Source organism: Silurus aristotelis (genome assembly GCF_946808225.1).
Source record: "Silurus aristotelis genome assembly, chromosome: 1".
In the NCBI taxonomy this organism is placed as follows: Eukaryota; Metazoa; Chordata; class Actinopteri; order Siluriformes; family Siluridae; genus Silurus; species Silurus aristotelis.
The window spans coordinates 33385155-33673512 of record NC_139574.1 but is presented as its reverse complement, the minus strand read 5'-3'; the positions used below and the strand labels follow the sequence as shown (position 1 = coordinate 33673512).

The 288358-nt window shown below is 37.9% G+C and overlaps 14 protein-coding genes and 6 long non-coding RNA genes across 36 annotated transcripts in view; 16 read left to right on the top strand and 4 right to left on the bottom strand.

The window, feature by feature from the left end:
• The window catches only part of cgna (cingulin a), a 25652-nt gene extending 9155 nt beyond the window's left edge, over positions 1-16497 (top strand). For both annotated transcript variants that reach the window (XM_083536257.1, XM_083536258.1), the window contains exons 2-21: positions 1251-1508; positions 2398-2995; positions 4352-4455; positions 4683-4752; positions 6473-6588; positions 6704-6836; positions 8197-8409; positions 8614-8762; positions 10009-10129; positions 10361-10573; positions 10664-10885; positions 11026-11274; positions 11468-11638; positions 12488-12649; positions 13155-13244; positions 13325-13408; positions 13574-13692; positions 14037-14145; positions 14309-14472; positions 15367-16497. In XM_083536257.1, the coding sequence (XP_083392383.1) occupies positions 1252-1508; positions 2398-2995; positions 4352-4455; positions 4683-4752; positions 6473-6588; positions 6704-6836; positions 8197-8409; positions 8614-8762; positions 10009-10129; positions 10361-10573; positions 10664-10885; positions 11026-11274; positions 11468-11638; positions 12488-12649; positions 13155-13244; positions 13325-13408; positions 13574-13692; positions 14037-14145; positions 14309-14472; positions 15367-15508 (3486 nt within the window). In that variant the 5' untranslated portion in view covers position 1251 and the 3' untranslated portion in view covers positions 15509-16497. The remainder of the gene's footprint in view (positions 1-1250; positions 1509-2397; positions 2996-4351; positions 4456-4682; positions 4753-6472; positions 6589-6703; positions 6837-8196; positions 8410-8613; positions 8763-10008; positions 10130-10360; positions 10574-10663; positions 10886-11025; positions 11275-11467; positions 11639-12487; positions 12650-13154; positions 13245-13324; positions 13409-13573; positions 13693-14036; positions 14146-14308; positions 14473-15366) is intronic.
• The window catches only part of LOC310733830 (uncharacterized protein), a gene marked incomplete at its 3' end in the record, with an annotated part of 115945 nt that extends 62511 nt beyond the window's left edge, over positions 1-53434 (bottom strand). The window contains exon 1 of the mRNA XM_083555260.1: positions 52721-53434. The remainder of the gene's footprint in view (positions 1-52720) is intronic.
• Positions 43000-45655, top strand: LOC310735320 (cingulin-like). Its single transcript, XM_083557968.1, has 3 exons — positions 43000-43263; positions 43473-43636; positions 45374-45655. The coding sequence occupies exons 1-3, from the start codon at positions 43210-43212 to the stop codon at positions 45513-45515; spliced, it is 360 nt and encodes a 119-aa protein (XP_083414094.1). The 5' UTR covers positions 43000-43209; the 3' UTR covers positions 45516-45655.
• A 5140-nt stretch (positions 53435-58574) lies between the features above and the next one.
• tuft1a (tuftelin 1a) lies at positions 58575-70388 on the top strand (the record flags this gene model as incomplete). Its single annotated transcript, XM_083549765.1, has 13 exons — positions 58575-58770; positions 62568-62716; positions 64615-64680; positions 65484-65582; positions 65765-65851; positions 65952-66020; positions 66192-66272; positions 67642-67752; positions 68318-68541; positions 68761-68866; positions 69012-69095; positions 69182-69276; positions 69366-70388. The coding sequence occupies 13 exons, from the start codon at positions 58575-58577 to the stop codon at positions 69436-69438; spliced, it is 1440 nt and encodes a 479-aa protein (XP_083405891.1). The 3' UTR covers positions 69439-70388.
• Positions 70389-77807: 7419 nt separating this feature from the next.
• On the bottom strand, positions 77808-83692 carry ltap1 (lipid transport auxiliary protein 1). The gene is made up of 7 exons (XM_083539111.1): positions 83447-83692; positions 83169-83270; positions 82967-83075; positions 82339-82392; positions 79538-79704; positions 79190-79248; positions 77808-78447 (listed from the first exon to the last, which is right to left on the bottom strand). The coding sequence occupies exons 1-7, from the start codon at positions 83507-83509 to the stop codon at positions 78240-78242; spliced, it is 762 nt and encodes a 253-aa protein (XP_083395237.1). The 5' UTR covers positions 83510-83692; the 3' UTR covers positions 77808-78239.
• A 1959-nt stretch (positions 83693-85651) lies between these two features.
• LOC310730630 (uncharacterized protein) lies at positions 85652-98241 on the top strand (the record flags this gene model as incomplete). The annotated part of the gene is made up of 7 exons (XM_083549663.1): positions 85652-85794; positions 90482-93401; positions 94316-94514; positions 95165-95263; positions 95428-95662; positions 97758-97874; positions 98093-98241. Exons 2-7 carry the CDS (start codon positions 90775-90777, stop codon positions 98239-98241), a joined length of 3426 nt encoding a protein of 1141 aa, XP_083405789.1. The 5' UTR covers positions 85652-85794; positions 90482-90774.
• A 4343-nt stretch (positions 98242-102584) lies between these two features.
• Positions 102585-106326, top strand: aqp10a (aquaporin 10a). The gene is made up of 6 exons (XM_083538762.1): positions 102585-102762; positions 104387-104513; positions 104714-104851; positions 104952-105070; positions 105606-105823; positions 105959-106326. Exons 1-6 carry the CDS (start codon positions 102652-102654, stop codon positions 106128-106130), a joined length of 885 nt encoding a protein of 294 aa, XP_083394888.1. The 5' UTR covers positions 102585-102651; the 3' UTR covers positions 106131-106326.
• Positions 106327-111015: 4689 nt separating this feature from the next.
• Positions 111016-164574, top strand: atp8b2 (ATPase phospholipid transporting 8B2). Of its 4 annotated transcripts, none has more exons than XM_083536046.1 (29): positions 111016-111264; positions 115607-115674; positions 123793-123851; positions 123997-124110; positions 127967-128065; positions 128561-128622; positions 128755-128827; positions 129438-129508; positions 129920-129999; positions 130511-130669; positions 130755-130843; positions 130957-131153; positions 132014-132222; positions 137245-137279; positions 138106-138271; positions 138555-138743; positions 139764-139879; positions 140215-140379; positions 148326-148437; positions 150928-151033; positions 151137-151344; positions 151451-151634; positions 156920-157143; positions 157266-157349; positions 157432-157677; positions 159864-160002; positions 160213-160343; positions 160708-161171; positions 162154-164574. In XM_083536046.1, exons 2-28 carry the CDS (start codon positions 115644-115646, stop codon positions 161164-161166), a joined length of 3807 nt encoding a protein of 1268 aa, XP_083392172.1. In that variant the 5' UTR covers positions 111016-111264; positions 115607-115643; the 3' UTR covers positions 161167-161171; positions 162154-164574. The 4 variants fall into 4 exon arrangements, with proteins under 4 accessions (XP_083392172.1, XP_083392171.1, XP_083392170.1 ...); XM_083536045.1 differs by having other exon boundaries at positions 138103-138271; XM_083536044.1 differs by lacking the exons at positions 111016-111264; positions 115607-115674 and adding an exon at positions 116929-118277.
• On the top strand, positions 118833-123427 carry LOC310725816. Its single transcript, XR_014533513.1, has 2 exons — positions 118833-122035; positions 122955-123427. It is a non-coding gene; the product is annotated as an uncharacterized lncRNA (long non-coding RNA).
• On the top strand, positions 136300-175316 carry LOC310725282 (uncharacterized protein). The gene is made up of 5 exons (XM_083540132.1): positions 136300-136303; positions 173713-173750; positions 173946-173997; positions 174732-174840; positions 175014-175316. The coding sequence occupies exons 2-5, from the start codon at positions 173748-173750 to the stop codon at positions 175174-175176; spliced, it is 327 nt and encodes a 108-aa protein (XP_083396258.1). The 5' UTR covers positions 136300-136303; positions 173713-173747; the 3' UTR covers positions 175177-175316.
• On the top strand, positions 164938-202552 carry LOC310723895 (interleukin-6 receptor subunit alpha-like). 8 transcript variants are annotated; one of them, XR_014532824.1, is made up of 11 exons: positions 164954-165297; positions 167461-168141; positions 168247-168370; positions 169519-169691; positions 192323-192477; positions 193732-193879; positions 196193-196233; positions 199554-199605; positions 199995-200103; positions 201070-201304; positions 201427-201985. XR_014532824.1 is itself a non-coding variant. In XM_083537378.1 (10 exons), exons 1-10 carry the CDS (start codon positions 165210-165212, stop codon positions 201678-201680), a joined length of 1632 nt encoding a protein of 543 aa, XP_083393504.1. In that variant the 5' UTR covers positions 164953-165209; the 3' UTR covers positions 201681-202552. The 8 variants fall into 8 exon arrangements, 5 of the variants coding, with proteins under 5 accessions (XP_083393508.1, XP_083393504.1, XP_083393506.1 ...); XR_014532823.1 differs by lacking the exons at positions 164954-165297; positions 167461-168141; positions 168247-168370; positions 169519-169691 and adding exons at positions 188948-189408; positions 190322-190969; positions 191069-191192; positions 192067-192239 and having other exon boundaries at positions 201070-201313; positions 201435-202552; XM_083537378.1 differs by lacking the exon at positions 201070-201304 and having other exon boundaries at positions 164953-165297; positions 201620-202552.
• Positions 202553-210775: 8223 nt separating this feature from the next.
• Positions 210776-215217, top strand: LOC310725480. Of its 2 annotated transcripts, XR_014533378.1 has the most exons (3): positions 210776-211236; positions 214871-214986; positions 215083-215217. It is a non-coding gene; the product is annotated as an uncharacterized lncRNA (long non-coding RNA). The 2 variants fall into 2 exon arrangements; XR_014533379.1 differs by lacking the exon at positions 210776-211236 and having other exon boundaries at positions 214726-214986.
• Positions 215218-216449: 1232 nt separating this feature from the next.
• Positions 216450-248763, bottom strand: LOC310725358. The gene is made up of 5 exons (XR_014533338.1): positions 248634-248763; positions 247848-247913; positions 239220-239336; positions 234927-234997; positions 216450-216720 (listed from the first exon to the last, which is right to left on the bottom strand). It is a non-coding gene; the product is annotated as an uncharacterized lncRNA (long non-coding RNA).
• On the top strand, positions 219975-225762 carry LOC310725340. Its single transcript, XR_014533336.1, has 7 exons — positions 219975-220451; positions 220925-221040; positions 221137-221235; positions 224377-224404; positions 224518-224562; positions 224893-224944; positions 225118-225762. It is a non-coding gene; the product is annotated as an uncharacterized lncRNA (long non-coding RNA).
• LOC310725460 lies at positions 235700-239071 on the top strand. Of its 3 annotated transcripts, none has more exons than XR_014533370.1 (5): positions 235700-236294; positions 237187-237290; positions 237394-237416; positions 237522-237575; positions 238636-239071. It is a non-coding gene; the product is annotated as an uncharacterized lncRNA (long non-coding RNA). The 3 variants fall into 3 exon arrangements; XR_014533371.1 differs by lacking the exon at positions 235700-236294 and adding an exon at positions 236613-237037; XR_014533372.1 differs by lacking the exon at positions 235700-236294 and adding an exon at positions 236613-237106.
• LOC310725179 (uncharacterized protein) lies at positions 243453-246594 on the top strand. Of its 2 annotated transcripts, XR_014533266.1 has the most exons (8): positions 243453-243549; positions 243885-243991; positions 244123-244221; positions 244319-244343; positions 244439-244489; positions 244733-244829; positions 244963-245042; positions 245092-246594. XR_014533266.1 is itself a non-coding variant. In XM_083539891.1 (7 exons), exons 1-7 carry the CDS (start codon positions 243492-243494, stop codon positions 244964-244966), a joined length of 441 nt encoding a protein of 146 aa, XP_083396017.1. In that variant the 5' UTR covers positions 243453-243491; the 3' UTR covers positions 244967-246594. The 2 variants fall into 2 exon arrangements, 1 of the variants encoding a protein (XP_083396017.1); XM_083539891.1 differs by having other exon boundaries at positions 244963-246594.
• Positions 248761-273504, bottom strand: LOC310725476. Its single transcript, XR_014533377.1, has 3 exons — positions 273343-273504; positions 249372-249523; positions 248761-248790 (listed from the first exon to the last, which is right to left on the bottom strand). It is a non-coding gene; the product is annotated as an uncharacterized lncRNA (long non-coding RNA).
• LOC310725196 (uncharacterized protein) lies at positions 252685-256182 on the top strand. Its single transcript, XM_083539943.1, has 6 exons — positions 252685-252874; positions 254096-254223; positions 254770-254889; positions 255192-255210; positions 255324-255353; positions 256088-256182. Exons 1-6 carry the CDS (start codon positions 252829-252831, stop codon positions 256165-256167), a joined length of 423 nt encoding a protein of 140 aa, XP_083396069.1. The 5' UTR covers positions 252685-252828; the 3' UTR covers positions 256168-256182.
• LOC310725078 (uncharacterized protein) lies at positions 265525-271777 on the top strand. Of its 2 annotated transcripts, XR_014533246.1 has the most exons (7): positions 265525-265916; positions 266821-266948; positions 270176-270295; positions 270397-270415; positions 270717-270737; positions 271234-271505; positions 271619-271777. XR_014533246.1 is itself a non-coding variant. In XM_083539690.1 (6 exons), exons 1-6 carry the CDS (start codon positions 265832-265834, stop codon positions 271507-271509), a joined length of 531 nt encoding a protein of 176 aa, XP_083395816.1. In that variant the 5' UTR covers positions 265525-265831; the 3' UTR covers positions 271510-271777. The 2 variants fall into 2 exon arrangements, 1 of the variants encoding a protein (XP_083395816.1); XM_083539690.1 differs by having other exon boundaries at positions 271352-271777.
• Positions 273505-278455: 4951 nt separating the features above from the next.
• LOC310725203 (uncharacterized protein) lies at positions 278456-282149 on the top strand. Its single transcript, XM_083539981.1, has 6 exons — positions 278456-278604; positions 279856-279968; positions 280071-280169; positions 280283-280307; positions 280417-280467; positions 282043-282149. The coding sequence occupies exons 1-6, from the start codon at positions 278553-278555 to the stop codon at positions 282114-282116; spliced, it is 414 nt and encodes a 137-aa protein (XP_083396107.1). The 5' UTR covers positions 278456-278552; the 3' UTR covers positions 282117-282149.
• Positions 282150-288358: the final 6209 nt, after the last annotated feature.

Sequence of the window (288358 nt, the reverse complement as noted above, 5' to 3'; positions counted from 1 at the left end):
TTTTATGGGAAGGTCAGGAGATTTAGCCTTTTCCAACACCAACTTTGCCACATAATGTCATCATGGAGCTAACTTTGTGCAAGGGCAAGAACAGAAGGGAACAGGTTTTTGGCCCCTTAGTTCCAGTGAATGAAAATTTGTAATGCTGCAGCACACAAAGGGATTCCTAACAATTGTGCGTTTCCAACTTTGTCGCATCAGTTGGGTAAAGAACCACATATGGGTGTGATGGTCGGTGGTCCACAAACTTTTTAATGGAGCAGATTTGCGTTCTGGAAGCCGGCGTTTAGTATTTTCTCCTATTAAATGCCATTGAAACCCTGGAAAAGTCGCTTCTAAACAAGTGTGTGGTTTCGAACAGAAATAATAAAAAGCACCAACCTAAAAAATGCGGCAGTGGAATACATTTCGGGGAGGAGCGTCTTTTCAGGGAACAATGGCCTTGTTCTCATAGTTTAATGTATAATTTGAGAAGTGTGTTTAAGCACCCGTGTCTAGTTTCCACACAAGTATTGTTCCGTCTGTTTGAGTGATGAACGCAGTCTGTACAGGTACTCATTTAGACCTGTTTTAATGAACGGTCCACGTTTAATATGCAGGTTATGGTTTATGGTTAAGACATGTTTATGTTGGACACTGGTTACACTCACTTGTGCTGCAGGACTATATCTCTTTTCAAATCATTGATTTGTTTCGTTTGTCCTGTAACCCGTATGCACACTTGATTGTTCTGTGGCTAACCTTCATGTGTGTACAGTACTCTAGTAACACAAAGAGTGAATGTGGAAAAACCATCATAGTCCACTTTAAAGCTTCAGTTACACAAACGCTAGGGTTATTTTTAACCCCCCTCTTCCCCCCGCCCCCCCAATTGTTAAACCTTTTTTATTTTTTATTTTTTTATTTTTTTTTATTAAAATCATAAAGTAAATGTTCAGTACAAAAGTCCAGTGTGATTTCTGCAGTTTGAACCCTAGATTAGACCTCACTGCGTTTGTACAGACTGTAATATTACTGGAATGAGGCGTCTGTCTATCGTACATGATTCGTAGGTGACTCACATGCAGTTCTTTTTATATATAAATAATTATAGTCTATGCTTTAAGTAGTAATTACTACAGCTCAGCACATTTACTCGTTCCAGTTTTCATTCCAGTTTTATTTCCTCTGAAAAATATGGTCATGGACGGGCAAATCCACTGCTGATAAATTAAACTTGATTCCCCCCTCCTCCCCCCTGTCTGTTCCAGCATGTCCGCATCAGCCTCGGGTCGAAAAACCCCAGTGGATTACGGGGTTCAGATCCGCTTCATAAATGACCTGCATGATACAGGAGGTGGTGGTGGTGGAGGACGCCGAGACGGCTCGGGGAAATCCTCTGCCCGCTATGGCGTGGCCGTCAGGGTGCAGGGCATCGCAGGCCAGCCGTATGTAATGCTTAAGGATGGGAGGAAAGGAGACTCCTACGGAGTGCAGCTTCGCACTCCAAATTATAGCAGCTTGCCCAGGTAATACACACTTACAGGGTACATTGTCTTCATATTCATACTTCACCGTGCCTGCCTGCTTATTTACAACCACCAAGTTATATGCATTTCAGATGTCTACATCAAATAGATGTCCATTGAGAAGTAGCGGTCAACTGATTTTACCGATAGCTAGGTTGGGTCGTACTTGCCGATAACCAATTAATCATCTGATCGATTTTAAAATGGATACTGGATAAAGAAAAAAACTTGCATAACACTTGTAAATGTTGTAAAATAACATTGGACTTTACTGCAAAAATAAAAATGCAGTCCTGAATGATGAAAATGTGCTAAATGAATATGAATGAGTTATTTTAATAAATAGAGAAAAATAAGACCTGCATTCAAACTGAAACAAAAAGGAACACTTCGAATAAATAAAAACATCCTAAATTAATTTGTTAAAAAAACTTCAAATAAACAGCACATGGCGTCAGAGGCTGCGCTTGTACTGTTTTACACAACCCGGAAAAACTATCAGGAGGATTTTTTTTTTATGCTGATAGAGCCAGCAATCACCTGTCGGTGCCAATTAACTGGCAAAACCGATGAATTGATCGACCTTTGTTCAGAACACAGTGCTAACTTTTATAAACTTAATATTTAATAAAAATTATGTTGTAATTTAGGACAAAAGGTGTTAATTTTCTGTGACTGTACTGACTGACTCAAGTGGAGTAGAAGCAAGTGTTGTACATAACTGAAGAAGAAACCAGTAATAAACAAAGGTTTATAGCTTTTACAAATCAGAGCTTACTTCTACAACAAATAACTATAAGCTGAATGAAGCGTTGTCCTATTATTAGGATTATAGTATATATTATACAGATGTGTTGTAAAGTGCTGTGATGTTTATCTGATCGATTAGGAGGCGGGAAGATGGAACAGAGGACAGTCAGATTCTTTCCACCACAGACGGCAGCGTGTTGCGCCGGGCTCAGTCTCACGGCTCTCTGCTGGACCGAGAGAGTGACTACAACGACTCCGTCGACGATTTTAGGCGCCCGAATGGAGACGGGCGCTCTGGCAGCTACGGCAACTTGGACAGCGGGATCGGCGGAGGGATGGAGAGGAACCGCTGGGGAGGCTCCCACCAAGCAGCGCTGAACGGGAAGGAAGATCTACGAGGACTAAACAGCTGCTACGGATCTTCTTCTGACGCTCCGTACGACAGACGCACCGACAGCGTAAAAAGCAATTCTGCCGGACAAACCGGCAGCGTCAAAGGCTCCTCCAGGGGTCGCACTACTGGCGGCAGTACAGGAAACAGTGCCAACGCTGTAACTAACGCTGCAACCGTCCTTACTTCTGCACAGTTGGTGTCTCCAAATGAATACATTTCTCCTCCATCGTCCTCACCTGCTTCAGTTTACAACAAACCGAGCCGAACCTCTGGATCAGTGGCCAAGACTGCAGCTGTGCCTTCGTCCGGTTTAAATAACAATCGGTCAGCAGTAGATGCGCATGTAAGTGGAGCATCTAACACGATTGATCATAAATCGATTTATTTTAGATTATTTAACACGTCCTAAACAGAGCATTAATATGAGCTGGGATTTTTGACTAAAATCTGCAGCACAGGTAGAGACCCGTATGCATATTCGCCAAATATGAGTATATTAACGTAATAAACATAGCAATGTGGCCAATGAAAAGTACACCAGGGGCTAGTGCTTGCATTGTGAATCATGCCCAGTATTCAGCATTTCTGCAAAACATAAACAAACATACACTTCCTATTCTTTACATAGACCTTGGAAGCAGGAGGCGCAAATACAAAAGGACCAGTGTCCAGCTCCCTTCTCTGGCCTCCATAGCTCAGAGGTTTCTCTTTCAGTGCCAGGTAGCAGTGTTGACGGCTAACAACTGTTTATCAGACTAATGGATTGGAAACCGAAATGCTTCTCTCACTCTTCTCTTCTCTCGTTCTCACACACAAAAACTACATTCCCGCAGCCAAAGTAGAGCAATTGGATTCAGAAGTCAGTGACTCGCTCACTCAATATCGTTACTCAGTTTTTAATTAGGCAACAAGCCATGTTTCTTTTAAACATGCATAGCCAAGTAGTAATGTTCAAGGCTTAAAATATAATTCTATCCCAGTTTATTTATTAAAGCTTCTGTGTATAAGCCTTCATTAATCTAGTCAAGCATTATGATAATGACTTGCAAGGTTTAAAAGTTAACACTAAAATGCATTTACAGATTTTGTCAGACGCCTTTTAATAAAGAGCGACTTACATTCATGTCCTTTTATCCTGAGGAGTTAAGGTTTGAGGGCCTTGCACATGGGCCCAATAGTGGACAGTAATAGACAGAAATTTTTACTTTTGACCGTCCCTTCCTATATCTGTAACTCTTAAATCTATATACTATATTCTACTTCCCTATAGGTCCTAATCTAAATGCAATGCCTGTCTTATTGCAATCTCTTGCTAGAGACTCTTCCGAACGTAACTGTAGCAGGTTAGCTGATCCAGCAGACGTGCCCTGTGCTCTCAAGTAAACGTGGCTTGGCTTCCTGCAGTGGTGTCTGCTGAAATGATAGACCCTTTATTCCAATTGCAAGGTGGATTTACACGGCTTGTTTTTTTTTTTGTTTTTTTTTTAAGGAGGCGACTGCACGTGTCCGCATTGAGCGTGTTTTTGAAAATGCGAATACGAATAAACAAGCACGCGTCTTGCCGTTAGATAAATTGTATAACTAAAGACTTGGCAATCATTTTAAGCGAAGTGGCTGCAGGAATGAAGGAATGAGATTACGCATTGTAGGCGTGTCGAATCTCGTGTAACAGTTGTAGTGTCCTCTTTTCCCTCTCTAGGTGACTCCTGATCTTTTGTTAGATCAAAGCCAGAGCTCGGGGTCAGAGTTCAGCAGCGAGGAGGATCAGATCCAGCAGATAATCTACAGCGTTCTGAGGCAGGGGTAAATGTGCATCGTTTCTGTGGTTGCAGAACGAGAAGTTGTACATGTTCAAAAACCTCATGTCTCTATCTAGAAAACAAATACATACCAAAATGACATTTTGCAGCATTAACTTTTCTTTTTCATCAACCTTGAATGTTTTTATGGTTTAGTTGTTGCATTGAAAAGCAGTTAAAAGTTTGTTTGTGAAACTTAAAACCGAACTCCATTCTGCCTGTCGCCTTTAGGAGCAGCGATAGCGACGCTACAATCAAGCGCAGAGTCCGAGTTATCTGTGATAAGATCCAGGTGCTGAAGGTATGGCCCAGGCTTCACTTTACACTCTGTAACTTTACCTTCAGTTAGAGGATGTTTGGCGTGTGCCATTAATCTCCTAGCACAAAAGCACAAAATGGCGTCTCGTGCCTTTTATTCGTTACTCATTGTGTAACTAGTCCTTGTTATGTTAATGTTATCAGCACACCTCCAGCATGATAAGACAAAGCATGATTTTGACAAACCAGAGAAAGCGGACTCATGTATAGTTATAGGTCACGTACAGATATTAAATTCCAAGTCACGAATATATCCATGATTGTTTAGTAAGCACGCTCGCACATTTTATATTGTGGTGTGATTTCACTCAAAAAATGTCATGTTTTTTTTTATAAAGAGAAAAAAAAAAAAGAGAAGGTAAATGACACCGTTTTTAATTTTTATTTATTTATTTTTATGTGAAATCTAGATTGTATGGCCAAAAATGTGTGGACACCAGCCTATTAGCTTCAAATGTGCTGAATTCCACATTTAGATCCACTAGATTTCTGGCGTGTTCTAGTGGAGATCTGTGCTCAATCTCTACCATGGCGTTAGTTAACGTAGGGTGAGCTTTCATCCCAAAGGTGTTCACTTGGTCTGAGGTGAGAGCTCTATAGCAGACATTCAAGCCAATTGCATAACTGCCTCTTTGAAATTTAAGCCATTTTGGGAGTTTACTTATTCTGACATGTGTCTTGAAGTGAACACTGGTTTAAGGCTGTCTGTAGTCTTTAGTAGCGAGTAAAAAATAGGTTTGTAATGAAGTATCAAAATGAAATATTTTGATAGAATTATTAAATGCAAATGTTTATTACTGTATTACTACCTAAGTCACCAATTAAGATTCGAATTTCAAGAAACATATTTCCTCAGTGAACTCAACTGATAAAAAACTGTCTACAGTCAAGTACGTGTTTATATCAATATGGAGAATGTGGAGAATATAAATAAATGGAGAATATAAATAAATTCTCCATTTATGTGTGGCAGCCGATGCAAAAAGGGAAGTGTTGAACCTCGAAGCAGCTCTGTAGCTCCTGAGAATTATTTGAACGTTAACGCCTAAAACGGTTGAATAGCCGTGCACATCCTGAGTTATGATTTATGACTTGCACCCTGCGCTCTCAAGTCTCTTTGTTGCCAAGTTGGCGCTGAGCACGCCTCAGAAACTAGCAGTGTTATAATGGGCATTACAGTAATGGCAATCTGAGAGTTGGCATCTCTCCCTAGAATAAATTGGCTGCGGATCAGACACCTGAGCCCTGTTTAGTGCGAGTGCTGCCTGGAACATATCCACTTCAAAACACATACCTCCCTTGATAACCTATATCCACTTAGGGATTATTTCTTTCGTTTTTTTCATCCTCTTTAACACGGTCCTCTTAACGCAGACCGTTAATCTTCACTGGAAACTGCACAGTATGTCACATGTTCTCACATTTGAGTAGTAAATCAGCTGTACAGTGAAGTAATTGGCTGTGTCACATTAAATCAATGGCCTTCTTAGTACATTGTAATTACACAGTGATTAATAGGCAGCACCACATCCCTGGTTTTTTTTTTTTTGTTGTTGTTTATAGCCAGCGCCGACAATTTACATGTATGACCTTTTTAAGGACCTTATTGTTGGTGCTAAACAAAATGTTTATGTAACGTTTCATAGACCAGATTATTTTGGCATACTGTCAAACTGTCTGTTCCGAAATCTGTGTTTTTGTAGATGAACAGCTCAGACCCTGCACTTAAGGAAGAGCTGGAAGAGTGTCTGGATGAAAATATTAATCTGCAGGAAGAGCTGAGCAGGAAGAAAGCCGAGTTGGATCAGACACATTCTGAGTAAGCCCGACCTCATGCTTGGACAGTCTGTCTTTTATAGCATTTTGGGTGCCATGCTCTGATTATAGTGTCTGAGTGACACGTTCGCTGGTTGTTGTGTCCGTCTGTGTCTCAGGATAATTCAGTTACGTATGGAACGAGAGAATGCGGAGTCTCATGTCAGACAGCTAGAGGACCATCTGACAGGGCTGCAGGACGAGCTGAGGAGAGACACGGACAACAGGGTCGAGACTGACGCCATGCAATCTGTACGCGTATGAGTTTATTGTCTGGTTTATTCGCACGGGGAAGAATACAAATCAAACGAGGACCACATCGTGTTTAAAATATCACTGCAGTCGTAGCTGGCTGCGACGAAGTTAAACCTATTCTGACTAGTAAACCTGACGCTGTTCTTTATTCAGCTGCGAAAATAATGAAATGTGCCAAAACTAGAACTATACAGTGGGAAGAACTGCTATTTATTTTAACCTCACATACATTAAAATGGGAATCATGAAATCATGAAGAAATGTTTGGGTGCATATAAAAAGGAAATGAGTGCTACTTGCCAGGGTTCTTTCTGGAAACAGAACAGGAAATTAATGTCTGGTTTTATTTGAGCTTTTTCTCTTTTTTTTTTCTTTTTTTTTTTTTTCCTCCTTCTTCTTATTGTGCTACAAAGGCCTGTTTGTGAAAGGGCCATGCATTAGAAGTCAGAAGGCACTTAAGTAAATTTATGATTTGCTGTTTGTCTGAACCAAAGAAATGAAAGCAAACTATCTGTACCATATTGAATTGCGTAGCATCCTATTTTTTCCATTGAATCAAATCGAAATCGGATAGGGCCATTTCATATGCATCTTTAAAGTATTGTCAGCTTTGCATCGAGATGCAAATCGCATCGGCCTCAGTTATGAAGATGCACACCCCTAATGAATATAGAAATGCTTATAGAATGGTCTTGTCTTTCCTTGCTTTTGTTCTAATATTCATAAAAACTGTAATGTATGGCACAATACACACAGGTACATATAGGAAGATATATATATATATATATATATATATACACTGTGTCCCATTATGATATTACCCAAGTTTATATATGTAAATCACCTACATCAGTGGTCCCCAACCCCCGGGCCACGGACCGGCACTGGTCCGTGGGTAAATTGGCATCGGGCCACACAGAAGAAATAAATAACTTGCATTATTTCCATTTTATTTATTATCTAATTCTGAACGATGTTTTATTTTGGAAAATTAACGAATTCTCTCCGATACATCTGTCTATGACTTACTCTTGATGCATGTCAAGATGCTTCGCTCGGTCACATGTCTTACCTCCATCCGCTACCTTCTTAAAAGGGCTGCTCCGGCCGCGAACACATAACACACAGTAGATTCAAGTTTGTTATTATATTTAGAAAAGACCAATTTTTTATGCCAGTCGTATAATTTTATTTTGTTGTATTTATCGCCACACCTTAAAGGCCGGTCCGTGAAAATATTGTCTGACATTAAACAAAAGGTTGGGGACCGCTGACCTACATGATCTAAGGAAGTGGCATTAAATGTTATTGCGTTTGTTTGTTTGTTTTTTCTTCAATATGTTGCACTGATGTGTAGGAGCTGCTGGCGTTGCGCAACGAGCTGGTTGAAATGGCAGCACGGCATCAGAGACAGGAGGACACGCTGCGGCAGAGAGAGCGGGAGCTGACCGCACTAAAAGGCGCTCTAAAGGAGGAGGTGTCCACTCATGACCGGGAGATGGAGACTCTTCGACAACAGTACAACCAAGACATGGAGAAACTAAGAACAAACATGGCACAGGTTTCACAGGTATACACACTTGGACGCAACCGAATGCGAGAAAGTCGAAGACCTGAAGTCTGAAACTTCTAGAACTTCAGCAATATATAGTATAGTGAGCAAATGATGGAGCCTTGCATTTACATTTCAGTCAGGTGGAGTTATAGACTAAATATTCTAAACTAACTGTTTCTTTTATTTTCTAAATAATAATTTTTTACATTTTCTTGCTAGTCTCAGGCAAGTATTGAAGCAGAGCGCCAGCGTGTGAACTCTACAGTCCGCAACCTACAGCAGCAGTTGGAGGAGAGCCAAGAGGAAGCCGGCCACTGGAGAGAGCAGTTCCAGAGCACCAGGGATGAGCTTCGCAACACCAAACAAGAGTAATTGCATTTAAAAATCTATTATATATGTAGATCAGAAGGTTACACGTTTTGGACATGACAAAATTGCCTCAATTAAACCTTTGGTTAATACATGGCTGACCCTTGACTTCTTTACATGTTTGGATATACAGTAAAACCTCGGTTTTACGAGCATAATTTGTTCCAGGAAAACCGTGCTCGCAAACTAATTTACTCGTATAACGATCCAAGTTTTCCTATAAGACATAATGTCAATTCAGATAATGCGTTTCAGACACGATTCATATAAAAATACAGTATAATACATTTATATATATATATATATATATATATATTTATAGTATTACATGTAATTGCATTACTGTGTACTGTAAAAAAATAATAATTTTAAATAAAAACAAATAAACATGTTTACTGCACCTTTGAGAAGAGTCAAGGCTGGTATGAAGATGAGGAGGAGGAGCTCCTTCCAAGCAAGGGTTATTGCTTGGAAGGAGAATCTCCTAACATTATAACTTTGAGAAGACCTGAATGACTGGCTTCAATTAGTTTACGCTTTTATGACTCGTTTTTATCTTTTGACTCACTTGAACACTCTCTTTCTTTTCTCTCACTTTCAATCACGAATCTCCTTCTTCTTAGCTTCTTTCATTTCAGGGTTCTTCTTCATGGGAGGCATTGCTTCATTAATACTGTAATCATTACACAATACGCACAATACACTGCTTCACGCACACACGTGATCGCAGTGGGGATACAGTACATATGGTAAAAAGATCTCTACTTCGGTTGCTTACGATACGGTACTGTAGCTCCACAAAGACTGAGGGCAGGGGTTTCAGGTTGCTTTCCGTCGGAAACACGTTCTCCCTTGACGCTCGTATATCGGATTTTCGCTCGCAATCGAACGCAAATTTCAACAAAAATCTTTGCTTGTATTACAAAATGCTCATAAACCACTTTACTCGCAAACCGAGCTTCTACTGTATTAGAGAAATCTAGTACAGGATGAGATTATAAATTGTAGCATAGTATAAGGAACCAAATTCCTTGTGCGTGTCCACACGTCACCAAAAAACCTGGTTTTGATTGGTTTTGCAGTGAAATATTTGTACATATTAAGGATTAATGACAATCGATCAGCTTGCCAACATCAAGAAGTGTATACTTGCATGATCTGTTTTAAAAACTTCTGAGATTAAACCTTGACCTCTCTGTGTACTTTCTGCTGCATGATAATATTTTGGTGTGTATGATGTGCCAGGCTTCTCCAGGCTCGTTTAGATAAAGAAGAGTTTGAAGAGGAGCTAAAGGAGCTGCAGGAGAGACTGAACACCATGAAACGGCAGATTCCCGATGTCAAACAAAATGAAACCTTCAACCAGGTGCCAACTTTTTATGATTTTATTTGCATTTCAAAGACATAAGCAATAGCAATTCGAAATTTAAATATTTAAAGAAGGCATGTGCAGATACCGTATTATTGAGAAATTGCATACTGAAGTGTAGCACTGTAACTGTCCCTCTACTGCCACTTACTGGACATTTTTTGTTTTGCACGTTGTTTTATCATCTCCATCAAACCGATTTAAATAAAACTGTTGAACTCATAACAGGAGCTAGAACGCTGCCGTGCATCCCTGAAGCAAGCAGTAGCCGAGGTCGAGAAACTAAAGCGGGACCTCGACAAGAAAACTATGGAAATCATTTCCCTGAAAAAGGGCAATCAGGAGCTTGATGCCGAGCAAAAGTACGAGATCAACAGGCTGAAGGAGCAAGCACGGAAAGATAAGGAGGAGCTGGCTAAAGTTCATGAGAAAACCAAGCAGGTATACGACTAAATCATAAATAAACCCATGAAATGTCATGTTCAATATGCCACTTCTGATGCCCTAACTGTCGCCTCGCCTCTCCGGTAGCTTGCCGATCCTGCATTAGTGGAGTCTCTGCGTGAGGAAATGCGTGCGGTTCGCGGCGAGTCGGAGCGTCTGCGCAGTCAACTGCTTTTGGCTGAGGAGGATCTGAAGAAGGAGAAGGAGCGATTCACCTCATCGCAAACAGAAATGAACACGGTGTCCGGTGAACGAGAGGCGCTGGAGGAGGCTCAAGCACGCCTCAAAGACAAACTTGCACGTCTGGAGGTGAGTGAAATAACGCTAATGACAATTTTCGGAAAGTGGTGCGAGATGAAGTAGTTCTGGAGTCTCTGTAAGGACACACACACAAACACACACACACATGCTCACACTGTATGCTCAACAGATTCTTTGTCTGTGTCCAGTCTATGCTGCAGGAACAAGCTTCACAGAACCTTGAGGCAGAGCAGGAGCTGCAGCTGGAGAACAGGAAGCTGAGGCAAAAGCTGGATGAGGGCAAACGCAGCAACACCAAACTGAGCCAGGAAAGAGACGAACTGTCCCAAGCACTGGAGGAGCGAGACAGGGAGAGGGATGCTCTCCGCAAAGACAGCGCACAGCTTGACGAACAAAAGAAACGGCACGAGAAGATAGTGGACAAGCTCAACAAAGAGGTATTTACCAATGAGACAAATGGAGAAAAAATCTAGATGGATCATATTGTACCCGTCTATATAAATCATCTATGATATGGTTTAATGTTAATGGTATATGATAATAAATATGATGTTTTTTCCACTATATTCTTATAAACCTGATATGTGATTTTATGGTTGTTGTTTTTTTTTCTTCTTCTTTCTCGGTCAGATCGAGCGCTTGGCTGCTGATTCGAATGTGTCTGTGCGGCTGGTACAGTCTCAATTCGATGAGCAGAAAGAAAAGTGGAAGAAGGAGCAGCAGGATCTGCAGAAGCTCAACAAGGAGAAAATCAGTGAGATGGAAAAAACCCAGATAATTGTTCGTTCTCTCCAGGAGGAGGTGAGGAAGGGCAAGCGAGACTTTTAGTCTTTATTAACTCTAGGTACCCACATGTTCAACGTATATATTGTGGTCTTGGTACATATTGCTCCCAGAGTCTCGTCCACTGTTATTAGCACAATCACAATCTGTGTTCAGTGTCAACATTAGGTTATGTATTTTAGGATACATCTAAATGTGGGGGGAGGGGGAAAAAAAGCATCTAGAATTATATTTATATCAGGTCATTTGTACCAAAGAGTAACAAAAGAAAAAAAATATATTAAGAAAAATCTTTCAACAACAACAAAAAAACGATTGTTGGTGTCTAGACATCTTGTTACGGCTGATATATATATATATAATGTATTAATCATATTACTATTATATATATATTATATCGTTTAATTATTGCATATATAATCAAAATGTAACTCGGCTCACCTTAATGACGAATCAATGCAGGCTTCATTTATCCATGCATAGAAAAAAAACTGTAAATGCTGGAAATTGCCAGCAGGGTGTTTTTATTTGTAAAAAATGACCACTCGCACCTAAGTAAATAAAACTTGGTGGAGGTTTGGGACATTCAAAGTGTTTATTCGTTCTGGTGTTGCAACTCCGTACTGGTTGGTACTCGACACTGCTCTAGAGTGGCAGATCGTGGCAACCATGTTTAAAGTCTGTGGTTTTAGCCTGGAAATGGTCTGAATTGCACTTTGACATAATGACAGCTGGTCAAATTCTATCATCTTAACCACATCTTATTTAAAAAAAACATCCATTTTCCCTTTTTATTTTGCCTTATTCGAGCATCCCGTCTTTCTGCTCATTTGGACCACGAAGGATTTATTTCTGCTCTATTTCCAGTTGTCTCGTCAGAAGAAAGAGGTGCAGTCGTACTGTGAGGAAAAAGATAATGCTGTTCTGGACAGAGAGATGCTCCTCAACCGCATCAGATACCTAGAGGGAGAGCTGGAGAGTCAACGCAACACATTCAACGATCGATCCCGTGACGTCCGGAGCATGGAGGCAAGTGTAAACTTCATGGAGAAATTTTTTTGTGTGTGTAATTTACACGTGTCCTCATGCATGCTTGAAGAGGAGAAGTGAAGTCGTTTAGAACGGTTTTTCAGGGTTTTAAATTCTTAATTCGTAAAATAAAATAAATTATTAAATTGGAAAGTAAGTCATAATTGTGTTCACTGGCTCATGCAGATCTCGCCAGTGTGTTCATCAGGATGTCTTTTTGAAAATTTATCAAGTTGCTCTTGGAAGAACAGAAACAATGGCTAATTATTCATTCTAACTATTATTGATTAAAGGGTTTTTTTTTTGTAACCAAATCATTGTCATTTTTGCACAGGATTTAATCTGCAGTGCAAAAATAGTAACAGAAATGTTAACACCACTATTTGCTGTGTAATATAAGAATTGATATCTAATATTTCTTATAGAAACTGTTTTAAAAAATCCTATGTAGTTGCTTTTTATATGTGCAAATTTAATTAGTTGTGTTTCTGCGTCGTGTCTGCAGGACAAAGTGAAGCGCCTGGAGCTGGAGCTGGACGAGGAAAAGAACAGCGTGGAGCTTCTGACCGACCGAGTCACCAGGAGCCGAGACCAGGTTACAGAGTGCACCATTGACGTCAGCTCACTCAGTGTGTGTTTTTGTGCCCTCTACAATGTTTTTGTTTTTGTGTGTAGATTGAGCAGATGCGTTCAGAGCTAATGCAGGAAAGATCATCCAAACAAGACCTAGAGCTGGACAAAAATGCCCTGGAGAGACAGGTATGCTAAATGAGGGATTGTTCCATTTCTGGTCTTGTATGAGTACTGAGCAGTCAAGTTTTTCCTGTTTCCTGTAATAAAAAAACAGGATTTTTTTTTTGGTACATAATGATCTAATGAATCTGATTCTAATGTGCCTTTCTTACTTCTTTGTTTTCCTCACAGCTAAAGGAGTATAAATCCCGTATAAAAGAAATGGAGGGTCAGTCTCGTAGTTCCACTAATGTTTCCCAGTTAGAGAGCAAACTGCAGGATATGGAGGAACGGCTCCGTAATGAAGAAAGGTAATTCAATGTAATTTTTAGATTCACAGCAAGATCTATAGGTGGACTTGGAAGTTCTTCATACCATGTCGTGTCATTCCAGGACCCATGGTAGCAGTGTTGAATATATAAATGTGGGGCAACAGAAAGACCTTTGTCCTGCGGGTAGTAGTTCTACATGTTTGGGAGCAAAATTGGCCATGCTGTTTGGCTGGGAGGGGTTTTCATTACTTTCTTTCTCTCATGTGAATCACCTTGAGATGTCTTTAAGGAAGAATCTGAGATAATTATACACAAGTTTTCCTATGCCTAGGAGACATTAAGTGCATAAACACACCTGTTATGAATAACTGTTTGTTTTGTAGAGATAAAACCGCAGCACTGTCCTCACAACGCCGCCTGGAGAGGAAGCTGAAAGAGATGACCATGACTCTGGATGAGGATAGGCAGCAGATCATTGAGCAAAGAGACCAGGTCTCTCTCTCTCTCTCTCTCTCTCTCTCTCTCTCTCTCTCTCTCTCTCTCTCTCTCTCTCTCTTTCAATAAGAGGACACTTATTCTAAGAATACATTTTCTATAGTAATTTCCCATAGCCACGCTCAAGAGTGTGTGTGTGTGTGTGTGTGTGTGTGTGTAGCTGTCTCTACGTGTGAAGGCATTGAAGAGGCAGGTGGATGAAGGAGAGGAAGAGCTGGAGAGATTGGAAGGATTGCGGAGAAAAGCTGTAAGAGACATGGAGGAACAAATGGAACAGAAAGAAGCACTCCAGACCCGAGTCACAACGCTGGAGAACGAACTCAAGTAAGTTTAATCACTGAGTAACTTAGAAATAATGAAATTAATTATTTTTTATTTAATTCTACAAACAATACCCCATAATGACAACATAAATAAAGTTTGTTTGAAATCTCTGCAAAATCGCATGTATATAAGTATTCACAGCCTTTTCCATGACGATCAAAATTGAGCTTGGGTGCATCCTGTTTCCACTGATTATCATTGAGATGTTTCTACAACTTGATTGGAGTCCATCTAAAGGAAATTCAGTCGTTGGGAGTGACAAGAATGGACAAGATTAGAATTGAGTTTATTAGAGGGACAGCGCATGTAGGATGTTTTGGTGAAAAGGTGAGGGAGGTGAGATTGAGATGGTTTGGACATGTGCAAAGGAGGGACATGAATTATATTGGTAGAAGAATGCTGAGGATGGAGCCACCAGGTAGGAGGAAAAGAGGAAGGCCAAGGAGGAGGTTCATGGATGTGGTGAGGGAAGACATGGAGGTAGTTGGTGTGAAAGAGGCAGATGTAGAGGACAGGGTGGTATGGAGACGGATGATCCGCTGTGGCGACCCCTAATGGGAGCAGCCGAAAGAAGAAGAAGAATAAAATAGCGTGATTCTTGATGAACTAAAACAGATTTTACTCTCTCAAAAATATTTGGGGTTGCAATTCATATCGACCCACCCTCCCATTTTATTATTATGGGTAGTAATATTAATAATAATATTTGCTCCAGCTATTTTTAGAAAAGGCCCCATGTTGGTGACCCCTGCTGTAGAGACTTGACTTCAGCAGTCGTGGATTATGCAGATTCTTTGTATTGATTTGAGTTTAGCTGAAGGCAGTAACATTCTTCTTTTTAATCATAAAAAAGCTGAAATATGGAATCTGAGCCGTTGTATTTACTTAAATCAGGAGGAAGATCCAGCAAGCCCGACGTTTATCAGTTGGCTCTCCGGGTCTCAGCTCGGATGATGACGACGACGACGGCCTGTTTGACTCGTCCACCATCACTTCTATCCTCACAGAAAGCAATTTACAGACCAGCTCCTGCTAGATGGAGATACTGTGTGAGGGAAAAGTGCACTCTGAGATGATCTGGGTGACTTCAGTGTTTAAAGATGAAAGACACTTTGTGCAGGTCAGCTTAAGGCAAGATTGATTTTACTGTAGATATACAAAGGCTCTTTTGTAAATACCGGAAGTCGAAAATGTATACAAATTAAGAAGTCTTGGACCTGCACTGTACAAATATTCATACTGAACAAATGTACATACTGTACTGTGCTACGACTGAGCTGAAGATCACATTTATTTAGTTCAAAGTGTAGTGTAGTTTGCACTTACCTGTATCCAACATATACTACAGTACTGTGATGCGACTCGCGGTGCATTAATGCGTGTTAGCCCTATTTGAAAATCACTGTCTTTTTAAATGTGAAGGAAATTTGCAAGGAAATCACAGCTTACGATATTTTATTTTTTTTAAGGTTTAACACCAAGTTTTGTGTAAATCCTCAAATATTCTTTGAATTATTATATTATATCATTATAATTATTAAAACTACAATTAAGGTTTCTTTAGGGTCATTTAGCAGTTTAATGTTTCCCATGTTTTCCACCAAGATGTCCATTTGCATCGCATTAACTAGAAGTTAACTTAAAGCTAAGTGATGCATCTTGTAATATTATTCATGTTGGTAGCTATAAGATGCAGTCACATCACCATTTTATTCTTCCACAGTATTCAGTAGTGATGACTGGGTCTATTAGTGCAAGTTTGCAATGGAACTCCACTTCTCAGTCAAAACATTTCACCATTTCAGATGTATGTTTGCAAACTTTAAAGGGAGATTTTTTTTTCCCCAAGATTTGTATATTTTCTCATTTATTATTGAATATGAATGGCGGGATAAAAGTGTGATCCGATGGTTACATTGCTATCATCACCCGAGCATATCACAACTGAGGCAAAAAATATATATACTTGACTCTTAAGTCAGCATTTATGAATATAAAATAAAGTAAATTCTTTGCAAAAAAAAACTGTGGGTCTCCACTAAGGCCCAAAAGCAAAATGCATAATTTGGAACCGCTTTTAGGTAACGCAGAGTGAAATTTCACAGATATCCTACTAACCCTAACCCCAAATTCCAAATCTAAACCATTTAAATCAGTTGCTGTGATTCATCTAAACTTTGGTACATCCCCAAACATTTACTTCTAGAAGTTACATTTTAGAATAATACAAACTGAGGAATGCTGCACTTTCATTTTTTTTTTGTAGCTGAAGCACTGATTATTTTATAGGTTTTTAGTACATTCGAAGACTAAACCACAGTCTTCCCAGAGCACAAAGACTAGAAGGATGCTAATGTACACAGTACTGGATTACTACTGCTATGTTATTGAAGAAAAATTGTTCCACACGACCAACCGGTGGAAATCATGTACAAGCGTTTTATGATGTACCGCTTCACCTTTTATGTACAGTCTCTCTGTCTAAACTCATAATGGTACAGCCTAATGCTTTTAAATGTCTGTTAAATCAGTGTATTTTTACATATTTTTATGAAAAATAAATGAACCTTAAACACAGGTGAATGTTTGGCTTTTTTTATTTATTGATTGTATTTATTAGTAAAATAACAAACCCTACAAATTCAAATATCTTGCGCAAAATGTTTTATTTTGGTTTATTTTGTTGATTAAAATAAAAACATTTTAAGCTATAATTAAAAAAAAAAGTGTAAATTGCTTAGATAGTAAATGTGCATTGGGAGTGGACACGGATCATTCTGGGCAATAAAGCAAGGAAGCGACGAGCAACACTGTGTTTACATCATGACATCATGTCTTGGTCATAGTGGGTGATGTGAAATTTAGCCCTGATTGTTTGCATACAAGTTGTAAAAGGTTTATCTTATCATTGATGTGTTTGTCATCAGCCAGCCATTCCATGCCAATTTACTAACTGGTATTCTTTTTAGACTCCTTATATGACCTAATCTACAGTATGTGGGCACCTGAACATCACACCATGAGCAAATGTACGAACAAATCGTCTGGTTTCATAAAAGGTTTTTTTTTTTGTGTGCCAAAAAAAAGGAAAAAATTAGGATCGAATCTATTCTGCTTTTTTTTTTTTTTGTTCGTTTTGTTTTTTACTGCAATGTAATTTCGCCAGATGTGTGTGCGCACCACGGCTCGTTATTCACGTGCTTTTACACAAGGATGACTTCATGCCTTCGACATTTTAGTAACAGGTTTGAATTGTGATTTCATCCGAGTGTTAAATGAGCTCGCACTCGCGCCGCTTTCAAGTTGTTCTCATGCTATATGACTAATATTCACAAAACCTGAAATCACAGAGAGGTATTGAAGGACTGAGAATCTGCCAGATGTGCTTTTGTACGTATGTATGTGCGAGTTTATACCTGCCTGGCTTGCTATCTTTTGTGTGCATCTACAGAGTGAGTTGTGTATTGCAGGTATTATTGGGAACAAGTCTGGGGGGATTTAAAAAAAATATATATAACATGACAAGATCAGCGGAAATGTTTTTGTCTGTTGGTTTCCATGGAAAAACTAAGGGAAAACAGTGTGTGTATATTCCAGTGTGGTCTCTCTCTCTCACACACACACACACACACACACACACACACACACACACACACACACACACACATATACATATATATATATATATGTATATATATACATCCTGGCCATGGAAGAAAGCTCACAATTTTATCAAGGGCCCTTAGCATCTTATTCAGGACAGCTTAGAAAAAACCCCATGTGACTGCAAAACAGCTAAGGATGACATGATTAAGGCTGGAGTTCTGGGAGACAGTTGAAACCAAACTGGAACTTTTTGGACATATGGACCAGCGGTATGTCTGGTGTGCAAAAGGTCAGGCTTATGACCAGAAGAATACCATCCCCACGGTCAAGCACGGAGGTGGGTCAATAATGATGTGGGGCTGTTTTTCTGTGGCAGGAACTGGCTATCTTGATTGTGTACCTGGCATCATGGATTCCCAGAAATACCAGGTCATTTTGAAGAAGAACGTGATGCCTTCTGTTGACAAATTAATCCTTGGTAATCATTGGCTCTTCCAGCAAGACAATGATCCCAAGCACACCTCCAAATCAACCAAAGCTTGGTTGGGGAAAAGATGCTGGAGTGTCCTGGAGTTGCCTTCTCAGTCACCAGATTTAAATCCGATTGAAAATCTTTGGTGGGATTTAAAGAAGGCAGTTGCAGCACGAAAGCCGTCAAACATCACTGAGTTAGAGGCTTTTGCCATGAAGAATGGACAAAGATTCCAATCGAGAGGTGTAAGAAGCTTGTCAGCACTCATCGAAAACACTTATTAGAAGTTATAAAAATTAAAGGGCGCTCCACAAGGTACTGAAGCTGGGGGTTAAATAATACTTAACATGCTAATGTGTTACAAGACTTACAATTTTCATTTGAACTCCAAAGTTAAGTCAACTTCTGTTGTCAAAATAACTTAAATGTGAATCAATAAATGTTGTTTATTTCAAGTTTTTTTTTTCTCATTTATTTTTATTATCCATCATCAACATCACTGTATTGTCTATTGAGGTGAGGGGGTTGAATATTTATGATTGCAAGTGTATATAGATCAAAATGTCAAAAGGTGCTGGCTATCTGTCGGTTCCTCAAATAATGAAAACTACAGCAGGGGGCAGATCTTTCTCTTATAAAGCCCCACAGTTATGGAACAGCCTTCTAACAAGTGTTCGGGACTCAGACACAGTCTCAGTGTTCAAGTCGAGGTTAAAAACACATTTATTTAGTCAAGCCTTTGATCAGTGGATTTTTTTCTTAGGTAAAGGTGCAGATCTGGAGGGAACATGGATATAGAGTGTTTGGTGAACTGGGATATTTGTATGCTGTTGTCCCCTCACATTCACAAGTTTACTAAGATTTGTTGACGGTGGTGTGATGGGTCGTCTCTTATCCCAGAGATTTAGTTATGCTGCCATAGCGAGTCTTGCCAGAGTCCAAACTGCACAGTGATATTAACTTTCATACAACAATAAGGACACTTAATATATATATATATATATATATATATATATATATATATATATATATATATATATATATATATATATAAATATAAAGCTCAAATACCACTGACTGACTCACTCACTCATCACGAAATCTCAAAAACTACTGAACGGATTGCAATGAAATTTGGAACATACCTTCCTCTTGGGTCTTAGGTGCTCACTAAGAAAGGGTTTTGAAAAATTCGCCCTGGATCACGGCTAACTCGCGAAAAACGCGATTTCTCACGCATTGTAAATTCTTCGAAATAACAGTACGGATCCTAATGAAACTTAGTACATTGTTTCTTATTAGATGTTAGATGCACGATAAAAATTATTTTCAAAGTCGTTTGCCCTGTATCGGTACTACAAAGGGGTAGTACATTATTTGTTGACGTTTCGTTATGATCTCTGATCATCCAGTCCTGCTCAGTCCTCACTCCTTATTGCCATATTGCTTAGCGTTCTGCCTTCCGTAGCGAAGCACGGGTACTTTCAGCTAGTAATCCATATCCTTCTCTTCCAGTCACCATCTCTCTCTCTCGTTCGAGTTAAACATTTTCCTGAGGCCCCAGTGACCCATGTTCCTGCCCCTCTCCCCTTCGTGGATCTTACCACTTCGTCCAGGCCTGCCTCTGGATGGTGTTTTCTTCATTTGGAGGCCACTCTGTGCAGCTTAAGATGGTTTCTCATCAATGCCTTGGGTGGTTCCATGAAATTCCGGAGTAAGAACGGGCGCTTTAAGGATGGATTGGACTGCAGTTATTGTACACAGTCTCCTACACTGACTCAGGACTACTTTTCGCTTCTGGTCATCATCACTGTACCCCGCAACATCTTATATCTGCTACAAATGGACATTCGGTGCAACCCAGATGAGGATGGGTTCCCTCTTGAGTCTAGTTCCTCTCAAGGTTTCTTCCTTATGCCAGCTCGGGGAGTTTTTCCCTGCCACAGTCGCCACCGGCTCACTCATCAGGGACAAACTTACTTATAAAGAACATATTCACTTTTAATCATCACATTATCTATGTAAAGCTGCTTTGAGACACGTTTTTTTTCTGCCACTGGCCGCCACAGAAGCTGTATTGCTTTTTTTTCCTCATTTGTTATTCGTATTTTAAATATTCTTCAAGCATTATTACTCAACATTTAATAAGAAGCTTAAATTCTTGTTTTTAATGCTTTTTATTCTATAAGCTACTCGGAATTATAAAGCATCATCAGTGGTATCTTTAAGTAAAAATATAAAATGGAAAATTCGCACTCTGCCCGCCAGTGGCACGACAGTGGACTCACCACCAAGGTCATCCTCAGTCGTGATTGTACAAGAAACTAACAAATGTGAAAACATAAAAAAATAAAAGCAAATGAAAGTTGATGCAGTCCAGTGCAAAGTGGCTTAACCCTCTGGAGTCTAAGGGTGTTTTGGGCCCCTTGACAGATTTTGACATGCTCTTACATTTGGTTCTTTTTAGTTGCTTTTAAATATATTATTGACAAAAGACTTGCACTGTATTCAGCACAAACTGGGCTATCATAATATGTAAACAACTTTTGTGTTTGTATTTTTGACAAAATAAGGACTATGCATGGTTTTTGAAAAAACAAAAAAACCTCACTGAAATAAGGCCACAAAACCTATAGTAAACATGTTTTCACAAGACTTTTTAAAAACAGATCTTCTAATGTAGTTTTTTTTTTTTATCATGTGAAAATCATCCTGCCTGCTCATTTACATTAAACAATACATTGATTTAAAATTTTAAAGACACTTTCTACTTTGAAAAGACCATATGCGAAGAGGCGTCAACATGCTGTGACTGACAGCTTTGTAGACAATGGGTCACATAATGATCTGTGGATTACAGAATGAGCTGTGGATCACTGAGCCAGGATCTGAGTGAGAAGTACAGTACTACAAGAAATAATTTGTTTCCTTTGTGGTTTATTTATAATACACATTAGCAAGGACAGCAATAACAACAAAAACAATAACACCATACACTAGAGTAGGGTTCCTCAAATCCTAGCCTGTAGGGCTACAATACTATGCATTGAATAAATATATATATATATATATATATATATATATATATATATATATATATATATATATATATATATATATATATATATATACATACGGCGAACCCGGCCGTGACGTCATATGCCGCCTTCACGAGCCACTTCACTGAGGTATTTAGCACCGCCCCCGGGGACACCTCAACCGCCGATCAGCTGCTCAACCTCTGCCAGGGAACAGACAGCTTTGTTTTGTTTGTTTGTTTAACCTTTATTTTTACAGGCAAGTCATTAAGAACAGGTTCTTATTTACAACGGCGGCCTGACAAGTGGAATAACCACTTAGGGAAAGGGAAGTAGGGCTAAAATAAATACAAAACACTAAAAAAAATACATACAAAATTAACAATTACATAAATACATTTTAAAACAAAATTATGTAGAAAAACAACTGCATATATCCATGAACAAATATGATATCATATTTTTAAAGGTTGAAATTGGAATGAATTTATCCAGTTTGAGGGTATTTTGCAAAGCATTCCAGTCGCGAGCGGCAGCAGATTGAAAAGATGCAAGACCAAATGCAGAGTTGGTTTTAGGAATGCTTAATTGAAAACGAAGTGAGGACCGGGTGTTATATGTGACAGGCTTTAGCTGCAGCAAGTGACCTAAGTAAGGAGGTGAGTGGCCGAGAAGGGTCTTATAATGAACGTGAACCAGTGAATTTTACGGCGATTGTGAAGGGAGGGCCAGTTAACAGATGAATATAAAGCACAGTGGTGTGTATTAAAAGGAGAATTTGTGGCAAACCTGATAGCAGAATGGTAAAGAGCATCAAGTTTTGATAGGGTGGACTTACAAGCAACCCTATATATAGTGAATATAGTATATATAGTGAACGAGAAAGCGCTGCTGGCAGTATATCGCAAGGGATTAAAGCAGGAGCTTCGGATGGCAATGGCCACGTATGATGATTCTCTGGGGTTGGAAGCTCTTATCCAGAGATCCAACACCTGGCAGCCTGCAAAGCTCCTGAGGCTGAAACAGCTCCAGCAGCGTGTCATCAGCTCCTGAACCCGAACCCATGCAGCTTGGAACACAGCAGCTGTCTCAGCAGGAAAGGGAGCGCCGGTGGGCGACCAGAGCTTGCCTCTACTGTGGAGAGAGGGGACATTGCGTGGCCCAATGTCCAGTTCGGCCTCCTCGTCGGACGGTGAGTGCTGTTATGCTGTCCTCTGAAATTACTCACCTGTCTACGCTCACCGTCACCTTGGTAACCCCCGCTCTCTCTCTGTCTGCCACAGCCCTAGTCGACTCTGGCTCCGCGGGAAACTTCATCTCCCAGGCGTGTCTAGAATGCCTCCAGCTATGCCGGCAGAGGGGATCTCAGGAATTGGCTGTCCAGATCATCCAGGGACGACCTTTAGGAAAAGGCAAGATTAAATACTGTACTCCACTCATCGGCTTTATCACCCAGTCTTCCTCCCCGACAGCGTCTAGCTTCTTTTTTGTAAAAAAGATGGATGGGGGATTGCGGCCATGCATCGACTACAGGGGCCTGAATGCACAGATCTCTCCGCTTCTGTATTCACTCCCACTGGTCCCAGCAGCCCTAGAGGATCTGCGTGAGGCTCGCGTCTTCACCAAGTTGGATCTCAGAAGTGCGTATAACTTGGTGCGCATCCGTAAGGGGGACGAGTGGAAGACGGCGTTCATTACCCCCTCTGGTCATTATGAGTACCGGGTCATGCCGTACAGTCTTTCCATTGTTCCAGCGGTCTTTCAGAACTTCATGAACGAGGTTTTCCGTCCCTTCCTCCACCGGTTCGTGATAGTATACATTGACGACATCCTGATCTATTCCAGGACGCTGCGAGAACATCACGACCATGTCACCCAAGTCCTAAAACTGCTGCGGGAACACCGGCTATATCTCAACCTCCATTGTTCGGAGGTGCAGTTCCTGGGTTACGTCATCGACGCAGCAGGTATCAGAATGGACGAGAGGAAGGTGACGGCAGTACGGGAATGGCCGGTTCCCACTTCGATCAAGAAGCTCCAGAGGTTTCTAGGATTCACCAACTTCTACCGCCGGGTTATAGGGGGCTTCAGCCTGGTTACTGCTCCACTCACGTCCCTCCTGCGGGGAAAAGCCAAGACTCTCTCCTGGACCCCAGAGGCACAGAGGGCCTTCGAGGAGTTACGCAAAAGGTTCTGTGCCGCTCCGCTCCTCCACCATCCTGACCCCCAGCTTCCATTTGTCGTCGAGGTGGATGCGTCGTCCACAGGCGTAGGGGCCACCCTCTCCCAGCAGTCGGGGAATCCCCATCGGCTCCACCCCTGCGACTATTTCTCAAAGAAGTTGTCCTCGGCTGAACAGAACTATGATATTGGGAACCGAGAGCTCCTAGCCATCAAGCTGGCCCTGGAAGAGTGGAGACACTGGCTGGAGGGGAACATTCATCCATTCACTGTCATCACGGATCACAAGAACCTCCAGTACCTCTGTGAGGCCACGCGTTTAAACCTCCGTCAGGCACGATGGGCTCTCTTCTTTACCCGGTTTAAGTTCAGTATTACCTACCGGCAAGGGTCAAAAAATGGTAAGGCCGATGCACTTTCCAGGGTTTATGGGCCTGAAGAACCCGCCGAGCCAGGGCCCATCTTGCCTTCTACCCTCATCCTGAGCCCAATTATGTGGGAGTTGGACGAGACCATCCGCACGGCCACACAAAGAGAACCTGCACACCCTGGTTGCCCTGGGAACCGTACCTTTGTTCCTCAAGAGTGTCGACAGGCCTTACTGAGAGCAATACATGAAGTCCCCGGCTCAGGGCACCCAGGTAGAAGGCAGACCCTACATCTGGTTCGGGGGCGATACTGGTGGCCAGGGATGAGCAACACAGTGGCGGAGTTCGTCAGGGGCTGCAACATCTGTGCCATTTCAAAGACTCCCCGGCACTTACCTGTGGGAAAACTCTTCCCCCTGCCTACTCCTCAACGGCCGTGGTCGCACATCGGCATCGACTTTGTAACGGACTTGCCACGGTCAGAAGGTTTCACCTGCATTCTGGTGGTCGTCGATCAGTTCTCCAAAGCCTGCCGCTTTGTCCCTCTCCGAGGCCTCCCCACGGCCCTGAAAACTGCAGAAGCCCTCTTTCATCATGTCTTCCGCAACTTCGGCCTCCCGGAGGAGAGAGTGTCAGACCGGGGCTCTCAGTTCACCTCACATGTCTGGAGGGCGTTTTTCCAGCTACTGGGAGTCACCATCAATCTGTCGTCCGGTAACCACCCCCAGTTGAATGGCCAGACCGAGCGGAAGATTCAAGAACTGGGGAGGTACTTGAGAACGTATTGCCATCAGGACCAGATGGAGTGGAGCCGGTTTCTGCCCTGGGCCGAATACGCGCAGAATTCGTTGCGCCAGGACACCACAGGACTCACGCCCTTTCAATGTGTGTTGGGGTTCCAACCCCCGCTTTTTCCCTGATCCGATGAGCCTTCCAATGTGCCCGCAGTGGACCATTAATTGCGCAGGGCAGTGAGGGAGACCCGGCGACAGGCGGATGCACGGAGACTGGAAGCCCCAGCTTACAGGCCCGGAGACTGGGTCTGGTTGTCCACCAAGGATCTCCGACTGCGGCTCCCCTGCAGGAAGCTGAGCCCATCGGAGTACATCGGGCCATTCAGGATCGAGTGGCAGATCAACGAGGCAGCTTATCGGCTGGAACTCCCACCACAGTACCGGATTCACCCCACCTTCCACGTGTCACTTCTCAAGCCATACACTATTCTGTGCGAGAAGTGCTGGACTCTCGTCGTCGGGGCAGAGGCCTGGAGTATCTCATGGACTGGGAAGGTTACGGTCCCGAGGAACAGTCATGGGTGGCGAGACACGACATATTGGACCCAGCACTCCTGGAGGAGTTCCACGCCGCTCATCCACGAAAAAAAAAGACGGCAATCAAAAAACAGTATTGTTTCCCTAATGGTAAATGATGTTGAAAATACTGATCCTAAAATAATAAGCAAAGAAATACATAATTTCTACAGTGACTTGTATTTGTCTAATTTTTCTCCAAAGGAGTGTGATGATTTTTTTGAAAAAATTCTAAATTTTATTCCTAAGATTGACAATGAATTGAGAGATCTCTGTGATGCACAATTATGTATGGAAGAACTCGATTTAGCTGTACAGAAACTCAAATCAAACAAATCGCCTGGTCCTGACGGCCTTACAGGAAATTTTTATAAATTTTTTTGGAATGATTTGAAAATGTTACTGTTTAATGCCCTTATTGAATCTATTGAAGATGGTTTATTGGGCCCCACAATGAGTCAAGGCTTGATTACATTAATCCCCAAACCAGATAAAGATCATAGATTTTTAGATAATCTCTGCCCAATCACTTTACTTAACAGTGACTATAAAATTTTCACACGTCTTTGTCAATCGATTGAAAAAAGGACTTAATGGAGTAGTTAATGAGGTTCAATCGGGATTTCTTAAAGAAGATCCATTCACAATAATGTAAGGCTAGTAATGGATATGGTAGAATACAATCACTTGATAGAGGATGATGGATATATTCTTTTCTTAGACTTTAAGAAAGCCTTTGACACGTTAGAACATAGGTTTTTATTTAAAGCTTTAGAAAGCTTTGGTTTTGGTGAGCACTTTGTCAATATTATAAAAATGATCTATAAAGGTATGAACAGTTCTATTTCTTTTCCCTATGGTACATCACAAAGATTTCCTGATAGTCGTGGAATAAGGCAGGGATGCCCTCTGTCCCCTCTGTTATTCATTTTGGCTGTGGATATGTTGTCTACTTTAGTTATTCATGATCAAACGGTACAAAAATTAAAAGTATTTGATAAAAGTATAGCAATTAGTCAATTGGCAGACGATACTATACTGTTCTTAAAAAACAAAGACCAAATTCCTCTGGCTATCTCATTAGTTAATGTTTTTTTCTAAGGCATCAGGACTCCAGTTGAATCTAAGCAAATGTGGACTTCTTGCCCTACATCAGAGTGATGGTGCTTGTTTGCATAATATTCCGGAAAAAGATAAAGTGAAATATCTAGGCATTATAGTTACCAAAGACCAGAAAATAAGTACGAAAGAAAATTTTGATAATAACTTGCAAAAAGCAAACCGAATATTAAATTGCTGGTTACAAAGAGACATTTCCATTTTTGGCCGAATCTTGCTAACGAAAGTTGAATATTTATCAAGACTGATTTATCCCGCTCTTTCTTTGGCTCCTCCCTCAAATTTCATTAAAATATGTTCCCAAAAAATGTATAATTTTATTTGGGAGCACAAAGCCCATTATATAAATAAAGCAGATGCTACAAAATCCTATGAACAAGGTGGTTTGAATGTAATTGAATTTGAAAACATGTATATTTTGTTAAAACTTAAATGGTTAAAAATTTTTCTATGAAAAGATGATTTTTTTTTTACAGTTCCATCAGCTTTGTTTCAAGAACTTGGTGGAATTAAATTTTTTCTCAAATGTGATTTTGATTTATCTAAACTCCCAGTGAAACTATCAACATTCCATCAACAAGTACTCTTATTTTGGAAATTGGCACATACACACAATTTTACACCTCATAATGCTTCAATTTGGAACAACAAATATATACTGTACAGGAACAGATCTTTATGCTATAAGAATTGGTTGAACAGAAGTATATGGTCAATAAGAGATCTAATGGATGAACAGGGTAACATTTTAGACTATAATGCTTTTACTTTGAAACATGGCTTTGCCTGTCACCCGAAAGAGTTTTTCACTGTTGTAAATGTAATACCTTCTGGCATAAAAATGCTGATGAGATGCTCTCTTTCTTATACTGAAGTTAAACCAGTTCTTCCAGCCTTATATATTGGAGATATGCAATTTAAAAATGATAGTTGTACTAACAAATATATAAGACAGGTCATTTTAAAAACCTGTTATCCCTGTCAAGTTAAAAGAAACAAATTAGATCATATGTTTGAGAAGAATACTGTGATTTATTTTAGAACAGCTTATTTGAAATTTCCTGTTCCTCCTAAAGCTAAAGAAATACACTTAAAATTTTTTAATGAGATTTATCCTTCTTACAAATTCCTAAAACAGAAATTTAATATAGAAATTGTCCCCTGTTCCTTTTGTGAAAGCCATTCTGAAGACACGGATAAGTTCTTTCTCTTATGCAATTTCTCCAAACTCTTCTGGATATCAATTCAGGACTGGTTGATAGAAAAAGAGGTGGTTGTTCTATCAACCACCTCTTTTTTACATAATAAAAAAAGATTATTTTTTTTTTTTATGTAAAAAAAAAAATAACAGAATTATGTAAAAAAGAATTAACTGTTGTGTTAATTCTTTTTTACATAATAACATTGTAATATTAGCAAAATATTTCATTCATAAATGTAGATTCTTTAACACCCCCCCCCCCCAACTACTTATTATATTCAAAAATGACTTAAAATGTTTTTCCAAAGACCTTAATAAGATGAAAGGTCAGAGTGCTATGAAGCTGCATTATATATTGACATAATTTAATTTACTTTTACTCACTATTTAAGTTCATGTAAATTATAATTTTAGATTTCTATCTATTTATTTCTTTATTTTTTCTAAGTATACTGTGTTGAGCCTGTAATACTTATCTACACTGTAAAAGTATATTTGCCTTTTGTTGTTTATGTACTTTTGTATTCAATTAAAAAAAAAAAAAACAAAGGCGACAGAGGGCACACCCTGGTTATTTTATTCATTTAAAAAAAAAAAAAATGTTTTGTTTATATAGTAAACATACACAAATAAAAGTAGACCATTTACAGATTTAAATCATGTATTACTATGACATGTTTGATCAAAAAAGCATGTTTGGGCGCCGGCGGAAAATCAGACTCCGTCTGATCCAGTGCGGCAGGGGAGTAGATATAGAACTGTGAGACCGCAGTGCAGACCACACCATACTCTGATACCTGAAATGACGACCATGTCTAAATGATAATATCATTGAGTCTGTTCTGATTTTTTTAAATGTGCGAGAAAGGATAGGACGACAATTCCAATCACGATGTTTTGCTGGTTCAGTTGTCCATAGAACACAGCCACAGAAGGTGATGGTGTAGTACGTTATAAAGGTGCTTTGCATGACGAATTCCGTTAAGAGAAAACTGTGAGTTCTTGGAGCATTCAGCGAGCGGGCCGGAGCTCCAAACGATTGGGCAAGGGTAATAACCCTACGCACATGAAAGATACGGGTGATCAGCTGAAGTCCTAAAGGAAGATCATAGACAGAGTTCTGGATGGAATCTAGCCACATTCCATCTGGGGAGAACATGTCAGCGTGGTGCAGAATGTCAATTACCGGTCTGAGCGTGTCCTCATCAGTTTCCCAAACAAATTCGTCATTTTCAGGAGAAAAGCTGAACCATTTACGGGATTCACGATGGCACAGTTGACTTAAAGGACCAATAGGCTGCTCCAGGCACCACAGGCAAGTATTGGGATAAAGAAAGGCAAAACAAGCATTGCAGGGACCTCCTAAGGTGTCAAAGTTAAAGCGATACCCCTCAGCACATGCTTCGATGTACGCACACATGCGTTGATGCAGACGCCTCCTATTTTCACCAGCTGCCATGTTCCTGCACAAAGCATAAAATACACACAACAACATGATTTATACTATATAATCAAAGGATCAGAATTGAAGCGTACAAAGGGTTTAGTGCTTTTAGTTATAAGGAAACGTTTGTTACAGTCATTTTTTCTCATTGACTAGGGCCAGAATCCCTCCATCCGAATTCAGATAGATGTTTTGATCCATATCTGTGGAGATGTTTTCTGTAGAAGACCCTTCACCTGTAATTTTATACACTGGGAGCTGTACGTATTGTCTAAACAATGGCAAGGAGTTCCACAACAGATAAAACATGCCACGGCTGCAAGGATTATTAAAATTTTAGTCCCAGTCTGACCCTATTCTACTCTATTTATTAGTATATTATGTTAATTATACTTGGAGTAAATAGGTTATATGAGTTTGATTAAAATATGGGCTAAATAGGTTAAATGAGGCTACTTCATTGTATCTAATAGATTCTATACTAATTATTAGGTCAATTTGTTGGATTAATATAAAAAGCTAAACTATAAAAGCTAAGCTTAGCTAGCCGGCTAGTTACCCATGCTAATGTCGCTAAATAATTACTTTTTTACTTTTCGAGTCTTCTACAAATTATCTACAATATTCTAACATAATTATTTAGACGACTTACCAGGTACCTGTATGAAGAAATGTTTAAGGAGAGAAGTTTTTATTTAATTTTTCTTAGTTGCTGCTAATCGCTGTTGCTTCTTGCTGCTGTTTGTTTGTTTAGTGGTTGTCAAGGAGATACTAGAATTTTTATATAGATCATAGGAGCGATTCTGTACACATCACTCTGGTCACAAATGAGTCCCAAAGCACTTAAAGCACAAACACACTGCAAAATATTATTTTAATACAAAATCACCTTCAAATATCAATCTATAAAAATGGCCCTGAATCCTGTATGTACACAAAACAGACAAATTAATCTCATTTAAAATGCTTTCAGTGATTCTACATTCTGTTTATATGAAGTGTTTCCACAGTTTGCATGTTAATTGGCTGGATGGAGCTTTTATTTATTAGTTATTTATCCAGTTATCATCTGATTAAAAGCTTCTTGACTTGACCTGATGTAAAAAGCTCACCAAGAAGCGTATGTAAAGCATGTAACTGCTTGTCCCAAGCAGAAGTATGAAATGATCAGCAACAAACAAAGGCAAGCTGCCAGTCCATTTACATTTACAGCATTTAGCAGACCACCTTATCCAAAGCAACTTACACCTGAGCAGTTGAGGGTAAAATCCAGTTATCTGTTAACCTGTTATTTCAACAAAACCAGATTTTTTATTCATTTTTATTTGTATTGCGCTTTTAACAATGAACATTTTCTCGAAGCAGCTTTACACAGATAATGTGGTGATAAAAATGAATATGTTTTTTATGTGCAAGTTTGTCTCTGATGAACAAGCCGGTGGTGACTGCAGCGAGGTAAAACTCCCGAGATGGCATAAGGAAAAAACCTTGAGAGAAACCGGACTCAAGAGGGAATCCATCCTCATCTGGGTTTCACTAAATGTCCATTTATTACAGCTAAATGATGTTGAGGTGAAGTGATGATCAGATACAAACTGTAGTCCTGAGTCAGTGTAGCAGACTGTTAACATAAACTACAGTACAAATCCCAACCCTCAAAGTTCCTGTTCTTACTCTGTTTTGTTTCTGCGTGGACTATTTTAGCCTGGTGGTCATACGTTTTTGGACACTTTGTTTTTTGTGTTTTTTCCTACGAGGACATTGTATTTTGCCTGAAAGTAGTAGGGCCACATGTTTGATCTAAAATAATGAAAGTGATGAGAATGAATTCTTTGTACAAATAATCTTGTAAAAAAAAAAAAAAAAGTCAGCAACACACACACACACACACACACACACTACGCGGAGGACATGTCCCCCGCACTTTTTATAAAAAGTAAATTCGTCCCCCTCACTTTTTTAGTGGAGAGTTGTATTCACAACATGTTGAGGTTTTAATGGAGCAATGTATATAAATGCAGAGTGATTTAAAATTCAAAGAGACAAGATAGTCTATACATGACGTTCACGTATCCATAGCAATCAGTCACTCATTTGTCACGTCATCATCACGCGCCCTATAGTACTGTAGCTCGAGTCGCATCTGCGGTCCCGCGCGCGATCCAACATTCGGTTCACTAATTTTTTACAAAAAAGTCAAGTTGCATATGGTATCCGAATTGTGTTGCACAATGTTTAGTAACTCTGCCTGTTGCTCTTGTTGAATAATTAGAAAGTTTTAAAAGATTTAAAGAATTATAAGGAAAAATAGCTGCTTGGACAAACTTTCACTTTTTTCTGTGTATTTTCCTTAAACTCTTTTATAACGTCTTTTGTTTTAACAAGTGTGTTATCTAAAACCCTTCAAATAAGAATAAAGATAATGTTGAACTGAGATTGTACAGCATGTTTAACTCTGTCAATACTACAGAATATCAAGTATGTGTCACATTATGTACAGGTAGAGACAAGGACACGAATAGTAACGTTAAAGATGTAATTTTAATAATAAGGAGCAGGTAAATCACACATACATACAACATAGTAAAGACTATAACCGACAATGAGTAAAGACGGGGGTGATGAGTATAAATAGAGTCCGGGTGAACAGACAAGTGAAGACGGGAAACAAACATGGTGGATGACAGGGTGCAAAGGATGATGGGTAATGTAGTCCGGTGAATGAGGTTAGATGACAGGGAAAACGGTACAGTATGCTGATAGGAACGATCTTTATTTGATAGGGTGCTCTTTCATTATTGCACTGATTTTAAGTTTTTATGTGTTGTTAAGAATGAGCAAGAAACAGACAGCCTAGGTTTGTCAGGGCAGATTCAGGATGTTACACAAGAAACTTTACAGGTGAAACCAGATGTGGTGTTTAACACCTGGCTGCTATTGCAGTTATTTTTTTACATTTTATAATGTATAATCTATTAATACACAAGTGTTTGTAGGATTGACATGTTTGTCTTGACATGTTTGTCAGTCAATACATATTTTCTTTCAATAGTTTTTTTTTTAATGACTTGTTTTATTCCTGAAACATGGACTGTAGAATAGAACAAAATTAAGTATTATTTGAATGTGCAAGTATCCATTATCCTGTGTGCCATGTACTGTGCATACACAAAATACATTTTGAAATATGTAAACAATATACTCTTAGTACCATTATAAGGACATCTTTGTACTTTATACTCAAAAAGGTACGCATTACTACCTTAGAGTACCAATGTGTACCTTAATGTACAACTATACATTTTTGGGGTAAATGAGGTACAAAGATGTCCTTTTAAGGGTACTGTCCCAGTGGCAAGCTGTTGTATTTCTTTCGTTCTTTCTGTTTTGTAATCATATATAATCATAAAGCATATAAAGCAAAAAAATTTGGATTAAAAATAAAACCTGTCAATTACACAAGGGTTAACTGAAAAAAAAAAAAACAGGTAACACTAGACATTTCGTCCCCCCCACTTTTGAAATGATGGCTACCCCCCTGCCTGTATGTACTGTAGATGTTTTGTTTAAAGTATTGTGATCATGAAGATGAAATCCAGAAGGTTATTTGGGTTTGTACTGAGTGATAGTTGTTTCATAAACACCTTCTTATAAAATCCAACTAAAATTTAAATAAAAATTCACTCTAAATATGTAATCAGCGGCGTCTCACCATCACATCGTCCACCATGGGAGTGCAGGAGGAGGAGATGATAGTGTAATGATCAGTGTAATTACTGTAAACATATTAATGCTGCGTTGACTCCTGTGTGTAATGCTGCATGATGGCACTGCTGGAGGATTATGCCAATTTAAGATTAAGGAGAGAAAGAGTCTCCAGGGACCATGATGATTTCTTGGCCTATGATGATGACTGGCTAATAAGCTAATTTAGATTCCTACAGCTGTGCTCCTGGATCTATGTGCGGAATTGGGACCAGTACTACAGAGAGCAACACACCGGAACCATGACATCCCCGTCCAAATACAGGTCCTCACCACTCTGGGGTTAATGACAACAGGTTGTTTCTAGTGGGAAATGGCAGACAGGGAAAGACTTTATATAAATATTAAAATCATAATCAACTTTTTCACAAAGACCTTCTTTGGATATAATATAATTCTTTTAAATCTCATGCTATAGGTCTGGTATCTGCCCCTGAGTGCCATAATGTCTGTCATTTTAGATGTTATTATTAGGGTGGGTAGTCGATACATCAGGTTTCCTTTCACTGTGCAAGAACAGGCTGAAATTAAAATGCACTTTGCAGCAATGTTCAGTTTTCCAAATATAATCAAAACAATTGACTGCACTCATATTTCTGTAAAGACTCCGTATAAAAAATGAATTTGTTTATTTCAATAAAAATCATGTGCTTTCTGTTAAAGTGCAAGTCATATGTGACTCTAACACGATCCTCACAAACATTGTGGACCGTTGACCTTCTTCAGCACATGATTCCTTTATCCTGACACATAGCAGTGTAGGGAACAGACTACAGGCAGCTGCAGGACGTGATGACTGGCTTCTTGTTGGGTTTAACATGTAGAAGTTGTAAACATTGTCCTGATGTAATCTATAATATGACAGGTGACAGAGGCTCTCTAAAGACCCCTTAGACGCTCCTCACCTCCTGAAATGCAGCTGTGGAGCTCTGGATGTCTCAGGTGGCAGACTTCTATACCACCCCTGAGTGTCATTTTTGATGTTATTATTAAGGTGCAACCCAGTGTCACAGCATTTCGTGATATAGTCATGAAATGTAATCTATTGACTCGTGTTCATAGACACAAATTTCCCTCTTTGTTTTTTTGTGTCATTCAGCACGACTTTCCATCTAATGTATTTCAATACGATGTATTTTTCGTGCCTCTGCCACATTTTTTTTCTGCCACTGGCCGCCACAGAAGCTGTATTGCTTTTTTTTCCTTATTTGTTATTCGTATTTTAAATATTCTTTAAGCATTATTACTCAACATTTAATTAGGAGATTTGATTCTTGTTTTTAATGATTTTTATTCTGTAAGCTACTCAGAATGATAAAACATCATCAGTGGTTGCTTCGAGTCAAAATATAATAAATATATTCTCCCAGTAAATTAACAAGTCTGCAGATTTGTGCTGCGGCCATCGCTTCTTATTTTTGCCGTTTCTATTTAAAGAAATACCATTTTTCCATCGGTTTGGTGTGTAAAATCTAGCAGTAAATCCTACAGTACCTACTATGAGCCTTATCGACCGTTGCCATGGTGAAGACACCAGCTGAAACTCATTGTGGACCCGCCGCCGATTCTCTTTTAATGATATCGTCATCTCTTCTCAACACAAACACTAAATTGTGCTTTATATTTCAACAATACGAAGTTATGACCATCAATTTTAATTGTTTCTGTTTTGAGTGTAAGAAAAAGGTTTTTTTGTGGGATCAGTTGTGGATTAATTAATGCAAATGTATGAAGATGAAACAACTTTTAACAATAAAATAAAATTCTTTATTTTTGGTAATTATAATAACCAATATCACTTTTTTTTGGAATGTGATTATGCGAAGGATTTTTGGAAAGAAATGTTTTGGATTGTTGTCTCTGTTTACAACAAATTTTTTATTTTTGAAATAATTCATGTACTTTTTTTGATTTGGGAATCAGGGTCAAAGGGATGGATGGTATTTGGTATTTCTTAAATGTAAAGTAAAAAAATTGTAAGTTTTTTTTTTATTAATTTAAAACTATTTTATGATTCTCTTTGCTCATCACTTTATAAGACAGCTGATATATCTATATAACACTCAGATATATGTGTGTATATATAATCTACAAGAAAGAAATTGTAAAATTAGACTTGCTAAACAGGGATTGCTAACTTCATTATAAGCCATGTCTAGTTTAAGTTTTATCAGATGAAGGGTAACTTAGTGTGGAGCACTGCATTATTGTGTGGGTTTGATCTGGTGTAGAATACCTGGGGGATTTGGGCGATATTTACATTTAACAATGCAGGGGCGTAGACATCATTTCAAAAGTGGGGGGGATGAAATGTCTAGTGTTACCTGTTTTTGTTTTTTTTAGTTACCCTTGTGTAATTGACAGGTTTCATTTTTAGTCATAATTTTTTTGCTTTATATGCTTTATGATTATATATGATCATAAAACAGAAAGAAAGAAAGAAATACAACAGCTTGCCACTGGGACAGTACCATTAAAAGGACATCTTTGTACCTTATTTACCCCAAAAATTTATAGTTGTACACTGTAAAAAATGTCTGTGAAATTAACTGTGAATTTGTGTAAAACCACAACATCGAATTTTTGTAAAGTGTAGATGATGATAACTTCAAACTCTTTGCAATTTTTCCTCTGAGAAACTCCTTTCTGATATTGCTCCACTATTTTTTACTGCAGCATTGGGGGAATTGGTGATCCTCTGCCCATCTTGACTTCTGAGAGACAAAGCCACCCTGAGAGGCTCTTTTTATACCCAATCATGTTGCCAATTGAAGTAATAAGTTGCAAATTGGTCCTCCAGCTGTTTCTTATATGTACATTTTACTTTTCCGGCCTCTTATTGCTACCTGTCCCAACTTTTTTAGAACGTGTAGCTCTCATGAAATCCAAAATTAGAAAATATTTGGCACGACATTTCAAAATGTCCCACTTTCAACATTTGATATGTAATCTCTAATCTATTGTGAATAAAATATACATTTATGAGATTTGTAAATTATTGCATTCCTTTTTTATTTACAATTTGTACAGTGTCCCAACTTTTTTGGAATCGAGTTTGTACATTTTACAAATGCATGTAATATTTACAGATAAAATAAGTACAACAAAATTCTATTAATATAAATGTTTAAAAAAAACCTGTTACATGTCTGAAATGACTAGGCATTAACAATATATGAGTTCAGGCTTGTTTTTAAGTGTAAAAATTATATATGAGGTAGTGGTGTATTGCATACATTTTATATTTGTCTTTCAAATAGTTATGCGTCATTTGTTTCATAGCCTAGGTGTTCATCAGTCTGCCATTTGTTATATTAAATTGCAAATTTAAAAAAAGTTTCTGTTGTTTTTCCATTTACTAATATTCATAATTCACAATTGTATATGTAACGGTAATGATTTCTCATATAAAAATTTACATTCCCGCGTAAATTCACGTCTTGTGTAGGAATTTAAAATGATAAACTTTGGCTCGTCCAATCAGCATTAGACCTGATTCCTGATTGTCGTGGGAACAGCGATCTTGAAGTAGTTAACAAGCCGTTATTGAGAGCACGCTAATCAGGCAGCACATGGAGTTCTGCACTAGTAAGAGAAAAGTGATTTTTTTTTAGACCTTGAAAGACTTCACCATACAGACACCTGTTTGTGACAGAGGGCATATTTTGTCAATCATTTTAAAAACGATTACCTGTCGATTTTGCAACAAAATACTAGACACATTGAAGGGTTATGTGCTGCATTGTAGAGTTCATAGGAATGAACCCCATTGGGTTTTTTTTAAGTGTGTTTGTGATGACTGTAAGTGGACATTTTGCACTTACGCGGCTTTTAAAGCTCATTTCTATCGGCACCACATGAGTCTGAACCCTCTGTTACTCCCAGAACCTTTGTTTCAGATTTGAAATGCGCCATATCACTGTGTGACCGCCAGTTTCACACCGTTAAAGAACTTATACACCACTTAAAAGAGCATATAGTGGAGGGGCGACCTGTGGTGTGTCCTGTAACAGGTTGTAAAAAAATGTTCACTGTTAAATCATCATTTACTGCTCATATGTCCAGGAAACATAGAGCATGTTCGATTGATAGTATAAGTGACATTTACAGGGAAACTATTTTTCAGTCTTCCTCCGCTATTTCATGTGAAGATGCTTCCCAGAGCACGAATGATGCAACACCTGAAGCCAGTGAATTGCCACAGAATTTCAGTGAATCATTTCTTAGGACTGTATGTTTATTCTACCTAAAATTGCAAGGGCAGCTCCTGCTTCCAGCTTCAACAATACAGACAATTGTTGAAGAGATGCAGAATGTACACGAGTTGGGACAGGATTAAACTTTAAGTAAACTCCATTTACTTTTGAATGATGAAATATGTTTAACAGATGATATTGTTAGGAAAGTCTGTGAATGTGTAAAAAATTCAGATCTGTTCTCTTTCTGTCATCAGGGACCACTGAGAACAACATATTCAAGGGCTCAAATATAAAAAAAAAAAAGTTCCAATACATAGAGCCTAAGAAAGTGTCATTAGGCAATGATGAAAATATGACACAAAGGTTTGCATACTAAATACCTGTGATACAAACTTTAAGCAATATATTGAAATCAGAATTATGGAAGTATTCAGTGTCAGAAACATCTTGTAAAACAGACTCAGATGATTTTGGTGACATAAGTGATGGCAAAAACTTTAAGTGCAACTATTTCTTCCTTGAAAATTCAAAATGCCTAAAAGTAATTCTTTACCAGGATGCTTTTGAACTTGTCAATCCACTTGGTTCTGCTGATAAAAAGCACAAAGTAGTTGCAGTGTATCCAATTCTGATCACATGTCACTTGTCTTGTTATGTGCAGAGAAAGATCTTAAACAGTTTGGGAGTTTGAAGGTTTTCTCAGCGCTACTAGTGGATTTAAAAGATTTGGAGGAAAACGGAATAACTGTAAGCAGTGAAACAGTCAAAGGTGCCCTGTATTGTATCACTGGTGATAATTTGGGTTCACACAGCATTGGTGGGTTTACTGAAAATTTCAGCCATTCTCAATACTTTTGTCGATACTGTGAAATCACACAAAGTGATGACCCAAGTGTTTGTGGTCCACAGCGCACCCCTGAAAGTTACGATTCTGCAGTTTGTGATCAACAAACTAAAAACAGTCAAGGCAGCAAAGGAATAAAGGTAAACTCTGTTTTTAATACTCTGAAATCTATTCATGTTTGCCAGCCTGGTCTTCCACTTTGTTTAGGCCATGACATTTTTGAGGGCATCTTAGCCTATGATATTGCATTGTACTTGAAGTATTTTATAAAAAATAGGCAATGGCTTATATATTCAATTTTGCAGAGACGCATCAAGCAGTTTAAATACAAAGGAACTGATGCGCTCACAAAGCCATGTGCTGTCAACTCAGAGGTGCACAAGCTTTCCGGACAAGCTGTTCAGAATTGGAATTTCTCTAGGTTGCTTCCTGTTTTAATTGGTGACAAAGTGCAAAATCCAGATGATGATGTGTGGCAGCTTACTCTCCAGCTTAAAGATAATGTTGATTTGATTTGTGCACAAAAGATTTCATCAGCACAGGTAGCCTATCTTGCCATTCTAATCCAAGAATACTTGGAATCAAGAAAGTCTTTATTTCCGGAGTGTCCACTAAAACCAAAACATCACTTTTTGAGGCACTACCCAGCACTTAAATTTGGCCCTTTAATTAGATTGTGGACAATGCGATTCGAAAGCAAACACAGCTACTTCAAGAGATGTGCCAGGCATTTGAAAAATTTCAAAAACATCTGCCTAACATTATCTGAAAGACATCAGATGTTTCAAGCATATCTTTCAGCTGGACCAGGATGCAGTCAGCTTCTGCATGTCAAAGACGGTTGCACTTTTTACCCCAACCTTTACAGTGAATCAATTAAACATGCAGTGCGAGAGTTTAGCTTTTCAGTAGTTAATACTTGTTTATCCACAGACATAATGTACAGAGGTACGTCATATAAAAAGGGTCTTTTCCTTGTGTTGAAAAATGGTGAGTCCACTGAGTTTGGAGAACTACTTATTATTTTAATTCAAAATGATGCAGCTGTGTATTTTGTAAAGGAAATGCATAAAGCTGACTATCATTCTGAATACCATCTGTACTCTGTCACAAAACAAAGTACCAGGGTGCAATGTCTTAGCAGTAATGACTTGGTGGATTTTTATCCATTATCATCATACATTGTTAATGGGCACCAAGTCATTCCACCAAAACACAGTGTGCTGTCGGAATAAAAAATGTTTTGGGCACAGTGGTGAAAAAACAATACTTAAATGCTACATAAATATAGCAAATAAAATGTGAACATATGCAGGACTGTGCAAAGGTCTTAGAAACCTTGCTATTTTATCCTTCCAAAAATGGTTTTGAGCCAGCTATTTATATATTTTGCTGTAGTGTATCAGTAGAAAATATCAATTTACATTTCCAAACATTTCTTTAAACAAATTTTAATAATCCAGTGAAATTTTTGTATGAACATAGAGTCTGGCATCAGTTGCTGCACAAAAAGATGTGAACTCACCATCATCGAGTTCATCTGCAATTATATAAAGAAACAGATAAAAACTGCTAACTGAAATATGCTTTAAGAAACCTACCTGCAAAACCTGAAAATCGATGTGCAAGTGTACTTGGGAGGACAGCCGTTTTAAATGCAATAGGTGGACACAGATATAGATTTTATTTATTTAATAGAAGTTCATTGATAAATAAATCTATTTATTATATTAATTTTAAAGGCATCCTCACTTTACAGCATTTTCCACAAGTGCCTAAAAGTTTTCACAGTACTGTAACTTTGCAGGTGCGTTTCTTCAAGCATCTTCCCGGTTTTTGCCACAGTTCTTCTGTATTTAGTGCGTCTCTTTTTCTGTTAATTTGTGCAATTGCAGATGGACTCAATTATGTACGATCAGATCTCTTTGTAGAGCATAAGATTTTGTGACTTTTTGTGCATACACAAACTTACTGGATTATTAATGTCAAAAGAAATATTAAGTGATTTTTAAACTGAATTTAAACTGATTTCCTACTGACACACTACAGCAAAATATATAAATAACTGGCTTAAAAAATATTTTGGGTAAAAATACTAAGGTGCCTTAAACTTTTGCACTATTGCATATTGAAAATATGAACACGTGTTTTTTTTGTACTTTTAGATGTGCAGGCAGATAAATCCGCAAACATATTTTATTCTCAAAATTGAAGACTTGTCTTAAATGTAGTATTACTTCTCTCTTATATTCACTTCTAACTTGATTCCAGAAATGACTGACTCTGAGAGAACATTTCTACCCTCTGCCATCAATGAGGTCTTGCCTGACCTTCCAGAGGTGACTAAAGATATTTTAGAAGAGACTTTGCATTCTCTAGGCGTGGAGACCTATGATGATTTCAAGTTTATAGATTAAAATGATTTGCTGTCAGTGTTGAGGCCAGTTCAAGCCCGAAAAGTCAAGAACAGAATACTACTAGTGCCCAAACTTGCTTGCCTAAAACATTTAAAAGGTAATCAATATAAAAACATTTACATTGTGTTATTGACAATTCCTTTTTGTGTGTGTTTTTTGCAGGCCAGACTCTTGAAACCAGCAGCTCATCTGTTGGTTCATCACCAGGACATGCCACAACCTTGCAGTCTTTTTCACCCAGTAGTTTACAATCATTCTCTTCCAGCAGCTCCCATAGCCTTGATCTTGACTGGGTGGATACCTTTCTGATACAGTGGGAGAAGTTCCCAGAGGAACTGATGAAGGTATTGGAGAGAGAAAAATGACCAAGTCCAAGAATGAGAAGAGAAATGGTCCGGATTGTGGTGACTGAAATGATGCGAAAAGGTTCTGCCCAAAGTAGAAGGCATTCTACTGAAGTTGCCAAAAAGATGTTGTCAAAATATCCAAAATCCCTGCAAGATGTAATAGAGGGAGATGTGGTTGGGCCAGGGTACCATTCTTTAGTTAAGCAGTTGCAATATAGGATTGAAAATGTGAAGCGATCTACAACCCCTAAAATAAGAAAACGAAAGCATCGTGTTGATGAGTCTTACACCGACAAAATACCAGAGAGCAACAATCCAGGATAATTACGGGTGCATTAACTGGAATGTAAAATTCATGCTGCTTGAAGAGACCCCTGAGAGCCAGCAGGAAAAGAAAGAAAACCTTAAGATGATGTCTCAGCATCCTACTGTAAATCTACAAAAAGTTAAACATCTAATGAAATTGACTCTCTACACACAGCGTAAATAAGTCAACCAGGGGCAAAATAAAAAATCCTTTTGGAAGAGTGGCCGTTTTGGTTCAATGAACTTACTGGAATTGGTCTTCAAGAAACGTTCACACGAAATCTGGATTTCAAGGGCAAACGACTCTTAAACTACTTAAATACTGTTGGTGTGAAGAAAAACAAAAAGTTCTTACAGGCAGTGACAAAGTTGAGGGGAGAGCTAATTGGTTGCTCTGAAAATGTAAAACAAATGTTGCTGCTTTTGCTGTCTTACTTTAACGAGAAATATGATGCAATGTCCTGCTACGTGGAGGACACATGCCTGGCAGGGGAAGTAGAGATGTTTATTTGACTCCCACCATTGTTGTGTGTGGTAAGTTCATATTTTTCCCCCATTTTTTTCAGTTAATCTGGTATTTCTTTTTTATCTGTAATTTCTTTTTATAAGTTTATAAAAAAAAATGTTCTTCTTAGGTCAGTCCTGCTTTTCTTCGAAGAGGTTTATGTTTTGTGTGGATCGAAACATTGTACTTGAAAACATCACCTCTTTCATCACTGCCTTCTGCTTGATGTTTGGGAGCTATTATTGTTTTAACATTCATTAACCATTAGAACTGGCGTCAACTCTGGTGTTTTTGCAGAGGTAGGTCTTTTTGGATAAACATTATATGATTTTCACTTTATTGATTTGAAACAAATCTAAGGTAGCTCATGCAGTGGCTTGGGGGCTAGGGCCCTTGTCACTTTGACTTTTAACAAATATAAAACTTTACTTTTTTTCACTAATTTCACTTTACAATACGATTTAGTTGGTAACATTAGTTAACAGTAGCATTCCTGTATCAAAATTTTATCCACTTGTTTGCATACCCTGTTCCATCTCCAATGAGAGAATCATTAATCTGTCGCGATCTCTTTATTGCATTGTGTATAGACAGTAGTACACATTACAAATTTATGTTAAGAAATTAGAGATGTATGTTTGCTGCTTTGTGGTTAATAAATCCTTCAAGGCACTTTAGTGTTTTTTTTTTTTTTTTTTTTTTGCTTTCATTACTTTTCATTACATTACATTACTTATCTTTTGAGGGATATCTACTTTGGTGTTTCAGTTTTTACATCCCTAATCTGTGTACACTGGGTTGCAGTTCTTCACATTTAGAGTCAACGTCAATGGTCTATAAGGAGGTGCAGTTTAAAAGTGCTTGCAAAATTTTATATTAAAATGTACAGTTTTAAATTGTAATGTATTTTTTACAAAATTATTTTGGCAACCACAGCTGCCAATTTTTTTCTGTAAAAAAAAAAAGGGATTTTTTTGTGTAAATGCACAATTCTTCCTATTTCTTACATAATTCACAAGTAAATTTTACGGGATATTTTTGTATTTTGTACATAAATATTCTGGAGAGTGTAAAGTTTTAAACTGTAAATACGTGTAAATTTTTACGGGACATCTTTGTATTTTATACCTAAATATTCTGGAGAGTGTACAGTTTTAAACTGTTTTAAAGTTTACATTTTTAGTGTATTTTTAACTGAAGCTTCTACTGTGTTAGAAAAAAAAGTACAGGATTATAAATTATAGCATAGTAAAAGGAACCAAATTCCTTGTGCGTGTCCACACATGTCGCCAATAAACCTGGTTTTGATTCTGATGAGATTTTCTGGAATGAAATATTTTATTAATAATCATTTTATCCAAATATATCTTGAATACAGTCATATTTCTCTATATTTGTAGCTGTTTGGCTGGGAGGGGTTTTCATTACTTTCTTTCTCTCATGTGAATCACCTTGACATGTCTTTGAGGAAGAATCTGAAATTATTATACACAAGTTTTCCTATTCCTAGGAGACATTAAGTGCATAAACACACCTGTTATGAATAACTGTGTTTTGTAGAGATAAAACCGCAGCACTGTCCTCACAACGCCGCCTGGAGAGGAAGCTGAAAGAGATGACCATGACTCTGGATGAGGATAGGCAGCAGATCATTGAGCAAAGAGACCAGGTCTCTCTCTCTCTCTCTCTCTCTCTCTCTCTCTCTCTCTCTCTCTCTCTCTCTCTCTCTCTTAATAAGAGGACACTTATTCTAAGTATACATTTTCTATAGTCATTTCCCATAGCCATGCTTATGTGTGTGTGTGTTTGTGTGTGTGTGTGTGTGTGTGTGTGTGTGTGTGTGTGTGTGTGTGTGTGTGTGTGTGTGTGTGTGTGTAGCTGTCTCTACTTGTGAAGGCATCGAAGAGGCAGGTGGATGAAGGAGAGGAAGAGGTGGAGAGATTGGAAGGATTGCGGAGAAAGGCTGTAAGAGACATGGAGAAACAAATGGAACAGAAAGAAGCACTCCAGACCCGAGTCACAACGCTGGAGAACGAACTCAAGTAAGTTTAATCACTGAGTAACTTAGAAATTATGGGATTTTTTTTTTATTTATTTTAATTTTTAAATAATAAATACAGTCCCAATTCGTGTTCATTACAAAGAGTCTGTCAGAATCCAAATGTTTTTGGCATTAGTTCAATTTATTAGTTGCTTTAAAGGAATTTAATTTATCACTTATTTTTTCCCCCATTAAAACCACTGACAAACATGAAGGATATTGCAATGCTCCCATGATGCAAACTGTAACTGCTGACCTGCATTCATGTGCATTTTAAAATAAAGTGCATCCAGCCTGTCACTTTTTCCACGTTTTGTTACAGCATCATTCCAAAATAGATTAAATTTAAAACTTTTCTTAAAATTCTACAAAAAATACCCCATACAGACAATGTAAAAGAACTTTGTTTGAAATCTCTGCAGAATCGCACGTATATAAGTATTCACAGCCTTTACCATGACTATTAAAATTGAGCTCGGGTGCATCCAGCATTCCACTGATTATCATTGAGATGTTTCTACAACTTGATTGGAGTCCATCTGTAGTAAATGTAGGTCGGAGCACAAACCAAGCCATGAAGTCCAAGGAATTGTCTGTAGACCTCAGAAAGGATTGCATCGAGGCACAGATCTGGGGAAGGGTACAGAAAAATTTCTGTATTATTGAAGGTCCCAATGAGCACAGTGGCCTCCATCATTCTTAAATGGAAGAAGTTTAAGCAATTGGGGAGAAGGGCCTTAGTCAGGGAGGTGACCAAGAACCTGATAGTTACTCTGTGAAAGAACTCCAGCGAGATAGGAGAACTTTCCAGGAGAACAACCATCTCTGCAGCACTCCACCATTCATGCCTGTATGGTAGAGCGGCCAGATGAAAGCCAATCCTAAGGCCCATGACAGCCTAGTGTTTGCCAAAAGGCACCTGAAGGACTCTTCGACCCTAAAAAAACAAAGCTTGAACTTTTTGCCTAAACGCCAAGCATCATGTCTGAAGGAAACCAGGCACCACTTATCATCTGGCCAGTACCATACCTACAGTGAAGCATGGTGGTGGCAATATCATGCTATAGGGATGGTTTTCTGCGGCAGGAACTGGGATGGCTAGAGCGCTCTGCTCCTCAGACTGGGGAAACAGTTAATCTTCCAACAGGACAACGACCTTAAGCTTACCGCCAAGATAACAAGGGAGTGTCTACTGGATTATCTTTGAATGTCCTTTGAATGCCCAGACTTGAGCACTGACACTCCCCATCCAACCTGATGGCGCTCGAGAGTTTCTACAAAGAAGAATCGGAGAAACTGCCCAAAAATAGGTGCCAAGCTTGTAGCATCAAACTCAAAAAGACTTTAATTGGTCCAAAGGTGCTTCAACAAAGTATTGAATACTTATCTACATGTGATTGATTTTAAAAAAAAATTTTATTTATACATTTGCGAAGATTTCAACGGATAAGTGGGAGAAAATGAATGAATAATAATAATATTATTAATAATAATAATAATTATTATTATTATTATTGCTCCAATATTTAGTACATATTCAGCACTGGAGAGGGCAGTGTTTGCCATAAGGCTGGTGGTTTTCCATGGTGTAGAGACTTGTATTCCTTCACTTCAGCAGTTGTGGATTTTGCAGATTCTTTGTATTGATTTGAGTTTAGCTGAAGGCAGTAACATTCTTCTTTTTAATTATAAAAAAGCTGAAATATGGAATCTGAGCCGTTGTATTTACTTAAATCAGGAGGATGATCCAGCAAGCCCGACGTTTATCAGTTGGCTCTCCGGGTCTCAGCTCGGATGATGACGACGACGACGGCCTGTTTGACTCGTCCACCATCACTTCTATCCTCACAGAAAGCAATTTACAGACCAGCTCCTGCTAGATGGAGATACTGTGTGAGGAAAAGTGCACTCTGAGATGATCTGGGTGAATTAAATGTGTTTGAGGATGAAAGACACTTTGTGCAGGTCAGCTTAAGGCAAGATTGATTTTACTGTAGATATACAGTACAAAGTAGGATATACCTGTATCCAACATATACTACAGTACTGTCAATGTGATGTGATGCAACTTGCTGTGCATTAATGCGTGTTAGCCCTATTTGAAAATGAAACGCTGACTTTAAATGTGAAGGAAATTTGCAAGGAAATCGCAGCTTTCGGCTTTTTTCTTAAGGCCTCGTTTAACACCAAATTTGTGTGAATCCTCGAATATTCTTTGAATTCTTTTATTTTTATTTTAACATATGAATAATATAATTCATTCAAACTATTAGCTTTGGGCTCAATCAGCAGATCAGTGTTCCCCATGTTTTCCACCAATATGTCCATTTGCATCGCATTAACTAGAAGTTGACTCAAAGCTAAGTGATGTATCTTGTAATATTATTCATCCTAGTAGCTATAAGAATACAGTCGCATCATTACTATTTTATCCTTTCACAGTATTCAGTAGTGATGTCTGGGTATATTAGTGCAAATTGCAATGGACCTGACGGCTAATAATAAAAGGCCGCAGTCAAAACATTTCACCATTTCAGATGTATCTGTTTGCAAACTTTAAAGGGAGATATTGGTCTCCACTAAGTCCCAAAAGCAAAATGCATAATTGGTGAATTAGTGAAATGTCACACCATATAAATCGGTTGCTGTGATTCATCTGAACTTTGGTACATCCCAAAACAATTACTTCTAGAAGTTACATTTTAGCATAATACACACAGGGCCTGAGGAATGCTGCACTTTTTATTTCTTTTTTTTGTAGCTGAAGCACTGATTATTTTATAGAATTTTAGTACATTCGAAAACTAAACCACAGTCTTCCCAGAGCACAAAGACTTTCCGCAGCGTGGTATGAGCTAGAAGGATGCTAAAGTACACAGTACTGGAACACTAATGCATACGGATTTCATGCTAAATACCTGGGCAACTATTTTCGATGCACTTGACCCATGTCTCCTCACATGCTCTTTAGGAGGCGTGTACTTAAATTTGTGTGTGTTTGTGAACGTCCGTGAGCGTATTCGACGAGCCGTTATCCAAAACTTACACATTCCAGGGGGCGCTGCGTTCCAAAACGAACTCGCTTGCATACGATTTCATTATAGTGTTTTATTAGATTAGATCATCGCATTAAAGAACAAAAAGAATTGTGTGGAATTGTGTTTTTTTTTGTACAAATACATTATATTGTTCCACGCGACCAATGGTGGAAATCAAGTACAAGCATTTTATGATGTACCGCTTCACCTTTTATGTACAGTCTCTCCGTCTAAACTCATAATGGTACAGCCTAATGCTTTTAAATGTCTGTTAAATCAATGTGTATTTTTACATATTTACATATTTTTCTTCTTCTTCTTCTTCTTCTTTTGGCTGCTCCCATTAGGGGTCGCCACAGCGGATTATCCGTCTCCATACCACCCTGTCCTCTACATCTGCCTTTTTCACATCAACTACCTGCATGTCTTCCCTCACCACATCCATAAACCTCCTCCTTGGCCTTCCTCTTTTCCTCCTACCTGGTGGCTCCATCTTCAGCATTTTTCTACCAATATAATTCATGTCCCTTCTCTGCACATGTCCAAACCATCTCAATCTCGCCTTCCTCACCTTGTCACCAAAACATCCTACATGTGCTGTCCCTCTAATAAACTCATTTCCAATCTTGTCCATCCTAGTCACTCCCAACGAAAACCTTAACATCTTCAGCTCTGCTACCTCCAGCTCCATCTCCTGTCTTTTACTCAATGCCACTGTCTCTAATCCATACAACATTGCAGGTCTCACCACAGTCCTATAAACTTTCCCTTTCATTCTTGCAGATACCCTACTATCACAAATCACTCCTGTCAATCTTCTCCACCCACTCCACCCTGCCTGCACTCTTTTCTTTACTTCTCTAACACACTCTCCATTACTTTGCACTGTTGACCCCAGGTACCTGAACTCCTCCACCTTCTCCACCTCTTCTCCCTGCAACCGCATCACTCCACTGTTCTCCCTCTCATTCACACACATGTACTCTGTCTTACTCCTACTGACTTTCATTCCCCTTCTCTCAAGCGCATATCTCCACCTCTCCAGGCTCTTCTCAACCTGCTCTCTACTCTCACCACAAATCACAATATCATCTGCAAACATCATAGTCCAGGGAGACTCCTGTCTGACCTCGTCCGTCAACCTGTCCATCACCACTGCAAACAGGAAAGGGCTCAGGGCCGATCCTTGATGCAGTCCAACCTTCACCCTGAACCAGTCTGTCGTACCTACTGCACACTTCACTGCTGTCACACTGTCCTCATACATGTCCTGCACCACCCTCACATACTTCTCTGACACACCTGACTTCCTCATACAATACCACAACTCCTCTCTCGGCACCCTGTCGTACGCTTTCAATAAATCCACAAATACACAATGCAGCTCCTTCTGTCCTTCTCTATACTTCTCCATCAACATCCTCAAAGCAAATAAGGCATCTGTGGTGCTCTTCCTCGGCATGAAACCATACTGTTGCTCACAGATGGTCACCTCTTCTCTCAGCCTGGCTTCCACTACTCTTTCCCATAACTTCATGGTGTGACTGATCAACTTAATTCCCCTGTAGTTACTGCAGGTCTGCACATCTCCTATATGTTTAAAGATCGGTACCAGCACACTCCTTCTCCATTCCTCAGGCATCCTCTCCCCTTCCAGAATCCTGTTAAACAATCTGGTTAAAAACTCCACTGCCATCTCTCCTAAACATCTCCATGCTTCTACCGGTATGTCATCTGGTCCAACCGACTTTCCATTCTTCATCCTCTTAATCGCTGCTCTCACTTCCTCCTTACTAATCCTATCTACATCCTGCTTCACCAACTCCACATCCTCCAACCTTCTCTCTCTCTGATTTTCCTCATTCATCAGCTGCTCAAAATACTCCCTCCATCTTCTCAACACACTCTCCTCATTAGTCAACACATTTCCCTCTCCATCCTTTATTGCTCTAACTTGCAGTACATCCTTCCCAGCTCGGTCCCTCTGCCTGGCCAATCGGTACAAATCCTTTTCTCCTTCCTTAGTGTCCAACCTGTTATACAGCTCCTCATATGCCTTTTCCTTGGCTTTCGCCACATCCCTTTTTACCTGCTGCCGCATCTCCTTGTACTCCTGCCTACTTTTCTCATCACTCTGTCGATCCCACTTCTGTTTTGCCAACCTCTTTCCCCCTAATGCTCTCCTGCACTTCCTCATTCCACCACCACGTCTCCTTGTCTTGCTTTCTATTTCCAGATGTCACACCAAGTACTTTTCTAGCTGCCTCCCTCATCACTCCTGCAGTAGTTGCCCAATCATCCGGCACCTCTTCACCACCACCAAGCCCCTGTCTGACCTCTTCCCTGAACCTCACACTACACTCTTCCTCCTTCAGTTTCCAACATCTTATTCTTCTTTCAATCCTTACTTTCCTCCTCTTCTTCTTCGCCTCCAAAACCATCCTACAGACCACCATCCGATGCTGTCTAGCTACACTGTCCCCCGCCAACACCTTACAGTCTCCAATCTCCTTCAGGTTGCATCTCCTACACAGAACATAATCCACCTGTGTGCACCTTCCTCCACTCTTATACGTCACCCTATGATCCTCCTTCTTCTTAAAATACGTGTTCACCACTGCCATTTCCATCCTTTTATCAAATTCTACCACCATCTGCCCTTCCACATTCCTCTCCTTGAAACCATACCTACCCATCACCTCCTCATCACCTCTGTTCCCTTCACCTACATGCCCATTAAAGTCTGCCCCAATCACCAATCGTTCTTTCCTAGGTACACCATCTACCACTTCATCTTATTCACTTCAGAATCTTTCCTTCTCCTCCATCTCACAGCCAACTTGTGGAGCATAGGCACTGATGACATTTATCATCATCCCTTCAACCTCCACCTTCACGATCATCACCCTACCAGAAACTCTCTTCACCTCCACTACACTCTTACTGTACTCTTCCTTCAGAATCACCCCTACACCATTTCTCTTTCCATCCACACCATGATAAAACAGTTTAAACCCACCTCCAATGTTCCTGGCCTTACTCCCTTTCCACTTGGTCTCCTGAACACACAGCATATCTACCTTTCTCCTCTCCATCATATCAGCTACCTCTCTCCCTTTACCCGTCATAGTACCAACATTTAAAGGACCAACCCGAACCTCTACTCTCCTACACTGCTCCTTTTCCTGCCGTCTCTGTAGACGTCTTCCTCCTCTCCTTTTCCTCCTTCGGCCAACAGTAGCCCAATTTCCACCAGTACCCTGTCGGCTAACGATACCTGTGGCGGTTGTTGTTAACCCGGGCCTCGACCGATCCGGTATGAAATTCTCATTTGTGATCCGCATATTTGATTTGGCACATGTTTTACGCTGGATGCCCTTCCTAACGCAACCCTCCCCATTTACCCGGGCTTGGGACCGGCACTAAGAGTGCACAGGCTTGTGCCCCCCTAATGGCTGGGTTACATATTTACATATTTTTATGAAAAATAAATGAACCTTAAACAAAGGTGAATGTTTGATTGTTTTTTTTATTTTATTTATTATTTAAAAAACCTACAAATTCAAGTATCTTAAAAAAATTATATATTTTGGTTTCTTCTGTTGAATAAAATAAAAACATTTTCAAACTATAATTTATAAAAAATGTTAATTGCTTAGATAGTAAATGTGCATTGGGAGTGGACACGGATCATTCTGGGCAATAAAGCAAGGAAGCGAAGAGCAACACTGTGTTTACGTCATGCTTATGAGCTTATAAATGAGCTTGGTCATAGTGGTTGATGTGAAATTTAGCCCTGATTGTTTGCATACAAGTTGTGAAAGTTTTATCTTATCAGTGATGTGTTTGTCATCAGACAGCCATTCTATGCCAATCTACTAACTGGTATTCTCCCTATATGACCTTATCTACAGTATGTGGGCACCTGAACATTACACTATAAGCAAAAGGAGTGGGACACCTGACTTTTCCAGCCATTTGTGGTTCTTCTACAAAATTACCACAATCCTGGAGGTGTACAATTTTATAGGAGATCTTTAATGCTATAGTGTTGCATTTTCCTTTCACTTGAATTAGGAGACAAACCTGTTTACATGGGTTGAGTAGAAGATTTTGAGTATCCTGCTTCTTTTTCTTTTTTCGGCTGCTCCCATTAGGGGTCGCCACAGCGGATCATCCGTCTCCACACCCCACTGTCCTCTACATCTGCCTCTTTCAAACCAACTACCTGCATGTCCTACTTCACCACATCCATAAACCTCCTCCTTGACCTTTCTCTTTTCCTCCTTCCTGGTGGGTCCATCCTCAGCATTCTCCTACTGATATACCTCATGTCCAAACCATCTTAACCACACCTCCCTTACTTTGTCTCTAAAACGTCCTGCATGCTCTGTCCCTCTAATAAACTCCAATAAACTAATTTTGTCCATTGTCGTCACTCCCAACGAAAATCTCAACATCTTCAGCTCTGCTACCTCCAGCTCCACCTCCTGTCTTTTACTCAATGCCCCTGTCTCTAAACCATACAACATCGCAGGTCTCACCACAGTCCTATAAACTTTCAGTTTCACTCTTGCAGATACTCTTTTATCACAAATCACTCCTGCTATCACTCTTCTCCACCCACTCCACCCTGCCTGCTCTCTTTTCTTTACTTCTCTAACACACTCTCCATTACTTTGCACTGTTGACCCCAGGTATCTAAACTCCTCCACCATCACCACCTCTTCTCCCTGCATCCGCACCCCTCCACTGCCCTCCCTCTCATTCACACATACGTACTCTGTCTTACTCCTACTGACTTCCATTTCCCTTCTTTCCAGCGTGTACTTCCACCTCTCCAGGCTCTTCTTAACCTGCTCCCTACTCTCACCACAAATAACAATATCATCCGCAAACATCATAGTCAATGGAGACTCCTGTCTGACCTCGTCCGTCAACCTGTCCATCACCACTGCAAACAGGAAATGGCTCAGAGCCGATCCTTGATGCAGTCCCACCTCCACCTTGAACCAGTCTGTCATTTCTCCTGCACACTTCACTGCTTTCACACTGTCCTCATACATGTCCTGCACCACCCTCACATACTTCTGACACACCTGACTTCCTCATACAATACCACAACTCCTGTCTTGGTGACCTGTCGTACGATTTCTCTAAATCGACAAACACACACTGCAACTCCTTCTGACCTTCTCTATACTTCTCCATTAACATTCTCGAAGCAAATAATGTGTCTGTGGTGCTCTTTCAGGCATCAACTTCCTGATCAACTTTATTCCCCTGTAGTTACTGCAGGTCTGCACATCTCCCTTATGCTTAAAGATCGGTACCAGCACACTCCTTCTCCATTCCTCAGGCATCCTCTCACCTTCCAAAATCCTGTTAAACAATCTTGTTAAAAACTCCACTGCCATCTCTCCTAAACATCTCCATGCTTCATATGGTCATTCTGACTTTCCACTTTTCATCGTCTTCATCTCCTTCAGGTTGCATCTCCTGCATAGAACATAGTTCACCTGTGTGCATCTTCCTCCACTCTTATACGTCACCCTATGATCCTCCTTCTTCTTAAAAAAAAAGTTATTTACCACTGCCATTTTCATCCTTTTGGCAAAATTTACCACCATTTCCCCTTTTTCTGCCACATTCCCCTCCTTAAAGCAATACCCACCCATTACCTCCTCATCACCTCTGTTCCCTTCACCTACATTACTATTAAAGTCTGCCTCAGTCACCAATCTTTCATTCCTAGGTACACCTTCTACCACTCCATCTAACTCACGTCAGAATTTTTTTTCTCCGCCATCTCACAAACCACTTGTGGAGCATAAGCACTGATGACATTTATCATCACGACTTCCAGCTTCATGTTCATCACTCTATCAGTAACTCTCTTCACCTCCACTACACACGTATTGTACTTTTCCTTCAGAATCACCCCTACACCATTTCTCTTTCCATCCACACAATGATAGAACAGTTTAAACCCACCTCCAATGTTCCTGGCCTTTCTCCCTTTCCACTTGGTCTCTTGAACACACAACATATCTACCTTTCTCTTCTCCATCATATCAGCTACCTCTCTCCCTTTACCCGTCATAGTACCAACATTTAAAGTACCAACCCGAACCTCCACTCTCCTCCACTTCAACTTTCCCTGCTGTCTCTGTAGATGTCTTCTTTTGAGTATCCTGCTATAGAGCTATAAACCCTATTGAATACCTTTAGGATGATTTGAAAACACTGACTGCACCCCAGGCCTCCTCATACAACATTAATAGTTCCCCATACTAATGCCCTCGTGGCTGAATGAGCACAAATCTCTGTAGCTGCTCTAACTGTGGAATGGGAAGTTCAGAAAGCACATAGAAATCTTATTATCAGGTTTCCACAACCTATTGTCTATACAGTATGGTGTAGTGTAGTATTTTGTCCACATTGTATGTGGTTCTTTTATAAACTGTTGGAAGCACAGTATTGGATGTCTTTTGTAACCTGTAGCTTTACAGTTTCCCTTTAGTGAAACTAGAACCTGTACAAACCTGTTTTCACTTGACAATGCCTCTTTGCACAGTGGCATACTTTTTGCTAAGTACGGAGTAAAAGAACTTGAATGATCTGCCCAGAGCAGATCTGTGACCTCAACCACAATCATTTCTGAATTGAGAACGAATTTAAAAAGTCGACTGCACACCTTCTCAATGTTTTTATATCTGAATAAACAGAAATCACAAAAACCACACACCAAAATGTAGTGGAAAGCCTTTCCAGATGAGTGGAGGTTTTTGTATCTGATGATCGGGTATCCACATACTTTTGACCCTGCAGTGTGTAAATGTCTACGAACAAATCGCCTAGGTCATAAAAGTTTTTTTTTTTTTTTTAATTTGCCCAAAAAGGAAAATATTAGGATCGAATCTATTCTGCTTTGTTTGTTTGTTTGTTTGTTTTTTACTGCAATGTGATTTCGCCAGATGTGTGTGCGCACCACGCCGCATTATTCCCATGCTTTTACACCAGGATGACTTCATGCCTGTGACATTTTAGTAACAGATTTGAATTGTGATTTCATCCAAGCTCACACTCGCTCCGTTTTCAAGCTGTTCTCATACGATATGACTAATATCCACAAAACCTGAAATCACAGAGAGGTATTAAAGGACTGAGAATCCTCCAGATGTGCTTTTGTACGTATGTATGTGCGAGTTTATACCTGCCTGGCTTGCTATCTTTTGTATGCATCTACACAGTGGGTTGCGGGTATTATTGGGAAAACGTCTGGGGGGATTTAAACAAATAACCCGACAAAGGTAAGGTTTGTATGTTGGTTTCCAGGAAAACGGTGAGAGTGTATATTCCAGTGTGGTCACATATATACTGTATATCTCGCAATCCGACAATGATTTGTCTGGTGCCTTTTGGGGGGAAAAAATGGCACACATTTTCAAACACAGTTATAGTATATTTGAAATAAATGCAATATTAATTTTGAAAAACAATCAAAGCAACAGATACAGATAGTGTTTTATTTTTCCAAGACCATGGATAGTTCAGCATTCTGAGGTTTTTAAAGAACTTTTGCATATATATTTTATACTTTAGAAATCGCAGCTATTTTAACATAGTCCTTTATTTTCAGTAGCCATTTTATAGTCATTTGGCAGTTTTATAGTCAGCTGTGGCCAGGTATAGCCAGGTTCTTCTAGCCATTATTTTATGACAAATTAGGAAGATAATTAATCCTTATACAGTATTTTAGTATAAGGAATGGACTGGCAAACTCAGCAAAACTAAAAGGTCTGGGAGATCATGGAGGACAACTAAAGAGAATGACTGCAGAATTCATTCTTTGGTCATGGAAATTCCTTGGTAAAAAAAAAACAATATACGGTGACTCCATCCCAGGCCTCCTCACCTCACCTACATCAGTACCTGACTTTACTAACACCCTTGTTGCTGAATGAGCACAAATCTCCACAAGCACCCTCCAAAATCTAGTGGAACATCTTACCAGAAGAGTGGAGGTTACTATAATGGAAAATTTAGACTTTTGTTCAGGTGACCACAAACTTTTGGCCCTATAGTGTGAGTCAGCGTATTTTTGTCTAGCTCATGTGCTCTTAAAAATAGGGGGAAGAAATGGGGGGGAAATCCGTGTGACACAGCTAATGAGTAGCATTAAGTGTAAAAGGGAAAAAATGTCCGTAGTGATCACACGCCATGCGGTCACACGCCATAGTTATATGTGGAGTTAATTGAATTTTCTAGAGAATAGCCAAGTGTGTCATGTCTTCATGTGAAAAATAAAAAAGGTGAAAAGCAGGAGTGTCCTTAAAGGTAGCTTGGAGCAAATAGCTTTCATACCAGTCCCTTTAATTAAAAAGGTGGGAGAGTGTCAAGTGTAATGATGAAAAAGAGGTGTGTGAAGGAGTGGCAGTGCATGCCAAAAAAAAAATAAGCTGTTGTGCTCTTGTTTTGGTAACATTTACTAGTCGATTGTATTTTTCAGAATGCATTTAGCTGAAGAGTATGCATCATGTCCAATTAGTATATTTTTAGATTTAGATATTTTTGAGCAATGCAGGCCACATTTAGTCTCAATTTGCTCTTATAATTCCATCCACTCTTCAGAGAAGATGTTCCACTATATTTTCGAGTGTGCTTATGGACATTTGTGTTCATCAGCTACGAGTGTATTGTGAAAGGCAAATAGTAATGTAGGTGAGGAGATCTGGGGTGCAGACAGCTTTTTAATTCTTTCCAAAGGTGATCAGTAGGTATGAGATCAGAGCTCAATAGCAGATCACTCAAGATCTTCCAGTCCAAAGCATGTAAACCAGATCTTCAAGGAGCTCACTTTGTGCATTGGGGCATTCCTCTGCTGGAACAGGTTTGGGTTTTTCAAGTTCAAGTAAATGCAAAATTGTATTATAGTCCTATACAATTGAGTGCCTTCAGCTTTGTGGTAACAGTTTAATAAAAAACCACATATAGTAGAAAATGTCAGGTGACCCAATACTTTTGGAAATGTAGTGTATATTCAAAACATTGATAATAATAATATGTCTCTGCCCTGAGCAGTCAAAATTTCATCTGGTTAAGAATTAATTCTGAGCTCAGTGGTTAAAAAGCTCTGGGTTACAGATCGGAAGGTCCAGGTTTGTCAAGCTGCCACCTAGGGGCCCAGGCCCCTAAACCCTGTGTTCCAGGGACTTTGCAACATGGCTGACCCTGTGCTTGGACCCAGCTTCCGAACATAACTGGAATATGCAAAGAAAGACTACATCTGACAAGCATAAAGCACCTTTCTTTCTTTCTTTCTTTCTTTCTTTCTTTCTTGATCTAAGAATGATCTTCTGACTCTCTGCAACTGTCTCTATGCTTCATGACTTCATGATTGTTTAATTTTTTTCTGAGATGTGTGAGGTAATAATTACTGGGAGATACTGTAAGAGAGGCAGTATCGTGTGTACAGGGACATCGGTATTAAAAGCCGAACTACATTCCCAGATGATAGCTGTGCAATTTGGAGTTTTGAAAGGAGCGCACATATTTGAGGTAAAGATTGCCACACCCGTATATCAGGCTTTGGAGGCTTTCATAGTTACATCAGGTGTGGCGTTTGGATGAATTGCGACTCGTGCTGTTTCTGTACATGCAATAACAAAATGTCATTGGGTAGTTGGAGAAATTTCTTAGTGATTTATGTGCACATAACAGGTTAAGTGGCTTTTTGTTGTCATTTCAATCATATACAGGGGGTCTAGTACACATTAAAATAAAACTACTTTCCTCCAGGCTTGAAGTGCACAATAAAATATCTTAAAAGAATACTAGATAATATAGAACTGATGAGAACTTAGCAGACCTCCACACGGGACTACATAATGTATACCAGTATACAGAGCTAAATGTACAATAAAGTGTGACGGCATTGTCTAGGTTATAATAAATACTGTATTTGTATTATACGTTATCTTGGCTAATATATGCATACTAGCAGCAAGATAAGTAGTAAAGTAGTGGTAATTATACTGTATATTTGACTACTCTAATAAACATGCAAAGCATATACATGTATTCTGAATCTATGCCAGACACCTAAATGAGCTTCAAATAAGTTTTGAGACCTCTGCAACCAAATTTTCTCTGCTTACACACATTTCAGGAAGCACCTCTGCTCCTAAATCTTCTTCTTCGTCTTTCGGCTGTTCCCATTAGGGGTCACCACAGCGGATCATCCGTCTCCATACTACTCTGTCCTCTACAGCTTCCTCCTTCAAACCAACTACCTGCATGTCTTCCCTCACCACATCAATAAACCTCTTCCTTGGCCTTCCTCTTTTCCTCCTTTCTGGTGTCTTCACATACTCAGCATTCTTCTACCGATATATCCCATGTCCCTCCTCTGCACATGTCCAAACCATCTTGATCGTGCCAGGTTCACTGGACATTTTTTTTTTTGCACAATGCACCTCTATATTTGGGCAACATGTAATTTACTTTATATGAAATGATATATTAATACAATAACTATGTATTGTTGGCAAACTCACGACATTCTCTCATCAGATTCATGAGGTAGCCATTTGTAATTGTTTTCAATTCACAATTGAAGTGACATTTTTTGCCTTCTTAATGTGTTTTAGACCATCAGTTGTTGGGTTGAGTTGGATCGAGAGTGAAGGAAAAGCAGCCAACAAGCGCTTTCAATATTTATGTACAGTGTTAATAACAATTGCGGGCCATGCATTTGGTACCTGGGCCTTCAGTGAGGACTTACTCGACTTAATCCACCTCTTAATACCACCACTATCATGTCGCAATTATAGAAACTATCGATACAACACAAAAAACGCAATATAACAACGCGTGGCATTACAGAGAGAGAGACATTTTGCATATGGAGGGTGAACACCATTTTACCAAAGCAAGCTCCAAAGCTCTACACTACAACTGCAACTGTGTACCTACATCATCTGGAGCAGTTCAGAATCAATATTTGTCTAATAACATGACAAAAACATAAAAACTTTAATAAAATACAACCCTCTCACCAGAGATGCAGAGGCTGTAAGCCAGTGGTACCGCTCGTATTTACTGGTCTGGAAGTGGAGAACAAACCATTTCCCAGGGCTGAGACAAGCTAGCTAGCTTCCGGGTTGGCCGACCTCTTCTCACGATGTCTAGCTTTTCTTGAAAATGTGGAATCTGATTCGAAGGTTCCCTGGTGGTCTAGTGGTTAGGATGCGGCGCTCTCAACGCTGCGGCCCGGGTTCGATCCCCGGTCAGGGAACCAACCCCAGCCATTAGGGTTGCACAAGCCTTAGTGCCGGTCCCAAGCCTTGATAAATGGGGAGGGTTGCGTTAGGAAGGGCATCCAGCGTAAAAACATGTGCCAAATCAAACATGCGGATGATCCGCTGTGGCAACCCCTAATGGGAGAAGCCGAAATAAAGTTTTTTGGAATCTGATTGGGTAAAGAAACAGAAACATTGCTAATAGAGACAAATATAAAGGTATCGATATAAAGATATAAAGGCCAGCAGTACAGACTTTGAAGGCCCTGGGTACATAGCACATGCTGAAATCTGATTGGACAAAAAAATCTAATATCCACATACATGTACTGGAAGCAGTGCACCCAAGAGAAACCGTTTAAAATAAAGATAATAAACTGTTGGGTATAAATGAATACAATTTCATGGAACAAATATTCAAATTTAGGTTGTAAATGTAGGTCAGTGCTTCTCATAGTGTTTAGGCCAGCGGAGAAGGCTTTGCTGGCCCTGACCACCCACCACTGGTTGATAATAATACAAAGTGAAGAAAACCATTGAAGAAGAAGGTGTGAACAAACGCTTGACTGATACTGTACATGTATCTGAGAAACTGAGAATGTATATCCGGGGGGTATCTGAGATCACGAGGTCGGAATGGGGGCGTGGCCTCTGCCTCCGCACAGGTGTGGATGATAATCGGCGGATCCCATGTGCGTTTCGCTTCGAATCCGTAAGGGGGCGGTGCCAACGAGTTTATCAGCACGCCGCTGCCCCGAGCCCGGTCATACAACTCGAGAGTCGGACGGCGGAGGGTCTTCGCGTTTAGTTTGTCTACTTATTTATTTATTTCTATTTATTTAATATTATTTGTTAAAGTTTATTTCCCACTGAAAAATGAGCAGCACCCGGAGCATGTGCACGTTTTCGGAACTCAGAGCAGGAGACCGAGCGGTGAGATAAAGTTCCTTATTTCAGAGAGCGGAAACAGACAGTTAATTGTATTTTACTGTGTAATAATAATATTATTATTATTAAATTACTATATTATATTACTGTGTGTATATGCTTTAAAGCTGATATAAGAAATTTTGGTATTTAGCAAATGGGACGTTCATCTTAATGCATCTCATTGATTCAAACCGAAAGTTTGTTTGGTATTTTTTTGAAGAATACACAAAAATACAAGTATATTATTATATAACTTTATATACACTCTTCATATAATAATAATAATAATAACAGGACATTTTGTTTTAAATACACTGAAAATGTAATGAAATTTTGAACATTTTTAATTGAAACAAAAATCAACCATGTCCATGTGGTTTTCAAAAATCTAGTGGATTAAAACATTTTTATGATTATGAGGATGCTTTAACATTGTGCTCAGGATTTTTCTTTTCCTCACAATGTCTACTGCCATGAAACAAAGACGATGTGAAATTCCAGGCATAGTTGAGCAAAGTAAGAAACAGGATGTTGAACAGCTGTACAGGGAAAAGAGCAGAGAGGTGAATTGTGTAAGAAACAGGACGTGGAGGCGACTGAATGAACTGTGTCTCAGTTTTAATATTTCGAATCATTTATGGCATCATTAAACGTTTCCAACTTTCCAAATATCTTGTTTTTTCGTTCGACTGCTCGCTTTTAAAGGATACATTCATCTTCACACTTTTTATGCTTCTTGCAAAACCTATTATTATTATTATTTATTTTATTTTTTTCCATGTTTACCATGTACGTACTACGGCAATAGAATAGGCCTTAATGACATGTCTGGATGGCAATTGCTACTGGGACACAGTCTGATCAATCCCGGCTGGGTCGTCTGGACGAGGGTGTCTGATGTTAAAAGGACGTGAAACATTTAGTGACCCCAGGATACATCCCTGATGTTGTGTCCCCATGCGTCTGCATGATGTATTTGACTGCTATGGCAAAGAATAGGTCTTAATCACATGTCTGGATCAAGTCAAGTCAAGTAGGCTTTTGTCATTTTAACTATATACAGGAAACAGGGAAACAAAACAATGTTCCAACGGGACTAATCAGGTCCTCCATCAGACAACATAAATAAACAAAACTAATCAGGATTAGGATTTTGACTTTCTAAATAATTTTCTAAATGCTGATTTCTTCGGACAGCTAATTATCTCATTCTTATTCATCTCATGAGTAAGTCAGACAGTTGCACCTCATTGCACAGCCCTATAAGAAAGCTCATTTCTGCATTCTCGTTTTGTGAAAAAAAATTAAAAAGGTGCAAACTTTCACTTACAAGACAAACGTTTGCGCTCGTAAACATTAACCCATAACCCGAGTCTTTTTCACCTTGTCGATCAGATCAGCACGAGAGTGTCTTATGGCTAATAAGTAACCCGCAACCGTTCGGGTTTACTCTCGCATTCCTGTGTCACCAGGCAACGTTGTGCTTTCACCAGATCTATCATACATTATAGAGAGAAGAGAGATTAGATGAGTGGACAAAAAGTTGCACAAAGAGAGTGTTTGTTCCATGGCTTGCACACTAGCTAGGGTAAAGGTGCTGTATGAGACATTTATTGCATGTTTTATAGCCCTGTTATGATGCACTTCTGTTCTAGAAGCCCAGATTACCCAGTTTGTTGTTTTATGTGGTATGATTTCTACAATATGATCAATCAAAAATAACGAAGGGTGTTTAAATTCTTACTTAAGTATAATTTTTTAACCAATTTTACCCGTTGTTCAGGGTATGAAATGTAATGCCCTTTATCCATCTGTGCCTGAAAGATTCTGTTTAGATGTTGTGGAAGAGCTTCACATGCCCATATAAGTCCACCAGGAGCCTTGTGTAGTCACAACAACAGATTAGTCATGATTTAGACCCAGATAAGCCTATAATCACTGATATTACAGTACTCGGTTAATCCACATGTTTTCCAAGGAATCATTATGGGCTGTTTGTGACACACCCAAAATAATATGTATAATATACTCAAAGCATATGCTGTCGTGAGTGACCACTCAAATGGTCTATGCTTAAATTCACATCTAAAGTGTACGTAACTATCAGACATTTAACTAAGCATATGGTCTAGTTTCAAGACCATTAGTCATTATCAGCAGCCAGTATCTTCAGGTCAGGTACTGTTTAGATTAGATCATGAGCGACTGAGTTAAAAAATGACCTCCTGCTGAGATCATGCTCCAGGAATTCTTTAGGCCACACACAGTCTGTTTTCAAAAAAATTTTTCTTGCTTCGTTACAGCATCCATGAGGTAAAAATGTAAGAAAACGACATGCATGGCGTTAAAATACATTCAGTTGTGCATAGCAGGCTTCTCACTCACTTGTTTGGCTATGTAAAACAGATGGCTGTGAAAAACACGTTTGTTCAGGTTTGTTGAACCGCTGCGTCAGTATTGTTTACTCTCCTCTTTCATCTGTCTGTTTGTACGACATCCATATATATATATAATTTTACTTTATGACTTGGAGCATGTGGTTCATAGCAATATGATCGTAAAACATTGACTGTGAGGAATGTAGAGCAGTTTGTCTTGCCTCAGGTGGTGAAGATCAGATCAGGAATTGGTGGAATCTGTCAGTCCTCAAAATGTCTTTGGTTATTGTTCCCTCTGTGCTTAACATTTATATATTATCTCATGTATAAATTTTTTTTGTTCTTCTTGGTCATTTGGTCCCCTCTTTTTTGTCTTGTTATTACTGTAATTACAGAGTGTACAGAGTCCTAGACTACCTAAAACATCCTAGAAGGTGTTCAGGATAATTAAATCTAATATGAATTGTTAGTTTTCTTAAAGTTAAATGCCATTAGTGCAATTTTGTTCCTGACCTCTACCCCTGATTTTGTGTGTGTGCACGCACTCTGCCTATCTGGAGCACACTGAATGCTTTATACCCAAATCTCCAGTTACGTCCGGGCATCTCATCTGACCTTTAACTGAGAACAATCAATGAATCTCAGGTGTGTGTGTCCAGAGCCTTTAGTCTGAGCTAGTATGAAGTTAGGCATTCCACAGTCAGCACACATGCAGTCTCTCACTCGCTTCTCACTTATTTGACCCGCATTTTGTCTCTCCTTCCTGCCCACTTTTTTCACTCTTCTCTACACTGGCCTTTTCCTGTAAATCAGCCTGTTTACAGCTCCTGGTATACAGAGTGAGAAGAGAGGGGGTGTATGCGAAAAGGATCAGGAGGTGCAGAGCATGAGAAACACAAGGAAGGACGAGAAGGCGTTTGTTCATACCTGATTTGATTATTTATCCAACTATGGAAAGCAGACATGACACATGCGATCGTGCCATCATGTGACCGGAGTTGAAATGGAAAGCCAAGTAATTCCTTTAGCTTTCGAAATCCTAATTGAATCTTTTAATACTTTTGCTTTATTAGTCAATATTTATATACACAAGTACACAAGTACACAAGCAAAAGCCACGTGAACACATCAGTGTGTAAACAGTCCCGATGACACAGTTGTTGTTGTATATCAGAATTCCCACTAATAATGTTATAAGGAGCATCATAATCACTGTGAGATAACATTCTTTGTTTGCACTCGCATATGTGTGTGCGTGTGTTTTGTATCATGCCCGGGTTAAGGTGTGGTATTGAACTTGGCAGAGACCTCATTTAAATGCTGCTTTGCCTTGTATGGAAGGCACACATATACACAGGCGATCAGCAGTCCAGTGTCCCACTTGAAACAGGCCTTAGAGCCGTGTGGACGCAGTGAAGCCGCTCAGCTACATGTAAGAGGTCTTCATCTATTTAGTTTGCTATAAAATGAGTTCTTTTGTATATGCGCTGCTTATGTATTTCTTCATTTATTAGGGAAATAAGTCTGAAGGTGTTGCATCTGATTGTATGTTATGCTCTGTCTCTGTCCTTGTTTTGACTTCATTGTAGACATTGTGGGAATAATCTCATTGTTTTGACTGGGAAGGTATAGGTGCGGTTTCATGTGGTCCGCCCCAGATTTTGTGTGTCGTTATGGGTATTAGTAAGAGGATACGCCGAAGCCTCGGTCATTTCAACATTAAATTCTAGCCAGGTCAGTTTGATCTAACACTGTGACGTTTTTATATAAGACATAACTGTCTGTGTAGTTTGATTTATCGTTTCCATCAGAAAAAAATTTCTGTTGCGACAGTACAGACACTATTAATGGTGTGTGACCATTTTATGTACTTCGTCGCAGAGAATTTTCCTTCCTCAAATCTGTTACAAATCGAGTTACACATCAATCACTGATAAGCCCTTGTTTGAATGTGACGCAGGCACGCTTATTATGTATCCAAGCGAATGTGGAGAGTGTGTGAAACAGTTACACATTTACAAGCCCAATAGGAGAGAGAGACCACACACACACTGCAATGTGTTTGAGAATTCAGGAGTTCTTTCTTAAATTGTGTCGAGAGAAAATACAGTATATGGACAAAAGTTTTGAAAACCTATCCATAAGATTTGTGCGTTTTGAACAGCCTATTCCACATTTTTCCCCATTTGCTGTTATAATAATCTCCATTCTTTCGGGAAGATGTTCCACTAGATTGTGTATGTGGAGAAGTCAGGTACTGATGTAGGCGAGACGAGGAGGTCTGGGGTGCAGTCAGCATTCCAATTCATCCCAAAGGTGTTCGGTAGGATTGAGGTCAAAACTCAAATGCAGGCCACTTATGAATCTCCACTTCAACCTATGTAAACCACATGTTCATGGACCTGGATTTGTGCACAGGGTCATTGTCATGCTGGAACAGGTTTTGGTCTCCTAGTTCAAGTGAATGGAATATTTAATGCTACCACACATTCAAACACATCTTTTGGGGGGGGGGGGGGGTGGGTGTCGGCATTTAGATTTGTTTTTGTCATTATTTGTCGTTATCTATCAGCATGTTATTTAAGCTTCTGTTGTAAATTTATCCATCAAGAACCTATTGAATCATTTAATATACAGAGTGTGTGTGTTTGTTTATATATAGATAAGATTCCATGACCATATTTTTTGCAGCTGTTTTGTTGATCGACATTAATGTGCTTAACACATTGTTGTAACATTTTGGTGTGTGCATATCAACGTAGAATTATGATTAATGCTATAAAGTACCACGTGTGGTTAGATTAAGAGAGTTTATAATAGCCTAATGGCGTGGATGGTACAGTGTGTATTCGTCTGGCCTCTGTGTTCCTTCTTCCTGTATTTGTTGTTTCACTGTGACCCCGTTGTCATGGGGACATTCCACGTCCCTCTGGTGCGCATTGCCCTGTTTGGAGTCTGTGGTGCAATTCGAATGCACATTCAAAGCGAGAGCGAAGGCACGCAGGGGGAGTTCTGGTATGTTCCAGTAGCTGAGTCCAGCAGTTCAACAGAATGTTCTGTGTACTGTGCTGGAACAGGAAGATGTATTTCACTTTCTTTCTTTCCCTTTCTAATAAGTAAGCACCGGCGTTCTTGTTAGACTTTTAAAGACCATGGTCTCTCTCTCTCTCTCACTCACACACACACACACACACACACACACACACACACACACACACACACAAGACTATTGCTCAGTTTTTCCTCTACGTCTTCAGTCTGTCTACTCATTTCTAACAGTCCTTTTGTTTGTGGGCTTCCCCTCACATTTAGTTTCTTTTTGCCCTTCAGGATGGCTACCGGAGACTCCGTCTGACTCTGCTCGACCAAGTCCAGCAGCAGCCCACCATAGGAAAGGTAAGACTCTAATAACTCCGGACTGGACTACTATTATATAAGTATTGTAAGTATTTTAAATGCATATGTGTACTGGAAAAATAACTAATGAAAGAACAACTGCTGAGTCTTTCTGAGTGCTGTGTTTATAATGATTATCCCAGAATTTAACTTTGAGCTTGCTTATAGAATCTATAATATCTGATTTAGTGCTGTGTCATACATTGGATGAAAGCAAATGCTTCTACTGTATGTAACCTCTTGTTATAGTATGGTCTTGTCAGGTTTTAAACCTTTTTTCTCTCTTAATATCAGTTCTCTTTAATTCCCTGTCTTTCCTGGAAAAGCTGCTGTGAAAATGAAAATTGTGTCTGTAAGAGGGGGTTTTATGCAAGACTTTCTTCGAATGGCCTCATTGTTGCATTTACCCAAAATTACTTATTCCCTCCCTGGCTTTCTCTCCATCTAGCTGGCTTTTCTCCTTCTCCTCCTTCTCCTTTTCCTCCTCCTCATTGTGTCTTTGCCTTATAGATATTTTTATGTTCAGGGACAGGGACATGGATCTCTTTTCCTGATCTAAACCCATGTAAAAGTCTGGATTTATGCATTACTGTTTAGTGTCATTCATAAGGATTTTCTTCTTTCCAGAACACTTCAGTATAACGTAGTTTTCACAAGCTTTCACAAGTTGAGCAGGGAAAAGTATATACCCCGAGGGTTATACAAACTTTAAAGCTTTAGATGTGACGCATTACATGATGTAGGCTGACTGCTAAGAATTTAATGTTATCTCTAATTTTATCCGTCCTCTTTTAACATTCTAGCCGATTGGGAGAGCATTCGCCTTGGTGCAGCCAACTAGCGAGAGGCAGCCTCTGAAGCCCGAGCCCGTCAAAGTCGAGGAGAAGGTTGAGGTCATAAAGGTGAGCCGTGCGAACCAGGATGTTGCATGTAGTCACAAGAGTTGCGATGTACAAAAAGGGCGCGTCGGTTTAAATTCCGACAGGCTCCCTGCTGCATTCACAACAAACTAGCCGACATAATGCGTTGCTCAAGCAGTGTGACCCAAGGTGTGGTGATGGTTAAGCTTGTGTTTGTGTTTCAGGTGTATCTGCAAGCGCAGAAAAAGGAACAGGACAGGAATCAGCAGAGTCTGAAGATGCTCTCTGATGAGGTTTCACAAATACAAGAGGTCCGTCAGACTGCCTTGTTCATTCACGAGCACTCTAGCGCATGTTCGTGCTTTATTGTGTGTCACAAGTACTGTGAATCACAAGTACTGTCTTTTCTAGGTGCGATACTGTTTAAAGAGCCTAAGAGAGCAGATGGCAGCAAAAAACAACCACAGAACAGAGCACAAGGCAAGAGAATCGTGTGTGTGTGTGTGTGTGTGTGTGTGTGTGTGTGTGTGTGTGTGTGTGTGTGTGTGTGTGTGTGTGTGTGTGTGAATAATTTATATATAAATAATAGTAGGATCAGAAGGGACAACTAGGAACCAGCTCTGAACCATTTTCTGTCTTCTGTGCTATTAGGTGAAGTTAACTCAGACTGGTGTGAACAGTGGGAATTGTGCTCTGACATCTCTGTTGACACAAAAGATGGAAGACAAACAGGTAAGAGGTTTTTTTTATTTTGTCTGTCATACTTAATACTAGCAGTCTACCCGACAGAGTTTTTTTTCCCGACACCGATAGCTATCGTACATGTCGATGACCAATTAATCAACCAATTTTTTAAATGGATACTGAACTGAAAAATTTTAATTAATAAAAAAAACGGTACTAAATCATGAAAATGTGCTAAATAAAATAAATATGACTGTATTAATTATAGGAATAAATATAATGATATAAATGATCCATTATAAATAATAAATAAAATATAGCGCCTCTAGAGGCTGCTCTTATAATGACGTACCTGTAAAAACGGTTTTATGACTTTTGGTGCAATGAATCGGTCAACCTCCTTTTTTTACACACATACACACTCATAAACACACACAACTTATGTAAGGATGAATGCAGCAGATTTTTCCAGTGCATTTTCGGGTCAGGAGCTTCTTCTTCCTGTTTTTTAAACTTCAGGCACACCTCAAAAAAGCATTGAGGTACTTCAGACAGCTCTCTGTTTGTTCCCAAACAAAGTTTTATTTGATCTTCTATTCAACAGCCAAACATTGTTGGAACAGCGTTATAGTAAACATTTTTGCTATAAAAAAATATTTATATTCTTTTCACTATTTTCTTTAATACAATGAAATCAGTCAATGCAAACTCTAAACCAGGAAGGATTTTGCTGTAGAGGCACTCAGCATGGCTTCTAAGTACACACACCATTTCTCTCTATTGAAACCTATTCACAAACATGTTCGTTACAAAAAAACCTCACATCATCTCCTGCAGCTCTGTGTTTAAAGATGGTGGTTCCTACAAGAAGATTTTCACACTCCTCAGTGTTCTCTATTGTTCAGAAACCTTTTGCAGTAAACAGTGTGCTTAACAAAGCTTCTTTTTATCCCTGAGAAGTTTGTGAACAGGCGGGAATAAGTTCCCCCAGAGAGTGGAGGGGGGGGAGAGAGCGAGAGAGTAGGGTCCAACTGCGACTGAAAAAATGAACGGAAAAAGTTAAGTCCTGCCCTCACTACTCCCCAGAACTTCAGTCAGAGCCCACACCCTGATGACGTGCGCGCACACACGCATATGTACACACACACACTTTCCATTCCTCTTCTGGTTTCTCTCGCTGTTCCTCCTTCTCACTTAGAGTCTATAAATATCCCCTAAGGAATGTTTGTTGGTCTCTAGAGTAAGTACAGTACAGTATGGGTTTGGTGTAGTGTGTTGTATAAACAGTTCAAACAGTAGTAGTTTTATAACCAATAAGAAACGTATGTATAGAAATAGTCCAACACAAGCGCCTCCATAATTCAAATCCGGTGCACTCCAATTGCTTACTCTCTTTCTTTCCATCTCCCTCTTTCAGGAGTTTGATGACGAGCAGGAGCGCGAGAGGATGAGGGAAGTCAGCAAGCGGCTGTACGCCCAGCTTCAGGAGGCGGAGACGAGACACCAAGAGGAGAAGGAGAAATTACAGGTGATCTCTCGTGAACGCCTTCTTTCCATTAGTCATCATAGCCGTAAGCATGTACTGTATTGTAACGGATACATTCCTGAGGAACCTGTATGATCTGAAACGGGGGGGTTATTTTGCACCTTCAACTCATGGCATAGAAAGTGGGGTAAGTCAGGGCATGTTTGGACCAGTGCGTCACAATAACAGAATGACGGCTCCTTTTTTTCCTAATGACGTAATGTTGTCTTCTGTGCTAAGGTTTTCTTCCCAAACCGATACTCAGGGTTATACAGGTAACGTCAGAGTGACCATACAGTAATATTATGTACCAAATTTCAGTCTGGTTTCTTCAATTCTATTTTCAAATGTATACATATTAAGTGTAATTAGGAACCTGAAGTTGTGTATCCATAAACAAGTGGTGATATTGCGGCATCAAAAGCACCGCCAGACACAACTGATGTGTGTCATCGCGTCCTCTTTGTATTATGTTGTAACCTGTTGTAACTCAATGTCGGATATGCACTTCTTCTTAGTCTGTTCAGTCTTGTCGAACCTCAAAACTTATTTCTCTGTCTCTCCTCAGGCTGAGGCAGGTCAGTACAAAAGGCAGCTGTCTGAGCAAAGCGATCAGCTGAAGGAAGCTCAGGTTAGCGCACAGGAGCAGGACCAGCGAATCCGAGAGCTCCAGCGGCTGATGGGTGGCATGGAGCAGGAGAGCTCGTCCCTCAGGGATGATTTAATGACCAAGGAGTCGGAGCTGCTGCAGCTGCGGGAGCTGAAAGAGGAGGGGCAAGTTGACAGAGAGAGGTGTGTAACCCACCCACTCTTCTAAGTGAAGCATTATTGAGCATTATTTATTCTTAAATCTTATTAGATTTTATTTTATTGTTGCCGATAGACATAAAAAAAAGAATGAGCACAGCTCCCAACAACCCCTAGTGAATACGGAATAAAAAGCCGCATGTCTAGAAAATCATTTTGACAACTTGTCTAAAGATGAATGAAAGACCACTGTGTCCTGTGTAGATTGGAGGAGTTGGAAAAGGAGAACGCCATCCTCAAGGAGAAGATACACCACCTTGATGATATGCTCAAGAGCCAGCAGAGGAAACTCAGACAGATGATTGAACAGGTACAAAATAACATCTGGATCAACCTTATTTTAAATATTTTGTATTATAATATATATATATATATATATATATATATATATATATATATATATATATATATATAACACATTTGATATAAACTCACTGTTTTTCCCACTCATATAGCTGCAGAACTCGCGGATGGTGATTCAGGATAGGGACCGTGCCATCAAAGAACTGGAGGAGAAAGTTGCTTTCCTCGAAGCAGAGGTCAGCGCAGACTTTTACCCACAGATATTTTTGTGCATAATTTCTTGTGCGTATTTAACTCACGAACCGATCACTTGTCCATACAGAACAGAGAACTGCGTGATCAGATGGATTATTTCCTTCACGATCAAAGGTCAAACTCGGGCCTGTTGTCCGATTCCAATGCTCAGATTGTCTACAGGTAACAGCACACACTCGCGCACGCTCACAAACGAGTTCCGTTCCAATACAGTTCGTACTAACAGTATTTCGTCTTCCTGTATTCCACAGTAGGCCTCTGAAGCCGTCGACACAAAGTAACAAAAATCTGCCGTTCATTAAAGTCATCGAGATCAAGTCATGAACACTGAAAAGCAGACGGATCTGTACATACTGAAGCACAACAGCCTGTAGCACGACGCCTTGCTACTAGCGCACTGACTAAAGACTGAAGACTGCAGCTCCACACAATATGCCTTGTCCAACACGTATGGAATACATTTGTTATATATTGTAAATAGATTAGGTTGTCGGTTTCATTGTGTCTGTGAGCATGCATACAGTATACTGACCTGAACTCAGCTGAAGTATGAGTGTCGTGGTGTTAAATATCATTTAGAATCGCTTTTATCCAAAATGAAGAACCAGCGAAGAAAAATTGTGGCACTTTCACTTTCTCTCATTTTTGAATTACTTACGATCATCAATAGTTCTAGATAGGGAGCAGGGAGCTTTACCAGCTTCTTGGTGTAATGAAGGAATTGAGTATTTCAATGGTTTTGAGTCCCACATTTATAATATAAAGGCACAATAATTATCCAAATTATAGTCTTGATGTAGGACAATTAGAAATCTGCTAAAATATTAACCTGTTTCTAACTTTGTCCTGATCCTCAATAATACATTGAAACATTTGTTTTCACTTAAACACCTATATTTTAGAGAGACACCAATACACCTTGCGGAAAACAGACCCACTGCCCTGTCAGGACAGCCAAAATGAGAATGAAGTAAAAATCCTCATTATGTTCGAGAATTCCATGTATGTAAAACCAATTCGATGTGAAAAACACGCATTTCACTGATATTTTTATTTTTTACATAATTTTGTATTTTCTGACTCCAGCATTTTTCTTGCTTCTTGAGTAGTTCTGTACTACTGTCCATTATTTACCTTCAACTGTGCACTTAACATCTGCTTTTTATTTAATAGAAAAAATATTTTTGTAGTTAAATGTGTGTTTTTTTTTAGATGATGTATTAAATGGCTGATATATTTATGTAAGATGAAGTTTTAATAAACTGATCCAAAAATTTTTGTTTAATGCTTCATGTTTTACAGATCTGTGGATGTGAGCTTTTGGATTTTGTATGAAAAATACATTCGGATTACACAGTTTTACAAAAAATGTTACACCTGAAGCTGCAGTGTGTGTGTGTGTGTGTGTGTGTGTGTGTGTGTGTGTGTGTGTGTGTGTGTGTGTGTGTGTGTGTGTGTGTGTGTGTGTGTGTGTGTGTGTGTGTGTGTGTGTGTGTTTCCATTTCATTGTGTAATCAGTATGCTTCCTGCTTAGCCCCACCTCTATTTCTCTTTTCTGATTTAAATGTACATGTAAATCTATGAATCCATATATATATATATATATATATATATATATATATATATACACACAGTGGTGTGAAAAAGTGTTTGATTTTTTTTTTTTTGCATGTTTGTCACACTTTAATGTTTTAGATCAAACGAATTAAAATATTAGTAAAAGATAACACAAGGGAACACAACATGCAGTTTTTAAATAAGGGAAAACAAAATCCAAAATTACATGGTCCTGTGTGAAAAAGTGTTTGCCCCTAAACCTAATAACTAGTTGGGCTACCCTTAGCAGCAACAACTGCAATCAAGCATTTGCGATAACTTGCAGTGAGTGTTACAGCACTGTGGAGGAATTTTGGTCACTCATCTATGCAGAATTGTTGTAATTCAGCCACACTGGAGAGTTTTGGAAGCATGAACCGCGTTTTTAAGGTCATGCTACAGCATCTCAATAGGATTCAGGTCAGGACTTTGACTAGGCCACTCCAAAGTCTTCATTTTGTTTATCTTCTGCTATTCAGAGGTGGACTTACTGGTGTGTTTTGGATCATTGTCCTGCTGCAGAACTCAAGTTCGCTTTAGCTTGAGGTCACGAACAGATGGCCGGACATTTTTCTTTAGGATATTTTGGTAAACAGCAGAATTCATTCAAAAGTTCAACTTTTGTCTCGTCAGTCCACAGAGTATTTTCCCAAAAGTCTTGGGGATCATCAAGATTTTTTTCTGGCAAAACTGAGACAAGCTTTTATGTTATTTCTGCTCAGCAGCAGTATTCTTCTTGGAACTCTGCCATGCAGACCCAGTCTCTATGGTGAAGTCATGAACACTGACCTTAACTGAGGCAAGTGAGGCCCGCAGTTCTTTGGATGTTGTTGTGGGGTCTTTTGGGACCTCTTGGATGAGTCGTCGCTGTGTTCTTGGGGTAATTTTGGTCGGCCGGCAACTCCTGGGAAGGTTCTCCACTGTTCCATGCTTTTGCTATTTGTGAATAATGGCTCTCACTGTGGTTCACTGGAGTCCCAAAGCTTTAGAAATGGCTATATAACCTTTTCCAGATTGATAGATCTCAATTACTTTCTTTCTCATTTGTTTCTGAATTTCATTGGATTGCATCATGATGTCTAGCTTTTGAGGATCTTTTGGTTTTAACAGGGGGGGGGGGGGGGGCAAACACTTTTTCACACAGGGACATGTAGTTTTGGATTTTGTTTTCCCTCAATAATAAAAACCTTTATTTAAAAACTGCTTGTTGTTTTCAACACCACTGAACATAATGTGTATATATATATATATATATACACACACCGATCAGGCATAACATTGACATTATAACTTTATAACCAGTGAGTGAATAGCACTGATTATCTCATACTTTTATCTGTGGTTTGAATATACAGTATTAGGCAGCAAGTGAACATTTTGTCCTCAAATTTGATGTGTTGAAAGCAGGAAAAATGGGCAAGCGTAATGATTTAAGAGTTTAACAAGGGCCAAATTGTGATGCTCAGACAACTGGGTCAGAGCTTCTCCAAGACTGCAGCTCTTGTGGGATGTTTCCGGTCTGCAGTGGTCAAAATCAAAAGTGGTCCAAGGAAGGATCAGTAGTATCCCATAGATTTGATTATTTGTTCCATTCTGACCCAAATGTACAAACCTGATTCCAAAAAAGTTGGGACACTGTACAAATTGTGAATAAAAAAGGAATGGAATAATTTACAAATATCATAAACTTATATTTTATTCACAGTAGATTATAGATAAAATATCAAATGTTGAAAGTGAGACATTTTTAAATGTCCTGCCAAATATTGGCTCATTTTGGATTTCATGAGAGCTACACATTCCAAAAAAGTTGGGACAGGTAGCAATAAGAGGCCGGAAAAGTTAAATGTTCATATAAGAAACAGCTGGAGGACCAACTTGCAACTTATTAGGTCAATTGGCAACATGATTGGGTATAAAAAGAGCCTCTCAGAGTGGCAGTGTCCCTCAGAAGTCAAGATGGGCAGAGGATCACCAATTCCCCCAATGCTGCTGCAAAAAATAGTGGAGAAATATCAGAAAGGAGTTTCTCAGAGAAAAATTGCAAAGAGTTTGAAGTTATCATCATCTACAGTGTATAATATCATCCAAAGATTCAGAGAATCTGAAACAATCTCTGTGCGTAAGGGTCAAGGCCGGAAAAACATACTGGATGCCCGTGATCTTCGGGCCCTTAGACGGCACTGCATCACATTCAGGAATGCTACTGTAATGGAAATCATAACACGGGCTCAGGGATACTTCCAGAAAACATTGTTGTCGTGGCCGCCTAAAACTCTATAGGTCAAAAAAGAAGCCATATCTAAACATGATCTAGAAGACTCAACCGGTTACATTTAGTTTGACTTTTTTATTTATTTTTTGATTAATAGTGCCATCATATTTCTTCAAAAAAGTGTAAGAATTACAGCAGGTCCATGCAGTAAAGCTGACAAAATTCAAAGTATATTATTGTGTTATTTTATTGTCACACCGGTGAAATATTAAATTTGGCTTGTCTGTGGAGTTCGTCATTAGTCGTCACTTGGGAAAAGGGACTTTGTACACTTTAAGTGTTATAACATGCAATATGGTGGAGCAGCTTTTCCCAGATCAGTCAAGAAAATCATCAAAGTCAGTCACACTCCTTTTTGTTGTGTTCTTGCTGTGCTTTTATACAATGATGTGACTGAGAACCCAAAGAAACCTTACAGCCACTAGCTCCCTTTACTTGATTGCATCACAGAAAAAAGCCTGGTACACTTATTGAATTTACCCGAACAATCACTGTGTCCAGGGGCGCAATTAACAGTTTTAAGGGGGGTATGCAAGACAGAATTTTCGGCCCCCATATATATATATATATATATATATATATATATATATATATATATATATATATATATATATATATATATATATATATATAATGTTATATTATTAATAATAAAATCATTTGTATTGTTAAAGAAATGTAATAATTTGCTATTGCATAATATGTTACAATATAAATGATATAATGAATATAAATGAATATAAATTATTTTCAGTTTTTTATAAAACATTTTCAAAAAGACAGATGTATAAAGAAAGAGAAATGTAACAAATCAACCGACTAAATACCACAACGAGCTTCTAAACACATTTTAAATTATGCAGTCTGTAGACAAATCTCATGCATTTAATTTTATTCATTTTATTACTCTAAATAAATAAACATTTTCATCCTATTTTCAGTTTAATTTTATTTACATGGAATTTATTTTATTTCATCACAGTGTTATTATTTAAAATATATGTGTGTATGTCATTTTAAAAAATTTTAAATTGTACAAATTTTCATTGATGATTGTGGGGCCCCCTAGCGTTCTCTTGGGCCCATATGCCTGGCATACTCTGCACCCCCCCCCTAACGGCGCCCCTGACTGTGTCTCAAGGAAACACTGCCCTCCAGTAGTTATACAGAATTCCTTGCTTGGCTTGTGTTGTTGAAAAGGAATGTGTTGAACTTGACAATAGATAGAACATCCAAACACACACACACACACACACACACACACACACACACACACACACACACACACATGATGTGTGGCATGAGGAAGAAACCTTCAAGAATAACCAGATTCAAGAGGAAACCCTCCTCTGCCACCATCTGGGTGGCACAGAATGTCCATTCCCTACAATAATGCTGTGAAATATGATTTACACCTGATTTTTGGCTGCTGATTGATATATAAATGTGCAGCTCATTTAAACCACCTGAAGGTTTCATGTGCTGGGACTTAGTCAGGTGTTTTTCCTCTGACCTCTATTTCTTTTGCGTCTCTCATGGGTGGAGCACTGGAGCGGGGACTTGGAGGAGGAGTTAGTGGAGTAGGAGGAGTCAGTTGGGGTGGGAGGGGTCAGTACGGGTGGGGTAAGGTCTCAGGGGCGTGGTCTGATGTCAAACACCTGTGCGGGATTACCATTAATGAATGTTCTTTGTTTAAGAAGTAGCAGAGAAGATAAAAGAGATTGATTGATTGGACGGATGGAAACTTGTCGCCTGCCTCCCATTTCCTGTTCCCTTAGACAAAGCTCTAGACCAGGGGTGGCCAACCCGCGGCTCTTACGTTCATATCGAAGTTTGTGTTTGTTTGTTTTTTAATGTGCGTGTTCGCTTCGCTTGAGTTCAATACGGTATTTTTAAGACTTAAATGAGCTTGCCCTACTGGGAAACTACTGAACCAAATCAGGCCCTTTGTACGTCCCTGTCCCGCCCGCGTGAGGCCAATCATAAATTACAGGGATGCACCGAAAATTTTCGGCTGAAATACCTAAATCACCAAAACAACACGGCGGAAACACAATTGTAATTACGCAATAAAAAAGCGCAGCCAGCACACGGTTATCTGGATAAGAGCAACATGTCCGCGGTGTGCGGATAGCGATTTGCAAAACATGCAATATTTCAAGAGGGAGTGTATCTGCAAAGAGTTTCTCCAAGTCAGGTTTAATTTATCACCTGAAATCCAAACATCCCGATTGCCATTCTAAATATGAGAAGAACGCGGCGCAGTAAAGTCAATCCGAGCATGCGCACTCCGTCTGTAGCGGACGTTTTTGAAAAGGCAGGAAAGTTTTCCAGTGATAGTGCCAAGGCAAAAGGCATAACACGAAAAATGATGGATTTCATTGACTTTTAAATTGAATTTCATTTCGGTGCATCCCTAAAATATTATCGTTTCATGTGGCCCCTTGTAAAAATCAATTGCCCACCCCTGCGGTATATTCATCTCACGCACATGCGCATTAGACGAAAATACCGTATTGAACTCAAGCGAAGTGAACACGCACATTAAAAAAAACACACACAAAGTCTGTTTTCTACCCTGAAACACGTGAAATCAAAGCATCGATCTGTTCTGACTGACACACGTGAAAGAATTGCTTCGAGTGGCAACAACGGAATACGAGGCAGATTTGAAGGGGATTGTTCAAGGCAAGGAATGCCAAAAGTCCCACTAAGTAACATGCATAGTAAAAGAAAAACGCTATTGTAAATTATTATATTTTTATTTGTGGACTTGGTTAAACAGAATTTGTGTGTGAGAGACAGTGCAGTGTTCATTGTTGAAAATGACTGTCCTGTGGTCTTAGAACTGTAGGAGTCAATTTCTGTCATTATGTTGGTGTGTGACATTTACAATAAATCTGGCTGAGCAGAGGTGTGTGTGTGTGTGTGTGTGTAAGAGGAAGGGATGGGTGATGTTCATGTGTGCCCATGTGTATGATGTGGCCCTTTGCGGTAACACAGTAAAAAATGTGCCCCCCCCCCCCCTTGCACTAGACTCAAGCTACCCACTTAAATAAAACCATTTACCCACCACCTCAAAAACTGATATCAGATGATTTGGGTTTGCTTTTGATGTTATCATACACTTCTTTTATAACTGATTCAGATGTGAACGGGTCCACGTGCACTGGCTTTTGTTTTGTTTGTTAAAATTAAATACAAATGATGAAATTACTGTTTAAAATATAAAACAAAAAAATATGCCCCATGTCTATTTGCTTAGACATTAGTTGTGTGTTTGTGGTACTGTTGAAGAACCAGAATATCTGATCCTATTCTGCGCCATGTTCCACTAGATCAGGAATGGACAAGCTTTCTTTGGCTCAAGGGCCAGACTGGGTTTTTGTGGCAGAAGGTGGGAGATGAAGAATGAACTAACATGTGACGTATGAAACCCATTGGTTTATTCCATATATAAGAAACCTTTATTCCATTTCAGTGTTTCTGCTCAGGCTAATTTTTTGCTAAGTCTGTAAATTGGCTGCTAATCTCTGAGCAGTAGTCGCCCTTTCTTGCACTGACTGCATGCTGGGTGCAAAAAAGTGTTCACTTTTCTCGTCTGTGATCAGTTCATTGTTGAAGCGGGGTACAACGCAATGCCAATTGTGACAAATGGAAGTCTTTTGGGTGCTTCCATGGAACTACTTGGCTTTAATTCTGCTGAATGAAGTCTTGTTTGACACCACAACCTGGAATCCTGAACTTAATTTTTCTTTTACTTATTTCTTTACTTTGTTATTGAATTTGTTTCTAATGATGATAATTTTGGGCCATATTACTCCTGAAAGAACATTTTCTTCCTTTAAAAAAAATATATAAATAAACAAACACCAAGAAATACACACTCGCTGGCAGGTTAGAGGTCGAGATCAACATTAAAACTAAATGATTAATAATTGTACTTTTATTCATTATAAAACACCTCATTCATACTTTCATGCCACCTTAGTTTGCGACTGAGTTGTTTAGGTTTTGTGGCGCTCTTAAAGAGCCTGGATGTAAAATAACGAGTGTTCATCCAACATTCCAGCTTTAGCCTGAGAAGTTCCTAGGGATCCTATGGCTTTTTAAAAGAAGCAAGAGAGTGACAGGAAATGGCAGTCCCACACATAATCTTTTATCACACAGCATCATGCGACGCAGTCTTCACTTATTGCAACCCCACCACATGTTCTACTAGTTTGCCTGCCATCTCTGAAGATGCTGCTCTAGTTTCCATCATATTTATGTTTAACAATTTCTCCAAAACAAAGGCATCAAGCGTAAGTCACATTTTGCTTTTGAATTGCTAATCAAAATACCCGGACCAAAAAAACAACACTTACCTGATGCTTCTTTGGAGTCACGCATGAACGCATGTGGATATAAAGTGCTTATGGTTACTGAGGATTTGGGGAGTGTGTGTGCACATTCAACTTCAAAGCTCCATCACAAAACCAACAGAGCAAAGCTGGAATACCTAAACTTCCTTCCCAGACCATTGCTTCATGCACTTATATATCAAAAGTTATAGTTTTGATTGAGATGATTTCAAGTCACATATGTAGAGTCTAAATGCATAGCAGCTCTGGTCCCTTAATTTCTTACATTCCTCCTGTACACACGGATAAAGTGCACTTGAAGGATTTCCCATATGTGCAAGCATTCCACCCCTACATTTCCTTTTTCTAATGTATAGATCCTAATGTATTACCAGATGCTACAGTGATGTACCGATTGTGTGTGAAAACAATTTATCAAAAAGGCTTTTGGGTTCACTCTAATCCCATTAAGATAGGAGTTATACAGTATGTCACAGTCTTGTTTTATTTGTTCAGGTTTCAAGCTACTCTTTAGCTCATACAGGCAGCTCTGAATGAAGGAATGCTGAGAAATAGCAGCAGTGACGTCTCCTCAGGACGCAACACTGACACCAGTTTAACCGATAAACTCAGACACACTTCAACACTATTTCCTCCCATTATATTCAAAACGGTGTCTCCTGAAGACGTTCGGCTTGTCGCTGTCTCGCACATGCACAGCCTGGTATCTCATTTTTGGCATGTGGATGTTTTTGTGCCAGTTCCTCTGTATTTATTCTGGAGGGTTTGAACAACCTCTGATTCAGTCGGTAAAACTCATGTTCCACTCCACACTGCAGTACGAGGTCAGCCGAGTCTTCTCCATTGCTGATGTCAGGACTAATGCATCTGACGGGATTAAGCGCAGGTCCCTACAGCGTGCTCTCCAGTGTATTATAGTTGTCCTTGAAGTTCTTGAGCTCGAGGAAGTGTTTGGGTCTCTTGCTGCGCTGGCCTGAGGAAGGCAGGTAGGTCACCTGGATGGTGCAGGCTGAGGACGGACCGGGCGAGCTCGTCAGGTCTTTGGCTGCTGACTGGTGCTGCTGGTTCAGGCTGGTGGAGCTGGAGTGCACCTTCACACTGTAAAAGCAAATAGTGATGGGATCATGCGTGGGAGTGTTTCAAATTTAAGACTTTTTAAAATCGTTAATGAAAGTTAAGACATATAACGCATCACAAAACACACACAAATACGTTGTTAGCAACTGGCCTTAATCAAGCCCTAAATTCAGTTTTTTTTTTTTCAAGCCAAGAACTGATAAACATGCACTTCCCCACAGCTGGAAAAATAAAATCCGTTTTACTTCTGTGGAACAAACCAAGAGAGATTTGTGCCAATAACATAAAGCTTGATTGGCTGTTGCCAGTTAAATACAGTGAATTATATTTGGACTAATGAAAGAAAGAACTACATCACTACGAAAACTAAAAAAAAAAACATTCTAAAGTGCTGCTTCAATGAGCGTTAGAGGTAGCGTTATATGGAGTCTGGAAAATTAAGACCTTTTTAAAATGATTTAAAACCTAGAACAGCGAATTTAAGAATTTTTAAGGCCTAAAATTTTGATTTAAAAATTTTAAACTTAAGAACCTGCAGACCTCCACTTTAGAACCCCCAAAACATTGTAAGGAATTACTTCAAGTGTAAAAATGGTTTAAAATATAAATAACATCAAATAGCATAAAGTAAAAAATAAATAAAAAGATTAATGAAGAACACAAAATAATTATATAAATCCTGCGTTTCAATGCGCCCCACCTGTAAAGTCTGTATTCCCCACTACAGGGAACCACTGATTTAGACAGTAAGGCGTGTACTTACATGGCAGCTAGCTCAGCCAAGTCTTCTTTGTATTTGAGGAATTCAGCTTCACCGAACACCTGCCAAATTAGAAAAACAAACAAATGAATGCAATAAAATAAATACGTACAACAAAGTCTGTAAGAAGGAATATATCTATATATATATATATATATATATATATATATATATATATTTATATTTATATATACTGTTAATATAAACTGTTAATTTAAACCATCTACGCTTATAGCCTTATCTATCAAAATATTCGGCACTACTCATATAGTTACCGGTTTTCCATGGTCTTTCTAAAATAATAAATTTAACAATAAAGCTTCCATCAGACACACACACACACACACACACCGAAGTGCCGTGACGTGCATTGATGTAGCCCTCCAACAGGCGGTCGATGAGGCTGCTGTGGCTGGTTTTGATCAGCGAGTGACAGTTACGCAGGTCCAGCAGCCACTTCCTGTAGCAGGGGCCAGTCAGGGCGCTGGGGCTGCGAGCCAGATCAGGAGACACAATGCCTGCATGTGAGAGGGGTGATAAGATGTCAAAACAAATCAGACATCATTTGAAACGTAGATTCACACGTCACAGATTTAATGACACACAGGAAACAATAGTTTTGCATTTACTATTGAACCGATCCGGCTTTTTAAACTACACTTTGTTTATTGAGGAATGACCTAATACAAAAACAGAGACAAAAACCAGTTCCAGCTGGATGGTTTTTTAATGTTCCTGGAGTACTGATGAAAGTTTGTGCATCCGCTGGAAAGGAATCCATTTGTGCGTGCATAGCTCTAAAACGTTTTAGATCGTTATCCTGATCATCATCATAACAAAGTCATGTTATCTAACAAACCTGCTGCATATGTTACCTCGGGCTGTAGCTATCGATTATTCTAGTAATCGAGTATTCTACAGATTATTCCAACGATTAATCGAGTAATCGATAAGAAGTACCTTTTCTTCATTAAAGAGCAATACTAAATATACAAGAGAAACTGACAGGTTTTTTTTTTTTTTTAAATGAACAAGCAATTTGTTTCCTTTTATAAATAAAATAACATTTGATTGCTGATCTGTGAGCAACAGTATGGTTTCATGCCGAGGAAGAGCACCACAGACGCATTATTTGTTTTGAGAATGTTGATGGAGAAGTATAGAGAAGGTCAGAAGGAATTGCATTGTGTATTTGTGGATTTAGAGAAAGTGTAACGACAGTGTGCCGAGAGAGGAGTTGTGGTATTGTATGAGGAAGTCAGGTGTGTCAGAAGTATGTGAGGGTGGTGCATCAAGGATCGGCTCTAAGCCCTTTGCTGATTGCAATGGTGATGGACAGGTTGATGGACGAGGTTAGGAGTCTCCATGGACTATGATGTTTGCGGATGATATTGTGATTTGTGGTGAGAGTAGGGAGCAGGTTGAGAAGAGCCTGGAGAGGTGGAGGTATGTGCTGGAGAGAAGAGGAATGAAAGTCAGTAGGAGTAAGACAGTATATGTGTTTGAATGAGAGGGAGGACAGTGGAGTGGTGCGGTTGCAGGGAGAAGAGGTGGAGAAGTTCAGGTACCTGGGGATCAACAGTGCAAAGTAATGGAGAGTGTGTGAGAAAAGTGAAGAAAAGAGTGCAGGCAGGGTGGAGTGGGTGGAGAAGAGTGACAGGAGTGATTTGTGATAGAAGAGCATCTGCGAGAGTGAAAGGGAAAGTTTATAGGACTGTGGTGAGACCTGCGATGTTTTATGGATTAGAGACAGTGGCATTGAGTAAAAGACAGGAGGTGGAGCTGGAGGTAGCAGAGCTGAAGATGTTAAGATTTTCATTGGGAGTGACGACGATGGACAGGATTAGAAATGAGTTTATTAGAGGGACAGCGCATATAGGACACATGTTTTGGGGACAAAGTGAGAGTGGTGCGATTGAGATGGTTTGGACATGTGCAGAGGAGGGACATGGGATATATCAATAGGAGAATGCTGAGGATGGAGCCACCAGGAAGGAGGAAAAGAGGAAGACCAAGAAGGAGGTTTATGGATGTGGTGAAGAAAGACATGCAGGTAGTTGTTTTGAAAGAGTCAGATGTAGAGGACAGAGGGGTATGGAGACGGATGATCTGCTGTGGATCCGCTTTAATTAAACATATTTACTGCATTTAATTGCTGTAATTAAAATCTAAAAATGTTTGATTACTCAAACAACAAAACCTAAACGCACTGTACAGTGTTTTCTTCGTTTCAGTTTGAAATGATCACAAACTTTGGAAACTCATCTTTTCCTTGGCCTGAATCCTAAGGAAAGCCGTTTCAGTATAAAAAATTTTTTTTGCCTAATTCCAACTTTTTTCCTGCAATTCCGACTTTATTTCTCGTAAACATCCGACATTTCTGGTGCATCCACTGGTAACCATGTTGTCGGCCTGAAGTTCGAAGCTGCTCCACCTGTCTTGTTCTGTCTCATTCAGATCTGATTACTACACAGAGTTTTCTCCAGGGATCCGAGGCTTAGTTTCATACCATGCGATTCTATTGATTGTAGCCAATTTTATTTTCAACATGTAAAGCTTTCTGGCACTACAGAGGGGGTGACGCAAGCCTAAATGCGAGTAAAAACAGGCTTTCTTGTTTTTTAATTCTGCATCGTATGTGTATCTGTTCAGAGCGCTCCAGAATTTAGCACTTGGTGCGTGAGTAATAAGGTCCATGGGGAAACAATAATAGAGAACGGGTATTCATCACGTGATGTGCGCTCATGAACCAGAGAAATATATATATATATATATATATATATATATATATATATATATATATATATATATATATATATATATATATAAATAATTTCCAGCAACATGGACATGTGACATATCAAAATGCTTGGCACAATAGGTAATTGGATTTTTTGTGAACATCCCATTCCTTCCTTTCATTCATCTTTATATATATATATATATTCCAGAAATGATCAAGCAAGCTACTCATGGGGGGGGGGGACACATGACATTTTAAGACGAACACTTTCCAAAGTCATAAACTTTCTCACATGTTCAATTTTCTGTACGTGTTTCCCACACAAGGACAAGGCTGAAGATTTACTGCAGCTCCTGAGGTGAGGATAATAAGTGTGAGAGAGTGTGAACCCTGGCTCAGAGGCTCTTACCAGTGTCTCTGATGGCATCCAGAGCTTGCATTCTGTACATGTAGTTATAACAGCCTGCAAAACACACACACAAAAAGTATACCATTTACAAAAGGCCATTTCACAGTTAAACAGTTTCATCTTACACTACACTGCAGTGTTTTTTCTACAGTTTCAGTTTAAGAATGTTAGGAATACGAAGCACGGATTATCACTTGGAGCCAAAAAACGTTATCTCATTATTCTCTATATTCGATAATATTTATGAGACTCCATGTGAACAGCATGACATTCGGCCTCACAAAACAAAAACAATAATAATGTCAATATAAACAAGGGTTAGTGGTAAATAAAGAGGCAGCCGTGGCTATAAGGTGCAAGAGTGGTTTTAAGAGACAACAGTGATTATAAGTGGCAGCTGTGGCGACTCTAAAGAGCAGCTGTAGATACAAAAAGAGGCAGTGGCTCTAAGGGGCAGATGTGACTAAGAGTACACAGTGGCTCAAAAGTTAAGTCTCAGAATCAGAATGGCAAACAGCCACTGCAGGGCCCCTGCCCAAGACCCTTAAACCCTCCCAGCCCCAGGGGCACTGGTATCATTGTCCGGACCCTGAGTCATGTATATGAGGAAATCCGTGTGTTTCCTCACCGTTCTGCCCGCGATGCTTCAGTCTCTCATCGTCCTGAGCCAACAGCCGCGGCTCATAGCGGATAGCATTCACTTTGGCTAGCCTCGACTCGATTTCTTCTTTTAGCTCCTGTAAACAGAGCACATAAATCCAGATCTCATTATTATTATTATTATTACATTTATGATTATGATTCCCACTCCAGGTAGAGGAAAAGCTGACCTTTGGTGCATTGTGTCCCACCGGCGCATGCGGTCCTCTGCGGGACTTCATAGCAAACCGCATAATCTGTCGCTTCACGAAGATAAACAATAACACAAACACCTGACACAAACAAAAACACACACGATCTAATGTCTCAGGTGTACATAACACGACGCTGCACTTAAATAAAAAAAATAGACAGTATATTTGATATAATGTGTAATTCGTGCTGTAGTAAATAATGACACACAGATACACATATGGCCTGCTAGCCACCGAGCTAGCTAGTTCCTTACCAGACTGCCGTAGGCCATAACCAGCACTACATTTACTCCCGATAACAGCGACTCTTTGTTCATTTTCGCAACTATCTTCCAGTTCACTCTACTTTCCAAAACAAAAAATACTATTTTCCCTTTTATTTGTCTGATGTCCCATAAGTAACATCGACTACGCCCGCCTTCTGGTCCGAATGCTACTACATTGTTGATAAACAGCCCGAATCACGTGATCTTTTTCTTCTTCTTTGACGACCTTGACATTGTACAGCGCCACCTACTGCGCTGGAGAGTTAAACTGCAGGCAAGGGCGTGTCATTTTAAATAAACGCGGTCTATCAATTCATTGCATCAGACAATCATAAAGCAGTATGATTCCTGATAAGATTGGGATTAACCAATCAAATAACTCACACTGACCATCAATTACAAACTGCATCCTCTAGAACCTTTTATAGCATTCATCAGCCACTGGCATTATTAGTACTAAATTGCAGTAATCGGAATCACTGACTTAAGTTTTAATCTATTTCTTTTGTCCAAAAATATGAGTTAAGTTATCCTCAATAGTCTATTTTGTTCATTTGAAAGCGTTTCTCTGGATTTCACAGATGTCTGTTTATGTTGAAGCTTCTATCTAATCAGTGTTTAGCTGTCATATCACGTGTTGCCAGTTTCAAAGGAATCTGCCACGAGTCCTTAAGAATCAGCAGTTTAGCATAAAGTATATAAAAAAGAAACTTACTTCAACCAATCAGATTTCAAGTTGGCAGCAGCAAAGCCATCTAGCAGGCATCCAATTATGTCAGCATTTTTGAGTGGATGGTCAGAGAGGGTGCTAGTCAGAGCTTGCGTACTGCATCTGTAGCAAACTGCACTTGTGCACAGTGTTTGTGTTATTGCTTTCTGTTAAATTTGCACAAAAACACAATTTGCCCTAATTGCAAATCCCGCAATGCACGGTAAAAAACAAAAATGTACAGAAATCCTGGGGTCTTATTATGAGGTTAATATTGCTGTTTCTACTAGAGATAATGTATGTGTTTATTGGGTTTCTTGCTTTACTAATGGCATTTATTTTCACTGTAAGAGACCTTTCTATGATGCAGTTCTCCATTATATTGCGTTTTTGTATGATATTGATGGGTTTTCTAGCTGTGATGTCATAATAGTGGTATTAAGAGATGGATTGATTCAGGCAGGACACCACTGAAGGCCTAGGTTTATAAATGCACGACATGCCACTGCCGTTGCCTGACTTCAATAAAACCCTTGTGGCTGAATAAACACAAATCTCCACAAGCACACTCCAAAATCTTGGGAACATCTTCTCAGAGGAGTAAAAGTTAATGTAACAGCAAAAGAGGACCACAGTGGTTTTAAAAGCACATACTTATCTTATGATAAGGGGTCCACAAACATTTTTCAGTATAGTATAGTTTATCCAAATATTTGACTAGCAAGTAGAGATGCTTCCTTGTCCTCACAGTTTAGCTAGTATTTCACCTCAATGTATACTGATTTTAAGTTTTAAATGATCAAAGTTTTGTTTTCTGAGAGGTTCTAGAGTGACAAATCCTATCCTTTAACCCAAAACCAGAACATTAAAAAAAAGTGGGACATCTGTATTGGGCTGTAAGTCCAGCAGTATGGTGCTTTATCTGCTCTGGCACACCTGACCTGGAAATAAACTGACACGATTAATCTTGTGTGTTAAGGGACAGTAAGCAAATTATGTTAATCTCTGGCCTACAGAACCAAAGTACTACAGTAGAAGTTACACAAAACCATTGTGTATTATGTTTAGCTGAGTTGAGCTAAAGGGAAATCTTCCATTTGTTTGGTTTGATTTCAATAATTAATGTCTATAAATCTTTACTCTATAGTATTTTATATAGTATAATATAAACTCCTGATTTGGCATTCTGTAAGTACTCACAAATTAACTTTAGTCATATTCTAGTCATGTACTGCTCTGAATGTATCTTGCCTTTAGAGAGCTTTTGGTTTTCTCTGAAACCACAACCATGTTGCGCCAGATAGCAGTATTAAACAATATGGTGTGTAATGCAATCACAAAGCACCATTGGCTCAAACTACAAATGTTCAGGACACTTTTCTGGTCTTTAATTGTCTAAACTAACAAAAATAGATAAAAAAAAAAGGTGTATAATTCCATGAAAGAAATGTTTGAGTAGTTAGTTTTTGTAGTGGTATATGTACTATCTCTCTTCTTTATTGTATTTTGTCAGTGTTTTTTTCTCTTTCACTGTCTTCCGTTCTCTGCCTACTGTTTCAGAGGGTTGTGGTAACACGCTTTTGCAGCTGCAGGAAGTTGTCTTGTTTTGCGCATCAAGATGGAGACGGTAACTGTCTACTCAATGATTATTATAAATTATTGCACAATGATTTAGCGTTTGTATAGTTTGCTAATCGAATGGTATTAGTTCAATTAAATTGTATGACCATCGTACTTTCGAGAAAATATCTAAAGAGGTGAATTCTGTGATTCAGATTTTTTGAGAATATTTAATGGCTGTGCTGGTGGTTTGTTGAAAAAATGATGCAGATTGGAAATGAAATGTCCTCATGTCGTGTTTTGAAGTTCGGTAGTTACTAATGACAAAAAAACTATTGCGTTTGATGATGTTAGGTAGCTACTTTAGTTTGCAAACTTTTTATCTAAAGTCTTTGTGAGTTAGCAAACGGTGTGTGGATTAGCATGGCCTTCAGGTGGATATGACTGCATATTCTGGACTGTTGGCTTGATATGTGGTGGCTTTCTGCATACACATTGTCAGGGATCAGAATCCTCCAGTTTACTCAAGGTGACACGCCAGTTAACTCATAGAAAAAAGTTACATCAATAACATCTAAGACTTGTGAGATTTTGTGAAAACCAAGAAAACAAAAACTACTATCTGAAAACTAGCAATGAATGTGTTTTATTCAGTAGTATGATAGACATTGAGTTTGAGAAAAAAGTTACATAAATTAAAAACCTGTATTGTAATAAATAAGAAAGGAATACAAGTATGATTAGCCAATTACGTTTTTCCTATCTTGATATTATTGCAAAATTTTTAAAGACTTTGCTGGGGTTTTTTTGTTTTTTTACTTTAAAATTTGTCTCTTATTTTGGCTTATATACAGTATAATGTTAAGGCATTTTATAATGAATTGGGGATATTTTAAACACAAAGTGCTTTGAATGTAAAATAAGCAACTGTAGTAAACCAATGCAAAATCTTCAGCCGGTATTTCTATCCTTATAGTATTAGCGGCCACTATGGCAATAGAAATGATAAAGAAATATGGAAGTGAAGGTGTCGGAGACCATTTGGTGTACATATTATGGTTTTCATGAATAAAAGGCAGGGGTGTACTTTTCGAATTAGGATGCACATTTGCATACTCATTCACACAATAAATATTGAATTGAATTGAATTAAATAAAATTTAGTTCGAATTCATTTAATTCAAATCAAGTTGCACTTTTAACAATGATCACTGTTCCAAAGAAACTTTATAGAATTAAATAGATTGTGAATATAAATATTAGCATCATTAATTAGTCCTTATATGTTCATCCTAATGTGTAAGACAGTCAGCAGTGGAAAGAAAAAAACTCTGAGATGGTATGAGGAAGAAAAATTGAGAAGGACTAGACTTCAATGTGATCCATTGCTCATCTAGGTTACACTAAATGTTAATTCATTACAGTTCCATAATTGTTAAGGTTATCAATTCAGTTCACTGAAAAAACTGTGGGCAATTGCAGCCCTAAGTCAATGTAACAAACTGTGGATGTGAGGTTGCGAATTTCTCACAAGATTTTAGGTACTTTCTTGCCCACGCCCACCTCGGGTTTAAGTCCCGATACAAATAAGAACATTGTGAGCACATGCCACAACATCTAACATTTAGGACTTACTTCCACACACTGAAATGTCAATACAAGTTTTGTAAGTTTTGGAATGCCAAAAGTCTGCTACAATGTTGGGGCATGTCTTTAAGATTTGTTCCTTTATTTTGCCTGTGTAGTTTTAATCCTTAGGGAAATAAAGCAACAATAAATAAACATTTCGTTCAATCACCATATCCTTTTAATCAAATCTGTCTCTCCTGACAGGTGTGGGCTTTTTCAGGATTGTCTCCACAGGGCACAAAGGCTCATTGACCACTTTAATGAGAATCTTTATTAGGAAGAATGTTTTTTATTAGCACTATTACAGCAACAAAGAATTTTTCAGAATCTGTTCCAAGGTGCATCCAATCTGGTTTAGTGGCTGTGGTGACCAGCTTTGTTTAGATTTGTGTTTAATGCATCACCCAGCTACATTTTACAGTTTGACCTCAGTATAGTTGTCTTCAAGCTTGGAATTTTTGTTCATCAAGTATCACCCGATGTGACTTCAGTAATGAGTCATCAAGAAAACAAGTATAAACAACAATGCTGCTATTATATGTGCATTAAAAAAAATAGATGAATGCACTCTCCCAAGGCAAAATGGTAAGGCACTGCTTTTCTTGGAGTTCCATCATCCTGGGCAACTGGGCTTTTACAGAAATATGTGTGCAGACTAGTTCCCTTTTTCTTCAGTATGAAAACGAAGGGAAGGGGCAAGGAAAAAAGGTTAAAAAAAAAAAGGGTGGGGGGAGAGAGCGAGAGGGATACAGCCAGACAGACCAAAACATTTAGACAGTGAGTGGGAAATGAAGAGAAAGCTACATGCTGTTATATCTGGTATTCTGTTGTTGTTTTTTATTTACAGGGATATGAGTTTCTATAGTGCTTCTTTTTCACCGTATTGTTGAACACGAACATTTGTTTGTGAGGGAGGGAGAAAGAGATTGACAGACAAACAGAGAAGGAAAAAGAGAGAGAGAGAGAGAGAGAGAGAGAGAGAGAGAGAGAGAGAGAGAGAGAGAGAGAGAGACATAGAGTGAAAAAGCAGAGAGAGAGAGAGACAGACAAACAGAGAAGGAAGCGGAGGGAGAGAGAGAGAGACATACAGAGAAAAAGCAGAGAGAGAGACAGAGAGACAGACAAACAGAGAAGGAAGCGGATGGAGAGAGAGAGAGAGAGAGAGAGAGAGAGAGAGAGCGAGAGAGAGAGAGAGAGAGAGAGAGAGAGAGAGAGAGAGAGCTAACGAAGGAAAAAAGAAATAGAGACAGACAGGCAGGTGGAGACAGAAGGAGAGAAAGATATAGAGACAGAGAACGAGGAAGAGAAAAAGAGAGACAGAGAGAGAAACTGAGGCAAAGGCAAGGAAGGTGTAACAATGAGAGGGGGTGGGTTAGGGTGAAAAAGAAAAACCTGTCAGGTGAGTTTACACTGCAGGTGAATAATAGTAAAATAGAAAAAGAATGAGTGTGAGACAGGGAAACGGAAGTCTACTGAACAGTTGCTGTGATTTTCTTCACAGGTAGGTCTATTTTTTATTAAATCTAAGGTCTAGCCAAAGTGGTTAGAATATAGTGGTTGATTGGTCTGTCGTCGATGTGGCCAGTGCACAGTAAAAGCGTATGTGTGTGTTTGTTTGTGTGTGTACAGTAGGTGTGTGTGTCTGTGTGTTTTGATGCATACGAGCAGGTGAATCTGTAATCCAACACGCACCTGTTCTCTCACCACACTGACTGTGTAAAGTCATCACTCGCTCTCTTCCTCCTGATCCTATTTGCTATATCTATTGCTTACCTAATAAGCAGTATTTGCCCCCCCCCCCCCCCATCACTCATCTCACATTATTTTAAAGTCAGTCATGCCTATGTCATCCTTCTGTGCTGGGGTGTTGTCTCGTTTGAATGGTTGCACCACAACACACCTCGTTTTATGTTCTTACCTCCCTCCCTGTCTGCACCTGCTGTGTTTCTGCTTCAACAATGCAAAACTCTGGCCCTGTATTTTCTCAGCTGTATTATAGGTATTTACTTTACCACAACAATTCAGCCTTAAGGATCAAATTAGAAGCAGTGGACTTTTGGTGTATGTATGTATGTATTATGTGTTTATCGGTTGAGTCTTTATCGTGTGCGGTTTGTCGGCATTGCTCATACATGGATTCGCTTCTGCCAGAATGTATGTAAATCAGTTCCTGTGTTTCTGCATGGCTGTCTGTTTTTGTTTTTTTGGCTTATTCAGAGTTTGTATCTGCTTCGAATGATTGCAGGTGCTTGACTTGCTCGTAAAACACTATCCTGCTTGTTTGATACAGTACATTTCTTGACTAAATCTTATCCTCTGAAGTAGATTTCAGTAGGCAGACAAACAGATCCATTATTCAGAATATTTTACCGTCGATTGCATGTGTACTGTGGTGCATTTTCTCTACGAACGTACCTGTCTGGATTGCAGTCTGGTGTGTTTGACCTGTTATCGGCCTGCTGATCTGGTCGGGTTTAATGAAACATGAAGAGAGTGACGAACAGCCGAAAGCATGTTGCTAGTGTAAACATAAAATGATACAGTCATGCGACTAGCCTCAGGGTGCTGTGCAGATTTAAAAAGTATTTGGTTTAACTCTGTGAGGTGAAGTTATACCGCCATTGTTATGACATATTCAGGATGTTCAATTTGTCCCCTGTGGTTAAAATTTTTTGGGTTTCTCTGCATCAGTAACCTTCACTTTCACTAAGATATCTAGATTATTCCAATTCGCTTTAGCTTTATTTCTATATAATTATTGTACAGTGATGTAATATAATTCTATGTATCTTTTTTTTTTTTTTTTTGCAAGATTTTGGATGCTAGGACTCTCTGAAAAAGCCAGTTGCAGAAAGAAGATCAGCAAATGAAATCTACAAAACACAAGAAAACAATAAAAAGAAGTGAAGGGAAAACGTCCTCAGGCTGAGGATTAATATTCAAAAACTTAATATTCCTGGGAAAGAAACAAAAAAGTAGAAAAAACAATTGTGCCTTTACAAATGAATAACATATAACCCAAAGGCACAAAAGGAGCTGATTTTGTGTGTGTAGTGCTCTGCTATTATTGTTTATGGTGGAACTTTGCTGAACATTTAATTCTGTTTTTACATTTATATCAACAGAATATTACGGCACTGCATCAAAGCCACACCTGCTCGCTGTCAAACAAATCGGTTTTTTTTTTGGTTTATGGATTACTTTGAAAGAATGCCATGCCAACACTTGGACACCCCTGAGCACACTGTATGGGTTGAATTACATAGCTGACAATCTCCCAATGCTCGATATGGACATTTAAAACTGTATTTGTGACAAAAAACTATGAAATTTGAGCACAATGTCATGCACTAAAAAGAACTCTAAACTATTCCTGACAATCACATTGTAATGCAAGCACTATTTCTCATTGTCAAAAATGGATATCTCTGTTGGATCTACTTGTGTGCCTGAAAACTCACTTACTACAATTGTAAATATCGAATCACCAAAATGTTCGGAGAAACAAAATCAAAGTAAGTCGCCTGCAGCACCAACACAGTCTGCTGTTAAGTTCCAAGTCCGCTCTGCTAAAGAAAGAGAGCAGTTGCTCGCCAAACCCAGTTTAAAGCCTCAGACATTGGAAAAAGCAAGCAGAAGCAGCAAAGAGTGTAGAGAAGAGATGCCCACAGTCCACACCATTTCATTTCAATCTCCATCTCTAGATACTAATATGTTGGACAATAGGATACCTAAACTTCTGAATCAGGTTGACTTGACAAATAGAGCTGGATTGGCCACTGGCTCTGAGATGAGCAATACAACTCAAAAGAAGCCAGACAATGTCCAAAATCTTACCCCCAAAGTGAGTGGAAGAACAGATTGGAGACAAGCATATCAGTCAAACAGAAGTAAAAGCTTAGACTGGAGAGGATCAAGAAGTGGAGCACAACAAGAAATTCAGACAAACGCTATCAAAAATACTACAGAGCTCGAAGGAAGATTTGTTCAACGTTCCGAGAGTTTACAAGCAAATGATGGATCCAACAGTCCAAGCTCAAGTGAACTGGCTCACCCATTAAAGAAAGTATCGTTAACAATCCAACCACTCAGTGGAACTCGTCAAAGAAAGCTGGCTGTCAGTGGACTTGCCTCCTCACCCGAATCTGTAATTCCTCCTGTCAGAACGGTGGCTCTTGCTCAGTCTTTCCCATCCAGACTAAAAACAAATCAAAATCAGGATAAGACAGAGGAAGGAAAACTTCCCTGGATTTCTTTGCAGAGTGGTACAGATCCTGCAGACCACCATCTCAGATCTCAAACCACCCCATCAAAGGTCATTGAGAGCACTGGGAACAACAGTGTAATGGGTGGAAATAATCATACTCCATTAGACGATAAAAGTAAAGCAAGTTCAGTTCTCTCACCTGGACTCACCACCCCTGCACCTTTTGTCAAGGTTGAGTATACTGGTTTGAATAGATCATCATTAGATAGACTAACACCCTTTGTGAATTTAACTTCATATAAACCAGAAAATTGTGGTACCTTCCCAAAATCAATCTTCAAAAAGAAACAAATCAATTCAAATACCTTGCCAGACACTTCATTTGTTTCACCCATTGGAAAAGAGAACCTGGTAACAATGTCAACAAGGTCTGTAGAGAAACCCCTTAGCCAAAATTCAAGACCTTTGGTGAGTAACAATAGTATATATGAGGAGAGAAAACTGACTAGTCACATGATAGGACAAGGAACTCAATCTTTAGGCAGAACAAAATGCAGACATTTGACCTCTGCAACTTCTTACTCTGCATTTGGTCTAAATAATAACAGTAGCACCCAGAAAGAAATAGAAAAGCCAGTAGAAAATACGACTGGCATGAATACAATTCCAGGAAAACAAGCACTGGTAGGAGTAAAACCTCAATCGTCACAAAGTGTGACAGCAGACAGTGAAAAACACCATAATCGAGAACAAAGCGTTGGTCTGGAGTTGGGATCCTCAGGAGATTCAAGCAAGAAGAGCGAGACCTTGTTAGAGAATGTACAAGAAACGTCCCTGTTTTCAGTGCGAAACAAAATTCACAAATTTGAGGCACTTGCTCTGCAAAACCAGAATTCATCCCGGATCCAGAATCCTAGAAGGGCTTTCTCAGTTACAGAAAAGCCAAAAGTGGCCACTGGTGTTAAGAAACATTCTGATAGGTCATTAAGCCTAAGTGGCAGTGACTGGAGTAAAGAATTTGTGACAGACAATCTTTTCAGTGAGAGTGGACTCTGTGATGAAGCTTCGAGTAGGCATGATTTAAGTGGACCTGTCCAGATCAGAATACAACCTACAGGTGGATCAAGAGCGAAAACTCAAAATAGTGGAACTAAAACTCAGGAGCCTAAAGTTGCTTTGACTCTGAACCTGGATACATTTTCATTGGACCATAACAATACTAAATGTCCAGTAATGACTAAACATGTGGATGAGCCAGATTTCTCCAAGGGCAGTAATGTAAGGTCTTTTCAAAAGCTTAAAAACATTCAATTGCCTGAAGAAAAAGTTAGGGATTATGTCAGTTCTTCATTTTCCCACAACCCCCAAAAGTCAAGTGGAATCACCAATGCGTCCCCCACGGATAATAAGGAAATCTTTCCTATTCGAAAGAACACTTTTCCAAAGTCTACAAAAGATGAATCATTTCTAACACCAGGTAGCACACCTGTGTTACCAAATTCAGATTCATCCACCATAGTAAAATCAACACTGTTACCCGGAAACAGTGATCATTCCAAATCACCATCCAATTTTCATAGCGACTTGGCAGTCGGCCCTCCTATCCAGGTCGCTTCGTCAGATTCAGGTGAACTCAGTCATCCCTACCATTCCATGCAAAATGAAAAAGGAGCTGCAAAAGTCATTAGGTGGATAATGGATAAAGGGGTTGATGAGAATGGTGAAGACTACGACGACGATGAAGACGATGAGGGAACAGAGAGAGGATATGACTCTGACTCAGGGGAATCGTCAGTCACCATTACAAGCCACATGAGCAGTAGGAGTTTTTCGATGAGGTAAGTTGTAACCATTGAAGGACTGGTTTTGCCAAAATCAGGCTACAAATAACATTTCCAGTTCTAAATTAAAGTTAGTCATTTAATCTACAAGATGGTATCAAAAGGTTTTGTGATTAGCTGTTTTTACAAGAAAGTACTTTGTTTATCTACGTTTACACACAATCACCCTCAAAACAATCCACTTGCACAGCAATACAGCGATCCCAGTGTTCCTGCCACTTGTCCTGAAGGTCTTCTTTTGTGTCAAGCACCTTCCGCTACCTTCTGCACTGGATCCTCTTTTGAACTTCATCTTTGGGAAGAGTTTGAAGTCTGCAAGAGCCAAATCTGGCAAGTAGGGTGGGTGCGGAAGATAATGTGGACTGTTCTCTGACGGTCATCATGCAGAAGTTGCCGAACGGTTTGACATTTTTGGGCGTTGATCTCATTGAAGGTCCTCCTGATCTCTTTTCATTTTTCAGTGTTTTTTTTTCTGCTCTTGAAGAGAGCCACTCTCTTCAAGACACTTAAACACTATCAAATGTATGTCATGTCAAACAACTCTGGCGGATTTGCACAGTTTCATGCAGAATTTCATGTTTGCTTTTTGTTCTAACTTGCTATCTAAGATGAAATCCCATACGTGGTAACGGACCTTGTCAGAATCTCACCAGTTATACACATTGGTCTCGAAACCTTTTGATACCATCTAATAAGTGGAAATGATTTTGCTAAATGATTACTATAGATGTGGTTTATTTAAGATATCTGCCATTAATAAAATAGCAAGTATCATGACAGCTGTTGCCTCTATGTAGGAATGTGGTCAATAGTGTAAACAAAACATATAATTATAACCTATAACTTGCACTCTGTCCAATGTTTCACTGAAGATTAGTTATTTTCTCTTTGTGTTTGTGTGTCTTTGACAGCCTTGAAGAGATATGCAGTCTGGGTGGGCTGGACCTTCCCCTCTCGGATGGGTCAATGGATGACGAGAACTGGATGTCCAAGCGTACAGTGTCCCTAAGCTCGGATGTTTCTGCCCTGTCGGCTGTGACGCTGCTGAGCATGGATGAGCTGGACTGCTTATTGAATGATGTCAGGAGTTTGGAAGATGATGCCTTAGAGGTATTAGGAATCCTTTAAGGATCTAAAAGTCAAATGTGGCAGACAGGGGCGGGGATTTGTGGGTGTCTTCAAAGGGTGTATGTACTGTAGGATTGGAAAATCCTGCTGCTTAACCCTGCTAGATTAAATAACAGCATAAATAAAAACATAAAAGAATTTGTTTTGACCCAACAAAAGCTTCCAGAACAGCTAGAATGTCTGTTACAATGAACACCAAGTATATAATTGCCATATGATATATATGCCATATGAGATTTTATTTATAATGAATTTATAATTCATGTTGAATAGTGCAAACAATAAAAGTTTGGGAACACCTAGGCTTTTATGGTTTTTAAAAGACATGTGTGTTCCTTTTGTTTATATGCAGCAAACTAGGTAAAAGGCAAAAAACACACCAAAAGTAGACATTGAATGACTAGAAGAAAGTTCTGTGGACAGATGAGTAAAAATCTTTGTTTCTGATCAATTTGGCAGAGGAACTTGTGAAAAATTAACAACAAGAGGCAATATAGTAGACTGCTTCACACCCACAGGCAAACATGGAGGGTTATTTCCAGCAGGGAAGATTGGAGACTCATTCTGGGTGAAAGGAATACTGAACCAACATGGCTACACACATTCATATATATATTCTTTACATGTTGCAGAACTGTGATGATGTTCATGTGGTTGTCCTACATAAGGAGGCAGGAACTGGACTTGGCTTCACTGTGGCTGGAGGAGTGGATCAGAATAAACCTGTGACTGTGAGTGTTTATTGTGTGGGACTTCAAACATAAGTCACAAAATAAGCAGATGACATTTGTATTTCAATAAAAACTCGGACATTCTGAACTGAGTTATACAGTTTAGCTATTGTGATAAAACTTTTCAGAGTTCTTATAGCTAAACCTTTTTTCTCCATTCTCAGGTTCACAGGGTGCTACGTGGTGGCACAGCATCCCAGGAAGGCTCCATCCATGTGGGAGACCAGGTGTTGTCTATCAATGGCAATGCTCTACATAACTCCACCCACAAGGAGGCACTCCACACTATGAGAAAAGCAAGAGGGCGGCCCATGGCAGTGGTGGTCATCAGGCGAGGTGATGTCACTGAAACATGCTACACTGTGAAAGACAGTCCACAGAAAGCAGCTGGAAACCGAGGTGTGTTTCAATCCATAGAGTTACTAATTATATAATAATAGAGAGAAAATTTATCATGTTAAGGGAAAAATAAGTTGATTTTAAATTACATGACATCAACACATCTCAAAAAAGTTGAGACAAGGCCATGTTTACCACTGTGTGGCATCCCCTCTTCTTTAATATAACAGTCTGCAAATGTCTGGGGACTGAGGAGACAAGTTGCTCAAGTTTAGGAATAGGAATGTTGTCCCATTCTTGTCTAATACAGGCTTCTAGTTGCTCAACTGTCTTTGGTCTTCTTTGTCGCATCTTCCTCTTTATGATGCGGCAAATGTTTCTATGGGTGAAAGATCTGGACTGCAGGCTGGCCATTTCAGTACCCGGATCCTTCTTCTACGCAGCCATGATGTTGTAATTGATGCAGTATGTGGTCTGGCATTATCATGTTGGAAAATGCAAGGTCTTCCCTGAAAGAGACGACGTCTGGATGGGAGCACATTTTGTTCTAGAACTTGGATGTACATTTCAGCATTGATGGTGCCTTTCCAGATGTGTAAGCTGTCCATGCCACACGCACTCATGCAACCCCATACCATCAGAAATGCAGGCTTCTGAACTGAGCGCTGATAACAACTTGGGTTGTCCTAATCCTCTTTAGTCCTGATGACATAGCGTCCCAGTTTTCCAAAAAGAACATCAATTTTTGATTCGTCTGACCACAGAACAGTTTTCCACTTTGCCACAGTCTATTTTAAATGAGCCTTGGCCCAGAGAAAACGCCTGCGCTTCTGGATCATGTTTAGATATGGCTTCTTTTTTGACCTATAGAGTTTTAGCCGGCAACGGCGAATGGCAGAGTGGATTGTGTCCACCGACAATGTTTTCTGGAAGTATTCCTTAACCCATGTTGTAATTTGCATTACAGTAGCATTCCTGTATGTGATGCAGTGCCGTCTAAGGGCCCGAAGATCACGGGCATCCAGTATGGTTTTCCGGCCTTGACCCTTGCGCACAGAGATTGTTTCAGATTCTCTGAACCTTTGGATGATATTATACACTGTAGATGATGATAACTTCAAACTCTTTGCAATTTTTCTCTGAGAAACTCCTTTCTGATATTGCTTCACTATTTTTCGCCGCACAATTGGGGGAATGGTGATCCTCTGCCCACCCTGACTTCTGAGAGACACTGCGAATCTGAGAGGCTCTTTTTATACCCAGTCATGTTGCCAATTGACCTAATAAGTTGCAAATTGGTCCTCCAGCTGGTCCTTATATGTACATTTAACTTTTCTGGCCTCTTATTGCTACCTGTCCCAACCTTTTTGGAATGTGTAGCTCTCATAAAATCTAAAATGAGTCAATATTCGGCAGGACGTTTCAAATTGTCTCGCTTTCAACCTTTGATATTTTATCTATAATCTATTGTGCATAAAATATGTTTATGAGATTTGTAAATTATTGCATTCCTTTTTTAATTCAGTAATACTTTAGTGTTACTTTAATAGGCTAGATCTTTTTAATGTGCTTTTATTGTAGTAATAAAAGTCAAACCATTCATTGTAAAAGGATTATGTAATATTACGAATTTGGGATTACTTAATAACAGAGCTCCTTTCAAGCCAACAAAAAATTGCTATACTCTATGAACTACAACATATTTTCTATATCTGCAATTCAAGTCTAGTATTAACAACGGCTAAACATCTAAACTTTCTCCAAAACCACAACTGGTGTTATAGTTGTAATGAAAGCTGTTATGCAGTTAATGAACTAACATATTGACTCCAAGACATTAACATAATTTTATTGTTCTAACTCACTTCTAAAAGTGTAATACTACCATGAGCATCTGTACACTATAGTTGTCCAATTAGCGTAAATATTTGTCATGCATTGTACAGCACATTGTCTTTAATGGTTGTCTTTTTATGGGTCCCATGTTCAGGTTATTGTTAAACTTTGTTGTTACTCATTCATGTTTTTGTGTGTTTCACTTTGTGGCACTGTAAATACATTTTCAGCTACCGCTCTTGACAGTAAAAGTTCAGCTACATACATCCTTATATCAGTGGAAGGTTTTCAGAACAAGACAAATGTGTTTCTTCCACAGGCAGCAGATTGAGAGTGACTTTGAATAAGGCCAGCTCTGACCTGGGCTTCAGTTTGGAGGGAGGAGTGGGCTCCAACTTAGGAGACAAACCCCTCACTGTACAGAGGCTATTTCAGGGTAAGAAAACACTTTAGAAAAAAACCCCAAATTTTATGACAAAGTCCTGATCACCATAAAGTCTTAAATTCAGTTCAAGAAGAATGAAGTCGATTCTAGGTAGTGTGCCACCAAGCAATTATACAGTATGCTAGTATAACTTAAAGCAATCAGTTTAAGATAAGTCATTTAGTAGCAATAAACCAAAAATAACTGTTAAATCTGTTACTATTACTCAGGTGGACCAGTTGGGAAGGTTTTCCCAGGAGATGAACTCTTAGAGGTTGAAGGGCTGAGTTTGGAAGGATTGAGGCGGCTCGAAGTCTGGCACCTGATCAAAAGATTGCCCCCTGGCCCTGTGGATGTCTTACTACAACGTCCTACTTGAAACCACTTCAGATATGAACTTAAGTGCTGTATTCAGAGTTAAGTCTGCACAGTTATGCACGGTTATGCATATTAGTATTCAGATCTCAGGGTTACCTTTGGAGCTAAGTGCTACTCGGACTGTGGGTGAGCATGGCTCGTGTTTCAGTTGATTCTGACTTTAAATATGATTTTGTTTATTTGTCAAGTGAAGAGCTCTATTATAACCCATGTCGTAGGCTGATCAATAAATTTCATACAATGCTGATTGAGTTAATTTTAATACACAGAAAAAAGGCTGAACTGCAATCAGTTGCAGAACCGTCTGAATGGTCAGCTAAGAGAATTAAGTCAATTAATTCAATTATGATATGTAAATACTGACAAAACCATGACTTTCTGTAGTTCAAATCTCTACATACAGCCCAAAGAGAAAAAAGTGTATTAAGTGTACAAAAGCTTTTTAATAAGGTCTGTAATTATTATTATTATTATTATTTTTATTATAATTTTTTTATTATAATTTTTTTTAAATTATTATTATTAATCTTAGTACATCAGCGCTCCCACCGCTGCGACCCGGGTTCGATTCCCGGTCAGGGAACCATCCCCAGCCACTCTTAGTGCCGGTCCCAAGCCCGGATAAATCGGGGAGGGTTGCGTTAGGAAGGGCATCCAGCGTAAAACATGTGCCAAATCAAACGTGCGGAGGATCCGCTGTGGCGACCCCTAACGGGAGAAGCCGAAAATAAAGTTTTTTTTATTATTAATCTTAGTACATATTTGTTTTTGTCTTATTTTGCCATCCTATGTGTTGGATTAAATGCACTGTTCTTAAACGGATTGAAGAATAATACAATGCTTTCAGAGGATTACAAAAGGGTTTTCCTACAGTGAGCTGTGGTTTAATTGATTAATATGTTTAATGTGTGCTTTTTTTAAATTACATTTTACCTGATCAGTTTAACATGCTACTTTTTTTTTTGTAATTTCAAAGAAAATTACAGTATATATGCTGTGTATATCACATCTTATTTAAAATGATGTGTCCTCGTTTACAGTGTGGTCTTATGCTATGCTTATGTCTTATGTTCTTTATCTAATTGCTATCACATCTGTTTTTTATGGCCATTCTGACCTCATGAAGAGAATTAATAAATAACTATATTGCACTGCAATGATCTTTGAAGCACTTCACAGCAGCTAATTGTTATTACTGGTTACTCTGTAGATCTCATTAGTTATCAGCAGTGTTGTATTAAGATTCCAATAGACATTTTTTTAATTAATAACAAGATATTTTAAATATCAAGTTCATCCTCAAATCACTTAAGGAACTGTTCTTGCACTTCTTAATTGTAGATTAGGTTAGGATTAAATTTCATGTTACATAAACAAAACTGTGCATACCAATAATCAGAGATGGGAAGTAATGAAGTACAAATAATTTTTGGGTAAGTACTTTACTTCACTATTTATTTTTCTGACAATATTTTACTTTAACTCATTACATATTTTTACACAAATTTCGATACTTTTTTCTACTTACATTTTAAAACCAGGCTCGTAAATTTAGTTTTAATCTATTTGGTGACATTATTTCTTCTCACTGCTGTTTTTCAGCCCATCAACCTATTTTTTTGTCATTGTGCGGCTTTTTTATTTTACCAATGGTGTATCATTTCCTGTCTATCACGCACCCCAGATGTAGTCTTACCTACAAAGCTAACAACAAGTAAGGCAGAAGGCAACAACAAGTACGGCTAACGTGGATGAGACAGACGAAGTCAGCGACGCAAACATGACTGAGAACAGAGACATTCCTGATCACCTGGTCATCATCATCTTTTCTCTGCTTGTGTTCTATGTGGTGGTTGTTCAGCCTTGATACATGTGATTTAAGGTCCAGTTGCCAGCATTACAATAAAATAGGTACAAATAATAGTAACCTTTTACTTAAGTACATGTCAGAGCCCAAACTTCTTTAGTGTAACTTAAGTGAAAAAGTATTCAGTACTTTTACCAGAGTCTTTTAAAACATGAGTATCTGTATTTTACTTGAGTGAAGGATATTTAAGAATTTCATTTTGCAAACTGTTACTGACATCTGTACATATGACAAATAAAATTTGAAACATAAATGTGTGTATTTTTGCCATCTCTTCCAACAATGTTAATGACAATTTAGTTGAAATGAAATTAAAAATAATTTACGGTCAAGGTAAACAATATTAAACATTCTACATGGCCTCTTATAAGTTTAAGGACATAATGTATGGTTATTGAGACACATGCATGTTCCTTTTGTTTTAAACGCAACAATCTAGGTCAAAGGCAAAAACACATAAGAATTAGACAGTGAATGTCTGAAAGTAAGTTCTGTGGGCAGATGAGTCCAAATTTGATATTTGTGGCTCTAACAAAGAACCTATGTACTTATGAACTTATGACAGAGAACAGGAGAGAAGATGTTAGCAGACTGCCTCACACCCACAGTCAAACATTAAGGTTTAATGGTTTGGGGTTGTTTTAGAACAGAGAAGGTTGGAGAATTATTCCGAGTGAAAGCAATACTGATCAACATTGCTACCATTTCATACCTTAACAACATGTAATTCCATCCGGACTGTGGTTCATTGGAACCAGTTTCACCATACAACAAGTCAATGTCTAATGTCAAAGCATAAGCCCAAACTCTGGAAGCATTATTTAGAGAGGAAACAGTTGCTGGAGTGTTATTTATCATGCAGTGGTCTCCCCAGCTACATCCTATATGAAATTGTAAATGAAGTTTGTTGCATATAAACAAAAGGTAAATGTATGTCACTAATTTCTAAATCAAAAGAACTGTTGATTTAATAGAACTGCAGTAAGAAGCAAGTTTTAGTTATAAGGTGAAGGCTAAGTGAGTTCAGCAGTACAGCTTACGAGAAAACAAAGTTTTTTGTTGTGTGTTACACTTCTGTAGCATTTTCCTGACGTACAAAGAGTACAGACTTCTGTATCATTTTCCTGACGTACAAAGGGTCCATGATGACGATTGCAGGTGTCCTTGATATACTTCTTACTCTCATCAAGCAATGATTTTCATTGTCCTTTTTGTTGCACACATTGTTGTTTAAACAATTGCTTATCTCATTTTTAAGCCATGCTATTTAGATACACATTAAGGGCTGAGAAATTCTGATTCAGGGTCTTTTACAGACAGACAGACTGACGGACGTAGCAGATTTTTGCCAAATGTAGTGTTTTATGTTAAGGCCAAAAAGATCCATTTTAGTCTATTCATACCCGATAGTTTTTTTTTTTTTTTTTTTTACGGATGTACTTTTATGAGCTGAGCTGTGAAACGCTCTAGAGTTTTTTCTCTCTCACAGGTTTATAAAAGTATCACCTTATAAATTTTTTTTTGCCAGTTTCAGATTTTTGTATTGGCTGGTAGGAGTGAAACATGATGTGGCCGCATGCTGTTGTAGGCCATCCAGTTCAAGGTTTGATGTGTTCTAAGATGCTTTTGTGCCCACTGTATTTGATCAGTCTTGGTATTCTGTAGAATTCCAATTTCCTTTTACAGGAACTAAGGAGAACAAACCTGTTCTTGCAATGATACCTGAGCTTCATTAAGACCTAAGCTCCATTAAGACATGAAATAATTTAAATAGTCTTCACAGAGTTTTCATCTCCAATGAACACATTTAAAATGAACTGAAATGCAGATTGTGGCCTTTTTGCTCAAAATTAGTGCTCGACTAATGCTCTTGTTTCTTTTATTGACTACTTTAAAAGCTGCAGTCGAAACGGGGGCCTGCTTAGACTGCTGCCCCTGCGACCCCAATTACGGATAAGCGGCAGAAAATGAATGAATGAATGAATGAATGAATAACTGCAATAAACATTTCTCAAATCAAGCAACATTTCTGAATCGAACCTTCGAATTGGATCTTTACACGTGTTCAAGGGGATATGATTCCTGACATTATCAATATTGGGAAATGGGCAGAAGATAAGCAAAAGCAAAAAAACCTTAATATTTACTTGAAAAAAAAAGACCCTGACGAAAATGCTGAATATTTGATTCCAGTAGATAATACAACTGTGTGAGGCATTTTATCTGAGTTTATATATTTATAAATTTTTTTAGGTTACAGAACTTTTTTTCTGAAGTTTGCAAATATATTTATATGTATATTAAATATTCCCAAACAATCAATTGCCCCTTCTCTACATTACACCACTGGTATTCAGGGATAGTACATATTATCTTATCTCTTGTGCAGCTTCAGTATGCCAAGTTATTAATGAAGTTACATTTATCAGCGCAATGGAGTACAAAGTGTACTGGACCACATAAAAGGACAGCAAGTCAAAAATGTGAGCAGCATTACAACACCTCACTTGAGAAAGTTGAGAGGAAACGGGGACAGCCTGAGACATGCAGAGCAGCATGGTGAACCGCATCAAGAAACTGATGATGAGGAGGAAGATACACAACACCTTGGTCAGACGGTGTCTGGGAGAGATTCTTGGCACATTTGTTCTTTTGGTGAGTTTTAAAAAAATTTTTTGTGCTAAAGGTATGTTTTAAATAATAATTACTAGACAAAAAATATAATTGTTTTAATCTATTTATCAGTTTAGTTCTCTAAAAAGAAATTATGCACAATCAGTTTTCATTTATGGACCATTCTTAGTATAATGCACTAATTATAACGAGCTTTTGAAAGACTTATCACTGTTTTCAAAACTTATATTAGGCAAATAAAAAGCAAAAATACAATTTAACAATTTTTGGTGGCTCTTATGATGCACACTTTTTGTTAAATTATACAGATTTGCTAATTCCAAAGCAATATAAATAGAAAACTGGTTGCTATGAAATTTAAATTTCCACACAAACTCAAGGGGAGAAAATACCTGATATCAAATAAAAAATAAACAATACACATCAAGTTTGTATTAAATTACCCGACAATTCAATTGTAATTTCAACTTATTATTATTAAAATTCATGATAAACTGATGCCATATTTCTCAGTTTATCAAATGTTACTACAGTTGTTTCAAGAGTTAGTTGACTTTAGAAACTCAATACATGGTTAATGGCTAATCATTAAGTACACAGGATCAATTATGTCACTTTATGGCCCATTATAAAATCATAACCACATGGCAGCTTGATAAAGATGGAAGCATGCCAATGAATTATCTTATAGAGACGAGATATCCTCACCAAAATCTTAGGATAGTCCTCTATTAAGGAGCAACTTTCAATTCATTTTTGATTAGATGTATTTTTTTGGTAAATGTTGTGTATACCAGTGTGTAACACCCTGCCATTAATTGTTATCTACTATATACTACACTCCTTGAGAGCCTTGAGAATGCAACCCAATGTGAAACTTTATAACATGCCTACAGAAATATATATATATTGGACAATTCTGCTAAAGCAAAGTCATGTAAGTTGATATTATCAATCCTTTATATGCCTCAGCTTGTATACATTGGAAAAACAAGTTGTTTCTACAGAACCATGGTTAAGTACCCAAAATATAAGTGTAAATACAAAACTGTATGAGATGAGAAAATAAATACACAAAATAATGAAACAGAACATTGGCTGCAAACTGTTTAGTAGTGTAGCATGCGCTGTACTGTATGTACTGCACTGTCCTGTAGTCTAAGTATATTGTGCATCACTTCAAATCTTTTTTATATACAAAAATATATAATCTGAATATGATGTATAAGTGTATAACTTTTACTGTACAAATTCTCAAAATGCAACTGGGTTTGATTCTTCACTTCTGATCTGTTCTTAGTCAACCGGTGCTGCAAGTCTGCATTGTTGAGCTTTACAATGTTACACCTTTAACAACCTTTATTCCTGATGTGCAAACAGAGTGCAACAGTGTATGCTTGGGCAAAGACTGCATACTGGTGATTGATAAAGATCTGCATTTATGTCATTTTGACAGCTCAGCTACCACCTAAGGAAGTCAAGCAGTTGGTTTTTCGAGCAGTTTTAATATGGAATGTTTCTTTTCTAACATTTAGTTTTATTAAATTTCCTTTTTTACATTTTTATATACACAACCACACCTGGTTTGTTGAGATGGCTTTTCTCATTTCTCTTCGATTTGTTCTGCTTTTGTTTTCTTCCCAAGCTTTTTGGCTGTTCGGCAGCAGCTCAGGTGAAGACCAGCAATGAGATGAAGGGGCAGTTTCTGTCAGTCAACCTGAGCTTTGCCGTGGGGGTCATGTCTGCCATGTACCTCTGCATGGGGGTGTCAGGTGGGCAAAAAGAAACAAGTTCTTATGCTAAGCATAAAAAGAAGTTGTAGAATTAGTTTACCAATTTTATTATTATTGTTGTTGCTGTTGTTGTTGTTTTGCTATTAGTATTAGAATTTCTTGGTTTTCTGAACTTCAAATGTTCTTTAATGCTGGTTATTATCTCATCGTATCTGCTTTTCTCTTTTCACACCCATCAGGTGCTCATCTAAACCCTGCAGTTTCTCTAAGTTTCTGTGTGTTGGGGGATCTACCTTGGCGCTTTCTTCTGCCCTACTCTCTGTCTCAGGTGTTTGGAGCCTATCTTGCCTCTGCAGTTGTCTACACCATGTACTACGGTGAGGCCACATACACACCTGCAAATACTTGTTTTCTTTTACATTTTGCTATGATTATCAAGGGCAGGGTGCATTGATTTTTGTGTATTGTTTGCTCTAGATGCTATAATGATGTATAGTGGTGGGATTTTGACTGTTTATGGTCCCAACGAAACTGCATCCATCTTTGCCACGTACCCCGCCCCAGGGATGTCCGTACAGACCAACATCTTTGACCAGGTCAGTGCAAAAGGTTGAATTGTGTGATGTATAACAGAAAATAGAACGATAGCCCCATGTTCTCAATTTGTAGTTAGTACAGCAAAGACAATTGTTTTTGACCCACTGCACAAGATAAAAAAAAAAGAATGATTAAAAAAAAAAAACTATTTGGTTTTGACCTGGTTAATTTACTCATAATGAAAGGGATTGGTTTATATTTTATACATTTTTGATAAAACTATTGTGTTGTGCACTTCAGGAACTGCTTGAGAATTAGCTGTTCTGTTGAATCAGTTGCATTACTTTTTTTGAGGGAAAAACCACCTTCTCTTTCTAAATAGCCCTGTCTATTCTATAAATATCATTCCTCAATATTTACTGTTCTTGATTTTTGCATTAACATATTATTAGTTAGTGAAAATGACACATGCTTGTTCTAATACAGTCTACATACTCTGCATGCTTTTTTGCCCAGGAAAGCTGCAGGATTTGACAAGCTCCTTGAAATGATCTGATTGATAATATTCATCTCTCTTCATGATGTTATGGGCAGGTTGTGGGTTCCGCTACTCTGTTGCTATGTATCCTGCCCCTGAGTGATAAAAGGAACAGACCCGCTCCTGATGCCTTACTGCCACCCATTGTCGCAGCTGTTGTTCTGGGAATAGCCATAGCCATGTCCTCTAACTGTGGTGGAGCCATAAATCCAGCGAGGGATTTGGGGCCTCGACTTTTCACTCTCACAGCAGGCTGGGGGACTGAAGTCTTTATGTAAGTTTGAGCTTGTTTTAAATTTTAATCCTCACAGACTGTTCTCTATTCCATATTACCCATAAATGATGGACATATCATAAGCATACAGTATTTGATTTACTGAGATTTTATATGTCTCTTTAACTCACTTAGGTGCTATGATTACTTTTTCTTGGTGCCACTGGTGGCTCCTCTGTTTGGGGCTTTGCTCGGCTGCTTTTTTTACCAAGTCTTCATTCATTGGCATCTCCCCGACCCCGAACCAGAAACCGTTGAAAGTCAACCTCAAGACTCTGCAATTCAGTTAAAAGTGGTTGCTCTTTAATAAAAAGTATAAACAGTAGCAGCAAACATTTCTGATTTAGCTTCCTGTTTCTTGTTATCATTATCATTATGAAACAGATATTTATGTAGTCCATTAAAAAGGCTTTCACATGCACACACACACACACACACACACACACACACACACACACACACACACACACACACACACACACACACACACACACACACACACACACACACACACATTCATCTCTGGCCAATTTAGAGTAATTATTTTATAGCTTCTGTAGTTATATCAAAAGATATAACTATAATGGTATTTGATGAATTGGTAACATAAGACAGGCAATGTAAAAAGAAGAGCTGTTTCTGCAAATTGGATCACAATGAATCAGATGTTTTATGGTCATTTGTATATATTACCCACAATGTTCTACAGTGAATTGGAAAAGTTTGTGCGCATTGTGACTGTTGTTTTGGTTAGTAGACTGGAAGCAACTGAAGTTACTGAAGTGTTAGTACAATTTTAGAGAAGCCTCACTTTATTCCTCTTTAACCTCACTTGTGCTTTTCATGAACTGTTAGACCTTAAATTATACCTCTTTTTTTAATATTTTGAATAACAAAATAAAACAGATTCTGAGTTAATAAACACTGCACTTTGCAGAAAGTCTTTTTTTTAGAGGGTTTTTATCAAAAACACTACACAGCCACTCACACAGCATGTCTTTGAGAGGGGGGAAGAACCTGGAGAAAAGCCATAGATGGAAATTTAACTTCCAAATCAAAATTTTAGAAAGTGAAAAAGGTGTAAAGAAGCAAAGAAACATCCACTTACTTGGTTCCTGTTGCCCCCTTAAAAAACTCCCCAGAAGATCAGATATATTTGGTTGCCTCTTTCTGTCACTCTCTCTCTGGGCATCAGGGCCAGCAAGGACTTCACTGTCCTAAACACTATCAGAATCACTTTCTTACATTAAAATCTTTTTTTTTTTGCATTAAATCATTCCCAATAGTCTAGTCTGTACATTTAATAGCTTTTACCTTGGTTGTGCTGCTTCAGGAGTGTATGTTTATGTTAGAGTTTCTATCCAATCATATTTCAGCCATCACGTGTTGCCGGGGTCAAAGAACTCTGCCTTGAGGCCTTCAGAATCAACAGTCTGGGCACCTGTAGCGTAATGTGCTTAAAGCTGTTGCTTTAACCAATCAGATTTCGAGTAGGCAACACTAGTCCATCTAGCAGGCATTCAATAACATAGCCATTTTTAAGTATATTTTACGTCATATTTTACGTCAAAGAGCACACTATTCAGAGCTCTCAAACCGCATCTGTAACAAACTGCACAAGCTCAAATGTATTCATGTTGATTTAATCAGAGCTTTTTTTATTCCACAATGACTGACAGAGGTGGAGAAATTGATTTGGTTGCATATATACTTACAAGGCCATTTTCAATATGGACTTTTCAAGAAAAGCTGGACATTGTGAGGAAATGGCAGCTGAAACAGTTCAAAACAGTTGTTAAGTTTCTTCATGAACCATCTATGCTTTAGCATTTTCTTTTCTGTAGTATTTACATAACAATACACAATTAAACCCTAATTCCGAATTTCTAAGAAACTATAACTATATATTGCCAAAAGTATTGGGTCACCTGAGCTTTCCTGCTGTATGTGGTTCTTTTCTTTTTGTAACTCATGAACACAAATATCCATAAGTACACTCCAAAATCTAGTGGAACATCTTCCCAGAAGAGTGGAGGGAATTATAAGAGCAAAGTATGGCTAAATGTGGAATGCAATGCTCATAAATCACATACTAAATGTGACCCAATACTTTTGGCAAAATAGTGTAATTCAAATTGTGTCCATTGGAGGGCACCAAGAAACAATATTTCTGGGCGCTCATAAATAAAAAATAAAAATTATTATAATATCTAGTCTTGATAAATATGTGAAATCATATTAATTTTCGCAATGTGTTAGAAATGTAATGTGTAATGTGCCAACATATTTTGTGTTTGCGTGTCAAATTCGACCCATGATTTAAGATCAAAATGTCCAAAATAACAACAGTTATCATCCAATATTGTTCCAATATGTTTTTTTATTTTACCTCATAGCTAGCTTGTTATTCATTGATAACAATGTAAACATTGTTTTATTTATTTTTATTATTTTTTTGGCCACATGGACTATTTGTATAAGAATATGCCACTCGTTTTTACTTAAAAAAATTTAAATGAACTCATAATAAAGCCAATGGGTATTTGTTATCTAACTATAATAGATTAATATTAAAACATACCTCCAAAATAAATTGCTTGGGTTTTTTTTTTACTTAATATTATTACCTATAGTGACACCTATTGTGTTATGGCTCAAATTTTACCTGCACAGTTTTATAATAGAAAAAAGTAAAAGGTACTTTTTTTATATAATCTTAATTTTGCTCAAAATTGCAAATTGAAATAGAACATTAAGTTTTTCTGAACATTTGAAAAATGACAAAATAATTTGTTTCTGTTTGTGCATGTGTGTTAAAATTATTGTTTTGAATACTGAACATTGACAAGGTGTGTGTTCATATGCATGAATCACATTACGTGATTATTTTTGTGTGCTCCTGACATACTGTATATGTTTCCCACATACATTACAGACCAAAAGTTTGGACACACCTTCTCATTCAAAGAGTTTTCTTTATTTTCATGACTATAAAAATTGTAGATTCACACTGAAGGCATCAAAACTATGAATTAACACACGTGGAATTATATATGGAATTATATACATAACAAAAAAGTGTGAAACAACTGAAAAATGTCATATTGTAGGTTCTTCAAAGTAGCCACCTTTTGCTTTGATTACTGCTTTGCACACTCTTGGCATTCTCTTGATGAGCTTCAAGAGGTAGTCACCTGAAATGGTCTTCCAACAGTGTTGAAGGAGTTCCCCGAGAGATGCTTGGCACTTGTTGGCCGTTTTGCCTTCACTCTGCGGTCCAGCTCACCCCTAAACCATCTCGATTGGGTTCAGGTCCGGTGACTGTGAAGGCCAGGTCATCTGGCGCAGCACCCCATCACTCTCCTTCTTGTTTAAATAGCCCTTGATGACTTCAGTGTGACTCTACAATTTTCATAGTCATGAAAATAAAGAAAACTCTTTGAATGAGAAGGTGTGTCCAAACTTTTGGTCTGTACTGTATGTGGCAAATGCTCCACCATTTGTCCCAAACATCCCTACAAGCTTGTCATTCACACGGCAAGCAGCTCTTGTCTCTCGAGTGTCAAACTCTTGACAACAAATGAGGGTTTGAAGTGAAATGGTAACTGAAAAATACTCAGAGGTTATTTAGCTATCTGTAGCCTCATTGCAGGATCTGTACACTCCAGCAAGAATCAACAGCCCTATGTAAGCATCCAGGTGTGTTTTGTCAATCTCCAAAGCTGTTGCTTTTCCCTTCAGTGTTTGTCATCTCAAGCAGGATCTTCTAATCAAATGGTGGTATGAACAACTTAAATACTGTGTTGATAACTTGGAAATGTGACACAGCATATCTAGTAGGCCTGGGGATCATTCTGATGATCTTCTCAGTTGGTGCTCTGCCTTGGTTGTCATAAGGGCCTGATGACCATGAAATGTCACTTTTATATTTGAAGAGTTCTCTTTGAACGTCTGTGCCATTTGGGCTGTCCTCTTAATCATATGTGTCTTCATGTTCAGGATCAAACTCCACATCGTAGATATACAGTATATAACATCACCACACCAAAGATATGGTCAATAATCTCACATACACCGAATCTATTAGATGTCTATGAGGTTATTGACCATATATTTGGTCATGAAAGTAATATTGAGGACAGATGAAGAGACAGTGAGGACAATGTGTCTGAGGATGAGGATGATGTGGAGTATGATTCAGAAAAAGCTGACACATCTGATGAAAAGGACAGCCCAAAGACACTAAAGCTCTTGCTCGTGTTGAAATAGGCTGATGATGCAGAATGGAACCGATAACACGCATGCACTTTATTAATAGATAACAATGTTCATACAATTCTGTTCATATTGTTCACGCCACACCCCCCAAAAATGATGATTATCAATATTTCACAAGAAACGTTGTGCTCCCATGGGGTTTTGTGTCCACATAAAAGACAGGGTGGGTGAGGGAGGGGGTAAGCTGTGTCTGTGATGTGAGTAGTTGAGCCAAATTTGATTTATAGAGCAACCCATAACTTTTATATGATGCATGGATGCATATAACAGTCATTACTCTTGGCGGGACAAATTTGAGCCGTAGCGCCACAGATGTCACTTACATTTTTTTAGGCCTTCTGAATTTACTAAAATGGTGACAGGTACTTTTGTTGTGTAAAAATTAAGCTGTGTTTGAGGCTGTCATGAAGCCTTGTTCCAACAGACAAAAGGTAAATAGTGTTTTTTACACACCACAAATTTGACCCTAACAGAACATAAGGGTTAAATAAAATAAACAATACTTATTGTTATGGCTCATTGCCTTCAGTATAACTGCAGCACCATCTTCAATGATATTGATAATTTGTTATTTATATTTTAATATTTTAATATAATGATAATATATATGAATATATAATATATGTAATAAATATTGATCCGCTGTGGCAACCTCTAACGAGAGCAGCCGAAAGAAGTTTTGTTATAAATATAAATATAAATATAAATATAAATATAAATATAATAATAATAATAATAATAATAATAATAATAATAATACTTTATCTGATAATTAAAAACCAGCTTTATGTGTAGTGTAATAAATAAATATAATGTATTATTTACAATTATGGGTTTTTTTTATAATTAGTGCTTATGTCAGGTTGGGGGCCGGGCTTAAGGAACTAAAACCACGCCTACTTTTTCAGCTCCCATTCAGTGTGTGGGTTTCAGTGTTCGCCTTGAAGCGATCTGTATGGAGAGGAGACACGGTGTCTCTCACCTGCGGCTCATGGTGGTCTCATGAGAGGAAACAACATGGCACTTTTAACACGCTCGTGTCTAAAACTCAAAAGAAAGACCTGTAAAATATCAGGATGGAGCAAAACCCGCTTTGAAATGAGGATGTTGCAGCACATGAGTGCATAGAAAACGAAGAGAAAGAGAAAGGGAACTCTGGCAAGGTAAATTATCCGTTTATCCATGATCTTTTCCAACAAATAATACCACCAGAGAAGCTGTTACAACATCTGGCAGCGTTGCAAGTTATGCATGCTTTTGGGTATAATATACAAGTTGGTTTATATAAAGAAGTAGAGTCATGCATGCTTTTTTTTCATAATATACAAGTTGATTTAGATATACACAAGTAGTCATGCATGCATTTTTGTTTTATATACAAGTTTATTTTGATATACAAGTAATGCATGCTTTTGTTCATAATATGTGAGTTGATTTATATTTATATATATATATATATATATATATATATATATATATATATATATATATATATATATATATATATAAATGCATAAACAAAGGTCATGCATGCTTTTGTTTATAATATAAAATATAAGTTGATTTTAGATATACAAGAGTCATTCAGAAGCTCAGGTAGTTGTTAGAGATCTGTGATTCTCGCCAAAGCAAATAAATATTTATTATTAATATTCATCAATTTAAATAATGTTTCTCTAGAATGCACTCCATTCATGTATTTCAATGTAGTCGGTTTGTTTATACACCTTTGTTAATCTTATTACTAAGCTGCTCTTAAGCTTATCCAACTTTGGAGGATTTTTCTAATGCGTACCCAAGACGACTGAACAGCAGGAGACATGTGGCTCATTCAGAAACCAATAATATACATTTTTTCCCCCCCAACACATCACTTTCTGATCTTAAACTTTTTGTTTACTGTGTTTAATTCATATAGATGCAACTGCTCAAATGTGCATGGATAGTCTTGACACTGTGTATATATATATAAAACTCTTATTCCATAGGTTCAGGCCTTTTTTATTATCTGTATTTTCACTCACACTTGTACCCCTGCTCATTCATCCAAACAGCAAAACAGATGGCAGCATGTCCATGCATAAAAAACATACAGAGGATACATGTCACCAGCAAATTCACCAAAAATATTTAGGCCTCAGTAGGTGTGTTTACCTGCAACCAAATTTTCTATTAGTAATTAGAGCTTAATCAGATTAAAAACACTACATTCAAAATTTGCATTAGATTGAAAGAAGTGATGTAGTATTGTAAACTCGAATCTGGTTGAATTTTCTTAATTGAATTTATAAAAAACAAATACCTTGGGCACATGTAAAGTAATCTGTAATGTCGGAATCTGCAAATAGACTGAATTTGTTCAGACTGACAAAGCGAGTGCACGAAAATATATGTGACTTACATTGACTGTTGCATGTAAGGGGGTAGTTGGTAGTTTGGTAATCTGGTCATTCTCCTTTCATTGTTCCAGTGTACAAGTTGCTTCTATATGGAGAACTCCCACTCTCTTGATATTTTTAATTTTTTGCCGATTGTGTACAGACTGTTGTGTGTGAAAATTCGGAAATATTCAAATCGGACTAGCAGCTATACAGAGTCAAAATAACTGATTTTGATCACCGACCTGAACGTTGAATGTGCAGTAGTGAAGGTGTTCCTATTAATGTGGCCAATCCATGTATGTGCTCGTTAAACTTTGCAGGAAAGTTATTTGTCAAGGTAATTGAGCCTCAAAGCTGGATTTTGACATTCCTTTAAGAGTGAAAGAGTTTTGACTTTCAGCCAGAAATGTGCTTTATTCAGTGTTGCTTAGAGAGCAAGAAAGTGTATGCAGTTTACATTAATGTAGGGAACATCCGACACTCTGAACTAATATAAGTATTAATAAATGGAAAAAGAAATAAGGACAGAAGAGCTTTTGTTTAATTACCTGTAGAAAATGTGATTATGCGGCTTCTGGTCTGATTCTTGCTTTCCTGTTTGTATTGTTTGAAGAGAAGGATCTAGAATGATGGATGGATAAGTAGCAAGAGATACAATATATAACTATAACACCTAAATCTTTTTATAATATATTGAGAAAGTCTGTTGTTACTGAGAATGAGAAATGTACATATTTAGCCGTGTTCGCCCTTTTCACCACCAACCACAGTTGATTTCTTAAATAAAATACGACATACTGTTGCATGCGCTTAAATAACTCACTTCAACACACAAATAGGGTTATACATGTCAAACCACTGGTTAAATGTCTGGTGTTGATCTAATGTTAGGCCTCACTCTAACATTTGGATGTAGTTTGTTTAATGTGAACACAGAGTAAAGGGAAATTAGTATTCAGACCCTATTGTTGTTATTATGTATTATTAGGGGTGGGCGGAATGACTAAACTTTTGTCTCACGGTAATGAGTAATGAAGCGTTAGCATTTAGAGGAGGGGGCAAGGTTGGGTACTTGTGAGACTAGTTATGATTAGTGTTTGTCGCTTCTGCCTTATTGTGTGGTCACTGCATTCTGCTTGTACATTTGAAAACATGCCCGTTGTAACTGGCACAGAAATAGAGCCCTTCTGAACAGTATAAGGCTGGTGTGTTGCTGGTGTGCTGCTTGCATCTGGTCAGGTCTGCAAGTATCCCCTTTTTGCCAAAGTAATCTGTGCTTAACATGCTAGGGCTCATCTTTATTTTTATTTATTTCTGTGGGGAAGAAGGCTAGTTTTCTTGTAGCAGGATTCTTATCCTTAATAGCTTATTCAGGGGGTTTGCTTTGGCTCTGGATGGTGTCTTGGGACTACAGTTGGTACCTCATGATATTCAAGGCCTGACCTTTGGCTAGAGCAAACATTTGTCATCATTGTCTTTCATTTATACCACTTGCCATGGTTGCCACTCATGGACAAACTAGGCCTTTATTTTTTTATTGGAAAGACATACCAGGTTGAGCTCTCATCTCACCTTCTTTAAGCTGTAAATCTGTGGGAATGCAAACGTAGATCTGTGATCATGTGTTGTTCAGCCTAAGTAACCCTAGAGATCAAAAAGGTATTCTGGGCCCTCATGGACATTGCCAGTACTTTGTATCTTTTCTCAGGCATGAGACAGGAAACTGCTGGTTTAGGTACCACAATGGGGCAAATTGTCAAATCCACTGCCTTCCACTGTGGGAAATTCTAGCTGACCTTTAATGGAGAGTGGGAAGAGGATTGTTCCTTGAATGATCATCTTCCTCCAGGCAGTCCAGAAAGGCATCTGAAAGGCATCTGTCCTGTCAAGCATTTTTTCCTCATAGTGAATGTTTCTTTTTGAGGTCATCTGGCGAAGGAATGTTTCAGTTTTCTGCTTATTTTTTTGCAGACCTTGTAAAGGTGTCACAGTCTCTGCACTTTTGTCTCATTTGGAGTCCCGACCCTGACAGAGGTTCTTCCTGACAGATGGGTGTAGTAAATAAAGGCATGATTATAAATAAATAAGCGAAGACAAACAGTCTTTATGACAACGTAATGGCTGTATCAGGGGTACATGGATAGAATTGGTGAGAAATTTGCTCATGTTTATTCTATGCTAGCTCAAACATTTAAACGTCATCATGGATTCATTCCAGACACAAAAGAATTCCAGGTGCATAGTGATTGGCAGGAGCTGTGGCCAATCACAACAGAGAGTGTGAGACTGTGTAAGAGTCTAAACAATCCAAATTAAGCAAGAGACTGAAAGACTCGGATACACTACACTATACGGAAAAGGAGGATTTAGCCCTTCTAAAATGTAACTTTTTTTGTTGAACAGGTAGGACATTTATATTATTTATTTACATCATCTTACTTGTTGTAAGGTGGGCTGAAAGCAGTGTGGCACCTTTTGTAAGCTGTTTTGATAAAAGATCAAAGATTCAGAGCGTTGCAGTTCTCAGGGTCATCTTCAGAGGACACAGACAAGTAGAAGTGCTCTGATCAAATGACATAAGACAGGTGCGGTCGAATGTGTAATTTTTGCTATTATAAAATAAATGTCTGTTTGTTGTATCGTTTGCTTGTTGTATTGTTGTTTTCAATAACATCATGGCAAGGTAGTTTTGAGGCATTTTATTATTAATAGTTAAAGACAAGCTTTAATGGATCGAAAAAGTTAATAACTGAAATGCAATAATAGAAACATTAGTCAAGCCAAACTTAAGAAGCCGAAAGACGAAGACGAAGTCAAGCCAAACTTTTGCATAAAAAGGTGCACCATTTTCTCATATTAAGTCACGGTGTGATGAAATTGACAGTCAGCCCATTAAGCAGTGGCTTAGATTGAGACTTCGCTGACCAAACTGTGCTGTAGCTCTGGGGATTATATATCAGTATATTCCCTTAGTGAGCAGTCATTTGTCCGCTGTTTTATCCTTGAGATCCTGTCGACAGTGTGTTTTGTTTTCTCTCTCTCTCTCTGTGTGTGTGTGTGTGTGTGTGTGTGTGTGTGTGTGTGTGTGTGTGTGTGTGTGTGTGTGTGTGTGTGTGTGCTTTAGATTTTCCCATGGGACGAAGCGGCAGGATAGCAGAGATATGCCAGTGTTCAGAAAGAGGCCTCCCTCAGGTAATTATATATAAAATATGTAATACAGAACAATGTTGAATAAAATAAATTTTTTATTTTATTTTATATATATATATATATATATATATATATATATATATATATATATATATATATATATATATATATATATATATATATATTTTTATATATATATATATATATATATATATATATATATATATATATATACTTTTTTTTTTTTGTTTAATTCTGTAAAAAAGTGACAGTATTTATCTGAGAATCGTTTGAGACATATACAGATCCAATTTTGGTCTTGCGTTGTCTTGTTGTTGTGGCAAAAGCGTCATCATTGAAATTTGTACTATTTTTTAATTGTTGTAGTGTATATACTTGAATTCAGCCTTCTGACTGACTGTTCAGACTTTTGGACCGACACGTAGCAACACAGATTTGCACTGTATGTGGCTCTAAGATTATTTTGTTCAGATCTTGGCAATACTTATTCCCCTTATCAATCAAGCTGAAGATTACGTTTTCATACTGACCTTTTCATCCATGTGTGAGGTTTAAAATCTCGAAAAACCCTACTTGCACCTCGTCAATCTGTTCTCCAGTAGTTACACACACATTTTTTATTTTGACGACTACTACAAACCATTTATTTCACCATTTATATAATAATTTCCTGAGTTCAGGTTTTTTCTCGTTCAGGTCTTTTCCTTTAAAACAATTTAGCTACTTTTTTACCAACTGTATCTGTGATCTGTTCTAGTTTTCATTTACATATGTAGTCACGCATGTCTCCTTTACCTCATGACGTTTTAGAGAAGAACAGGGAGCAGAGAGAAACTGGTATTAGTCAGATGTATGCATCTCGGGTACAGGAAACACGTCGTCATTCATCATCATCATCATCATCATCTAATAATGATGTCACTGGCTTCTGTTTTTTTTTTCAGGCACATGGAGGTTGAGTAACTGTACATCTTATCTAATTTCATCTCATCTAATCTCATATTATTCAATGTACCACACATTTCCTGTACATAAATTAGGATTTAATTTTGAGGTTGATAGAACTGCAGCTCTGGCTTTGTCAAACATGTGCTTTTCCAAAAAGTGTTGCTTTTTTTAAAAACTATTTATGATTTAAATCGTTATAGGTTACATACATTTGAATCGAAACTGCATCACTAAATTATCTTTATAGCTTTGTGAGTTACTAAGGAAAAGGTCAAAAATGTTTTCACTCCAAAAATGGTTTTCTCATGCATGCACTAACATATACTAAAAAAAAGGGTAAAGCCTCCAACAGAGTGGTAGACCTACTACAGTAGCTTGCTACTACTGCTTTATTTGATCTGAAATCACCTTTGCTTTCTTATTCTTCTACCTTGTTTTTTTTATTCTCCTACCTTTTTCACAATCCTACCTCAATTATATGTATGAGGTCAAAAGAAAACATACAATTCTCTGTGTTCATTCTGTACAACTACACAGTTTCACGCTTGTATTCTAGTTTTATTTATAACAAGCACTAAAAAGCTTAGTACCCTAAATGTAATAAACTGTGTTCAAAGGCCATTTGGCCCTGCTGAGAAGTGTGTGTGTGTGTGTGTGTGTGTGTGTGTGTGTGTGTGTGTGTGTGTGTGTGTGTGTGTGTGTGTGTGTGTGTGTGTGTGTGTGTGTGTGTGTGTGTGTGTGTGAGTGTGATAACTTTCACTGTGCAACTGCAAGTGAAAAATGGAAGGAAGCCTGCCATGCCTGCAAGTTAATCTGTGAGGAAGCTGAAACAGTTAATGATATTTAGCAGACACACACTTGCAACACACACGCACACACATACACAGACCTCTATGCACATCAGGCTAAATATCCTGTATCATACCTCTGAATTCTAAAGCCTCATGTACATTGCATGACACTGCATTACACTGCATTGCATCTGGAGCAAAACAAGCCTGCGCACGTTTATGGGCTAGTTGCCCTGGCAACCTCATCAGCTAATTCCTATTGGTTAGCCTGACAGCGAATCAGAGCAAGAACTGATTATGTCATATAAAAACAGTGTGGTGCATTAAAAACAGTCCGCGGGCACCGTTCTGTGACTCGAGAGAGAGACAAGTGCGAGTGACATTTGAGCCGCCAGCAGACTTAAAATCAGGGCTTTTTTTTCTGTACAAATCAATAAATGCTGTGTAAAGGAGGATCTTCTTTACACCGAGATCAGATGATACCTTAGACAAATCATTTGATTTAGGGAAATTCAGACTGCAGTGCTAGATTGACTGCATAAACCTAATTTAGGAAATGGTGTTAACCAAGACCATATGAATGACCTTCTCTAATGCGGCAAAACAAACAGCAGTGAAGACCTCGAGAACTGTCACTCAAACAACGCTGCAGTTTCCAGGCTGTCATGCTCTGCTGTCGAATGCTCACTCAGCTTATCACGCATGTATCGATCTCTCAGCATCATTTCATCAGGTGGCTGAATTGATTCCAATAAGAAAAATGTAACCTTCGGAAAAACCTTCGGAAAACCACTCACGGCTCGAAAATGACTGTTCCTAAAGACTTACCAGGGAAGTTGTTTGCTATAGTTCCTCCACTGAAATGGACTTCGACAAAACAGACAGGTAAAAAACAAAAAGCCTTTCAAGTTATTTATAGATTCTTTTGTCGCATTTCATCCATGTTCGTGCCCATCTCTATATATTGTATGTAGAATGGTAAAAAAATTGGATTGTGCTTTTTGTTATTCATTTTATACTTCGTGTTACACAAAACAGCATCCCCCCCTGCTCTCACTCCTCTATCTCACTTGTGCCTCTTTTCCTCCTCTGACCTTGTATGTGACTCGCTTCTTCCAGCATTACATCATTGATGCATTTTTGTCAGTATTAACCAATCTTTTGAACTGTGCGCTCATGATGTCACCTCTGACTACGCCACTTATGATGACTGAGCTTTTCTTACACATTATTCAGTCATTTTTAGGTCAAAATACAGGTCAGATACATAAACCCTGCTGACTCAATAAGTGTATATATATATATATATATATATATATATATATATATATATATATATATATATATATATATATATATATATATATATATACATACACACACACACACACACACACACACACACACACACACATATATATATATATATATATATATATATATATATATATATATATATATATATATATATATATATACACACACACAGTATATACTTTATTATATTATATTTACATATATTATATGTGATTCATATAGACTGAGCCTTAGTGACCAAAAATCATGTTGTACCAGTTTTTTAAAGATTTTCCAAAGCACATATTCCTTTGGCTTCATGCAGCTAATATAAGTCTAATTAAAATAGTCTTGTAAAAAAGGTTCAGAATCAGAGGAATATATTATAATAGATTGTCAGATTAAAACTACTGTATATGTCTGACCTCTTCACATGTGATATATCAGATCTCTTAGTGGCATGCTTTTCATTTACAGTTGTGCCACCAAAGTTTGTGGATTGACTATTACTTTCTTTTTTAGTATACACATACCTTTGCCGCTCCTCTGAAGTATGCATGAGCATTTCTGTTTGGTCCTAGTTAGTCATATTGCATCTTTACAGTACAGACAAAAAGCCCCAGAGTGAGATTACTAATGCAGTTACTTTCACAAGTAATAGCTTATCTGTCAGTGTTGTATCTGATACTAAAGACTGAACTGGAAAAAAAAAATCAGTGTTAGGGTGTTAAAGTTATACCAGCTTAGGGGAGCAACAATGGAGGTGTGAGAAGGATGCTGAGGGAGTCAGAGATATTTTGGAAGTGGATAAACAGGATGTGATAAGTCTGGACAATGACACACAGGCCCATTATCAACAGAGAAAAAAGGATAGTATGACAAAAGCAAGAGTTTATGCGTGCGTTTGTGTTCATGTCAGTTATGCGTGTCCAAATTCCAACTGTATTTTGAACACAAATTTTTGTCTTATTTTTTTATTGATAAATGTATAAATTACTGATAAAGTTTTGGTTTAACACGTTCTTCAAGCACTCGTCTGCTGAGATTTGTGGTTCATTATTTATTAATGATTTGGTCCTGAAAAAAGTACTTTCTCCACAGATGTAAAAAAAAAAAAAAACAATCTTTTGGTGGTATTAAATGACTTTTAGTTTATTTAATAATAGAGTCAAATTTGTGCATTCAATAATAGGCCTATTTTTTATGAGTGTATTTATAAAATATGAAAGCATAAATATAGGTGTGATCTGTTGTATTACATCAGGCTGGTAGATGGTGGCACTGGACAATATGCTGCTTTTCGCTCAATTCGATATCATGTACTTTAAGTTCAAGGTTCATGTTTTTAGAAACCTTTTCCTTCTCCAGTGCAATACTGAATCCTGGTCACAATTTTGGTATTAATCTCTTACAGAGTGTAACTGGAATTGTGGCCCTAGTCTCATAGACCCAGTAGGCATCTGATGCACTGTGCTGTTCTGCTTTATGGCCATGGAGAACATTACAGAAGCTTTGTATTTGTATAAGAACATTAAGAACAGAGAAAATGTGTACAGTAGAGATAAATATAAAACAACGCTTGTCCTAAACTCAATCGGGAGCTTTATGTGATGTGTGTATATTTATGTGTTAGCACTATAATCTATGAGATTGTTTTGTCAGTGTAAATAGATCACAGAGTGGCCTTTTAACAGGAAACCGCAGAGGGTGTGAGTAATTTAGTGACAGCAAGGACCAGTCGAGGTGTGAGGAAAGCGGAGGCTGCTAAAAGCTGTGCATGCATGTGTTCGGCTTTTTTAATGCACCCGTGGTGCACATTTGGCCTTTTGGTCAGTAGTTTGACTTCACGTTTACATCCTAAGATGTTTTTTTTTTTTTTTGTGCAAATGAACTTGTTGGTATGTAGTAATTTGTTGATAGATGTATTAGAATAAAAACAATGAGAGAGTTTTTAAAGTAAAACAAAAGAGGAAAAGGGAATGTGAAAGTTCTCACAGAAGTGAAATTAACAGGTGCCAGATTCTGTTCTCCATGTAGCAGACACGTCAACACGCATGTGTTAAATAATATCGTCCTCTGCAAACCACACACAGTTATTTCCCGTTCGCAGGTGCATGTAGCTGTTATAACCAACCACATGTAAAGTTGACCATGTGAGATGAAGTTTCTATTTCAGTGAATCTATACCTATAACTGTAAATGTCACATGCCTTAGAGGAGTATTTTCTTTATGTAAACAGCATATGAACATTTATTAAATGAGCATTGGACTATATGCCAGTGTGTCATCTGTGTAAGCTTGCTGGAAAACTGAAGTCACCAACTAAGTCGAAGCCAGCTTACTGTTTACGGCCTTGCCTGTCATTATTAGCTGTGCAAAAAGATGGCTTTCCAGAGTTGTTTAATCATTCATGTCCCCTTTTAACAGGATTTCAAATATTTTTTTTTCTGACTACAATGACAATCTAATTGCAGATTAATTACAACTGCATACTCATGCATACTCATAATTTGCATCGTTCCTCAGAGGCTGTAAGACAGTGGTACCGCTCGTATTCACTGGTCTGGAAGTGGCAAACAAACCCTTTTCCGGGCTGAGACAAGCTAGCTAGCTTCGGGGTTGGCGACCTCTTCTTACTATGATGTCTAGCTTTTCTTGAAAATGGATTTTTAGGTATGTTTGAGACCAAGTCACTTTCTAGGGTTAGAGAGCTACACACGTGTTTTGCCAGTTGAACTTGGTTGTAACAGTTTCGCTCTGACCAACCAATCAGAGGACGGAAAAATGCTGACGCTATTCTGGGCCAGCTAGCTGGACCTGTGAGGCGAATTTGAAATTTGATTGGTTAAAGAAACAGACCCGTTGCTAATAGAGACCGAGGTAAAAAGGCCAGCAGTAAAGACTTTGAAGGCCCTGGGCAGATTAGATTGATATGGCAGCACATAGAGGCTGAAATCTGAGGACAAAAAAATCTAACATCCACATACACACACTGGAAGCAGTGCAGCCAAAAGAAAAGCTATGAAATGAAGAGAATAAACTGTTGGGAATAAATTAATACAATTTCATAAAATTTATATTAGAATTTAGGTTGTAAATGTGGGTCAGTGCTTCTGATAGTGTTTAGGCCAGCAGAGAAGGCGTTGCTGGCCCTGACGGCCCACCACTGACCTATGCATAGGCATGTCTTCCATGTTTACATTGCACAATCTACAATTTACACTTTATATGGACAAGGGTTAGGGTTTGTAACAAGTTTGTAAACACCTGACTAAGATACATATGTGCTTTTTGAAATTTCTATATTTAGTCCCAATTTGCTGTTAAAATAACCTCTACTATTGAAGTCAATTCATGTTTATTTGTATAGCGCTTTTAACAATGATAACAATTGTCTCAAAGCAGCTTTACACAGATAATGTGGTGATTAAATGTAAATATGTTCTTTGTAAGTAAGTTTGTCCCTGATTAGCAACTGTGGCAAGGAAAAACTCCCAGAGATGGCATAAGGAAGAAAGCTTGAGAGGAACCAGACTCAAGAGGGAACCCATCCTCATCTGGGTTGCACCAAATGTCCATTTGAAGCAGATATACAATGTTGCGGGGTACAGTGATGATGATCAGAAGCAAACTGTATTCCTGAGTCAGTGTAGCAGACTGTTGACATTAACTACAGTCCAATCCATCCTCAAAGCTCCCGTTCTTACTCCGGAATTACATGGAACCACCCAAGGTGTTGATGAGAGATCGTCCCAAGCTGCACAGAAGTGTGAAGATCCACGGAGGGGAGAGGGGCAGGAACAGTGGTCACTGGAGCCTCAGGAGCATGTTTTACTCGACCGAGAGAGAGAGAGAGAGAGAGAGAGAGAGAGAGAGAGAGAGAAGAGGGTGACAGGAAGAGAAGGATATGGATTATTAAGTGTCCTTATTGGTGTATGAAAGTTAATGTCACTGTGCAGTTTGGACTCTGGCAAGTCTCGCTATGGCAGCATAACTAAAAGGGAAAACCAGAAGGTAACACAGACATGAGGGATCTCTGGGATAAGAGACGACCCACCACACCACCGTCAACAAACCCGAGTAAACGTGTAAATGTGAGGGGACGACAGCATACAAATATACCAGTTCACCAAACACTCTATATCCATGCTCCCTCCAGATCTGAGCCTTTACCTAAGAAAAATCTACTGATAAAAGGCTTGACTAATTAAATAAGTTTTCAACCTCGACTTGAGGTTGACTACTATTCTGGAAAATAGATTTAGTTCATCTCATAGGTGCTCAACAGGGTTGAGGTCAGAGCTTATTAGCATGATACTCAAGCTCTTCCACTCCAGCCCATGCAAGCTATTTTTTTCTTGAAACAGGCTTCTTGACAGGGTCTAGTTCTTTCTTCTAATAGGTCTTTTGGTGGAAAAAAACATGGATGGCTGGAAATGTCAGGTGTCCCAATATCTTTTTCCAGAAAGTGTATATGCATATATTTAATGTTTTGTGTTTTCTTTATGTAAGGATTATATTGTAAGTTGGGTAACAGACTCTTTTCCTATATATATGACACTTAAATCCTGTATCTTGAATCTAGAACCTACCATCCACTTTTCAATTGCCTTATCAGAACTTTGTGAGTGCCTGAGATCACAACTGATTGACAAGTTATTTACAACGGCGTCTTCGCACAGCACATTGTTAACAACTTGTGTAGTGATGGAGCTTGATGCAAACAAAAAAAAACAAAGTGTGTCAGAGTGACGGAGTGGATTTTCCACAGCACTTGCAAGAACGCTATGTATCATGAGCTTATTTCCAGCACTTGCAGACAGTGGCAAAACCAGGTAACATTGTGGTTTACGTAAATGCAACACACCGCTGCGTCACTGCTTCGAGCTACTGTAGATTCAAATGTAAAAGTGACCCACACAGCACGGCACTGTAATTTGCAAATGAGATTATAGGGGGCTTTTAAAGGTGCAGGCTATGCAGTTTCTACACCAATGTTTCTAGACCTATAATAATCGTATAACTTCACTTAAAAAAAAAAAGGCCAGTTCTTACTAAGGCAGGTCTTACAAAATTTTATTGTACATATGTTTTCTCTCACAGAAGAGGAAAGGAGGGTCCGAGCCAATGACAGGGAGTACAACGAGAAATTTCGCTACGCAGTAAGAAATACCACAACATAGACACAAGCTTTGCAACTCGCATTCATTTGCTAATGATATGTTCTGTCCACCTACTTACTCTTACAGTATTTAATAATGGCAACATGATCATGTGACCCATTATGTCTCTCATTGTCTGTCCCAGAATAATTGCATCATGACCTCAAAGTACAACATCGTTAACTTTCTGCCAGTCAACCTCTTTGAGCAGTTCCAGGAAGTCGCCAATACCTACTTCTTGTTTCTCCTCATTCTCCAGGTACTATAATATTAATTCTGTTTTGAATTTGATTGCTGCAGCATTTTTTTAAAAAGTTGGGACAGGAGAAATAAAATCTGGGAACTGTTATAAAAAATAATTTTGCAAATAATGAGGTTAATTGACAACAGGTCAGTAAGATTATTGGGTATAAATAGTGTATCTTAAAGTAGCAGAGTCTCTGAGTGGTATGAAGACGAATGATCAGCTGTGGCGACCCCTAATGGGAGCAGCTGAAAGAAGAAGAGAGAGGCAGAGTCTCTCAGAGGTAAAGCTGGGCAGAGCTTCACCAATCTATGAAGGACTGTGTATACAAATTGTGTAACAGTTTTAAAAAAATTTTTCTCAAACATAAAATTGCAAAACAGTTCAAAATCTAGTCATATACAGTGCATAATATCATCAAACGTTTCAAGTCGAAAGTCAATATTGGATGCCTGTGATCTTCAAGCCTTCAGGCAGCACTGCATTTAAATCAATCATGATTCTGTAATGTAAATCACTGCATGGGCCTATTAACACTTCCACAAATCATTGTCTGTGAACACAGTTTGCCATTTCATTCACAAATGCAGGTTAAATCTCTATATTGCAAAAAAGAAGGTATGCATACACATGATCCAGGCACTGTTCCATTTTCTTTGGGCCAAAGATTAATTAAAGTGTATTGAGCGAATGTGGAAAACTGTTCTGTGGTCAGACGGATTACAATTTTAATTAAAAAACAAAACAATGAACACCATGTCCTCCAGACTACAGAAGAGAGGGACTATTTGGCTTGTTATCAGCATCAGTTAAAAAAAGTCGCATCCCAGATATAGTATTGGGTGTGCATTATTGCTGTTAAAAGAGCAGCTTGCACAATCAATTCTGAACAGTAAGTACAGGTTTTAGAGCAACAAATGCTTCTATCCATAAAATAACTTTTTCAGTGGACTTGCATATTTGAGCAAAACAATGCTAACTGCATACTTCATCTATTATAATAACATGACTTTGTATTCAACATTTAACAGTCCAGCTGCTGAACTGATTTGGCTGCAGTGTAGATATTTTACCATTTAAAAACATTTGTTGCATTATAAATTGAAAAATGCAACAAAGGACACCCTGAACTGTTGATGAGCTAGAATCCTGTATCATACACATATGGTACAACATTCCCATCGTTAAACTTAAGCAACTGGTGTCCTCAGTTCCCAGGTTTATATGGACAGAAAACGTGCTGCTACACAATGGAAACATGGCCTTGTTCTACATTTATTTTATTTTTTTAGATATATTGCAGCCATCAATTTGAAAATGACCTTATTTATTCCTTTAAATGGTACATATTCTCAGTTTAAACATTTGATTGCATTTTTTTTGTGATTAAAATAAGTATTTATGAGGTTTGCATCATCATTGCAAAATCATTGCATTTTGTTTTTAATTTATATTTTACACAATGTCCAAACTTGTTTGTAATTGAGATTGTTAATGTTACACTCAAAAAAGTCAACACACCGATATGACTTTCGGTAAATAAAGTTATCCGTCACCTTCTGATCGAGATTCAAGAATACAACCACACTGTATTATAAAATATTTGCTGCTGTATTTTGTATGACTAAATCCTATCACATGCACAAGTTCATTGTCAGCTTATGTAGTGTGGTATCAGAATCGGAATCAAAAATAGCTTTATTACCAAGTATGCTTACACAAGGAATTTACCTTATCATCAGGAGCTTCCAGTGCAGGAGAAATACAGATATAATGTAACAGAATAGTAAACCAGACAGTTATACAGTGAGGAAAATAAGTATCTGAACACCCTGCTATTTTGCAAGTTCTCCCACTTAGAAATCATGGAGGGGTCTGAAATTGTCATCGTAGCATCGTCGCATGTCCACTGTGAGAGACATAATCTAAAAAAAAAATCCAGAAATCACAATATATGATTTTTAAACTATTTATTTGTATGATACAGCTGCAAATAAGTATTTGAACACCTGTCTATCAGCTAGAATTCTGACCCTCAAAGACCTGTTAGTCTGCCTTTAAAATGTCCACCTCCACTACATTTATAATCTTAAATTAGATGCACCTGTTTGAGGTCGTTAGCTGCATAAAGACACCTGTCCACCCCATACAATCAGTAAGAATCCAACTACTAACATGGCCAAGACCAAAGAGCTGTCCAAAGACACTAGAGACAAAATTGTACACCTCCACAAGGCTGGAAAGGGCTACGGGGAAATTGCCAAGCAGCTTGGTGAAAAAAGGTCCACTGTTGGAGCAATCATTAGAAAATGGAAGAAGCTAAACATGACTGTCAATCTCCCTCGGACTGGGGCTCCATGCAAGATCTCACCTTGTGGGGTCTCAATGATCCTAAGGAAGGTGAGAAATCAGCCCAGAACTACACGGGAGGAGCTGGTCAATGACCTGAAAAGAGCTGGGACCACCGTTTCCAAGGTTACTGTTGGTAATACACTAAGACGTCATGGTTTGAAATCATGCATGGCACGGAAGGTTCCCCTGCTTAAACCAGCACATGTCCAGGCACGTCTTAAGTTTGCCAATGACCATTTGGATGATCCAGAGGAGTCATGGGAGAAAGTCATGTGGTCAGATGAGACCAAAATAGAACTTTTGGGTCATAATTCCACTAAACGTGTTTGGAGGAAGAAGAATGATGAGTACCATCCCAAGAACACCATCCCTACTGTCGAGCATGGGGGTGGTAGCATCATGCCTTCGGGGAGTTTTTCTGCACATGGGACAGGGCGACTGCACTGTATTAAGGAGAGGATGACCGGGGCCATGTATTGCGAGATTTTGGGGAACAACCTCCTTCCCTCAGTTACAGCATTGAAGATGGGTCGAGGCTGGGTCTTCCAACATGACAATGACCCAAAGCACACAGCCAGGATAACCAAGGAGTGGCTCTGTAAGAAGCATATCAAGGTTCTGGCGTTGCCTAGCCAGTCTCCAGACCTAAACCCAATAGAAAATCTTTGGAGGGAGCTCAAACTCCGTGTTTCTCAGCGACAGGCCAGAAACCTGACTGATCTGGAGAAGATCTGTGTGGAGGAGTGGGCTAAAATCCCTCCTGCAGTGTGTGCAAACCTGGTGAAAAACTACAGGAAACGTTTGACCTCTAATTGCAAACAAAGGCTACTGTACCAAATATGAACATTGACTTTCTCAGGTGTTCAAATACTTATTTGCAGCTGTATCATACAAATAAATAGTTAAAAAATCATATTTTGTGATTTCTGGATTACTTTTTTTTAGATTATGTCTCTCACAGTGGACATGCACCTACGATGACAATTTCAGACCCCTCCATGATTTCTAAGTGGAAGAACTTGCAAAATAGCAGGGTGTTTAAATACTTATTTTCCTCACTGTATAATGCAATATATACAGAGTAAAAATGTTGTTAAATAAATGTACAGATGTTATTTACAAGTGTTCAGTTTACAAATGGACCATTTTAATTTTATGTACAAATGTGTCAGTTATGATGGACAATGTGTACTTGTGAATATTTTGATTGTTAAAATAAAAAAGTTCTGGTGGACGGTGCTCTGTAGCGTATGTGAGTAAAGGCATTGTTAATTGGAGGAACGTATTACACACAAACTAACATTTTGTTATTTTGTGCTCATGATGAATAAGAAGGCGAAAAGCGATCGAGGAGATAAATGTGAAGTAGCGTGTAGAAATGACACTGTTGCAAATATGTGCTTCGACAAGATGCATCTATCTGATGAAAGGTATTTTTGTCAGTGCATCTCTTATGTGTTCTGTTTAATGTTCTCTATCTCTATCTCTATATCTCTCGCTCTCTCTTTGTCTCCTTCAGTTGATTCCTCAGATTTCTTCCTTGTCCTGGTTCACCACTATAGTGCCTTTAGTACTGGTGCTGAGCATCACTGCAGTTAAAGATGCCACTGATGATTATGTGAGTTGTTTCTCTCTCTCTCTCTCTCTCTCTCTCTCTCTCTCTCTCTCTCTCTCTCTCTCTCTCTCTCTCTCTCTCTCTCTCTCTCTCTCTCTCTCTCTCTCTCTCTCTCTCTCTCTTTTCTCGTTTTTAATCACACCACAAGTTTGAAATGATTGTAAACATACTGTAATGATAATCTGATAATAATGTCACATGGTTTTCTTCCAGTCTCCTGTGACCTTCTCTGTGTATAGCATAAAAAGTATATTCATCTTTACAGAAATACGATTCAGGCTTCAGTCTCGTTTACATTTAAAATTCATGTTGGAACTAAGGGCTATTTCATTTACTATTTTAATCCATAATACAAAAAGATGCACTCCAAATAGAATAATACACAATGACCATTTTGTGTAAATCCCATAAAACTCATGACCATGCATGAGTTCGGTTTTGTTTCAACACTGACCAAGATGAAACAATTAATGTAGACCTGTTGCTCCTCTGCTGCAGTTTCGTCACAAGAGCGATAACCAGGTGAATAATCGCCAGTCTCAGGTGCTAATCAATGGCATGTGAGTCCTAACTCCTATAGATAAATTAACATATTCATATTTATAAATTTTTCAATGTGTATCATTAGCTTATAACATGCAGTATGGGTTCTTCCTATGACTGTTACTTTATTTAATCTATCTGTGTTACAGTCTTCAGAAGGAGAAGTGGTTGAATGTGACAGTGGGGGACATCATTAAACTAGAGAACAACCAGTTTGTTGCAGTAAGACTTTCTTCCTGACTCTGTCTAATGATATGATCATGGTGCTTACTTTGATTTAAACCATGCAATTTCCAAAAACAGTCATATGTGCAGAGTAAGAAGTATAAACAACAGTTCCCATTTCATTTATGTTGTATATTGGACAGGTGCATTAGCCATTGTGATGATTTCTTCACATTTGGAGGACTTATATTATATGTAACACCTGACATTTCCAGCCAAATGTGGTTCCTTTACAAACTTTTACCACAAGGTTAGAGGCACAAAAATTTATAGGATGTCTTAGGATGCGGTATCAGAAAATGTTCCATCATGAAATTGTCCCTGGGCAAAAACGCAGCATGAACACCTTTGGGATAAACTGAAATGCTGACTGTCTCCCAGGCCTCCTCATCTCACCTACATCAGTACCTGCCTTTATTAATTTCAAAAGTGGAGCTTATTATAAAAGCAAATAGGAACTAAATGTGGAAAATGACATACAAAATGCACATACAAATCTTATGGTCAAGTGTCAACAAATGTTTATTTATATAATGTATTTTAATTCACTTCTTTTTTGCATATTGGAATAGTGATGATGAAACATATGTGTTTGTATGTGTTACAGGCTGACCTGCTCCTGTTGTCTAGCAGTGAACCACATGGTTTGTGTTACATTGAGACTGCAGAGCTAGATGGGTAAGATGGTGTAACTTGAGGTGTCTCATGAAACCACTACTGAAGGTATATTTGTTTAAATGTGAGGTTTTGGTACATCGAAACCACAGCAGCAGTGCAGGTCTTATATTATTTACATTTAAAATGTTAGTACATGGCCTTATCTAGAGCGACTTGCAAGTGTGTATTGTAGATCAAAACAGCAACCTCATGCTAGTTTACTTGTTCAAAGTCTTACATTACCAGCAAGCTATTGCCGGTTAGTACAACATAACATAGGTTTGTTTATCTATTTATATATTTCATCTTTATATTTTATCTTTCAAACTGTTTAACCCATTTTCTCACAGCGTGTGTGTGTGTGTGTGTGTGTGTGTGTGTGTGTGTGTGTGTGTGTGTGTGTGTGTGTGTGTGTGTGTGTGTGTGTTACAGCGAGACGAACATGAAAGTACGTCAGTCCCCGTCTGTTACCTCAGAGCTAGGGGACCCTACCAACCTTGCTCAGTTTGATGGTAGGGGTTGAATTTCGATCTCTGTGTGTGTGCGTCAGTGTGTTACCCAATGTGCGAAGCACGAATGTTTACTGAACCTTGACATTTCTAATGTAAAGATCATTGGGTTGCTTTTGTTGGGTAAAATATGTTTGATTGTGTGGTCAATCATCTAAAACTCTGATGAGGTAACGTTCGAAAAATTAACAGCTCATTTGCTCAGCATGTGAAGGTTTTGCATGAGAAGGTATAAATATTTGAGGGTGTCACAAAACCAGCAGTGTTCTTCACCTTTGTTTTGTGCAAGATGCTTGTTCTTTTTTTTTTTTGGGTGGTGCTCATGCTGATTTGAGACTCCAATTCCTAGGTTTCACAACAGCAGTACCTGGTGTGTGACTGTGACCAGCTATACTTCTGTGGTTTCATTTTAGGACTACCATTTTTTGTTCTTTTGTACAAAAAAAGAATTAACTGTAAAATTGATAAAGTATAATATTATTGTATTGGTGCCGATTGTTGTTCTCCTTTGCAGGAGAGGTGGTGTGTGAGCCCCCTAATAATAAGCTGGATCGCTTCTGTGGGACATTGTACTGGAGGGAGTGTAAGTATGCTCTGACCAATCAGAACATGCTGCTGAGAGGCTGTGTCCTACGCAACACTGAGAGCTGCTACGGTCTTGTCATATTTGCAGGTACATGTAGGTTTGCATGTAAACGTCCCTCATTTATACAATTATACTGTATGCTGAACTTCTCTGCATTGTTTGACTGCAATAGGTCCAGACACCAAGCTGATGCAGAACAGCGGACGCACAAAGTTCAAACGGACAAGCATAGACCGCCTGATGAACACACTGGTTCTGTGGGTACGAGAGTCTCCTCTGTCAAAACACATACTGTACCATACACAGGTTTTGCTGATACAATACTTTAGACCTGTATACTCTATCATCACCTGATCTCTTCCCATCTCCATTAGATTTTTGGTTTCCTGGTGTGTATGGGGATAATACTGGCCATTGGAAATGCTGTATGGGAGAGCAAAGTGGGTTCACTTTTTCAGAGCTATCTTCCATGGGATCCTCCTGTTGACAACTTCCTCTTCTCGGCCTTCCTCTCCTTCTGGTCATATATCATCATTCTTAACACTGTGGTGCCCATCTCCCTGTATGTAAGGTAAGCCAAGCTAAAAAAAAAAAAAAAGGAAGTGAGAGATAGAGAAAGAGGTGTCAAACTTTTTTTTAACATTGGATATCCTTAAAACCTGTTTAGACAAGATGCAGAGGAAAATATGTGCAGAGTAAGGTCCATGAACATATAGATTAAAAATATAGCTCTGACCTCAACCCTATTGAAAACCTTTGGAATAAACTGGAACGCTGACTTTCCTCACCCACCGTACAGGTGATTATAACAGCAAATAGAGACTAAATGTGGAATAGGACATTCAGGAAAGCTGCAGGGGTAATTACATCCCACAGATCTGCTTGTCTTTGATTGTACTTTCATTGCCAGCATCAGTCTCTTAGTGTTTCTCCAATGAGAAAAACACCAGATTACTTTCAACTCACTCTCCAGATAGGCACACCTCATCAAAAAATGTATTGATCTCATTGTTGCAGACTGGGCTATGAGTGTTTTTATTTTCACCATCCTAACAATCTTTATAAATCTTTATTGTTTTATGCTGAGCAAACATTTGGAAGGCACCTGATGTTACTGCTAATCTAACCTTACACAGATCTACAGTTCCAAACAACTATCAGGGAAAAATGCACAATGCCATATTTGACAGCAGATGTGTTGCTTTCTATAGCATGATCTTGCTCAAAAAATAGGACACCTACTACAATACAAAGGTTTTGTCTTGTCAGGCTAAACAGATGAAAGAATAGAAACCATACGCATGTTTGCCCTGTTAGTTCATAGGCTCTTGCTGAGCATTTCATCTTTGGTTTTGTTTTATGTTTTTGCATTTTGTAAAATAAATCACAAGGTTTAAAAACTTTTAGCTTTTTTTTCTCCCTTTATGTCAGCGTGGAAGTGATTCGACTGGGCCACAGTTACTTCATTAACTGGGACCGGCGGATGTTTTGTAGCCGTAGTAACACAGCAGCAGAGGCTCGAAGCACGACGCTGAACGAAGAGCTGGGCCAGGTGGAGTATATTTTCAGTGACAAGACTGGAACCCTTACTCAGAACATCATGACCTTTAACAAGTGCTCCATCAATGGAAATACCTACGGTAAGACGCTCACGCAAAAAACACTGTTAACATTTCCTCTAGAGGAGGGGTGTCAAACTCAGGCAAACTTAGGTGATTATATTTGGCCCGCGAGATCATATAAAATGTGTATTAGAGCTGGCCCGCCAGTGTATAGCACATACAACGCTAATACTACAAATCCCAGAATGCTTTGTTAGTGTGCGGGCGCGTCAGTCGAGACCGCTGAAAAACTTCAAGCTGAAAAACTCTGCGTACTCAGCGCTGAATTTACCCGGTGATTTACCGACTTTGAAGCCCAGAAATGCAGATTTGAACTGCTCAGTAATCCGTTTGTGGGTGACGTGGAAAGCGTCCAAATGGAGCTGATTGAACTCCAGTGTAGTGACACGCTCAAGTCAAAGTACGACTCTGTGTGTGCTGCACAGTTTCCATGTTTCTCCCCGACACACTGCACAACTCCGTGCCCAAGCTGCTCATACACTCTCGATGTTCAGCAGCACATATCTGTGTGTGCAACTGTTCTCTATAATGAAGATGAACAAAACCTCACTCAGGAGTCTCACTGATGAACACCTTCACTCAATCCTGAGGATTTCCTCAGCTCAGAGCCTAAACCCCAGACACGATGCCAGGTATCTAAGAAGAGATGCAGGAATCCGACTTCAACCAATCAAATTAAATCAGAGTGTAGTAAATTAAGCTTGAATGAATGATGTCTTTATGCACTTTTTATACTCCAAGGCATGGACTGTTAATGGTTGAAAGATTGTTTTAATTTTTTTTTTTTTATTAAAAGAAAATTATTATTATTTTTGGTTGTTTTGTTGTTGGCCTGTGAAAAAAGATTTACAATAAAAAGGAATTCGGAGGGAGGGAGGGAGGGAGAGAGAGAGAGAGAGAGAGAGAGAGAGAGAGAGAGAGAGAGAGAGAGAGAGAGAGAGAGAGAGAGAAACAAATACCACTGATGTGTGTTTTATTTCAAATAAAAGTAGCCACCTTTTGCTTAGATTACTGCTTTGCACACTCTTGGCATTCTCTTGATGGCTACTTTGAAGAACCTACAATATGACATATTTTCAGTTCACTTTTTTGTTATGTATATAATTCCACATGTGTTAATTCATAGTTTTGATGCCTTCAGTGTGACTCTACAATTTTCATAGTCATGAAAATAAAGAAAACTCTTTGAATGAGAAGGTGTGTCCAAACTTTTTGGTCTGTACCGTATATATAATATATATAAACTTTTGGTCTGTACTGTATGTATATATATATATATATATATATATATATATATATATATATATATATATATATATATATATATATATATATATATATACAGTGAGGAAAATAAGTATTTGAACACCCTGCTATTTTGCAAGTTCTCCCACTTAGAAATCATGGAGGGGTCTGAAATTGTCATCGTAGGTGCATGTCCACTGTGAGAGACATAATCTAAAAAAAAAATCCAGAAATCACAATATATGATTTTTAAACTATTTATTTGTATGATACAGCTGCAAATAAGTATTTGAACACCTGTCTATCAGCTAGAATTTTGACCCTTAAAGACCTGTTAGTCTGCCTTTAAAATGTCCACCTCCACTACATTTATTATCCTAAATTAGATGCACCTGTTTGAGGTCGTTAGCTGCATAAAGACACCTGTCCACCCCATACAATCAGTAAGAATCCAACTACTAACATGGCCAAGACCAAAGAGCTGTCCAAAGACACTAGAGACTAAATTGTACACCTCCACAAGGCTGGAAAGGGCTACGGGGAAATTGCCAAGCAGCTTGGTGAAAAAAGGTCCACTGTTGGAGCAATCATTAGAAAATGGAAGAAGCTAAACATGACTGTCAATCTCCCTCGGACTGGGGCTCCATGCAAGATCTCACCTCGTGGGGTCTCAATGATCCTAAGGAAGGTGAGAAATCAGCCCAGAACTACATGGGAGGAGCTGGTCAATGACCTGAAAAGAGCTGGGACCACCGTTTCCAAGGTCACTGTTGATAATACACTAAGACGTCATGGTTTGAAATCATGCATGGTACGGAAGGTTCCCCTGCTTAAACCAGCACATGTCCAGGCACATCTTAAGTTTGCCAATGACCATTTGGATGATCCAGAGGAGTCATGGGAGAAAGTCATGTGGTCAGATGAGACCAAAATAGAACTTTTGGGCCATAATTCCACTAAACGTGTTTGGAGGAAGAAGAATGATGAGTACCATCCCAAGAACACCATCCCTACTGTGAAGCATGGGGGTGGTAGCATCATGTTTTGGGGGTGTTTTTCTGCAAATGGGACAGGGCGACTGCACTGTATTAAGGAGAGGATGACCGGGGCCATGTATTGCGAGATTTTGGGGAACAACCTCCTTCCCTCAGTTAGAGCATTGAAGATGGGTCGAGGCTGGGTCTTCCAACATGACAATGACCCGAAGCACACAGCCAGGATAACCAAGGAGTGGCTCTGTAAGAAGCATATCAAGGTTCTGGCGTGGCCTAGCCAGTCTCCAGACCTAAACCCAATAGAAAATCTTTAAAGGGAGCTCAAACTCCGTGTTTTTCAGCAACAGGCCATAAACCTGACTGATCTAGAGAAGATCTGTGTGGAGGAGTGGGTCAAAATCCCTCCTGCAGTGTGTGCAAACCTGGTGAAAAACTACAGGAAACGTTTGACCTCTGTAATTGCAAACAAAGGCTCCTGTACCAAATATTAACATTGACTTTCTCAGGTGTTCAAATACTTATTTGCAGCTGTATCATACAAATAAATAGTTAAAAAATCATACATTGTGATTTCTGGATTTTTTTTTTTAGATTATGTCTCTCACAGTGGACATGCACCTACGATGACAATTTCAGACCCCTGTATATACAGTGAGGAAAATAAGTATTTGAACACCCTGCTATTTTGCAAGTTCTCCCACTTAGAAACCATGGAGGGGTCTGAAATTGTCATCGTATGTGCATGTCCACTGTGAGAGACATAATCTAAAAAAAAAATCCAGAAATCACAATGTATGATTTTTTAACTATTTATTTGTATGATACAGCTGCAAATAAGTATTTGAACACCTGAGAAAGTCAATGTTAATATTTGGTACAGTAGTCTTTGTTTGCAATTATAGAGGTCAAATGTTTCCTGTAGTTTTTCACCAGGTTTGCACACACTGCAGGAGGGATTTTGGCCCACTCCTCCACACAGATCTTTTTTAGATCAGTCCGGTTTCTGGCCTGTCGCTGAGAAACACGGAGAAAAGATTCTCTATTGGGTTTAGGTCTGGAGACTGGCTAGGCCACGCCAGAACCTTGATATGCTTCTTACAGAGCCATTTCTTGGTTATCCTGGCTGTGTGCTTCGGGTCATTGTCATGTTGGAAGACCCAGCATCGACCCATCTTTAATGCTCTAACTGAGGGAAAGAGGTTGCTCCCCAAAATCTCGCAATACAAGGCCCCGGTCATCCTCTTCTTAATACAGTGCAGTCGCCCTGTCCCATGTGCAGAAAAACACCCCCAAAGCATGATGCTACCACCCCCATGCTTCACAGTAGGGATGGTGTTCTTGGGATGGTACTCATCATTCTTCTTCCTTCAAAAACGTTTAGTGGAATTATGACCCAAAAGTTCTATTTTGGTCTCATCTGACCACATGACTTTCTCCCATGACTCCTCTGGATCATCCAAATGGTCATTGGCAAACTTAAGACGTGCCTGGACATGTGCTGGTTTAAGCAGGGGAACCTTCCGTGCCATGCATGATTTCAAACCATGACGTCTTAGTGTATTACCAACAGTAACCTTGGAAACGGTGGTCTCAGCTCTTTTCAGGTCATTGACCAGCTCCTCCCGTGTAGTTCTGGGCTGATTTCTCACCTTCCTTAGGATCATTGAGACCCCAGGAAGTAAGATCTTGCATGGAGCCCCAGTCAGAGGGAGATTGACAGTCATGCTTAGCTTCTTCCATTTTCTAATGATTGCTCCAACAGTGGACCTTTTTTCACCAAGCTGCTTGGCAATTTCCCTGTAGCCCTTTCCAGCCTTGTGGAGGTGTACATTTTTGTCTCTAGTGTCTTTGGACAGCTCTTTGGTCTTGGCCATGTTAGTAGTTGGATTCTTACTGATTGTATGGGGTGGACAGGTGTCTTTATGCAGCTAACGACCTCAAACAGGTGCATCTTATTTAGGATAATAAATGTAGTGGAGGTGGACATTTTAAAGAGAGACTTACAGGTCTTTGAGGGTCAGAATTCTAGCTGATAGACAGGTGTTCAAATACTTATTTGCAGCTGTATCATACAAATAAATAGTTTAAAAATCATATATTGTGATTTCTGGATTTTTTATTTTTAGATTATGTCTCTCACCATGGACATGCACCTACGATGACAATTTCAGACCCCTCCATGATTTCTAAGTGGGAGAACTTGCAAAATAGCAGGGTGTTCAAATACTTATTTTCCTCACTGTATATATATATATATATAACATATAAACTTTTGGTCTGTACTGTATGTCATAAAACATATTGTTCTTATTCATATTTTTATATTTTCCTTATTTTATTTTATAAAACTCTAAATATATCAGTTTAATGTCTCATGACTGCTGTCTTAGTCAAATGACTGCAGCTGTAACACAGTAACTGATAGTATTAAATCTTAACTGATATAATGGTTCGTCTTAATTTCTTTTTTTTTTGGGGCAAATTTTTCAACAATCTCTTGATAAGGGCTTAATCAATATTGATCATTCTCCAGTTTATTTTCTGAACACAATATATAAAACGTGTACAGTATAGTACCATCAAATAAATAAAAAAATATACTTAAATATATACATAAACTCTGTCTAATAATAAATAATAATTGTAAAATATTATTCAATTATTAAATCCTATGTGCATTAATCTTCTGTATTGTCTATCAAAGAACCCTGAGGACGGATTAAAGCAAAAGACTGACAATTTCTACATGGTGTAAATTGCAACAGGTCTATTGATACTGTATTTTTCTATGTACTTACAGGTGAAGTAGTGGATATTCCAGGAACTCAGCATAAAGTGAGTGCTTACAAAGGCGATAAAAGTGGCATGATTACAAAAGTGAGGAAAAATGCATAAATGCAGCCACAAAAAAATACATAAATGATGCTAATGACTATATATGGATAATTGACTTTTAGATACTCGGATAAATATGTATGCAAATAAAATTTTAAAGGAATTCTGACCTGATGCCTTCCATCCTCTCGGTTTATTTATATATAAAGACAGATTTAAATACAATGTATTTTTGACATGTTATTATGTGACAAGTTTCTATGTACAAATTAGAAACACTTGTCTTTTATTACAGCATGTACTTTGTTATGTTTGCCATTGGCCATGACCTTAATGTGTGTAAAGAATATTAGAAGACTGTGCAAAAAATGTAATATCCCTTAAACTCATCATCTAAAATTGTGAGAAACAGCCAAACTCTACTACTAAGAGGAGGATGTGAAATATCACAGGTCAGGTCACAGGTCACAGGTCACCATGGCAAAAGACAGAGCACAGCAAAAAGACACAAAAAAAACAAAGACACAAAGTCTCTCCCAGGCAAAGATTTCAAAGCAGACAGGTTTCCAAATGTGCTTTTCAAGCTATTTTGAAGAAGCACAGAGAAACGGGAAATGTTGAGGACAGTAGATACAGAGGTCGGCCTAAGAAACCCAACGCAGCAGATGAAAAATACATCATACTTTCTTTTCTTTGCCACAGAAAACTGTTCATCAGTGCCATCAGCAAGTAACCTTAGTATGTGTAACGATGAGTTTAAGGGATATTATGCTTTTTCACAGCCTTCTAATATTCATATTATAATATGATGACTCTTTGCCAGAAGGCCCAGCCTTTAGATTTCAGCACTTGGAACTCGCTGGCTGACCAGGACTTTCGGTTCTACGACTCCTCGTTGCTGGATGCTGTGAAGGTTGGGGAGCCAGCAGTGCACGAGTTCTTCCGTTTGCTTTCTCTCTGCCACACGGTCATGAGTGAGGAGAAAAGCGAAGGTAATTCTCACCTATTCAATCCTGGTACTTGTTCCTGACTGGGATTTGGCCACCTTTCTTTTATTTCTATCGTTCTAATAAATAGAAGCCCAAGATTCTTGAGTAAGACAGGGTGTGGCTGTTACGTTTAGGTGTTGTGCAGTTTGTGATCCTGAATGACAATTCTGTACTTTATTCAATGATAAGATTAGTGGGAAATGAGCCAGCAGAAATGCAATTATATGTAACTCATTATGTTGCCTAGTTTCTCAATATTATTTGCCCCTCCTTCTCACGTCTGTAGGAGCACTGGTGTATAAGGCTCAGTCCCCTGACGAAGGCGCGTTGGTGAAGGCAGCACGCAATTTTGGCTTTGTGTTCCGTTCTCGTACTCCTGGAACAATCACTACACAGGAACTGGGCAAAGCAGTCACATACACACTTCTTGCCATCCTGGACTTCAACAACATCCGCAAGAGGATGTCAGTCATAGGTATGTTTGACTACAAACATGCACACACAAGAATGCTGTATTATGCATATATGTACCGTATTTTTCGTACTATAAGCCGCTACTTTTTTCCCACGTTTTGAACCCCGCGGCTTAAACAACGAAGCGGCTAATTTATGAATTTTCCCTGGGTTTTTTCCGGTTTCACAAACTTCAAGCCAAAAAACTGAGCGACATAACATTAGACTGATGCAATTTCTGAACGGAAAAGAAAAAAACGCACCTCACCTGTGTTCTGAGCTGCACGGCATCGGGAGAAAAAACTGTTTTTTTTTTTTTTACGCACGACAATGCCAAAAGATAAACTCCAGAGAGAAAAAGGAGAAAGACAGTGAACAATGACTTTCTTGGTAGGCTACTGTTTGGATACAAGCCGTTGTAACGCGTTGAGTCTGGGTCATGGGAGAGCTCGCTAACTCCAGTTGCAATCATATAAGCACAAACAGGTTTCCAAAACTCGTGCTTTTTTATTTTCTTGGCAACAGCGTTATAGGTTAGTCAAAGAAACTTAGAAATTAGCATCAGAAAATAATAAGGACATATTCCTCGGCCTTGCACACATGCAGTAATAGCGGAAAAATGCAGCGGCAGGCTATTCCAAAAATATGTTGTGTGTATATATATATATACAACATATTTCAAAAATACAACTAATTAAAATTACAAAAATAAGCAGGGGCATTATAATGCTGAATCAAGTTTGGGTCTCCGTGTTCAAGTGAGAGCAAGAAATTTTATGTTCTTGCATCCGAAGGCATCCTGTAAAATTGTTGGACCTCCAACACTTGTAGAAGAACCACATATGGCTGGAAAAGTTGTTTGATACATGGCAACAACTAATTTGAACTCAGTTAGTTCATTAGTTCTGTGTTAGTTGTAAATTGTGCTAATTACGTTAGTTAGTTAATTGTTATGTTTAAGTTAACAGTTACTTAATAGACTAAAACGTGTGTGTGTGTGTGTGTGTGTGTGTGTGTGTGTGTGTGTGTGTGTGTGTTTTAGTAAGGACGCCTGAGGGCCATATTCGCTTATACTGTAAAGGAGCAGACACAGTGCTTTTTGAGAGACTTCATTCTTCATGTCATGAGCTGATGAACATAACCTTGGACCACCTCAATGTAAGCATACTTGTGTTTGTCTGTTTGCTGGGGTTCGTATTTTTATGTGATGAAGGCTAAATATATTCTCTTTAGCCAACAGAATATAACTTCACAGTAAAACACAGCATGGCGTAATGATTATTACTTCCTATAATTTACTTTAATTTACAAGAACCCCACAGTATGCTGTAGTTAATAGTTAAACAGTGCCATCTAGTGGGCTAGTAGTGAGTGTCTGTTATTCCCCCAGTTGCATCTGTCCAGTGTTCTGAATGAAGAAAGAAAATGATAAAGCAATGACTTGAGTATTATGATTTGACATCAACAGATATTTGTATGGGTTTTGTTAATAGGAGTATGCTGGTGATGGGTTACGGACCCTGGTGCTGGCCTATCGGGATCTATCTGAGGAGCAGTGGAAGGAGTGGGCAGAGCATTACCGTGGTGCAGACAAAGCTACAGATTTCAGAGAAGATCGTTTGGCTGATGCTTATGAGGAGATTGAACAGAACATGATGGTACTGTGGATGGTTTGCTTTCAAATGTTTTATTTTCAAACATATAAGGCATTTATGTATATATTTGTTACCGTATCTCACAAAAGTGTGTGCACCCCTCACATTTCAGCAACCATTGTATTATATCTTCTCAAGGGACAATACTATAGAAATGAAACTTGGATATATTTTAGAGTAGTCGATGTGCATCTTGTATAGCAGTACAGATTTACTGTCCTCTAAAAATTAAACAACATACAGCCATTATCATCTAAATATCTGGCAACATAAGTAAGTGCACTCTAAGTGAACATGTCAAAAATGTGTCCAAAGTGTTAATATTTTGTGTGAGCACCAATGTCTGCACATGCTATTACTGAGATCCTCTTTCACCCCTCCATAATGACATCAAGAGCCACTGGATGTTAGACATATGGCGCTTCTCCACCTTCCACTAGAGGATGCTTCATAGGTTCCTTAATAGGTTTCAAGTCTGAAGACATACTTTAGCCACTCTATCACCATCACCTTCAGCTTCCTCAGCAAGGCAGTTTTATCTTGGCGGTGTGTTTTGGGTTGTTATTATGTTGGAAAACTGCCGTTTAGCCCAGTTTCTGAAGGGAGGGCGTCATTTCCTGCTTCAGAATGTCACAGTACATTTTGAAATCAATGTTTTCCTCAATAAACCTCAGATCCACAGTACCAGCAGAACTCATGCAGCCCCAGACCATGATGCTACCACCACCATGCTTGACTGTAGGCAAGACACAATTTTCTTGGTTCTCCTCACCAGTGAATCACCACACATGCAGGACCATCTGAACCAAACAAGTTTACCTTAGTCTCATCAGACCACAGGACATTGTTCCAGTAATTCATGCTTTTGACCAGGTTGTTTTCAGCAAACTGTTTGCAGGCTTTCTTGTGAGCCAGATTCAGAAGAGGTTTCCTTCTGGGACTATGGCCATGCAAACTGACTTGTTGCAGTGTGTGGCGTATGGTCTAAACACTAACAAGAGGACCTTCCGCTTCTGCAACCTCTAAAACAATGCTGGCAGCATTTAAGTGTTTGTTTTTTGATGCCTGCTTCTGCACCTGACGCACAGCATGAGGAATTAACTCCTTTGATGGACCCTTGCGAGGCCTGTTCAGAGTGGAAACCTCTATATGACCCTGGCCACTGTACTGTAACTCAGGTTCAGGTTGGAAGCATTGTGATATAGGTGGTTTTGCTGAAAAAGCCACTAATGCACTAATCAGAAAATCAGTGAACAAGGTTTATTTTGAAAGACTGACACAACACCTTATTTATAGGTGTTTTTTTTATATATTTTATAGCCTCTGCCATTTTTGTGAAGAGCAACAATTCTAATTCTAGCACAAAATTTGCTCTAATACAAGATACACAAACATGTGTGGTCCTCTTAAGCAGACAAAAACATGAACATGCTGAATAGGACGTGCGGCTTTGCATGGTTAAGCGACGTACAGCTGTTATCACTCAGGGTGGCTATAATAATCAGTGGTTTGTGTTGACGATAAGGGTGAGACTTTGATTAGAAGAATACTGTTGTGACTGTGAAGCATGATGGTGGAAGCATTGTGATATGGGTGGTATTGCTAAAAAGCCACTGATGCACTAATCAGAAAATCAATGACCAAGAAGGTTTATTTTGAAAGACTGACACAACACCTTAAGGACACTTCCAGAAAGTTTTTATTTGTTACTATTCTTTAAATGTTTGAATTCAATATGTATTCATTCCCAATAACTACAATGAAACCCTGAAATTGGTTCTTTGGAAAGTATTTCAAACCTAATAAAAAAATAAATAAAATAAATTCTAATGTTTAAAGTGCTTTTGCCAAAATCCTGATCCTGGATTACTTACTATGCTCTCACAATGTCCATTAAGACTTTTTATGGGTCTTGATAGACCCTGAGCAAGATGGCAGCTTAAGAGTTTTGCTCCGCTTTAGAACTCCGTATTTTTTTTTTATCTAGCCCTATTTTCTGTATAATTTGTGCTATTTCAATAACGTGAAAGGAGATGGAAAGTGGTGGGGATAAGGATTTTCCTACTTTTTCATCAACAAGATCACAGAAAAGTAAAGATAAAATTATTTTGAGAGCTGCCAGGAAAACACCAGTTAACCATAGTAGTGCCACGTTATACTTCCACCGATGGAGATTTTTAAACGCACAACGATGCCAAAAGAAAAAATCGCGAGAGAAATAGTTGTGAAAGGAAAGAGGAAGACAGTGAACAATGACTTTCTTGGTAGGCTACTGTTTAGATACAAGTTGTTGTAACACGTTGAGTCAGGGCGAAGGGAGAGCTCGCTATCTCCAGTTGCAACTGAAATCATATAAGCACAGGCAGGTTTCCAAAACTCGTGCTTTTTTATTATTCTTGGCAACAGCGTTACGGGTTAGTCAAAGAAACTTAGAAATGAGCATCAGAAAATAATAAGGACATATTCCTCGGTCTCCACACATGCAGTAATTGCGGAAAAATGCGGTGCCAGGATATTCCAAAATACCGCTATGCTTCTAAAGGAAGCGCAACATATTTCACCCGTTACACCGTGTAACAGACACTGTCTTTCATTAAAGCCTGTGTAAAGTTCATTAGTTTCAGTGTAGAGAGCTCATAGACAGGTGCGGCTTATTTATGTTTAAAATAAAAATATTTGTCAAATTCAGTGGGTGCGGCTTATATACATATATTTATTTTTTCTCTTCTTTTTCTTTATAGGTTGTATTTAATTAATATATTTTTTTTATTAAGGCTATTAGGGTGGATTTTATTTGTTTATTTCTATGAGTTTTTAGGAGGTTCTTTCTGTCTGTCGTGTTTCTGGGTGGTCAATGGAGCTGTTGGTGGATGGTGTGTGTGACGAGTTGATATGTGAGCCCTATCGTTTGGGGATAGGGCAGAGAGGGGAGGGTTGGTAGGGGTTATTGTTTATGTTTAGCCGGTTATATTCCAGATTTATGACGTCTTAATCTTACTTTTGTCAGTCCACAACATGCGAATACTTTAAACAGCACTGATGTATGTCTGATCTGACTAGGGTGGTCACATGAAACCTTTTATCTTAAAACAGGTTGAAAAAGATCCTGAAGGCAGATTTGTTCGGATCACATGTCACACTGTTCACATCTTGGGAAAACCTCTTTCTGTTTTAAATGTGTATGCCCCAAATGAGTACAGCCCTGACTTTATATCGAAGATGGTCCTATTGTTTAATCATAAGTGTCATGGCCAGGGGATTATGGCTGGGGACTTTAATTGTGTCATGGATGGTAGGTTAGACAGATCATCTTTCACAAGATCATCTGCCCGTTCTTCATGAACTCTACAAAATATGTGTCGTGCTTCAGGATTATTGGACATATGGAGAGAGCTACACCCAGGGGTCAAGGATTTTACATTTTATTCTTCTCCCCATAATTCTTATTCCAGATTAGAATATCTATTCTTGCCTTCCAGATTTGTTAATTGTGTAAGATTCTGTGAAATTTGTCCAGTGGTTCTTTCGGACCATAGCCCAGTGTTTTTAGATTTAACAGAATTTTCAACCCCAAAATCTTCTTACTGAATATTTAACAGTTCTCTCCTTAATGACAACGCTTTCTGCCAGTTTCTTAAAGAAAAAATATCCCAGTACAGGCAGGATAATGAATTCTGTCCACTGAACAGCACCACCAAATGGGATGCAGCTAAGGCCACCTTAAGGGGCCACATTTTCTCTTTTACAACGTGGTGTAAAAAACAAAAGGCAGAGAACAGGAAAACATTAGAGGAAGAGGTTAACAAATTGGAATTGATTCATTAAATTTCACCCACACAAAACAACTGGAATCTTCTAATTGGTGCCAGATCTAAACTAAACTTAAACTATTCAGAACATGTAAAAAAGTTAGTGATGTTCAGCAGGCAAAGGTTATATCAGTATGGGAATAAACCCAGTCATCTCTTGGCATATCCACTCAAATGTGAACAAGCTGAAAGGTCCATTAGGGCAATTGAAATTGCTGAGGGAGTAGTTTCACATGATCCAGCTGAAAGACCAAGACCCTGCCACTTTTTTGGATAGTATACCCCTATTCTCAATCTCAGACGAGGACCAGGCTTTTCTCAATACCCCTCTGACAAAAGGTGCAATCTTTGCCGCTATTCAGTCTATGCCTAGTGGGAGGGCACCAGGGTTGGATGGCTTCCCTCTGGAATTAAAAAAATATTTTTGGCATTTGCTGTCCCCTATTTTCATGCCAGTAGTTGATAACCTTTTGGAAAACAGTCTTACTCCAGATTCCTGGAGGACTGCTTCTATTAACTTGATCCTCAAAAAAGGAAAGAACCCATTAGACGGTGCCCCATATCGCTAAATCATTTTACTTAATGTAGACTTCAAAATTGTGGCTAAAGCTTTAGCTCGTCGCCTGGAGAAGATTCTACATAAGATCATTTAAACCAGACCAAACTGGATTTATTAAATCTTGTTATGGTTTAGACAACGTTCGTCGTCTATTGAACATAATGCAGCATCTGACTATAGATGGTGACCCGGCTGCTATAATATCTCTGGATGCAGAGAAAACGTTCAACAGGGTTGAGTGGAGGTTTTTATTTCAAGTGTTGGACATATTCGATTTGGGCTCTTACTTTATCAAACTAGTGAGACTTCTTTACTCTAGCCCATCAGCTGTGGTTAATACTAACAGTTTATTATCAAGTAGACTTTCGATACAAAGAGGCTGCCGTCAGGGCTGTCCCCTGTCGCCACTCTTGTTTGCCTTATATATCGAACTATTGGAAGAAAGTATTCGCATGCATAGGGGCATCCAAGGGGTGATGGCAGGTGGGATGGAACACTGTCTATCATTATATGCGGACGACGTTCTTCTTTACTTAAAGCAGCTACAGTTATCTATGCCCAGTCTGTTGGAGACAATTAATCAATTTGGTAAGTTTACTGGATATAAAATAAATTTTGGAAAATCCCAGGCCATATTTTTGAATACCCCACAACCTGTTAATTGACATTGTCCCTTTCGAATCCCTGACTCTGGGTTTCTTTATTTGGACATACACATAACCTCTAAATTATAGGATTTATTCTCTAAGAACTACTCACCCTTAATGGCAAGACTTAAGCAATGTATGAATAGGTGGACCCCTTTACCAATTTCTTTCTTCGGAAGAATTAATACAATCAAAATAAATGTTCTCCCCCGTTTCCTTTATTTATTTCAGCGTATACCGTGTTACTTGGATCAGAACTTTTTTGAAGATCTGAATGTAGCTATTGGTAAGTTTATATGGAACAATAAAAAACCTAGGATTAAACTTGCTTCTTTTTTGAAGCCAAGGGAGTGTGTGGCTCTTTGCCCAATATGCAGCTATTTTATTGGGCTGCTCAGATTAAACAAATGCTTGGGTGGTTTTTACATGATACAGACTCCTGGTGGGTCAGTATGGAATCTTTTGCATGCGTGCCAAGAATGCTAACATCCCTTCCGTTTATTCATAACTTCAAGGAGGTCTGCCCCGTAGCTGGGCAATTTTTTTGCTATTTAACACTCTTTTGGCTTGGGATGATGCCAGGAAGTATCTCAATGTCCCCAAGAATTTGTGCATGCAATCCCCAATTGCTTTAAACCCTGACTTCCCTGACTTGTTAGCCGGTATTGGCCTTCTGTCCTGGGCAGAAAAGGTATATCTAATTTGGCTAGTTTATTTACAGGAAAGGACTTTTGAGACACTTAGGATAGATTATCAAATTTTCAAAACAGACTTTTTAAAATTTCTCCAATTACGTCATTTTATTCAGTCTGAAATGAGACGGGAAAATTCGCTGGGAACTTTCTGATGTTGAAAATAGTCTTCTTCTTCCGGAGGCACTAAAGGGTCCGATTTCTTATCTGTATTCTTTGTTATCAGAAACCTCTTCCCCTTTAAATTCTTTGAGAAAGGTTTGGGAAAGGGATATGGGCCAATCATTTACTGATGACGAATGGCTCTCTATACGTGAAGAGGTTTTTCATAAATCAATCTCAAGCTCTGTGCATGAGCAAAACTTTAAATTTATATACAGGATATATCTTACCTTAGTACGCCTCCACAAAATGTACCCAAATGTACCTCAGATGTGTTTTAAATGTAAATCAGAAATAGAAATCAGAAATAAATTTTTTTTTTTATACATTTTACTGTAAGAACATTAGACCTTTTTGGCATGAGGTACATGATATGGTTCAGAAAACGCTGGCTAGAAAATTTACTTTGACTCCATCTATTTTTTTACCAAACTGCAAAACATCATTGGATTTCTCCACTGATTCACAGTCTTTATTAAATATCATTACTTATTTGGCAAAGAAATGCATACTTATTCTATAGTCATCAGCACAGGTACCAACTTTAAAGATGTGTTTAGCACAAATGGTTAATCTTCTCCCTTTGGAAAAACTTACGAAGACTTGCAGAATAAATCCGATGTATTCTGGCGGATATGGGCCCCTTTGTGGGATTTACTTACACAAGCAAGACCCTATCCCTGATTTATGTTCTTTTTTTGTGTTTTTGTTTTGTTTATTCATTTATTAATTTAAAATTGTTTCCCTCATGTTTTGATTTGCCCTTTGCCTTTCCATGGTCACGTTCTCATATTAGCAATATATTGTTGTTATTAATAGGCTTGAGTGTATGCTGTGTGTGTTGACTGATCGGCTCTGTTGTTGTTTTGTTATAGTGAGAAATGAATAGAAATATAATAAATAAATAAAATAAAATAAAAGACTGCATCTTTGTAGCTTTAATTCCTCTATACTTTGTTTTAAGTGAATTAAAAGGTTTGAGCATTGTCTCCTTCTGGAGATTGAAGATTGTAAGGTGTTGGCGGGGGACAGTGTAGCTAGACAGCATCGGATGGTGGTCTGTAGGATGGTTTTGGAGGTGAAGAAGAGGAGGAGGAGAGTGAGGACTGAGAGAAGAATAAGATGGTGAACACTGAAGGAGGAAGAGTGTAGTGTGAGGTTCAGGGAAGAGGTCAGACAGGGGCTCGGTGGTGGTGAAGAGGTGCTGGATGATTGGGTAACTACTGCAGGAGTGATGAGGGAGGCAGCTAGAAAGGTACTTGGTGTGACATCTGGAAATAGAAAGGAAGACAAAGAGACGTGGTGGTGGAATGAGGAAGTGCATGATTGCATAAGGAGAAAGAGGTTGGCAAAATAGAATTGGGATCGACAGAGTGATGAGAAAAGTAGACAGGAGTACAAGGAGATGTGGAAGCAGGTAAAGAGGGATGTGGCGAAACCAAGGAAAAGTCATATGAGGAGCTGTATGAGAAGTTGGACACAAAGGAAGGAGAGAAGGATTTGTACCGATTGGCCAGACAGAGGGACCGAGCTGGGAAGGATGTGCTGCAAGTTAGAGCAATAAAGGATGGAGATGAAGGCGGTTTATGGATGTGATGAGGGAAGACATGCAGGTATTTGGGTTGAAAGAGGCAGATTTAGAGGACGGGGGTATGGAGACGGATGATCTGCTGTGGCGACCCCTAATAAGAGAAGCTGAAAGAAGACGAAGAAAGAAGAAGAAAAGCATTGTCCTTTTCTACTTAATAACTCTATCACTTTTATTAATAGTTACATGAACAAGACTCAAGCAACAAAAACTGATATTGATTTTGTCTCTATAAGACAGTGTACTATTTTAGATCAGCTCATTGTCTGGATAATACAGTATATTAGGAGTATAACAATTCATTACTGCTCAGCTTAGACGTTTATGCTGCCTAAGCTATTTAGCCACTTGCTGAATAGCACTAAAAAGCACTTAAAGAGATGAATCAGGTCAAGTAAAGATTGGAAAGACTTGATGGCAGCGCTTGCATAAGGTATATTTTTGTGATTTGTTTAAATAAGTCATGTATTGTTTTACATTATTATGTTGTAGCTTTTGGGAGCCACAGCTATTGAAGATAAGCTGCAGGAGGGTGTGGCTGAGACCATCGCTCTGTTGTCACTGACTAACATTAAAATCTGGGTGTTAACAGGAGACAAGCAGGGTGAGTAAAGATCACGTTATTAATAGTACACACAACAAGGCCTGGAATACAATAACTATAAGATGATGTTTCCCAAACTGAATAATCTGTACAATATATATGTAAATATGTAAAATAACAGTTTATTTCCACTGTATAAGCATGCAGTACTTTTAATCACAGTGAATATTTGTAACATTGTGCATTAATATAACCTGGAATTAAAATTGACTGAACTGGGATTTGGTTTTAGATTTGAATGTACAAAGTTTTTTTATTGTGACATAAAATGTAGACATTTTTTTTTTTTCTTGCATATGTATTCACTTTCCTGGATTAGTAGCATGGAGCATACAATTTGAGCTGCAACTCATCTGCCATATATACACATTACTTTTGCCTATCTGAATATTTTTGCACAATTTTTTTTGCAGAATTTCTTGAGCTATTTAGAGATTAGACAGAACTTTTTTTTTTTTATTCTAATTTGTATTTTTATGCATTTAATTGTGGATTTTAATATAAAATACAATTTTATACATCCGTGAATTTTCTATGCATTTTTTTCCATATGTTACGATTTTCCAGGGGATTTGAAATGAAGGCAAATTGTTTGTTTTTGTGCAAATTCTACAGGAAAGAAAATGCAAAAATATAAATGGTTCATGAAAAAGCTTAACTGTTTTGGCTGACACTTTTTTTTAGTAATGTCCATTTTGAAAATGTCCTTGTAAGTGTTCCAATTTCCAATTCCTTTTTTCTCCTCTGTCAGCCATTGTGGAATGAAAAAAAAACTATTAAATCCACACAAATATATTTGAGCTTGTGCAGTTTGCTACAGATGCATTTTGTGAACTCTTGACTAGTGCAATCTCTGACCAGCCAATCAAAAATGCTGACGTTATTGGACACATTTGAAATGGCTTTAGTGACTCAGTTTGCAGTCTAAATGGTTGAAGCAACAGCCTTCAAGCAACATGAATTGCAAGCTACAGGATGCCTGCAGTGCTGGCTGTGAAGGCTCAAGGCAGATAGATACCTTTGACCCTGGCATCACATGATCTGATGATAGCTGAAATCCGATTGGATAGAAACTCCAACGTAAACAGACACTACTCTGCAACAGCACAGCACACCTAAGATAAATTCTATTAAATGAAGAGAATAGACTATTGGAAATAGTCTACTTTATTTTAATGGAAAAAATATATTAAAACATATGTCAGTGATTTTGATCGAGTTTAGGCCACCACCGATTGTAAAACTACAGTGTCAGAGGCAGAAAACGATTCATCTCTAACCAACTTGATACACCATCTTGAATGACATTTTGGGTCTGCTTAGACCAGAGAACCTTAAAGCACCACCATTAACCACCAACCCTTATTTACAGAAGTGTCTGTTAAACAGCTTCTAAACAATGTTTTGTAGAATTAAGTCAGATTGTCTCATTTATAGGCCAATTTTAATTTAAAACTGGGGTAAATAATTAGTGTATTTACTAGATAGACAGACAGACAGACAGGCAGACAACATTGTCATTTTACACAGCAACAAAATGCAGTTTAGCATCTATCAGAAGTGCAAATAGTATTATGCAAATGGACAAGTGCAGCATTCTGACCACCGGCCTAGTATTGTGTTGGTCCTCTTTTTGCTGCCAAAACAGTCCTTACCCAGGGAACATCAACAGCATTAACTTCTTCAGCCTTTTTAACTACAGTAGCTCGTCTTGGATGTTCATAACCATGTCACCAGTTCACCACTGTTTCTTCCTTGGAGCACTTTTCATAAATATTAATCACTGAAGACTACAAGAGCTGCAGTTTTGGAGATGCTCTGACCCAGTTGTCTAGTCATCACAATTTTGCCCTTGTCAAACTCCCTCAAACACTTACACGTGTCCATTTTTCCAGCTTGTAACACATGTAATTTGATGACAAAATGTTCACTTGATTTAAGGTGTTGGTTTACCGATCAGCAGGTCTCCAGAAGGTCAGGGGTTCAAGCCCCGGCATCACCAAGGTGCCAGCCCTGAACTTTTTGCAGGATTCCTTAATCCTCTTTGCTTAATTGGCACTGTACTCTCTATTCAACTGCAGTTGTGATTTAATATATGTACTTTGTACTCCACTATATTGCTTATGGCCATACCACTATGAGAACGCTTAATCTCGTCCGATCTCGGAAGCTAAGCAGGGTTTTGCCCTGGTTAGTACTTGGATGGGAGACCGCCTGGGAATACCAGGTGCTGTAAGCTACATCTAAGGGAGTTTTTTTTCTTGCCACAGTTGCCATGGCTGCTCATCAGGGACCAATACACACCATTCACCTTAACTGTTAAATTCTGTAAAGCTGCTTTGAGACAATGTCTGTTGTGAAAAGAGCTAAAGAAATAAACTTGACTTGAGATGAAGTAACAATCAATGTATAAAAATGTATAATTAATCATTATTATTGTATAATATTTATTAACATTATTTTGCTATGACATTATGTTCTTTCTTATAGAAACAGCTGTGAATATTGGCTACTCATGTAAAATGCTGACTGACAACATGACCGAGATCTTTATTGTTAATGGGCACACTGTCCAAAGTGTTCGTGCAGACCTCAGGTATGGAAAATTTTAACTGTTCATTCAATCCCACAATTAAGGTATCAAGTGGTCAGTAAGTTATTTTCTGAGCTCTGCCACTCACATGACCTTTTTTATGCAGGAGAGCACGAGAGCGCATGATGGAGTCTGTCCGCACAAGAGAAGGTCTGAAGGAGACAGAGACTCAAGAACAAGGTAATAGATTTGAGATGGAAGCATCTAAGCAGACACCTAATCAGGACAAAGGTTCCCAACCTCAGACCTTTCCTACCTCAGTGCTGGAGTCCATCAGTGGAGAGTTTGCACTTGTTATCAGTGGACACAGCCTGGTGAGTGACAGTTGCTTTTTGGAATCTTATTTCTGAAGGATTTGTGAAAAGGCTATCTCTGATCATTAGGGCTTTTAAGCCTGTTTACTGTTTGTCTCTGTTGCAGGCTCATGCACTGGAGTCAGATATGGAGCAAGAATTTTTGGAGACAGCATGTGCATGTAAGGCAGTAATCTGCTGCAGGGTCACTCCTCTACAGAAAGCTTTGGTGGTTGAACTCGTCAAGCGACACAAGAAAGCCGTCACCCTTGCAATCGGAGATGGAGCCAATGACGTCAGTATGATAAAAAGTGAGTTAGAGACGTTTTGTTTAGAATGTGTGATATACATTTGTTAAGGATCAACCAACATAGGTGGACGTTTTGGCTCAATAGACACGTATAGATGCAAAAATACGGCAAAAATTTATATTTTCTTGGTATTTTCATAACATTTTCAGTTGAGCGCAGTTCAACTGTACAAAAAATTTCAACCTTAAATCTAATCAACCCTTCTTATTCTGTTTACAATTTTAATCTGCACCAGTGTCCCAATATTACATTCAGATAAATATCTGATATAGCAAATATATTGTTCTGTTTTTTTTTTTTACTTGTGAAAAAAAGTGTTTGATTTCTTATTTTTTTGCATGTTTGTCACACTTTAAAGTTTCAGATCATCAAACTAATTTAAATATTAGTAAAAGATAACACAATTGAACACAACATCCAGTTTTTGAATGAAGGTTTTTATTATTGAGGGAAAACACAATCCAAAACTACATGGCCCTGTGTGAATAAGTGTTTGCCCCCCCGTTAAAACTGTGGTTTATCACACCTAAATTCAATTTCTTTCGCCACACCGAGGCCTGATTACTGACACACCTGTTCACAATCAAGAAATCTCTAAAATAGTACCTGCCTGACAAAGTGAAGTAGACCAAAAGATCCTCAAAAGCTAGACATCATGCCGATATCCAAAGGAATTCAGAAAGAAATGAGAAAGAAAGTATTGGAGATCTATCAATCTGGAAAAGATTATAAAGACATTTCTAAAGCTTTGAGACTCCAGCGAACCCCAGTGAGAGCCATTATTCACAAATAGCAAAAACATGGAACAATAGAGAACCTTCCCAGGAGTGGCCGGCCGAACAAAATTACCCTAAGAGCACAGCGACGACTCATCCAAGAGGTCACAAAAGGTCCGACAACAACATCCAAAGAACTGCATCCCTCATTTGCCTCAGTTAAGGTCAGTGTTCATGACTCTACCATAAGAAAGAGACTGGGCAAAAATGGTCTGCATGCAGAGTTTCAAGACGAAAACTGCTGCTGAACAAAAAGAACATAAAGGCTCATTACAGTTTTATTTTATGACCTCAAGCTGAAGTGAACTTGGGTTCTGGAGAAGGACAATGATCCAAAACACACTAGCAAGTCCACCTTTGAATGGCTGAAGAAAAACAAAATGGAGACTTTGGAGTGGCCTAGTCAAAGTCCTGACCTGAATGATATTGAGATGATGTGGCATGACCTTAAAAAGGGGGTTCATGCTCGTTAATGTGGCTGAATTACAACAATTCTGCATAGAGGAGTGGACCAGAATTCCACAGCGCTGTAACAGACTCACTTAATTACCCCTAAACCTAATAACTGGTGGGGCCGCCCTTAGCAGCAACAACTGCAAACACTTTTTCACACAGGGCCATGTAGTTTTGGATTTAGTTTTCCCTCAATAATAAACTTCATTAAAAACTTCGTTATGTTCACTTGTGTTATCTTTTACTAATATTTAAATTAGTTTGATGATCTAAAACATTAAAGTATAACAAACATGCAAAAAAAGTAAGAAATCAGGACATCTGACACTTTTTCACACAACTGTGTATTAGATATACTGTAGATATTTTATGTCGGCATTGAGACAGTTATAACAAGATTTGCTACAGTACCATAGTTATAATACAAATACGCTGTCTTGTTAACCTGACTCTGCTGGTGTACATTCAATAAACTGGGTTGTATGATATGTGACAGGATTTTAAGCCTGCATGATAAAAGAGCTGTAATATTTTTAGAGGCATGTTTTTTTTTTAAATGTTCACCCACTGCCAGTAAGGGACTTCCTTTTACATAACCATCCTTTTTTCAAACAGGAAGTTAATGAACCTTTTCCCCCTCTCTCTCTTCTTGAGAACAGAGTCATAGCTTCTACAGTATATTTGGTCCACACAACTGAAATCTAGCAGTGTAGGCCTTAAAATAATGCCACAAGGTAAATTTTTTCAGCTCTCCATTTCTGCTAGGTATATGTGTATAAGAGCAGGAAAGAGAAAGCACAGGTCAAAGGTATTTCTTATCTCTTGAACAACTCGAGAAAGGTTCTGGAAGCCGGTCTCGTTTTAACGGACCTGGTGATTTCCATCGCGCCACCTTTCTACAGCATTTCCCCTTCCATTAAATGCAAATGCTCACCAGTGTAAATAGAACTGACCTGCATTGTTTAGTAAGCGCAGGAGTACTGACCCCCCGCATCACAATTTGCCAGGTTTTTGTTATCAGGACCATAGCTGCTGCCTGCTTGGGTTTTTATGGGCTTGCTGTTTTAATCAGGAACACAAGAATGTTTATTGTCAGTGTAAAAGTATGGAAATTTTAACACTGACACCAAGGGCAATATCTACTTGCTCACATTCCAATTGACCTAAGAAACCCAGCCAGGAAAAACAACCCTTTCTGGTGTGTGTATGTGTGTCCATGTTTAGAAGAAAAACAAATCTCTATTGCATGTTTTGCAAGTATTTCTTTTTAGAATATACATTTCATAGTAAAAATTGCAACTTTTTGTCTGGAAAAATGAAACCAAAAATAACAATTTGACGCTTCTTATACTAACCAAATTTTAAGTGTAAAACAAATAGAATGATAGATGATAAAGTAAAAAATATTTTATTAACCAGATACATAAGTCTGCACAAACGTTTTTAAAGTGGGAGGGGTTGTTCAAATGTAATGATCAAATACCTGCCATCCATAATTTGATTCTGATTAACCTGAAATGATGCTCAGCTTTTTCTGTAGGATTTTTATAATATCTTCTTGGTTTCATTCAATCGCTGAAGCTATGGTCCGTGATGAGTTTTCAAAACATGTTAGTACTATCATTGTCATATATTTTTTTAGGTTGTAGATATATTTGTGTGTTGTGTGTGCGTTAGTTTCCTTGTTCTTTTATTGTGTATGTTTGGGTACACAAGAAACTCTGCGACCGGACCACATCATGTCACAATTAGATATACTAAAAAAAAGAAGAAGGGTGTTGAAAGCAGTGTTGCGCATGACAAAATTTCCTGTACGCCGTCTCGTAACACTTTTCTCAACACACTTCCCGTTTTACTGTCTCACCCACTTGTTTTGTTTTGTTTTTTTAACAAGGTGTTCCCAAGTTCTAACGTGGATGCTATTCTATGTATAAGAGCATGGCCAATCAGTGCAATGTCGAAAAAGAAAGAATTAAACCACAAAATTGAATTTGTTAACAATTCAAACATCATACACGTGGAATTGGATACACTTTATGAACAGAGGTTTTGTGAACATCTGATTCCACATTTAGTTTTTTCATTTGCTGCTATATTAACATCCACTGTTCTGGGAAAATGTTTCATAAGATTTTGGAGTGTGCAGATTTTGCTTAGTCATCTGCAAAAATGTTGGTAAAGTCAGGTACTAATGTAGTGTGAGGAGGCCTGGGGTGCAGTCAGCATTTCACAAACCGGTGGAACATTTTAAAGTAGTCATGATTGTGCTCTTGGTTGGGCAGAAGCTGGCCTATTTATTTTTACCCGCTTTCCTAGACCAGGACTATGGCAGCTGAATACTAAACATCCCTTCCTAAACAGAAATTTGATAGATAAACAATGATGAAACTGTATTGAATGGACATTCTGTGCCACCCAGATAAGGATTAGCTCCCTTTTAAGTATGGTTCTTCTCAATGTTTCTTCCTTATGACATTTTCTTGTCACAGTTGTCATTAGCTCGCTCATTAGGGATGAAAAAATGTATTTTACTGTCAGCTTGTCAGACTATGTAGCCTAATAGAACCAGGTAGAATTAAATTAGCATAAAAGTAAATGTTTGTGACAGTCATAGGGCAGTGATGAAGAAACATTTGCTTCTCAAAAGATATTACATGTTTGAAGCAATAAGTAGTCAATATCTACAATTTGCACATTTTGAAATGGTCAACAGCGTAAGTGTTGCAATATAATGTATTATGCCATTCAATATGAGAGTCATATCATAGACACATTCAACATAATGAATAATCAAGTAGATGATTCCTGATAAATTATTGTACCTAATGCATGAAGTGTAATAAATATTTAAATGTAATCCAGGGTAAAGTGGCTAAAGGGTTTAAAACATGCATGCTTCTCAAAAGACCAATGTTTTTCACAAATATGTTAATCAGGTCACACAGATTAAAAAGAACTCTTTTTTCACATGTTAAAGAAATTGAAAAGTTGATAACTGCAAATACAAAACTCATAATACAAATTCCAAATCAAATACAAAGCTTGATACATTTAGAAGCCCAACAGTGGCAGCTCATTGGTGCTAGGAATTAAAAATCATAACTTTCCAGATCCTTAGCCTACTGAGATACCACTTCATAATTTGTTGTAGAGCAAAAATAGGATTGCAAATAACAGAGATGCATGATTTTATCACACGATCTTCCATCTTCACATCAGCAGTTTTGCCAGGGTCATAATTCTTTATAGTTTATATTTGAATATGTGGGGAGAAAATGTTAAAGGGTTTTTTTTTTTTTTTCGTAAAATGGGCGCAGTTGGTTTCAGGTCTTTTGTTACATGCTTTGATGAATCTGAAAGGATGATGCACACAGTCATCAGGTAGTGTCAGCTATTTTACTTACATGATGTTGAATGGTATGAACAAATAAAAATTTAATCCTACGGCATATAATCAGGTTTAATTCGGCCTATATGCAAAATGTACCATAGTAAGACAATACCATATCTTATAGAATTTTTTTCCCCTTATAATTAAACGCATTGTAAACACGTATTGGTGGAAAAGTATTCTAAAATATTCATACTGAATTCTGCTCTCGATTTAATGTCTTTTAGTAAGTTTTTTCTTTGTATGTACTGTAGCATTGTTACTTAAAAAGGAATTTCTTTACTGTCTGGCTCTGATTGTGCGCTATAATTACCAGCATGCTCATAAGTGTTATTTTACAGGACTACAATCTTCTGGCACGTAGTTTACTTACAGTTGCAGATTAATATTAAACAGACTAACTAACAAAGATTACATAATTCTGTAGGAAACTGTAGTAGTTATTTTTCTCTTTTGTCCAATTTTGTTCATATACAGGGTCAAATGTAAAAAAGCACATGATCTATGAACTGTTACCTAAGCTATCAATAAAAATAAATAAAATAAATAATAATAAAAAAAAAACCAAAGTTGATTTGCTCAAAAAATTTCTTATTTTTGCAGTAATCATTCAGTTTACAGAAACACATGATTAACTCATTAATTCTGTTTTCTTTTCTATCTAGCGGCTCATATCGGAGTGGGAATCAGCGGGCAGGAGGGCATTCAGGCAGTGCTGGCATCCGACTACTCCTTCTCCCAGTTCCGCTTCTTGCAGCGCCTCCTACTTGTACACGGCCGCTGGTCCTATCTGCGCATGTGCCGCTTCCTCTGCTACTTCTTTTACAAGAACTTTGCCTTCACCATGGTGCACTTCTGGTTCGGGTTCTTCTGTGGCTTCTCTGCCCAGGTCAGAGGGTTGTGTTTGAGGGTTGTGTTTGAACATCTTATCCACTGGGCTACTATGTCCTCATATTTTACATGCATTTATATAAAGTGTAAACAAACATTTGTTTTCTCCTTCCCATTCAGACCGTATATGACCAGTACTTCATCACTCTCTATAACATTGTGTACACATCATTGCCTGTTTTGGCTATGGGCATTTTTGACCAGGTATTCACACCACATTCAAATTTCTATTCAAAGTCTCTTTTAGTGATAATTAAACTCTCACACCATCCTTTCTGTCCCCCAGGATGTCCCAGAGCAGCGTAGTCTGGAGTATCCGAAACTGTATGAGCCAGGTCAACTAAACCTGCTTTTTAACAAGCGGGAGTTCTTCATTTGCATTACTCAAGGCATCTACACCTCCGTGGTGCTGTTCTTTGTGCCGTACGGCGTTCTTTCACGGGCTACGCAGAGCAACGGCATTCCGCTCGCCGATTATCAGACCTTCGCTGTCACCACTGCCACGGCCCTCGTCATCGTCGTTAGTGTCCAGGTCAGTCAAGACGCTCTACAGCTGATCTGGCTCATCAGAGTAGCTTTTTAAACACCAAGCTCAAAGTAAAGGCAAATATTTTTTGCCATTTGGTAACATAAAGTGTCATTTTAATTATCTCTAATTTAATTATTAGGAAGGAACATTGGCCACATACATTGTTGGTGCACAGTGTAGATAAACAGTCAGGGATATTATGCTATCTCTTCTTCAATGTACAAATGTGTCTTCATTGTTTGCATCAGCTCTTTCTGATCGCACCACATTTTTTAGTTAAATATTTTTGGTTTGTGAGCATTGAACGTGGAAAAGGTTTTGTGGAAATAGTAATGTAATATTTTTTTTCAAAAAATATTTGTATATTATTTAATATAATAATAATAATAATAATAATAATCACTTTTATTTAAAGAAAAACATGGTCCAACAATACAAAAAAGAAAGGGAAAAAAAAACAATAGTAATTCAAAGTATCATGCATTTACATACAGACTAAAACCCCAGTGGTTCCACATTTTGGACAAAAATCTGACAGAGTTTAATGCAGGATTTGTACTCTAGTAACCTACACATACATCTGTAAACATCTGTCATACATTACGTAACACAGCAGAGCAGGTTGGCACACCAACGTTGGCAAACTTTCAGTGCGTATATATTAAAAAAAAAACATTTTTACGTCAATGCGCCAAGCTGCCACTCTTGGGCCCTTGAGCAAGGCCCTTAACCCTCTATGCTCCGGGGGTCCCTTACGAAAGAAATATCAAGGTCTGTGACGTCGGAGTGACGTGGGGCCGCCTTCCCGTGGGCTCACCACCTGCAGGAGGGGCCGTAAGGGACGGTGCTGTGAGGATTGGGCAGCAGTCGGAGGCGGGGGCCTGCTTAGACTACTGCCCCCGCGACCCGAATTACGGATAAGCGGGAGAAAATGAATGAATGAATGAATGATTTTTACGTCAATTTATTTCCACGCATATCGCTATTTGCAACGGCATGAAACACTTGCCTGACTAAGATTTTAGTGCGTGTACCATGTGCATCTCTGTTTTCATTCATGTTATGTCTCCTTCTCAGACATTTCATTAGTTTATTTTTACATGCCATCCGTTAAGAGGTGTCTTCATTTCCGTTATTGTGTGTATGTATGTATGTATGTATGTATGTATGTATATATATATATGTGTGTATATATATATATATATATATATATATATATATATATATATATATATATATATATATATATATATATATATATATATATATATACCCTTTTATTTTCGTCTAGTCTTCACAAAGTAACTCATTAAATTTGTTTCCGGAAATTACCGAAACTTTTTCATATTTCCTCTTTTTGATGTTCGTTGTTAACTGATTTTACTGAGCAAGCAACTCAAGAACTATGCCAGGAATTTAGACTGTAATTGATATGAACAGTGTACTACAATTGGTTAGGTCTGCAGTTTTCGTGATCAGTTCTGCATTTAAGCACAATTATTGAATAGCACACAACGATAAAACTGTAATGAATGGACATTTGGTGCCACAGTCTGTGGTCATTCAATAGGGCTTAATTTATAAGGAGTACATTTATAGACAATAAACGTATAAATTCAAACTTCATACCCTATTTATTTATTTATTTATTTATTTATTTATTTATTTATTTATTTATTTATTTCTATAAAACTGCTTTAAAACTAAGCCCATTGTTAAAACCACTGTACAAATAAATTCGAATTCAATTTAAATTTTTGTTTCTCATTTTTGTTTGCCTAGTTCACGTGGTACAGTATGCTTATCGCCTGACATTTGCCTGCTTTACCTTTATCTGTCGGTTTTTGGATTGTTTGCCTGTTTGGTATAATAACCTCTCTTCATCTGCGCTCGCATCCGTTTTAGCTATTGTGGAAAAAGATTTTGTATATTCAATTTCCCTGACTATATATGACCAAATAAATAATAAATTGGCAAATTTGAATTAATAGGTGATTATTTGACCATTTAAATCACTGTGACATTTTACTCTGAGCTAGAACAATCGTTTTTATTACAAAGAAAGGCTGCCAATGATTCAAAAGACATTTGGTTTATGCACAAAATATTTTTTGACTACTTAATGAAAATCATTTTAAATACAATAATCTCAAAGCTGTGGAATGACAACTTTTATAACTATTTTGTAGATCTCTCTGGACACAGGATACTGGACAGCCATTAACCATTTCTTTGTGTGGGGTTCTCTGGGGACATACTTCACTATCCTCTTTACCATGCACTCCAGTGTCCTGTTCAACTTCTTTCCCAAGCAGTTTCACTTCCTTGGTAAGACTGCACTAAAACCCCAAACTATCCACATTCCAGTTAAAAATATCTCAACAGAAAACTGTTGAGATGCGCATCAGTGGATTTATAGCTGTACCGTGGATTACATGATCTGTTGTTGTTTAAAGTCTTCTGAGTAGATCTAACTAGAGCTTGAAGTAAACATGTTTGTAAGATTTAATGGTGTAATATGTGTTTGTTTCTCCACAGGAAGTGCGCAGAACACATTAGCACAACCAGTGGTGTGGTTGACAATTGCTTTAGCTACAGTGATTTGCATTGTCCCAGTGGTCACCTTTCGCTTCCTCAAACTAAACCTTAAACCCCAGCTGTCAGATACAGTAAGTCAAAACATGTTTATAACCATTATGGACCAAAATGAGGAGATGAACTTTGTGAGAACTTTCGGTCATGTGGGGCCGTTCACCTGGGGACATTTAGCTAAGATAATTTATTATGAGTTAAATTTTTTTTCTGTTGAAAGTGCAGATTTTATTTAAAATAACTGTATATTATATTCTAATTATATGTAACATGTGGTTAACGTTGTGAAGTACATAAGTTTAGAATTCATTACATTAAATTAATTATTACGTTATTACTTAAGGATACAAAGAAAAACTGGAGTGTTTGTGTGCTTTCCTCTGGCATATTTCTTAAAAGCTAGCACTTTCGATGATTTTCGCTTTTCACTTTTCCTCCAAGGTGCGCTACACTCAACTTGTGCGTCAGAAGAAGTGGAAGCCCAGCGGGCGTGCTGGGTCTGGTGCTGGTGGAATGGGTGCCACCGGGGGTGGAGCTCTCGGGCGTTCGTTTCATGGAGGCTCTCGTCGCTCAGGTTATGCATTTGCGCATCAAGAGGGCTTTGGAGAGCTGATCACATCGGGCAAAAATATGCGCCTGAGCTCGCTCGCTCTTGCATCGTTCGCTTCGCGGCACAGCACCGGTTGGATCGATACACTCCGTAAGAAAAAACAGACAGCGTCATCTACCCCTCCCAACATATTGTCCAACTCACAGACTCCACTTGGCTCCACATCTTCCTCTCTGACTGGCCCTCAGGGAGCATGTCAAGAGAGCACAGGACAAACAAATATAAACACTTTACCCAGCAACAGTGGTAGTGATGTTGCACAAGTTGAGATAGAAGCTACAGTCTTGTAGTGCAGGTAAATACACCCGTGTACTTTTGACAATAAACATTTGCTGTAAAATAAATTGAAAAAAAATAATGTTTATACACTAAATGGACAAAGGTTTTGGGATACTTGACTATTCAAACAATATTTCTCTCTTCCCCAAACTGTTACCACATTGTTGGAAGCAAGCAATCGTGTAGGATGTCTTGGAATGTGGTAGCATTCAATTTTCCCTTCACTTGAACTAGGAGACCCAAACCTGTTTTAGCATTACTATGCGCCTGTGCACAAAGCAAACTCCATGAAAATATGGTTTTCATTGGTTGGCATGGAAGATAATGAGTGGCCTGCCATAGAGCTCTGATCTCAACCCTATTCAACACCTTTGGGATGACTTAGAATGTTTACTGCCCCCAGTTCCTGACTTCCTGAGCAAGAATCTCTACAAGCACACTGCAAAATCTAGTGGAACATCTTCCTAGAAATGAAAAGTTATTATAATGACAAATGGGCAGAAAAGGATCTTCAAAAAGCACATGCGAATCTTATGGTCAGATGTCCACAAACTTTTGTCCATATAGTGTACATTGTATTGTATATATTGAATGTTGTGTATGTGAATAGAAAATAATGAATCATAAATAGCTTGTACAGTGAATGTGTAATACAATGAATGTGCAATCACTATATTGTAAACATTCTTTAACACTTCCCTTGGGTCCAATAATGCAGTTTTGTTAACTAAAAACATGGACCTACTTGAAGGAGACTCAAAGTTGAAGCACTGTATAAACAAGTGCACTCCTTATGTGAACCAGGGTCTTTTAGGAAACTATTAAATATGTTTAGCTGCATTTAAAAGACAGGGGTGTAATGAGGGGAAATATTCCCCATAAAAAAAACCCTGATGTCCTTAATTCACAAAAGAACCAAATAGCAGGATGCATCTGTTTAGGGGGCATTCATGCCCTTTATTCAGTGGTTAAAATTACATCTACTCTCTCTTTTATAGGAAGCATTGTTTTCCCTTTGGGGATAAAGGAGCAAGACACAGTGGAGCCAGCAATCATTCTCCATTACAACTACATCCATGGGCAACTTAGGGGTGACTGTGTACTGAGAGTTCACTCCTCTGTACTGTATGTCCTTGACTGTTTCCTCTATCTTATATGTAACTGCATACCAGGACAGTGATGTCAAGAACACAGGTATTTTGCTAAAGACTGACATACTGACTATAAGTGCAGATACAGCAGATGCACTGTATATGGTACTCTTGATTCTTCAAATATACATAGTATTTTTTTTTGTTTCTGTTGTGCAAACTAAAAATCAAATGTCATCATGCAGGTTAACAGTCCTAGGGACAGCTAAAAAAAACAAAAACAAAAAAAAACAGGATTGCTCTTACTTACCGTTCACTGTGGTTGAATTTTTGAACGTTTCAGTTTTAGCAGATGAGATTGTCAGACAGGGAAAGCTCCGTAAAAATAACACCAAGTATTTTTCTGCATCTTAATACTACATGGCTTTACTATCCCAGAGCAGGGTTATGTCAATTTCTTTACTCCTCTGTAGCAAATATCTAGCAGTGAAATTGTAATGTGGGCAGATACCCGATACAGATGTTTAGACTTGTAGTGTACTCCTGTCTGTGGCGAATTGCACTGTGTTATATGCTTCAAACTCACTTGCCTTAGTTTTAATATTAGACAATACTACTAGACAATGTAATGACTTGTAAACCCACTATATACTGTACATAGGTCGTCGTTAGTTGCACTAAACTATCTTAGATGTCCAAGTTATGATTGGTGATCCTTATTTGGAACCTCAGATTTTTTTAATGCAAAGAGGTTATGAACGATATCCCAGATATCCTTTTTTCTTTCTTTTTTTTGGTTAAGATCTTCTACATTGCCTTTAAAGATACATGATACTGTGATTGTTATTTTTGTGCCTGGCAATGCCTTTCCTTTGGGGTGTATTATTTTATTTCAGAGATTTACAATCTACCTGAGTATGTGTTAGAGGTCTGCAGTATGGCAACTAAATATATCGCAATACTTGAAAACAATTTGATACACAATATACACTTAATGGCCAGGTTAATAGATACACTTGTACACCTGTACAGTATATGCACACAGTTGTCAGCCAATTATGTGGCACCAGTGAAGTCAAAGCTTCAGTTAATCAACACCAGTATGTAGGAAAATATGATCTCAATGAAGTTGTCCATGGCATGTTTGTTTGTGTAACTCAAACTGCCACTCATACAATGGTGATAAAGAAAAGCAGGAAAGCATCTCAGAAAGCACATCATGTTTAACCTTGGGAACCTTGGGCTACCAAGGGACCACTGTAGGTAATATCTAAAGTCTGTTATGTGTGATGTGAACGATAACCAAAGCTCTTGAATTTGCATAGAGTTGCATAGTTTTGATTCATTGCCCTGCTGCCCCTTAATTGGCTTATACAATAATTGCATGAATGAGCAGGTGTGCATGGGATACTAATAAAAAGTAAAAAAAAAAAAAAGGTTCCTGGGAAAGGAAGTAAATTCACCACTGAAATATATTTAAGTTCTTATTACTTATTTGTTGCAATGATGGACATGGTCAGTGTTATAAAGCATACCTACTGTGTTAAATTGTAATTTATAATGCTGTTGATTTGTACACTGTCAAAGGCATATTAATTTATATCGGAATATTTGGAGGATGTCTGGAATCTGTGGATTATGGAATAGATCAAATCTATTTTCCAGTTGCAGCTCAAGTAAAGCCAACGGACATATGTGTGAAGCAGCTTTTGCGTTTGTGTGAACGCTACTGTTCTCCATGAGAACGCAATATGAACTCAAATGGAATAAACCTCTCGCTTGACTTACTCTTTCACATTTATCACACCATATTGGTGTTCCAAGACTCAGAACGGGACTGCTGGAGTCTAAGTAAATGAGCCATACTGTAAATCTGCTCTTTTGGATTCTACAGGAATAAAACGGAAAAGAATGTCACCCAAAAAAAAAAAAAAGCTACCAAATGGATCTGACCTCTTGTCTACTGGACCAGTAATGGTCTCTTTCTAAATGTGGCCTTAGATACATGTACTAACATGAATTGTATGCACAGGTGAATACATTGTATGTATTGTATGGCGTAACCACACAGCATTACCTGTGTGAATGGGTTTGAGATCATTCTAAGCTTTGTACCTCTTACAGGTAAAACAGTATCTTTTTAATTTGAAGTTGAAACGTAGTGATGTTGAACCCCTGTTTAATTATTTATTTATTATAAATGTTTATTTTTGCGATTTGAGACTTACTTTGTAAACCAGCATTTTCATTTGTAATATTGCATCTGTACATCACAAGGCTGTTGTGTCTGATTATGATGAGCTGAATATGATTAAAAATCGAATCTAATATTGTGTTTTTGTGTCTAACGTGTGTCACAGTAACAGTCATGATGCGATCACATCCAGAAATTCTGTCAAGACTGCTCTGTGACAAAAATGTCCAGCTGAAACGTTTAAATTAATATATATTTCATGGCGTAAAATATATTTTTTATGTTTACAAAACTGTTTTTTTATATCAGTCATGTCATATTCTGTGAATTCTAAAACACTATAGGTCTGCAACATATTGGTAGTTCATTCCAATGACTCATCAATCTTTTCAGCTTTGTTTTCTTCCTCCGCACAGCTCATTTGTCTCATTTGTGTGCTTAAGGGGTTGACCATGCCTTATTGTTATTCAATTTATCAGACGCATATTTAGCGAGAGAGAGAGAGAGAGAGAGAGAGAGAGATAGAAAGAGGGGGAGGGAAAGAGTCAGAGAGGAGGGGAAGAACTTTAAGGAACCGTCCAACTATCAAACGCTGGTATTAAGAAATGTCTTCAATTAGACAGACTACATTCTAGAACACCAGAAATGATAACATGAGGTGAAATGTAATGATGCATCCTGTAAGTTTCCCATGATGTTTGTTTTGTTCCTATTTGTGATTCGCTTAAAACTTCTCATCGACTGCAATCATTTGGTGAACTACTAAGCCATGAGCCTTCCGACTGCACTTTCTCTTTTTATACTGTTTGCAGCCACTGTCCACTGTGGTCAGGAGAGTCCTGTATGTCCTCGCAAAGGTAGGTCTCCTATAGTTTTTTTTTTAGCTGCTATTGTTAAAGACAAATTAGGATGATGTTCAGGCAGGTTGGCTCGTTGCGTGCTCGTTGCGTGCTCAATCAATAATTGCTGATATAATAGAGTCAAATAAATTGTTTTAAATTGTAGGATAAGTTTTCATTTCTCAAATTTGGGCATTTCTTAAATTGAAGCACAAGATTTCATCATTTTGTTTAATCAACCTGTATAGGCTTACAGTGAATATGATGAAATTGCTATTTAATGATATTTTTGATATTTCACTTTTTTTTTATACAAGAATTTTCAATTCAAGGTCATGACAGATCGCCTGCATTTTTTGTCTAAAAATATGAACTCTGTTTATTCCACTTAAACTGCAGTTGTAGTAACTTGATAAAAAATGTTTAAAACAATACATTGCGGTTGATATGATGACAGGATTCAAATGATCAGATTGATTCTAGTTTCTGTTACTTGTCTGATATGATGATTTGCATTAAAGCAAGTTATGTTTCATGTTCTTCGCTCTGGTCCTGGTTTCACTTATTTTGCATCAAGGGTTTTCCCGGATACTGGTACTTTTAACTGTTTTGGCTGAGTTCCTCATCCATGCAGAGGAAACAGCATTATACTGATCTCTCTCAGAATTATCAGTTTAATATTGATATTCAACACTCTTGGTTTTAAAATGCATTTTTTAATTTAATTACTAACTAGTTCAAGAAGCACAGGAAAAAGCATGTGAATGTAAATGTGAGAGAGAAGGAGAAAAATCGGGTCAGGGTTCCACTCTAAAGAAGGAACTGAGAGTGAGACTGTGGTGCATTGTTGTGCAATGTTGTAGTTTATCTGTACAATTCAGTCAACTGCTGTACATACAAATTCAGGAAATGGGGGGACAAGCATGCGGGTTGATTGCAATACCCCTCCTAATAACGGCTTATCTCTATTCATGCTAACATACTGATTATTACAATGTAGAAAAGCCATGGAGTGATATTTCCAGCTCAGCATGATGCAATGATTAAAAAAAATTAATAATTGAATTTAATGAATTAATACCTTTGAATGGTATCGTATGAGGAAATCGGGTGTATCAAAAGTACGTGCAGGACATTTAGGACAGTGTGACAGCAGTAAAGTGAGAATAATGGATTATGATGTTTGGGATGATATTGTGATTTGTGGTGAGAGTAGGGAGCAGGTTGAGAAGAGCCTGGAGAGGTAGAGGAACACACTGGAGAGAAGGGGAATGAAAGTCAGTAGGAGTAAGACAGAGTACATGGTTGCAGGGGGAAGATGTGGAGAAGGTGGAGGAGTTCAGGTATCTGGGGTCAACAGTGCAAAGTAATGGAGAGTGTGTTAGAGAAGTGAAGAAAAGAGTGCAGGCAGGGTGGAGTGGGTGGAGAAGAGTGACAGGAGTGATTTGTGATAGAAGAGTATCTGCAAGAGTGAAAGGGAAAGTTTATAGGACTGTGGTGAGACCCGCAATGTTGTATGGTTTAGAGACAGTGGCATTGAGTAAAAGACAGGAGATGGAGCTGGAGGTAGCAGAGCTGAAGATGCTGAGATTTTCATTAAAAGTGACGAGGATGGACAGGATTAGAAGCGAGTTTATTAGACGGATTGTGCATGTAGGAGTTTTTGGGAACAAATTAAAGGGGGCACGATTGAGATGGTTTGGTCATGTGCAGAGGGGGGGGGACATGCGGTAAATCAGTAGAATAATGCTGAGGATGGAGCTGCCAGGAAGAAGGAAAAAAGAAAGACCAAGGTGGAGGTTTGTGGATGTGGTGAGGAAAGATAAGCAGGAAGATATACATTTGGTTTGAAAGAGGCAGATGAACAGGACAGGGGGGTATGGAGACTGATGAGCCGCTGTGGCGACCCCTAACGGGAGAAGCCGAAAGAAGAAGTAGAAGAGTTGAATGGTTGATTGAGTGATTAATAAATTTTCATCACCAACATTGTAAAAGCATGAGCTTAAAACTAAATATGCACACAACAACTGTTAAACAATACGAAATAGCAAGAAAGGTGATTCAGTAAAAGTAATTGTAAATTTTGGTGATTTTGAGAAGGAATGCAATCTTAATTGCAATGTTTTTCTTTAACAATACGAACAGTTTTATAAATTTTAATACATTTGAAATTTACCTTAGAATCCACTCCTGGATTGCTGGCCTTGAAGGTGGGGTCAGAGGTCATCATGGGCTGCAGGGGCGATGTCACTGTGGATACAGTACTATTAGTGAAGAGTACAAAGCACAAAGAGAATCTTGAAAAAAGAGAAGACGTAACAAGCCATTGGACAATTCAAAAAGCCAAAGAAAGCCCCGCTACTATGGGGATGCACCATCCAGAAACTCCGAACTCTGCCTCCACTGGAAATTACAGACTGGATGCTGTAACCGAAATATATGCTAAAGTCAGTGAATCTGTGAGCACTGCTAACCCGGCTAAAAGCTCATCAAAGGAGCAAATGGGAACTGGCCAAATTTTGCAGGCTGTCAATCAAACCTCTAATCTCAAAAGTTTGGGTAGAGTCACAGAAGAAGGAGGGGCTTTTAGTGTAACCATGGAAATGGGGTTGAGCACTAAGAAGAGCACGGTCACAAAATATGAGGAGGAAGATGAGGACTATGACGAGAACATGGAGGCATTGAGAGTGACCAGGTCTATTAAGAGGCAGGTACGATGGGCTAAGAATGGTAAACCCCTGCCTGATGGTGTAGAACATGGTCGGGTTTTGAGATTTCCTGCTCTTCAGTTGACGGACTCTGGAAACTACAGCTGCTACAGGAGAGGCAAACTAGTCTCATCGATTAGAATCAGCGTTGGCGGTAAGGAGATATACACACTGTGTATATAATTTTGTGGTTTTTGTGTATATTTACAAACAAATGATAAATAAAAGAAATCTAAACTTTTTTTTATATTACTCTTAGTTCCTCCAGAGAGTCCTACTTTGTCATGCTACAAGAAATCGCACACCAGCAAAATCCGGTGTGAGTGGATATCTAAAAATCCCATCATTCCACACCCTCAGTGTTACCTGCTCCTCAGGAAAGGGTAAGTGTGCATGTGTGTGTTGGAGGAAGGAAGGGAGGGAGGGAGGGAGGGAGAGAGAGAGGTTCAATTATTAGCTGGTCTCATTGATGTATATAATTAGGCCTTCCTTAATATTAGACTGTTCTGGTGTCTGGTGAATAAGGAATGGCAAAGGATCAACTTGAAAAAGTGAATTTGCATTTATGTCAAAAGGCACACACACCTAATCAAAATGTAGTTGAGTAAAATTTAAGATATTTGACTTTGAAATGTAGTGAAGTTAAAATTAAAATCTCACCAAATGCAAAAACTTCAGTAAAGTACACATACGCAAAAAAGCTACTTATGTACAGTAACTAGTTACATTTACTTTATTACTGTCGACCACTGCACCTAATGCAGGACACACTGCAAACCTACAGATAAATACTTGTACTTTGGATCACAACCTTATGATCATTTTTGTAGAATTTTACTCTCTGCCAAGTCAAGAACTTGTTACTCTTATTCTCTTTCTATGAAAAGGTAGCATAAGGTTTTAGGACTTAGTGGGCAGATGCACATTATTTTACATATTTATGGTTGGATCATTCTTTAAATAAAGATCTGTACAGGCAGGGAACCTCAGGGTTGCCATCAAACATTCTTCAATGAATGTAATACAGACTACAGTAGAATAAAAGATATTTAAAGTACAGGTCGTGGGTTCAAGCTGACACTTTTGGGCCCTTGAACAAGTCCATTAACCCTCTGTGCTCAAGGGCCAGTGTATCATGGCTGACCCTGCACTCTGACCCCAGCTTTCTAAAATTGCTGGGACATGAATTTCACTGTGCTGTGCTGTATGCTACACAGTTAAAAAAAAAAAAAAATTCGCCCCCATTTTACGATGTACTTATTTGTATGATCATGTACAAGGCAGTCATTTCCCAAGACTGAAGTTAAGAACTCACTGTGTGAATTCACTCACTTTGTGAATATACCAGAAATGTGAAAGTCCATTTGTATAAAGCATGCTCTGGTGATTATATATAATGTGTCTGTCCATCTTTTTATATATTTTTTTGATTAAATAAACATAATATTCTTGTATGGAAAAGAAACAATGCAACTAGTGTAAAGGTATTGTGCACTTTGTAAGTTGCAATGTTTTTTCTCTCTCTTTTTAGATTAGGCAAGGACACCCATGTGAAATGTTCGTACTCTTTTAACAAATCCCGTTGCTGGTGCGCGTTTCCCAGTGAAGAGATTGACAGAAACTCCTATACAGCTAAACTATGTGTGACTAACATTGTAGGCGGTGCCATCAGCTCGCCATACCACTACATTCCTCAAAACATCAGTGAGTGTGAATGCGTCTTTTTAAAAATTTTTGTATTGTTTTGCAATTGCAATGTAGTGAATTCACTATTGGATTGTTCTCTCTCCTCTAGTTAAGCCAGACCCTCCAACTCGAGTTATGGTAAAGCCAGTGGTGGGTGAGCCTAGCACGCTGAAGATCTCCTGGTCTTTACCTGCCACCTGGAGGCGGAGCCTTTACTTCACCCTTCAGTTTCAAATCAGATATCGTCCAATAGATGCCAAAAAGGTAGAGAGAGAGGTGTGTGTGTGTGTGTGTGTGTGTGTGTGTGTGTGTGTGTGTGTGTGTGTGTGTGTGTGTGTGTGTGCGCTTTTATATGTGTGTTTATGTACATATACGTGAGTGTGGATATTAGAGGTACAGTCCATAGTGTATTCAGAGTATATAACCTTAAAACACTCTGTTGTAATAGTAGATAAATGTTTCAGTTCATTATATTCAAATCATTATGTTGTGTGTGTGTGTGTGTGTGTGTGTGTGTGTGTGTGTGTGTGTGTGTGTGTGTGTGTGTGTGTGTGTGTGTGTGTGTGTGTGTGTGTGTAGTATCAGCAGGTGGACACAGATTATACAGAGTTATTATGGCTGATTTCAGATGTTCTGTCACACAAGACATACGAGATTCAGATACGAGCAAAAGATGAGTATGATGGGCAATGGAGTGACTGGACCAGTTCTGAGTATGCACGCACATGGACAGGTAAATACACTACACACACCTGAAAAAGCTGCCTATATGGGTCCTAGTTTGTGAATTCTTTTTTTTAGCTAATTAACTTACTCTCACACACATCTGGGACAGCATTCTTAAAGAGATTAGGACAATTCGGTCTGTGGGTATTTTGTTTTTTGGAAGTGAGTCTGTAGTACCTTTAGGCCCAATGAAACAACCTTTGCAAGTGAACTCAGAAATCCTAAAATCCTGATACACATTTGTGTGACAAAAAGACAGGCATCTGCCAGTGAACTAAGCTTCACACTAAAAAATTGTGTTGTCCGTTTCGCTGTTAGTGACGCGTATATCGTGAGACAGAGAGCTGTAACATGAGAAGATGACAGGCCTGATTTAATGATTAGTGGAAACAAGATCATTTGCATACAGTACATCTCAAATATACTCATTGTGCTACTGAGAAGCTGAGATGCACCTGTGTTTTTGCGTGTTGGAAACATAGAAATAGGCCTTAGCATGTTGTCGTGAAGGTGTGGTTTACAGCTTCATCACAGGGCAACATATACCTTTAATATACATATATTAATTTATCCACAAACAGGAACAAGTTATAATAGTCAGTCCACCTACCTGCATATTTGTGGAAGGTGAGAGGAAAGCAGGAATCCCAGAGGAAACCCATATAGTCATGGGAAAAACCTGCATCAAAATTCCATAGAAGGCCTTAACCAGAGCTGTGGTTAAAAACACAAACCACTTGTTAAATAATCACTTTACAGATGTGCAGTTGAACAGACAGTGGTGACATTTATGGACAAAGACATCATTGATGAGTCTAATTGAGACAGTAAGGAATATGTTGAGATGGCTAAGATTAATGATTCCGCTCCAATCAAAAGAAAGCGGAAATATCTTACATTTAAGAGCATGAGTGTTTGTTTGGGTGGTTCTTTATCATCTATTTTAATCTAAACATACATTTGATATTAAAACTTTTTCATTAACCGGAACTTTTATTGTACTCTGCTGTTTGTTGTATTCCACTGGAAATACATTCATTTTAGAATAATGCTATTTTGTTTTCTAGACTTTAACTTTCCTGTTTGGGTGAGTCTGTGCCTGTGCTAGCCTCAAATACTTGTTCTTGGCTAACAGGAGTGAATGTTGACGAAATTCTGAAATGGTTTTCTGTTCAGAAAGTTGTAAGGAGTACTTGTTTGAGATACTTTGTTTAGACTGTATCAGTCTTACCATTCTACTCTGATCTCTCATCAACAAGGTGTTTCACTCTGCAGATCCTCCAGTCTCAGGATGATTTTTTTTTTTGTTTTTCACACAATTGAATTTTTATTTGTTAAGCATATATAGAATTCCAAAACTGCCTGCGATAAACGGAAAACTGCGATAAATGGACGCCACCCCAAAATGCTATTTTATGTATACCGTATTAACATTTTCCTTCATTTTATCATTAATAATTATATTTTTATTAATACATTTAATTATTTCAACATAAAACTCGATAAATACAATTACCTATAGGTTTTTTGGTCTATCATGCTATCTGCGAGAGACCGGGAAAATGATCCAAGCAAATGGGATATGTGGCAAATGCAATTCTGCGAGATTCCAACCGCAGTAAAGCGGGGGATTACTGTATACTTTACAGTTCAAGCAGTCCGATTGTATCTCTCTCCAGATGTTGTTGTACTTCATTCCCATAGTGCACAATTGATTAATGTTGGCTATGAATCCCTTGGCAATGCACCAGCAAACAGATGGAGATAATCCTAAAGTGAAGTAATGTTTTATACCATTTTTCTCAGTAGCATCTCCAAGGAGCCTAGAACTTGAAACAATTATATGTAGTTTTATTATTTATTATATATTTATGTAAGTTCTACTAACATCACTTTTTGAACAGATTAACAGATACAACTAATTAGGCCTGCAAAATGAAACCACTGCAAAACGAACCCATTTGCTCTAGTACTGCACAGATTTAAAGATCAGCCATACTATTAAAACCACATACCTTATATTGTGTTGAGAATGATTAGTCTGCGAAAAACAGCTCCGATCCATTAAGGCATGAACTCTAAAGGTTTGCTGTGGTATATGGCACCAAGTAATCAGCAACAGATCATTTAAGTCCTGTAAATTGGGAAGTGGGGATCAGACTTCCTAGTCCAGCACATCCCAAATCCTAAATAAAAACCTACAAAACAAATTCAAAACAATTCCTGAACATATTTTGCAGTGTGGCATTGTCTTAATAAAATGGTCACTGCTATGAGGAAATACCATTGCCAGTAGAACACTGCCTAGAGCATCACAATGCCTCTACTGGCTTTCTTCTTCCCATAGTGCATAATGGTTTTATCTCTTCCTTAGGTAAGCAATGCAAGTGCAACTGACCATACACGTGATGCAAAAGTGATTCATCAGGCCTGGCCACATTCTTCCATTGCTTCATGGTCCTGTTTTGATGCATCTTTCTATCAGATCCAGCTTTCATTTTTTCAGCAGTTTTTGCTAGAGTAGCTCTTCTGGGACACTAAACCACAATAAACCTCTCCCTACATACACTAATCACCCTAGGGCTTGACACTTGCCAGTTGTTCCAGTTTCCAATGCATAATTTTTAAGAACTGACTGTTTACTTTCTGCCTATTATATCCCAACCTGCCACTATAATGAGAAAATCTTTTATTCACTTCACCCGTCAGTAGTTTTAATGTTATTGATATAAAACGTGTATATACAACCAGGTCCAAAAATATTTAATTAATATTAAATTTTTATTAATTTCAGTTGTTTTCCTTAGTATCCTGAAGGTGAATGATATGATGTGTCCTCTGAACCAAATGACCTTGGCTTTTCCATGTTAATCTAAGCTGGTTGAATATTGTTAAATTCATAGTAAATTTATATAAGCTGTTTTTTTAAGGGTAAAAAGGAATTAAATGTGTCATTAAACAAAATCAACCATTAAACTTTCATTCTTAAAATCCGGTGCAGTCAATGACTGTCTGAAGCGTGTGAAAAACAAAACACATCCGTCAATGAGGGTTTTGCAATCAGAAGCATCTTGATTAGACTCATACAATTCATATGGCCACTCATTACAACTGTGGTGAACAGAAAAGCATCTCTGAATGCATGGCATGTTGAACCATGAGGCAGATTCACAACAATAACAGATGATCACACTGGGATTGTAAAAGAACAGGAATCTGGTGCTACACTATACACTAATCAGAATGAAAATAAATCATGCACAAACTAAACAAGCCTGTTTTATAATATACCTTTGTGTGTCTGTCTTTATAGCTAAAACCACTGCTGTTCCTGATATTAATACCAGTATGGTAAGGTCTATCTGCACACACACACACACACACACACACACACACACACACACACACACACACACACACACACACACACACACACACTTAAGGCATTACAGCTAATTCTATCCTTTAGATTAATTGTTGGGGATAGTATCTACAATAAGTACATCCTCTGAGTTCAAGAGCTCTCTTATCTGCTCATTGCAATAGGATCCACTATGGATATTTCCTGAAGGTTCTGGGGAGTCCGACAATGAAGTGGGTGAGTATGTGCATGAACAACATATTCAGTGCAACCTATATACTGTAGTGTAGAACAAATATTCACATATATAATATGCTTCAAAATACTACTGCTAAGCTGTAAGAGCTAATAAATACCATATTCACAATATACAGTAACGATATTCTTATAATTGACAAAATTTTAACTGTATTTGGAGTAATAATCACTGAAAAATATCTGAATGAACCAACTCTGAACCTTGACTTAATTTCTAATATTATTATATACAACATTTCTAACATTTGGCAGATGACCATATCCACAGTGATTTACTGAAGGTTAGAGACTCTAGAACAGGGAATATCATCATGAACAGTTTGTAAGATCCACTTTTATAGCATGCATTATTAAAAAAATTTTATAGAAAGTGAGGCAATAGATCAACCATACAAGGTGGTATCAATTTTTTTTCAAGACTAGCACACCACAGATCCGGGTCGCTTTCGCTGCGGACCTGCATCACCTTTTTATATTTATATTTAAAACACAAGAAAATCAAATACAAGTTTTTATATATTTTCAGTATGGGTTTGTATGTGCTTATTTTTGAATTCTCTGTGGTATTTTGTTATCTTTTGTTGCTCAAAAGAGTACCACACTGAAACGAAAAATTAATAACGGCATCATCATGTTTCTTAAGCTTATATCTTTTACCAATATTTTGCAATCCATATTTCATCCCCTCTATGTCTTTCTCCCTGGTGTGATAGACATTAGACCTGCTCTTGACGGTGATGCTGTAAAATGGGTATATGTGCTGTGGGTGCTTGGAGTCAGTCTCTTTATCACCATTGTTAGTTTCTCTGCCTACTCCTTTAGGTACTTCTGCCTTTAAATTCAGTTTATATATATATATATATATATATATATATATATATATATATATATATATATATATATATATATATATATATATATATATATATATACACATACACTTGGTAAGGTTCCAGTGTTCCTCATGTGTTTCTATCTGTTATTTTTCCTCCCAGACAACGAATAGCATTCATGTCGAAAAAGAGAATGCAGAGTATCTCTTCGGACTACACTTGTTCTTCACCTGCCCCTCTCCTTCAGCAGCCCCTAAAAAGCCCTCATCAGGAAGGGGAAGGCATCCACTTGCACAATGTGGACTACTTTTTTTCCTCTATGTGAATCTTCTCGGTCTTGCGCAACAAGCTGTTACAGTGCGAAGACCTATTTCTCTGAAAACACACCCAGAGCTTCTCAATCTCTCTCTCTCTCTCTCTCTCTCTCTCTCTCTCTCTCTCTCTCTCTCTCTCTCTCTCTCTCTCTCTCTCTCAATCTCTCCTTCTCTCTCTCTCTCTCAATCTCTCCTTCTCTCTCTCTCTCTCTCTCTCTCTCTCAATCTTTCCTTCTCTCTCTCTCTCTCTCTCTCTCTCTCTCTCTCTCTCTCTCTCTCTCTCTCTCTCTCTCTCTCTCTCTCTATTTTTCTCCCTCCAACCAATTTCCCTCCAGCCATCTGCATTTAGCTACATTATGCTGAGATTCAGGCAACTGAACTGTTACTGTGGATAATTAAAAGTTTTATGTAAATATTTTTTCTTTTAATAATCAATCTTTCCCTGAATAACCCTATTAAGTGTTTGTTCATTTGTTCAAAATGTTCACTCGTGGATTTGATGTGTTGGTTTATTATTAAAGATTGCTTATTTTTGTGACATGGCAGCAAATTTGTGTTTGAAGTGTTTAATTTTGTATATACTACTATTATTACATCTTTCAGGTGTTGTTCTCAGCATTAGTGTACAGTGGACTTGGTTATTACATAGAGGAACAATATAAATAAAATGTGAATTTTTGACCTAAACATGAAACACTGCTGACTTTTAAAGATAGATATTGAATTGAGTTGAATTTTCTTTACACAGAAGTGAAAAACCTTGGATAGTGCGGTTATAAACCATTTCTTTTGTATAACTGTATAACTATAAAGTAATTATTTGGATGAAATGGAACTTTATAATTTAGTTTTTAGTCTCATTGTATCAAATCGATGTTATCAGCAATTCAATTATGTACATTGTATGACCTAAATATACTATATGTGGAACTCTGACCTTCACATTCAAAAGTGTTCTTTATCAAAATGCTACAACAAAGTTGGAAACAGAAAATTGCATAGTTTTTACAGGATTTTTGTACCCTTTAATACTACAATTTCCTTTTACAGTAAATAAGAATTCCAAACCGGTTGAAGGATCTCTTTAAAGTCATAGTGTGCCATGATTGTGGTTAATCTCACTTCAACTGAACACATTTAGGATTAACTGCAATTCCAACTGCATGTAATGGCTTCTTGTCTGACAATACACTCAATAATGCACTTGTGGCTGATTTGGAATTTCCCACAATTATGATCTAAAATCAAGTTGAGAGCCTTCCCCAAAAAGTGGAAACTGTTACAGAAGCAAGAATGGTGGTGGTGGTGGTTATGTGTTGGGGGGGGGGGGGGGGAGTATAAGCTTTGGAACACAATGTTAAATAAGCACAAGGTAAATAAGAAGCTCTTAGAGACCATGGGTCAGATTCCAAATAAAACTACTTAGAGAGTAGCTAAAATTTCAAGCAGTTTCTGAGGCTGTGTTATGAGACATGGACAGCAATTGATAAACAGTATACAAAATGTAAGACTGTGAAATGTTATGTTTTGCTATGTTAAAGTACAACTAAAAGATAAAATAACCCAAGTTAAAGATATTTAACAGTCATACAAACAATCACAACTATGGACAAAAATGTGTAGTATAATTAGCATATACAGTGGGTACGGAAAGTATTCAGACCCCCTTAAATTTTTCACTCTTTGTTATATTGCAGCCATTTGCTAAAATCATTTAGGTTCATTCTTCTTCCTCATGAATGTACACATAGCACCCCATACTGACAGAAAAACACAGAATTGTTGACATTGTTGCAGATTTATTAAAAAAGAAAAACTGAAATATCACATGGTGACACCTAAGTATTCAGACCCTTTTCTCAGTATTTAGTAGAAGCCCCCTTTTGATCTCATACAGCCAGGAGTCTTTTTGGGAAAGATGCAACAAGTCTTTCACACCTGGATTTGGGGATCCTCCGCCATTCCTCCTTGCAGATCCTCTCTAGTTCTGTCAGGTTGGATGGTAAGCGTTGGTGGACAGCCATTTTTAGGTCTCTCCAAAGATGCTCAATTGGGTTTAAGTCAGGGCTCTGGCTGGGCCATTCAAGAACAGTCACGGAGTTGTTGTGAAGCCACTCCTTCGTTATTTTAGCTGTGTGCTTAGGGTCATTGTCTTGTTGGAAGGTAAACCTTCGGCCCAGTCTGAGGTCCAGAGCACTCTGGAGAAGGTTTTTGTCCAGGATATCCCTGTGCTTGGCCGCATTCATCTTTCCCTCGATTGCAACCAGTCGTCCTGTCCCTGCAGCTGAAAAACACCCCCACAGCATGATGCTGCCACCACCATGCTTCACTGTTGGGACTGTATTGGACAGGTGATGAGCAGTGCCTGGTTTTCTCCACACATACCGCTTAGAATTAAGGTCAAAAAGTTCTATTTTGGTCTCATCAGACCAGAGAATCTTATTTCTCACCATCTTGGAGTCCTTCAGGTGTTTTTTAGCAAACTCCATGCAGGCTTTCATGTGTCTTACACTGAGGAGAGGCTTTCGTCGGGCCACTCTGCCATAAAGCCCCGACTGGTGGAGGGCTGCAGTGATGGTTGACTTTCTACAACTTTCTCCCATCTCCTGACTGCATCTCTGGAGCTCAGCCACAGTGATCTTTGGGTTCTTCTTTACCTCTCTCACCAAGGATCTTCTCCCCCGATAGCTCAGTATGGCCGGACGGCCAGCTCTAGGAAGGGTTCTGGTCGTCCCAAACGTCTTCCATTTGAGGATTATGGAGGCCACTGTGCTCTTAGGAACCTTAAGTGCAGCAGAAATCTTTTTGTAATCTTGGCCAGATCTGTGCCTTGCCACAATTCTGTCTCTGAGCTCTTCAGGCCGTTCCTTTGACCTCATGATTCTCATTTGCTCTGACATGCATTGTATATATATATATATATATATATATATATACAAACCTGATTCCAAAAAAGTTGGGACACCGTACAAATTGTGAATAAAAACAGAATGCAATAATGTGGAATTTTATCCGCATGTTTGTTTTGGCACATGTTTTTACGCTTGTGACTGGCACTAAGAGTGCACTGGCTTGTGCAACCCTAATGGCTGGGTTTGGTTCCCTGACTGGAGATTGAATCCTAAACATCAGCACGCATCCTAAACATCAACAATCAGCATTACAATTCATCCTAAAGGTGGTCAATAGGGTTGAGGTCAGAGCTCTATAGCAGGAGATCTTCCACTCCAACCCATGCAAAGCATATCTTCATGGAGTTAAAGTGCATTGTCATGCTGAAACAAGTTTGGATCTACTAGTTCAAGAGAAGGAAAAATTTAATGCAACTGCATCCAAAGACATGCTATACAATTGTGTGCCTCCAGCTTTGCGATCACAGTTTGGAAAAGAACCACATATGGCTGGGAAAGTCATGTGTCCCAATACCTTTGTCCATATAGTGTATAAAGAGATGTAACATTGTCTGGAAAAAGGGTGGTAATAATTTGTTTGTCACTGGGGTAGTACACTCCTATTAATTGTCGATTTTTTGTCCAAGGGGTGTGTGTGCAGTGCCTTACAATTGACTGGTCTTCCTTCCAGGGTGCATTCCCAACTTGTTTCCAGGATATAATCCAAATCCACTGTGACCGTGACCAGGATGCAGTGCATACTGAAGATGAATAAACACACCATTCTTTGGATCCAAGCCTCTAAAGAGAAACAATGCAATGAGGTGCTGCTCTGTGAAATGAAGTGAAATGCACATAAATCCACATTAATCAAATATTTTGTCAATATAATTATATGCAAAAGGTAATAACAAAGTATTCTTAACTAATATCTAAAAAAAAAAGGGTTTTGGCCAATATCATCCAAACCATGCTGGAACTCCATCTCACAAACTTTGAAAAAACAACTAAATGCCTTATATTTGCAGCTATCTCTATATTTGTGTATAATTTGTTTAATTTAATGATTTTTTTTTTTTTATTGTGGCAGAAATAATATGTACTCAGAAATATGTGGTGAGCAGAACAGAATCTCAGAATGCACAAAAATGTTGATTCTTGTGTATGTGTATGTGCTAGAACAGGAGGAGACAATGTTGGGTTCCACTACTGTCAGCTAAGAACATGAATTTGAAGCTACAGTCTAAAAGTAAAGGCTCAAAAAAACTGGACCGTTGAAAACTAGGAAATAAATAGACTAGTCTGATTAATCTGGATTTGGATTTGGATTACTGCCTATTTGAGTATTGTTGCTGATCATGTACCTCTCCTTATGTTCACAATGAATCTTCTAATGGCTACTTCTAGATTGACAGACCTGAATCAAAGATTTACACCATGAAAATGCATCTTGAAAATCTGCCAGATGGACCAGAATCTCAAAAGAATATTTCCAACATCTTATTATATTTATGCAATGATGAAATGAGGCTCTTTGGAATTCAAATGTAAGCCTAATATAACCTAATATTAGTATAGTGCTCCTAATAATATTCTTACTAGGGGAATATATCCATATCAGAGGTGGGAAGTAACGAAGTACAAAAACTTAATTACTGTACTTAAGTAGATTTTTTCTGTATCAGTACTTCACTCCACTATTTATTTGTCAGAGAACTTTTTACTTTTACTCATTACATTTTTACACAAATATCTGTACTTTTTACTTCTTACATTTTCAAAACAGACCCGTTACTTTAGTTTTAATCCATTGATTTGGTAAAGTATATATATATTTTTTTCACTGCATGCCAATTTCAGCCGAACAACCGATTTCCTGTCACTGCGTGTCTTTTTCAATCCACTGGTGTATAAAGTCCTGACTCTCACTCACCACAGATGTAGACTAGTTTATGGAGCTAAGAATTAGCAGGCAAAAGGCAGTAAGAAGTTTAGGGTTAACGTGGATGAGACAGAGGGAGTCAGTGATGTAAACATGACTGAGAACAGACACATTCATGATCATCATCATCTTTTCTCTGCTTGTGTTCTATATGTGGATCTTCAGCCTGGACACATTCGTTCGGTAACAACATTTTTTATTTGTTTTGTATTAATATATATATATATATATATATATATATATATATATATATATATATATATATATATATATATATATATATATATATATATATATCAATTCAGCGTGCATTTCTGTTTCACCATTTTTATAAGAAATTTAAATACATAAATAAATTACTAAATAAAAAAGAGGCGAATTTAAAACCTTTGGCAAAAAAAAAAAAACATTTATCCACGACGTCCTTTCTTTACTTAGATATAAAATGAATAAATATTTTTAATCAGTAAACTTTTGTTTTATTTATGCGCCAAGTCTCAAATCAAACACCAAAATCAAACTTAAATTACTGTCTTTATTGATCGTACCAGAGGTGGCAAAAGTTCACACATCCTTTACTTAAGTAGAAGTACAGATACTTATGTTTAAAATACTCGGGTAAAAGTTGAAGTACTGATTATACTTTTTTACTCAAGTGAAAGTAAAGAAAACTTGGCTGTGACATGTACTTAAGTAAAAAGTAGTTATTACTTCTACCTGTTTTAGCTGTTAACTGGACCTCACATCATATTAGATAGATAGATAGATAGATAGATAGATAGATAGATAGATAGATAGATAGATAGATAGATAGATAGATAGATAGATAGATAGATAGATAGATAGATAGATAGATAGATAGATAGACAGACAGACAGACAGACAGATAGACAGACAGATAGATAGAAATGTCCCAGCCTGTCTTCCCTGATGGTTCAGTGGGTTAAATCAGGTGTCTTGCTATTGGTGGGGTTCAGGGTTCGAATCCTGCTTTCTGCCTGCCAGTCCCGATCAGGATTCACTTCTTTCTTTAGCGATATATTTTTGTTTTTAATAGGTTGAAAAGAAAGATAGACCTGCTCTGAACAAGCTTCCTAGCCGGTCCTCACCAATGGTTCAATGGGTTAACATTGGTATCTTGCTGGTGGTGTGGATCATGGTTTGAATCCTGCTTTCTTCCTGCCATTTACAATGTGGGTTCAACTTGTGCTAATTACATCTGTATTCACTTCCTACATCTTTCTTTCTTTAACGTTAAATTCTTGTGTTGATGGTTTGAGAAGAAAGATAGACCTGCTCTAATCAAGCTTCCCATTCTGTTTTTTTTCTGATGGCTTAGTGGGTTAAGGCTGGTACTTTGCTAATGTTGGTGGTCAGGGTTTAAACCTGGCTTTCTGTCTGCTAGTCATGAGGTAGCTTAAATTCCTGATTCCTACAGCTTGGTATTCTTGTTTTGATGGGTTAAAAAGAAAGATAAACCTGCTCCAAACAAGCTTCCCAGCTTGTCCTTCCTGATGGTTCGGGTAGTTAATGCTGGTGCCTCGCTAATGGCGTGAATCAGGGTTTGAATCATGCTGTATCCCTGCTAGTCACGATATGGTTTTGCTTCCTACGTCTGTCTTTAGCATTATATTCTTGGGTTGATGGTTTGAAAGAAAAGATAGACATGCACTAAACAATTGTGGTCGCCTGTCCTTTCTGATGGTTCAGTGGGTTAAGACTGGTATTTCGATGTTTGTGGGGTTCAGGGTTCGAATCCTGCTTTCTGTGTTTCTGTTTGGTCTAAATTTCTTGCGTTGAAGCATGAAATGAAGGATAAACCCCAAAAAAAAAAGAAGGTCAGTTGTGGGACTTGATGGCTTTGTGGTAAAAGCCTTGCCTCTGAGCTTAGCAGTTGCAGGTTCGAATCTGGCTTGTCCCCACACTGGGTAAGCTGTGTGGAAAGTGGTAAACAGTGGTAAGTGGTTGACTGTGAACAAAGTCTGTGTAGAGCTGCTGCTTCACAGTCTCAGAAAAAGTGAGGGTGATAGGTTTTTGGCAAAGTTTTTCCCCATATATGCAAAACTAAGTTCATACTTTTTTGGACGTTTTTGCTTCATAACCACCTGTTTCAGCTTCTCAGACACCGGGGGGGCCAGATGCCCGGATATTGCCCCCCTGCTTCAGGATACACTCAGAAACCATCCACATCCAACCTTCCACGCAGCCATTTCTGACATCTTTCTCACGACAGTCACCGGAACCTTCCACACTCTTAACTTTGCACTGCACCACGCTGTCGGAGATCCTCCCGCACTGCTCGACTGGTACCACCTTCTCTCAGGATGAGAGGTAAGTATACTTCAAGGCTCTTCTCTCTTCTGGCACCAGGGTGGTGGAATGAACATCCCCTAGATGTATGAACAGCAGAGTCTCTGGCTTTCTTGTAGACCTACCTCTTCCTGAAACACTTAAACTAACACTTTCCATGTTTGCTCATTTCATACTCAACAGAGTTGAGCTTTATTCTACAATAGTTTTTGCTCAGTGGGTGTAGGTACTTACCTCCCTGATGGTGCCAACTGGAGTTCACTTTGTGGTCTGTTTTCTTCCCCTGTCTATGTTTAGAGTAAAGCTTCGCTTTGCAAAAACCTAAGTCAATACTTTTTTGGAAATTTTTGCTTCATAACCCATCAAACCAAGAGTATTAAGCTGTACGAATCAGGAATTTAACCTACCTCATGACTAGGAGACAGAAAGCCAGGTTTGAACCCTGACCACCAACATTAGCAAAGTACCAGCCTTAACCCACTAAGCCATCAGAAAAAAAAAACAGGCTGGGAAGCTTGATTAGAGCAGGTCTATCTTTCTTTTTAAACCATCAACACAAGAATTTAATGCTAAAGAAAGATGTAGGAAGTGAATACAGATGTAAGTAGCACAAGTTGAACCCACATTGTAAATGTCAGGAAGAAAGCAGGATTCAAACCATGATCCCCACCACCAGCGAGATACCAACGTTAACCCATTGAACCATTGGTGAGGACAGGCTAGAAAGCTTGTTTAGAGCAGGTCTATCTTTCCTTTTAACCCAAACAAAAAACAAAAATATATCGCTAAAGAAAGATGTAGGAAGTAAATCCTGATTGGCAGGCAGCAAGCAGGATTCGAACCCTAAACCCCACCAATAGCAAGACACCTGATTTAACCCGCTGAACCATCAGGGAAGACAAGCTGGGAAGTTTGTTTAGAGCAGGTCTATCTACATTTAAACCATCAACACAAGAATATAAAACTAAAGAAAGATTTAGAAAGCAGGAGCATGACCTACATCGCAACTAGCAGGCAGAAAGCAGGATTCAAACCCTGATCCTCACCATCAAGTCAAGTCAAGAGCCTTTTATTGTCATTTCTACTATACACATTGGTACACAGTACACAGTAAAAACGAGACAACGTTCCTCCGGATCCCTGGTGCTACACTAAACTACAGCAAGCTACATAAAGTGCATCGAATGCAACCTAATGCAAACAGTGCAGACAAAAAACAATACAGACAGACAGTGCAGATAGAAAACACAAGACAACACAAGACAAGACACAAAACCTAAGAAGACTACTGTATACTCTGAATATACAGTACTGTATGAGGAGAACTGTAAAAACTATACCCGGGATTGAATATAAACAGACACAATGTAGTGCGAAAAACAGCAACAGTCAAGAGGTGCAAAAGACAGCATGTAAACAGTATAGTATAATAACATTATAGTGTAATAGGAAACAGTAAAGGTTCAAAAAACAGCATGTAAACAGTAAAATAAAGTCAAAGGTGCAAAAAACAGCATGTAAACAGTGTAGTACGGTAGAGTATAAATAATAATAAATAAATGATGGTGAAATGGGCTGAGATGAGTAATGAGTTTGTGTCAAGTGTTAAGTCTAGGACCTTAGCGAGGCACCAGTTTTAACCCACTGAACCAAGGAAGAAATCAGACTGGGAAACCACTGAGCAACCACTGCTGAAAAGCATGTGTGCTTTTTGGAGGGTTCATACTTTGTTTCATGCCAGCGCAGTAAGAAAGAAGGCATGTAGGACCGGCTTTGAAAGCTTATCACCAGCGTGGACTATATTAAGGACCATGTTCAGGCACAAGCCTTAACCCACTGAACTACCACAAAAGTGCTTTTTTTTCGGTGAAGTTATCTTTTATTAAAGACCAGGAAATCAAGAATTTAATCCAACACAGAATTTAAATATTTTCAGATTGGACAAGGTCCAGAAGTTTTATTTACCAACACAGCAACCAGCTCGACCAGGAATCAAACTCTCAAACTCATCCTTGTGGATCTATCTATCTAATATGATGTGAGGTCCAGTTAACAGCTAAAACAGGTAGAAGTAAAACAGTTTTTTTGGATTGCTTAAGCACGATTTTCAAAACAGGGCCCGTGTTTTCAAAACACTACACACAATTAACACAACCACACACCCAATTAGCAAAACACTACAGATCCCTTGCATAATTAAACACTCTTGTAAAAACCACACTTTGTTACCATATGAAACACACACGTTTCACATTACTATACTTTGTTTGCACGAGTTACACTCTGCTGTGATAAACCTAAAACACTTTTAGCACTTCTACTTCCCTATGATTAGAGTAGGCTACCATCAATAAAGTACAAATATAATGAAAATATACCAAACACTACACAAGACCAATGTTGCAGACTGAAGAAACTCATTTATTTGTCAACACGCCCAAATTGTTGACATGGAGATTCATAATACTGTAACAAAACGTCACTTCACGTATTGTACTGTAAGTTCACTGTAAAAAAAAACAAAAGAACTAGACATTGTCTCTTCGCCTAGCTGGATCTGGCCAGAGAATCTCATCAACATTGCAGGCAATGTTGTCATTAGTCAGACACCTTGGAAAGAAACGTCTTGAATGACGAATCCATCCTTGCATTGCTGCTACCTCCATCTGGTCACAGGCCTCCCCCATGGCTTGGATGAGGGGTACCTCAGCCTGGAGACGGAGATCATATACCTTCCACCGCCATGCCGAGAAAAACTCTTCTATAGGGTTGAGGAATGGAGAGTATGGTGGAAGATATAGGACGGTGAAATGTGGATGTTGCTAAAACCAGTTCTGAACCAGAGCAGAGCGATGGAAAGACACATTGTCCCAGACAACAATGTATTGCATATGATCGTTTTGATTTGCTGCTGTTATGTCGTGCAATTGGTCCAAGAATGTAAGTATAAGTGCTGAGTTGTAAGGGCCCATATAGGCATGGCGGTGGAGGACCCCATTCTGTGTAATGGCTGCACAGAGTGTTATATTACCCTCACATTGCCCTGGGACATTGACTATAGCCCTGTGGCCAATAATGTTTCTTCCCCTCCTTCGTGTTCTCGACAGGTTGAACCCAGCCTCATCTACGTAAATGAACTCATGCTGGATCTCCTCTCCATCATCTGAAAAACAGTGTCATGCAAAATTGTGTAGTTCAGTGTAGATCTAGTATACATATTACAGTACAGTAAAAGATTATGAGACAGTATGCAAGAACACACTGCTAAAGTGAATACATACCTCTGCATAATCATGCCGCAGTCGTTTCACCCTTTCGTAATCCGCTCGAAAGGCACTCGATACATTTGCTTCATTTGAATATGTTTTTTTTTAGGATGCGTGCCAGTGTTGATGTTGAGACCTGATGGATATCGTTGAAACTGGCATGGTTATTGACAATGTTAGCTTGGAGCTGATTGAGTGTTATAGCATTGTTGGCCAAAACCATGTTCACTATCTCCCTCTCTTGGTGTTCTGTGAACATAGGAGGCCTTCCCCCTTGTCGTTCCTGACCCTCAATCCTATGTAGCAAAAGAAAACAGTATACAATAGTACAGTAATTTCACAGGAAAAGGTAACAGAAGTGCTGATAGTGCATAGAATACATTACTGTGAGCAGTAACTGAAACCGTGCAGATGTTTTTACAATACCTATTTTCCAGTCGAAATGTTCTTATCACACTTGCCACTGTGTATCGGCTTAGATTTGGCTGTACTCGCAGTCCAGCCTTCCTCAGCGTCAGGCCGTGGTTGACAACGTGGTCAACCAGTGTTGCGCGGATCTCATTTGTCAGATTCGGGCCTCTTTAAGGACCTTCTTGTCTTCCTCTTCCTCTACCTCTACCTCCAGCATGGCCTCCATCTCTTTCTCTTCCTCTGTTGATTCCTCCTCTGTTGACTCCTCTTCCTCCCCTTCCTCCTCTGTTGACTCCTCTTCCTTCCCTTCCTCCTCTGTTGACTCCTCCTCCTCCTTCTCGTTCTCCTCCTCGTCTTACTCTTTCTCTGACTCTTTCCATTGTGCTTGAAGACCGATGAACTCACCTGCTGCTTTTTATAGTGCTTATACACCTGATTGGTGTGTCTACAATTAAGCAAACAAGTGTTTGCACACCTGATGACTGTGTTGAACCAATTGGTTGGACGGTGCAGTAATTTGACAGTCAGTGCTATTGCAAGGAGGTGACTTCATGATAGATTTTTGTGTGTAATGTATGTTAAATGTGTTTAGTGTATTGCAAATCACTGTTTGTAGAGTTTTGCAACAAGTGTGAGGTTGACATTGTGCTTATAGTTGTGCAAATATGGGCTGATGTTTTGCCTCTTGAGTGTAAGGTATTGCTAATAGTGTAATACTTTTGATTTTAGTGTGTAAGCAATCCAAAAAAACTGTAACTACTTTTTACTTAAGTACATGTCACAGCCAAGACTTCTTTACTTTCACTTGAGTAAAAAAGTATAATCAGTACTTCAACTTTTACCCGAGTATTTTAAACATAAGTATCTGTACTTCTACTTAAGTAAAGGATGTGTGTACTTTTGCCACCTCTGATCCATATATCTACATATTGTCTGCTGTGACTTGATACCTGATACAGTTTTTTTTTGTGTCAATGCAGCCACAGGCTCAGAAAAGACTCACAGGGATCAAACACTTTATAAACAAATCCACAACTTTTACAAGCCAGGGCTTGAACTACAACAACATCTGAGAAGCTGTTAAAGATATTTAGCTAAATGAGCAAAACAGAGAGTGTAATTAAGGAAAATATTCCCCTTTATAAAATTCCAAAAGAGACCCTTCATTCACAAAAGATGCCTATAGGATGCATCTGCAAAGGGGCATTTCTTCCTTTTATTCAAGATAACATTTGGCTGCTGGGAAACATGAGAACAGCGCAGTGGTGCCAGCAATTTTCCACCACTGCTTACTATGGGGAAAACACCAGTGCCAAGTTTGAGATGTGACCGAGAGTGAGAGTTTAATGTTTCACTTAACTTATATTTGATTAATATAAAAAAAAGAATTATAATAATAAAATATGTGCATTATGTGTTTTCTACATAGTGCATTATATCATGTGTTGGCCATTTTGTAGTGGTGTACAAAATTCTGAGTGAACAGCTTCATTTACTAGATTCATTCACTTATTCGTACTTAAATTCACTCTGATTTTGAAAGTACATTCAATGTACACTAGTCAACAGACTTATAAATACAGCAACGGCAGGTTACAAGACTCTTACAGCAGTCTTGTAAGAATTTATGATCCTGTAACTGAGATATTGATCTACTGTGAAGTTATTTTTGGTGTTGAGAAATATTTCCTTTTTGGAGCTACATTTTTCACAGAGTTTGCCACCAAACATTGTTTATCCTCTTTATCCCTGATTGGCCTTCAGGAAACATGTCCAGAGAGCCCAGGACAAACAAATGTGGACCCTGCTCCCAGCAACAGTGTTGGTGAAGTTCATTTAAGCATGACAAATATTGCATAAGTGGAGATAGAAGCTACAGTCATTTGTGCACGTAAAACACGCATGTCCTTTCAGATTTTTTATTGTTTTACTTTTAAAGGACCAGGACTATTCTTTCATATTACCATCATGCAAACATGTACAACTGAACTACATTATATAGAGTATGCCTTGTTTATATGGAACATGATCATTATTTGGTGTATTTTAGCAGAATAATTGCTTGTATAGTACATGTGTAATCACCAATATTGGAAACAATCATAAACACTTGCCGCTAATGAACCTGATTCAGTTTTTAGGAAAATTCATGGATACACTAAAAGAAGGCTAATAACTTTTGTTTATATTTTTATATCTATAGTTTTATATTGGGAAGCTGTTAGAGATCTAATTAAGGATGAGGGGTGAACTGCATGTTTTTTGCCATTTACAGCAAGTGGTTTTTTGATTCTTTGAAATGCTGACTTCAGACATGTGTTGTCCCTTTTACACATGCAAATCCATTTCCTTCTCACAATTGGATTGGTGAAATTTGAGAAATTCCATTCAACAATGCCGCGGAGAAACACGTTGATTTTACTGCAATATGTTGCTGTTGCAATGATGGAGATGGTCAGTGTTCTAGAAAATATTTGCGATAGTTTAAAATCATTGATCATAGTATGAATTATGTTATTATATGCATAAGAATGTATATGACCCATTGGAGAATGCCTTGATTCTGTGTATAATGGAATGGATAAAGACTATTGTTCAGTTGCAGCTCAAGTAAAGATAATTTACAAACGTGTAAACCATGTTTCATGTTTGTGTAAACGTGGCCTTAGATACTTGCACTAAGTATACATGGCTGTATGAATTGCATAGCATAACCTCACAATACAATACATGCCTGTTTTATTGCATGTTATATTAATGTATTTAGGAATTCTATACTTTGAAATTTACCTCATTGTATAAGGATTTATTTGAGGATTCCAAGAACAACCTGTCACAAAAAAGCTTTTCCGTTATCGTTTTGATTCCGTGAACTCTGAAAACTATAAGCCTGCAGTGTATCCAGTGCCGCATCAGCCTTCCCATCCGGTTTCCTTCCTCTGCACAGCTTATTTGTCTCATTTGTGTGCTTAAAAGGGGTGACCCTGCTTCGTTGTTATGCAATTTATCAAGATATATATATATAGAGAGAGAGAGAAAGAGAGAGAGAGAGAGAGAGAGAGAGAGAGAGAGAGAGAGAGAGAGAGAGAGAGAGAGAGAGAGAGCGAGAGAGAGAGAGAGAAAGAGCGAAGGGGAAGAACTTTAGGGAAAACAACCGCCCAGCTACCACAATAGTTTTAAGAACTGGACACAGACTGAGCTGGATTTTAAACACAAAAGTATGGACTAAAAAATTACACCAGTGAGGACATGAGGTTACATTTAATAATCTATCCTTTAAGTTTCTAATGACGTTTGTCTTCATCAGCTGCATTTATTTAGTGACTTAGTGAGCCATGAGCCTCAAAACTGCACTTACTCTTCTAATACTGTTTGCGTCCAAAGTTTACTGTGGTCAGGAGAATCCTGCGTGTCCTCGCAAAGGTAGGTCACCTATAGTCTCTCATTTCACTTACTAGTTTTAAAAACAAATAAGGAAGATGATCAGGCTGTTTGGTAATAGAATAAGCAAGTGCTTTCTTTAAGTTGTGTGCTCACTCAGCAAATGAATATTTAAACTTTCAGTCCTAACATTCGTTTTACAAAAGGGAGCAAATGACTAGTTTATATACAATGAAATTTCTATTAAATGTTTCACTTTCAAAAATCACTTTTGAGTATATTCAGGATCAATAAGTCACTCAAAACTGATCAGATGTATAAATGGAATGAATTAAATTTCCTGATCATGTGTCCCTGATACTTTTAACTGTGATCATGATATTAAATACATCTGTATTAAAACCTATGGGCTTTATTCTTAGTTCACTTTTATTTTGTTGTAAAATGCTAACAAGTCCAGGAAGCAAAAGAGAGGCTCATGAATGTGAGCTATAAGAATCAAATAACTAGCTGGCTGTTAATTAAATGAATGGCTCATCTCTATTCCTCATAGAAGCTTATGATTAAAATGTAGGAAACCTCTGGTGAGACATAGACCCTCGGTAGAAAAATGGGAAAACGTCAGAATGTTGAGAAAAAAATTTCCTTGCAATGGACTATTCTTGCATATTCCAATTTTATTACTTCATCACATCCAAATGTTCACCATTATCTTTCAAGGGTTGCTGGAGATAAATGGGTAAATAATGCAATACATTCTTGAAATTAACACAACTATTTCACAATTATAGATGAAAAAGACATGGCGAGTGATTCAATCAACGCCACAGAAATTAGAGCTATTGAGTCGGATGGTTTTTAGAATGAATGTTATCTTTATTGGAAGATTTCTTTCTTTAACAATGCTCTAAACAGCTCCATCAGTGCTGACTAATTTTTGTTCGTTTTCCTTTAGAATCCAATACTGGAGCACTGGCCTTGAATGTGGGGTCAGAGGTCATCCTGGGCTGCAGGGGAGATGTAACTGTGGATAACGTGTCATTAATAATGAGAAGAAAGCACAACAAGAGACTTGAGAGAAGAGGAGATGTAACTAGTCATTGGAAAGCACAAAAAGGAAGTCCTGTTACTATGGGAATACACCATCCAGTAACTCCGAACGCTGCCTCCACTGGAAAGTACAAACTGAATACTGTAACTGGAATATATGCTAAAGGCAGTGAATCTGTAAGCACTGCTAACCCGGCTGAAAACTCAGCAAAGGCACAAATGGGAAGTGGGCAAATTTTGCAGGCTGTCAATCAAACCATAAAACTTAACAGGGCTTTTAGTGTAATCGTGGAAATGGGGTTGAGCATTAAGAAGAATACCGGCACAGAATATGTGGAGGAAGATAAGAATTATGACGAGAGCATGAAGAAATCGAAGGTGACCAGGTCTATTAAGAGGCGAGCACAATGGACTTTGAATGGAAAACTCATGCAAGATGGTGTAGAACATGGTGGAGCATTGAGACTCCCTGCTCTTCAGCTGACAGACTCGGGAAACTACAGCTGCTACAGGAGAGGCAAACTAGTTTCATCGATTAGAATCGAAGTTGGAAGTAAGGAGAAATACACATACTGTACACCCACACACATCTAAAACAAATACAAACATGCATCGACCTTTTGGTGTCATTCTGATAAACAAACTCTTTTAGTTCCTCCAAAGAGTCCTACTTTGTCATGCTACAAGAAATCTCACATCAGCAATATCTCCTGTGAGTGGATATCTAGACAGCCCATCATTCCACAGCCTCAGTGTTACCTGCTTCTCAGGAAAGGGTAAGTCTCTGTGTGTGTGTGTTTGTGTGCGCTATTGTAAATAGATGATCAGGCATGTCAGGGCTGATTTATACTTTTACTTGTGCATCACTGAACAATTGTGGTAATGTCTCATGAATCACATCAGGACATCACTCGGTTGAATAGTGGGGAAGAGGCAGCAAAAAATTCAAATTCCTTATTTAACTGAACGTATAATAGAATATAAGCCACGGAAAAGTGCTGGGGGAAAGAAAGAACACTAATATTTGAGCTTGTCTGCATTCATCAATATTAGTGGCTCTTGTGTTGAAGCACTTCAATTTAGCTAATGTTTAAATCTTCAATTCTGTCAATCACAGAATGACAGTGTTTTAGGTTTATATTTATATTTTACATTTATGGCATTTTGAGAGATACCCTTATCCAGTGCAACTTGCATTTGATCTCACCTAAGCAGCTATGGGGTTAAAGGCCTTGCTCAGGGGCCCAAAAGTGGCAGCTTGGTGTGGCTGAGATTTGAATTCATGAACTTCAGATCCAAAGATCCTAATTGACCAAACCACTAAGCTACTGCCTTGTGGGTTTTCTTTACCTACAATTAGACTCCTTTAGAAGCAAGAGAAAGTAAAAATGTGCAATCCTACAAGATTAAACTGGCTATTATGATGAAATAAATATAATCTTGCACTATATATAATTATAATATAATTCTAGAATATATATGTAATTATACATACAATCCAATATAATGATTGTAGCTTTTTCATTATACTTTGCTTTATTTTTATTTTTTGTTTCTAAATTGCATTAATATGAAATTTTCCACTAGGTTGTCTAGATTTCATTTTTGAAGTATTACAACAATTCATTCTATTTTTTTTTTTTTTTTTAGATCGGAGAATATCACTCATGTGAACTGTTCGTACTCTGCTGCATGCTCCTGCTGCTGGTGCGTGTTACCCAGTATGAAAAATGATAGAAATGTGTATACAGCTGAACTATGTGTGACCAACACAGCAGGCAATGCCACCAGCTCTCCATTCAACTACATTACTTATAATCTCAGTGAGTACGGATGGTAGGGTATTGCAGGTATGATTATAATGTTTGTGTGATATTAGTTTAACGCTTCATACTTTGTGTTATAGTTAAGCCTGATCCCCCAGATGAAGTTAAAGTAATGTCAGTGATGGGTGAGCATAACATGCTGAATGTCACTTGGTCTTCACCTGCGACCTGGATGTGGGAGCAGTACTACACCCTTCAGTTTCAGCTTCGATATCGTCCTCTACGTGCGAGAGAGGTAAAAAAAAAAAAAAAAAAGAAAAAGTTGTGTACTTTTCTTTACATTTGTATATAAGAGATTGCATATATGACATACAGTAGGAGTTAAGTCTTTTCTTTCAACATTGAACATTAATACTGAAGACATCCAATCTATGAAAGAACACATTGAATTATATAGTAAACAAAAACTTGTTAAACAACCCAGAATATATTTAAGATTGTCCAAAGTAGCTACATTTAGCCAACTCATGGCATTTCTCAACAGATGAATGAGGTAGTCACTTCAAATAGTTTTCAGATCACATCATAGTTTGGTGAGGGTGAGTACAGAGTAGATAATAGGCACATCATGCTTTAATCTGCTGCATTAAGGGTACAGAGTAAATATCCTTATTAGTGCTCCTACAACTACTGTACTAATCCGTTTTATAGGATGAAACACCCAGTTAGATAAATAGAAAAGATCATTATTACCTTAAGAAACGAAGCACAGTCAATCTGAAAAATGTAAAGAAATTTTAATTCACTTTGAAAGTGCAGTATCCAAAACCATCAAAAGCTATGATGAAACAGGCTCTCATAAGGCATCCAAGAAAGCAAGACCAAGCACTACCTCTGCTGCAGAGGATAACGTTATTAGAATTTAGCATTAGAACAATAAAATACAAAAAAAAAATTTTAATTTTAAATGTTTCTCAGACGTCAAGTGGCAAAAATATTTCAACATCCATTGTTCTGAGAGAACTGCGTAAGTCAGGCCTCCTTGGTCTAACTGCAGCAAAGAAACTTACTTTGAAAGAATAGAGACTTCTTGAGGCCAAACACCACAAGGAATGGACATTAACAATAACCCCAAACACACCTCTAGGTTATGCAAGACCCACTTGTCCAAGAAGGTGAGTGATTCATTAGATGACCTGGCCTCCACATTTAATCATTCTAAACCCAGGAAACACATCTGTATACTCCAAGACTGTTGGAAAACTATTCCATATGACTACCTAATGAGAATGACTAAGAGAATGCTAAAAGTGTGCAACACTGTCATAAAAGCAATAGGTGGCTACTTTTAAGAATGAAAAATAAACATTCTGGGTTGTCTTTTTTACAGTATAATTCCATGCATGCTCTTTCATAGCTTGGATGGCTTAATGTACAATGTTGAAAATAAAATGTACTAATCAGATGTTTGGTTCAACCTTTTTACACAAACAAATTTGAATTTACATTTACATCACTTTCTAAAAAAAAAAAAAAAAACTGTTTGTAGTATCAGAACGTGGAAACAGATAGAAGAGATTGGTTGATTTTGGACGCTCTGCCATACACTGACTATGAGATTCAGATTCGAGCAAAAGACGAGTATGAAGGGCAGTGGAGCGAGTGGACCAGTCCTGTGCATGCACACACATGGACCGGTAAATACAACACACCCACATGTCACACACACCTTTAGAATTATTGCTTATGTAACCTTTCGTTAAAAGGTATTAGGAATGAAAAGGAACTGACTACGCCACCTGGGTTATTTATTGGCCCAGGAAAATAGATTGAACCCAAAAGAAAAATTAAACCAAAAGTTACAAAAATATGAAGAACCCTGATGGCTTCGGATGGGTTAAAAGACCGACGTGACTTTCCAAAAATAGTACAAATTTATTTAACAGAAAATGCTTAAAAATATTTTAAAATACCATTTACAGTTTACCAGTTATTTACCCACTTAAATCCACTTTTTAACAGAAGGGACAAACCACACAGCAAATCAGTGCATAATTCTTAAAAGCAGTGATCAACCAAAAACAAACCAAAACACACAAACATCCCCCCCACCCCCTTCTGTTTAAGTCCCAAAAATCAAAAAATGGGAAATAGTTATATAAATAGTACATACACATATACACACGTAAAGAAATAAAAACGCACAAAACACTGATAACTCCCAACAGTCTAAATCGGGTTTATAAAACAGTTTGTAGAAATATCTACAAAAAAGCAGCTAGCGCTCTTTGGCCGCACCTGAAAACAAACAAAAAACATTACAAAAAGATTCCCCCTTCCCAAAAATAACCCACAAAATTGCTTACCTCAGAAACAGGGTTAAACTACGGTCACTATATGCCACCTGGGTTCATGCGCACATCCCTACAAACACGCATTCAGACCATAATTAGCAACTAATAAAATAAAATAAAAAAAATAAATAACACAACCGACTCACCAGGGTACCGCAACAGGCCTGTATAAGCAAAAATACCTTTTCTAGCCACACAGCCTACAGATAGGAAAGGAATTAAAGTGCCCCACTCAACTGTGCTTTTTGTAAAGCCACGAACACGCCGAAATAATTACGTGGCACAGGTGCGCAAAGCGCAACTCCGCAGCAGTGGGCGTGTCTTCGGATTTAAAATGCACCCATTATTTGTCTTTATTTTAAAAACATTCAACTGGTCACACTTACAATGATTGTACAGAATAAATATTGCACACAGTGATTTAATTGTCAAAAAGAACTGCAGAAATACTGTCTGTGAACCAGCCAGTAATGGCATTGCATTTTTGGGGTTGTTGTCCTGCTGCAGAATAAATTTGGGGCTTATCAGATGCCTGTCTAATGGTATTGCACAATGAAGTATGTCTGTATTTCTCAGCATTGAGGACACTAATTCATTAATTCCGACCACATCTGCAACTCCATTTACAGAAATGCAGCCCCAAACTTTCAAGGAACCTCCACCATGCTTCATAGTTGTCTGAAGATATTCATTATTGTACTGAATTCCAGCTCTTTAACAAACAAACTGCCTCTTGCTACAGTCAAATATTCCAGATTTTGACTTATCAGTCCAGAACACCTGCTGCTGTGTTTTCATGAATATATGAGTTAGCCTTAGCCTTGTTTTCATGTTGAGGGTATGGCTTTTTGGCCCTAATTCTTGGACAAGCTTTACTGCTAAGTAGATGTATTTACCTGGGTCCCACTGGTTTCCACCAAGTTTTCAAAGTGTGCATGGGTAAGAATTGAAAGTGTAGTCACACTAAATATTGATTTGATTTAGCTTTTTCTTCTATTTCCACACTTTCATGAAAATAAAAAAGCATTCTTACTTTACAGAGTTTCTTAACACCTGCCTAAAGATTTTGCACAGTACTGTATATATAGTATGTACAGACATGGACAAAAGAAGAACCCACAATTTTCTCTGAGAATGTAATTGGCATTCATCATTTTTTATTTCATGTTTCCTAAAAACCAGACCTTGCTTCAGTTTGTTGATGCAAAGGAATATTTTAAATAATAAAATGAATTTACATACAATATACTTTCCTTTCCTTAAAGTATATATAAAGTAGCAGTCCAAGTCTTACACAAGTGTGTTTTCCTTCAAGGTTTGTCTTTAAAAAAAAACAATCGCAGAATAGTACAGTATCCCTAAAAAGATTTTAGTGTATTCTATCCCTTTATATTTCTGGTGGCTAGGAGTCCCTTGGGCAAAGTGTCAAACAGATGAAGATAATCCTTACATGTAGCAATGTTATGCAAGCATGGCATCTCTCAATCACTTGTGCATGTGCTCTATACTCGAAGCTGTGATATGTGTGGTAAAATCCGACATATGAAAGGAAAACATTTACAGAAAGAAAATATGAGAGATTAGTCTATTATTAGTCTAACATTCTTACAGGCAGACTGTTAAAACACAATTTATTGATTTATTTTGTCTTTATAGCTTCCGGAACCACTGTTGCCCCTGTTATTAATACCAGTCTGGTAAGTTCTACCTTTACAAAAATACATTTAGAGAACTGCAATTGGGAAGTGATAACTCAGTGTTTAAGATGTTGGACTTCCAATTGGAAGGTCATGGGTTCAAATTCTGGCACAATTAAACTGCCATCACTGGAATCTTGAGCAGATCCCATAATCATCAAATGCTCAGGTGTATAAATGAGATACATGTAAGTTGCTCTGGATAAAGATGTGTGTCCAATTAATAGTAATGTAAATATACACTTAGCAGGGAAGAAGGAAGATGTTCTTAAGGATCGGTTTTGATCAAAACTTATAGTGCTTCTAACAAGCTATTGACAAATGAATGCCTCTAGTCTTTTAAAAGACACCAATGTACATGTAGATTTCTGGATTTTACAAAGCTTATTACGTATAGTATGATGAGATATGACCAAACATTTAAAGAAGGTGCATTACAGGCGGGTGACTTCACGACCAGGAAACTATAAAAGCACATGGAGTGGAGCCGTCTGCTAAGCGTCTACTTATTTGCAGGGAGGCCTCTCCTTGGAAGGCCATACCAGATAAACAGTTGTTCCAACTTCCTCCACAGACTCGTCCTGTGGATGAATATGTCCAGTGCACCGACAACAGACGTTTTAGCTTTTATTGGTCTTTGGCCTGAAAAGGAGTAGGAAAGAATGTCTGGAGCATAAAAGCCCATGGGACGACTAAGGGGACCTTAGGGATGTACCCTGTCCTAGGATACAGAAAAGCACTGGCCATGTCTGGAGGGAACTCCAGAAACAAGGGGGCCACAGAGAGGTCCTAAATTAGTCACTTTAAAGAGAGGAAATGGCCAGGAGGAACACAGTCGTGACTATGAGGAACCTCTAGGATGCCTCGGCCAGTGGCTTGAAGGGGGGCCTCCAACACAATGGTCCCATGCAGGCACTTTAGGTCGCACCAGAGGCCATTACTTGAGCTCTGTAGAATGTCTCTCAGATCTGCTCCACCACCTAAGGGTGGAGTCATCGCCATTCCCCAGGCCTTAGCCCTTGCCTTAAAAGAGCGTCTGCTCCCTCATTTAAATGACTCGGGATGTACGCTGCCCTAAAAAAGCTTCCCTTGGGCCCACAGAAGGATTTGACTTGCTAGCTTGTACAACTGGTCCGAGTGCAAACCTCCTGGTGGTTGATATAAGAGACCAAAGAGGTGTTGTCTGACCGGACCAACACATGGTGACCTCTAAGGTCCAGCAAGAAATGCTCCAAAGCTAGAAGCATGGCCAGCATCTCCAGGCAGTTAATGTTCCACAGCAGATGGGGCCCTCCCCAAAGACTTTGGGCAGAGTGGCCACTCATGACCACTCCCCAACCCGTGAGGGACACATCCGTTGTTAGCTTTATGCAACGACCTGGAACTCCAAACATGGGGCCCTGAGACAGGAACCCGGGATCTCTCAAAAAATCAAAGGCATGTAGGGCTTGCTACGTGACCTTGATAGTATGGAGTGGATTTTCCCTCGGAGAGAACCCTCATGTTTAGGAAACCCTCATGATCAGGATTGCTGCCAACTGCTTGACCTGCATCAGTAAAAGGGGAGCCAGAACTGTGAGGAGCGGGGGCACCCTCCTTAAAGAGTGGAGTGGAGCATTCACATGGACATGCGAGCGCAATCCGCACAGTCAGCTACTTTGAGAACCGACCTAGCATGCTCCGCTTTCAGGCCATACATGGTGTGCTTAGTTTTCTTGCTTGCCTTAATTTTACTTTTATAAATATACTTTTCTGACAATTATCACTTACCATATAGACATACACACCTAGAGCCCTTCAGGAACGAACAGAGCCTAGCACCGGCCTCACTTCATGTGCTTTTATAGCTTGGATGGATTACACATGTGATTCAGAGTGTGGACAACGTGGAAGAGTTCCCAAAGTGGTGTTGACGCAGCTCGAGTTCCTGAAAGAGAAATGTATTCCTTGGTATATTAAATCTTGACATTAGGAGGCACTTCTATTAATCTTCTATTAATATAAATCTAGAGGCCATGGCCCCATACAGTATTGCTTAATTTTCAAATGAGTTTGCAAGCCCTACTCAGATTACACACTGGCATGAAGATGTGGTGTCTTATCTGCGCTAGGAGATTTAATATTCTGAAACCTTCTGAAAGTGCATTAGCACTATTTTAGGAAAACTCCCTCTAATGATTAACTGAGACTCTAGTCCATCAAGGGCAGCTTGTAGACATTCACACACATTAGCAATTTTAAGTAGCCAGTCAACCTACTGACATGTTTTCGGGAGGTGAGAGTAAACCAAAGAACCCAGACAAAACCCAGGCATATGGGGAGAGCATGCACAGATCATGCCAACCTGCTGCATCACCGTCCTAATGTGAGCATCCATATACAGTGGATATAATGCGTTATATGGCCTTAATTGTTTTAGAAATAGTACAAATTTAAATTATTCATATGATTATGATGATCAGGTGTCCAAAACAGGGCTGTATAGTTTATAAGTAGACACTGGATAGTGCTAAAGGGGGTGCTTATGTTGCAAGTACAAACATGAATCCCTGATTGATAATGTCATAGAATTGAAATTAACTCAGATCATGATGATTTTATCAGTCATTATAGTAAGAGTCTATGTTACTTTATTTGAAACAGAGAATGTATTAAGATTTTTACCTTTACTAATAATTGTGTTGTCTAAAGACCATGTACATCACCTGTCAAAAGTTTGAAACTTAGTTAATTTCAAAGCAGTTAAAAAAGAATTTAGGTGCAGTGACTGGGCAGGTCGTTCCATAGATAGCACTCTAGCTAACTGTTTGCTTTCTTGATAATACTTACAGAGCTTAGATGATGCTTCAGGTCATGGTCCTGTTGTATGGTGAAGTTCCAATTAGATGCAATCCAGACTAAATTGCATGAGGTTGAAGTATGGAATGACAGCCATATTGGTTCCTTTCACCCGGAATAAGTCTCCCACCTTTCCTGCTCCAAAACAATCCCAAACTATTAAGCTTTTATCTTCATGTTTTACTGTGGGTGTGAAACAGTCTGCTAACATCTTCTCTCCTGTTTTCTCATCTTACATAAGTTCTTCTGTTGTTGCCACTAATGTCAAATTTGGACTCATCTTTTCACATGACTGTCCCACTTATTCATTGTCCAATTTGTGTGTGGTTTTATCTTGTACCTAGTTTGTTAAACAAAAGGAATATTCATGTGTTTTAAATACCATAAAAGACCAGGTGTTTCCAAACTTTCTTTTACAGAATGTAGTTAATTGTATCTTGTACATTTCCCTTAAGAGCTCTTTTATCTGCACACTGTCTTAGGATACGATTTGGATATTTACTGTTGGCCATGAGGAGTCAGAAAATGAAGTGGGTGAGTATGTGATAGTGTGTGTGTGTGTGTGTGTGTGTGTGTGTGTGTGTGTGTGTGTGTGTGTGTGTGTGTGTGTGTGTGTGTGTGTCCCTTTTAGAAATATGACTTCAAAAGAAAAAGAAAAATATTTCAGACATGAGTACATTCAGTAAACGTACTTTTTTCACTTGTGGTACCTGATGTGGTATATTTTGGGTTTGTACTGAAGCTCATTTTTAACTTCATTGAACCATTTTGTTGTGTGTCATTTCAGAAATTAAAGCATTGTTAGTAATAGTAATGCAGTTGTCCTTGTGAGCTTGTATCTTGACCTCTCTCTCTCTCTCTCTCTCTCTCTCTCTCTCTCTCTCTCTCTCTCTCTCTCTCTCTCTCTATTCTCTTGTTAATAGACATTAGGCCTGCTGCTGATCGTGATGCTGCATTATGGGTGTATGTGCTGTCGGTGGTGGGAATATGTCTCCTCATTACAATCGTCACTCTCTCTGTCTACTTTCTCAGGTACTTCTGCCCGTTCTTTGTTCAGTTTTCGTTTCAGAAAACTATTTTTTAACGTTAATCACACGCCTGTGATGGATCTAAGCAATTGTGGGCACACAAATACCCCACTCATAGACCTGAGATTTACATTTACAGTCTTCTGACATACAGCTAAAGTGCTTACATTGTCATTTAAATGGTTACAAATTGTTGGTACTCATCCACAAAAAGAAGCCTTCACCAATTTTTACTGCAATAACTTAAATATACAAAAGTAGCTGGCATCCATCATTGTTTATTCCATATTTAAATAATGTAAATCAGACATTGTTTTTACATTTTGATTTAACTAAATATATTAAATAATAAAACAAATGAAAAGAGGCAAAAACAATTATGAGACTCAGAACCTTATATTTTGTTCCAGGCAAAATATAAGGCAAAAAAAAAAAAAAGAAGAAAAAAAAAACGAAAAAAACAAGCAATTTCTGTAACTCTCATTGCAACTACTCCCCTATTTTATTCACAATAGAGCATAGAAAACATATCAAATGTTTAAACTGAGGGAATAATAAGACTATTTTGAATTTGACTATTTTGAATATATTGCAACTAATTAGGTTAATTAAGAACATATGCCTTTTCCTTTGCTTTTGACACATCCCTCTTCACCTGCTGCTGCATCTCTTTGTACTCCTGCCTACTTTTCCTATCACTCGGTCGATCCCACTTCTGTTTTGCCAACCTCTCCTACATAGAACATAGTCCACCTGTGTGCACCTTCCTTCACTCTTATATGTCACCTTATGCTCCTCCCACTTCTTAAAATATATATGCCATTTCCATCCTTTTAGCAAAATCTACCACCATCTGCCCTTACACATTCCTCTCCTTAAAACCATACCTACTCATCACCTCCTCATTCCTTCTGTTCCCTTCACCAACATGTCCATTAAAGTCTGCCCCAATCACCAAAATCTTTTCTAGGTACACCTTCGACCACATCATCTAACTCACTCAAGAGTATTTCCTTCTCCTCCATCTTGCAACCTATCTGTTAAAGACTATGTCTACAAATTCTGGAACAATTTCAAGGACAAAAATCAATTTTGGATGTATGTGATCTTCAGTCTCTCACTGCATTTAAAACAGTCATGACTCTGTAATGGAAGTCACTGTATGGGCTCAATAACACCACCAGAAATCATTGTGTGGGAGCACAGTTTGCCATGTCACCCACAAATGCAGGTTAATCTCTAACATGCAAAGAAGAAGGCATGCATTAACATGATCCAGAAATGTCACCATTCTCTCTGGTCCAAAGCTCTTTTTAAATGTACTGAGGCAGGAAGTGGAAAACTGCTCTGTGGTCAGACAAATCAAAATGATAATCATTTATTTTTGGAAACCATTAACACCCTATTTGTCCTCTAAACAGTGGATGTTGAAATATGTCTGTCACTGCTAACTCTGATAAGTATTGATATAAATCAGTGGTTTCTTATGCTGGTAATTCAAATAAACTTTTCTTCTGCAGCAGAGGTAGTCGAGGCACACGTTTCTTTGCACAGGTCAACGAATGGTCTAAAACACATTAAGAAAGCAAGATATGTAACATATTAACACTTGACAAAGCAAGTCCGATTCCAGGTGACTACCTCATGAATATGATGAGAGAATGCCATGAGTTTGCCAAGCTGTCATTAAAGTTAAATGTAACTATTTTGGACAATTTGAAATATAAAACAAACTCTGTTTTGTTTAACACATTTTTGTTTACTACACAGATAAAACATTTTGACTGGTACTGTATATACAGACATGCATACATGTGTCATATCAGCAAAAAAGTTTTTCATGCACAATAAAGAAATGAATGAATAAAATGCATTGATTTAAATGATCAGACGATTGTCCGTTTAAATATCAGTGGTGTCTTAGTGGTACCCTTATCCTTCTTCGTTGTATCTTGTTGTCTTAAAAGAACAGCAAAAGCCACATTTATGGATTTAGAGACATCCTAGATGTCCTCGGTGTGGGGCAGGAATACACCCTGGATGATCTGCAAGTCAACTGATGGACACCACACACATTTATCTTTTGTTAACAGAAGGAGAAAACCAGAAAACCCTATGAAACAAATGGAGAAAATGGTGGCATGAGCCCTGGATTGAGCAACAGACCCTCTTGTTATTATATACTGTACCACCATGCCATGCTTAAAATATTTCTTGTGTTCGGATGTAATGTAATGTGCTTTATGTGCTGTAAATTAGCTGTACTTATTCATTAGTTTTTTCTTTTTTTTTTTGTTTATGACTTAATGACTGCTTGATTTTTAACTTTAATTATACAGATAATTTTATGTTAAACTGATAAGTCTATCTAATTTTAATGAAATATATTTTTAAGGTGTATAAAGGGTACCATGATTATACCTATGTAAATAAATATACACTATATGAGCAAATATATTGGGATGACTGACTTTTCTAGCTATATGTCATTTTTCCCCAAACTGTAAACACAATTGTATTGATGCCTCTGGATGCCTTAACATTACATATTCCCTTCACTTGAACTAGGAGATGCAAATCTGTTCCTTCATGACATTGCACCTGTGCACAAAACCTTGAAGACATCAGTGCAATGTGACATGCATCAACTAGGTATGAATTGACAGTGAGAAGGAGAAAGAAAAAAATATTTCATAGTCTAAAAGTATTTGGACACCAAATTATTGTCTCCAAGCAGTTGCCACAAAGTAGCACAAAATTGTCAGAAAATATCTTTCTTTTTATTTATTTTTTTGCATTATTATTTTTATTAGTAGTAGTAGAAGTAGTAGTCTTTTCTTTCACTAGACTTTTTCGTTAATAATACATTTTACACACTTATTGTAACGTGTGGATACAAAACAAGATTTAGATATTCCGTACACACATCTTTGGTTTTTGACTCCCATCTAGTGGCCAAATAAAGCACTAACGTAATAAAAAAAAGAACATTTTTTGACCCAATACATTTACAGTAAATGAAATTTAGATTTTTATTTATTTTTTTGTCCAAGTTGTGACAACAACTAAAATCTAACTCGTTGACACTGTCAACATTATAAACAGTGACTGGAGGGGTCCACTGCGTCCACAATGCACCACGCCACGTGTTTGTTTGCGCAGATGATTGACCTAAACCGTAACCCTTTTGTTTCAATTCTCGTGTGTAATGAATAAGATGTGCTCATGTATGTAAGATGAAGAAAATAATTTTAATAAATGTAATATATATATATATATTATTACTATTAGAATTTTTTTATTACAATTATTATTATTATTATTTATATTATTATTATTATTATTATTGTTATTATTATTAGTAATATTTTTTAATTATATCAAAATGGTGATTCCATTGCCTGGCATCCTCTGCATCCCGTTGTACAGCGGCCCTTATAATGAGTGTCAAAAAAGCATGAAATCCCACTTATTCATTATGTTAATGAATAACAAAAAAAAACAGGAAAAAAAAAAAATATATATATATATATATATATATATATATATATATATATATATTACAAAGTCATATTTTATCCACATTTATCCACAAGGTTTTTATCACACTGGGCATTACATTCCACAAAAACTGTGTATACACTAGTTCAGCATGCTTACAATAGTTTTTTATCCATGCAGGAATAATCTAAAAAATATAGAAATACAGTTTAATTACATTTTTTATGTTATTTATTATTAAATGTATACATATACATTTCTGTGATTTCTGCTTAAAATTGCATGTTTAGGGATTTAAAGTAGAATGCTATTCTTTATTATGACCAATATACTGCAATATATAACTTTTATTTTATTAATTTGTTTGTTGCATGAATTCCACAGTTGGGTCTTATGGTTTGTTTTTATCTCTCTTTCTGTTTCGCATCATGTTAACTGAAACATCATTGATTTTTTTTTCCCCCAAGTCAAGTGAATTTATATGCATTTCAGTCTGAATGCATCTGCTCCAGTACACGCAAAAAATTAAACAAAGTTTTTCCAGGACCAAGGTGTACAAGAATACACGAGTCAAATCAGAAGTCAAGTCAAGACTCTTTTACTGTCATTTCAACCTTATATACCTGATGCTGTACACAGTGAAATTAGACAATGTTCCTCCAGAACCCCTGGTGCTACATCACACAACATAAAGTTACATAACAGAACACAGAGCTAAGGACTAAAGTAAGTGTCCTCGCCACATAAAGTGCATCGTGTGCAACCGAGTGCAAACAGACAACATAAGAGAGTGTGGGGCAGATACACAAAACACAAAATAGCACCGACCAGTAAACCTATTGTATAATATGATTATACAGTAATGTGCAAAAGAGAACTATAAACAAGAGTGTATTTGTAAACATAAACACAATGTAGTGCAAAAACAGCAGTAGCCGCTGTCCAGATGTGCAAAAACAGCAAGTAACAGTATAATATGATTAAAAATGAATATACTATGGGTAGTGGAATGGATTGAGAGTAATGAGTGTGTGTTGAGTTCAGGTTGTAGTTCAGTGACGCACAGTTGAGTGAATGTGTGTGTGTGTGTGTGTGTGTGTGTGTGTGTGTGTGTGTGTGTGTGTGTGTGTGTGTGTGTGCGTGTGGGTGTGGGTGTGGGTGTGGGTGTGTGTGGGTGTATTATGTACAGTTTAGTTCTGTGTGTTGAGAAGCCTGATGGCGTGAGGGGAAAAAAAAAGGTTGCACAGTCTGGAGTTGAGGCCCGAATGCTTCAAAACCTTTTTTTTGATGGCAGGAGGGTGAAGAGTGTGTGTGAGGGGTGCGTGGGGTCGTCCACAATGCTGTTGGCAACTTAGTAAGCCTACGCTCCACAGAATTACACACATGATCATAGAAAGTGCACGTCTGCAAAAGTTTGCAAATTTGCATGACTGTCACCGGGAGGATGTAAAATGCAAATAATTGCACTTAAAGATGCTGCATTTTAAAATCCTTATCTCTTAGCTCATCTCGCCGAGGAGAGTCTCGTCCCGATGCTCTCAAGATAACGCAAGCATGTACACTGTGATGTATACAGTTTAACAATGATAAAACTGGACCATATGCAAGTGCAAAAAAAAAACAACAACAAAAAAAACCCTACTTGTGGGATTTCCCCTACGATGGATCATTTTCATAAATTGCTTACTAAGAATGATAATAACGCCTGTACATTTGTGCATCGTGCTTCAATAAGTCGTTATGGTTTCACACTTCTCTCTGACCAGCAAAATCGTCACCTATACCTGTCAGAACAACAAAACAGTCAGAGGATACAAGCGTTCTATCTCTGACCATGTTCCAAATGCATGCAGGAAAAGATGTGAGCACGGCTGGTGCTATACGGTGAGCCTCTCTTACAGCATGACAGATTCTTGTTTGTAAGTTTATCAAAATACTGTGTGACACTTCCACCTTTTTTTTTTATTATTCTTGTAGAACAACATCTTTCTGGTGAGCTCACAAGAACCTCATCTGACTACACTGCCTGAGCCTGTAATAGAGATAACTTTTTAGAACCTGACTACTAGCATGTTTGGATGAACCATATTGGAAAATGTCATTGCTAAACAGAAGTTAGCATTTTGCAATCATATAACAACATGGAAAGAAAAGGGATTAGCCACTGTACAGTGTAGAAACATCTGAATCAGTTACGAATTTAGAATTTAGTCAACTGTCTGATTGTTTAAACATTTTAACAACTTATAGAGAATTTTATTGTCAAATGAGTAAACAGATCCATGGTTTGGGCATTGTGCCACTTAAGTACAATATTTTTATTTATTTTTTCAATAATTGTAGTTTATTTTCATGCTATACAGTACAGGAACTGCATGAACAAGACATGAACTACATGAACAAGTACTGTATAGCATGAAAACAAACTAATATTATTGAAAAAATAAATACAAATGTTGTACTTAAGTGGCACAATGCCCACTGTCATAGTATAAGCACTGGCCTGAGAGTTTATAGCTTCACAGTAAGTGAGCACACATTATGTGGAAATACAGTGCATATCATTTTGGAAAGAAAGTGTCTATACTACCCGGCCACTGAGGGGACACCAGGAGGAGATAGACTGTGTCTCTGGGAACTCAGATAGAGATATTACGGGTGAAGAGGAGGGCCAAGTATGGGCTGTTCCAGGCCTGAGAATGAATCACTGACACGCTTCACCTCTAGAGGACGCGCTCGTTCTAACAATAATATGTCATGCATAACTCACCAGCCTTCTAGAAAGCTAAGAAATGCAAATGCTTAGACTTGTCACAAAGTGTTTGGTGTAAATGCTTTGCACTGTCACAAAAGTACGACACTACGATTGAGTATGTATGATCATATCTTCAGTTGTGAGATGCTGTCACATCCTTTTCTGTTCATACAATAGAGTGAGGTCTATGAACCATTCATAAATCATCATGCATAACTCACCAGCCTTCTAGAAAGCTAAGAAATGCAAATGCTTAGACTGTGTCCAGTATGCACGTTTTAGTATTACAGTGTATGTCCTGCTAAAAACAGCTATGTGCCTAGATGGAAGAAAATATATTTTTGTCTAAGTAAACACTTGGCTTTATGGGTAACAAAGGTCTTAAAAATTTCCTGCCACTCTACCAGAGGAGTGTCCTGGTGCTGTCATTTGATTTTGTGACTATGCAATATTATTAGTTTCATTAAACATGGAAAACTAAGGTTATAAGCATTGGGTTAGTAGTTGATATGCTAATACCTGTCCTACCTCACAATTAGTACAGTTGGCTCAAACACTATCATTAAAATGCTTGTCTAATTAGAAAACGATCTGTTACTATATTGTATTTCTGATTTGTCAATCATTTGTATTATTATTATTGTTTATTTAATCGGATATGTTTATTTTTATTTTTATTAAGCATCATTGTTTTAACTTTTATGTACTGTATAGCATGAAATTAAAACAAAAAATAAATAAAAATGTTGTATTTAAGTGTGGTACAATGACCACTGTCTCGGTATAGACACTGGCCTGAGAGTTTATAGCTTTACAGTAAGTGAGCACATATTATTTGATAGTACAGTGCATCCAGCAAGTATTCAAAGTGCTTCCCTTTATCCTCATTTTGTCATGTTACAGCCTCATTCCAAAATTTATTAAATGTATTATTTTTCTCAAAATTCTACAAACAATACCCCATAATGACAATGTGAAAGAAGTTTGTTTGAAATCTTTGCAAATATATTACAAATGAGAAAAATGAAAAAAATCACATGCACTTAAGTATTCACAGTCTTTGCCATTGTGATCAGGATAAATTATGTCCCATTGTATCTGTTAAAACCTTTTTTGACAGTCAACATCTCAGTACATCTGTCCAAAACTGAAAGAAAAAAAAAACATTAGCACACTGTAGGCATTGTACTTGGCCTTGGGTGCATACTAACATGCCTGGGCATGTCCCTGCATCTCCTTTCTGATTGACCCAGAAATTGACAGTAAAACTATTCACTTTTGTACACTATAATTCCAAAAGTATTGGGTCACCTGAACTTTCCTCCTACATGTGGTTCTTTTCCAAACTGTTATCACAAAGCTGAATTCACTTAATTTTTAAAGGACGTCTTTAGATGCGCTATTATAAAATTTTGCATTCAATTGAATTTGGAAACCCAAAACCTGTTCCAGCATGGCAATGCCCCTGTGCACAAAGTGAGCTCCTTGAAGATCTGGTTGACATGCTTTTGAGAGGAACATCCTGATGCTGTTCTTTACATTGCTTTTATTAATTTACTATTTACTAGATGTATTTGCAGAAGCCATTACACACAAACCGATGCTGATATGAACATGCTCCAAATTGAGGGAACAAAAGGGGCCTCCGTGTTTTCCATTCTCCAACATCTGAATCATCAAATGTGTCATCTCATATAGACATGTTATAAGAGTGGGGCTTCAACAAAGTAAAAAAATAAAATCTAAAAGCTATTATTTAATTTATAAATTATACTCCTGCCAATCTTTAAAAGTGCTTACAATTCCAGATGAAGATAAATTCTCTGCCAAAAGCAACAAAATGTGCAATTTGGCCCAAACTTTTGGACACAACTGGATATCTTGGAGATAATTTCATCCATATGGAGTAAGTCTAATAAATACTGCGTCAGCACATTATGAGCTGTGTTCTGTAAGCCTGTTAACTACACTGATGGCCTTTTTTCAGGCCAGTCTTGTGACTTTTTATATAGGTCATTGTTTTGCCAGTAATGATTTAAATTTTCATAATTTGCTAAAATAATCAAAATCTGATTTACATACAATTTGCACATTTAAATGTATATTTGTACTGTGCTTTTTTTGTAGTTGATGAAAGTTTTAAGGCGGAGGGTTTTGAGAATTGAGCAATGTCATACAATGCAAACCGTAGGTGATTTTTTTTTTTTATATATATGGGTCTTAATAGTTTGAATTTAATGTTAAAACAAGTAAACTTTCTTATTGTCTATTTATTGTTAAATGACTGAATGACAATTCAGTCATTTAAGTCATTTAAGTATAATAAAGATGTAATAAAAATGGACAGTGACTTGTCACAAAGTGTTTGCTGTAAATGCTTTGCACTGTCACAAAAGTACGACACTACGATTGAGTATGTATGATCATATCTTCACTTGTGAGATGCTGTCACATCCTTTTCTGTTCATACAATAGAGTGAGGTCTATGAACCATTCATAAATCATCACACTATTGGATGCTACATGTAGGGTATGCCTCCAATACAAATGCCCCCCCATTACTAGTCCAGAAAATGTATTGTATGTACAATACATTTTTATGTATCGTCTTTATGTACTGTATAGCATGAAAATAAACTAAAATTATTGAAAAAAATAAATACAAATGTTGTACTTAAGTGGCACAATGCCCACTGTCATAGTATAAGCACTGGCCTGAGAGTTTATAGCTTCACAGTAAGTGAGCACACATTATGTGGAAATACAGTGCATACAATTATGGAAATATAGTGTCTATACTCCCCAGCCACCGAGGGGACACCAGGACGAGATAGACTGTGTCACTGGGAACTCAAAGAGAGATATTACGGGTGAAGAGGAGGGCCAAGTATGGGCTGTTCCAGGCCTGAGAATGAATCACCTCTAGAAGACACCCTCGTTCTGACAATAATATGACTCATCTTATGGTGAACACACTTACTGTGAAAGCACACATTTATTGTTAAATGTTCTATTGACAAAATGTGTACAAAAGTATAATAAAGACGTAATCAAAATGGACAGTGACTTGTTACAAAGTGTTTGGTGTAAATGCTTTGCACTGTCACAAAAGTACGACACTACGATTGAGTATGTATGATCATATCTTTAGTTGTGAGATGCTGTCACATCCTTTTCTGTTCATACAATAGAGTGAGGTCTATGAACCATTCATAAATCATCATGCATAACTCACCAGCCTTCTAGAAAACTAAGAAATGCAAATGCTTAGACCGTGTCCAGTATGCACGTTTTAGTATTACAGTGTATGTCCTGCTAAAAACAGCTATGTGCCTAGATGGAAGGAAATATTTTTTTGTCTAAGTAAACACTTGGCTTTATGGGTAACAAAGGTCTTAAAAATTTCCTGTCACTCTACCAGAGGAGTGTCCTGGTGCTGTCATTTGATTTTGTGACTATGCAATATTATTAGTTTCATTAAACATGGAAAACTAAGGTTATAAGCATTGGGTTAGTAGTTGATATGCTAATACCTGTCCTACCTCACAATTAGTACAGTTGGCTCAAACACTATCATGAAAATGCTTGTCTAATTAGAAAACGATCTGTTACTATATTGTATTTCTGATTTGTCAATCATCTGTATTATTATCATTATTTAATTAAGCATTATTGTATGAACTTTATGTACTGTATAGCATGAAAATAAACTAAAATTCTTGAAAAAATAAATAAAAAGGTTGTACTTAAGTGTGGCACAATGCCCACTGTCTTAGTATAGACACTGGCCTGAGAGTTTATAGCTTCACATTAAGTGAGCACACATTGTGTGGAAATACAGTGCATATAATTTTGGAAATATAGTGTATTTTTATACACCTTTTCTTAAAAAAAAAAAAGAAAAAATAAATAAGTCAGAAGTCATTATCAGTGTAAAGCTGCTTGGAGACAATGTTCATTGTTAAAAGCGTTATAAAAGGCATAATTTAATCGAATAATGAAAAAAACTCTTTTTTTTTTTTTGCCAGTCAGCATCTCAGTACATCTGTCCAAAACTGAAAAAATAAAAACATTAGCATACTGTAGGCATTGTACTTGGCCTTATGTGCATACTAACATGCCTGGGCATGTCCCTGCTTTTCCTTTCTGATTGACCTAGAAATTAAGAAAAAAAAAGAACCATTGTTTTATTTATTGACATTATTGCATGCTTCATGTAGTCTATGACTATAATACAAATGTTTTTCCCCGCAGCTCAATGTGCCTTCTGTCTCTTTTTTGATCTGCAACGTGCCTAATTATTTAAGTTCTAATAAATTAAGTTATAATTATCTAATTATTACTCCCGAACCCTGAATCCGGCCCGGGTTTAGCGTCGTACCATGGGGCCGGTGGGCACAACGTCACTGGTCGGAGTGCCTGAACTGGAGGGGGTACGTGCAAAATTATCCTCCTGCTCATTTCTCGTTTTTGCAGATAGCAATATTTATAAAACAGCGTGCTTTCACACATCAGAGGTTGTAAATGTTTTAGTCAAATATCTGCACTTGACTTTTGCCTCTCTATGTCTGGTGATGCTAAGTCATGTGATTTAAGGGAAAGGTAAAATAAAGCAGAAGAGTAGATGCGGACACACACACACACACACACACACTAGGTTTGAAATGATGTGTACTATTTGATGAAACAGGAGCCATATACTGTAATGAGATACTAAAGTATACATCTCAATACAAACGTTGGCTTTGATACTACTGATATTAGGATTGGTCCGTCCAGCACAGAGATTAAGGAAGGAAGGAAGGAAGGAAGGAAGGAAGGAAGAAATTGATTACTTTCATCTCGCTCTGCTTCTGTTTATTCCCCTTTCGAGGACAACCCGTGAGTCTTCTTTTCCTATTTACAAATTAAATGACTCGGTATATCGTATTAGGAATCCTGAAATATAGACATCGGTTCTGTGAAACCCGTCCAGGGGTCTTCATTAGTGTCCATGGTCCGGACAATACTTCTTCTTCTTCTTTCGGCTGCTCCCATTAGGGGTCGCCACAGCGGATCATCCGTCTCCATACCACCCTGTCCTCTATATCTGCCTCTTTTACACCAACTACCTGCATGTCTTCCCTCACCACATCCATGAACCTCCTCCTTGGCCTTCCTCTTTTCCTCCTACCTGGTGGCTCCAACTTCAGCATTTTTCTACCAATATAATTCATGTCCCTTCTCTGCACATGTCCAAACCATCTCAATCTCGCCTCCCTCACCTTGTCACCAAAACATCCTACATGTGCTGTCCCTCTAATAAACTCATTTCTAATCTTGTCCATCCTCGTCACTCCCAACGAAAACCTCAACATCTTCAGCTCTGCTACCTCCAGCTCCACCTCCTGTTTTTTACTCAATGCCACTGTCTCTAATCCATACAACATCGCAGGTCTCACCACAGTCCTATAAACTTTCCCTTTCATTCTTGCAGATACTCTTCTATCACAAATCACTCCTGTCACTCTTCTCCACCCACTCCACCCTGCCTGCACTCTTTTCTTTACTTCCCTAACACACTCTCCATTACTTTGCACTGTTGACCCCAGGTACCTGAACTCCTCCACCTTCTCCACCTCTTCTCCCTGCAACCGCATCACTCCACTGCCCTCCCTCTCATTCACACACATGTACTCTGTCTTACTCCTACTGACTTTCATTCCCCTTCTCTCCAGCGCATATCTCCACCTCTCCAGGCTCTTCTCAACCTGCTCTCTACTCTCACCACAAATCACAATATCATCTGCAAACATCATAGTCCAGGGAGACTCCTGTCTGACCTCGTCCGTCAACCTGTCCATCACCACTGCAAACAGGAAAGGGCTCAGGGCCGATCCTTGATGCAGTCCAACCTTCACCCTGAACCAGTCTGTCGTACCTACTGCACACTTTACTGCCGTCACACTGTCCTCATACATGTCCTGCACCACCCTCACATACTTCTCTGACACACCTGACTTCCTCATACAATACCACAACTCCTCTCTCGGCACCCTGTCGTACGCTTTCTCTAAATCCACAAATACACAATGCAGCTCCTTCTGTCCTTCTCTATACTTCTCCATCAACATCCTCAAAGCAAATAAGGCATCTGTGGTGCTCTTCCTCGGCATGAAACCATACTGTTGCTCACAGATGGTCACCTCTTCTCTCAGCCTGGCTTCCACTACTCTTTCCCATAACTTCATGGTGTGACTGATCAACTTAATTCCCCTGTAGTTACTGCAGGTCTGCACATCTCCCTTATGCTTAAAGATCGGTACCAGCACACTCCTTCTCCATTCCTCAGGCATCCTCTCCCCTTCCAGAATCCTGTTAAACAATCTGGTTAAAAACTCCACTGCCATCTCTCCTAAACATCTCCACGCTTCTACCGGTATGTCATCTGGTCCAACCGACTTTCCATTCTTCATCCTCTTAATCGCTGCTCTCACTTCCTCCTTACTAATCCTATCTACATCCTGCTTCACCAACTCCACATCCTCCAACCTTCTCGCTCTCTGATTTTCCTCATTCATCAGCTGCTCAAAATACTCCCTCCATCTTCTCAACACACTCTCCTCACTAGTCAACACATTTCCCTCTCCATCCTTTATTGCTCTAACTTGCAGTACATCCTTCCCAGCTCGGTCCCTCTGCTTGGCCAATCGATATAAATCCTTTTCTCCTTCCTTAGTGTCCAACCTCTTATACAGTTCCTCATATGCCTTTTCCTTGGCTTTCGCCACATCCCTTTTAACCTGCTGCCGCATCTCCTTGTACTCCTGCCTACTCTTCTCATCACTCTGTCGATCCCACTTCTGTTTTGCCAATCTCTTTCCCCTAATGCTCTCCTGCACTTCCTCATTCCACCACCACGTCTCCTTGTCTTGCTTTCTATTTCCAGATGTCACACCAAGTACTTTTCTAGCTGCCTCCCTCATCACTCCTGCAGTAGTTGCCCAATCATCCGGCACCTCTTCACCACCACCAAGCCCCTGTCTGACCTCTTCCCTGAACCTCACACTACACTCTTCCTCCTTCAGTTTCCACCATCTTATTCTTCTTTCAAACCTTACTTTCCTCCTCTTCTTCTTCGCCTCCAAAACCATCCTACAGACCACCATCCGATGCTGTCTAGCTACACTGTCCCCCGCCAACACCTTACAGTCTCCAATCTCCTTCAGGTTGCATCTCCTACACAGAAGATAATCCACCTGTGTGCACCTTCCTCCACTCTTATACGTCACCCTATGATCCTCCTTCTTCTTAAAATACGTGTTCACCACTGCCATTTCCATCCTTTTAGCAAAATCTACCACCATCTGCCCTTCCACATTCCTCTCCTTAAAACCATACCTACCCATCACCTCCTCATCACCTCTGTTCCCTTCACCTACATGCCCATTAAAGTCTGCCCCAATCACCAATCGTTCTTTCCTAGGTACACCATCTACCACTTCATCTAATTCACTCCAGAATCTTTCTTTCTCCTCCATCTCACAGCCAACTTGTGGAGCATAGGCACTGATGACATTTATCATCATCCCTTCAACTTCCACCTTCACGATCATCACCCTATCAGAAACTCTCTTCACCTCCACTACACTCTTACTGTACGCTTCCTTCAGAATCACCCCTACACCATTTCTCTTCCCATCCACACCATGATAAAACAGTTTAAACCCACCTCCAATGTTCCTGGCCTTACTCCCTTTCCACTTGGTCTCCTGAACACACAACACATCTACCTTTCTCCTCTCCATCATATCAGCTATCTCTCTCCCTTTACCCGTCATAGTTCCAACATTTAAAGTACCAACCCGAACCTCTACTCTCCTACACTGCTCCTTTTTCTGCCGTCTCTGTAGACGCCTTCCTCCTCTCCTTCTCCTCCTTCGGCCAACAGTAGCCCAATTTCCACCGGTACCCTGTCGGCTAACGATACCTGTGGCGGTCGTTGTTAACCCGGGCCTCGACCGATCCGGTATGAAATTCTCATTTGTGATCCGCATATTTGATTTGGCACATGTTTTACGCTGGATGCCCTTCCTAACGCAACCCTCCCCATTTACCCGGGCTTGGGACCGGCACTAAGAGTACACTGGCTTGTGTCCCCCTAATGGCTGGGTTATGGTCCGGACAATACAATTATTTTAATTACATATAGAATTAAAATATAACGCACCATAATGCAGAATCAATGGGAACTGTTCTATACCCTCTATACCTTGTGTTATAGCTTAATAAAAAGATGTAGGGATTAAAAACGCTAACTGCTAAATGCTTCCAGCATTCTTTTGTTGTGGGATTTTTCCGAATGTATACATTATATTTATGTAGCACAAATATAGCTTATTTATATTAAAATAGCTCAGCTAAAATATGGAATAACTGCAATTTTGTATTTATAACATGACAACTTGAATATCTCCAAACATTTGTACACATTTATTGCGCTTTGTGTTTGCTAACCAGTGCCAAACTCTTTTAGATTTAAAGTGCTCTTTGGAGAGTAACATCATCTGTGACAGCATGGGCAACGTCACCTTGGATACTCCTAGACTTTATGAGAGGTATAAACACTGTGATTGGAGTTCTAGAGATAAGGTAAATACAAATAGTATATCCTTTTTAAATAGGCTGGAACAGATACACATTCTGCTGCAGTGCAACTGTTATTCATTTGTATTTTTTCACTTGTAGGTTGACACTAATCAAGCCATTCTAAACCCTGAGACACGTGTTAATGTCAAATGCGAATCTGATGAAATTCGTGTGAAAGTGCACTGTGATATTCCAAAGGTAGCGTGTGTAATTAAATCAAGTTTTTTTATGGCACTTTTCACAATAGAATTTGTCTTAAAGCAACTTTACAGAATGTAAGAATTATAAAACAAAAATTTAAAGCAAGCCTTGTGTGACTATAGAAAGAAAAAACGTCTTTCGATGATGTGAGGAAGAAACTTTGAGAGGAACCAGACTCAAAAGGGGAACCCATCCTTATTTGGAAAACAATACTAACACTGGAGAGTGTGTTTATGAGTAATATCCTTTCTGCAGTCTTAGCCAGTCAGTTGAAGTTGTTGAACCAGGTCCTCCAGAGCGGTAAATTATCTCAATACATTTGATTTGACACCAACTCCTCCGTGCAAGAGCCTCTCTAGATGGCTCAGGATCCTCACGGGGTCGGCATGTTCTCTTTAAAGGTCTAAAATCTTCATGAGGTGGGATCCAACTGGAGCTACTGCAACCTCTAGATGCCTCAGGATCCTTGTGGGTCGGCATCTTCTTCGAGATGTCTCACAACTAAAGCTTCGGATGGATAGAAAAAGAGAAGCAATACAGTGAGAAAATAAAGAGAAAACAATAGAGTGAGGTCTATGAACCATTCATAAATCATCATGCATAACTCACCAGCCTTCTAGAAAGCTAAGAAATGCAAATGCTTAGACCGTGTCCAGTATGCACGTTTTAGTATTACAGTGTATGTCCTGCTAAAAACAGCTATGTGCCTAGATGGAAGAAAATATATTTTTGTCTAAGTAAACACTTGGCTTTATGGGTAACAAAGGTCTTAAAAATTTCCTGCCACTCTACCAGAGGAGTGTCCTGGTGCTGTCATTTGATTTTGTGACTATGCAATATTATTAGTTTCATTAAACATGGAAAACTAAGGTTATAAGCATTGGGTTAGTAGTTGATATGCTAATACCTGTCCTACCTCACAATTAGTACAGTTGGCTCAAACACTATCATTAAAATGCTTGTCTAATTAGAAAACGATCTGTTACTATATTGTATTTCTGATTTGTCAATCATCTGTATTATTATTATTGTTTATTTAATCGGATATGTTTATTTTTATTTTTATTAAGCATCATTGTTTTAACTTTTATGTACTGTATAGCATGAAATTAAAACAAAAAAATAAATAAAAATGTTGTATTTAAGTGTGGCACAATGACCACTGTCTCGGTATAGACACTGGCCTGAGAGTTTATAGCTTTACAGTAAGTGAGCACATATTATTTGATAGTACAGTGCATCCAGCAAGTATTCAAAGTGCTTCCCTTTATCCTCATTTTGTCATGTTACAGCCTCATTTCAAAATTTATTAAATGTATTATTTTTCTCAAAATTCTACAAACAATACCCCATAATGACAATGTGAAAGAAGTTTGTTTGAAATCTTTGCAAATATATTACAAATGAAAAAAATGAAAAAAATCACATGCACTTAAGTATTCACAGTCTTTGCCATTGTGATCAGGATAAATTATGTCCCATTGTATCTGTTAAAACCTTTTTTGACAGTCAACATCTCAGTACATCTGTCCAAAACTGAAAGAAAAAAAAAAACATTAGCACACTGTAGGCATTGTACTTGGCCTTGGGTGCATACTAACATGCCTGGGCATGTCCCTGCATCTCCTTTCTGATTGACCCAGAAATTGACAGTAAAACTATTCACTTTTGTACACTATAATTCCAAAAGTATTGGGTCACCTGAACTTTCCTCCTACATGTGGTTCTTTTCCAAACTGTTATCACAAAGCTGAATTCACTTAATTTGTAAAGGACGTCTTTAGATGCGCTATTATAAAATTTTGCATTCAATTGAATTTGGAAACCCAAAACCTGTTCCAGCATGGCAATGCCCTGTGCACAAAGTGAACTCCTTGAAGATCTGGTTGACATGCTTTTGAGAGGAACATCCTGATGCTGTTCTTTACATTGCTTTTATTAATTTACTATTTACTAGATGTATTTGCAGAAGCCATTACACACAAACCGATGCTGATATGAACATGCTCCAAATTGAGGGAACAAAAGGGGCCTCCGTGTTTTCCATTCTCCAACATCTGAATCATCAAATGTGTCATCTCATATAGACATGTTATAAGAGTGGGGCTTCAACAAAGTAAAAAAATAAAATCTAAAAGCTATTATTTAATTTATAAATTATACTCCTGCCAATCTTTAAAAGTGCTTACAATTCCAGATGAAGATAAATTCTCTGCCAAAAGCAACAAAATGTGCAATTTGGCCCAAACTTTTGGACACAACTGGATATCTTGGAGATAATTTCATCCATATGGAGTAAGTCTAATAAATACTGCGTCAGCACATTATGAGCTGTGTTCTGTAAGCCTGTTAACTACACTGATGGCCTTTTTTCAGGCCAGTCTTGTGACTTTTTATATAGGTCATTGTTTTGCCAGTAATGATTTAAATTTTCATAATTTGCTAAAATAATCAAAATCTGATTTACATACAATTTGCACATTTAAATGTATATTTGTACTGTGCTTTTTTTGTAGTTGATGAAAGTTTTAAGGCGGAGGGTTTTGAGAATTGAGCAATGTCATACAATGCAAACCGTAGGTGATTTTTTTTTTTTTTATATATATATATGGGTCTTAATAGTTTGAATTTAATGTTAAAACAAGTAAACTTTCTTATTGTCTATTTATTGTTAAATGACTGAATGACAATTCAGTCATTTAAGTCATTTAAGTATAATAAAGATGTAATAAAAATGGACAGTGACTTGTCACAAAGTGTTTGCTGTAAATGCTTTGCACTGTCACAAAAGTACGACACTACGATTGAGTATGTATGATCATATCTTCACTTGTGAGATGCTGTCACATCCTTTTCTGTTCATACAATAGTGAGGTCTATGAACCATTCATAAATCATCACACTATTGGATGCTACATGTAGGGTATGCCTCCAATACAAATGCCCCCCCATTACTAGTCCAGAAAATGTATTGTATGTACAATACATTTTTATGTATCGTCTTTATGTACTGTATAGCATGAAAATAAACTAAAATTATTGAAAAAAATAAATACAAATGTTGTACTTAAGTGGCACAATGCCCACTGTCATAGTATAAGCACTGGCCTGAGAGTTTATAGCTTCACAGTAAGTGAGCACACATTATGTGGAAATACAGTGCATACAATTATGGAAATATAGTGTCTATACTCCCCAGCCACCGAGGGGACACCAGGACGAGATAGACTGTGTCACTGGGAACTCAAAGAGAGATATTACGGGTGAAGAGGAGAGCCAAGTATGGGCTGTTCCAGGCCTGAGAATGAATCACCTCTAGAAGACACCCTCGTTCTGACAATAATATGACTCATCTTATGGTGAACACACTTACTGTGAAAGCACACATTTATTGTTAAATGTTCTATTGACAAAATGTGTACAAAAGTATAATAAAGACGTAATCAAAATGGACAGTGACTTGTCACAAAGTGTTTGGTGTAAATGCTTTGCACTGTCACAAAAGTACGACACTACGATTGAGTATGTATGATCATATCTTTAGTTGTGAGATGCTGTCACATCCTTTTCTGTTCATACAATAGAGTGAGGTCTATGAACCATTCATAAATCATCATGCATAACTCACCAGCCTTCTAGAAAGCTAAGAAATGCAAATGCTTAGACTGTGTCCAGTATGCACGTTTTAGTATTACAGTGTATGTCCTGCTAAAAACAGCTATGTGCCTAGATGGAAGGAAATATTTTTTTGTCTAAGTAAACACTTGGCTTTATGGGTAACAAAGGTCTTAAAAATTTCCTGTCAGTGTGTCCTGGTGCTGTCATTTGATTTTGTGACTATGCAATATTATTAGTTTCATTAAACATGGAAAACTAAGGTTATAAGCATTGGGTTAGTAGTTGATATGCTAATACCTGTCCTACCTCACAATTAGTACAGTTGGCTCAAACACTATCATTAAAATGCTTGTCTAATTAGAAAACGATCTGTTACTATATTGTATTTCTGATTTGTCAATCATCTGTATTATTATCATTATTTAATTAAGCATTATTGTATGAACTTTATGTACTGTATAGCATGAAAATAAACTAAAATTCTTGAAAAAATAAATAAAAAGGTTGTACTTAAGTGTGGCACAATGCCCACTGTCTTAGTATAGACACTGGCCTGAGAGTTTATAGCTTCGCATTAAGTGAGCACACATTGTGTGGAAATACAGTGCATATAATTTTGGAAATATAGTGTATTTTTATACACCTTTTCTTAAAAAAAAAAAAGAAAAAAGAAATAAGTCAGAAGTCATTATCAGTGTAAAGCTGCTTGGAGACAATGTTCATTGTTAAAAGCGTTATAAAAGGCATAATTTAATCGAATAATGAAAAAAACTCTTTTTTTTTTTTTGCCAGTCAGCATCTCAGTACATCTGTCCAAAACTGAAAAAATAAAAACATTAGCATACTGTAGGCATTGTACTTGGCCTTATGTGCATACTAACATGCCTGGGCATGTCCCTGCTTTTCCTTTCTGATTGACCTAGAAATTAAGAAAAAAAAAGAACCATTGTTTTATTTATTGACATTATTGCATGCTTCATGTAGTCTATGACTATAATACAAATGTTTTTCCCCGCAGCTCAATGTGCCTTCTGTCTCTTTTTTGATCTGCAACGTGCCTAATTATTTAAGTTCTAATAAATTAAGTTATAATTATCTAATTATTACTCCCGAACCCTGAATCCGGCCCGGGTTTAGCGTCGTACCATGGGGCCGGTGGGCACAACGTCACTGGTCGGAGTGCCTGAACTGGAGGGGGTACGTGCAAAATTATCCTCCTGCTCATTTCTCGTTTTTGCAGATAGCAATATTTATAAAACAGCGTGCTTTCACACATCAGAGGTTGTAAATGTTTTAGTCAAATATCTGCACTTGACTTTTGCCTCTCTATGTCTGGTGATGCTAAGTCATGTGATTTAAGGGAAAGGTAAAATAAAGCAGAAGAGTAGATGCGGACACACACACACACACACACACACACACTAGGTTTGAAATGATGTGTACTATTTGATGAAACAGGAGCCATATACTGTAATGAGATACTAAAGTATACATCTCAATACAAACGTTGGCTTTGATACTACTGATATTAGGATTGGTCCGTCCAGCACAGAGATTAAGGAAGGAAGGAAGGAAGGAAGGAAGGAAGGAAGAAATTGATTACTTTCATCTCGCTCTGCTTCTGTTTATTCCCCTTTCGAGGACAACCCGTGAGTCTTCTTTTCCTATTTACAAATTAAATGACTCGGTATATCGTATTAGGAATCCTGAAATATAGACATCGGTTCTGTGAAACCCGTCCAGGGGTCTTCATTAGTGTCCATGGTCCGGACAATACAATTATTTTAATTACATATAGAATTAAAATATAACGCACCATAATGCAGAATCAATGGGAACTGTTCTATACCCTCTATACCTTGTGTTATAGCTTAATAAAAAGATGTAGGGATTAAAAACGCTAACTGCTAAATGCTTCCAGCATTCTTTTGTTGTGGGATTTTTCTGAATGTATACATTATATTTATGTAGCACAAATATAGCTTATTTATATTAAAATAGCTCAGCTAAAATATGGAATAACTGCAATTTTGTATTTAAAACATGACAACTTGAATATCTCCAAACATTTGTACACATTTATTGCGCTTTGTGTTTGCTAACCAGTGCCAAACTCTTTTAGATTTAAAGTGCTCTTTGGAGAGTAACATCATCTGTGACAGCATGGGCAACGTCACCTTGGATACTCCTAGACTTTATGAGAGGTATAAACACTGTGATTGGAGTTCTAGAGATAAGGTAAATACAAATAGTATATCCTTTTTAAATAGGCTGGAACAGATACACATTCTGCTGCAGTGCAACTGTTATTCATTTGTATTTTTTCACTTGTAGGTTGACACTAATCAAGCCATTCTAAACCCTGAGACACGTGTTAATGTCAAATGCGAATCTGATGAAATTCGTGTGAAAGTGCACTGTGATATTCCAAAGGTAGCGTGTGTAATTAAATCAAGTTTTTTTATGGCACTTTTCACAATAGAATTTGTCTTAAAGCAACTTTACAGAATGTAAGAATTATAAAACAAAAATTTAAAGCAAGCCTTGTGTGACTATAGAAAGAAAAAACGTCTTTCGATGATGTGAGGAAGAAACTTTGAGAGGAACCAGACTCAAAAGGGGAACCCATCCTTATTTGGAAAACAATACTAACACTGGAGAGTGTGTTTATGAGTAATATCCTTTCTGCAGTCTTAGCCAGTCAGTTGAAGTTGTTGAACCAGGTCCTCCAGAGCGGTAAATTATCTCAATACATTTGATTTGACACCAACTCCTCCGTGCAAGAGCCTCTCTAGATGGCTCAGGATCCTCACGGGGTCGGCATGTTCTCTTTAAAGGTCTAAAATCTTCATGAGGTGGGATCCAACTGGAGCTACTGCAACCTCTAGATGCCTCAGGATCCTTGTGGGTCGGCATCTTCTTCGAGATGTCTCACAACTAAAGCTTCGGATGGATAGAAAAAGAGAAGCAATGGAGAGTAATTTGCGTACCTCCTTGTTCATAATATTAACAAGCACAAGATGATCATATGCATTTGTTCAGATAAATTGTAGCACAAGGTTATGTTGTGTGTTATGTGTACACCTGGCTAAAAATCCGTCTTTACGCTTAAATCGGGTCTGTCTGATCAGGTGTTTCTAATCGGGTGTGTCTAAGCCTTGAACACTGTCAGGAAGACTATTCCAAAGTTTAAGAGCTAAATGTGAGAATGCTCCACCACCTTTAGTGGACTTTGCTATTCTAGGAACTAATAGAAGTTTAATTCTAGGAACTAGTTTTGAGATCTCAGAGAGTGTGACCGATTGTAGCGTGTTAGAAGATTGCTAGATACATGGGCTTAAAACCATTTATAAAAAAAACCCAAAAAAAACATTGTTTATTAATGATGCAGGAAAGCCACAATTACAATAGTCCTGTCTGAAGGTCTTGAATGCATGAACTAGCTTATCTGCCTCAGATACATATAACATGTTTCTTAGCTTAGAAATATTTCTAAGGTGGAAGGAGGTTGTTTTTTGCAATAGGGGTGATATGATTTTGAAAAGACGAAGTTGCTGTCTAAAATAACATTCAGGTCTTTTAGTATTGAACTAGTTATAGAACATCATTCTAAATGCAAGTTGAATTAATGGAGCTTCCGTTTTCTGATTTCTGGACCGATAAGCAAAAATGTCTCCAGGTTACGTATGTGACCATGGTTCCCAGAGGGAACGAGACGCTGCGTCAGAAATGCTTTGGGAACACCTCTGTGTTTTCCATGCTCTGAATCATGTGTATAATCAGTCCGCGGCATCACTGGCGGGGTGACGTCATGACCAGGAAGCTAAAAAGAACATGGAGTGAACCCAGCGCCAGCTTCTGAAAAGGGAATAAAGTGCTGCAGGGATGCAGGTAGTGTGGCATAGAGATGCAGCATCTCATTCCGACAGGGAACCATGGTTACATATGTAAACTGGAGACGTTTTCCTTTAGGAGCTCGAGCTGTGTCATAAACGCTTTGTGAACGAGTGTCCAATCAAGCCAGACTGACCAATCCCTGCCTAATGTGGACGGGCACAGCTAGAGCAAAGGACAGAGAGAGCCAGGAGTGGCACTGAGGTCAAGGCTATAGAACCTGACAAAGGTCAGCGGAGTGGACCAGTCCACAGCGTTGCAAATGTCCTGAAGGGAACAAGGCCTTAGAGGCAGCCACACTTCGAGTGGAGTGCGCTCTGACCCAGAAAGGAACAGAGAGACCAGAGGACTCATAAGAGGAGGAAATAGCATCCACAATCCATCCGACTTTCTCCACAGTTCAGCTCCAGGGTGCTGCGGAGAAAGCGTGTCACCAAGGATTTTTTACCCAGCGACTGTCCCGCAAGGGGGCCTGACAGGCCACAATGGCGGACACGTAAACATTCAGGGTGGAAAGAGGCAACCCGAACTGTTCTTGAAGGAATTCCAGCACTGACTGGGCAGTTAACTAAATATAGGCAGTGTTGTTTACACTATGCAGTGAAAAGGCGCCACCTCACAGCATATGACATCCTGGTGAAGGGAGCTCTGGAATGAAGAATGGTCACTTCCACCTCAGGGTCCACAGCCATAGCCTCTAGATCTCTGGGCAGGGGTGTATTATTGTACCCACAGTCTCCGTCCCAGCAAACTTTCTTTAGAACTCCCGGGAGCAGTGCAACAGGGGAAAGGCGGTCAGGCGCAGCCTCGGCCAAACCTGTATCATGGCATCCAGCCCTAGAGGGGCTGCGGGTGTAAGGGAAAACACGAAGGGCAGTGCAATGTTTTTTGAGATGCAAACAGGTCCACCTGATCTCTGTGAAATTGATCCCAGATTTGCTCCACCACTTTGGGGTGAAATCGCTATTTCCCAGGCCTCAGACCTTGCCTCGAGAGGGTGTCTGCTCCCTGGTTTAAGCGGCCCGGGATATACGCTGCCTTCAAGGAGAGCAGATTTCTTGGGGCCCACAGGAGGATCTGCCGTGCCAGCTTGTGCAGGAGGCGAGATCAGAGACCAGAGATTGTTTTGTGATGCCCAGGCATTCCTAGCACAGGGCCCTGAGTCAAAACCCGGGCTCTCTCTACACATCTAAGGCATGTAGGACTTAGCACGTGACCTTGATTGTACATAATTTGTTTTTGGTTGCTTTCATAGTAAAAAAAAAAAGCAAAACTCTCCTACCTTCACCAGACAAACATATACAGAGAGCTTCCTGAACAACAGTAGCTGGTGCTGGTTTCACTCTATGTGCTTTTAAGCTTTCTTGTGACGTCACCCCAGCGGTGACCACATTCCATTGGACTGATTATACTAGTGATTTAGAACGTGGACAACACGTGGGCATTCCGAAAGCGTTTCTGAAACGACTCGAGTTCCTAAAGGGAAACTCTGTCTTGTCAGAATTTAATAATAGAAAGTTATGTCTCAACCAATCTTATTTATTTATTTAACTTTTAATAGCCTGATTACATTTACAATAGACTATTACAGCATTTCATAGTTATCTAGACTAGATAAAAAATTGCTTCAATATTATTGACAGATTTCACTGATTGAATTTTGTGTTTCTTTATCTTTAGCACATCGAGCTTCTAGCTTGCTTTAAGAGTGAGTAACTACTCCCATTCTTTTCATTTTTTTCAAAATGGGAGGGGGGAAAAGCTTACCACATCTTTCATCAAATTTTTTAAATGAGTGAAATAAACCTTTCTTACTTTCAGTCAATGAAAACAATGCTAAATCCATCGGATGTGGTGCTAAAAAATGTAAGTATACATATAAAAAAAAATGTATATATATATATATATATATATATATATATATATATATATATATATATATATATATATATATATATATGTGTGTGTATGTATGTATGTATGTATAAAAAAAATATATGTATAGTATTTAAAAAAATATCTGCTACACTATGTATTTAGGAATTCCATGGTGTTAATTTTTGAGTAATTTTCTACATTAATTTGGCACCCAATTTTTGTCTTGCATCACACTGTACATTGCAGTATATCACCTTTAAATGCACTACATTTTCTTGTTTAAAAATCTTTTTCTCTATATGCATGGTCTCATGGCAGTGATCATACCTGTGTGTCTGTGGTGCTGGGTATACTTATTATAAGACGCCAAGTAAGTATAAACATTATAATAAAATTCTAATGTTATTGTATGTATTAGTTAAATGCATTTAGCTTGGGATAACATTTATTTGTACATTTTCTCTATATTGTTTGACTGTTAATATTCATAAGTATATGCTATTGCATGAACAGCAACAATTCTAATAAGTTATTCTGTTCCAGAGGGATCAAATTATTGAGGAGATTCCTGAAACTACTGAAGCTGGATCAAGAACTAATCAAGCCATTGACATTTTGGTAAAAGCAAATTGTAAAAAAAAAAAAACAACTCAGAACTCAGTTGTGCTTAATAGCAAATTAAGAGCATTTCCACATGCACAATGTGAGAAGCACTCAAAGGATTCTGACAAAACAGCTATGTACTGTAGCTGTTTGTAAAAAGAAAACCACTAGGCTGCATAAAGATTGGATTCTTGAATTATGGAAAAGGTTATGTGGTCTGACAAGTCCAGAGAAACCCTGTTCCAGAGTGATTTATAAGCATTTATAAATCATTTATAAATCTTACTCGGGGCCTTAATTATGCAAACAAAGTAAACAATGCTGCTGACATGCTGTACTAGTGAGGACACATAATTAATCATTTATTTATTAGTGTTCTGGGCTTTTGAGATGTGTCAGGCATTTATACTGCACAAAAAAAATACTCAGGTAATGAGTCACACTTGTGGGTGGATATGGTCACTTAGTTAGCCTTTTTAAATTGCATTAATTTGCTAAAAATGCATTTTATTGCTTTTTTGCAAATTCTTTTTTTCACTATGTAGAAAATGAAATAGACCAATAAAAAACACATTTAATCTAAAAGACAAGTAACCGTGTTTTTTGTGCTGTATTTACTTTAGGAGAGAAAAGAGCCAGAGACAAGAGAGCAAACAGCATCTGCATGATTACTGATTAAAGGTAGTTTATGTTCTCTCTGAGCATTCAGTCATTTCAGCTATGAGGACTTTTTAAGGTGCCACGATTTAGAGGTAAATATTGTGTGTATTATTTTTTTTTTGCTGTTACAACTCAGTCTAGGGTTAGGTTGCTCAGAGTAACTAGCTTGGGATTCAAGAATATGAGATATTTATAATGTAATTTTTTTTTTATAGTTTTATTTTATTCCTCTGTATTGTGAACTGTACATGCATATATACACATTCTATATCTTCAGGAGACAAATGAGTAACAGCATAAATTACATGATGATGTAAAAACAAAGTGATGGATGGAGGTTTGCAAGCTCCAAATGCTCCTTTGTATGAAACAAGGGGGCAAGGTATCACCTTGTGTCCGTCTCCTCGTGTGTTGGTGACCATTTGCTCATGATTTAAACAATGATCTGGGAGAATGCCAAAGCTGTGTAATACCTTTTGGTATTTCTATGATAATGCAGTGGTCTGAAAAACCACTGTTATCTGTTATCTGGGCTGGGCAGCTACTTCCCTTACATGTTTTGTTTTTACCTATCACCTGAGTGCTTTGTTCTTCTTCGGAGGGACTGCACCTCAAAATGTGTATAAAACCACGATGATTAGTTCTCAATCTTGGACTTGGTGACTGCAGGGCCGAAGCAGTACCCTCTGTAGGCTCGTCTGCAGTAAAGACTACTGCTAAAAGATATCCAAGTCTCCTTTACTGAAAAAGGTTTACAACAGGAGCCAGGAACGACCGACACAAGTTGTTGATATATTGTAAAACATAACCACTGACAGTTGAAGTAAATAACACTGATTATCTCTTCATCATGGCATCTGTTATTGGGTGGGATATATTAGGCAGAAAGTGAACTTTTCTCCTCATTGATGTGTTAGAAGCAGGAAAAATGGGCAAGCGTAAATATTAAAAGCGAGTTTGAGAAGGGCCAAATTGTGATGGCTAGACGAGTGGCTCAGAGCATCTTCAAAGCTTCAGTTCTTGAGTGCTTCAGTTCTTGTCTGCAGTGATCAATATCTATCAAAAGTGGTCCAAGTAATAAACAGTGGCCCTGTGGTCTGATCCAACAGCTACTTAGCTCAAATTGCTGAAGTAGTTGATGCTTTTAATGCTTGACCGTTTAGGATGGTTATGGCAGCAAAAGGGGACCAACACAATATTAGCCAGGTGGTCATAATGTTATGTCTGTTTGGTGTATATAGCTGTACAACAAGGTGACTTCAGGGTGGGCCAAAGCCAAAATAATACAGAAAGGATTTCTAATAATTTTGAAGCTTCCTTACCTTCTTTACAGTTTATCTTCCCTAACACATAAACCAGAGAGGAAAGGAACAGACCCAAAAGAAATGGCAGCTACAGATAGCGAACCATGTAATGCAATGTGTACAGGGATTTATATATACAGTAGAGAATATACCAAGCTCAAAGTAAACAAAAAAAAAAAACAGGACAGGATAATCACAAGTGTACAATCACTTCTACCCCTCCACCCCTTCACATTGTCTCCTCTTCCTCTTTAAATATTGTTTGTTGGTTATTGATGTCATCACCAGGAGGCAGGATCCAGGTAAGATAGGGCAGGCCGAAAATGCTGATATGGAGCTGAATCGGCACACAAAACATGACACAAAACACACATGACATAGCTGACACTAGGGATGTTCATCTCTATAACTGAGGCTTATGCATAGCCAATGATACAATACATTAAATATACACATGAAGCAGCTACTGACCCAAAGCGATATCATTCAATCCTATTACGATGCAGTGTGATCCAGTTTCAATTTGATTCAACACAATGCAATACGATTAAATTGTAAAATACAATGATATGCAATTCAATATGGCACAAATAGTTTGCTTATATTCAGGGGTGCAATTAACAGTTTTAAGGGAGGTATGCAAGACAGAATTATGGGCCCCCATATATATATATATATACAGTACAGACCAAAAGTTTGGGGACACCTTCTCATTCAAAGAGTTTTCTTTATTTTCATGACTATGAAAATTGTAAAGTCACACTGAAGGCATCAAGGGCTATTTGAGCAAGAAGGAGAGTGATGGGGTGCTGCGCCAGATGACCTGGCCTCCACAGTCACCGGACCTGAACCCAATCGAGATGGTTTAGGGGTGAGCTGGACCGCAGAGTGAAGGCAAAAGGGCCAACAAGTGCCAAGCATCTCTCGGGGAACTCCTTCAACACTGTTGGAAGACCATTTCAGGTGACTACCTCTTGAAGCTCATCAAGAGAATGCCAAGAGTGTGCAAAGCAGTAATCAAAGCAAAAGGTGGCTACTTTGAAGAACCTACAATATGACATTTTTCAGTTGTTTCCCACTTTTTTGTTATGTATATAATTCCATATATAATTCCACATGTGTTAATTCATAGTTTTGATGCCTTCAGTGTGAATCTACAATTTTCATAGTCATGAAAATAAAGAAAACTCTTTGAATGAGAAGGTGTGTCCAAACTTTTGGTCTGTACTGTATGTATTCAATGTTATATTATTAATAATAAAATCATTGTTATTGTTAAAGAAATTTAATAATTTGCTATTGCATAATGTTACAATATAAATGATATAATGAATATAAATGAATATAAATGATTTTCATTTTTTAATTAAACATTTTCAAAAAGACAGATGTATAAAGGAAGAGAAATGTAACATATCAACCGACTAAATACCACAACGAGCTTCTAAACACATTTTAACTTAAGCTGTAGACAAACCTCATGCGTTTAATTTTATTCATGAGTAAACACTCTCTCGAAGTCAAAAAATAAATAAACATTTTCATCCTATATTATTTACAGGGAATTAATTTTATTTCACCACAGTGTTATTATTTAAAATATATGTGTGTATGTAATTTTTACAATTTTTAAATTTGAATTGATGATTCTCTTGGGCCCATATGCCTGGCATACTCTGCACCCCCCTAACGGCGCCCCTGCTTATATTCAGTGGTTCAGCCAGACATCAAATCATAAATTGATTCATTGATCCTATTCTGTATGCATATCAACAGATTCATGCTCTTTCACACCACTAATAGCAGCTGCTTCAAAAAGTATATACATTCTGTATGTAAATGCAGTTAGGTTTATAGCAGAAAAATGCTTTAAATACATTGTTTCATGCTTATGCTTACAAAAGCTCAACAAGCATTGAATACATTTGTAAGAATACAAACATTTCCTAATTTTTTTAGATCAGCAAGCATTCGCAAACCACAACACTTTTTGTTTTTTTTATACCAATGTTGGATGCTTATTTATTTTATGCTATGTGTCATTCATATTACATTTTAGGTATTATCTAGAAACAGCTTAGACACCCTATGTTAGAGGGAAGGTGCCTCCCCTGGTGTTGTTTTTGATAGCTTAGCTTAGTGCAGTCAGCTAGACCGTTCATCGGGTTCTACCTCTTTATAATTGACAGGCAACCACTCCTATAGTAGGAGAGAAAAGAGCCAGAGACAGGAGAGCAAAACACAAGGGGTGGGGAAGAGAGAGATAGGGGGGATGGGGGATTAGGGAGAGGGAAAGAGAACCACACAAAAGAACACATATGACACATATGACATAGGTACTTTCCTAAAGACTGAAGAGGAAAATAGTCTGAGCTATGCATTTCCTATACCCATGTTCTTCAGATCAGGAGAGCTTAATTGTGTTATCTTTACTCACTCACTCACTCACTCACTCACTCACTCACTCACTTACTCACACACACACACACACACACACACACACACACACACACACACACAGATTTTTTTTTATCTCAAAGTTGGATTACCCTGCCAAAGAGCTAGGATAAACAATAGTCAGATTCTCCAACATAATTACTTATAACTCACACAAAGAGGCATTTAACCTAAATGCAGTGTTTCCTCACACAGAAAAATAGGGGTATTGTTTCTGTACTAAAAACGTTGGTTTTTTTTCTTCTTTGACGAGTTTGTTCAAATTAATTAACTTTTTTTTTTTTTTTAATCAGCAACAAAATGATCTGTCCCATAAGTGTTTTTTTCTTACATCCATTTAATGAAATATATTTATAACTCAATGTACTAACACATTTCTTTTTCTTGCCTTTTCTGTGGTCACAAGATATTAATAATTACATTATTATGCAGAGTGTTAACCAGTCTAAAGATTGAAAGTGAAAGGATCAAGTTTTATATACCATTCTGTGCTTTTTTTTTTTTAACAGACACTTCTTTGTGAGAACTTGTCAATTGCTATTGTTGAATATGTCATGTTATCCATCCTGGGAGTTTCTCAGTTTTTCCATAGATAGTTACTGTAACAGTAAAGTCAGATAAAGCAAGAGGTTCAGATTACCACTAAAAGATATAAACTTTCACAGCTGTGATTTTAGGCTTATAAGTGCACTGAAATCTGAATGCGAGGTTTAAACAGCTACACAAGATGGATATTATTGCCAGGTGTGAACAGGAACAAAGATAGCCCTTCTGCTAACACATGCACTGTTAAATGTGAGATTATTGGGCCCAACAGGAGAATTTTAAAAAGGTAATATTTATTTAAATGAAAATTGTTTTTATTCAATGTAACAGAATTTAATACAAACCGTAAACGCAAAACGTAAACGTTTGATAGCCTTTTGGTCAAAAGCACAGGCTCTAAAGTTGGGAAAAAAGTTTTTTAAGAAGGGTGGTCAATAATTATCGATAATTAATGTAACCTCTGATTAAATCGTTATTACAGATTGTGGTGTGATTCTGTGCATATTCTGTACTGGTTATACCCAGAACATAAAATCTATCTACCTAGTTAACATAAATTAATAGAACCAATGAGCTCTATGGTGAGCAGGTTATAAATTCTCAAAGCATTTGGTATTTTCAATGTGATGTGGACTCATCTAATTGGCATTTCCTTACACTCAACTGACAGAGTGCATTTCCTCAATAATATTTTTGTAGAGCAAAGTACAAAATTTAATGATTTGACATCTGATAATAACCAGTAAAGAATATGCACAGAATCTTTAAGAGTACACAGTAGGAAAAGGGAAGCATTGTAACATTTTCCACTGATCATAATTTGAAGCTCTTTCCGCTTCTCTCACAGGATTGAATGCTTCCAGTTAGTGGTTTTGTGGTCATTCCCTGTGGCCTCACTTTTCAGCTTTGAAAAAAATACTCTATGGAAAGCAGGTTATAAATTCTCAAAGCATTTGGTACTATCAACGGTCAAAATGGTTCAGACCATACCTAATGATTGTAAAGCATTTTATAGTTTGTACAAATTGCTAGTTCATGTATATTTTATACCAGTGATGTGGACTGCAATAATGCTATGTAGAACATAGTACAAAATATAATGATTTAGGATTTAACAGGTTTACAAGAAATGAATACAAATGTACATCTTAACATTCTGTGCTTTCAGTTCAATTTAAAATCAAGCATAAAACCACTTACCATCAGTTTGCATCTGAAGACTGCAGTAAAAATGTAAGTCAACTTGGTTAGTTTAGAGACAGATAGACAGAGACAGACAAAGACAAATAGAGAAACAAAGAGACAGACAGAGGACAGACTGATATACAAAGAAAGACAGACAGAATATTTGAATACTGAATATTAATTAGCTTGAAATTACATTTCCAGTTCCAGTTTACATAGATTCTGTTGTTATTATGAATACTGTTACTAAAACTGTTTGTGTTTTTTTTTTTTATATATATTCAGTCCAGTCTAGGGTTGGGGGCAATGCAGTCTAGGGTTGGGGGCGCACAGTCTGAATAAAGGCATGGGGTGGTGTATATATAATTGATGGATGGAAGTAAAAAAGTTTCATAAAACGGAAGGTATATTGTAGTATGTAAAGTACAGCACCGGGTTAGACTTCAGGGCTGACCAAGGCCAAAATAATAAACAGAAACACTTTTAACAAACACTAATTATCTACACACAAAACCCAAATGAATTACAAAACACTTCCCTCACACCCTCACAACAAACTCACACCCAACAGAAATGGCAGACACACCCCTACTACCGGTGAACAAAAAAAGCACTTTTGCCTGTTAATGTAATACAGCCCTGGCCAAAAGTTTTGACAATGACACAAATTCTGCAACTTTTGGCCACTGCTGCACACTTCTTACTGTCCTTGGTCAAATGTGGGGTACTTTCCTATTTCTCCAGTAAGTAAATGCTTTGTTTTGTTTAAGGTAATTATGACTTCCTCTTTCTAAAACAAAACAAAATGAGCACTTTCTAAGTTTGCTTTGAAAAAATCAAGAGTTGTAGTCTTATTTATATTAAGTGTGTAGATTTATTCATTAGACTAAAAAGCACTTGTGTACGTCGCTCTGGACAAGAGAGTCTGCTACATGCTGCAAATGTAAAAATGACAAATAAAAATAAATTAATAAATGTAAAAAAAAAAATAACTTTATACCTATATTTTAGAAACCAGATTACATTTACCCTAAACACATTGGACAAGACAGTTTCTCCTTGCTTGCCAATGTTTGCTTCTGTTATTTTCTTATATTTAAAGGTGCACTAATCGAAATAAAAAATAGTTGAAAGTTTTTTACACATGTAAAAGAAATAAATGTATAAGATTTTATACTTCCTGTATATTGTGAGTGACAGGTGTCTCATCCAATGATCGGTAAGTTTCCATTCACAAACTATACCTGCCTTTTGCGCTTTGTCTGAATTGTCGTTGTGTTTTCGGATTTGTTCATTTGTTTTTGCATTTGTTATTTTGCTGTCGAATTCGTTATTATGTTTTCGGATTTGTTTAATTTGTTTTCTGATTGGTTATTTTGTTTTTGCATTCGTTATTATGTTTTCGGATTTGTTCGTGTTTTCTAATTTGTTCTTTTGTTTTCCGATATGCGTTTGCGATAACTTGCACTGAGTCTGTTACATCAGTGGTCCCCAAACCCCCCGGCCGCGAACCTGCACCGGTCCGTGGGTCAATTGGCACCGGGCCGCACAGAGAGAATACATAACTTACATGATTCTGAACGATGTTTTATTTTGGAAATTGACCTGATTCTCTCCGCCACATCTGTCTATGACTCACTCTTGATGCATGTGAAGATGCCTCGGTCACATGTCTTACCTCCTTCTTAAAGGGGCTCCGGCCACTAACACTAATACATTACCGCTAAATTCAAACCCCCAAGCGAGCAAAATGAACAAAAAAACAACACGATGTATTTACGTTTATTAATATATTTCAAACATATCAGTTTTTATGCTGGTCGTATCATTTTATTTTGTTGTATTTATCCGCCACACCTTAAAGTCCAGTCCGTGAAATTATTATCCGACATCAATCCGGTCTATGGCGCAAAAAAGGTTGGGGACCACCGTGTTACAGCGCTGTGGAGGAATTTTGTTCCACTCATATATACAGAATTGTTGGAGGGTTTTAGGGCATGAACCGCCTTTTTAAGGTCATGCCACAGCATCTCAATAGGATTCAGGTCGGAACTTTCACTAGGCCACTCCAAAGTCTTCATTTAGTTATCCCTCAATAATAAAAACCTTCGTTTAAAAACTGCATGTTGTGTTCACTTGTGTTATCTAAGGAAAATAAGAAATCAGGAAACACTTTTTCACACCACTGTATTAAGAGATATGATTTACTTGCTGTAAGAACATGTGCAAAATGCAATCCTCTGACGTCACTGTATTTTTATGATTTTTTTGGTTTGTTTTGTATAAATAATGACGTGTATTAGCTTTTTTTTTCGGCTGTAAACTTTTAGAATTTATATTTAGACTCGACACTAAATGCCTGATTTGATATCACAGCCCACTCTAGTTGAGGGGTTTGTTGGTATGCGTGTATGTATAGTAATCAAGGATGATGTTCCGAAGACTTTATAATAGAAGAGAATAAATCGGATGTTATTTAGAGTTTAAACAGAGCAGACAATAAAAACATTTCAGCTGTCAAGGTGCCTCCTAGATAAATAGTGCTATAGTTACTACTAAAAGAGATTTATTTTAACTAGTAGATAGATTTTATGTTCTATAGGTTTTTTTTTTACAATTATGCATTCATTCATTCATCCATTTTCTCCCGCTTATCCGTAATTCGGGTCGCGGGGGCAGTAGTCTAAGCAGGCCCCCGCCTTCGACTGCTGCCCAATCCTCACAGCACCGTCCCTTACGGTCCCTCCTGCAGGTGGTGAGCCCACAGGAAGACAATTATGCATATATTATATAAATATTGTGCATCAGTTTAGCTTGGTTACCAATCTGATGGTGACATATGTATATTCAGAACTGTATACAAATGTTTCCGCCTATTTCTTTTAGTAATTTTATGAATATTTATAGAAAGTGCTTTTCAAGAATTGGAATTAATCGAAACTAAATAATGATTTATCAGCATATGATGTGATTTTATCTCTAAGATGATCAAAATACTGTCTGAAAAATATCACATTGAACAAGGCAATTTTTTTTTTTATAAAGTTAAATAAAGAAGATATAAAGAAGGCCAGAAGCAGCATGATTTTTTACTTTTTAGACTGTGACTTACAGGCAGGAACATGAATTTGCAAAAGCGCTTTCAAAATGAAGGGTACAATTAAGACTACAGTGAATCCCTGTTGTACAAGCAACTAATAGTGTGAGCAAACAAAAATAGTCATAATGCAGAATAAAAAGAGGAACAAAAAGAAGGAGATTCTTCTTCCAACTTCCTTCCTCTCGCACTATTCACCAACATCTCAAACTAGCAATCAACCACTACACATTATTAATAATGTATTTCTTTATGTCAATACAGTCATTTGCGGTGTATTTGTTTGTTATATATAAAAAGGCTACAAATACTTTTTAACTGCAGAAATAAGCGATTGAATGAGGTCTCGGAACTGATTAAATCGCTTTTACATTACTGTATATATACCTTTCACATGATAAAACAGGCCTATCTAATTGAAAATAAAATGACATTATAGCAGCGATTATCAACAAAGCACTAAACAATAAAACACAAATAGAAAAACATCCAAACAGCACCTCTTTCCCTCAGTGGCAACAATCACGTGGGCCGTAGTTTCCTCTGATACCCAGTTTTCTTTCCTGACGTCCTGTCAAATACAGAAAACAGGAAAAAGTGGTCAAAATTCTACACATAATTATGTACTAATATACTAATATACTAATATTATGCCAGAATGCTTGCATAATAACTGATGCACTGCTTTATGTGCTTTATGCACTGTTTATGTCTATGTGTTTGCTGCATCGGATGCAGTCACTTCTGCATTGATTGCCAGCAAACACATACACATAAACACACACTCTTGGGAAAGTATTTATACATTAGTGTTTATACATATTATTTCATATTTCATAATCATCCTGATTTGCATTCATTATTATTATTATTATTATTATTATTATTATTATTATTATTATTATTATTATTACTACTACTACTACTACTACTACTAATAATAATAATAATAATAATAATAATAATAATAATAATAATAATAGTAATAATAATAGTTTTATTGAAAACATCATTTGACATGAGTGACTGTCTATAAGTATCAGACCGGCCTCAAAATTTATTAAAAGAAAAAAATCTGAAAGGAAAAAAAAGTATTCCTTTTTTTTTAGCTTTGTGCATTTTAATGTTCATTAATATTTGGCAGCCTCTATCTGTGTGTGTGTGTGTGTGTGTGTGTGTGTGTGTGTGTGTGTGTGTGTGTGTGTGCGCGCGCGTGAGCGAGAAAGAGATTTTGCAAGATAATTCTGAGAATTCTGAGAACAGTAAGCCGGAGGGGCGGGTTTATAGTGGTGACGTATGTGGAAAAGACACCTGTCGAAAGCTGAGGAGCAACAGTATGTTGAGGTGTGGGAAAAGATGCCTGGAGTTTCATCCTTTGCGTTTATACATATACTGCTAATAATGCTGGCTTTACTTTTTTGCCTGTGGAAGGTAACCAGGGTGAGTATTTTCTCTCATATAGAAATGAAACTTTGCACATCATCACATGTAACTGAACGTCTTTAAAAGGTTCGCTCTCTAACACACGCTGCTAGCGCGCGGACAGATCTGCAGCTACAACAGAGATTAGCGACTGACCGTAGAAACGGCGTGGATCCGGTGCACTAACGATTTTAATCCTTAATTATTGTACCCTAACCTGCATTTTCTTCCTTTTTCCGTAGACAGGTTGAGAGCAGAACTGATAACGCGCGAGACAGTTACATTGAAAGCAGAAATAGCACAAATTCATTGAAATAAAATATTCTTTAATACTTTCAGACTGCTCTGTGCACTATAACAGCACCTGTGACAGGGGAAATGCCACACTGGACACTGCTGGACTTTATAAGAAGTTTAATGCATGTGACTGGAGTTTGAGGGACGAGGTAAATACATATGCTTGATTCTCTTGTTTTTTTTTTTTTTGTAAGATTGTTTGAAGTGTATTCATGTACTTTCTATACTTTACTATACTTAGTAGTGCGCCCGGCCTCACGTGACCAAAAAAGGTTTTTCCTGTAGAAAATGAATGGGGCAGACATTTCGCGCAACATATCTCAGCCCTCGAGCGCCTATGGCATATGCACATGCACATATGGCATATCGACTCGTACGGGGTCCAGAGCGGGACAAACCGGACTCATAGAAAATGAATGGGGAACGTCACATCCAACCACGCCCACACCATTAGACCAAAAAGGCTAAAAAACGAACGCGTTCGGAAATGGGCGTGCGATATGTCAAAACACTCGGCACGGTGGGGGGAGTTGAACCCCGGGGGCATTTTGATTGTTACGTGACGTCATAGGCCACGCCCACCACACAAACGTATTAGCTTACCGCGACACTAAACCTGCTCCGACCCGGACGCGTGACGCATCGAACCACTCGGCACGGTCCGGGTAATGTCCGGCGGTGTGCCGTTTTCATGCCGCGTTTTGGCACGTGACGTTACGTGGGTGGGAACGCGTAAAAAACACAAAATGGCAAAAATCCAGCAATACGGGCATGCAACACCTCTAATCGCTCGGCACGGCGAGGGGAGTTAGACGCCGGGTCGTGTGATGACGTGGCGTGACGTCACTGGTCCCGCCCCCTCGGGAAAAAAGGCCAAAAACAGGCGTGCAAGGTATCAAAACGCTCGTCTCTCCGAGTACAGTCGCGTCCCGTGGTCGGCACTAAAAACAATACGGCCGGGGTGTGGACGTTTGCACCGGCATGCATTACTCTCATTTTCTTCAGGAAATGTCAAACTGCTTTTCTTTTTTCCACATGAAGAATGACACCATTCTTGAAGTATTGACACCGTCTTCAAATCTAACAACCCTGTGCAGTGTATCTGAAATTAACTTGAAGGTGATCTGCATCAGCCCGAAGGTAGAGTGAATATCTATATCATTCATATCTAACTAGTCGGATCAAATGCATCTTTTAGAACTATTCACAATTTCTAATGATTACACTGCTCTTCTTTTCTTATCAGAGAGCAGCTCTGGTCTGCTACAAGCGTGAGTACATGGCTACTTTAAATTCTTACTTGTTTTTGTGTTTTTTACATTATCTAATTCATTAATTCATATTTTTTCTGCTTTTCTCTAATTGACGTCCTGCAGTTGTTAATGAAGCCACTGGTGAAATCAAGACACAGACGAATTCTAATAAAACACGTGAGTAGGACTATTAATGAAAACACTTTCCTGTTTTTCTTTCTCATAATCTGTAAACACTTTGAAGTTTCAGATCATTAAATTAATTTAAATATTAGTAAAAGATAACACTATTGAACACAACATGCAGTTTTTAAATAAAGGTTTTTATTATTGAGGGAAAACTAAACCCAAAACTACATGGCCCTGTGTGAAAACCCCCTGTTTAACCCCCTGTTAAAACCGGTTTATCAAACCTGAGTTAAATTTCTCTCCACACCAAGGCCTGATTACTGCCACACCTGTTTTCACAATCAAGAAATCTCCTAAATAGGACCTGCCTGACAAAGTGAAGTAGACCAAAAGATCCTCATAAGTTAAACATCATGCCGAGATCCAAAGAAATTCAGAAACAAATGAGAAAGAAAGTAATTGAGATCTATCAGTCTGGAAAAGGTAATAAAGCCATTTCTAAAGCTTTGGGACTCCAGCAAACCACAGCGAGAGACATTATTCACAAATAGCAAATACATGGAACAGTGGAGAACCTTCCCAGGAGTAGCCGGCCGACCAAAATTACCCCAGCGACGACTCAAAATGAAGACTTTGGAGTGGTCTAGTCAAAGTCCTGACCTGAATCCTATTGCGATGCTGTGGCATGACCTTAAAAAGGCGGTTCATGCTCCAAAACGCTCCAGTGTGGCTGAATTACAACAATTCTATAGACTTTCAATATTTGAGTGGAAAAAAATTCCTCCACAGTGCTGTAACAGACTCAATGCAAGTTATCGCAAATGCTTCATTGCAGTTGTTGCTGCTAAGGGTGGCCCAAGCAGTTATTAGGTTTAGGGGTCAAACACTTTTTTACACAGGGCCATGTAGTTTTGGATTTTATTTTCCCTCAATAGTAAAAACCTTCATTTAAAAACTGCATGTTGTGTTCACTTGTGTTATCTTCAATAACCTAATAACAGCTGTTATTCACTTTAACTGTCAGTGGTCATAAAGTTATGCCTGATCTGTTTTTGAACTATTTATTATTTATTAACATTCATTTAACTAAATGAAATCTTGTACTCAGCCCAGGGCAATGGAGCTGCGGTTGCTGTAGTAGTTGTGTGCATTCTTTTTGCTACTGTCTTTTAGACTTTTGGTTTGGAACAAGAGGAAAAGGCTTCAAATGTAAGTCATTCCTTGCCCTCAATGGAATACTTGTACAAATACTTCCGTATTATAACTGAGACTGTTCCTATACTTCTGGTCCATCTGTTTTATACCAAATTACTGCAAGAACTCCCAAAATGTAAAAGGCATTTACATATGAATAAATACAGTGAGTATACAGTGGGTACAGTGGGTATGAACTTAAATGAATTTAGCAAATGGCTGCAATATAACAGAGAGTGAAAACTTTAAGGTGGTCCAAATACTTTACGTACCCACTGTATCAAATTAGCAACAACAATAATACAAGCTAGAAAAAAGTAAGAAGACAACAGTCCTTTGCAGAAGTAAACGGTATTTGGGTGTGTGAAAGAAAAACAAAAAGATGGAAGTTTAGAAACTGTGGTTTCATTTACTTTACATCTAGACAACTTTCCTAATATTTGGGTGAGCAAAATTTTAATTATAATAGAAAATTACTATATAAACTAAAGCACTCGCCTTCTGGGATTCTTTTCCATGCTTATTCCACAGCTTCTTTTCATCGTTGTTTGTTTTGGAGATCAGTTCCATACCATTGTCTTCGAGATTTTCCAAATTGTTCTCTTGGACTGACACCTACTAGACATATATTTAAAAATTTTGATCGCTAAAAATAGGAGGCTTCAAACTAAATTTGCATGTAAATATTAGGAAATATTCATTATGGACATTAAGATCATCTTATATAAATTTTTAACTCAAGCCCAAATCTGCACTACAAATAATGGCCATATTGTTTTAGTAATTGGGGAGTGGACTGTACCATTAACTGTACCACTGCTAACATTATCTCCACAGTTCCATTAAAAAAAAGGACATGATTTTAATTTGTAGACACATGCATTATTTTATTGTTGTTTGTTTTTGCCAATTAAACATGTAATAATAACCATGGTTACCATGGTTACTACTGCTAATAATAATAATAATTTCTTATATAGAAACATATTATAATTTTTATTGTAGTTTCTATCAGTATTATTGTTATTTTAGATTTTATTAGTATTATTGTTGTTATTATTATTACTTCTATTACAAAATGCAAGTAAAAAGCAGTGCTCATTATTTCTCCAGTAAAAATATGCTGTCGTAAATACAGAGGGAAAATACATGCAAGTAGCCTGCTGATTATCAAATGTTCAAGTTCTGTCGAAATATTCATTTTAATATATTTTGTCCCTTTCTCTATGTACAGGTGGGTTCAGAATATAAGCATTAACTGGTGTAGAGGTCACTACAGCCGACCAACGCAGAACCCCTTTTCTTGACCATTTTTTATTTTCACAATAGTTTTTTTACATTTGTTAAATCTCTATTTACATTGCAAAACAACCATTTATGTGTTTTTTGCAAACAATAATTTACAGATACATTTGAATATTTTATGTAATTTAATGACCAAAAAATTTTAGTGAAAAACAAAAAAAATTTAATGAAGAGACTTTTAATAAAAGATAACTTACAATGATGGTTAGTATAGATAAAGTAATATATAAATATAAATATATATATATATATATATATATATATATATATAATTTTCTTTTACATTTTACATTTTTTGTTTACATTTGTTAGACCCTATTTGGGTATTATGTAAGTGTGTGTGTGTGTGTGTGTGTGTGTGTGTTTTACATTTAATATTTAATTTTCTAAAGATATGATCTACTTAACCGTTCTACATATTACCTGGATATGTGGAATTGTCAGGATTTTCCCTTCTAAGAGAAAATTCTTGATGCTGGACATAAAACGCAAAAAATCCATATCGTTAGCGTTAGCCGCTAGCCGCTAACTACTTTTAGCATGTACTGAGAAACCACCCACTAACACACACGCACTATTTACAGTATGAAATAAGTAGTCACAGTGTTAACTTTAGTTTCTTTTTTATACCCCTGGCATTATTGTGTATGTTTTCGAATATAATCATAATAATAAAATGCACTGAAAGTACAAGGCAGAGACTAAATAAACTTGCAGTCTGCCACTTAATCTGGGAACTCAGATGTTTACTGTTTCACTCGTAAAATGAGTTGCATTCGGTACACATGTAACCAAAAGCCCTGTACAAAACAATTTCGGTATGAATATGTGTATCATTACACCCTTTTAAGAAATATACAACTAGTGAAGAACACCTATGGAAATTTCTACTTGAGGATAAGATAAGATAAGATAAGATGTTTGATCAAAGTAAAACTTTATACTGTTTAATTTAAATCTTTTTGGCAAATAAACAAAAGGAATATGCATGTGTCTCTCAAAAATGATAAAGACTAGGTGTTTCCGATTTTTTGACAGGCAGAATTGGATTTTTTTAAATTTCATTAGATTGTATACTCATAACTATTTTAGTTCTATAAATATGGTCCAGTGGTCTAGTAATGATGTGTATCCCTGAAATAACACACACAGACACACACACACAGACACACACACACAGACACACACACACAGACACACACACACACACACACACACACACACACACACACACACACACATATTTTCAGAGTATGACCCTTTTATAATTCATAGATCAGACCAATCCATGCTATCACAAATTCTCTCTGGCAGCCCAAATGTACTGCTGGTTTAGAGGAACCTGAGAGGACATCAGAAGACAAAAGCTTTTACATTAGTCCTGTACTTCTCTACTCAGTTTCCAGAGATCCAACGATAATTTAAATTTTCTTATGTTAGTTGCTATCACAAACTGAATAAAATAAATCAAGTGTGCCAGTGATTGTCCTTATCACGTGAAATACATTTTGTTACCTGGATATTGTTGTTTTCTATACTGACAAAAAAGACAAATACTTTAATTAACAAATAAATGTTATTTTCCTTTGGTGGAAAGCCACAGAACACTGTCCAACACACACACACACACACACACACACACACACACACACACACACACACACACACACACACACACACACACACACACACACTCTCTCTCTCTCTCTCTAAACTAAAACCAAGCATACTTTACTTTATGTATTTTGTTTACCATTTTACATTTACTATTACAATTAAAATGCTTCAGTTCCATTTAAATTTACCAGAACACAAGCCTTCATGGTGTGGGCCAGAACTGCTTTCCCCATTCTCTCTCTCTCTCTCTCTCTCTCTCTCTCTCTCTCTCTCTCTCTCTCTCTCTCTCTCTCTCTCTCTCTCTCTCTCTCTCTCTCTCTCTCTCTCTCTCTCTCTCTCTCTCTCTCTCTCTCTCTCTCTCTCTCTCTCTCTCTCTCTTTGCTTTCTGACACATTTTCTGGGCACCCAGTTTTTGCCACTTTTTAATTGTGAGTGCAACAACCTGACTCACTAGCTTAGGACTTCAAATTTCTTTTGTACTCAACTCAAAACGCCAGTGAATAAAAATCCAAAAGTCTTTGTTTCACTGTTTAATTATGAATCTCAAAACATACAAAATAAAAACTTAGGATCTTTACTTTTCTAAACAAATTAACTGTGCAGTTAAAATACTGTGTTGCTCCAAAGTCCAGTGGCTTCTGACTGTTTTGCAGGGTTCTATTTCTTTCATAATAAATCTAACAGCCAATCAAATTACGTTATACTAGATCACTGGCTAACTGTTTACATTCCGTAGAAATGGCTTCTACATTAATATTTATTTTGTTCCATTATTTTATTAGACATTTAACTTTCTTGACAGTGAGCAGAAGGAACTCTCACATGATGCTAAAGACACACCAATTACCAGGGCTGTTTACATACAGTTTATACAACCTAGGAAAAGTTTCCTTATAGATATTTATGCAGATATTTACACACAGTGGACTGGAAGGATTAAATAAGCGCCATACATGCTTTGGATAATTAGCTAGGGTTTATCTGGGATAGCGGGTCATTATTGAACTCTCTAACCTCCTGAACTGGGGCTGAAACAGCCAAGAGATGAGTCTGCTTTGAGGCACATGTTGAGGACTGAGAAGAGCATTTGTTAGCTGTTGTGATTGTTGTGCAGCAGCTAACAAATGCTCCTTCTCAGTCCTCAACATGTGCCTCAAAGCAGACTCACAGAGCTAAAGCTTGTAAGCATGTCGAAATGAAAAGTAGTGTGAGGACAGTGGTGCAACCAAAAATAGCGTGCTGGCGCTAATGATCTTCGATTTTATATGTAGTTGTAAAACACAGATGTTAACTGAAACAGGAACATTTGTTTAGGGGGCTTAAAACTGGTTGGGGAACAGCCAAACTGCTCGAAAGGTGAGCTTGTGGAAGTGCAGGTCATGCACCATCACATGTCTGAACACAACAAGACACAAGATAGTTATGCTTCAGCAGAAAGAAGCTTGTGAAGGCATCTCTCACAGGCAAAAGTTGCAAAGCAGAAGATGTGCTGTTCCAACTATTTTTTTTTAAGCACAAACAAATGAACTATGTTGATAAAGGTAGATGCAGTGATCAGCCAAGGAAACTTAATCATTTAATCTTTCTTATTTCCATTCAACATCGGGATCAGCAAAATAGAAACATTTTATGGAAGAAAAAAATTTGAATAATGGGTTACATAAGTGTGGCTTCCTATAATGATACGAAACATATCTGTGTGGCAGCATATGAGTGAATTTAGCATTCCACTTCCTGTGTCTGTCTGTGTGTCTGTGTGTCTGTGTGTGTCTGTGTGTGCCGCGCCTGTGCGTGTGCCTGTGCGAAAGCAGGAAGGTGTTGAAACTAGCTCGACTACTTCGTTATAGTATGATTTTGCCGGCTTTTATATTTTTCCTCGTGGGACGCAGCCTAGCAATTACACCGCGTAAGTTTTCCCTAACGTGCCATACATTACATTACATGCCAATGCACATCTTGCTTTGTAATGCAATAGCGGCTCGCACGCGGCAGATCCTGTTTCTTATAACAGTTAACGACTTGCGCTAGCAGATGCATGTTTTTGATAGAAGTTCATTCATCGTCGGTTTCCGATTGAACCATACACCATCCAGTGTACTGAGTTTAATACGTTACCAATGTTACCCTCAGGCTGCAAGCGGAACTGATGATTAATGACGTTTTAATTACAGTGAAAGCAGATATTGTGTGATTATGTTTTTTTTTTTTGTTTGTTTATTGCATGCATTACTTTACTTCTAGACTGCTTCTTGCACTATAACATCACCTGTGATGGTGGCAGTGCGACACTTAACGTTCCTGAACTTCCCGAGAAGCATCAAGACTGTGATTTGAGTTTGAGGGACAAGGTAAATACAAACACTGGAATCCCTTGTTTTGTTTTTTTTATATATATTCTTAAAAGTTCTAAATTGATGTACTCACCATACTGTACCACACAATATACCATACTGTTTACTGCTTTTCTTTTCACTTGCAGAATGATACCAACCGTGAACTACTAACACCAAATCCTAATATAACGGTCCCGTGCAATGTAGCTGTAATTTACTTGAAGGTGCAATGCATTAGCCCGAAGGTAACATGTCTAACAGCATGATTAAATTCATTCACATGTTATCTCTTTTGGTTTCTTCAGAGTTGATTAAATTGCTTTCATGTTTTCCTTTATTCAGGTTGAGTTTCTAACCTGCTACAAGCGTATGTACACAACTACTTTTAATCCTCATATTTGTTTGTTTGTTGGTTATTTGCATTTGCATTTTTATTGATCTTTTTTTTTTGCATTCTTGCAGTTGTGAATGAAACCAGCGAACCCACTTCCTGGAAAGAAGATCCTAAAGAAAGTCAGTAGAACCTTAAAACATCTCTATCAATTTTGTACTTTTTCATGGTATTTCATGTCTGAGTAGTGCTGGAGAGCTGGATGCCTTTTTATTCATGAATTTAGCACCCAGTTTTTGTTTATCAGTATCAAACACAACTGGTTATTCCATATTTTGAAATCATATCCTCTTTAGAAGGCTGAACGATTATGTTCTTATTATGTTTAATACTCTATTTAATGATTTTTATGCCTGTCTTTTTAGCCCATAGACGACATGAGTTTGTGATCATTCCTGTGGGTCTGTTTGTGCTGGTGTTGGTGCTGCTTGGTTGCCTAATAAAGACAAAGAAGTCTACTTTGTGAGTATAATATGGTGACATGTTAAAGTTAGCAAGTGTATTTTTGAAGCTATTCACCCAGCTGTTAAAACTTCATTAGTTTGTTGTTTTTACTCAGTAATGTTTATACAGTTATTTTGCTCATGCTTTTCAGATAAACGTTGGAGAAGGTGCTTTGACCCATGAACGCCCAGCAAATTCCAGCTCGTCTGCAAATTTAAAATTACAAAATGGGTATCATGTTTGTTTAAGAACTTATAAATTGTAACATATGGATTTTGAGGGCTTGCCTTTAAAACTAATTAATCTTATAATGCATTCGTTCATAGTTCACTAAACTCTAAGTCTAAACTCTAAACTCCAAGTCTAAACAAACAAGTCTGATCCATTGATGCCTCACCTAGTACCTCTGAATGATCTTCTGCTAATGCAAATTTATCACCTTTAAATGGATTAGATCTGTGGTTTAAAATCTGGTATCAAGACTTACTATGAATGTGTAGAATATGTTCAGCAGGGGTCACCAACATGGTGCCCACAAGGATCACATGAGTCGCCCGCGGGCCTTTTCTAAAAACAGCTCACCATAGTGCCACTTACCAGTGAGCTGCATCAAATTTTTTTTTTTTGCTGCTATTCTTTTTTAAATCGCACTTGCATTGGTGTGAATTTGAAATTGACAATATTAATATATAGATGACTAGATAAATATCATTCATTATTAATAATAACATATAATTCAAGGTAAATTGAGCTAATTTGTTATTTCAGAAGTGTGTATCAAACTGGTAGCCCTTCACATTAATCGGTACCCAAGAAGTAGCTATCAGTTTCAAAAAGGTTGGTGGCCCCTGATGTACAGTATGTGAGAGTTAAATACACTATATATAAATTAAAAAAAATCAAGCTAATTCTAACCCACTTCTGAGAACTCAGAAAGATTCACAAGTACATTAACTATATGAAATAAAATGCAATGACACCAGGTAAATGCAGAGAAATGAGCATTTCTGTCTTCAGTGGAGCTACGGGCATGCTGAAGTGATTAATCATGACCAACGAAAGCTAACACTTACTGGTAGCCACATTTTTTTAAAACATATTACATAGCTGTTGGTGTACATGTATTTTATAGCTGTTTTAGGGGCTGTACTTGCGCTTAATAACATAACACCTATATAACATTTACACCTATGGAATCTTATTAACCAGACCCATGTATCTATTTGACATTATTTAAGTAAATTTGAAGCATGTTTTCTGGAAATGTGATAACAAGTTGAAGTGAAATGTCTAATATAGTTGAGAAAATATTGCTAATCAAACTGATCTGATTCTGATTTACTGATCGAATGAATTGAATGATGATTGGTAATGATTTTAATTTGCTTAAAACACCAGTTGTGCCAGGGCCTTCACTCTCCAAAAACATTATATATTCATACTTGGTGGATGCCCATATCCTGAGCGGCTTGCAACTGATCAGTTAAGGGTTAAGTTCCTTGCTCAAGTGTAGCTTGGTGGTGCAGGAATTTGAACTTAACCACTGATCTACCACCTCCCACCACCACCTCCATTTTGTCTTGGCAAACAGAAAGCTCTCCAGTTCCTGCTTTGAGGCTCATGTTACAGAGCTGCAGATGATCTTTTTGTAGGTCATATAGGGACACTGATGACTTTTTAAGCCATGATTCACTTTTCTAGCATACTATGTACACAGCAAATAGCAGTAAATATATTTTCTCTAAATCTAAGGGCCTTGTCATACTCTGGAAATTCTGCCTTGTCTTTTTCCTCAGATTGTACTCTCAATGTTTAATGTGAATATGAAAGCCAATATGGGTATTTATATACATATATATATATATATATATATATATATATGACATCGGTTTGACTGTGCAGGCACTTAATACCCTTTTAACTATAAATTAACTAGCATTACTACAAAATCTAGGTCAATAGACATGATGGTGATGGTGTGTGTGTGTGTGTGTGTGTGTGTGTGAGAGAGAGAGAGAGAGAGAGAGAGAGAGAGAGAGAGAGAGAGAGAGAGAGAGAGAGAGAGAAGAGAGAGAGTCATGACAGTATCGACCTGTGCTTAAAAAAAATAAAATTATATATATATATATATATATATATATATATATATATATATATATATATATATATATATATATATATATATATATATATATATATTAGATTTTGACTTAAGAGATTTGCAATGAAAATCTGCCATATATGAGAGAATTGTATAGATTTTCTACTAACAAAACATCCTCGAAAATGCAAAACACCTATAATTTTTAAGTACACATTTTCATTTTTATGCAGAGTTCAATATTATGAATATAGTTCAGTAGACTAGGAAATATGTGTATCCGCAAACATCTCACACATGACATCCATTGACTACAAAGCAGATGGACAGAATTCAGTGGAATGTGGCTGGTGGAAAAATACACACAAGTTTAACAAATCCAGTGAGTCAAAGAGAAACTCATGACATGACTTAAAATTCCAACATTCTTTTTCATAATACATAATGCGGGGTCCACTCACCACTTTTGCATTGTCTTTAAATACATGAACTTATTGAGGGTCTAAACAACCCCAGGAATTATGATTCACTTTAATTTATTCATGACTTATTGAAAGCTTTTGGCACATGTCTTGTGAAAGCACAGAACATCTGGGAATCCCAGATGATCCCAGACTGGGACTGGGACTGGGACCCCAGACTGGGATCATTTTGAAATTCGGCCCAAATTGTGACTGTGTGCAGATTTTTAGGTAACAACGAATCGTTTCCTTCTTCCCTGGAAAAGTAATGTTTGATTGCTTATTTTGTTTGTTCAGAATTCAACTCAATGAAGCGAATAAATTCTCTTTAGTCAAAATGTACAGTCGTACAAAAACTATGCATATTACAGCAATGAATTTTTAAGAAAGCATCACGCTTCCCTGTTACACTAATCAGAGCAAAATAGATGTGTTTTATATTTGGATTTTACAACTCATACAAATCATACTCACTCCGAACCCAGTTGTTGTTTGCGTTGCTCTGGTGAACTGAGACTTCATTGACATTGACATTTAAACCTACAAAAAATAATTGTGATTAGTCCAAAAGGGTAATGAAACCTCATCACACAGGAGGCTCTGGATAAAATCTTGCATAATAAGAGATATGCGTTGTATATGTATGTGTAATAACAGTAATGAATGAAGGTGTTCCGAAGACATTTAAAATAGAAGAGAATAAATCGGATGTTAAAAACAAAACAAAAAAAACCAACCGCTTTCGACGTGAAAATGTCGATACCCAAGTAGTTCGTGCATAGAGAATAAATGACCTTTTAAAATATGAAATGCTATATTATTATATCACATAATATTATTAGAATTATTAAAATAAGAAAAGATCTGTCGTGAAATGTCATTCACATTCAGTAGTCCGCGCCGCTGCTCCGGATCTGTCTGCTTCCTTAAACAAATATTTTCCTCTATTTAAAAAAAATGTATAGTGTTTTTTTAATAGTATTTTTTATAATAATAATAATAATAATAATAAGATTAGTAAGTAAATTAATTGATTATTATTGTTCCGCCGAGGACATGCTTACATCTGTGTGTGTGTGTGTGTGTGTGTGTGTGTGTGTGTGTGTGTGTGTGTGTGTGTGTGTGTGTGTGTGTCGATACCCGAGTAGTTCATGCATAGAAAATAAATTACCTTTTTTTATTTCTGAAAAAAGATTAAAATAGGAAATTATATATATAATGATTAAAATAAGAAAATATATGTCGTGAAATTTCATTTACATCCAGGAGTCCACTACAGCGCGCATTAGTCACGCCGCTGCTCCGGATCTGGGACATCATTTCCCCCAATGGCAACAATCCGGTCTGCTGTAGTCTCAAATTCCTCTGCTACCAAGGATTTTCTTTCCTGAAATCCAGGATTTTCTTTCCTGAAATCCTGGCAAATACACAAAGCAGGGAAGAAGGTCAAAAGTATTGTAAACTAAAGATGTGTAATATGAACTAAAAAATAAATACATTTCACTAATTTTGTGGCCCTTTATAGTGTGTTTTATTAAGGATATTTTAAAACTGTCATGTCATTTGTCATGTCATTTTCTCCCGCTTATCCGTAATTCGGGTCGCGGGGGCAGTAGTCTAAGCAGGCCCCCGCCTTCGACTGCTGCCCAATCCTCACAGCACCGTCCCTTACGGTCCCTCCTGCAGGTGGTGAGCCCACAGGAAGGCGGCCCCACGTTACTCCGACGTCACGGACCTTGATATTTCCCTCGTAAGGGACCTCCGGAGCATAGAGTGGCAGCTTGGCGATACCGGGGCTTGAACCCCAGACCTTCCGATCGGCAACCCAGCGCCTTAACCGCTGGAGCCACCACTCCCCCTATTTTAAAACTGGATTTTTTTTTCTGCCCGACCACTGAGAAAACATCTTTAAATACATCTGATTTGAAGAAGTATTTTCTTCTGCTGAAGTTTCTTCTGCAGCATTGGCATTCTTATAAATCAAGAGAGTAGGCTCACCTTTTAAATACTGGGGATTGTGGAGTTATCCTCATAAACTGTTTCCATTTTCACAGGCTTAGGTTATTTGTATCATCTTGTTTTCTTGTTTTCTGTGCTGTACGGTCTGCAGCCACATAGCTTTTAACACCACGCAGCAGGAATGATTTGTCCTGTAATGACAAAAAAAATATATCTCATATGTCTCATTCATAGTCATCATATAATTATATAATAACCTTGTTGGAAAACTAAAAGGTCTGCCTAACTCACCCCAAATTATGTGCAAAATGCGTTATTGTCTAATGAGACCAAGGTAGAGATGTTTAGCATAATATTTACATATATATAGCTACAATATTTCATATTGTACAAAAGATTATACTGTATACTGTATACTCTTGTGGTGTGTTGCTTGGCCTGGTTAAATGTATGCTGGGCTTCAAATGGAACCAAGAAAACTACTTAAAGAAACATGATTGTTAGTAGTTAATAAATTATTATTAATATTAATAATTTTATTATAGTTTATAATTTAGCCTGTTATTTTGATTATATTTAATGAGACGTATTTGGGGATTGCGATGTATTTTGTTTGCCTTACTGTTTCCCTAATGTGATTAAACCTGACTTGATTGACAGTGAAATCAAAACGTTTGAGATAAGATTGGTGAAGTGTGGGGCTTGCTTACACAACAACATTTCGACAAATGGAACAAACATCTCTCATTTTAGGTCCTGCATTTAAGGATCTGCAAAATGATCCTAAAGGTGCACAGAAACACCACCAACAAGCTCTGCTTAGATGAAAAGGTAGGCAAAAACAACAGTCCCCCCCCCCCCCTCCAACTTGTTCTGAGTCATTGCTTTTCTACCTTAACAACACACACTCACACACACACACACACACACACAACACCACCCACTACACACTGTGACTCAAATCTCATATACAATGAAAACAACGATTATCTTTTAAAGGATATCAAAGTGGCAGTGCATGAAGCCTTAGTGGGTTCTTAAAAGCGTATGCCATCTTACATCACAATGGCTTTATGTTGTTTGCAATGGAAGAATTTTAAAATTCTTAAAAAAAATAATGGATTTTTTTTAAGCAACCTGTTCAACTGTTGGCGTAAACAGTTGAACAGGTTGGCATCTGAGACACAAAATATCTTGCTTACAGATATTTAAAGTACATTTGCACAGTTTAATTTCTTACACAGGTTGCAAAAAAATTGATATTTTAGAAAATATTTCAGAAAATCATAGACTGCATGGAATTGTAGATATAGGCTTTTTTTAATAGTTGTTGTTTTTCAGGTTGTTATTATAATAATGCTTGCCATTGAGATATAATATTTATATCATAATGAGTATAGCTGCAGATTCGTTGTCTTGTATTCTCCATTATATTGTATTCTACTTTGCACTGTCTGTATTCTTGGAGCTCAATTATATCCTGTTGACCTTTTGTGTGTGCTTGTCTAATGCCATATACGCCTGAGCCAGAAGAGTCATGGGTATTTTCTGAGACCTCAAAGGGCTCAATAAAACTACAGAGACGTGCGCGCTAGACAAGTTGCTTAGAATTGCAGATATTGTATCTTAACTATTATAATCATTATTATTATTATATTTTAACAGTGACTTTTAATGTGTTACACGAACTTTTATCAAGTGGACAGTCAGAATGTGCAACATATATTAATAATAATAATAATAATAATAATAATAATAATAATAATAATAATAATAATAATAATAATAATAATAGTGATAAAATCCTCAAATGTTAAAATATAATAATAATAATCAGCCAACCAGTATTGTAAAAATTCAGTATAAATTCAATTAAAAAGGACGTTTATAAATATGTTCACCTTTTCCCAATATAGATATATGATGTATATGTGTGTATATATTCTCAGTGATCTCGCACTATTATTAATTGCTCAACAGCTTTTGCACGTTTTCAATGCCCACAGCCTTTCTATTTATTTGTTGTACATATGTTTATCTGCACTTGTCAGTTTGCACAATGCTGTTATTTGCTTCTTTTTTTTTTTTTTTTTTACTATACAATGACAATGCTGTATCTACACATACATTGGATTCCGATGTGTAAATAGCAATCTAATGTATGTTGTTTAAGTAAGAGACAGAAAGTTGAAGTGAAGTGAAAGTATTTAGTTGACTTAGTATCTGAGATCTGAAAGAGTACGTCTAAAGGAAAGAAAACTGTTGAGACATTTTGGTCGGCAGTGCAAACAGTCCATGGGTGGTATTAAATGTGTTTCCTTCATACACGGTTTTGGTAAATGTCCCTAGTGTTTAGAGGCTGTGTTTCAGTATGTGCATTCGTTTTGCATTTGTAATAATAGAGGAGACATTAATACAAACGAGTAAATGTCACTGAGAATGAGTTAAATATATAGCTATTATGATGATAAGAGTTATTATTACATTAGATTTATTAGATGCAGATGGAGCGAAAGAAGGAGATGTTTCTGTCCTTCAATACCCACCCTTATACTTCATTAATACTATTCAAAATAACATATTGAATTTTCTTAAATCTGGATTATTATATTTAGAGCATAGATTAGATTTGGTTTATGGATAATGCTTTTTTCATTAAACTTGACAAATATTAGAAATTGTGTTTTTTTTTTATGATTTTTCATTTTAAAATATAAAAATATTATGCTGAAAGCTGGCTTGCTTTAAGAATCTAAATCAGGGGTCACCAACCTTTTTAAAACTGAGAGCTACTTCTTGAGTACCGATTAATGTGAAGGGCTTTAATTCTATGTTATTATTAATAACGAACGATATTCATCTATGCGAAGACACTGATCATGTTAATAATGATCAACAATGATTTAACAAGGTAGGAAACAGATCAATATGCAAAACTTTATTTCTATAGATCTCTGCAAGTATTTGCATTTTCAAATGATCACTTTTCACAACATTTTCACTTTAGCCACTAACAATTCTTGCATCATGCATCATGTTTGTACAGATTATCAATTACGTAATATACAAAAAAAAAAGTAAACTTGGAGACCAGCCAGCTCTAATCTAATCTTATATTTGTAATTTTTTTTATATATATTGATATTTTCAAATCCACACCAATGCAAGTGTGAGCCAAAAAAGAATAGCAACCAAAAAAAAATGAGATGCAGCTCACTGGTAAATTGCGCTATGGTGAGCTATTTTTAGAACATAGCTCTTTAGAACTACCCCAGGTCCCCCCCCCCCCCCCGCCTCACAGACACACACGTAGCGCACTTCCAGTAGTGTCGATGGAGTGAGCGCGCGGGAAGTCCCAAATGAACTTGCTGTATGAGTTCGGGTTAGTCTTGGTGCACGCTTGCCGGGTTGATTATCTTTGTCCTGAACGTCGCTATCTTAAGAGGTGTTTCTGCGTCTCCTCACAAAGCTAATCATTTTTTATCAGGTTCTAACAATGGGATCGGGGAGTAAGATGTTCACGCGGTGCTTACTTGCTACAGGTAAGTAGAGACGGGTCTTACTCCTAATAGGAGTAGCCGAAAGAAAGTGTAACAATATATACAATATATTGTATTGTCTCTGCAAGTGAACTTAATGTCCTCACAGTTGGCGCGGTAGTAGCAGGATTTGAGGGAGTGGTGGATGGTGTGGAGAAGGTGAAGCAGGAAGTGGATAGGATTAGTAAAGCCGCTGTATCCAGTAAAGCCGCTGTATCCAGTAAAGCCGCTGTATCCAGTAAAGTGGATAGGATCAGTAAAGAAGTGAGAGCAGCGATTAAGAGGATGAAGAGTGGAATGTCGGTTGAACCAGATGACATACCTGTAGGAAGCATGGAGATGTTTAGGAGAGATGGCATTGGAGTTTTTAACCAGATTGTTCAACAAAATTTTGGAAGGTGAGATGATGGAATCTGAGGAATGGTGAAGGTGTTTGCTGGTACCGATCTTTAAGAATAAGGGAGATGTGCAGACCTGCAGTAACTACAGGGGGATTAAGTGGATCAGTCACACCATGAAGTTATGTGATTTGTGAAAGTTTATAGGACTGTGGTGAGACCTGCGATGTTGTATGGATTAGAGACAGTGGCATTGAGTAAAAGACAGGAGGTGGAGCTGGAGGTAGCAGAGCTGAAGATGTTGAGGTTTTCGTTGGGAGTGACGAGGATGGACAGGATTAGAAATGAGTTTATTAGAGGGACAGCGCATGTAGGACGTTTTGGAGACAAGGTGAGGGAGGCGAGATTGAGATGGTTTGGACATGTGCAGAGGAGGGACATGGGGTATATCAGTAGGAGAATGCTGAGGATGGAGCCACCAGGAAGGAGGAAAAGAGGAAGGCCAAAGAGGATGTTTATGGATGTGGTGAGGGAAGACATGCAGGTAGTTGGGGTAAAAGAGGCAGATGTAGAGGACAGGGGGGTATGGAGACGGATGATCCGCTGTGGCAAACCTCTAGTGGGAGAAGGCAAAAGAAGAAAAAGAAGACTAAGGGTTGGACAGAGGCAGAAACCGCATTATAGGCAATTGCAATGAAAATGTCAATGTTCCTTTTCCGTTTTGTGAATATTGCATGTAAGAAACATTAAGCCTTATTCATGCAACATATACTGTAAACACACACTGTTATCTACAATGTTTCAGTGAAATTTAATTCATCACATGTTTCACAGTGTTTAACTAGACTCAATGTTCAAAAATTAAAACTGTACTTTTCATACACAGCCATATCCATGCTGTTTCTTGCTGTGGCAAATGATGAAGACTGTTATGGTGAAGAAAATAGTAATGGCACCACTACATTCCGTATAAATGAAGCTCATGTCAATCAGGAATACAGATGGCGTGTTAATGTAAGTATATTTATATAAAAGTTCTTACTTATGTCCAGGACCACATCCTGGGATGAGCTAAAAATTACAGCATTATTACGCCATGTATTTGTTTCTTAAGATGTTTTATTATGTCTTGAGCCATCAAGCATTAAGAGCATTAACTTCTTCAGCAATTTGAGCTACAGTTGCTCATCTGATTGATCGGACCACACGGGCCAGCCTTCGCTCCCACCTAAATCAATGAGCCTTGGTCACCCATGACCATGTCACTGGTTCACTAATGTTTCACCACTGCAGACCACAAGTTTTGGAGATGCTCTGACCCAGTCATCTATCCATCACAAGTTAACCCTTGTCAAACTCATTCAAATCCTTACACTTGCCCATTTTTTCTGCTTTTAGCGCATCAACATTGGAATCAAAATGTTTACTTGCTGCCTAATATATCCCACCCATTAAAATTTTTTTAAGGTCATAATGTTATGCCTGGTCGGTGTATATTATTATTAAATATTAATTTACTATTCAACTATATTTTCAACTGGTATGTGTATCTGTTGTTAGGATACCCTTCATGCAGACGAGAACAGTTTTAACAACATCACTGTTCAGAGTCAGGGTCCAAATTATATCATCTTTAAAGGCTGCTATAAGAATGTTTCCTACAAGAATGCATTTAATGGGGTGAGTAATTAGGTTTCATCATTGTCCCATTGTCATTATTATGCCTTGCACAGTGTAGGGAAAAACATTATATAACAGAGACAAGTTTGGAGTTGATGTCGTATTACATTGGTTGTTATCAGCACAACTTATAGTATGTTATTTTTTTATTCATGTCACTAAAGTAATAAATAGATTATGCTTATTAGGTGTAGTCTAAAAATGATACAGAAAACAGGCAATCTTTAAAAAACTGAATAGTTTCTAAACTGATGTGATTTAATAATTAAATATGTTCATTTGTTACTGTTTAATCTCCACAGAAAAATATCAACTGTCCAGGTAAGTATAATGGTAATATTGTTTTCAAGATGTCTAATACAAATGAAATATTTACAAGATCACACAATAAAAATGGCGTTGGCTCAGGTTTTTAACTTTTCTGCCCTATACAGATAAGTGTTACACAAATCCATCTTCTGAATGTGAGTATGTTTGCATAAATACATTTCCACTGGTAAAGTAAAAGTAATAGGTAAAATAGGATATATGCACAATTGAATATTTTGATCCTGTGATAACATTAATTGTAGCTCCATATTGTTTAAATCATTTTGTTTAGACAAAACCACCTAGTAATTTACCGTATTATTATTTTTTAACGTTGTACATTAATACTGAAGACCTCCAAACTATGTCTCAGGATTACTTTTAAATTCTTGAGATTTTTCGGATTGACTGAACTAACTGAGTGTTTCCTGCCATAATATGGAATTGTACAGTAGTTAAAGCACTAAAAGGGATTGTGACACTGTACTCACCCTTCTCTCTACATAAGACATGGTCTATCGCACCTTGAGGAGTCAAGAAATGTCACAAATGAACTACTGACAAGCCACACCTGTGAATTGAAAACCATTCCAGGGGGCTACCTTGTTAATTTGATAAAAGAAGACATGAGTTTTCCAATCTGTCATAAAAGCTAAATGTAGTTATTTTGCATGATTTAAAGAATAAAACATATTATGGGTTGCTTAACACTTTTGTTTACTACATAATTCCATACATATTCTTTCAGAATTTTGATGTTTTCAGTATTATTGTACAATGTTGGAAATATATTTTAAAAGTCATGTGTCCAAACATTTGAATATTTGATACTGTAAGATGTGTTCTTTTCAAAACCCCAGCTATAATCTAAGGGAACTTTTTTCTTCAGCAGCACATCGTGACCCTGATCTTAAGAGTACTATCCCAGCAAGAAAAGGTTGGTTTAACCAAATATTTCAGTGTCTGTAAAATCAGTAAACGCTTAAAATATAACCATACAATAATGATTTTATCACTTATATTTCAGTGGTGGGCCGTTTCTATAACTGCGACGAAATAGTGGTGGTATTAAGAGGTGGATTAAAACCCAGCCATTAGGGGGGCACAAGCCAGTGCACTCTTAGTGTCGGTCCCAAGCCCGGGTAAATGGGGAGGGTTGCGTTAGGAAGGGCATCCAGCGTCAAACATGTGCCAAATCAAATATGCGGATCACAAATGAGAATTTCATACCGGATCGGTCGAGGCCCGGGTTAACAACGACCGCCACAGGTATCGTTAGCCGACAGGGTACCGGTGGAAATTGGGCTACTGTTGGCCGAAGGAGGAGAAGGAGAGGAGGAAGACGTCTACAGAGATGGCAGGAAAAGGAGCAGTGTAGGAGAGTAGAGGTTCGGGTTGGTACTTTAAATGTTGGTACTATGACGGGTAAAGGGAGAGAGGTAGCTGATATGATGGAGAGGAGAAAGGTAGATATGCTGTGTGTTCAGGAGACCAAGTGGAAAGGGAGTAAGGCTAGGAACATTGGAGGTGGGTTTAAACTGTTTTATCATGGTGTGGATGGAAAGAGAAATGGTGTAGGGGTGATTCTGAAGGAAGCGTACAGTAAGAGTGTAGTGGAGGTAAAGAGAGTTTCTTATAGGGTGATGATCGTGAAGGTGGAAGTTGAAGGGATGATGATAAATGTCATCAGTGCCTATGCTCCACAAGTTGGCTGTGAGATGGAGGAGAAGGAAAGATTCTGGAGTGAATTAGATGAAGTGGTAGATGGTGTACCTAGGAAAGAACGATTGGTGATTGGGGCAGACTTTAATGGGCATGTAGGTGAAGGGAACAGAGGTGATGAGGAGGTGATGGGTAGGTATGGTTTTAAGGAGAGGAATGTGGAAGGGCAGATGGTGGTAGATTTTGCTAAAAGGATGGAAATGGCAGTGGTGAACACGTATTTTAAGAAGAAGGAGGATCATAGGGTGACGTATAAGAGTGGAGGAAGGTGCACACAGGTGGATTATGTTCTGTGTAGGAGATGCAACCTGAAGGAGATTGGAGACTGTAAGGTGTTGGCGGGGGACAGTCTAGCTAGACAGCATCGGATGGTGGTCTGTAGGATGGTTTTGGAGGCGAAGAAGAAGAGGAGGAAAGTAAGGATTGAAAGAAGAATAAGATGGTGGAAAGAGGAAAGAGTGTAGTGTGAGGTTCAGGGAAGAGGTCAGACAGGGGCTTGGTGGTGGTGAAGAGGTGCCGGATGATTGGGCAACTACTGCAGGAGTGATGAGGGAGGCAGCTAGAAAAGTACTTGGTGTGACATCTGGAAATAGAAAGCAAGACAAGGAGACGTGGTGGTGGAATGAGGAAGTGCAGGCGAGCATTAGGGGAAAGTGGTTGGCAAAACAGAAGTGGGATCGACAGAGTGATGAGAAAAGTAGGCAGGAGTACAAGGAGATGCGGCAGCAGGTAAAAATGGATGTGGCGAAAGCCAAGGAAAAGGCATATGAGGAACTGTATAAGAGGTTGGACACTAAGGAAGGAGAAAAGGATTTATACCGATTGGCCAGGCAGAGGGACCGAGCTGGGAAGGATGTACTGCAAGTTAAAGCAATAAAGGATGGAGAGGGAAATGTGTTGACTAGTGAGGAGAGTGTGTTGAGAAGATGGAGGGAGTATTTTGAGCAGCTGATGAATGGGGAAAATCAGAGAGAGAGAAGGTTGGAGGATGTGGAGTTGGTGAAGCAGGATGTAGATAGGATTAGTAAGGAGGAAGTGAGAGCAGCGATTAAGAGGATGAAGAATGGAAAGTCGGTTGGACCAGATGACATACCGGTAGAAGCGTGGAGATGTTTAGGAGAGATGGCAGTGGAGTTTTTAACCAGATTGTTTAACAGGATTCTGGAAGGGGAGAGGATGCCTGAGGAATGGAGAAGGAGTGTGCTGGTACCGATCTTTAAGCATAAGGGAGATGTGCAGACCTGCAGTAGCTACAGGGGAATTAGGTTGATCAGTCACACCATGAAGTTATGGGAAAGAGTAGTGGAAGCCAGGCTGAGAGAAGAGGTGACCATCTGTGAGCAACAGTATGGTTTCATGCCGAGAAAGAGCACCACAGATGCCTTATTTGCTTTGAGGATGTTGATAGAGAAGTATAGAGAAGGACAGAAGGAGCTGCATTGTGTATTTGTGGATTTAGAGAAAGCGTACGACAGGGTGCCGAGAGAGGAGTTGTGGTATTGTATGAGGAAGTCTGGTGTGTCAGAGAAGTATGTGAGGGTGGTGCAGGACATGTATGAGGACAGTGTGACGGCAGTGAAGTGTGCAGTAGGTACGACAGACTGGTTCAGGGTGAAGGTTGGACTGCATCAAGGATCGACCCTGAGCCCTTTCCTGTTTGCAGTGGTGATGGACAGGTTGACGGACGAGGTCAGACAAGAGTCTCCCTGAACTATGATGTTTGCAGATGATATTGTGATTTGTGGTGAGAGTAGAGAGCAGGTTGAGAAGAGCCTGGAGAGGTGGAGATATGCGCTGGAGAGAAGGGGGAATGAAAGTCAGTAGGAGTAAGACAGAGTACTTGTGTGTGAATGAGAGAGAGGGCAGTGGAGTGATGCGGTTGCAGGGAGAAGAGGTGGAGAAGGTGGAGGAGTTCAGGTACCTGGGGTCAACAGTGCAAAGTAACGGAGAGTGTGTTAGAGAAGTAAAGAAAAGAGTGCAGGCAGGGTGGAGTGGGTGGAGAAGAGTGACAGGAGTGATTTGTGATAGTAGGGTATCTGCAAGAATGAAAGGGAAAGTTTATAGGACTGTGGTGAGACCTGCGATGTTGTATGGATTAGAGACAGTGGCATTGAGTAAAAGACAGGAGGTGGAGCTGGAGGTAGCAGAGCTGAAGATGTTAAGGTTTTCGTTGGGAGTGACGAGGATGGACAAAATTAGAAATTAGTTTATTAGCGGGACAGCACATGTAGGATGTTTTGGTGACAAGCTGAGGGAGGCGAGATTGAGATGGTTTGGACATGTGCAGAGAAGGGACATGAATTAAGAGGTGGATTAAGTCGGGTATATCCTTACTGAAGTCCCAGGTACCAAATGCATGGCCTGCCACTGCTAATATTACTATAGTTAGGTTCACCACACACACTCTAACATGTTACAGTCACACCTGTTAGAGTGTACATTTTAGACACTGTCTATGTCTTTTAAACTAGCAGTTTACATTGGTGACATAAACGAATAATACAGTATGCCAAAAGCCAAAAAGCCAAAATAAACTGTCAAATCATCTGTGTTGTTCAACAAGAGGACCAACCAGGTATCACAAATACCAGCATGAGACTTAATAAATGTTAATGTGTAAAACACATGTAAAGGATTTATTTAAAGCTAGACAAGATTTGCTAATATTTTACTACAGATTTCTTGACATAAATATAGTTATTTAACAAATCTGGAGAAAGTTGTTTATGATTCAGCCCTTAAGAAATAAAAACAAAAAAACTATATCAGTAATAGATCAACATGTGGGGCAAAAATGTTCCCTATTATGGGGAGGCCTGGTGCATAGTTGGCATTACAGCAGTTGAGGTCTGGGCAGGCAGCTCTTCCACATCAGCCTTGTATTTATGAGATTATCACTTCTACAATAAATCACACATAAGTCTTAATACTTCAAACAAATCATGCTGTAATGATGATCATTAAACTGAATATGCAGGTTATGCACCCACTCCAAAGTAGTAAAATGTTTTGTTTTTGTTTTTTTATCTAGAGAACTCAAAATCACACTTTGGATATGTGGTTGGTGGTGTAATTGGGGTCATTCTTTTTGCTGCTCTTGGAATTTTGTGGTGGAAGAAAAAAACGATTTTAAGGTAAGTCATCGTTAACCCTCGATGGAATACTTGTACAAATACTTCTATATTATAACCAAGGCTGTTCCTATACTTCTGGCCCAAATGTTTTATACCAAGTTACTGCAAGAACTCTCAAAAATATCAAAGGCATAAACATATGAATAAATATCGACATAGCAACACCAATAATACAAGCTAGAGAAACGTTTTAAGTTGTGGATGCCATTATAAAAACATTACTATAGAAGAACTATTAACATCGGTAAGGAGGCAACAGCCCCTTGCAAAAGTTTTGGAACGATATTTGGGTTTGAGATCAAAAGGTTAATATGAGACAGAAGTTCAGAATCTTAGCTTTCATTTCATTTTATGTCCCTGTTCTCTATGTACAGATTGATTCAGAACAGGGCAACTGCAATGTACAACCAAACATCACAGAACCCCTGATGAGATGATCTTCTTTCGGCTTCTCGCATTAGGGGTCGCCACAGCGGATTATCCTTCTCCATACCACCCTGTCCTCTACCTCTGCCTCTTTCACACTAACTACCTGCATGTCTTCCCTCACCACATACATAAACCTCTTCCTTGGCCATCTCCAGCTCCACCTAATGTCTTCAACTTAATGATCCCTTGATGAGATATATCGTATTTTAGTCCATGGAGCATTTCTGAAAGGACAAAGTAAAAAAAAACTGTGATTGGTTTCTATTTTATCTGTTAGTTTTAGTTTTTTTGTTTGTTTGTTTTGTCCACCTTCAGCCATTTTGTATTTCACTGTTCTTTTTTATTCTCTTTTCCTAAAACCTCTTGACTTCTTTGCTAACTTTATTAAACCATTGTCTATTAGTAATGTCTAGTAATGTGTAAGACAGTGGGGGCAGGGTTGAAATAATATAGTCATATAGTATAGTTTTCAGCATCCCACTTCTAGAGTCTTTTCCTTCTTTTTCTCCAGCTCAAAATACCTATATATGTATTGATTGTTTTTTTTTATTGACAGTAAAATCATAAATCTAGTAAGGTTCTCCTCTTATGTATAATTGTTTCAGATCATGCTCCAGTATTGCTTGATTTGGCCCTCCCTGGCTGTTATAGATCCTTGTATGCTTGGAAAATGAAAGTATTGTTTTTATCAGGTAGCCATTTTGTTTAGTTTCTCGCAGAAAAGATCACCACATACGTTGAAATCAATTCTACAGTGGAAATATTTGCATCTTTACTTTGGGAAACTTATTTACATGGAGAAATCATTTCTAATTCTGTTTAAATTAAGAAGTTGTGTAATAAGAGTTTTTTTGAACTTTCTGAACAAATTGGAAAATTAGACCCAATTTATGCACATCACCCAACTCCATCATTAAATGAAGAAGGCAATATTTGATCAGATCCCCAAGAAAATTATAATGAATTGAAATGTTTTTACTCCTCATTATTACAGTCAGAATCTCTTAAAGATCCTAATGTTATAAGTGTTATTTTTCTGATAATCTCGACATTAAAATTAACTAAAACAAAGCATATTTAGCTCAAATATATTTTGTGTAACATTTAGTTAAAAGTTTCTGTTAAAGATTAAAGTTAAAGGTTTCAGGTCTATCCAGCCAGAGCCCAAGCCTTCAGGGTGTGGTCTATAGCCATTATCTCTGCTACACAGAGACATTCCTTTCCTGTTCTCCCTGTCTTTGCTTGTTGACAGCCATTTTCTGGGCAACCATTCCATGGGCAGATATTGTATGGTATGTTGTTAATCATGAAAATACTTTTTCACATAGGGCCAGGCAGGTTTGGACAGCTTTTCTTTCCCTCAATAAATGAAATCATGATTTAAAAACTGGATTTTGTATTTACTCAAATTATCTTTGTGTAATCACAATTTGTATGATGATCAGAACAATGGAAATGTGACATATATAAAAATAAAAAAAATCAGGAAGGGGGCCAATGCTTTATTACAGCGCTGTTTGATTAACAAGTCAATGGTCTGCTCAAAACACAAATATTTTCTCGTTAGGGGTAAATCTTGCTTGTTGCACCATAGCAAATATGCTATTAAACATCATAATTGTATTATGTGGAAGTGACATATGATTCAAAATGTCGGAATTCGAAGTCTGACCGCCCCCTCTGTCTTTCTGTCTCTAACTATTCACAGCTATATTGTGGTTTTTTTTGTTAACCATGGAGCAATTTACAAGCACACTTTGCTCAAATGTATTTTGTTTAGCAATTTATTATTATTATTAGTGGTAGTAGTAGTAGCAGTTGTTGTTGCTATTATTTATTATAATATGTTCCAGTTAAAATTCACTCAGGCCCCAAGATTTAGCTCTGACTAACAGAGTACAGTCTAAGGTGTTCTGAAACAAGATGACCCCCCCCCCCCCCTATACACCCACACACACTCACATTCTCTCTCTCTCTCTCTCTCTCTCTCTCTCTCTCTCTCTCTCTCTCTCTCTCTCACCCACAAACTCTTGCTGTCTCTGCTTGTTGACAGCCATTTTCTGGGTACCATTTCATTGGCAGATATGTTATGGTGTATTGTTAATCATGGAACAGTTAAAAAAAACTATTAAAATAAACAACCTGCTTTAATACATCTTGCACTCAGTTACATGTATGCTAAATTAATGTGCTTCTGAACAGTAAATCCAATGATAAGCAAACATTCTGAATTTGCAAGCAGACAGTAAACAGGAAGTAATATGTATTATAAGGCAAAAATCAATGACAACACAGTGTAACACGTTTAGCATTTTAGCTTCTCTGTCGAGCCAGCATAGAAGGTTAATTAAAATTTTTTGGCCTTTTGAGTGTGCTTCTTGTTTATGTAGTGTGATTAATGTTGTCCCCTGTGATGTACATTAGGTATTGTGTTGTTTTGTTCTTGCATATATGTACGCACCTGTGTTTACCAGTTCCAACTTGTACTTGAGAACTGTATTTATAGAAAATAAATATTTTACATATTCTATCAGCAACATAGTAAACTGAGATCATCTGACACTTATGGTCATATCAGAACTTTAGAGTTGCATGTATTTAAAGGTAGAAGCTGTGACCATTAATTCTTTCCAATAAACAACGTACACTCACTGGCCACTTTATTAGGTGTCCAACTGCTCATTAACGCAAATTTCTAATCAGCCAATCACATGGCAATAGGGAAGAAAGGTGATTTAAGTGACTTTGAACGTGACATGGTTGTTGGTGCCAGACGGGCTGGTCTGAGTATTTCAGAAACTGCTGATCTACTGGGATTTTCACGCACAATCATCTCTGGGGTTTACAGAGAATGGTCCGAAAAATAGAAAATATCCAGTGAGCGGCAGTTCTGTGGGCGCAAATGCCTTGTTGATGCCAGAGGTCAGAGGAGAATGGCCAGACTGGTTCGAGCTGATAGAAAGGCAACAGTAACTCAAATAACCACTCGTTACAACCGAGGTATGCAGAAGAGCATCTCTGAACGCACAACACCTCAAACCTTGAGGCAGATGGGCTACAGCAGCGGAAGACCACACCGGGTGGCACTCCTGACAGCTAAGAACAGGAAACTGAGGCTACAATTCACACAGGCTCACCAAAATTGGACAATAGAAGATTGGAAAAACGTTGCCTGGTCTGATGAGTCTCGATTTCTGCTGCAACATTCAACATTCAAGAATTTGGCGTCAACAACATGAAAGCATGGATCCATCCTGCCTTGTATCAACAGTTCAGGCTGGTGGTGGTGGTGGTGTAATGTTGTGGGGGATATTTTCTTGGCACACTTTAGGTCCAATAGTACCAATTGAGCATTGTGTCAACGCCACAGCCTACCTGAGTATTGTTGCTGACCATGTCCATCCCTTTATAACCACAGTGTACCCATCTTCTGATGGCTACTTCCAGCAGGGTAACGCGCCATGTCATAAAGCGCCAATCATCTTAGACTGGTTTCTTGAACATGACAATGTCACCAGTCACCAGATCTCAATCCAATAGAGCACCTTTGGGATGTGGTGGAACAGGAGATTCGCATCATGGATGTGCAGCCGACAAATCTGCAGCAACTGCGTGATGCTATCATGTCAATATGGACCAAAATCTCTAAAGGATGTTTCCAGTACCTTGTTGAATCAATGCCACGAAGGATTAAGGCAGTTCTGAATGCAAAAAGGGGGTCCAACCCGGTACTAGTAAGGTGTACCTAATGAAGTGGCCGGTGAGTGTAAATGCCTTTGTTGTGTAGTAGAGGGTGTGCTTAGTCGTCTACTTCTTAACGGTTATTTTTATTGTTGTGTTTTAATGCTTATTTAATTTTTCTTCTGTGTTAAGTTGTTACAATGTACTTTTTTATGATATTGTATATTTTACTAATGTTATGGTCATTCAAATTTTATTACTATTTTGCACATGACCCCTTGCACTTTGTTCAGCACCCAAGTTCTAGATGTTAGGTGCTATATAAATAAAGATTGATTGATTGATTGATTGATTGATTGATTGATTGATTGATTGATTGATTGATTGATTGGAATGCCTTACTTTACGGGAGGGGGGTTACGTCATACACGTGTGTTTTCTATGTATGGTTCATATACAGTACAGACCAAAAGTTTGGACACACCTTCTCATTCAAAGACTTTTCTTTATTTTCATGACTATGAAAATTGTAGAGTCACACTGAAGGCATCAAGGGCTATTTGAGCAAGAAGGAGAGTGATGGGTGCTGCACCAGATGACCTGGCCTCCACAGTCACCGGACCTGAACCCAATCGAGATGGTTTAGGGGTGAGCTGGACCGCAGAGTGAAGGCAAAAGGGCCAACAAGTGCCAAGCAACTTTCGGGGAACTCCTTCAACACTGTTGGAAGACCATTTCAGGTGACTACCTCTTGAAGCTCATCAAGAGAATGCCAAGAGTGTGCAAAGCAGTAATCAAAGCAAAAGGTGGCTACTTTGAAGAACCTACAATATGACATTTTTCAGTTGTTCCACACTTTTTTGTAATGTATATAATTCCATATATAATTCCACATGTGTTAATTCATAGTTTTGATGCCTTCAGTGTAAATCTACAATTTTCATAGTCATGAAAATAAAGAAAACTCTTTGAATGAGAAGGTTTGTCCAAACTTTTGGTCTGTTCTGTATGATAAAGAAAGATCATATGAAAGTGTTTCAAATATTAAAGAAAATAGAATATTGTCTATGCCAGAATAAACAAGAACATTTCGATTTGTTCTTATAGAACGTAATGTTTTGTTTGTCGTCACATCTTACAAATTACTATATAGTGTATCTAAGTCGTCTTCCTATATCAAGAGCTCAAACAAAGAAGTGTCTGTGTGTGTGTGTGTGTGTGTGTGTGTGTGTGTGTGTGTGTGTGTGTGTGTGTGTGTGTGTGTGTGTGTGTGTGTGTGTGTGTGTGTGTGTGTGTGTGTAAACCAGCTAATGTGTCACACCTTGTCTTGTCTGTTTTGTCTTGAATAGTCCTGTGGGTGTTGGCTGTAAAGTGTTATGCATTTTTTTTGTTAGGCCGCTAGGGGTCGTGTCCGAACTGTATGACTGAGGAGGAGTTTGTCATGCGCCGTTCACAAATTCTACACAATGACTGAACTATAAAAAGTGAAAATCCAACGCAGTCTCACGATATACTGTAGTTACGATCTGTTGATTCGTGTTCATGGACAATCAGAAGATTTTGGGCTGAAAGGATAAGGAGATTTTGGTGTGGGAGGATCGGATGCTTTTGGTTTGAGAAGATAAGATTGGGGTCTGGAAGAATCAGAAAGAGTTTGGTGTGGGAGAATGAGTTCCTGGACTGAGAAGATGAGAAGATTTTGGATTGAAGGTGGAATACTCAGCTTGGATCTAGGCACTTTATGGCTGATTGGTAAGTCATTTTTTTTTTGTTTCCCCCCCCCAAAAAAATAAATAAATAAATAAAAATTATATAATATCATATATATAATTATTATTCTTTATTATTTTTTTTATTCGTATAAAAATGTATATATCTTTTAGTGAATTAGGTAATCTTTCACCCAGACGCCATTGTAGATGCTTAAAGGGATGCGCTCCTCTACTTGAAACCATAGAAGTCTATTTATGTAAACTTCTATAGAAACTATATAAATAGTCTTAAATTGTCAACTGATTGCATATTAAAATATTACAATTTAAACGTAATCTTAAAAATAAATAAAGAGGAAAATATCAAAACATTTCTACATTTCAGTAAGCTAGAAAATGACTAAATAGGGGGTTTTACTGTAAATAAATTACTAAACAATTTACAATAAATCCTGTGTGATTTAGTCAGTGTGTCTATGCGAGTTATTTATAGTTAAATTATATTCTTAAACCTACTAACGTTAGTATTTTAAAGTAACAGGAAATCATTAACAAAGAAAATAATTTTACAGTGTAGCCTAGCTAATGAAGAAGGCTTTTTTTTTTTCTTTTTTGTTGCTGTATCTTAGAGAAAGTTTCATTAATATACCCATATATGTAAATATATAAAAATGCTGATAACAGGTTTTGTAGAAATAAAACGGTTAGAGATTACATTTGCTTCATGGGCTTTTCATTTATTCTGCATGGAGGATGGAAAGACTCCAATATACATTTTGCCAGCATCTAAATTTTTTGAAATGCCACTGGACACCAGTGGACACCATGTCTTAAATTTTACACAGTGTCCCAGTATATACAATACAACCCCAAATTTTCCCACCTACAGAACATTGTTATTTTTTTGGCAAAAAAAGTTCTAACTGATTATTTTTCATACACAGCCATCGTGTTTATTCCACCTGGGGAAGGCAGTGACTGCTATACAAAAAAACATTTAAATGGAACCTGTGGGGTTTATATTAATACAACAGCAGTAACCGAGACGTCTGGATACAGCTGGCAGATCGATGTGAGTATACATGTCAGTTAATGTCCATAATAGGTCAATTTTTTTTGTCGCTTTTTTTTGTTAGTCTTGTGAAAAGGAAGTGGCAAAATTTTTGTTTAATAGCCATACTGTCATATACTGAATATATATTTATATGTGTTTTATATATTACATTATGTGGACACCTAAGCCTCCATCACACTAATATGTGGGCCATATGCAACAAAGTTAGAATTCTGTAAAATTTCTTTTTACTAGAACGTATCGGCCAAAACGTGTTTTTTAATTGTTTTGACCACGAAAGTTTAGCTGATGTGAAATCTGAATTTCCCGCATTGATGTTTTCTTGTCATTTTTCTTTATTACAACATTCTAAATAAACACTAGCGCGTGTTGTGTGTGAAAATTCCATGAGATCATCAATTTTAAAAATACTTAAACGAATCTTTTTAGAAACAATAATTCTGCTAACATCTCAGAGATCTAATTTTTCTGATGTTTGATGTGTTTATTACCTGAAATTGCTGGTTCATATCTGCACAATTTTACACATGCACTTGCCATGTTCGATAACTGCATGAATGCAACTACATGAACTGCACCGATCAGGCATAACATTATATCCACCTCCCTTATATTTTGTTGGTTCCCCTGTTGCCACCAAAACAGCCCCGACTCATTGAGGCATGGATTCCACTAGACCCCTGAAGGTGTGCTGTGGTATCTTGGACCAAGATGTTAGCAGCAGATCCTTAAAATCCTGCAAGTTGCAGGTGGAGCCTCCATGGATCGGACTTGTTTTTCCAGAACATACCACAGATGCTCGATTGGATTGAGATCTGGATTTGGAATTTGTAGAGGCCAAGTCAACACCTCAATCTCATTGTTGTGCTCCTCAAACCTTTCCTGAGATGCACTGCCTATTTTGACATCTTTCTATCAGAACCAGCATTAAGCTACAGAAGCTCATCTGTTGGATTGGACCACACGGGCCAGCCTTTGGTCCTTGCGTGCATCAGTGAGCCTTTTCCACCCATGGCAAGGTTGCCGGTTCACCACTGTTCCTTCCCTGGACCACTTTTAATAGATACTGACCACCACAGACCAGGAACATGCCACAAGAGCTGCAGATTTGGAAAAGCTCTGACCCAGTCAACTGGCCATCTCAATTTGGCTCTTTTTACGCTCGCCAAATCCTTACTTTTGCCCATTTTTCCTGCTTCTAACACATCAAATTTGAGGGCAAAATTTACACTTGCTGATTAACAGGTACTCATTAGCAGGTGCCATGATGAAGTGGTCATAATGTTATGCCTGATCAGTGTATGTGTTGCTAATAATGTACTCAGTGAGTGCATATATGCATCAATAATACATCATGTGTAATATATTTATTAAATTAATGTTACAACCATGTAAAAAAAAAAACTAACCAAAGCATCTGTCATGTTTTCTTTCTCTTTGATGCTGACTTTGTATGATGATACATGAAGTCTGTTATTCTTTTTTTATAAAATAATTCTACTGCAAGCGGTTCATAATGCACTATATGAACAACAATATTGGGACAAACTTATTGAATTCCCATGTTTTAAGCAGTCACCCTGCCACAAGTGTATACCAATGCAGTCTGCATTTACAAACATTTGTAGAAAAAAATTGGTCGATCTGAAGATTTCAGTGAATTCAAGCCTGGTACTGTAATAGGATGCCAACTTTGTAATTCCAGCAATCCATGCAAAAAAAAAAACCCTGAAATGACAAGAAATAGGTTGATGGGCTGAAAAGGGTGCACAGTAAGAAGAAGAAATATTGATAATGTCACCAAATAGGCTCAAACTAAAGTACCTAGCTTGGTTTGAAAATGTAAGAAGTAGGAAGTACAGACATATGTGTAAAAAAAATTTAATAAGTGAAAGTAAAAAGTTGTCCAGAAAATAAATAGTGAAGGGAAATACTGATAACCCTACATAAAAATCTACTTAAGTACAGTAACAAAGTATTTGTACTTCGTTACTTTCCACCTTTGGGGGGAGCAACACCATATTAATGTCTATGTATTTTAAATGCAATGTCGTGAGTTCAAATCCCAGCCACAGCAAGCTGCCACTTCTGGGCTCCTGAGCAAAACATTTAACCACATAACTGCTCAGTTGTATGAATGAGATAAATGTCAGACGCTTTCGATAGGGGGTCTGCCAAAGACCATAAATGTCAAGTTTTCACAACAGACATTGTCTAAAGGCAGCTTTACAGAATTTAACAGTTAAGGTGAACAATGTTTATTTATCTCTGATAAGCAGCCATGGCGACTGTGGCAAGGAAAAACTCCCTTAGATGTTATGAGGAAGAAACCTTGAGAGGCACCAGACTCAAAAGAGGAACCCATCCTCGTTTGAGTGATATGAAGTGTGTGATTGTAAATCTGTGTTGAACATGAGCATGAGTAATGTGCTTTCTACAGACTTTCATGTAAATGTAAATGTAGCAGATCATGTGCTTCTGCAGTTTCTCTGGAAAGGTGGTATCTCAGTGGTTAAGGCATTGGCCTTTTGGAACGGAAGATCACGATTTCAAATCCCAGTTCCAAAAACAACCACTGCTGAGCCCTTCGAGGAAGACCCTTAACTCGCAACTGCTCAGTTAATTGTTGCTCTATATAAGGGTGTCTGCAAAGGCTGTAAATGTAAACTATGCAATCTATTAATTTAAAGCCGCGCTGGGAAACGTCCATTGTATTTATTGCAATACAATAAAATTTTATTGAATTCTAGTCCCTATTGATGTACAGTATTGTTCAAAATAATAGCAGTACAATGTGACTAACCAGAATAAGTTACCAGTTGGTGCAGTAGATTGTTAGAAAACAAACAAGACCCAGCATTCTTAAGGCTGTGCAATTGGGCAATTAGTTGAAAGGGGTCCCAAATAGTACATATTTACACTGCCCAAGTTGATCTGATGTCTTAACTGAATACACGATAGTATATAAGAATACTGATTACACATAAAATATAGAAATAAAGGAATAAATACAAGAAGGGGTAAATATTGACATGATAAACGAAAACATATGAATTCAGAATAGTATTTAAGCACCTTTAAAGAATTTAGATAAATTATTAAAATAATAAACAAGCTACAAATAATTATTTTATAAATATTATTCATTTACAAACCATGGCATCAAAGAAACACTTTTTTAAATATATATAAAAAATTTTATTGAAACTATGTCTCTTTTTTAGGGTATTGTTCATGCGCATGAAGATGATTATAACCGTAGCACCATTGAGAGCCAAGATCATACTTATGTCATCTTCAGGAGCTGCTTTGGGAATGTTTCTTACTTCAATAGATTTACAGGGGTGAGACTTGTAGGTCATAATATTACTCAGTGTTTTAATCTTTACTTTTAAATATAAATACATGTTAAAAATTAAATCTAAAATATTTGTATTTTTCACAGACGACCATCGACTGCCCATGTGAGTATAATGGTAAATGAATTCTGTAGATTGTATAAACAGATACATCACTTAATCACACATCAAAATATCAAAAATAGGATTAAAAGTGTCTGCTGCTGTTTAAACATCTAATTTCACTGCTGTTTATCTTTACATGCTGTGGTAAAGGAACCTAAAGATTCTATGTATGTTTGTATATATTCAGTCTGTAAATTACTAAACTTACACCTACTCATAGATGGTAATGGTGAAAAAGTGTCACGTTGTTTATGTGCAAATTTAAAAAGTCTTTTTGTTTTGTTATTATCCTGGGTTACAGACAAAAGCAACCTTTATGCATGTAAGTATCTTTGTGTAAGAGCATTAGAACTGGAAAATGTTTACTATAAATAAACTAAAGGGCTGTTTGAGATATTCGTAATATGCAATGATTGTATTCACCTCAGTTATGTTTAAATGGATGTTTAAGCTGATATTAGGCTGATTAATTTGTGCATCCCTGTGGTCTGCAATTTATAAGATACTAGGGGTTTAACGGTACATGTATTTTTTTCTGAACCGTCACGGTACAGTTAGAACAATATGCAACAATTACAACTTGTTCGATAATTCTTACATTCTATAAAGCTGCTTTGAGACAATTGTTAAAAGAGCCATAGAAATTTTGAAGGGGATTGAACAGAATTTGGTCTAAATTGGCCACCCTTTTTGAAAAAGGTCTGTCTATGCTCCTGCTGGTCTGGTCTTGAAAATATATTTAAAACAATAGAATAAGATTTTGGAAAGGCACTTTGAAAGATAAAGATATTTATTTTAAATTAAATGTTTCCTATAAGTTTAAACAAGATAAACGATGAGCATGAAATTGCATGAGAATAAGGTAGCAAATTCACTGATATTACAGGAGGAAACTTCACTTTTTTCTTTAATAGTCTTTTATTCACATTTTTTCAGTTTTGACCGACAGTCCCAATCTGACAACAGCACAGCCCACCACCCCACAACCCAAGAAAATTCCATATGAGTTTGTCTGGATTGCTCTGAGTGTTGGTCTTTTTGTTTGCATCCTTGGTTGTTGTGTGTATTATAATTGGCAAAAGCTTAAAAGGTAAACCCCTTAATTTGCTTCCGTTTACTCCTTAAATATTTAGTTATCTGTTCTCATTAATAAAAATGTGAATAATAATTCTAACATAGATTAATGTCATTCTGTTTGTTCAGATGTTTTCAGAATAGAAGATCCTGGTTCAGAAATAATTACACACAAGCGGTGCAGGACTCCAACACCATTTCTATGATGAACTTGATGTCAAAAAGAACTTCTCAAACTGCCTCACAGTTTACAAAGTTGGCTACCTCTGACACCCAACATTTACACTCACAGATACCATCACAGATGATTCACCTATGGGTAGAATCCCAAAAACCTTTGTAAACCATGCACTGTCATGAACCTATGATGTGTCCTGTTACATCTAGCAAAAGGTTACTGTAGCAAGTGGTAAGCAAGATTTGTTTTTGTATGTATATATATATATATATATATATATATATATATATATATATATATATATATATATAAATATATTGTTTAAATATCTGTTAGAGAGATAATTTAATACAGCAAAAGTGTTTTTCTATCAGGGGCTAGTTTTTTTCCCCTGAAATGCGTGTCACTGTCCATCCATCCATCCATCCATCCATCTTCTCCCGCTTATCCGATGCCGGGTCGCGGGGGCAGCAGTCTAAGCAAAGATGCCCAGACTTCCCTCTCCCTAGACACTTCTTCCAGCTCTTCCGGGGGGACACCAAGGCGTTCCCAGGCCAGCCGGGAGACATAGTCTCTCCAGCGTGTCCTAGGTCTTCCCCGGGGTCTCCTCCCAGTGGGACGCGCCCGGAACACCTTCCCAGGAAGGCGTCCAGGAGGCATCCGGAACAGATGCCCGAGCCACCTCAGCTGACCCCTCTCGATGTGGAGGAGCAGCGGATCTACTCCGAGCTCCTCCCGAGTGACTAAGCTTCTCACCCTATCTCTAAGGGATCGCCCAGCCACCCTGCGGAGGAAGCACATTTCGGCCGCCTGTATCCGGGATCTTGTCCTTTCGGTCATGACCCAGAGCTCATGACCATAGGTGAGAGTAGGAACGTAGATTGACCGGTAAATCGAAAGTTTCGCCTTGCGGCTCAGCTCCTTCTTCACCACGACAGACCGGTACATCGACCGCATTACTGCAGAAGCTGCACCGATCCGTCTGTCAATCTCCCGTTCCACCCTTCCCTCACTCGTGAACAAAACCCCAAGATACTTAAACTCCTCCACTTGCGGCAGGAACTCCCCACCAACCTGAAGTGGGCAAGCCACCCTTTATCACTGTACTAATACTAATTAAGTCACTATTTTACTAAACACCAAAGCAAAATATATAAAAAAAAAAGCATTCAATGTTATAAAGTGTCATTTTTTAAATAAACTTATCAGCCTGTAAATTAGCATATACAGTATTATGCACACTGTCTGTCAGAAATTCAGAAAAAAAGTGTATGACTTAATAATGCAAAATACATTATATGTGATTTCAACATTAGTGTCTGCAAACTGAAATCTATGAAAGTTGTGCAACGGATTGTAACGGTGGTTATGTCTATAAAAGGAACATCACGCGACTCTGGGACGTAGGTGTGTGTATGAGTCACAATAGTGTGTGGATAACTGCTCAACTTTTACTGTGAAATTCTAAATCAGAGAATAGTGCCCTCTCTTCAGAAACTGGGCCAAATGGCAGTTTTCACATATTATTGACCCCAATAATAGAGGAGAGTAAACCTGAACTGCTATACAAGCTGCACATTGACTACTCTAAAGTATATCCACGTTTCTTTTCTATAGTATTTTCCTTTGAGAACATATAATAAAATGGTTGTTGAAATGTGAAGAGTGTACTTACTTTTGTGAGATACTGTAGGTGAATAACCCACACTTAGCCATAGATCATCTTGCTTACACCATGGTCACGTACCAACACTGACAAGTAAATGATGCTGCTGATGTTTGCAGTGCAAATCTGGATAAAAATTGATTAAAAAAAAATAACAGTTCAGTTTTGGTAGTTATTTTACAAAATGTGCTTTTAGATCTAGAAATTCTGAAAAACCAAATTCATCTTGTGCCTCAATCCATTCATCCAAATGAAATGAAGTTGTGTAAATGAATCACACAGTGTACAGTAGGTTGATAACTGAGTCATTACTTTCCAGTTATTTTTGTTTGGGTGATATTAAGGCAATGTATCACTTATGATTTAATGTGGATGTATAATCTACCATGAATGAACAATTTTCCTAAAATGTATTGGAGTCTTGTTCAGGCACACTATGTCTATTTTCCACATAAAAACAACAGTATCCGGATTGTCTAAGTCCATCCACTATAAGTTATGGTCTGTCTTTTAATCTGCATTTAATCAAGGTAATGTGCCACATTGAGTAGGTGGTTTACTGATTATTGTCTATTTTTTTTTTAGATATAAACTAGTAAATGAATTTTTGTGTGCATTTTTTTCCTGCAATGAAACGGTACCACATTTATTATGATTTCTTCTCTCAATTATTGAGTTCCTGGAATACATCCACCATATCTCTGACTCAGACAATGCAGTTACCAAAGCTGAGCGAATGAAAATAACGAGGAAGTAAATGATCATTTATAGGTAAATACCTACCAAACAACATCAAACACCAAGCAAATAAAATGGGACACAGGTAAACATATATACCCTTAATATAATTTAAAACAGGTTCTTCAATTCCAGAAACCTGTTAGAAATATAATGATTAAGTATGAATAATCACAGTCATGCCATAAAAGCTAGTAAAAACAGCTTTACAGTTTGAGTGTAAGAGTGGTTTGACACTGGGCCATCACTCGTTTTATTTCCGGTTTCAATTTGAGAGAATAGAAACAAGTTTATGACTATACATTTCATATACAATACTACTGTTGTATTCGCTATTCTCACTGGTCAGTAAAGATTTATACAAGTTAACAAGTATTCTATTCATTGTACATATCTTTATAGCAAGTAGCAATGCATGGTATGAAAATAACTGAAACTAACAGTTTTGATTCCCTAATACATGGCGGTTTAAGGAATGGTGAAAGGGGAAAAGGTAAATATATCACCACTTCTAAAAACATATGTGTGTAAAACCACAACATCAAGACTCTCACACATCTCACACATATCTTACACATTATCCAAATCTCATAATACCATATATGACCAATGCCTTAAAGAGCTGAGTATTTCATAACAGGCCTAACCTGGAAGTAAAAGGAAATTCCATTTGCAGGCTTTTCTTAGCAATTCTTTCAGGATTCTGTAGCAGCACATGATGTTCTGCTGATTTTCTCTGTCGACATCATCTCATCATTTACTGTCACTCTATTACTGTTTCTTGAAAAGGATGTGCTCTACACAGTTCAGGCAAAAAAGATTTTTGGAAATACTGTTTCAACTTCCAGTAGATAAACATCAGGGTAAGGAACTAAAAGAATTTCTATTTTATTTGAATTACCACTTCCTAATATGGGCTAGCTTTAGAAGCACCTTTCATGAAAGGCCCTCAGCACTGAGTAATCCAGCAATGTAAATGAAACTGAGTGATTAGATGACTTCCCTGTCCATCTACATGAAAAATATATGCGTGATGCGTCAGAACTTTTGAGCTGTTCCGATCCTCTTTTTACTCAGTAACGGATATGATCTAAAATGTAGTGAACTACAATAATTCATCAAAACATAATTTAGTAAAAGTAAAATTGCAGATTTGTATAACGTGTTTGTTTTTACCTAATGTACCCATACCATCAGAGATGCAGGCTTTTAAACTGAGCTTTGATGATAAGATGGATGGTCTTTCTTCTCTTTAAAAGTCGTAGCTCTGTGGTTAAGGCTTTGTGTTACAGAGCACAAGGGTTCAAGCCCCAGTATCACCAAACTGCCACTATAATGGGCCCTTAAGCAAACCCATAACTGCTCTGTGCTCCATGTGTGCTGTCTCATGGCTGACCCCAGCTTCCTAACATCACTGGGAGAAATTTCATTAGTGGGTTTGGACTGTTTTAAATAAAATTTTGTACAAAATAAAAAATCAAGCCAGTTGCTTTTCCTGGCCTCACAAGGTATTGTGTAAACTTGGCAACCCAAAAAAAGCGACTTGACACACACTCTTTCACCAGGTTGCCAAGTTTACACAATACCTTGTTTTTTTTTTTTACTTGTTTTTTTTTTTTTCAACATTTAAGTTCAAGTTTTATATTGTATTAATTTATATGTAAAAAAATATATATATTTATATCATATTATATTTTATATTGATATAATAACGTAATCACTAAAAGTTTAAATTGCTGTCTGAAAGTATCAGAATGGCCTCGAATGTTCTGAAAAATCATTGTTATGACATCAGAGAAATAAATAAATAAATAAATAAATAAATAAATAAATAAATAAATAAATAAATAAATAATAAAGGCGCCCTAAGCGGAAGCAGGTTGTTTTTTTTTCTCCTTCGGCGAGTTCAGTGTCAGCCGGTAAGTGATTTGACGCTGGTATGATTGAATTAACTTTTTATTCGCTTATTATGGACAATAATGCGTGTTTTTCAATGTGGTATTGTTTATTCGTAATGTTTCCGTTTTTAGACCACGGCTTTTTTCCATGTGTTTCACTTAGAAAATCAAAGACGTGAGCGCGAGACGGTGATCTGTTTACCCATATTGCGTCAGAATGTTTGTCCTGGCGGCTTCTCTCTCCGTGTTCGTGTATTACAGCCTCGCAGCTACGCGATCTACACCATTTCTATGATGAACTTGATGTCAAACGGAACTTCTCAAACTGCCTCACAGTTTACAAACATGGCTACTTCTGACACAGACACCCAACATTTATACTCCCTGTCTCATTCACAATTACCTGTCTGATCACACACACTTGCACTCAATCAAAATGTATATATATAAATATATTGTTTAAATATCTGTTAGAGAGATAATTTAATACAGCAAAAAGTGTTTTTCTATCAGGGGCTAGTTTTTTTTCCCTGAAATGCGTGTCACTGTACTAATACTAATTAAGTCACTATTTTACTAAACACCAAAGCAAAATATATATATAAAAAAAAAAGCATTCAATGTGTCATTTTTTAAATAAACTTATCAGCCTGTAAATTTGCATATACAGTATTATGCTCACTGTCTGCAAACTGAAATCTATGAAAGTTGTGCAACGGATTGTAACGGTGGTTATGTCTATAAAAGGAACATCACGCGACTCTGGGACGTAGGTGTGTGTATGAGTCACAATAGTGTGTGGATAACTGCTCAACTTTTACTGTGAAATTCTAAATCAGAGAATAGTGCCCTCTCTTCAGAAACTGGGCCAAATGGCAGTTTTCACATATTATTGACCCCAATAATAGAGGAGAGTAAACCTGAACTGCTATACAAGCTGCACATTGACTACTCTAAAGTATATCCACGTTTCTTTTCTATAGTATTTTCCTTTGAGAACATATAATAAAATGGTTGTTGAAATGTGAAGAGTTTACTTACTTTTGTGAGATACTGTAGGTGAATAACCCACACTTAGCCATAGATCATCTTGCTTACACCATGGTCACGTACCAACACTGACAAGTAAATGATGCTGCTGATGTTTGCAGTGCAAATCTGGATAAAAATTGATTAAAAAAAAATAACAGTTCAGTTTTGGTAGTTATTTTACAAAATGTGCTTTTAGATCTAGAAATTCTGAAAAACCAAATTCATCTTGTGCCTCAATCCATTCATCCAAATGAAATGAAGTTGTGTAGATGAATCACACAGTGTACAGTAGGTTGATAACTGAGTCATTACTTTCCAGTTATTTTTGTTTGGGTGATATTAAGGCAATGTATCACTTATGATTTAATGTGGATGTATAATCTACCATGAATGAACAATTTTCCTAAAATGTATTGGAGTCTTGTTCAGGCACACTATGTCTATTTTCCACATAAAAACAACAGTATCCGGATTGTCTAAGTCCATCCACTATAAGTTATGGTCTGTCTTTTAATCTGCATTTAATCAAGGTAATGTGCCACATTGAGTAGGTGGTTTACTGATTATTGTCTATTTTTTTTTTAGATATAAACTGGTAAATGAATTTTTGTGTGCATTTTTTTCCTGCAATGAAACGGTACCACATTTATTATGATTTCTTCTCTCAATTATTGAGTTCCTGGAATACATCCACCATATCTCTGACTCAGACAATGCAGTTACCAAAGCTGAGCGAATGAGAATAACGAGGAAGTAAATGATCATTTATAGGTAAATACCTACCAAACAACATCAAACACCAAGCAAATAAAATGGGACACAGGTAAACATATATACCCTTAATATAATTTAAAACAGGTTCTTCAATTCCAGAAACCTGTTAGAAATATAATGATGAAGTACTTTTTTTGCATTGTTGGGTGACTACATATCCCTTGTATGCTTTAAGTAAATGATTGAGTGTAAGAGTGGTTTGACACTGGGCCATCACTTTTCTTATTTTTTTTTTCCGGTTTCAATTTGAGAGAATAGAAACAAGTTTATGACTATACATTTCATATACAATACTACTGTTGTATTCGCTATTCTTTAAAATAAATTAATAAATAATAAAGGAACCCTAAGCGGAAACACGTTTTTTAACCGGTAAGTGATTTGACGCTGGTATGATTGAATTCACTTTTTATTCGCTTATTATGGACAATAATGTCCCTTACGAGAAAAATATCAAGGTCCGTGACGTCGGAGTGACGTGGAGCCGCCTTCCCGTGGGCTCACCACCTGCAGGAGGGACCGTAAGGGACGGTGCTGTGAGGATTGGGCAGCAGTCGAAGGCGGGGGCCTGCTTAGACTACTGCCCCCGCGACCCGAATTACGGATAAGCGGGAGAAAATGAATGGATGAATGGATGAATAATGCGTGTTTTTCAATGTGGTATTGTTTATTCGTAATGTTTCCGTTTTTAGACCACGGCTTTTTTCCATGTGTTTCACTTTGAAAATCAAAGACGGGGGCGAGAGACGGTGATCTGTTTACCCATATTGCGTCAGAATGCTTGTCCTGGCGGCTTCTCTCTCCGTGTTCGTGTATTACAGCCTCGCAGCTACGCGATCTACGTATTTCTTTTCACAGAGAACTGAATTTTGCCGTATGTTTACTTTCATCACAATCAAATGGCGCGGCATCCAGACAGGGTCGGGGCGTTTTATCCCCGGATGATTATTTTTTTTGTCTCGGAAAAATTTGCATAGCCTGTCATAATCTCCCAGGATATGTAATCATCTTTACTGACCCTACTGAGAATTGCTGTAGATCGATTTTACGTTATTACACTATTCTAGCACAGCGTGCATTTAAATCTACAAACCCGAATCCAAAAAAGCTGGGAAACTGTACAAATTGTGAATAAAAAAAGGACTGATTTATTCACAATAGATTATAGATAACATATCAAATGTTACACATTCCAAAAAAGTTGGGACAGGTAGCAATAAGAGGCTGGAAAAGTTACATATAAGGACCAGCTGGAGGACCAATTTGCAACTTATTAGGTCAGTTGGCAACATGATTGAGTATAAAAAGAGCCTCTCAGAGTGACAGTGTCTCTCAGAAGTCAGGGTGGGCAGAGGATCACCAATTCCCCCAATGCTGCAGCGAATAGTGGAGAAATATCAGAAAGGAGTTTCTCAAAGAAAATTTGCAAAAAGTTTGAAGTTTGAAGGAACAATCTCTGTTACAACATCATGGCTGCGTAGAAGAAGGATTCGGGTACTGAAAAGGCCAGCTTGCAGTCCAGATCTTTCACCCATAGAAAACATTTGGCGCATCATAAAGAGGAAGATGCGACAAAGGAGACCCGAGACAGTTGAGCAACTAGAAGCCTGTTTTAGACAAGAATGGGACAACATTCCTATTCCTAAACTTGAGCAACTTGTCTCCTCAGTCCCCAGACGTTTGCAGACTGTTATTAAAAAAAGAGGGGATGCCACACAGTGGTAAACATGGCCTTGTCCCAACTTTTTGAGATGTGTTTAAATTAAAAATCAACTTATTTTTCCCGTAAAATTATAAATTTTCTCAGTTTAAACATTTGATATGTCATTTATGTTGTATTCTGAATAAAATATTGAAACATCCACATCATTCCATTTTGTTTTTATTCACAATTTGTACCGTGTCCCAGCTTTTTTTGGAATCGTGTTTGTATTTGTAAACAAATAGAAATTTCTTAGGGGCAGAATTATTAGCATGCAAGACAATGAAAATAGTAAAAGCACAAATGACATAAACTGAAATAAGATTAACATTTGTTGATGTAACAAAAAGCACTCATTTATTGTATGTATTATTTTAGTTTTAGAGTGCTCTGTTCACTATAAAAGCACCTGTGATGGTGGCAATGCCACACTGGACACTACTGGATTTTACAAGAAGTATACAGACTGTGAATGGAGTTTGAGGGACCAGGTAAATACAAACGCTTGATTCTTTTGGATTTTTGAAGGTTGTTAGAAGTGTGAGTAGATGCACATGTTTACTATTCCATACTGCTTTTCTTTTCACTTGCAGAATGCCATCAATCATAAGCTATTGACACCATTTCCGAACGTAACAGTCCAATGCGGTTTACCTGAAATCATTTTGAAGGTGCACTGCATCAGCCCTAAGGTAGAGTGTTTAACAGTGTGATACATTCATTTACTAAATCGAATGCATCATTTAGATTTATTCTTCATTTCTACCAATTAAATAACTTTCAGGTTATTGGTTTTTTTTTTCAGACTGAGGATCTGGCTTGCTACAAGCGTGAGTGCTCATCTACTTTTAATCCTTATAATTGTTTGTTTTTGTTTGTTTGTTTGTAACACCATTTAATCCATATTTTTTCTGCTTTTCTTTCACTGACGTCCTGCAGTTTTGAAAATCACTGGTGAAAACAAAGCACAGATTGACCCTAATATACCAGGTGAGTAGGACTATTGATTAGATCGCATTTCAGAATCGTTCACTTCCGTGTTGTCTTGGCCCAGACCGAGGTCCTGAGCACTGTGGAACAGGTTTATATCGATGATCTTTTCCCTATTCCACATTTCCTTAACGCTGATCAATTGCCAAGTCCCTGCTGCAGACAAACACCCACACATCATGATGACACCACCATCATGCGTCACTTTTGGCTTTGCAGTTAATGGCCTGATTTCCTTTTGACACAACCTTTAGAATTGAGGCCAAACAGTTCAATCTTAGTTTTATCAGAGCAGGGAATCTTGTTTCACACAGTCTGAGAGTCCTCTATTTATATTATCTTATCTAACCTGTGACAAAAATTACTGGAAAAGCTTCACAGCTGACAATGCATTTCAGAGCAAAAACCAAGCCATGAGGTCATTTCTTTGATTGTGAAGCTTTTCCAAAATATGTTTACTCAATACACCTTTTCACAAGTAGACTCAAGTCATGGTGTGCATCTCAGCAACAATCAGGAGAATTGTGAAGCACCTAAACTAAGTGTTGTTGCAAAGGGATTGAATACTTATGTACGTGATATTTTAGTTGTTGTTCTTTTTTTTTTTACATTTACAGAATTCTGTATTAGTAGTATATTATTAGTAATTCTGTAATATCAGGTTGCAATGTAACAAAATTGAAAAACGCAAATGGGGTCTAAATACTTTAGAATGCACTATATATACACTACTTCCCGTGGGCTCACCACCTGCAGGAGGGACTGTAAGGGACCGGTGCTGAGAGGAATGGGCAGCAGTCAAAGGCTTGACAGCCCGATCCCTGGACACGGAGAAGTGTCTGGGGAATCTGCTTAGACTGCTGCCCCCGCGACCCGAATTACGGATAAGCGGGAGAAGATGAATGAATGAATATATATACACTATATTGCCAAAAGTATTGAGTCACCTGACCTTTCCTGCTGTATGTGGTTCTTTTCCAAACTGTTACCACAAAGCTTGAGGCAATCAATTCTACTGGACCTCTTTAGATGGATGGATATTACATTCACTTGAACTTGGAAACTCAAACCTGTTCCAGCATGGCAATGCCCCTGTGCACAAAGTGAGCTCCTTGAAAATCTGGTTTACATGCTTTGAAAAGGAAGATCTAGAGTGGTCTGCTATAAAGCCCTGATCTCATCCCTACTGATCACCTTTGGGATGAATGTGAACACTGACTGCACCCCAGATCTCCTCACCCACATCAGTACCTGCCTTTCATAATACCCTTGTGGCTGACAAAAATTCATAAGCACACTCCAAAATCTAATGGGACATCTTCCACTAGATTTTAGGGAAGAGCAAATTGGGACTAAATGTGAAAAGTAATGCTCAAAAATCACATACCAAACTTATGACCAGGTGACCCAATACTTTTTGGCAATATAGTGTATGTATGTATGTATACCAGAAAAATAATACAAAAGGTTAACACGAACAGCTCTATTATTAGACCCGACCCACACATACACACTTTAACTATTTATTTATTCAAATTGATTTAAGTAAATGTAATCTTGTAATCCTGTTCTCAGCCAAGAACACTGGACATGTGATTGGTGGTGTAGGGGGACCATTCTTTTGCTGCTGTTGCTTCTGCTGCCCTTGAAATGTTGAAGTAAAAAAAGAGGCACACACTTCAAGACATGTACAGTAAAGTCAAAACAGTCACTTTTTCCCCTGATTAAGTTCCTCTGTTTCTCCTCATTTGATTTGATTTCTCTGTATATTTTGTAGACATTTTTTTCAATTTGCTGCTACCATCATAAAATACAACCTCCACTATGACATCTATGTTGCAATGGGATCATAAGCTTCCTTTAAATCACTTTGAAATCATTTGTTGCTCTTCTCTGAATTGTTTTGTGAATTCCAATTTGTCCTTCAGATTCTTTCTGCTTATGAGTAGAGTGCATCTGGTAGAATTAGAATAGAATTAGAATGTAGAATATTTATTCATTTATTTGTATTTATTTTTAAATTGTAGAGTATTGTACCTTCAGCCCTGCCTAGAGTTTGCTGCTGATGTGAATGATTGTTGTTTATTTACTGTATAGGTTATTTATTGTATAGGTTTTATTTACAATTCTTACAATGCTTCCCTTATTAACTACTGTTGAACTCTTTACCTGGTTGTTAGTACACCATTCTTTGTACCATTTCAACTAAAAATAGCTGCATGTAAAAACATTTACATGTAAATATTAGGGCATAATGATATCTTATCTTCTATTCATTTCTTTACCTCAAACCCAAATCTCAGCTACAAATAATGCCTATGCTTTTTCAGCATTTGTGGTGGGGACTGTGCCTACTCACAGAAACAAACACTAAAGCTAACATTATCTATTCATAGTTCAATTGAAATTTGGTCATGATTTTATTGAGGTTTTTTTTTTTGATGATGATAATAATAATAATAATAATTCTAACATATTTTTATGTCTCCTTCTCTACTTACAGATGGGTTCAAGATAGTGCTGTCCCTAAACAGGCTAAGATTTGATGTATTTATAGGAGGAGCCTGATTTCAACTACCAGTCTCCCAGTCGAATCTTCGGTGCTATGAAACAAGGACCATGTCATTTTGGTTATATAGGGGTGCTCAATTTCTGATTTCACATAGAATGTACGGTTTTCTATAAATAACCGTATTTTTCGGACTATAAGCCGCTACTTTTTTCACACGTTTTGAACCCCGCGGCTTAAACAACGAAGCGGCTAATTTCTGGATTTTTCCTGGGTTTTTCCCGGTTTCACAAGCTTCAAGCCAAAAAACTGAACCCCATAACATTAGACCAATGAAATTGCCGAACGGGTTAAGGTTAACCAATGAAACTCTTTATATTAAATCAGATGCGCTCCCACTGAATCGGGCCGACCACATCATAAATATGGATGATGTTCCTCTGACGTTTGACCTGCCGCTCACTCGGACTGTCTACAGGAAATACGAATCATTCATCACGCTGAAAACAACCGGGAAAAAACGCACTTCACCTGTGTTCTGAGCTGCACGGCATCGGGAGAAAAGATTCACCGATGGTGATTTTTAAACGCACGACGATGCCAAAAGAAAAACTCCCTTCCTTGTGAAAGGAAGGAGGAAGACAGTGAACAATGACTTTCTTGGTAGGCTACCGTTTAGATACAAGCCGTGTAACAGGCACTGTCTCTCGTTAACGCCTGTGTAAAGTTCATTAGTTTCAATGTAGGCACCTGCGGATTATAGACAGGTGCGGCGTATTTACGTTCAAAATAAAAGTCTAAATAAAAGTGCGTGCGCCTTATATTTGGGTGCGCTTTATAGTCCGGAAATTACGGTAACGTACAGCCCATGATCATAATGTTGTAAATAAAAATGTCAAAAGAAAGAAGAGTTTATTAAATATTATTAACATGTTTGAATAAATCCAACCTCCCCTGTGACAGATTAAATTTTCACTTGTGCCTGGCACTGGAGAATCTTGGCGGCAGGAATTTAAATATTTAACTATGTCTGTAATGTTCTGAATAGGTATATTCTGTTTTAATGTAATTCTGTAAATAAATCTTTGATTGTTTTTTGGTGTATCAAAGTCGCGCTGTACTTTGGGCAATTTAGCCGATTTCATTTTATTTGCTGATGTGTGTCATGCAAATTCTATCTGCAGTGTTGCCTTTCTGCAGTTATTTATAATTTTTTAGGTTTATTCATCAAAAATTTTTTTATAAATTTTCTTCTATATCTTTGTTTGATGTTCTGTACATAGTGGGTTTAAAAGGTAATCGCTTGACCAATACCTAGTGTCTTCATTGTCGTCCAGATCCTGTACACACCAACAAACACATTATTTCAATATTAATGTCGACTATAGGCAAGATTTTACAATTCTGATTCGACTATGTAAATCCTTAGTCAAGGACACCCAGGATATGAGAGTTACCAGGCATAGAGGTTATTACTGGTTAACTTTGTATTTACATTGCAAAACCATACTTTTAAGTGCTTTTGCAAGCATGCTAATTTTGATTTTATAAGCAAGAAGCCCTTGATACACTGCAAAACCTGCCGCTGGCACGCCACTTCCTGTGGTAGCCTTTTGTTCACTTGGACACAGTTAGGAAAACAACTTTTAAATCTAGATCCAGAGTTTTACTGTAGGATGGTCATCAAGGGGCGAAAAATAATCTGCAGCTAATATTACACCATGAACTGTTATCAGGAATTTCAGGTTAGCTTTTTTAAGAATGTGTACTGCACTGGGTTCTGCTCTGATATTTAATATTTATTACTAGAAAGACTGTCCAACACACTTTTACTTTCAATTTTACCGAAGTGGTGAAATATGACACCACTGTAACAAAAAATCTAGTGAAATTTTATTTTCCTTCCTTGTTATCTACTGTATCACAGCAACACTACATTGCACATTAAAAGTAATGTCACTGTGCAACACCCAAGATGACGACTCATTCGTGCTAAGCAAAAAAGACTGTCTGAAAAAAAAATCAGCCAAAAGGTTTCCTGGTTTATTTGAAACTTCAAAGAAGTCAAAAGTGTACCAGTAAATGTTCTGATCACATGTAACACATTTTGTTAACTGGATATAGTCTTTGTTTATACTGATCCAAAAGACAAATGCTTTAATTACTGTAACAAATTAACCTTATTTTGCTTCGTTGGCAAGTTAATGACAAATGACACCAGATATGTTTTTGCCTGGGGTAACTCTTGCATGGGATGCTATAGTAAATATACTATTCAAAATTATATATTTTTTTATAGTGTGAAACCAACTTATGGCAGCTATTTTGTGGATTCTGCCTGCCCATTGTGTAAATGTTTCTCTTGTTCATTTTTAAACATGTAACAATAAAAAAAAAAAAATCAAATCAAACTACAAGTTGTAAAATATTGTGTATATTTGAGTGTAAGCCAGGCACACAGTTTTTGAAGGAACTCAGCAGGTAGGTTGTTCCAAACACCTTGGAGAACTAACTATAGATCTTCTGTAGATGTAGGCTGCCTTAAACCCTTCTGTTCTTATAATGTAAATCCAGACAGACTCGATGACGTTGAGTTAAGGGTTCTGAACCATCACTTCCAGGACTCCTTGTTCTTCTATATACTGAAGCTATGAAGTTCTTAATGTATGTTTGGGGTAATTGTCCAGTTACAGTGCGTAACATTGCATGTTTTTTGTGCAGAGACCAGGCTGATGCAGTATGATGTAATATTTTACATGAAACTGTCTTCCAAGTCAAGTCAAGAAACTTTTATTGTAATTTCTACCATATATAGAGGACGCAGTACACAGTGAAATGAGACGGCGTTCTTCCAGAATCCTGGTGCTACATAAAACGCTACATCACAACATAAAGCTACATAACACAACACAGAGCAAGAAATAAAGTTTATAGGAGCTGGGAAAGAGCGCGTGAAATGAGCCACAGGTGTGCCTAATGAAGCGCGATTGCGAGCAGCTCCGGGCGGAAGGGGCACGCACGAGAGAAGGAGCGAGGTGCCGAAGTTTGACAGCCGCCGAAGGGGCGGTGGCAGGGGAATTCCTGACACTCATACACAGCAGTTGTTTTATTTTTTATTTGTTATATGACTGTACACATGACTGTGTTTCAAACGACAAATGGAAATGATGATCATTATCATCTGCTTGGTAAAACTGGTTATTCATTCACTTGACTTTGATTCTACAAAATCCCCGACTTTGAGTAAAAGTGGCAAGTGTACAAAGTGTGCAAGCATAAGAATTAAAAGGCAAAGGGTAGTCACACCAAATATTAATTTGATTTATGTATTTCTTCTCTTTGCTTATTTTATATTTTATTATTTAAAATGATAGGCATAAACTAAACTCAAGTATATATTTTAAAAATGATTTTTACTTTACAACATTTCTTTACACCTTTTGAACACACACACACACACACACACACACACACACACACACACACACACACACACACACACACCCCAGATGTCTAAACCAGATAATGCACTTTAATGCAGAAATATTACCACGTTATCACGTTTTGCACTCATCTCATAAGTAAAAAATAGCAGCAGTCTCGGGTTTTACCTTCACTTGTTGGTTTTGAATGAAAAGTAAAACTCACTAAGTGTAAAAAGTGGAATACTCAGCTTAGGTCATGACACTTTAGGGCTAATCTGTTTAAATCTGATCTGGTTTTCTAAAGTAATTTGAACAATATTTTGTATTCTTTTTTTTCCTTTTTTTTTGTATAAAAAATAACTAACGACAATTCAACACAGTTTTTTTAGTTTGACCCAAGTTATTTCTTTGTGAATTAGGTAAAGCTGACACTGCTGCCTCACTGTAAATGCTGGGCTGTGCTCCAACACAAAATCCACCCAGTTAAAAACATAGAAGTCTATTTAAACTTCTATAAAAAAATCATATAATAGTCTTAAATTGTCAACTGATTGCTTATCAGAATCTTTTAATTAAAATTAATTAAATATAAATAATTAGGAAATATATATATATTAGCATTTCTACATTCCCGAAAGCTAAAAAAAAAAAAAAAAAAGGGGAAAAAATATGTTTAATTAGATAAAAAAAAATAGCATGTAAATAGTTTTGTGTTTTTGTTAAATAGCTCAGTTCAAATGGTTTCCATGGTTACTTGGTTAACTGTTCACAGAATTGGTTTTGTTTTCCTCATCTGAATTTTTTAATATTCAGACACAATAAGAACTACATGTAGTATGTATGTCTGTTAAGTCTGTCAATTAACATTATTTCTCAGGTACGCCAGGACACTGGACCTTTACATGTGCAAGTGTTCTGCATGTGTCCACTTCTTTGAATTTAAAACTTAGGGTACAAGCAGTCAATCATAGTTTAGTCATATAACCTTATGGTACTTAATTCCAAAAAAGATTGTACTTTTTCGTAGTTACTTTAGAATCACCTAGTCTTGCCTATAGTAGACTAATAGTCAAATCATGTTTTCATACACAGTGATCTTCTTATTTGTCATGTTTATTTTTCCCTGGGGGAAGGCAGTGACTGCTATACAAAGACACCTGTGTGGTGTACAATACAACAATACAACTCAATACTGCAATACAACTGGCAATACAACGCAAGTATGCATGTCAGCTGTTGTCCATTATAGCTCAATTTTTTTCGTTGCTTTTCTGCTTATTAATAGGTTAGTCTTGGGAAAGGAAAGTTCCAAAATCTTTGCTGACTTGTGCTGATTCATTACAAATAAGCTTATGAAATCAGATTTCATAATATACTGTATATCTAATATATATCATACTGTGTAGCCAAAAGTTAGTTGACACCTGATCATCCATCACACTGATATGTGGGCCTTGAACCATAATGTTGTAGTCACACAATTGGACTGGATTTTGTTGTATTTTGTAAAATTTTTTAAATGGGCAAAACCTGTTTTAGCATAACAGTGACCCTGTGCAGAATGTGAGTTTGTTGTTTATGGTCTCAGTCACACTGAACACCCAGCATCAATGACTGATAAATGCTTATGTGGCTAGACCAAACTTCCCTGAACATGTTTCGAAACAGGTAAAATCTTTCTAGAACCAACACTATTGCCAAAGTCTCAGAGATCTCCATTTTCTGATGTTTGATGTGTATATTGCCTGAAATTGCTGGTCTATATCTGCATTATCTTACCACTGCTATGCTGATGACACTAAACTCATCTTCTCCTTTCCTCCCTCAGATACCACACTTTCCGCCCGGATCGCGCTTGGTGGATATATCTTCGTGGATGACTACTAAAACTCAACCCCAGTAAAACCGAACTGCTGGTCATCCCAGGTGATTAATCTCCAGGTCAGGAACTCAGAAT

Excerpts from the sequence above, each read along its gene's own strand:
- ltap1 (XM_083539111.1), bottom strand. The coding sequence starts at position 83,509 with ATGAACAAAGAGTCGCTGTTATCGGGAGTAAATGTAGTGCTGGTTATG. Across the intron at positions 79,705-82,338 it reads GGATGCCATCAGAGACACTG|GCATTGTGTCTCCTGATCTG; the intron begins GTAAGAGCCTCT and ends TCTCACATGCAG. Across the intron at positions 78,448-79,189 it reads TTGGCTGAGCTAGCTGCCAT|TGTGAAGGTGCACTCCAGCT; the intron begins GTAAGTACACGC and ends TTGCTTTTACAG.
- LOC310725078 (XM_083539690.1), top strand. The coding sequence starts at position 265,832 with ATGAGTTCCTGGACTGAGAAGATGAGAAGATTTTGGATTGAAGGTGGA. Across the intron at positions 265,917-266,820 it reads AGGCACTTTATGGCTGATTG|CCATCGTGTTTATTCCACCT; the intron begins GTAAGTCATTTT and ends TTTCATACACAG. Across the intron at positions 266,949-270,175 it reads GATACAGCTGGCAGATCGAT|GGTATTGTTCATGCGCATGA; the intron begins GTGAGTATACAT and ends TCTCTTTTTTAG.
- LOC310725282 (XM_083540132.1), top strand. Across the intron at positions 173,998-174,731 it reads GGAGTCCGACAATGAAGTGG|ACATTAGACCTGCTCTTGAC; the intron begins GTGAGTATGTGC and ends CTGGTGTGATAG. Across the intron at positions 174,841-175,013 it reads TTCTCTGCCTACTCCTTTAG|ACAACGAATAGCATTCATGT; the intron begins GTACTTCTGCCT and ends TTTTCCTCCCAG.
- LOC310723895 (XM_083537378.1), top strand. The coding sequence starts at position 165,210 with ATGAGCCTTCCGACTGCACTTTCTCTTTTTATACTGTTTGCAGCCACT. Across the intron at positions 165,298-167,460 it reads TCCTGTATGTCCTCGCAAAG|AATCCACTCCTGGATTGCTG; the intron begins GTAGGTCTCCTA and ends AATTTACCTTAG. Across the intron at positions 200,104-201,619 it reads CTCTCTGTCTACTTTCTCAG|CAGAGGTAGTCGAGGCACAC; the intron begins GTACTTCTGCCC and ends TTTCTTCTGCAG.
- LOC310725196 (XM_083539943.1), top strand. The coding sequence starts at position 252,829 with ATGGGATCGGGGAGTAAGATGTTCACGCGGTGCTTACTTGCTACAG. Across the intron at positions 254,224-254,769 it reads AATACAGATGGCGTGTTAAT|GATACCCTTCATGCAGACGA; the intron begins GTAAGTATATTT and ends ATCTGTTGTTAG. Across the intron at positions 255,354-256,087 it reads CACAAATCCATCTTCTGAAT|CAGCACATCGTGACCCTGAT; the intron begins GTGAGTATGTTT and ends TTTTTTCTTCAG.
- atp8b2 (XM_083536043.1), top strand. The coding sequence starts at position 118,199 with ATGACTGTTCCTAAAGACTTACCAGGGAAGTTGTTTGCTATAGTTCCT. Across the intron at positions 131,154-132,013 it reads CCCATCTCCCTGTATGTAAG|CGTGGAAGTGATTCGACTGG; the intron begins GTAAGCCAAGCT and ends CCTTTATGTCAG. Across the intron at positions 160,003-160,212 it reads CAAGCAGTTTCACTTCCTTG|GAAGTGCGCAGAACACATTA; the intron begins GTAAGACTGCAC and ends GTTTCTCCACAG.
- LOC310735320 (XM_083557968.1), top strand. The coding sequence starts at position 43,210 with ATGACCATGACTCTGGATGAGGATAGGCAGCAGATCATTGAGCAAAGA. Across the intron at positions 43,264-43,472 it reads TCATTGAGCAAAGAGACCAG|CTGTCTCTACTTGTGAAGGC; the intron begins GTCTCTCTCTCT and ends GTGTGTGTGTAG. Across the intron at positions 43,637-45,373 it reads ACGCTGGAGAACGAACTCAA|GAGGATGATCCAGCAAGCCC; the intron begins GTAAGTTTAATC and ends TACTTAAATCAG.
- LOC310725179 (XM_083539891.1), top strand. The coding sequence starts at position 243,492 with ATGATTTTGCCGGCTTTTATATTTTTCCTCGTGGGACGCAGCCTAGCA. Across the intron at positions 244,344-244,438 it reads GTTTCTAACCTGCTACAAGC|TTGTGAATGAAACCAGCGAA; the intron begins GTATGTACACAA and ends GCATTCTTGCAG. Across the intron at positions 244,490-244,732 it reads GAAAGAAGATCCTAAAGAAA|CCCATAGACGACATGAGTTT; the intron begins GTCAGTAGAACC and ends CTGTCTTTTTAG.
- aqp10a (XM_083538762.1), top strand. The coding sequence starts at position 102,652 with ATGCAGAGCAGCATGGTGAACCGCATCAAGAAACTGATGATGAGGAGG. Across the intron at positions 104,514-104,713 it reads CCTCTGCATGGGGGTGTCAG|GTGCTCATCTAAACCCTGCA; the intron begins GTGGGCAAAAAG and ends CACACCCATCAG. Across the intron at positions 105,824-105,958 it reads TGGGGGACTGAAGTCTTTAT|GTGCTATGATTACTTTTTCT; the intron begins GTAAGTTTGAGC and ends TAACTCACTTAG.
- LOC310725203 (XM_083539981.1), top strand. The coding sequence starts at position 278,553 with ATGCTTGTCCTGGCGGCTTCTCTCTCCGTGTTCGTGTATTACAGCCTC. Across the intron at positions 280,308-280,416 it reads GGATCTGGCTTGCTACAAGC|TTTTGAAAATCACTGGTGAA; the intron begins GTGAGTGCTCAT and ends GACGTCCTGCAG. Across the intron at positions 280,468-282,042 it reads GATTGACCCTAATATACCAG|CCAAGAACACTGGACATGTG; the intron begins GTGAGTAGGACT and ends TCCTGTTCTCAG.